Source organism: Saccopteryx leptura, chromosome 1, assembly GCF_036850995.1.
Source record: "Saccopteryx leptura isolate mSacLep1 chromosome 1, mSacLep1_pri_phased_curated, whole genome shotgun sequence".
Taxonomy (NCBI): Eukaryota; Metazoa; Chordata; class Mammalia; order Chiroptera; family Emballonuridae; genus Saccopteryx; species Saccopteryx leptura.
The window spans coordinates 150,257,447-150,544,607 of NC_089503.1; the positions used below are offsets into that span (position 1 = coordinate 150,257,447).

A 287,161-nucleotide genomic window follows, 5' to 3' on the forward strand; every position below is an offset into this window, starting at 1 on the left:
ATTTCTCTTTCTTATAAGCACACTGGTCCTACTGCATTAAGACCCTCCCCAGGGAGCTCTGTAAAGACCGTAGCTCCAGAGAAAGCTGTGTCCTGAGGTCCTAGGTTCCAGGGCTTCGATAAAGAGAATTTGGGGAGACACATAAAACTGGGCAATCTTTAGTTCCTCATCTTGAGAGAAGACTGTTGGCCCTAAGGGTTCTTTCAACCCAGCTTTCCAAGATTCGCTCAGACCTTTGGTGGCTGCCAAGCCTGTCCCCCTATTCACAGGACTATAAATATAAGAATTTTCCGGCCCCAGGCCTGCCAGCCATGGGGGGGGGCTGGGAGGGGCCATGAGGGGAGTGCCGCACAGTGGAGTTTTCCTTGAACCTTTGGTTGTTTGCATGAGTCCTGCAATCAGACAAACAGGCAGGGCGTGGGGAGCTGGGGGTCCCGGCGTCCGCAGGAAAATAAGCAAAGTCAGATGACTTTTGTTCTTTTTCCTAATCTGGGGTTTTGTGAGAAATGTCAGTGCAGTTCCAGGATAGCTGCAGTGTTTTGTTCTCCCTGCCAGTTCATTAGCAACAGAACTGGTCGCCGGGCTGCGGTCCAGCCGGCTGACATCAGTTCCCCGTAAAGAACAACCGGAGCCTCTGCAGCCAGCAGGCATCGGAAGGCTCAGCTGCGCTGACACGGGGAGAAGACAGAAGAGGAAAGGGGGGAGGAGGAGAGAGAGAGGGAGAGAGGAGAGAGAAAGAGAGGGAGAAAGAAAGGAGGAAGGAGGGGGGAGGGAGAGAGGGAGGAAGGAAGAAAGGGAAGAAAGAAGAAAGGAGGGAGGGAATTAGGAAAGAGGAAGGAAGAAAGGAGGGAGAAAGGAAGAAAGGAGGGAGAGAGGGAAAGAAAGAAAGAAAGAGAGAGAGAGAGAGAGAGAAAGAAAAAAGAAAGAGAAAGAAAGAGAGAGAAAAAGAAAAAAGAAAGAGAAAGAAAAGAAGGAAGGAGGGAGGGAGGAAGGAAGAAGAGAGAAAGAAAGAAAGAAAGAAAGAAAGAAAGAAAGAAAGAAAGAAAGAAAGAAAGAAAGAAAGAAAGAAAGAAAGAAAGAAAGAAAGAAAGAAAGAAAGAAAGAAAGAAAGAAATAGAAAAGAAGGAAGGAAGGTAGAGAGCTGGGGACATTTACAGAAGTGAAGTGGTCACCAGCTCCTTGTAAGGACTCAGGGAGGTAGGAAGGCAGGCACGAGGCATGGTTATAACACATACTAGAGTTTGACCAGCATTGTCTTCGGAGAGTCCTTAGATGAACTGGGGTTTGCGCAGCCTATAAATAAAGCCATTGGTTTTAGAAACCTAAGCAGGCAGCACGTGTGCAGAAAGAAACCTATGTAAGGAAGCAGGCCTCGCTGGATTAGAGTCACAGAGCAGCCCACTTCCTTGCTTTGTGCCTTTTTTTGTTCCACTCTAAATGTGGGAATGGTGATACAATTGCACACTTCTCAACTCAAAAATACTTCTCTTCCAAGTCACCTACCTGACCAACCTCCCTGCCGCTGCCCCTTCGCCGGCACAGTGCTTGTCTGGTCCAGCGGTTCTTGCTGGAAGCTTCCATGGGACACCGCTTTATGGCTTCTGAGAAGCCCGTCTATTGTAGTGTCCACGCCTTTCCTTCTGAGTTCGCCACACACTGCTGAGCAGGGGAGGGAGAGCAGCCCGCCGGCTCCTTCCCGGCGGCCTGGAGGCAGAGCCCAGGTCTGATGGGGCAGACATGGTCCCGCCACATGGCAGCTGAACAAAGGGTGTCTGCACGCAGAAACTGGGGACACCGAGGAGCTCATCACAAAAGAACAGTCTGGAGTTAGGAAATGTGAAGATGAATTCAAAACATTCAGTGACGTATAGTGGTCCAACCCCACTTCCCAGCTGGGTCATCCTTGACGGACGCATCTTGAGAGGCTGCGTTTTGCCCCTTTTCCCCATACTCTACCCTCAGACGCTGACTCTTAGACACTCCCAGTGAAAATGGACTCTGGGAGGCCCTGGCCGGTTGGCTCAGCGGTAGAGCGTCGGCCTAGTGTGCGGAGGACCCGGGTTCGATTCTCGGCCAGGGCACACAGGAGAAGCGCCCATTTGCTTCTCCACCCCTCCGCCGCGCTTTCCTCTCTGTCTCTCTCTTCCCCTCCTGCAGCCAAGGCTCCATTGGAGCAAAGATGGCCCGGGCGCTGGGGATGGCTCTGAGGCCTCTGCCTCAGGCGCTAGAGTGGCTCTGGTCGCAACATGGCGACGCCCCGGAGGGGCAGAGCATCGCCCCCTGGTGGGCAGAGTGTCGCCCCTGGTGGGCGTGCCGGGTGGATCCCGGTCGGGCGCATGCGGGAGTCTGTCTGACTGTCTCTCCCTGTTTCCAGCTTCAGAAAAATGAAAAAAAAATAAAATAAAATAAAAAAAATAAAAAAGAAAATGGACTCTGGGAGCTCTGGTCACACGGACTACCTTCAAGATGGCGCCAAAGCCGAGAAGCCGAAGAGGACAACCTGGAAGCTTGGGTTGGACCTTACTCGTGCAGGAGAAGATGGACGTTTTGATTCTGGAAATGTTGAACAGTTTCTCCAGGAGGTTGAAGTCCATGGAGAAACTGGAACTGTTGAGGATGTTGTTCAAAATTGAACACTTCAAGAATGAGTCACAGTTGTCTCTGAGACACCGTTTTCTAAAAGGCATTGGAAATATCTCACCAAGAAGTACCAGAAGAGCCTGACCAGGTGGTGGCGCAGTGGATAGAGCGTCAGACTGGGATGTGGAGGGCCCAGATTCAAAACCCCGAGGTTGCCAGCTTGAGCACGGGCTCATCTGTTTTGAGCAAGGCTCACCAGCTTGAGCTCAAGGTCTCTGGCTCTAGTAAGGGGTTATTCTTTTTTTGTTTGTTTTGTTGGATTTTTTTTGTATTTTTCCGAAGCCAGAAACAGGAAAGCAGTCAGACAGACTCCCGCATGCGCCCAACAGGGACCCACCCGGCATGCCCACCAGGGGGCGATGCTCCACCCATCTGGGACATTGCTCTGCCACAATCAGAGCCATTCTAGCGCCTGAGGCAGAGGCCACAGAGCCATCCTCAGCGCCTGGGCAAACTCTGCTCCAGTGGAGCCTTGGCTGCGGGAGGGGGAAGAGAGGAAGGAGAGGGGGAGGGGTAGAAAAGCAGATGGGCGCTTCTCCTGTGTGCCCTGGCAGGGAATCGAACCCTGGACTCCTGCACACCAGGCCGACACTCCACCACTGAGCCAACCGGCCAGGGCCACAAGGGGTTATTCAATCTGCCGTAGCCCCACGGTTAAAGCACATATGAGAAAGCAATCAATGTACAACTAAAAGTGCCACAACGAAGAATTGGTGCTTCTCATCTCTCTCCCTTCCTGTCTTTTTGTCCCTGTCTATCCCTCTGTCTGACTCTGTCTCTGTCAAAAAAAAAAAAAAATACCAGAAGAAAAACCGTCTCCCTGATTGGCTTTGTGTGGCTGCAGCTGACCAGGAGACATATGTAAGTACGCATGTCCACATCTGTCGAGCTGGATATGCGCTTGAGTCTGAGGACCCGGGAAGCCACCTCAACAGGCTTTGCTTACTAATAAAGCAAATGAAGCGTGCGAGAGAAAGTAAGACCTAGAAATGGACTTTTAGTTTATCAGTGAACGAAAAAATAACACAAAATAAATGAAAATAGATTGGACTCTCAGATACTAAACCTGACCCCTGCTTATTTGGAAACTGTGTCCATTTAGTTACTGATCCATTCATTCACTCAGCAGCAAGAATGGGGTGCAGGATGCCCAGAATAATAGGAAAGGCTTCCTGCCCCGGAGGAACTCCTAGTCCAAGGTTTCCTCTGACCCATGAGGGCTCTGGATTTGGGTTTTGACTTTGATTCTCTGAGCTTATGCTCCCCATGCTTCCTTGCCAAGAGGAACTTGGCTCCCTTGCTGATGCAGAGTGTGGGTACTGGCCAAATCTCTGTCCCCAGCCAGATGTCCAGTCCCAACTTTTCTGGTCCTTCCTGCCTCTATCTGAAACCCAGCATGGCGGCCGCCTTGCCTGGAGTTTCCACCTGAGTACAGAGGCTCCATCCGTTCGTTGGTAGACTGAGGTTCTACCCCAGATCCCGGGGGCCTGCGGGGCTTCTGAGAGGTTGCCTTCCGTGGAGGCTGTGCCCTGTTTGCTTCCCCTTGGGTCCACCCTCAGCCTGACCACCACTGGACTGTGACAGAACTGTAAGGCCCAGTACATCTGAGAGCTCATCCGGGACAAATGAAAGTGGGACTCACGGGGGAACAGTGGGCTGCTTCCTTTCAGAACCACCCCAGTCTGAGCTGTTGGGGGTGTGTGGGGGCCCCCGGACCCCAGCCTTGCCAGCACCAGCACCTCGGCCACACCTGTGGCTCCATCCCGCAGCAGGGGCCAGGTAGCGGGTCATCGCGCAGCCACAGGCATAGGAAGGCATGAACACATTGGGCACAGCACCCATACCTGGAGATTGCGGCAGCCAAACTGCTTAACCTGAACCTAACCGCCAGACGCCCATGCTGTAGACGTTCTGCAAACCGTTGTCTTAGACTTTGTCAAACATGGCGACATTTGGACCGCAAGGGAGCTTGTTCTAGATCAGGGGTTGGGAAAATTTTTGGCTGAGAGAGCCATGGACGCCACATATTTTAAAATGTAATTCCGTGAGAGCCATACAACGACCCGTGTATGTTACGCATTATCCAATAAAAATATGGTGTTGTCCTGGAGGACAGCTGTGATTGGCTCTAGCCACCCGCAACCATGAACATGAGCGGTAAGAAATGAAAGGATTGTAATACATGAGAATGTTTTACATATATATATATATATTTTTGTATTTTTCTGAAGTTGGAAATGGGGAGGCAGTCAGACAGACTCCCGCATGCACCCGACCGGGATCCACCTGGCACGCCCACCAGGGGGCGATGCTCTGCCCATCTGGGGTGTTGCTCTGTTGCAACCAGAGCCACCCTAGTACCTGAGACAGAGGCCACAGAGCCATCCTCAGCGCCCGGGCCAACTTTGCTCCAGTGGAGCCTTGGCTGCGGGAGGGGAAGAGAGAGACAGAGAGGAAGGAAGGGGGAGGGGTGGAGAAGCAGATGGGTGCCTCTCCTGTGTGCCCTGGCCGGGAATCGAACCCGGGACTCCTGCACGCCAGGCTGACGCTCTACCACTGAGCCAACCGGCCAGGGGAGAATGTTTTATATTTTTAACGTTATTTTTTTTATTAAAGATTTGTCTGCGAGCCAGATGCAGCCATCAAAAGAGCCACATCTGGCTCGCAAGCCATAGGTTCCCGACCTCTGATCTAGATGAAAGAAAACGAAAGAGACTTGCTCACTGAATGCGGTGTGTGATCCTGAATGGAGGAGGACGTAGCCATAAAAGATGTGAATGGGACAGTGTCTATGTGTGTGTGGGTGTGTGTGTGTGGGTGTGTGGAGGAAAACAAATGTGACAAAACACGAACCATTCACGATCTAAGTGACAGACGTCCGGCTTTGTGTTGTACTGTTCCCTCAACTTTGCCGTTGGGTTGGAATTTTCAGTGCATCACATGGAGAACTGGCTATTCCCATGAGCTAGTGGACAGTCGAGGGGAGATGGTGTAAACACCAGTGGGAGCCATGGGAGGATGGCAGCCCCAGGCAGCTCTGGCCCTGGTCCTTGTCCCTGCGGAAAAGCAGGAACCAGGTACAGGACGAGGCAAGAGAACTGGCCGCAAAGCCGGGGAACCTGCAGCTTCGTGCATACCTGGCCGCCTCAACTCAGCCCTGCCACCCGGAGACCAGCTGCGGGCACAGCAGGCCGGCTGCAGGTTCACCAACAAGCCAGAGCTCCCAGGATGCCATGTGAGCCCTGCGGGGCTCAGGACTGGGACATGTGGCATGCTCAAGGACGTGGCTGTAGTTTCTGAAGCCAGACCAGGACTGAGCCCACAGGGACAGATGCGACCTGATGCCCACCCAGATGGGGGTGGGGGCCCTCGGGAGACAGGGACCTCACTGCTTCTGTTTGCTCTTAACTGGGTATATTTTTGCCTTGCAGGTTCAGTCATTGATTAAGTCCACCCATGTCCCCTTAATTTCCCCGTTTCCTGTCTCTCCTGTTTCCTATTCCCTGCCTGTCACTCTTTCTTGGCTGTCCCTGACCTTCTCCGGGTTTTATGCCACGACAATGTGTGGAGAACATCAGAAGACCTGTCTCTCCAGTGTTCGAAAATGCCTGGATAGAAAGATGCAAAAACAAAACAGAACCCAGGAAACAACTGTCCAAGCTGGTTTGGGACTCAAGAGCATGACATGTCATTTCCGAAGGGCAAGGAGCTGAGTGATAATGTGACCAACCTCCCCACGCCCTGGGGCTTGGTCACCTTTTGTCATTTTCATAACTAACTTTCCTGGCCCTTGGAGGAGCTGCTGACTTCCCCCTTCCTGGTGTGTAATCGCAGCTGTCCTGAGCAGGCCCCACAGACTCTGCACAGGCCCACCCTCTCCTGCCTGGGGCAGGGAGTTCTCTCCCCTGTGCATGGAGGTGAGCACTGCGGGAGGTCAGCGAGGGGTGGGCCCAGCCGAGGGCCCACCATGAGCATTGCGCATTGCCGGGACCACATGTGGGGAACCAGGAGTAGATGAAGCCTCAAGCAGGGCAGGACAACAAGCAGCATCAACCAGGGAAAGGCTCCTCCCGCCTAAGAAACAATACCATCTGCAGACGTGGCTTCAAGCAAACTCGGTGGTTTCCACCTCGGCTTCTCTCTCTCTCTCTCTCTCTCTCTCTCTCTCTCTTTTGCCTTCCTTTCATCAGCAAATCCCTACATTCAGATGTAAATGTTAGACAAGAACCAGTCTACAAAACAGATTCAAATTCAGCCTGTCCAATGGCCTATGGGGCTGTGGACCTATGTGGGTCCTGTCCACACCCCACCAAAGCCGGGGTTCCAAATCGTTGCTTGGGTTTGCCCTCCCCCCCCCCCCACGCAGAGGGACCGTGAAATCTTGCCCGGTCATGCCCTCTCAGCGGCTCCTCAAACAGCACCTCCCCATGCTCCCCAAGCTGTTTATATGTTAACACACACCAAGAACCTGACCAGATAAGATCTGCTGTTTTCATTTCTTACAAGTCTGGAAAGTGTCTGTTGATGGGACATAATAAGTCTAATGATAACTCGTGATGTCTTCAAAAAAAAAAAAAAAAAAGCCCTGGACTGAAGTCTATGTGTTTCATCGTCCTAGAAATCTAGAGGGGGTCCTAGAGGGGGTCGCACGGTTTCCTCCCCATGAGGTTGAATAGGCGGTGTTCCCAATTCTCCTTCCCCCTCCCTCGTGAGAGTAGAGAATGCTGGGGCGTCCCCAGGCCCCCAGGTTCTATCGCGCTGGCTCTTTGTTAACTCAGCGCCTAGGGGGCAACTGAACTCTCTTCATTTTTATTTTTTGATTACTGCACACTGTTTTTTATTGCCGCTTATTTTTCCTGCCATTGACCGCTGGTGACATTGTCATCTACAACCCCAACTGTTGTCCGGGATAGAAAACTGTGGGAAAGTTCATCTCTGAAGTCATGGAAAGTTCCCAAGGGCAGCAACAACATGGCAACCTATGGTGAGAGAGGCCACGAAACAACAACGGCTCCATCAGCTCTCACAATGCCCAAGACTGGCGGGGTGGAAACTTCTATTTTATGGGACAGCCAGTCATCCTGAGAGAACAATGTGTTTTCAGTTATTCATTTCAAATGTGTTTGGCTCGTTCCTCAACTACCTTGCTGTTTTTCATTTGACTTCATTAGAGGTTAGACTGTATTTCCATAGCCCACACCAGCCGGAATGCTGTGCACTCATAAAAAAAAAAAAATGACAAATCATGACCATCCAGGTGTCCCTGTTCTTATCCTCACCTCTGGTCCCTATCAGCATTTCTTCTGGGAGTCCCCAGTGAGTGTCTCATATGATTCACCAAAAAGTTCATGACCGCCATGGGCTGCCACTGCTGTATTCTTCTGTCCTGTCCCTCTTCAGAGATGTCAGACTCAAGGCTGCTCCACTGTCCTCATCTGCCACCCCTTACAGGCCACTGCCCTGTCACCACCCCTGCCACCCGGGGGCCTTCAGTGGACCGTGTGGAGATGAACATTCTGGCGGTTGTGCAGTCGGGTGACAAAGTGGGAAGGGGTCTCTCTCCTGCTTGTGTGACACACCTACGTGAGACAGAACTGCCTGGTGTCCAGCAACTCAGAGGTTTTAACAAGACTAGTTGCTTTAGTCCATTTGGGCTGCTGTTAACAGAAATGTCACGTGCTGGGTGGCTCACAAACAAGAGGAACTGTGTGCCACCGTCCTGGGGGCTGACGTCCAAGATGAGGGAGCCCCCCATGGTGGGGTTCCTGGGAAGATCCCCTTCTGAAGGGCAGACCGCTGACTTCTCACGGTGTCCTCCTTGGGGGGCAGGAGGAAGGGGAGCAGGAACAGTCTAGGGGCTCTTTTGTGATCTCACTAATCCCATTCACGAGGACTCCACCTTCATGACCTAATCCCTTCCCAAAGGCATCACATCCGGACACCATGGCGCTAGGCGTGAGGACTTATTTAACACATGCATTGCAGCAGGACACAAATATTCCAAGCAGATTTTATTGCATAGGCCTTTCTCTTCTGGGACTCAGAACTGGGTCCACAGAAGCAAGACTAGGGTTCAGGGAGCCTTGAGTGTTCAGAATCACGCCTCCCACCAGAAGCCTCAGCAAGCTTTTCTGCTTCAGTCTCTCTTCCCTTGAGTGAACTCTCTCTCCTGAGTTCATGCTCCCTCTTAAAAATCTGTTTCCAGCAGCTGAGTCCACCAAGCAGGCCCAGACTCATCTGAGCTCCAGCAGAGGATGGCTTAGGCCTACACTTGGGCCGGCACTGCCTAACCTCCCAGTTTAGGTTTTGTGCAGGCTCTTTAGCTGATAGGCGTGCTTTTGCTTGAACAGGTAACTTCGGGTATATCAGTCACTCACTTCTAAGTTAGTCATTTTCTTTTCTTTTTGTTGTCCTCATGAGCTCTTCGATGTCACATGGCACGCTGACGAGGTTATTCCTGGGGATGAAGCATGCCATGCCTCTGACTCCGTGTCAGCATTCCGTCTGTCTGAAATAAACTCGCTCACATGGATCTTTGCTCGGAAGTGGAGATACGGGAGCCCTCACATGCTGCTGCTGGGCACGTCACATGGTGCCGCCCCTTTGGAAATCAGTTGGCTGGGCTGTTCCTCAGAAAAGTTCAACATAGAATTACAGTATGACTTGCAGCAGTCCCGCTCCTGGGTAGGTACCTGGGAGAAATGAAAAGGTGCGCTCACACCAAAGCTTGTACACTAACTAGCATTCACAGCAGCATTCTTCATCACAGCTCCAAAGTGGAAACGACCCAAAAGTCCATCGCCTGGCGAATGGATGAACAAGATGGGATTGATGCACGCGGTGGAATATCATCCAGTCATAGGCAGGCACGGAGCTCTGACACACGTGACATCAGAGACGAACCTTGAAAGTATTCTGCTCCGTGAAAGAAGCCGGACAAAGAAAGATCATGTATCGTATGATTTCATGGATGTGAAATGTTCATAAGGGCCAATCCACAGAGACGGAAACAGATTGGTGATTGCTCGGGGCTGGGAGAGGGGCTGGGGGAGAGACTGCTGATGAGTATGGGGCTGCTTTTCAGAGTGACAAAAATCTTCGGGAGTTCAATGATGGTGGTGTTTGCCCAGCCTTGTGACTATACTAAACACCACTGAATGCATAGACTTTAAAAGGATGAATGTGATGGTATGTGAATTGTATCTCAATATATATCTCAACTTTTTAAAAAGGATCTTTGCTAGATGTTAAGCATTCCGCACAAAAAAACCCTACTTTTTTGTTTTTAGTATAAACTGAAGTCCAATCTTGATTCAGATTTCCTTCATTTTTGTCTAACAGTCTTTTTCTGTCCCAAGAGCCAACCTTTTAAAGAAAAAAAAAATAAGTAAAGGGCTCTTCTGATCTATTAGTAACAAACCTCAGCTTCCCCATGAAAGGCAAAGTCCTCGCAAAGCCCAAATAGAACAACAAAAAAAAATGTGTCTTTATTTCATCCCTTCGGTCACTGTAGAGTACCTGGGGGTGGCAGTGGGCCAGGTGTCACAGGGATAAAGGTGACCAACAGGGCTTCCCGGGAAGATCCTTCCAGAGCCCCGGAAACAGATCCAGATCAGGGGCACAGGCGGCAGAGGGAGGAGTGTTCCAGAAAGAGGGAATGGCGTGGCAAGCACCCCGAGCTCGGAGAAGATGCTGCATATTCTGGGAACTGAGAACAGTCCAGAGTGGCTCTCGGAAAAAGAGGCCCAGTCTAAACATTTGGTCTGAGCTGACTCCAGACTATTATGTTTAGGAATTCGGTACCTTGGCCAGGGTTCCTGCTTGCTCAACCGTTCCTCTGTGCATCAGGACATTTTCAGCTGCAAGTAATGGCGGTTCTGATTGCCCGGGTTTAAAGATTAAGGGCATTTATCATTTCATGTACGAAGAAGACCAGAGGACGGGTGACCTCAGCAATGTCCTCCGGGACCCAGCTTCTCTCTGTCCCTCCCTCTGCTATCTTTCTAAGGCAAGTTCCTCTCGAAGCCACCTGGCCTGGGCCAGGCTCCCCTGTCCCCTTCAAAGGGGACACATTTCTCTTTCCTGAGAACTCCAACAAGCCTTTCCTGGCACCTCACAGTCACAGATTCCTGAACAGCCCCGAGATCGTTACCTTGAGTGGCTTGGGTTAAATTTTCTAGCAATGGCTCGTGTGTTGGGAAGTCGACCTCAATGTGACTGCTCCAGGGACCCTAAACACCGTCAGGTGCCTTTGGCCTCACCCCACTCATCAGCACCTGCCATGGGGCCCCTCTCCCACTTCTGTATCCAGAAGTACATCCACGTGCAACAACCCGTGACGAGTCATGTGGTTTTTATCGCTGCAGGTTCTCTGAGGACTGGCTTGTCGTCCTGACAAAACTTCCTAAATGTTATCTTGAAGCCTCAGTCTCTGTCCTCAGATTTCCACCCGTCACCGCAGCCACTGACCACATCTCCATCTGACTCCCCACCCCATCTTCCTGCCCAGACCTCTTACAGACGTTCTGGATGGGGCTGTGGCCTCTTTTTCCAAGCCCTTTCTTTAAATCAGCCACCCTCCCTGCCCCCCCACACCCCCAGGGCAGAGAATTTCTGGTCACCCAAGGGCCTCTGCTCACTCTGCCAGGAATGCCACAGGAGACCCGACACTGTAACTGTAACAGTGTGTCTACACACAACACCTGGATCTCCCCCACTGTTTCTCTTTTGTTTGATAGGCTTCTACATCAGTATGAGGCTCTTCTACGTGCAGAGCCTCACAGAAATTGTGCAGAATGAACTCAAAAGGAGTCAGATGCCTTTGGCTAGAAAATAAAATGACATGGGATTAGTCAAGGGTCTCGTAAGTCTTGCCAACCAGGGGCACGACTAGGGGCATTCCCCAGAGTGTGCCCACAGAGGAAGAGAAGTCTGGGAGTCTTATGGTAACAAGCACATTCTGGAGAAGAATCGGTTCTGTATTCATAGTTCCCAGAACGGTCTGGGGTGGAGGTGGTCAGGTGGCCGGTGGCCATCCAGAGGGTGGGCTGACAGTCAGCTGTGTGTCCAGGTGTCAATGCACAGCAAGCCCATGGATATGCGTGCGGCCGCTGACATAGCACCGAAAGTTCAGAAGTTTAAGTTCCTGGACAAGTTAAAACAAGAATAATCATTTCCTCACTCCTCGAACCACTTGAAGTCAATAATTTAGTAGCTTGACCATAGCGACACCATTTTATTCTTCATCTGCTCCTCAATGGAGGAAAAATAACTTTAAAATGGTTTAAAATGAACACAACCCATGTCTAAAGACAAACAAAAGATTGGGAAATACTTGTAAGATACAGGACACTTTCCTTCCTGTGCCCAATTACTTTTATAAATCACTAAGAGAAAGGTGAACATCCCACAGAAAAAGAGATAAGCTGTCAGTTCATGAGAGAGAGTTTTAGGGAGAACACGATTTATTTAAAATTTTGCCTATTAATGATTGGCAAAGATTTAGAAAATTACTAATCTCAGTGTTAGAAGAAGCTGAAGCAGTAAGTGCTATTGAGGGGAATGTCAATTGGCACAACTTTTTCTGAAAGTCAAACTACATTTCTATCAATATTTAAAATATATCTACTTTTTGCCCCGGCCAGATTTGCTCCGAAGCAAAAATGTTTGCCACTAGGAAAGCTAAAAAAAATTGTCACAATTTTTGCAAAGAGAATATAAAAAGAAAAGTCACAAGAATCCCTGGCTGAGTGGCTCAGTTGGTTAGAGCATCGTCACGAAGCACAGAGGTTGCTGCTTTAATCCCTGATCAGTATACAGACAGGAACAGATCGATGTTCCCGTCTCTCTCACTCTCTTGCTTCCTCTCTCTAAAATCAATAAAATAAACATTTGAAAAAGAAAAAGAAAAAAGAAAAGTCACAAGGAGTTCTCTAGCCTCACATGGTGTTAGTGGGCGAGGCCGACTGGAAGGCAGACAGCACAACCCTAAGCCTGTTTAGGGGAGTTCTTTCCTGGACCAGATACTATGAGGTCTTGCTGTGGTCCTTCTCTGGCCACAGCCTCCCCATAGGACACAGAGTCCAAGGAGCCACGCTCACCCACTTCAAGGTCAGGCTCCAAGGACCTGGGAGCTGGAACAGTCCCCTGAGACTGCAGAGACCTCTTCCCCAAGTGTGACCTCAAAAGGGTCAGCTGTGCTGGTAGCATGCCCTTTTCCAAGCCCAAGAGGTGGCCAAGGGGCACTTCTCTGTGTGGGCATGGGCGATGGAGCGTGCAAGAATCCCAGCAGTGGGACCTGGGTGGTCCAGGCTGGTTTGCTCATGTGCTGTCTGCCGAATGTGACCCCAACCTTTTGGGTCATTACGCAGCATATTTGTGAAGGCAGGCAGATACATTGTGCCACTTCCTCCATAATGGCTTGATTTATAAATTGGGATATTTAGGTGCATGATACGAGAACCTTCGTTTGCATTCTTGGCCTGGGTTACACAAACGTCGGGGATGAGCCAAGAGGCCGAGAACATCTGGGGCACCGCATGTCATCTGAAAGGGCTACAGAAGAGGGTGGCTGGTGCTCCCCAAATTCGTGGTCACCGTGGACCCAGGTCTACCTTGGATAGCACCCAGGGCTTCCCAGTGAGTCTGCTGTGCTGTCCGTGAATGTGGAAAGCAGCAGACCAGTGACAAAAGGCCGACAATTTACCTGGAAACGGTGCTTGTGGAAGCAGAGCTGGGGGCGAGTCCTTGCTGAGAAGGGACAATAGAATCCCCAGCACCGAGGGTCGAGGGCTCGGAATACCCCGGGACTTACTGGTCAAGAAACACCCGCTTCCATGCAGCTTTCTAGAAAGCACTGGCCCTGGGAGCCCCAGCTTGGGACTGGGCTTGTGTGGGAGGAACGGTCAAAACTCAAGACAGAGGACAGACACTTCATAGAAAAGGAAATGCAATTACATTTTAAACGTATGAAATATTTTCAACCTCACAATAAGAAAAATTATAAACTTAAAGTACACTTTTCACATGTTCATTATCTTTCTTCTCTCTATTTGGTGTTCTTTTTATTTTTATTATTTTTTTTTAAGTATCTTTTTTTTTAATTAAGTCATTTTTATTTATTTTTTATTTATTCATTTTAGAAAGGAGAGAGAGAGGGAGAGAGAAAGGAGAGAGAGAGAGAGAGAGAGAAGGGGGGGAGGAGCAGGAAGCATCAACTCCCATATGTGCCTTGACCAGGCAAGCCCAGGGCCTCGAACCGGCAACCTCAGCATTTCCAGGTCAACGCTCTATCCACTGCGCCACCACAGGTCAGGTGGTGTTCTTTTTAAAAAATTTTTTTACATCTGCCTATCAAAGAACAAATGATTTGACACCATGCAGCATCAGGTTCAATGTGAGACAACTGGCAACCCTGTGTCTTGTTGGTGTAAGTACAAAGTGGTACATCCTCCTTGAAGTTATGTTTTGGCAATATTCATCAAAAAGCAAAATGTACATAATCTTTGACAAAGATACCTCACTTCAAAAAACTGACAGAGGGATGCACTTCCTTTTCAATGTGCGCAAAGACATTTGCACATTGCATATTTTATGTATTGGCGGCAGACTGGCAACAATAGGATTACTGGTTAAATTATGCCTCCTCCTTCAGGGAACTGCCTTATTCCCATTAACAGAAAATGGGCTGCTTTGCAAAATGCTTAGACTAAGCTGACCGATGGGTAGCGCAGTGGATTGAGTGTCGACCTGGGATGCTAAAGTCCCAGGTTTGAAACTCCAAGGTCATCAGCTTGAGCACGGGCACATCAACATGATCCCAAGGTCTCTGACTTGAGCAAAGTGTCACTGGCTTAGCTGGAGCCCCAGTCAAGGCACACATGAGAAAGCAAATCAATGAACAACTAAGGTGCTGCAACCACAAATTGATGCTTTTCATCTCTCTCCCTTCCTGTCTCTCTCTCTGTCTCTCTGCCTCTATCTCTGTCTCTGTCTCTCTTGCTAAAAAAAAATTGCTTAAACTAGGCTTCAAGGCATGTAGAAGAAAAAAATTGATATGATGGACAGTATTGGTACAACTGGAAAATTTTGTATGTGGACTATGTATTAGATAGTAGAGGGAGGAGAAAAAGTTTATGGTCATTCATACAGAAAATAATACAATAATTAATAAATAATAAACCTTGTTTCAGGTACTCACAACTGTAAACCTACTTTTGCCCACCCTGTGTTGCACCAAGATTTCATTTCCTGAATTTAATTTGGTCATTGTGCCCTGGTGATGTAAGACAACGTGCTTGCACTTCGGAGAGACACAAACCAGGACTTAGGGATGAAGGAGCCTGCGACTCAGTCTGATACGGCTCGACAGTAATGAGGGGCACAGCACCACTAGTGAAATCACACACACACACAGAGGGAACGCAATGGAAGCAAAGTGCTAGCTGATGCATGTAGGTGAAATGCACACAAGTTCATTATACTATTCTTATCACATTCCTGAAGGCTTAAATTTAAAGGAAGGAAAGAAGGAAAGGAGGGAGGGAGGGAGGGAGAGAGGGAGGGAGGAAGGAAACATTTAAAATGGAAAGAACGGAGGTGCAGAGCTGCCTGCAGTATATGCCCTTTTGGAAGAAGGGCTGCTCACTGACTTCCGGAAGGAAACAAGGAACGGATAGCAGTGCCCGGGGTGGGGGCTGGGGGTGTGCTGTACTGTGGACCTAACGCTACTGTACTGTTGGGTGGAGGGAAGAGAGAGAACAAGACATTTCAAATGCAGCGATGGTTACAGAAACTACCCCTTTTCTTCATCCATTCAGGCATTCCAACATACACTGATCAGGGCCAGTGAGTCTCGTGAGAAAAATGAGGGCAGGACAAAAAAAATGCCGCTGCCCAGAGAATAATTCCCTCTTTCCTTGTAACCTTTTCCCCACATTTTGTAAGACATTCTTGAGATCACACTTGTGTAACTTTATGGCCTCCCTCTTATTTTCTTTCTTTCTTTCTTTTTTTTTTTGGCTTAATACTATGGCAAACGTCTCATATACTTAAAAACCTTTGTAGATAAAAATGTGAATAGCTGCATCATGTGATGCATTGCGATCTACTGAACCGATTTCTACGGTAGGGCATTTGGGGTGTTTGTGGTTTGTTAGTGATTATTATTATTGTTCTCAGTACATCTGCAGTGAACATAATTATTTAAATTTTTTCATCTGCTTGTCAGCATTTCCTGAAGCTCAATTCCTAGTAGAGGAATGACTGGGTCATGTGATAGTAACACACTTAAACAGTCTTGAGACACATTGTCCCATCCCTTTCTGCAAGGACAGTCCCAACTGCTGTTTGCAGTGCCCGGAGCCTTCTAGGACCTGTGGTGGCAGACCCTGACCCACTGTGGGTGGACAGGACTCGAGGTCAAGAGCGCTGGGCTGTGGTCCCTGCACGGCCACAAACCAGGTGTGTGATTCTGAGGCAACCTGGAAAAAAATATATTTAAAAAGATCCATAACACTTAACACAATCTTAAAACCACTTTCACATTTTTACCCCACCCCAAACCTCACAACCACTCCTAGAAACAAACGGGAGGCAGTCCCATTTGGAAGACGAGAGAGAGAAGCCCAGGTGCTTCTGGGATTGTCCAGGGTCTTGGCTGGTAAATGGTACAGAACAGCTTCTGGTCCCTATTCCAGAGTCACTAATCTACAGGCGTCCTTGAGTCTAAGGCAGGGGTGGTCCACATGCTCCTCGGACGTCACTGTGCACACAGAGCCCCTGCGGAAACATGTGAAGTACAGAGTCTAATCCAGGGGTCCCCAAACTATGGCTCGCGGGCCGCATGCGACCCCTGAGGCCGTTTATCTGGCCCCCACCACACTTCCGGAAGGGGCACCTCTTTCATTGGTGGTCAGTGATGCATCCTGTGCTTCTGGAGTATTTGTATGTGGTGGCGCCGCAAAGCGCAGTGGCGTCGCTCACGTACAGTACTACTTCCAGTGATGCGGGACGCATGCGTCATGGCTCCGGAAGCACGTCATATCACTTGTTAGGGCTAGCAGTGACAAATATGGAACTGGACATTGACCAGCTCATTAGCCAAAAGCAGGCCCACAGTTCCCATTGAAATACTGGTCAGTTTGTTGATTTAAATTTACTTGTTCTTTATTTTAAATATTGTATTTGTTCCCGTTTTGGTTTTTTACTTTAAAATAAGATATGCGTAGCGTGCATACGGATTTGTTCATAGTTTTTTTTATAGTCCGGCCCTCCAATGGTCTCCAGTGAACTGGCCCCCTGTGTAAAAAGTTTGGGGACCCCTGGTCTAATCAATAGGTCAGGGAAATGCCCAGGAGTCTCCCATCTAACAAGCTCCCCAGTGAAACCTTGCTGCTGGACCTGGCTTGGAACAGCAAAGTACTTGACAGCCTTTAAACTGCTCCCAGCAACAGTAACATTCCACACTGTCAGAACTTATCCACCTCAAATCACATTGTATCAGATAGGGACACTATGTATCACAGAGAACCCACCAGGTTCCAGAATGTATATAGGTCAGAGAATCAATAACTGACCACAGCCTGGATTCCAGGATTTCCTGCCACAGTGTCCAAAAATGAAACCTTGTAAAAAAAAAAGAACGTCATCCTACACAGAGGGTAGGACCAGCCCAGTTGCTGAGTAGGACATTTAGCCGGGGAAGCAAGAGTTCTGTGCAGGAGAGGTTGACAGACAGCTCCAGGGTGCATGACTCAGCACAAGCCCTGATCTGGCAGGGCATTCCAGATGGGGTCGCAGCCTGGGAAGTAGTGAATCCTAGGGACAGGGAGATAAGGTTGGAAATGCAAACCCAGGCCAGGTTTTTATAGCCTGAGGATGCTCATGCAAATGCAGGTTGTTGCTTGATGCACCAGGGGCATCTGCCTTTGAAGGCTTTGGCAGCGCAAAGGAGGGACGTGGTGACACAGTGTCAGGGAGATGAACATTCAGAGGGGAGACACTGGGCTGTGAAAGGCCCAGGCTGTTCTTAGGTGTGTGAGGATGGCTGTAGGAACGAAGGTGAAGAGCCATAGGGGTTGGTTTCTGACGCGTGGCAGCAATGGAAAAGTTCGAGGTGAGGTTTTGAGGTTCCCAGGCTAGACGATCAGTAAGTAACGGCCTCGGCAAGAGCAGAGACAGGAAGAAAATGTGCCGACCAGATGAACAACCACAGGTGTCCCCTCCGATGCCCTGGCGCGTGGCCCAGAATACTCTGATCACGCAGGCAGAAGAAAGATCAATGTGACATAAATTTGCCCTTATTTTTCAAAGATCAGTCAATGTTTTTTGTCTTTTGACTCGAAAGACTGCTGCTGGGCTTACGCCTCCTCTCCGCCCGTCCTCACGACTGTCACTAGTGACAAGTGATTAGGAGTAGAGGGGCATGTCTGTGCCTGAGTCAGGGGCCACGCTCTCTGGTCCCTGTAGGGTTCCAACTTGGAGTCAGTGGCATCATGAACTCCACTTCCTGCCCACTCTCACAGAGACAGCTTTATAAAATCATTCCTCTAACTTCTGGACTCATCCTGGTTTAGCGTGGCTCGCTAAAAACCTCCCCACTGGATTCTGACATTCTTTACAACTGAGTTCAGCTCACAAACACACTGGCTCCACTGCCTTCCAGGGCCCTGACGCTCTCAGAATAGCACAGTTATTTGCAGCAAAGGGTGAACCTTCGTACCCTGTTTGGCAACCTTTCTTCAGAGGAGCCAGTTGGAGCCCGAGAGGAAGAAGCCCAGACACACAGCAGTTTCCTCTCTGGTCATCAGTTCATGCCATTGTCTTTTTCTGGTGGGGGTGGGGTGGTGGTGGAGGTTGACATTTATGTTACAGTTGTAAGGTATCTGGGATGCAATTCCTAGCTCTGACTGTCCTGAAGGAAGATTTTTAAAAATGAGATTGAAAGCAATAATAGACACGAATTTTCAAAGAAGAGGGCTGGCTCTTGTTTAAACCACATGTCTTCACCAAATTCCAACCAGGGTAGTTTCACGTGTGAAAATTTTTCTACTTGCTTCTTATCACAGACAAACAAGTGTTTGTAGAAACACCCACTCCGTTCTGAGCACAATAGCATATGCCATTGTCTGGAGTTCAAAACAAGTTACTGATTCAATGCACCCAATAAAAGAGCTTGTTTCTTTTTCCCCCTTGGTTGCAGACACTTTTACCTGAGCGACTGACTATATTTCAATAGCAGAACTGTGTGGCATCCTACAGCACAATTGATCACAAGTTTGCAGCTGACTACAAAACGAGATGAAACTTGGTGTGAGGCCGCCAAGGACTGGGTTTGTCTGCGTGCCTTGCTCAGTTTTTCTGTGGTGGGAGAGGTGTTCCCAGCCTGCAGAAGAGATAGGTGCAGCCTTAGCATCTGGCAGCGGGATGAGTAATAAGTTCTCCGGGTGCTTCTGTTCTTGTTTGGCTGCGAAAGCCAGCCCCGTGTTTTTATAGCTTTCCGCCATCCCATCTTGAGCCAAGAAGCCAGACCAAGGCAAAGAGGTTAATTGAGGTGTGTTTCCAATCCCAGGGACACCTGAGGAATAGGAAACTGAGTCAGAACAACTGATTTAGTCAACCGCAGTAGGCCCTGGCCAATTGACTCAGTGGTAGAGCGTCAGCCCAGTGTGTAGATGTCCCAGATTCGATTCCCGGTCACGGCACACAGGAGAAGCGACTATCTGTTTCTCCATTCCTTCCTTCTCCCTTTTCTCTCTCTCTCTCTTCCCTTCCCACATCCATGGCTTGGTTGGAGCAAGTTGGCCCCGGGTGCTAAGGATGGCTTCATGGCCTCCGCTTCAGGTACTAAAATAGCTCAGTTGCAGAGCAACAGGGCAACAACACCAGATGGGCAGAGCATTACCCAGTATGAGGCTTGCTGGGTGGAATCCTGGTCGGTTGGGGTGCATCCAGGAGTCTGTCTCTCTGCCTCCCTACTTTTCACTTAAGAAAAGTAAAAAAAAAAAAAAAAGTCAACCGTAGTCCCTCGGTGGGAAGTTACCAAACACCAAATAAGTGTGCTACACCTTGCGTAAGAAGGAACCCACAGAATGAGGAGATACAGCTCCACAGAAAACCAGAAAGATTTCATCTGCTCCTTCAGCTGTTTGACAAGAACTTTCTGACATATGCTTTTTTAAAAAAAGTTTCTTATCTGTGGAACTAGCAGAGTCCCTTGAAATGTTGCTTCATCTTGACATTCAGAGCAATGATGGACAAAAGCCTAGTGTGTGGCTGTGTCCAGACAAGCCGAAGAGGAGAATTTAGGTAATATCTCTGGGTGATCCAGGCCAACGAGAACGCATTTGGTCACCTGGAGACGTACGTCTATGTGTCACTGTCAGTAACGAGATAACATGGACCCAGATGAAACAACGTGTGTTGCTTCAAGCTTTGCATTGGTGCTGTGGGTCTTGCCCAAATCTTCCAAATGCTCCAACTCATTAAGTTTTATAGCATCCACATAGTATTGGGAAAGTAAGATAACTCTGACCTATGCTTGTAAAGCTAACTTTGTTGCCGTCAAAACCTCAAACTATTCATTTCTGTGTCCCTAGAAACAAGGTGTAAAAATGTTCAGCAGGAGGTGAATCTACCTATCAGATATTGTTCCCACCTTGCAGGTAAGGTGAGGGCATTGCAGAAGGCTGTGTCAGTGTCAACAACAGACTGTGTTATTCCTCTACTTGAAATTTTAATGGAGATCATTGGATGTCCACGTGCCGCTGTAAGAAATAATGCAGCAAGGTCCCTCGTACACTTTGTCCCCCCGCCCCCGCAGGGATAACACATTCTAAAAGTATGGAACAGCGTCACAGCCAGGTTACGGCAGTGATGCAACCCAGTGATTTTACTCATATTATCCCCGTTTACTTAAACTTGCGGGCACACACAGGTTTATTTCTATATTATCATCTGTGTGGTTTGGTGTCTTCAGCTCACAGTTAAGGTACAGAAATTCCCATCACCACAGGGTTCCCTAGCCTGCCTCTTCATAACACATGTCCCTCCTAGCCCACAAACCATATTATTATTATTTTAATTTTTATTAAGTGAGGGGCAGGGAGGCAGGGAGGCAGAGACAGACTCCGCATGCGCCTCTACTGGGATCCATCTGGCAAACCCCCCACAGAGCGATGCTCTACCCATCTGGGGCTGCTGCCCCAATGCTCCAAACGCCCAGCACCAAATTGCTCAAACCATTCGAGCCATTGCTGTAGGAGGGGAAGAGAGAGAGAGCAAGAAAGGGGAGGGAGAGGGGTAGAGAAGCAGGTGGGGGCATCTCCTGTGTGCCCTGGCCGGGAATCGAACACAGGATACCCACATACTGGGCCAATGCTCTACCGCTGAGCCAACCGGTCAGGGCTCCCAAACCATGTTATTTTGACTTCTCAGTTAGCTCTCCATGAGGACTGGGAAGCCAGTCTATGTAGGGACAGAGAGTGGCTCTCAAGTCCTGCTTCCTGGGGAGGGAACCTGGCTCTGCCTCTATGCTGTAATTTACATCCATGATATTATTTAATGCTCACAAAGGCCCTGAAAGATGGGTATTCTTGTTCCTGTGTGCGCAGGAGGAAACTGGGCCTCCGAGTAATTAAATATAATGCAGTCTCCACCCAGAGTGACACCCTGGAGGATGCTTGAACCAAGGTTCAAAACCGGGCTTATCTGACCCCGGCACCCAGGCGTGGGTTTCCACAGAGCAAACACATGACTTGCAGGTGTTCCAGGTAGGGCGGCGCGTGGGTTGGCAGGCTATTTTCTCAGCCTTGGACCGCCTTCAAGCCACAGCTCTGCAGCACACAGACCTGGGCTCTCCTTTGGCACCTTGCTCCTCAGCAGGTTCTACCAAAAAGAGGCCTTGGGGGAGCAAGCTTCCTTCCCTGTTCCTGTCAGTTCGCTTGGGACAGCTCCACACTGTCCAAACGGCAGTCCCTTCCAGGAGCTGAGGCTGACTCCGGGTGACAGGTGGTCCACATCCCTGGACCAGCCTTGCTGCACCCTGCATGGGTACCATCCTTCCTCACAGAGCTGTCGCCCGGCCCTTGGGGTCCCTCCTCTCAGCCCTGGAACTCTCAGGGACACAGCACTGTAGGTCCAGGCTCTACCCAATAACCTGGCTTTGTTTCTGTGGGTCCTGAGGATGCTGGTCACTTTCCAAAGTTCCTCCTGCTGCTGTGACATCCCAGTGTTCCCCAGCACTTGGTAGACAATTCCTAATACTCAATTCTCTCTGGTTTCTGACTCCTGATTGGACCCGGACTGATACAAGGAGCTAGCTCATAATTTGGAAACTTCCTTGCAAGATTGACCAGAAATGTGGCAATATTGTTTACTCTAGCAAAGAGGCTGTGTTATAATGTTAAGAAAAACAACATGCAAAACAAAAATGAGGCGAAAAGACAATCGTCTGTGTTTACAGTGCCATCCTGGCGCTATCTAACAGGCCTACCCACGTATTACACCATTCTCCGGGGAAATGCCTCTTCAGCCCGGCTTTTCTCACTTTGTGATACGCACTCAAGTGTCTCTGTGTCTTTTTGTATCGTTTGTTTCTGTCGCAAAAATAAGTGTCCACTGAATGGGTGTGTCACAGTTTATCTATTTACCACTTGACAGTTGCTCACTTAAATAGTCCTCTTAAGGGCCATGTTGTCCACTTTCTTTTTTTTCTTTTTTTTTTTCCTGAAGCTGGAAACGGGGAGAGATAGTCAGACAGACACCCGCATGCGCCCGACCGGGATCCACCCGGCACACCTACCAGGGGGCGACGCTCTGCCCACCAGGGGGCTATGCTCTGCCCCTCCGGGGCGTCGCTTTGCTGCAACCAGAGCCACTCCAGCGCCTGGGGCAGAGGCCAAGGAGCCATCCCCAGCGCCCGGGCCATCTTTGCTCCAGTGGAGCCTCACTGCGGGAGGGGAAGAGAGAGACAGAGAGGAAGGAGAGGGGGAGGGGTGGAGAAGATGGGCGCTTCTCCTGTGTGCCCTGGCCGGGAATCGAACCCAGGACCTCTGCCCGCCAGGCCGACGCTCTACCACTGAGCCAACCAGCCAAGGCCTGTTGTCCACTTTCTATTACATTATACCTTGACAACAATAGCCAATGATATTTCCCACATGAGAGGTGATCCTGTTGACTTTACCAGAGGAAGCAAAATCCTTCTTCATTTGTCTAAGTCATGGTGGGGACCTTTGCAGTCCCACTTAGATTTCCCCAGGGTTAACTCCCATGTGAACGGGTCCAAACAACCCTACTGAAAGCGAATGTTTTACAAAAGGGAATCCAGTTAACATTCCAGTGAGCTGATCCATAGATCTGCTCAAAAAATACATATATTTTTGCCTGATCGGTGGTGGCGCAGTGGATAGAGTGTCAACCTGGGATGCTGAGGTATCAGGTTTGAAACCCCAAGGTCGCCGGCTTGAATGCAGGCTCATCCGGCTTGAGCATGGGCTCACCAGCTTGAGCGTGGGATCATTGACATGACCCCACTGGGGTAACTGGCATGAAGTCCAAGGTTGCTGGTTTGAGCCCAAGATTGCTGGCTTGAGCAGGGAGTCACTGGCTCAGCTGGGCCCCCTCCTCCCGCCCCTGTTCAAGGCACTTATGAGAAGCAAATCGATGCACAACTAAGGTGCAGCAACTACGAGTTGATGCTTCTCATCTCTCTCTCTCCCCCTCTCTCTCTGTTTCTCTGTCTGTCTCTCTCTCCCTATTGTTCAAAACAAAACAAAAAAAAAATCCCCAAACATATATTTTGACCTCAGAACCAATTACTAGATAAATGCTAAGTCACCCTGGGATAAATCTGATGAAAGCGAATTTTTCAAGCCACAGCGTCTCCCTTTTTCTATATATTTTTAACTTGGTTGCTGACGTTGAGGGACAGGATTGAAATCAACCCTCTGCAACTGGGTCTTAGGCTTATCTCCAAGAAATAGAATCCTCCCAAGGTTTGAGGCCTATGGACTGAATTCTGACCCTGCACAGAACTTCCTGGGCAGGTGGAGTAGAATTACAGGTCTGGTCGCCGAGGCGGCCAGGGCACCTGGTTTGAATGTCAGGGGAATTCTCATGTTTGCTGCAAACCCCATCCTGCTTCATTCATTTTCGGATGGTTGCACTGAAGTCCACTTCTCCTCAGTCCTTAGCTGTTCCAGGCCACAGGTAGGATGGCTCACCACCCCCCCTCCTCCTCAGACGGGGCATGCCGGGCAGCAGTAGCTGGCACACACACACACACACCCCGCCCCCCTCAACTAATGTAAAGGTCCCAACATAAACATTAGTTCTCACCAATGTTCCAAGGGTTTCAAAGGCTTCGGTGCCTTTAAAAAAATATTTAGTCAGCTTGTGACAGCTACAATCCTGCTTCTGTTTCAGCTTTTTAAAAAGAAAGGGGAAGAAAAAAAAAAAAGGAAACCATACTCATTTCTTCCTTCCATAGCTCAGTGAAGTTCCAAAAAGGAGAAAGAATCCCATAGTGTGGTGGAAATGCCTGGTTGGGACATTCCTTTGGCCATTTTAGCTGAAAAGTGCATACCTCTGGGGCTAACGCATCCTTGTTCCGTCCCCTGCTTCAGAACTGACAGGGGACTGTGGCAGGGACAGGCGAGGTCTGTACAAAGCCCCAGGGAAAACCACACCTGACCCCAGAGGGAGGCTGCACCTCCAGAGAGAAAACACAGCCTCTGAGATAACAGCATCCCTCAGGACAGGACTGCTTCTCAGGTTACTGCTGAGCAGGTGACCGCCTTCCTGGGAGCTCTTATCCCGGTTTCCATCGCATCCCCAGAAATGTAGGAAACTCTGGCCCGGGGAAATGAGACAGGAGTCGGTATGACACATTGCGGTCGCCTCCCGGGGCCATCCTCGCAAGGGAAGAAACCCTCCCTTGTAGGAAACGGAAAAGCTGACCAGACCTTCTCTATCTAGCAAGCTCATGCTCCTGGCTGTTTTCCTGCAGCGGCTTGTATTTAATTCCTTATTTTATTTGGCAAAGGGCAAGCGAGTTAAACAAGGGTATTAATAATGACAACTGACATTTGAACTTCCTGGGTACAACATGTGCTTGTACCCAAACGCTGAAAAGAATTTAAAAAAAAAAGATTATTTGTGTGTGTGCAAATGAGACTAAGATTTGCCACAAACGTAAATCATTCATTTTCCTTTGTTCTAGAAAAATACAGTTCTGTCTCTGTGGCATCCGAGTCAGCTCTTCTATCCATTCTGAATTCTGGCATCAAAAAGTTTTGATGTCTCGACATGACTTTGTTTGCGTGTTTCACAGCTGACGTCCCCAATGCCGTGGGGCATGCCCACCGACAACCCAACAGCAGAGGACTGAAGGAGGTTAAGGATTTTCTACCAATGAAATGCTTTCCATCAGCAAGCTCCTTGCAAATGATACTGCTATTTGGTGACTCAAATGCCAATGAATCTGGTTGTCTTTCTGGTTTTATGGTAAATCCCACCTGCTGTGGTCTTGGTGTGTGACTTTCAATTTTTGGTCTGGTTGCCATTCATTGCTCCCTCTTCCCCATTCCCTCCCTCCTTAGAAAGGTGGGGAGTCAACAGAGGCCATTGAGCTGGGAGAACAGGAGATGGGGGGTCCGGGAAGGGGTCTTACGTGGGTGGTACCATGTAGGGACTGTGATCTCTGGAATTCAAATCCTAGGACATCTGCCAGTCTGCGGCAGAAGTTTGCTTGGCATATTAAAGTCTGGGCACAAGAGAGTTTACTAGAAAAGGAACCCCTTGAGGTGAGGAGCTTGTGTCTGCCTCTTTGCCTCAAATGGTCAACATTTCTGAGAAAAAAATTCAGCTGGGAGCTCTTCTGAAAAACAAGCTGACATCATTGGGTTAAAGGATTTACTATTTCCAGCTGGAATGACCTAGAAACTTGCCAAAGGCACTATTTGTTTACGATGGACTAGCTCAGAGGCCCATGCATGGAGGCCTCCTTACGAGGGTAAGAACAGATCCTGTGGGAACCCCGGCAAAAGCAATACCTATCTCTGTCCCTGGTGCCTCCACCCCATGATCTCGCCTTCTTGAATAGCCTGATCCACCTAATTGCACTCCTGGCATTCTGAAAATGCAACGTGGTCAGTGACGCAAGAGTCCATTGAAGCCAGATGAGCAGGTGTTTTCAATGAGGAATCCAGTCCCTAGCCCCTCCTCCCCTCACGTCCTACCTTCCTCTTCTCCCTTTTGTTAAATTACAAGGTGCGGTGTAGAGAGGTGGAATAACGTGTATTAGAGCACAAATAATATTTTAAAATCTTTCATGCTTCCATCAGCTGGAAACCATTATTGTACTCAAGTTGGTGTGTTATCTTCCAGTCATTTTTTTATGCTGCAATGTTATTAATTTTGTGTTATAAAACATACGTATATAAATTGGCGTGCTTTCTATAAACAATTAATATACAGAAATAAAGGGTAAACTATTTCCTATAATCTCAACCCAGAATAGTTATAGGGACAACTATTGTGAAAAGTTTGATAATAATATCTATTATATGTATATTCCATTGATCATATATAATTATGTAATACTATATAATCTAGATATATGGTTTCTACTCGATACTATTACATATTATTTATTATATATACTGACTTGATATTTTTACCAAATGGCTTATACTATATATTGTTCTGTAATTTGCTTTTTTCACATAATAATAAATCTAGACATCTTTCTAAGTCCAAATATGTGTATCTACCCCATTTTAAAAAATGACTACCTAGTATTCCATTGCACAGATGTACCATTTTTATTTATCTAATTCCTACTGATGAAGATGTGTTGTTTGTAATTTTTTTCCATTATAGACAGTGCAGTGAGCATCCTTGTGTATTTACCTTTGCACAAACTTGTTTGGGAAGTAGAATTGGTGGATCAATTATTCTGCATGTATTTTAAAACAAGATCATAACAACATCATCTATTATTATGTCTTCCTCTTCCACTAAATATTATATCATTTCATGATCTCACATTAATTTTGTAAGCATCACTTTAACAGCTGCATAACATTTCCCCAAGTTAAACCATACTTCTAAGCCATATGAATATTGTATACATGAGACACTTACCCTCACTGGTCTTAACTACTAATGCTTGTGGCTGGTTTAACCACATCCTGAAGGAGACTCAATAGACTCTGAAATGTGTCTTGCTGGAGTCGAAAAAAAACAAAAAACAAAACATAAGCAATTCTTTACAATTGTGTCATGTCTGTAAAGGTAGAAAAAAGATACAATAGAAGTTACATTCCATAATTTTACTAAGGGAATAAACCAGTATTTTAAAGATGAAAATTATTTCTGGATAGCAAATCCAAGCCACCTAAGATTTCAGTGAAAAATCTCTTTTAAATATAGCCGTGTCAGAGCAAGAGGTTTCTAGCTAAACAGCGCATTAGCACTGAATCTAGGAAACCACAATGTTTCCTGGTCATGATGTTTGCTGGCCCAGTCTGTCTCTCCTGGTTTATGCATACATGCATTGGTTCCCAGCTGACACCCTGTCACATTGTTTCACACAATTGTCATCAATAAACCTTACAGTTAAAATGCAGACCAGTGAGCCTGTTTAAACTTATATATCTCCAAGCTGCATTAAACCACACCTCCATCACACCTTGCTTCTCAGGAACATCAGGCCTAGTGGACCCTGCAGTTCTGGAAAATTTTAAAAGTGCTCTTTATGGGAAGAAGCGTAGTCCAGAATCCAGGGTTTTCAAAAAGGAATAAATGTAACGCTTTTTTTTTCAAGTAAAAATTTATATCGAAACCTAACATATAGAACAGTAAAATACATACATAAATAAATAAATATAGAAATAGCTGCTCAGGTCCAAGCCAAATCCAAGCTCAGAGCCCCACCAACTTGCTCAGTCCCCTCCTTTCCCCTGTGCTGTGGTCCTTGAGGTGTCTCCTTCAGGCTGCAGTTGGGTCTGTAATAACTAAGTCGTGATACAAAATCGTACAGGAGACCAAATCTGCAGAAGATGAATTTTATCTTCTGTAGACACATGCTCCCGATGTTTAGTATATACATAATGATGGCTAAAATAAAAAATGGTCAATCTCAAAATTTACCAAAAGCACATCACAGGCCAATTTTTCTGTTTTAATGCTATGCTTAATTCAATAAAAAGTAAAAAATGGTATATTTACAAATAGTATCAAACATTATGCAGTTAATAAGAATGACCCTGAACGTAACCCATCACTTGGATTTTAGCAATAATGCAAATCTGATGTTTAGTCGGTTTCTCTGTATTATATGTGTTGTGTTTGTTTGGAGACTTGCCTCATTGTTCAGCTTAGCATGGCAGGTTTCATTCTCATAGGATAAAGGAAAACTTGGAGGGCCCAGAAATTTGAAACTAAGAATAGCCTCATCTTTAAACATCCAAAGATCACTTATATAATAGAATCATCTTGAGATGGTTAAAAAAACACGGGACACGGGGTATTTCTATTTCACCTCTGAAAATTATTTTCAGTGTCAGAGGAGCAGCCCAGGGACCTGTGCTGTTTCAAATGGTCTCCAGGTAATGCCCATACGCATCTGGGCAAAAAGCTGGCGCCTGGGAGTCTTACTCAGAGCCAGTAGGGAGGTCCGGTAGGCTGGCGTGCAAACTCAGCTGCGGGAAACTAGGAAATAGGGAAGGCACTGGCATTCAAGAAGTACTGTGTCAGTCCTATGCCTGTCTGTCCTGGGCTACTTGTGCTCAGGTCTAGCCTTGAAGTCTTCCTCTGCTCTGCTCAGGTAGTGGGGTGCCAGCCTCCTGCAGGCCATTCCCTGGGCTCCTATTGACTGGCTTCATCTGGGGCAAGTCCCTGAGAGGCACTGGCTGAGGTGTTGGGGAGGGGAACAGAAGTGAGAAGCCTTCTTCTCTGGCTGCAGTTCTGTCTTCTGTTTTGGCTTCTATCAGACAGGTCCGCCGTGGTTCTGGCTTCCATTAGCTGCGTCTGGCCCCAGCCCCCTCCCAGCCTAGATGCGCGAGTGCCTTCCTGCTGATGCCCATATCTGGCATGCGTTAAATCCCGTCAGCTACACAATCTCCTGATACCTGAGTCCCTTCGTTAAAGTCTCTTTATTTAAATACTCAGAACAGTTTCCGTTTTCCTTGTGGCATCCCAGTTGGTAATAGGGTCTCAGCACAGGGCCAGCTAGGGTTCAGAACCGGGCCTCCAGTTACTCTAGAGGTATGTGCAACTGAATAAGTCAGGGGGCAGGTGGGCAAGAAAAAGGCAGAAAGGGTCCCAGTCAGGGGGTGGGGCCCTGAAGTGTGCGTCTCAGTGGTGAATCTCGGTGCCTCCCAAGGGTACATCTCTGGAAGCCACACCATTGGTGCATCTAACACGGAGCAGCTGCTTAATGAATATTTATTGAGTGATTGTGCATAATTTTCAGGGGACACTGACCCTATTTAGGAGGAAGAATTGAAAAGAGATTCTTTTCACCTCGTCCCATGAATATTCCCGGCACGAAACATTATATTTCAAAAGCTATTTATTTTTATTTTTAAGTACCCAGAAAAATTTTTTTTAAACTGAATACCTGTACTATCTTCCAGGGGTTAAGCCAGGTTCTTTTCTTTTGTTTGCTTTCGAAAGTAGTAAACCAGGCCTTTGAACTAAGAGTTTATTTTTATCCACCTGGCAATAAACATTAGACAGTATCCTACTTTCACAAAAACATATGTTAATAAGATCAGCAATATCAGGTGCTGGTGACATTAAATTTCTACCCTGCCATTAGTTGTAAAGTGTTAACATTCCTAAGACAACGAAAGTCTAGTATTATTCAGAGAACAATGAAGACTCAGGTGAAAGCAGTATGTATTGAGATTAAGGGGTTCTTTTTTTTTCAATGTAGGTTGGTGCCTTTAACATTTATATTTATTAAAGTTTTATCTGTGAAGGAAAGGAATTCGCCCTGAGATTCTCCATGAAGGAGCACAGCTCTGCCAAGACCTTGGTATTAGCCCCATGAGACCCAGGGTGGACTCTGACCTAGACAACGCAACTGTAAGATGATAAGATTGGGTTGTTTTAAGCTACTTGGTTTATATCAATTTGTTACAGCAGCAATAAAAAGCTTAAAGACTCTGATTTTCCTGGCTGTTGGACATGGGAATCTTTTTTTTTTCTATAGAAAACTAATATACGTTTTTTCTCCTGATGGTTAGAAAAGCCAATCTTTTGTGATTGCATGCTTTTATCCCTTATGAGCTGCCACTCTTAGTGGTGCCAATGACCCTAGAATGCTGGAAGCTTGCTGAGACTTGGTGATGAACTGCACTGGACTGGACAGGCATGGAAGGAGTAAAGGGCACAGCGGGATGACCTGTGGTCCAACCTGTTCACTGACCTGGGAGGCTCTTTCATGGGGAGAGAGATGCTGTGTCGGCAGCGTGCAGAGACCACGCTCACCCACAAAGCTGCTCTTGGTATGACCACAAAATTGGTTTACAGACAGAGAAATCATTCAAGTCAACACACGGCACACCCATGATCCTAAAACCCCATTTCTGCAGCTGAGAACTGGTTCTACCTCCCTGACCTGGTGCCAACAAAGTGACCTCTCGAAGGTCCCCAGCAGCAAATGACTGATGTCACCAAGCAAAGAACTAGGTTGTCATGAACAAATCTGCAAAGTAATAAGTTGGGAGGGTGCTAGTCGATAGGGACCCATTCTCTCTGCCCACATTCTTCGAGGGTCTTTCCTTCCAGTTGGTTTTGAAGTGTTATGTAAATACAGCTTGGAGACTGGTTCCCTAAATCGTTTCTTCCAGGAATTCTGGAACCACTGTTAAAGCCGATATTTGATACATGACATTGACATGTCATTGTTTCTGGATACTTGTCAGTTGTGGTCGAAAATAGTTTGGCCTTGGCTTGTCAAGTTGCACATATACATACCTGTATTAGTGTCCTGTGGCTGTTAAAGGAAAACACCACATGTGTGATGGCTTGAAACAACGGAGACTTATTCTTTCATCAAAGTCTGACATCGGTTTCTCCAGACTGACAGGAAGGTGCTGGCAGGGTGCCTTGCCTTCTTTTCTGTCTGGAGTCAGATGTCCTCTGCCTCCTTCTTAGGACACTTAGGATTGCATTCAGAGCCCACCTCATCTCAAGATCCTTAATTTAATCACTCATGTGGCTGGGCCTCTTTTCCAAAATTAATTCATCACAAATGCAATGGAATTTCCTGGGCCTCGAAGCCACAAATCCCTGGATAAAACAGTGTGGTTGCCTCTCCTGTGTGCCCTGACCAGGAATCAAACCTTGAATGTCCACATGCCAGGCTGATGCTCTACCATTGAGCCAACTGGTCAAGGCCTCAAGCAATTGTTTTTTTTTAACTGCAGGTGAGGTCGTTGTCCCAAGTACAAGTCTAGGAGCTGGGAACAGAATGCTGAAGGAGGCTTACACCCTTCGCTCCAGGACAGCAATTGACCACCATCCGTGCAGGGCAGAGGTTCAGAAGACAGGCACACTGTGAGGAGGCCACACCCAGGGGGCTATGAACACAAAAGGAGCCAGAAAATGAAAGAAGGAAAAATGTTTATTGCTTTCTAGAGCAGGTAAAGACGCTGGGTGCCAATGAATATGTGTGACGTCTTTACGACTACAGATATGTTATATGGAATTAACTTCTGTATCTTTGGCGATATCTATTTTGAAGAGATGGCTAAAGAGGTCATTTGTGAGCATTCCTGGAACAGGAAGTGGTGGCCATCAGGGCCAGATGTGGATTTACTAAGAACACGTTGTCCCAGACCAGCCCCATTTCTTTGGCAGATTAGGGAAGCAGGGTGGATACTGGGTTGAGTGGGCGGCAGGGAAGCAGGTGTGGACTGGCAGAAATCTTTGAAAAAACAACCTGTTGTGTTAGATTGGACATTTGCTAGGCAACTGCACCCATACTTTGTATTTATTTACAGCAAGCCTGCTGGGAAAATACTGTCTCCCCCCTACCCCCCAAAGAACACAAAACCCAGGCCCTCCAAGTTTGACATTGAAGGACAGTCTTGGTGGTGAGCATCTTAGTGGAGCTGGGTGGCCCATCCATGCAGCCCCCCAACTCTGGTCACAGACATTCACTTTCTTTTTATGGGTTTTCACTAACTCTTGTAATGAAGTCACTTTGTAGAATGGGTCAAGTGTGACCAGAAGACTTTCACCGCCTCCCACCCCCCCATACCCTGCAGCAAAACTGAAAGGGGGCAGAAAGCCACAAACAAGAATTTAGGAAGGTAGAAGATGAGGAAACAGAAACACACATAGAAAAGGACCTGAAACTGAACGATCCAGTTTGCAAACTAGAGTTTCCTCATCTTGATATCAAACCCACTGCGGAGGTTGATGATGACTTCTTCTCCCTCCTGGGTCCCAGAACCTGTTTTGAAAGACTGTCTTCAGCAAGTCATTGTGTATGTTTTCAGCCATTTTTTTCTGTCTTACAGACACACTTTTTTAGCTACAAACCTACCTTCTAGAACCTTCCACGAACCCTCAAGGTGAGTTCCTTGTTTCACTTTTCCTCCTCACATGGCTTCAAAAGATGCCATTTGGTTTGCCTCTGTGCTCAAACCCATTGTTCAATCTTCCAAGTCTGTTCTACCTGAGCATTCCTTTTAATCTACCCAAACTGTTTTATCCAGGGCTTTGCGGCTTCAAGGTCCAGGAAATTCCATTGCATTTGTGATGAATAATTTCGAAAAAGAGGCCCAGCCACAGGAGTGATCAGGGAAATGCAAATGAAGACTACATTGAGATATATGTGTGGGATATATGAACACAATAAGAAATAAAACAGAAACAGAGGCAGGGTCACAGGGAACAAACAGATGGACAGCTGTCAGAGGGATGAGGAGATGGGATCAAAGAAGGTGAAGGGAATAGCCAAATTATATACACACAACACACAGGTACAGACAACAGCCTAACAATAGCCAGAGGGAAAGGGGGGGTGGAGGTTGGGGAGGGATCTAAGGAGGGGAAATGAGGGAGGAAAGAGACTTTGTGTGGGGCATAAGGGGCACGATGCAGTGGGTAGAGGGTGTTATATTGAGCGGGTCACTTAAAGCCATGTCAACACAATAAATTAAAAAAAAAAGACCACATTGAGGTATAGAGTATACCCACTAAATCATAAAAGTTGAGAAATCTCAAAAATAAGTGTTGATGAAAAGTGGAGTCTTGCCCACACAGGTGTGGGCAGGATAAAGTGCTATAACCCCTAAGAACATGGTTTGGAGTTATTTAGGAAGCTTGGATGAGAGCATCCCAACTACCAATTCTACAAGGGTGACAGGTACCCAATCGCACAGCAGCATTTTTTTTTGTAACAGTGAAAATGGAAATAACCCAGATGCCCACTGTCAGAAGAATGATTAGATACATGTTCATATGATAGACCTACAATTAATACTGCAGCAGCGTGAATATAAGAAATGTAATTTTGAGTGAAAAAAATCAAGGGCAGATGACTACATCTATGGTAATGTTTTTAAAAGCTAAAATACAATATATTTATTTTTAGAAACACATGCGCATGTAGGTGTGTGTTTTTCCCAAAATAAATAACAAAGCAAGGAAAAGACAAACACAAAATTCAGGATAGTGGTCACCTCTCCTGAAAGGGTCTAGAACACACAGATTCAATGATACTAAGATACTGTGTGTATTAAATTCAGTAGTAGATTCATAGTTGCTCATTTTGTTATTATCATTTATAACTTCCTTATATGATAACATTTATCTATATCAATATATCAAATAGTACATAAAACTTTAATAAGGTAAGAAACAAATAGCTTCAGTAATTAGTGTAAAAAAGATTATAATGCACCGTATTGTGAAATTTGGGGGGGAGGGGAGGCACATACACAAGGCAAGGAGACATTTACATTTTTTATTGTTTCAGTTTAACAATGCTCTCCAAGCATAAGAGAAACTATATTTGCTTCAGTACAGGTGGGAGAAAGGACATAAGCATGTACAAATACAAATACTCGAAGGGAACGTATCCTTATTGCTTTGCAGACACTTTATGAAATAAATAGAAGCACTGTTAGAACAAGAGGGCAATGTACCACTAATATGATGTTAACAGTGCAAGTAGAGGAGTGAGAACAGAAGTGAGAATGCGGAAGCATTTAAAGAGAAAGGGAAACAGAGTTGCAGATTCTCGTCCCCTTCACAATTGCTTAGTAACAAAATAAGAGAGAAAGCTAGTTTCAAGAAGAGAGAAAGTTGTCTCTTGTCTTCAGGACTATTCTTCCTGAGCCCACTATGCTTTTGTTTGATGCCTGTACGAGAGAGAAAAATGCAGGCCCATGGACCATCTCTGCTAAGCCCTTGAGAAAGCCTCTGACATTGCATGTCCAGTCTAGGGACACAATTGTACCTGCCCCACATGGGTGTTCTTGGTGTCATGATCCAATTGGTGCCTCCTTTTCATTATTTTCACCATCATTTTGAGGTTAACTCATTCGCAATGCCAATGATCACACCAGAGTCCAATCATGCTAATAATATACAAAAACAAGCAATGCTCCCTCCAAATATGAACACAAACTCCCACCCCGAAACAATGACATTTCTTAGTCTAGCTCTCTTCAACTGAGGACTTGACTTGCTTATAACTTACAAACATCACAGGCCTCATTTTAAATCACAGAATATGACAATATATTTTAATGGACTTTGTTTTGTTCACCTATTTTTAAAGCTCTTATCTGTAACTCTTCCAAAGGGCAAAAAAAAAAAAAAAAGTTAATATATCTACTATTTTTATTTAAAGGGAATGGGATAGAGATTGTTGGTTCTCACTCTCTTAGCCCTTGGAGTATTTTTAAAAATATTTATTGATTTAAGGGAGAGAGAGAGGAAAGATGAGGGGGGGGGGAGAGAGAGAGAGAGAGAACGAGCGATTTGTTGGTCTATTTATTTAGGCATCCATGGGTTGATTCTTGTATGTGCTCTGACCGAGGACAGACCAAACAAACTTGGTGTATTGGGATGACCTCTCTAACCAACTAAGCTACCCGGCCAGAATCAGTCATCTATTGTCTTTACTCCTTTCTCATGTAAGAAAATGTCTGTTGGCATGGGAGAGAGACAGGAAAGAACAAGACACGTGTCACCTCCCTAGAGAATGCTTCCTGAGCTCCCAGGTGAAATCTCCACTCCGCCTTTGTGTGTCTGCAGTACACCAACGCACTCTTATCACAGTATTCAGTATTCATGTAATTACAGGCCGGTCTTTCTGATTTGGCAGCAGACTCCCAGAGGGCAGAGATCTCTCGCTCTTCTTGGTGTCTCCACAGCGGTGGGAGGTGGAGGTGGGGTCAAGTATATACATTGGGGACTCAATAAATGTTGAATGAGTGAATGAGTAAACGATGAACATATGCATTAAACAATACGGTGTTTTGAATGCTTACTTTTGAAAGAGCATTTTAAAAGTAAACGTTTATTTCAAAAGCTGTTTAAATATTTCTAGACTATGCTTGGTCCACAGCCCCAATAAATGTTTTCTTTTTTAAATTAAGAGATCACAAGTAATTTCTCGTTCCCGTGAAATCTGGGGTCTTTTAATCTAGAAGTAAAAATAAATAAATAAATAAAATTTGAAAAAAATAAAAAATAAGTAAAATAATCTGGTAGAAAAGCCACAGAACTATGGCATATTTTTTTTCATGTATAATTTGCTTAAAGCTTTTAAAAGATAAAAAATAAAATGTGAAATTTAAAATTCACATTCCTTTTAAAGAAACACATGCTTCTTCAAACACTAACATTTTTGGTTGTGGAGAATCACTTGTTCCTCTTAGATGCCCTGAGAGTCATGTTATCCATCCATTGATCTTATTTTAGGGATATTTCACAAGAAACGTTTTATTGAATAGAAGCAGTAAGTACAGTGCTTGATTTGCAGTTTAGGAGTCAAGTTGGAAACATACTAACCGTTAACATCTAGAGAGGGTTTAAATCTTTGATAAAACACTCCCACATTTTTTTTACCTTTCTTTCTGGGCTTCACCAGTTCTTAACTGTAACGCAGAACAGAGATGATCAACATCCAACTTTCCAGATTAGGAAACTGAGATTTCTCAAGATCCTCTGGGGCCCTCCCCACGCCAGGAATCGAGGTGAGCGCATTGCTCTCCACTGTTAAAGCAAAATTAGCGCCCCTTGCTGAAGTGAGGACAGCTTTACCCCAGAATCGCAATGCGGGGCATTGCACTCAGCTGCGCACAGAGCGGGGCCAGCCAGCCGGTGGGGGGCCAGTGGACGGAAAGTTACTAACAGGCGCATTTGGGGCCGGCGCCGGGGACTTGGATTTCCAAACTGGAAACAGGACACTGGATCACAGAGCGCAGCCACTCGGGATGATGGGGTAGGTTTCAGGCCGGGCTTGCAGGCCCAGGTGGAGACCTCGGCCTCGGCCAGAAGAGGGATCTAAGGGCTCCAAGACAAGGAGAGGGTGTCTGTCACTGCCCACCGACGGGGACGCGAGCTGGACCTCGGGGTCCTAAGTGTCCTCGGGAGGCAGCAAGCACTGGCCCGGCCCCAGCGCGGGTCGCTCGCCACCGCCCGCCCCGCCTGGGAGACGCCCCCAAGCTCCGCCCGGTCGCCGCGAGTCCCGCTGCAGGGGCGGGCTCCGCAGCCGGTGGGCGGGGCCACGGGCACTGATTGGCCGGAGCGCGCGGAGTGGCGTCCCCCGCGGCCGCGCCCTCGCCCCGCCGCGCCCGCTCAGCCGGCGAGGCCGCGCGCGGACCTGGGTCCCGCGCCTCCCCCCCGGCGCTCCCCATCCTTAAAGCTCGCGCGCGGGCGCCCCGCCTGTTGGAGAGGGCGCCGCGATCCGGGAGGCGAGGAGCGGGCGGGCGGGCCGGCTAGCGGACGACGGCCTCGGGAGCGTCGGCTCGACCGTGCTGTGGGGGAGGGTCCGGCGCCATTGCTGCGGTCCGAGAGCCGCCCGCCCGGTTCGCCCTCGGCGGCCGCCCGGTCGGGACCCGTGCGTGATCGGCGCCGCCCGCCGCCCAGCCGCAACCATGTTCGACAAGACACGGCTGCCGTATGTGGGCCTGGATATGCTGTGCGTGCTGCTGGGTACGTGCGCCCCGCGGCCGGTCCCGGTTGCCTGACTCCCAGTCCCCGCCGCCCACCCCACTGCCCGATCTCCGCCTCCGGGACCCCGCTGCCCAGTCCCCGCTGTCCGGACCTCGCTGCCCGGTCCCCGCCGCCGGGACCCCGTTGCTCACCCCGCTGCCTTGGTCCCCGCCGCCGGGACCCCGCTGCCCACCTCGCTGCCTGACCCCTGCCGCCGCGACCCCGCTGCCCGGTCCCGGTTGCCCTGACTCCGCTGCCGGGACCCCACTGCCCGGTCCCCGCTCCGCTTGTCGCTCCGCCCGCTGCCCGCCGCCTGGCCAGGGCGCCCCTCGTGCCGCGGCTTCAGTAGCTACAGGAGCTGCAGGCGCAGCCCCAGGTGGGGGCGGGGGCCCGGGTCCCGCACACTGGCGCGCCGCCTGCTTCACGTCTGCTGGGAAGCAGTTTAATTTTCTGTCTGGGAGAGGCGGGGGCGCTCCTAATGAGAAGGTGTTAGCAGGTCGTAAATGGTCCGGCTGCGAGGGCCGGGTGTGTGGGAGCTCGCTGCTGCCCGCGGGGTGGATGCCGGGCCCGGGTCTCCGCGGCCCCCTTTTTAGAAGACAGAGAACGCAGTCCTCCGCACCAGGGCGGGACGTTGCAAGGAGGCGCTTTCGCGTATTTAAACATGCCTGGTGTGAGCTGTGTGTGCGCGCGCGCGCGCGCAACCGCGAGAGAGTGCCGGCGGGCGGGCAGCCCCACTCGTGTTCAGGTGTCGCAGGCGTCTCAGGTGGCGGGTCTGGGACTTGAGAGCATCCCGAGGCAGGTGAGCGGCAAGGCTCTGCAGGGACAGGAGGTTCCCGGGGTCGGCGTCCTCTCCCTCCTCCCTCCAACCTGTCCTACATCCCACCTGGCCGCTCAGGTGCTGGCATCTTGCTGAGCGCTTGCTCATTCTGTTCCCTGCTACCTGGACTCTTGTGTTGTCTCACAATGAATTTTAGGAATTCAGGTTAGGAAAAGGGAACGCAGTTTTGGGGGCAGCATTTTCACAGCAACGCATACAAGTAGTCGTTTCCGATGTCTGGACGTAGTAGTTACATTAAAACATATTCAGATTTACTTGCTTTTCAACCAAAAAGTTTACCCGTGGTAATGATGTTGAATTTTAGGATGTATGTTAGCTTACACTTCATTTATAGTTTCATGAAGGAAGTGGAAAATGTTGGGTCAGAAGTAATTTCAGTAATTCTAATATGTTGAGTATGACCCTGTCATTGCCATGTGTTGTATACTGTCAGAATTATATAGCGACTTCCCCTTTTCCTACCTTACGGGAGTTATTAACTTATAAAACAAACATCATGAGTTTTTCTTTCCTTTGAGCCAAGTACTGTACTGCTTAAGGGTTGAAACTTAATAACGCTCTGAGGTAGCGGGAGCTGATGTTGTGAAACACAGAGCCATATGGAAGACCTGCATTTTGTTTGCTGTAAATGTTTGTTTAATGAGGGGACCCTGGAACCAGTGCAGTTTTAGTGCTTATAGGTTCTTGTAATCTTATGTTTCCAACATGGTGCTAAAGCCAGGTAATTGTCCTATAGAGGTAAGAGTAATGTATTGCTCTGTTGACCTGAGAGTCACAGAATTTCTGATGGCTCTCTTGAAAAAAAAAGCTTGTTTCAGGGATTTATGTATTAAGTGTGGTTTAGGAAAAGATACCTGGCCTATTTGAAATACGTTTCACCAGTTTCTTTTGTATTACTAGAGTTTCTTTTAAAGTAATTCCGTGTGCTGTAATGATAAGACCCAGATTCCTTTTTTGTAAAGAGAAAATGAAGTACTAACCTATTTCACTTCAGTTATAAGATGACATTCAATTTAACAACATCACCTCTATTACAAATAGCCAGGAGGGGTGTGATGGTGTAAGAGATACAGAAGCTTTCATGTTGCATTTTGGAAGACAATATAAAGTTTGATAGCAAACTCACTTTTCTAGTGGAGTCCAAGAGTCATTTTATTTTTTCTCCTTTCTATTGAATTTATTGGGGTGACACTGGTTAACAAAATTATACAGATTTCAGGTGCACAATTCATAACACATCATCTGTATACTTTATTGTGTGTTCACCACCCCACATCACGTCCATCACCATTTATCCCCCTTACACCCTCCTGCCCCAGCCTACCTCCCTGCCCCTGCAGTCACCACACTGCTCTCTGTGTCTGGGAGCTTTTTCTCTTACGTTCTTTTTTGCTCAGTTTCCCCCAACACCCACCCTCACGCACGTGCACACACATGCACACACCCATACAGCTGTCAGCCCGCTCTCTCTGAATCTGTCTCTCTTTTGCTTGTTAGTTCATTTTGATCATTAGATTCCACACATAAGTGAAATCATATGGTGCTTGTTTTTCTCTGACTGGCTTATTGCACTTGGCATAATGTTCTCCAGGTCCATCCATGCAAAGGGTCATTTTAAATTTGTTTTTATTCCCCTTGTTGGCAGCAGGAGATTGGTAGCCTAAAGTCGTGGTAGCTGGAAGAGGGTTATAAAACTGGCATTAACTTTTTCTTTTTCTGTGGACAGTCTGCAGGTAAGAGTTGACTGTGCCAACAGAAAGATGATTAAGGACCTCATAAGTACAGGGTTATATACTTGTAATTATAATGTGAATATGTTCCAGGTTCTGATAATGACCACCCCAACATCATACAGTGTTTCCACTTTAATAGGACAATGCTGTGTGATTGTTACATGGCTACTGTGTAATTTACAGAGGCCGATGTCTGCGGAAGTGATCATTACACATGTCCAGTGCGTGTGTCTGTAGGTGTACGTGTGCACGCAACCAAGCATTTCTACCCCTGAGTCAGCATTAGCATCCCTGTGAAACATGAATTTCTCTGTGAGAGATACCCAAAATATTAGTTCATTCTGTTGATCTGGTACATTCTTTGGAAAAGAGTGAGAATTTGGAGAGATGATGTGCATTTGATTCCTTTCCAAAACGGAGCCCCGTCCCGCCATCTTTCTCTGGCTCTTTTGATGCTGAGTTCCGTGATTGTACAAAAGGCCGTAGACAGCATCTGAGCTCACAAGAAGGCCGCTCTACAGAGAATGGCAGTGGGCTGGTAGGAAAGGAGCTGGGTGTTGTGCCCAATGGGTGAAACCATGTTCGAAGTGAAACTTCCTGGTACTTAATTGCTGAGGATCATTCCAGATTGTATCCATGGCTTTAGGCTGCCAACAAATGGACACTGAGTCCACTAATTGATTCATGGTGCATTGATTGAAGGCTACCCCTGTGCTGGGTCCATGGTAGGTGCTGGGGATACAAAAATGAGGAAGACAGCTCCTGCCCTAAAGGAACTGAGGGTCTAATGAGGGAGAAACAAACATGAAGTTAAAGTACATCATGATAAGACTAATAATGGAGATTTGAAAATAGGTGCCCTTTGAGTATAGAGAAGGGAGTTGTCTTAGATATGCTTTATTATCGGTGAATGGGTTGTCTGTTTACTCTTAGAAATGCAGAAATGACTAAAATTACTTGGAATTACTTGTAGAATCTTTTTGTCCCTTTTCCAAATTGATGTGGGTAGTAGGAACTCAAGTCAGTACCTACCTACGTATAGGACTTTTCTGCGGGCAGCCCAGGATGTCTAGAAGGTGTAGGTGGAACTGGCAGACCTTTTCATGAGCCTATGTCTTGCTGGGTGGCAGTAACTAAGAGCACCTTCTTGTGTCTCCGGATCTTTTCTCTACCCTGGGAAGGGACTGGATCAACTTGAGTTCTTGCTTGTTGGTTTCTGGTTGGCTCTGGCCAATGAGACGTGAGCAGGTGGCCTGGAAAAGCCAGTTCCCTCCTGCTGGTGTGTGTTGCAGTGGCTGCTCTGTGTGCAGGTCACGGCTTCTAGTCAATGGCCTTCCCTGCCAGCCAGCCACAATACAGGTCCTTCCGGGTTCTGGTAACCACTTACTTGCCACTTTTGGCCTAGAGGTGATAATGGCTTCCTAATCTTGCCGGCCTGAGTGTGTTTCACTTCCCTCACTGCTCTCCTTAAATCCTGCCTATACCTTTGAAGATGGTTTCTTCACTAAATTTACTCTTGAATACCTTATTGGAATGCACTTTTTTTTTTTTTTTGGCCTAGACACTACTCATAATACTCATGTATGTCCACAAGAGATCTAAGGTAGCTTCTCTTTCTACACTTGATGCCAATTACAGCTGCCCCAACAGCAAGAGGCAAACAGGAGCTCATGGCCACAATGTGGGCCCTCTTGGAAGGGATGGTCGTGGTTTCCTCAGCATGCCCCAACTATATAGTGTCACTGTTAGGCCAAGTCAATGTCAATGGTTAGAGTAAAATCTGGCAGCAAGGGCCTGACCTGTGGTGGCGCAGTGGATAAAGCGTTGACCTGGAAATGCTGAGGTCGCCGGTTCGAAACCCTGGGCTTGCCTGGTCAAGGCACATATGGGAGTTGATGCTTCCTGCTCCTCCCCCCTTCTCTCTCTGTCTGTCTCTCTCTCCTTTCTAAAATGAATAAATAAAATAAAAAAAAAAGATAAAAAAAATCTGGCAGCAAGAAACTTTGGCAGCGAATACTAGGCGGTTGTAGATTTCTGTAATTTTTCCCCAGTGATGATCGCCATAATGCTGAGGTCATTCTGCCCTGTAGTATCATCCCTGAGGACGAGTCCCTTTCCTGATCCTCAGTCTGCCCCTTTCTCATGGGGGAAAAAAACCCCAAGTCTTCAGTGAAAGATTAAGTTGCAAAATGGCCTCTTGTATTTTGTGCCCTCCCTTTTCTCAACATTTATTGCTTCATTCACTCATGACCCAGTATATATTTGTTTAATGTGCCGTGTCAGGTGTGATGATAAATAAGTTAAATAAGTAAGCACAGACAGTCCCCTGTGGAGGATGGTTCGACTTACATTTTTTTTACTTTACTATGGCCTGAAAGTGATGCACATTCAGTAGAAGCCAAACTTTGAATTGTAAAGTTGGATCCTTTCCCAATCTAGTGACAGGCAGTGATGCCCCCTCATGACGCAGGGCAGCAGCCGCCTCGCGTCCACAGGTTCTCTACAGTGCAACGTGCTGCTGGTGGTTGCTGGATATTGTATTTGTGTTTCTGCATCTCATCCTGTATACAGATTGCCCATCTGTGTCTCCTGCTTTGGGTGAGGCAGAGAGGAAGGCAGTTACTCTTGAGATGAAGTGCAAGCTGATTGTCCAACTCCAGGCTAGTGTGGTATTCTGAGCATGTGTAAGGTGGGCGTGGCTAAGCTGCAATGTTCCTTAGGTGAATTAAATGCATTTTCAACATATGATATTTTCAATGTACAGTGGGTTTGTGGGGACTGAACCCCCCTCACTGTAAGGTGAGGAGCGTCCCTAAGTGGATAAGCAGTTAGGACATAGAGCTCATCCTGGTCACTTGCCATGTCAGCTTCTATTAGCCAGACTTCTTTTGCTTCTGATGAAACTTGACTGGATTGTTTCTCTTTCCCTCTAGTCACAGAGAAAGGGAAGGAATCTCAAAAACTGAAGAAAAATTTGTCAAACCTGGCATATTCTTGGTTCAGAGTGGAGTCCAGTTGCAAGGTTTTTTCTGTCTTTAGGTGGCCAGTTTGGAACGAAAGCAGAGATCTGAAGAAAATTTGTGACTCTTTGGCTATAATTGATTTCAGACAGTTGAGGGTTTTTTTTCTTTTTCTAATTCATTGAGAGGCAGGGAGGCAGAGAGACAAACTCCCGCATGTACCCCGATGGGGATCCTCCTGACAAGCCCACTAGGAAGCGATGTTCCGCCCATCTGGTGCCTTGTTCTGTTGCTCAGCAACCAAGCTCTCTTAGTACTTGAGGCAAGGCCATGGAGCCATCCTCAGCACCCAGGGCCAACTTGCTCCAATCAAGCCATGGCTACAGGAGGGTGGGGGGAGAGAGAGAGAGAGAGAAGTGAGAGGAGGAGGGGTGGGGAGGCAGATGGGCACTTCTCCTGTGTGTCCTGACTGGGAATCAAACTGGGGACATCCCCACACCAGGTCGACACTCTACCACTGAGCCAACCAGCCAGGGCCCATACAGTTGAGTTTTAACTTAAATTTACCTTGCTTGCACTAGAAATGGAAATGTTCAGAGAACGTGCCCCTCTATGGATTTCATGCTGTCTCAATTCTTCCTTTATATTGTTTGAATCAAATCCTTTGAAAACTCATGTACATGCTATGTGTCTTTATTACTTTCTTTCTTGTTTAGCCGTTTTGAGCTTTACCAAAGTTTCTTGTGTGTTACTCAGCTTGAGGAATTATCTTGATTCTTCAGGATAAGGAATTCAAGTTTAAATTGTTAACTGTGTCCCCCACTAAAAAAGACAGAAGTTAGCAGAAGAGTCAGTCAAGTTCAAGATTTTAAGTGAACCAGTTAACATGTAGTTTCAGTTTCACGGGAAGGAATTTGGAATGTTAATTGTCTGCTTCCTCCTAATTTAGGTGGCTTTAATGCAGCACTCCAGATAGAAACATCTAGTCCTGGTAATAAGCTAGTTGGGGGTGATGTAGGCATTGTCTCTCTCTTTTTTTTTTTTTTTCAGGAAAGCATTCCTTGTTTAGAGGTGACGAGCAGCGGTGACTTCTTCGTTCCTCTGTTCCTCTTCTTTCTCTCTCACCGTAGTGTTCACTTCCACCGCCCTCCCAGCCCTTCTCTTCCTCAGCCCTGCTCTCTTCCCTCCACCTTCTTGCTGTCCCGGTTTAAAGCCCGGAAAGACTCAGAGTTGTGTTTGGGTTTTTTTCTGTATTTTTCTGAAGTTGGAAACGGGGAGGCAGTCAGACAGACTCCCGCATGCGCCCGACCGGGATCCACCCGGCACGCCCACCGGGGAGCGATGCTCTGCCCACCGGGGAGCGATGCTCTGCCCACCAGGGGGCGATGCTCTGCCCATCTGGGGCATCGCTCTGTTGCAACCAGAGCCATTCTAGCGCCTGAGGCAGAGGCCATAGAGCCATCCTCAGCACCCGGGCCAACTTTGCTCCAATGGAGCCTCGGCTGCAGGAGGGGAAGAGAGAGACCGAGAGGAAGGGGGTGGTGGAGAAGCAGATGGGCGCCTCTCCTGTGTGCCCTGGCCAGGAATCAAACCCGGGACTCCTGCACGCCGGGCCGATGCTCTACCACTGAGCAAACCGGCCAGGGCCTCAGAGTTGTGTTTTACTTAACTGAAACTAGTCTAACAGTGGGGATGACTTGTTTTATAAACTATACATTTTTCTTTAAGACATGAGAGATCCTGCAGAGTCTAGCAATAGGCTCTGGGTCCCGTTCCCATGCCTCTGTTTACCTGCTCTGCGACCTCGGCCAGGTTGCCTCTTGGTGCTTCAGTTTCTGCAGTTGAGTAGTGATGTGAATACCTACCTCACCTGGTTGTTGTGGGTGTGAGCCCATTTGTAAATGGCTTAGACCCTTGCCTTGCACTTACACATGGTATATGTCTGTCAAATAGAATTACTCTCTGTAGTCCTACCAAACTGTAACACAATTATTTTAGTAGAAATCACATCAACTTGTTTCGTATTAGGGACAAAGACACTTGCAAACTAATACTTGTAGTGCACAGAGCATCTTGAAGGGGGAGTGTTATAGCAGTCGTCTGTAAAAACCACGCTTATGATTACTAAGGAGTGGAAATCCCGCTGTGGTGGAAACTGATCTGTACGGGCCCGTGCTAGAGTGGAATGAAATAAATGGAAAAACTCTTACTTTATGCCGGAGTAACTCTTGAGTTTCAGAGTAATCAAGAAAATGGAATGAACTGCGTTCTAATCACCTTCACATCTTTCTGCCCAGGCCTCGGAAGGGGCCACTCCCCTTGTAAACGAAGTTTAGCGCTCCGAACATTTTTGAGTGACCTTAATTGTACATCTTCATTTATGTAAATCCTGTTAATTTAATTTCTCTCTGCAATCAAGCAAGCAGGAAAATAAAAGGAAACTATGTCAACCCTCTCCGTACCCCTTCTCCCTCTTACCCTTGTGTTTCAAATCAGGTATTTATTGTGATATGTTGTTGTGTGGTGTGAGGACAGTGTTAAGTTTTTAAAATGTTGACTTTGCTTCATCTTTCCTTGAGGTGCTTACTGAAGACCCATTTTGTGCTTAATATACTGCTAGAAACTGTGCACGTCTCTGGGGAAGATGAGGCCTCTGTCCTCACGTCGAGGACAATGACAGATGCTCGTGATGCCCTGGAAGACCTAGGACAAGACTTGGAGAGGGGGACACGTGGGGTGTGGGGCCACCTTGAGGAAAAGTCCTCTGGGGAGGGGTGTTTGCAATGAGGATTAAGGACGGAAGTACATTGGCCGCGATGGGCCGGATAAGGGTGCGTGCCGGCATCGGAGGCGCAGGTTTGGGGGTGGCCTAAGGGCCAAGGGCGTGTCGTAACAGAAAAGAGACCAGCGTCCATGGTGTTAATGGTGAATTCTGTGACTCGTTTCTGAGTGTCAGCAGGGATAATAATAAGAACTGATGTGTATTTAGCGCTCACTAGGCCCTCTGTGGCCTGTGAGGTTGCTACTCCACCTGCTGGGGGCGTGGGTGGGTGGGTAGTTTGGTCGTGTCTGTTCTATAGATGGTGGACTCGTTGGGAAGCTCTCCCAGCGAACCCCAGGTATGAAGCGGTGTGGTCAGGAATCTGGAACTACATTTTGAGGAGTGTAACTTTTGACTGTGATTGGTCTGGATTTGGGAAAGGTCACAGTAGGTGCAGAGGTGAGGAAGGAGGAATTGGCTGTGAAAGGGATGCTTATTTTTGGTGACCTGAGTCCTTGATGACTGTCTTGAATTCTGTATGACGGGGCTTCAGTTTCTGCTCACTCTTCTTGAGCACGTGTCTGCCATCTAAAGGAGGCCCTAATTTTTGTACTTCACACTGCTAGTAACCACTACGAGTTTGCCAGGAGGGTCTATCATACTGGAAAATGTAATTTGTTTGCCTTGTTCAGTCATGTGCCTGCATTTTTCTTCAGACAGCATTGTTATATGCATTCCTACCCAGGAAAGGGGGACCTTTGTCCTCCACTTGGGTCACATGAGTCATGCATGCAGAGTTCAGCCACCTTTAGTGACTCCTTCCCGCAGATATAGTTATAGCCTTGTGGTTTAGGTCTCAGCTATCGCACACAGCCTGGAAATGTTTCCTGGTCTTGCTCAGGGTGGGGTGCTCAGGAAAATGACATATAGGAAGTGTGCAGCGGATGAGCTCTTGAGTTAATTGGCAGCTTGTGGGGCCAGGTTCTGCCTCGCCTTTTGGTTCATTTACATCAGCAGGAAGGGAGATGGGCCGGCCGCCTAGGTGCTTGGGAGGTGAATGAGAAGAATACCATTATTTATTGAATGCCTGAGCACCTTAGAGAAATACATGGACTGACGCGTTCATCACAAAGCTTTGGGAGGTGTCAGCGTCATTTGTGCCCTAGCACTAGGCATCCAACGATGGATGGAGAAATAAGACAAAACCTCTGGATCTCGTATGGCGTCCTGCTCACTGTGGAAGACAGACTCGTGGGAAACGATGGCAGTTCTGTAGGGCATGCTGGGTGCCTAAGACGTCATAGCACTGAGGTTGCTGAGGGTGAGACCCGGGGTCTCCGTCTGTTAGAGGTGCATGGAGCCTTATGATGGAGGTAGGCAGGCATTTTAATGAAGGCGGCCCATATTTCAGAGTGATTTCTCCTGGGAGCATTGCTTTTCCTTTCTAGCAGAAAGAACATAGACCTTCAGGAACGTTACTCCGGGCTGGTGCAAACTTCTGAAACTGATTCCGTGGGTAGTTCAGAATCCAGCTGCACTGCCAGATGTGAACACGAGTGAGCGTGCTCAGAGAGTGGGTGGCCACAGTCGGCATTCAGGTATTTGCTGCGTAAATGAGGAGACCAGGCACTGAGTCAGCCACTGTCCCAGGGCCGGGGCTCTGGCTCCATCTGGTACTGCGCCCTGTGAGACATCAGTGCCCTCACAGGTTCCTCACCAGTGAGGAAGAGGAGGAGTGAATAGCGCCTTCCTCCTCGCGTGGGGAAGTTAGATGAGGCATGTAGGTGCAGGGTCTAGCACTGTCCTTGTCTGTGCTGCTGTCAATCATGGTCATTCCTGAGCTAGTAGACCAATTTGGTACCACTGACCCAATCTGTTCATTAAATTTGAGAATGCATCTCGATCACTTTTCTTTTGGACCATTATTTAGGATAGTTCTAGCTTCAGTTTGAAACAGCATTGACATCGGAACCTGGCTTGTGTTTTAGTTTCTGGTGCCTAGATCACTAGAAGACATGTTTTGATTACTTCTAACCTATTTCTCTTGGGAAGCAGATAAAGCAGTCAGATCTTCAGGTTTGACGTGCAGATGAGCTGGCTTTCCACAGCTCCTCGGCCAGGCTCCCAGATGCGTGTCCAGAGTTGAAGAGGGAACAGCAGAGTAGACAGACGCAGGAATACACACAGGTGTGTGTCAGGATGGTCCTGACCCCTCTCAGCCCTCAGCTCCTGAAATGTGAGGATTTTACTTCTTGAATATAAACTAGTGAAGAGCTAACTTGTAGTGCAGGTTGAAGGGGCTAAGTAGAACCAGTTCTCATCATTACTTCCTTTTTTTTTTGGTGACACAGAGAGAGATAAAGAGAGAGGGACAGACAGACAGGAAGGAAGAAAGATGAGAAGTATCAGTTCTTTGTTGCGACACCTTAGTTGTTCATTGATTGATTCTTATATGTGCCTTGACCGGGGGGCTACAGCAGACTGAGTGACCCCTTGCTCAAGCCAGCGACCTTTGGGTTCAAGCCAGTGATAATGGGGTCATGTCTATGATCCCACGCTCAGGCCAGTGACCCCTCGCTCAAGCTGGATGAGCTCGTGCTCAAGCTGGCGACCTTGGGGTTTCAGACCTGGGTCCTTTTCGTCCCAGTCCAACGCTCTATATGTACCACCGCCTGGTCAGGCTCACTTCTTTTGACTAATAAAAATTTGTCTTTTCTTCCTTCTGTAGAGTTTAAGAAACACAGTATAGATGGACCAAACCTATCTGCAGGGTTCTAGGATAGTCCTAATTTTAGGTAATAGTCTTCTTCATGAATGCTGTTTGTTAACTATGTGACTAAGTGCAGTTAAAATATATACATACTTTATAATATTTTTTTTTAAAAAAATTTTTTTTAAAGCAGATTTTTTTTTTTCTAATGACACCCCTGTGTGAATAGGAAAATGTGCCTAGCATAGTTGGACAGTATGGTGGAAGCTGGTGACGTTTGTGTGTTTTACTTCTTTCTAGACAGTGGCATGGATGAGAGAAAGGGATTGTAAATGCACTTCTTACAGAATACTGTCTCTGACCCTATGGCCCCATTGAAGAAAAGGTTTCCTAAACTGTGATGTTATCAAAACTTGTTAGGCAGGTTACAGATAATCCTTAGCCCTATAGCTAGTGTTGGGTATCTACATTAATAGTAACTTCATGTCCCATAATCGAGTGAGACTCTCAGTGCCGTGTCTGAATGGGGGCTAATTGCTAACCAAATCTAATAACAAGTGAGTCAACTACCTTTTACAAAGATAATTTTTTTTGCGTCGACTTTCCCCTTTTGCTTAGAATTGAACACTGTGAATGATTTCTCAGTGAGTGGCCATTTGCTTATGTAACTTTTATTTAAAGGGCTCAGCCGTGGCTGGACAGCTCATTTGGTTAGAGCATCATCCCAAAGCACAGAGGTTGCCAGTTTGATCCCCAATCAGGGCACATACAGGGACAGATTGATGTTCCTGTCTCTCTCTTTTCCCCCCATCCTCTCTTGTTAAAATCAATAAGTAAAAAATTAAAAAAATAAAATAAAATAAAGGGCTCAAAGTGTGAGCTAGTTGGCTTGGAAGCCAGATTCTGGTCTTGGCTCCAGCACTGTTTGTGATCATGTAGGCACGATTTCATTGGGCGTTTGGTTCGGTCATATGTAAGTTACAGTTAGAGAGGTGCCTGCCGTGCCTGTCCCTTGGAATCACAGTGGTAAGCAGACCTCGCTCATTAAGGAGACTCTGTCACTACAGAATTGGTTGCAGCCATTGACACCGGCGGACCCCAGGGCAGGGAGACAAGGGGCACGTGGGACACAGATAGGAGGTCAGGGCTAAATCTAGCCTGGCCAAGAATGGGGTGAGCGTTGTCAGCAGAAAGGAGGAAAAAGCTGATGCCTGAGTGAAGTATTTAAGAGACAGTGATGAAGAAAAGTGGGCCCCGGTACGAAGTACATAGGGCCCTGCTTGAGTGTCTGTCTCATCAGTGCCAGTGGCTCAGGAGAAGTTGCAGTTTGTTATTCCACTGTGCTGTGAACTACGATATAGCTCTCCTGCCTTGAGAAGCCAAAGCTAAATGTCACGGTGTCAGACCATCAAGACTCCGGGGAAGGGAGATTTTTAGTTTTTAAAAAGATAAATGTTCATCTGTCATTTATTTAACTAAAGAATCGGGGCTGGGGTGGGGGAGAAACCACAATTCTTACCTAGTCTGCTGAGTGTCAGGAGATTGTCATCTGTATCAACAGCGGTTTGTCTTCAGCCGAGTCTGATGTGTTCTTTTGGCAGAGAGCTGACACACCAGGGGACTCGCCTCTTGGTATTGTCACCTGCTGGTGCTCGGTTTTAGCGACCCGTGGAATAAGACACAGGAGATGTTTGCAACGGCATGATCATGTCACCCAAAGTGGTGTCTGTTCTCTCCGGCACTGCGCTGTCTTGCAGTCCGGTGGCCAGTTAATGACTAGAAGGGTGAGACCTCCGTGTTCCTGTGGGGCTGTCGCTGGCAGAGTGATTTATTATTATGTAAGGCATTAGGATGCGGATATCATTGATCCTGAAGAAATCTCACCTGCCCTTTAGCCATGGAAACCCAACATCAATTAGAAATATGTGCACCAGCGTTAGAATACCATGGCTAGAGTTGTCAGAAAAATCTTGACAGAATTGAATCCTATTAAGGAGCCATATTTTTTGTTTGCTAATAATTTAAAACATACATTTAAATGCCCTGAGCTATTCAGTAGTCATGACTGAAATATTTAACTCAAGTGTGCCTTTTTCTCCAAAAGACTCTGATTAATTTCCTGTGATAAAAGGAAAGAGGAGAATGAGGAAGAGAAATAAAACATGGAAGAAGTAAATATTGCTGGGTGGCTTTGCCAGCCTTCTAAGAGGAGTCCGGGAGAGAAGGAGGCATCTCCGAAGGAGGAAGGATCAGGGATCACGAGGCTGTGCTTTGCGGGGCCCGGGACAGCTCCCTGCGAGGAAAAGAGACTCGGGGAAATGGATGCTTGTCGTCAGTCATCGGATGAATCTAGCATCACATTTACAGTGATGTAAATTTCTGAAGTTAAGGAATTAGGTTGGTCAATTAATGCAACCTATATTAAGGATTTACTAGGAAAGAAGGGACAGTTTGCTGGAAAAACTTTGTGGTAATTATCTTGATTTCATATCAGACTTTTTGTGATCAGGAATGAAATATTGAGGTTGGGGGACAGTGTAACTTAGTCGAATATTTTGTAAGTTAAAGTTGAAATTAAAGCAAAGGAGTTTGAAACTTTGAACTGTCAGGTACATGACATAGAAGGGTATTAGAAATGTTCTAGTTCACACATAAGGAGCCAGTCACAGACATGCTTTAGGGGATTATCTGAATATACTCAGGAGAAGGTGGTTATGTGCTAGGAGATAAAGACCATGCTTTCTGTGAAAAGGGTGTGAATGGGTACTTGTTGAGTGGGCTAGCATCATATCCATGTAAACCGTAATGACCCAAAAGAAGGGGGAAACAGAGTGGTGTACTATTTTAAAGAGGTTAGAATATAGAGTGAGTTTTACTTTACAGCATCCACAAAACTTTATTAAAATATTTTGTATTTTAGGAAGCTATGAAATAAATTTTTCTTTATTTTTACTAATGAGTCAGTTTTACAGACTTCTTTTACATTGATAAACGCATGAAAATTAAGTGTATGGACACTAAACACAGCAGTCTGACTTTGAACCCTGGCTCTTTCGTCTACCATGAGGACACATCACCCAAGCTCACAACTTCAGTTCCTTTATCTGAAAAGTACTGGGTCTTCATTAGTCTATTCTCCTTGGTGTATGACCCAGTGCCCACCCTCTAGTCCAGGGGTAGTCAACCTTTTTATACCTACTGCACACTTTTGTATCTCTGTTAGCAGTAAAATTTTCTAACCACCTACCGGTTCCACAGTACTGGTGATTTATAAAGTAGGGAAGTAACTTTACTTTATAAAATGTATAAAGCAGAGTTACAGCAAGTTAAAGCATACAATAATAATTATTCACCAAGTACTTCATGTTGGATTTTCGCTAAGTTTGGCAGAATAAATCTTTATAAAACAATTTACTATAGTTAAATCTATCTTTTTATTTATACTTTGGGTGCTCCACTACCGCCCACCATGAAAGCTGGAACGCCCACTAGTGGGCAGTAGGGACCAGGTTGACTACCACTGCTCTAGTCGGTGTTTATTCCACAAAGATTAGTTCCTCACATATCTTGTGTTGGGCTTTGTCGGAGCACTTGAGATGCAAACAAACAAAAATGAACCAGTAAGTGCTATGATAGAGACATACAGATAAGTGATGTTTTATAAAAAAGGGTTCTCAATAAGAAGAATAGGATAGCTTGTAAAAGTGATGACTGCCTTCAAGGTAGAGTCCTAGATCAGAGCTGGTAGAGAAGGGACTTCAGGGGATCAGTTAGGAGGCTGTTGAGACGGACCAGATGAGGTCATGGCAGCGAGACCACAGGTGGTGATGGAGATGGAGAAAGAGGAGGGATCTGAGAGTTGTCCTGGAGGTCAGGTGAGCAGGTTTCAGTGACATGTTGAGTGTAGGGAGTCCAAGAGAAACTTACTGAGCATAGTTCTCAAAGCTCTGGCTGTTTAATTGGATAGATGTTGGTCCCTGCCTTTTGCTTGAGCTGCTGAGCACTGGGGAGAACCCGGTTTGAGATAGGAAGGGGGGGGGTTGGGAGGAGACAGTGAGTCTGGTTTTGAGCATGCTCTGTCGAAGGTATATCAGTTCTCTCCTGGGTCCATGGGTCTAGAGGTCTAGGAGTGGTCTGAATTTTGGGAGTCATCGGCATAGTTGTGGTAATTGAAGTCATGAGAGTCGACGCAATCTCAAGAGAAGTTGTGCAATGAAAAGACAAAGTGTAGGACGTAGCTGTGAGAAGCCACGTCTCAGACTGGGTGGAGGAAATCGGGAGCACGGAGACTGAGCGGGGGCACCCCAAAATCAAGAGAGCGTTTCTGGAAAGCAAGTTGAAGAGAGTGACTCGAGGGACAGCAGTCACAGCGTCAGCGTTCTCCTGACAGGTCAACTAAGACAGTATCTGGAAAGTGCTCACTGGGTTTAGCGACACAGAGGTCACTGATAACCCATGGAAAGCCATTTCCAAATGGGCGTGGGCTGAGGCTAGGTACTCGGAGCAGAAATGGAAATTGTTGACATTGATAATTACTCTAAAAAATGGACTGAGAAGGGAGAGTGTGGTAGCTTTAGGGGTAGGACACCCAGGTACTGACGCACCTCTGGGCCTTCTTGGAAGATTCCAAGCACAGGTCCAGCAGGACCGTTTCCGAGAATGGGAGGAGATGGGTTAAGCCAAAGGTATCAGCTGAAACACTGAGAGTTTGGGATAATAGGTTGCCATGTTTTCCTAAGATGTACTGCATGGGGGAAGAATGATCATTTTAGAGAGAGGAATAATCAAGGGTATAGGGAGAGAGACAGACAGAAACATCAAAATTTTTAAAAATTAAAGCAACAGTATAGGAATAGTTGAACTGTTCTTACAGAACCCTCTTTTCTGAGAATGTGGATTACTTGAAGTGATTGTCGAGCCGTGTGCCCCAAGACTTTGTCAAACATGTAGTACCTAACTAACTGTTTAGTTGGGGACACTGACTTCTTTTCCCATAGATTGTCAAATAAAAAATGACAACTGCCAACACAATAGCCATCCGGTGTGAATAAATCAAAATTAGATCTATTTTTTTGTCAGATCGGCAAAAATATCTCTTTTGATGTGCTGCAGAATATCAGTAGCTAGTTTATGTGTACCATGCAATGAAAAAGGTTGGAAATCGTTGGATTACTAGATGTTGTTTTCCAAGTATCTGGTACCAGATATGATGGCGTCTAAGATTTGAAGCTGCAGAATTTGGTTTCAAAATTCTGCTTTGCTACAAGTTCTTACTTCAGATCACACGGACAGTTATCTAGTCTTGCTAAACTATTCAGTTTCTTCACTTGCATGATGGAGAAAAGACTGTCTGCTTCACAGACTTGGGAATAAATGAGCATCTATGGCATGTCCACCTGGCATTTCGTGGCACTCAGTGAACATAGCATCTGCCTGTCTTTTTATTTTTCTTATTTTTCATGGTGGCTGCTGTTTAGTATGTGGTTTCTGCAGTGTGTGTTTGCCATCTGCCTTAAAGGAAAAATTTGTGGGAGTCCTTCCTTCAGCTTATCTTCTGTATAAAATAACTTGAGTGATATGAACATACATTTTTTTGGAGAACACAGATATATGATTTGCTTCTGCAGTAGTCATAACCATTAAAAAAAGAAATTTACCTAACTTTTTGGCCTGTGTGCCTTTAAAAAATATGTGTATTTTAAACAAAGCTTACTAATTTAGATATGCCACTTTGGTGACTTCCTGCCAGAGTAAGAGCTTTTATATTTTTCTTCTGAGACACACCTTAGTATAACTTTATTTTCGTTTCTGGACCATTGCCTTCTGGCATAATTTCAGACTAGACACAATGGATCTCCATAAATAAAAGATTTAAAATACACAATATACTTTTTGGTAGGAGTGGAGGGGGCATGTAAACTTAAATGCAATTGAGGTCTGGATTTTAATTGGCTGTCTATTTTTAATTTTTCTATTTGTAGTTTTGATTCTTGAATTATTTCCTATGTATACTTTGAGAACTGAGATAACTAGTTTTGTACCAGAATGTGAAATCAAGTCCGTCTGATTCCCTTTTTGCAAGTTTAGTTGCAAAAGCAGTCTCCTTAAAGGTTTTTAAATCTGTCCGGACTGCCATTGCCAACCCCTGAGGAGGCATTTGTGTGTTTAATTTGCTAGAGGATGACCAGGGTTGGCAGCTTTACTCAAGAATCAGTGTCGCCTGACCAGGCAGTGGCGCAGTGGATAGAGCGTCGGACTGGGATGCAGAAGACCCAGGTTTGAGACCCCGAGGTCGCCAGGTTGAGCGCAGGCTCATCTGGTTTGAGCAAGAGCTCACCAGCTTGAACCCAAGATCTCTGGCTCCAGCAAGGGGTTGCTCGGTCTGCTGGAGGCCCACGGTCAAGGCACATATGAGAAAGCAATCAATGAACAACTAAGGTGTTGCAGTGCGCAATGAAAAACTAATAATTGAAGCTTCTCATCTCTCTCTGTTCCTGTTTGTCTGTCCCTGTCTATCCCTCTCTCTGACTCACTCTCTGTCTCTGTAAAAAATAAATAAATTAAAAAAAAAAGAATCAGTGTCATGGTCCACACACATTTGTTACTCTCCGGAACCCAGGCTTATGGCTGAGTGGGAGAAGCTATCTCTTGTGCAGCTACAAGCAAGGGAGACTTTGTTGGTAAGGAAACTCTGTGGATGGGGTTTCTGAGACTGGAAGTTTCACTGTTGGTTCAAAGAGAGAAGTAACTTCATCAGGTGACCTCACCTGAATATAGTGTGCTTTGTTTTACAAGCTGAAATAATACTTTGATGAAACCCTGCCAGTCATAATTTCTTTACACTAAAGAGTAAAATAAACTGTAGAAACTGTACTTCAAAGAGGAACCTTGCCCTTAATCCCACTCCTGCATTGTTTATGGAAGTTTGCTTAGTACTGACAGGCCTTTAAAGAAAGATAACCAAGATACATGTAGTTAATATTTGATGAGTTCCTGTGCATCTGTTTGAAGATTTTCCAAGTTAAAAATTACTTTTTTTCACTAGAGGAGATTCTTCTATCTTGTTTCATAATATACAGTGTGTCCATAAAGTCATGGTGCACTTTTGACCGGTCAAGGAAAGCAACAAAAGACGATAGAAATGTGAAATCTGCACCAAATAAAAGGAAAACCCTCCCAGTTTCTGTAGGATGATGTGGCAGCATGTGCACATGCGCAGATGATGACGTAACACCGTCTATACAGCGGAGCAGCCCACGGCCATGCCAGTCGAGATGTAGACGGTACAGAGGAAAGTTCAATGTGTTCTGTGGCTCGCTAAATTCGAATCCGTGACCAAAGTGCAACGTGAATATCGGCGCGTTTATAACAAAGCGCCACCACATAGGAATAACATTACTCGGTTGGAGAAGCAGTTGAATGAAACCAGCAGTTTGGTGGAGAAACCCCATTCTGGTAGGCCATCAGTCAGTGACGAGTCTGTAGAGGCTATACGGGATAGCTACCTAAGGAGCCCTAAAAAATCTGTGCATGAGCCCACATCGAACTGCACTGAATAGGTATGAAACTGGGAGAGTTTTCCTTTTATTTGGTGCAGATTTCACATTTCTATCATCTTTTGTTGCTTTCCTGTGACCAGTCAAAAGTGCACCATGACTTTACGGACACACTGTAGTTTGTAATACATTAACTGTTCTGACTTTGGAAATACATGGTATTTCATTGTATGAGTTTAGCCTCATACCTTAAGTATTGGATATGGGATACTATCATTGTTGGTAATATCTAAATTAACTTTTTTCTTTCAAAATAATTATTCATTGATTTTCAAATTTTCTAAAATTAACCTGTAATGAATTGGTAAACTCCAAAAAGCCTAGAAAATAAAATAAATGTCACTACCAATCTCACCATCACCCAGCAATGACCTCTCTTTAACATTTTGGTTATATATTAAGGAAGGAAGTCTCCCCCCCACCCCCCCTTGAGCCAAGAAGCTTCAAGGACATTTTATGTTTTAGGCCAAGCTTTCAGAGAGATTTTGTAAAGGACACCTTTGTAATTGTATGACTTGTACTGCTGTTGTTACTGTAATGTACTTCATTCCCTGCATTGGAATGCCTGTGGTGTAGATAGCAAAGCAAGCAAAAGGGATAAAATGTTGGCCAAATTATTTTGTAAATATGATTTTTATACTTGTGTGTGATTTATAATGAGGGCTAGGCAACACCAGCTAAAAATAGTCAATGAAGTTACAGATTGCCTTCCTGCTTGGGAAGGGCTATTATTTTGCTAATGGAGAGGTTTTTGTACTAGAAAGTTTGAAAGAAAGAAGGAAGGAAAAATCAGACCCCCCCCCTTTCTTCTATTCACTGAGGAGGAAGAGAAGCAATGAAGAATTCAGGGGAGAAGGGAGATCTAGCCTCTTCCTCTCCCCTTTTCTTAAGTTTTAAGACCTTAATGGGCGATTTCCAACCCTTATTCTCTGACATCTCTTAAGCCTCTTCCCATCCTGAAATCGTGTGATTGACGTGTGTACCTTAAGGGATCACAAGACCCTTGTATGTGTACTTGTGTTCTGTAAAGGGTATATAAAATGTAAGAAATCTAATTTCGGGGAGCACATGTTGTTGGAGCCATAAGCCCTGCGTGCTCCGCTGGCTTTTTAATAAATTCTCTTTTCCTCTTACAAAGTTATCTGAGTGTGTATCCTCCATTGCATCGCTTTCCTGCAACAATATCTTTCCAGTGCTTATTTTATATCTGTAAACTCACACTTTAAAAAAAGGCTTTAAAAACAAAAACAAATTGGGATGTTGCTGCATACAGTCTTTAATTTTTTCAGTCTTCTACAAAATTACTTTTAATGTTTACATGGTATTTAGTGTTTATATCTGGCATAATCCACTTTACCTTCATTGCTTAATATTTGGATTATTTGCAGTTTCCTGCTGTTATTCTGTGTGCACCATCCGTGTCATGGGCCGCCCATCCCAGACCCTCTCGTTGTGATTTGGTTTTTTCAGCCATTCCTATACTTCCTTCTTTGATGATGAGACCACCTCAGGTAGACAGATGATTCTCAGACAATTGGTGGACTGCCAGGCAATGAACTTGCTGGTCTCTCTTAAATTCAGGGATCAGATGATACATAGGCACATTTTATTTGCTGGAGATAAATAACTACAGTACATGAGTCGCTGTACATGTGTTGTGATAGGTTATGTGTGCCCCTGTCTGTGGGGACTCAGAGGACAGCAGTGGTTGTGAAGGCAGCAGGCAGAGAAGGAGCAGCAAATAAGCGGTTATTACATTCGCGGTGTGCTGTGATAGGCATGTTACTAGACTCTTAACCTGCAGCAGTCCTGAGAGGAACATAATGTGCATTTATTCCATTCACCATACGAGGACACAGCTCAGAGAGGTACATCGTTTGCCCATGTACAATCAGGTAGTAACTGGGAGAAGCCAGAGGTAAACCCAGCTAGGCGTTCCTGGTGATGAAGCCGGGTTCGTCCGGGACCCCGCCCTGCCACACCAAAGGGCGGTTTCCAGGAGAAGCTGAATGCAGCTGGCCGGGCAGGCGGAGGGTAGGTGGCATGGTGGGTGGCAGTGGTGGGGTCACTATGTAGCACCTGCACGAGGGGAGGAGAGCAGGGAGTTGATAGGAGACTGAAGCCAGCATTTAAGTTAAAAAAATTTTTTTTACACATAGTAAAATTCACTCACTGGGGGTACAGTGCTATGAATTTAGACAAATTTCGAGTCATGTAACCATCATGCAGTCAAGATGCAGAAAGAACCGGAAAGTTCTTTCGAGCTGCTCTTCTGTAGACGCCTGTGCCCTCCACCTCGAGTGGTGCCGCTCTGTCCCCTGTCCTCCAGGGTCACACACAGGGAATGACACAGGGTTGGCCTCCCGAGTCTGTGCTCCTCACTTGGCATAATTTATGGCTCAGCAGGAAGCCGCTGACATACTGAACTTGAGCCCCAGTACAATTTTGCTATCATTTCTGCCTCTTTCCATATGTGCCTGTATCATCCCTCGCACCAACTTCATGTACACAAAATGCGTGTTGGCTGGGAAATGATTTCAGTTACAGCTTCAAACCCCAAAGAAGCCCAGCTGTAGATTCCTGATTAGTGCCTGGGAGAAAGTGACATGGCAGACTGCATCAGCTGGGTCCCCACCCTGTTCCTCAGCCCTCTCCTGGCCTCTGGCACATAGAAGCCCGTTCCACACACGGCCTGCTGCGCTGGTGACCTTTCTCAGCTTGTAGAAGAAAGGGAACAGCTGTCCCCATGAGCGGGTGGGAGGAATTAATGTCCTGGTCAGTTGGCTCTGAGCCTGTCTAGGGAGCGAAACAACAGGTGACCAACTTCTTGCTTATTTTTGTTAGTGTATAAATAGGCTAACTTGTTTTTACCTGCCTTGTGGTCACTCTGTTTTTTTTTCTTTAAAAGCTAACCCTATATGATCCTATTAACCAGTGTCACCCCAACAAATTTAATTTTTAAAAAAAGCTCTTTCAGTATATACATATTTATTTTAAGTGTTGCAGTGAACTGAGAGGCTTCAAGGTTGAGGATATTGTAGGTAATTATTCACAGAAAACCACAAAAAGTAAAAACCGTCTTTGGTAAATGTCACTTATATTCATACTACCTTTTGTCCCAACTTAAACACAAAAAGCCAACAAGATGGCTTCATTTCTTTTTATAGTAAAACCGTGTCAGCCACAGAGGTGGTGACTACAAGCTTGGGACCAAAGTATAGGTGTCTCTAGAAGCTGAGGGTCCACTGTTCTTTGAACTCTTTCCCCTGGGTACTTGGTGTACCATCTCTGTGAATCTTATGCAAATACAGCAGCCCCCCCTCCCCAATTCACAGAGAATGTGCTCCAGGACCCCCAGTGGGTGCTTGAGACCTCGGGCAGTACTGAACCCTACATAAACTGTATTTTCCTGCACTCACATACTATTCACTTAATTTGTAAATTGGGCACACTAAGGGATTAACAGTAGCTTAATAATAAAATAGAGCCACTGTAACAATATACTGTAATAACAGTTATGTGAATGTGGTGTCTCTCTCTCTCTCTCTCTCTCTCTCTCACACACACACACACACACACACACACACACACACACACACACACACACACACAATATCTTACTGGGCTGGACTCGCCCATATTCTCTTTGAGATTATGTGAGATGACACAGTGCCTGTGTGATGAGATCAAGTGAGGTGGAGTTTTCCATTTGATGTTTTTTGGGCTGAGGTTTGACCGCTGAAAACTGACACCTCGATGGTGGGGAGGAGGAGCCACTGTCTGCTGGTCTCTCTCCCTCTCCACCACTGCCTGCTCCACCTGGCCCCAGGCTCTTCCCCTGCTCCTCGGGACCTTGCACAGGTTCATCCTCTGGAAGTGCAGCTCCCCTAGGTCCCTGCTCAGAGCCAGTGCTGACTTCATTTCCTGTGGAAGCGTGTTCAGATTACCTATCTGGAATCAAGGCCTTCATCCTGGAGTTTTTCTGTCTGTCCATACTTCTCTCCTTCCTCATTTCCCTCTACCCTACTTTTTGTTGGGTCATCCTGCCGTGTGTGTGTGTGTGTGTGTGTGTGTGTGTGTGTGTGTGTGTGTGTGTGTGTGTTTAAACTTAAATGGCAACAATAGATTGAGCTCAGTTATCAATCTTGAATTCATTTCCTGGTCCATGTCCCATTACAGATAACCTACCCTTGTCCTCCTCCCTTTTTAGGAAATGGTACCGTCTCTCACTTTGTGTAGAAGGATGCAGAGTCAGACAGGTACATGCTTGTGTCCCGAGTGCACCACTGACTCTCCAGGCTGGACGTCAGTGTGCATCTGGGTCTTCCCTTCCCTACCCACAGCTCCAGGGTTCTGGTCTCCCTCCTGGGACCTCTCCTGGACCCCACAACTGGAAGGCTGAGGCAGAACGCAGCTCCTTCCGGGCCAGCTGCCATCGCTTCAGGTGACCAGTGCTGGGGCAGTACTCGTTAAGTAGTCTTAATCTTACTCTTGTGTGAACATGGCTTTAATGGAGTTACCTGTCCTCTCTGAGTCACATTCTCATCTTTAAAGTGGGGATAAGAATACTTGTTTCACAAGGTGACTCTTTGTTTATTCATTAAATATTTGCTGAGGGCCTGCCTTATTTTAAGCGCTGACTTAGGTGCTTGGGATATCCCAATAAGCAAAACAGAAATATCTGTGCCTTCTTGGAGCTTGTGTTCCAGTATTGTGAGGATGAGATGACAATGTCGTGTTCAGCATGGTGCCAGACACATGGGTGCTCACAGTGTTTAGGCCTCTTTCTCCACCTTTGCTGTACTGTTTCCCTCAGGGCCAGAGGGCTAAGGGCAGTGTATGATGGGAGGTGGTGGTGGAGCCGTTACTAATAACTAGATGTGGCCTCACCAGAGGACCCAGGGCCTGACCATATGGCAAAGCAACACAAATGAAATCGCAACCTTTTTTTTTTTTTTAAGTGCTAGCTGACCCTTCTCTCTCTCTCTCTCTCTCTTTCTCTCTCTCTCTCTTTTTTTTTTTTGTATTTTTCTGAAGTTGGAAACAGGGAGGCAGTCAGACAGACTCTCGCATGCGCCCAACCAGGATCCACCCGGCATGCCCACCAGGGAGCGATGCTCTGCCCATCTGGGGTGTCTCTCTGTTGCAACCAGAGCCATTCTAGCGCCTGAGGCAGAGGCCACAGAGCCATCCTCAGCGCCCGGGCCAACTTTGCTCCAGTGGAGCCTTGGCTGCGGGAGGGGAAGAGAGAGACAGAGAGGAAGGAGAGGGGGAGGGGTGGAGAAGCAGATGGGCGCTTCTCCTGTGTGCCCTGGCCGGGAATTGAACCCGGGACTCCTGCACACCAGGTCAATGCTCTACCACTGAGCCAACCGGCCAGGGCCTGACCCTTCTCTTGATAGTCTTGGTGGTCCTGCTTTGGCTGTTTACCTGTGTTCACATTTCCTCCCATCTCCCTCGGATCTGGCTCCTCCGTTCATCTTCATTCTCAAGCCCCCCCCCCCCATCTCCTCCGCCCACTCTCAGATCTCAGCACTGCAGACAGAAACAAACAAGTTCTTCCCCTTCTCTGTCTGCCCTGTTTGACCTTCGGGTCCAGAGGACATTCTCCCCTTTCTCCCTTTTCTCCCCCTCCCTCAGTCACTCATTCTTCCCAGCACTCCCTTCTCACTCTGGGGGCTGTGGGCCTCTGTCCCTTTTCTCCTTGGCTTCTTTGTGAGTGGCATCTGGTGTTTGTCAGGACCATGTGAAATCAGTGGGCTCCTGGCCTCAGTGACCTGGGTTCGAATCCTAATTCTTGAGCCTAAATTTTTTGGGTAGGTTTCTTCCTCTTCAAAGAATGATCTTAATATAATCTCATGATTTCAGCCATCCCCTTTATGATGGATAATTTCAGATAGTTATCTTCAGTCTGCTTCTGTCCTGAGTGCCAGATATTGGTGTATTGCTGTGTGCTAGACGTGAAACATTTGTCAGATGGTCAGGAATGATCATGAGGTAGTGTCTGCATTTTGATCTGTGGAGGAAACCATCTCTCTTACCTGGCAAATCTATTAGTTTCACTTAAGTTGGGAAAAGTTTGAATGACCTTCTCTTCTTTACTTTTGGACATCTAATGATTCTTTCCTAAAGTGGGGAATAAAACCCTTTCGGTTCAGAACTAACACAGAGCTCCTGTCAATTAGGAGGATTTTTCATGTGGTTCTGGAAGGAATTTGCAACACTTGTTTCCAAAGAAAGCTAAAAAAAATATTGCATTTTTCCCCTCAAACTGTGTTTTGTTCAAACTGATTTAGACTCCAAATAAGGAACATTCCTTAAGTTTAGAATGAATAGAACTTTCTAAAAACTGCTCAGGTAACACCAAATAGTAAAGAGCCAAAAAGGAACATATTTACTTTTAACCTTGGACAGCTAAAGGGAGAAAATGAAAGGGTTTGTGGAAGCAAATTTCACAACAGTAACTATGGACTTACTTGGTAAACCCAAATATACATGTAGAAAAATGCACAAACTTGGTTAAATGTACTATGCTAGGTTTTGTTGTTGTTGTTTTTGGAAAGAATATTTCTTATGTAAGGGTTTTTACCATTACCTTTTTTTTAAAAAATCCATCAACTTTTTGGTAAAACGTGAGCTCCCAGAAGTCGTTTCCTAATGGTTTACTTTTCTCATGAGATTTGCTAAGTTTCACTTTTCTCTTCCCTGGTTTGCCGCACCGTGTAGTGACTCTAGGATGCCCAGTCAGCCCAGTGCAGCGGGTTCTGACGTGTCCTGGGACCACACAGAGCTGCTTCACCTTCATGCTTGTGTGACCAGCGGTGGGAACCTGTTATCTGTTTGCATACAGTTGGCGGGGGCGGGGTGGGCGGGGGCTCGTGGACTGCGAGGGACCTCATAGAGAATGCCTGCCATTCTCCTTTCTCATTTGTGGATGAGGAAATGGACCCTCCGTTATTGAATGTTTCATTCATTTCTGATGTATAAATGTAAGGCCCTGCATTTCTATGTGTAGTACTTTAGCTGTATAGTTAAGTTTTTATTTTAGGCTCTTTTGTGGTTTGCATTTTGGCTTGTCTAGACTTAGTGATTTTTCAGTTTTCAAACTTACAGCTATGGGAGTACCGTCTTCCCCTCCATGCAGTTGTTAGAATTAGAGATGATAGGTAGGCTGACACCTGGCCAATAGCAGGTGGTCAACAGTGCTTGCCCTTTTCTGTAAGGAAAAACTGCTTTTTGAAACTAGAACTTTTTGCATTTATAGCATAATTTCAGGAAACACAACAAAAAACTTTTTCATGGTGATAAAGCAGTTTTTAAAATTCAAAATCAATGATCTTGATCTTTTACTATAAAATACTCAAACATGAATAATTAATATAATCTCTGAGTTAACTATTTAAAAGTGAGTTATCTATTTTTCTGGTTTTCTAATGTATATTGAGACAAAAAACATATTTTGTTGTCTATAAATGAAATTATACCAAATACAACGTTCTTAAAGATTATCTTGCCTATTTAGCACTACGTTGAACATATTTCTGTGTATGTGTTGATTATTCTAGTCCTAATACTACCGATTAGATTTTTAAATTTCTTTTTTTCAGATTTTATGGTAGGAAATCTGAGGTATAAATACACGTTTTTATACAAAGATGACCCGTAGTTGCACTGCAGGTCGTGACCTCGGTGTGCGCGTGACCTGTGTTAGGTGCGTAGTGCCTATAGACTTCTGTTACTCTTGGACACGCAGGAGGAGGCAGGTGCGGAAGGTGATGAACTGCTTCCCGAGTGTGGAACTGAGGACTCACCTCACACACAACCATGGTATTCGTCTTTTCACTGTTAAGCAAACCTGTCTCTTAAGCATGTCCGTTTTGTGACTCAGAGTTATAAATTGCTGCATGTGGAGCAGGGTTGCTATTTAAGACTCTTGTAAGCTGGACTGCCCTGGCTATTTTAGGGGCTTCCAGGAAGGGCAGATATTTTCTGCTGGTAACAGAGTGCATTATGATTCCAAGAGCGCACAGGGTAGCATTACTATAACATGGTACAGCAGGTGGCAATGGTTTACGTCGGGGTCCTGGAACAGAGTCCTCTGCTCACTTGGAAGGCGTGTTGAACAGATGTTGTCCTAGACAGGGGAGGTGCCAGTGTGCTTTGTGAGGCAGTTTCAGATCTGATTGTTTCTAGTGGTTCTAGAGAAGAGGCTAGGGAAAGGTGGACTTGGAGCTGGTGATTGTTTTGAAATATTGCTGCTTTATACTCATCATCGTCTCATTTGGAACCCTGACCTTCTGCTTCCCTGCAGGGAAGCTGTTGGACCTCTGTTTGGGTGGGTCATTACGGAGGGTTGAACTGAGAAAAGAGGGAGAGACATGCTCCTGTCTGAGGTGATGCTGGACTGTATACACAAATGCCTCCAGGAGTCCGGGAGCTTGCAAACGATAATTTGTTTTAGTAGCTAACATATGTTAGCCCTCTGGGTTCTCAGTGGAAAACAGCAAAAAGTAATTGTTAGATAGGAAGTGCTTCCCTAGCATGTTCTTGGACTTGAGTGTTAGCCAGTTTTTTGTTTTGTTCTGTTTTTGTGTCTCTTCTTGGTTTGTCTTAACTTGAATCTTTTGGAGAGAAATCATGCAACGTTTCAGGACCTAAGCGTATGCTTACACAATTATTTGTGTGCCTCAGAGGCTTTGGCTTACTTGTGTGTTTGTTTGTGCACATGCTCATTCAGCGGGTAGGAGTGACCCCTCTCAGTTGGCACCTATCCAGTGCCCAGACGGGCTGGTCTGGCCGCAGCCTGTCTCCGGGCCTGGATGTCTTCTGTCTGCCACAGCAGACCTGCGCTGGTCCTTGTCCTTCGCCCATCTAGCGGTTTGCACAGTGGGAAGCCCTGACCACTGGCAGGAGAGGGGTGCTGGGCTGATTCTCGGCTCCCCCCTGCCTAGTCATGTCCTGTTGGCTCCTGTGCCTTTTAGGCCTGGGGGTGGCAGTTCCTGCTCTGCCCACACCTTTCATACGTCGGGGTCCTGGAACAGAGTCCTCTGCTCACTTGGAAGGACTCAACAGGAGTCCTTTAGTAGGCTCTTCTTGCCTCCCAGTGGAGGGCGCCGTGTTCCTGCTGGGCTCCTCACGGCACACTGTCTAGTCCTTTCGGCTCAGTCGTGCTTACAGCTGGGGCATGTACCGCTCGTTTCCATTAAAAAAAATTTTTTTAAACTACTTTCTATATACTTAATTTAAAGCATTTAATTTAGGACAAGTGGTTTTGAAAAATGTATAAAAATAATTTGTTTTAATTCAGCTTCAGTATTTACATGATCCCTTAAAGGATTTTCATCAAAAATGCATTTCAGCAACTTCTACAGTATTCTTAAATGTCAGGAATTTAAAGGTTTTTCTAGTAGAAAAATTGTAATATTTACCTACAGAAAAATAATGAAACTTGGAAATGATGTCACTGATGTTTAAAACTGTGATAGTGCCTCAGCTATGCTGAGTCATGTGTAGGAAAAATCTGCATCACTGCACTGTGATGACCCTATGTGGTCGCATTCATTTAAGAACAAAGCGCAAAACTATTTTATAAAAGAAAATGTCTCATTGTAAAAAAAAAACTTAAAAGCTCAGTGTTTTAAACAAAAATACTATATCTGAGGTTTGATTTCACAATATCAAGTTTTCTTATGCACTTTGTAAATGTACGCCCATTACAGACTACCAACTTACAGCCCGCTACCACTAAAAAAAGAGTCAAATGAAATTTCAGTGCAAAAATACGTTTCAACTCAAGTTATCAACTGACTTAGGACCATCTTAGTATAAAAGTCACAACTTAAACCCATAAAGTAAAGTCATCCTGTAAAAATTTGAAATCCTTTTACAATAAAGAGTGCAACAATAGTGACCAAGTTTTCCTCTGGTTTCTCTTCCCTAGTACAGCTAGTGCTTGACTTACAACCACTATTGGTTCCGACACACCGGTCATAACACGATTTGGTCATAAGTTGAGTAGGCTATATGTACAGTACTGTGAAATGATGTTATAAAAATCTTTGTCATATTTTATCATAATTTTCTTTCCTCCTTCATACTGCTTAATTACCTTCATTTTCGTGTCAAGATCGATGGCCTTTCTTTCCTTCTTGGCAGGCTGAGGCATAGACAAAGACAATTTCCTCTTGGTAGACATCTTGGGAGGGGTTTGATGAAAAATATCCAAGACACAAAACACAAATTGCTGTACCGAGTCTGGGATAACAGATGAAATGGTGCACGTGGAGATGGTAGTGCTGCCGGAGCTGGTCCGCACTGTCGTAAACCCAGCTGGGCAACAATTGCACTGCCAGATGCGGAGCAGTCATGGCTAGCGATTGTGGTCATAAAGTCGAATGGTCGTAAGTTGCATAGGTCGTAAGTCGATCAATACCTGTACGAACTTGCTTCTTATTAGCTTTTGGTTCGGGGATGCTGGTTTGAAGTCAGACAGTGTTCCTGCTTATTTCTTTGTCCTTGGTGTCTTGACCTTGTCTGCTAGAAAGAAAAGGCTTAGAGAGGTCAAGGGTGTGCAGCTTTTCTTGGTGGTCTTTTTCATTTCTTCCCTCTTTTAGTCTTTTTCCCCCTTATCTGCACTCTGGCTGCCATATCATAGGATTTGGGCTATCTGAATGAAGAAGGAGAGATTTTCCACTGTATAGATATTTGATTTTCTCTGTGGTAGCTGTTTATTTAGATGTCTGAAACAAGATCTTTTGAGAGATGAAGGAAGATAGTGGGTACTAAAGTCAGTGTACTCACTTTATTAATTTCTAGATGTTTGTTTCACTTGTTTCAATAGTAAGGTTAGCACTTGTTTTTCTTTACTTTTGCTTATATGTATCAGATGTTGACATTGGTTTACTTCCATCTTTCTTTAAAATGCATTTTAGATGTATTCCATTGGAATGTTTTGTAACAGTCTTTAAACAGTGTGTACTATGTATAAGATGGGAGAGGTTTCACTTGTCATGTAACTGGAGGAGAATATAGGAAACATGTATCCAGGTGTCCGTTTATCTCCCCCAGTGCGTCTTAGAGTTCACTAAGTACATACAGCTAACAGATGTGTTTAGCAAGTTGAAGTGTGGTTAGCAAGGTTGGACTTTTAAAAGATTTTATTTATTCATTTTACAGAGAGAGGAGAGAGGGGGTGGAGGGAGAAGTAACAACTCATAGTTGCTTTACTTCAGTTGTTCATTGCTTGTGTCTCGCATGTGCCTTGACCGGGCAAGCCCAGGGTTTTGAACCGGCGACCTCAGCATTCCAGGTTAACGCTTCGTCCACTGCGCCACCACAGGCCAGGCAAGATTGAACTTTTTAAAATAGACTTCTCTTAAGAAGGAATTTTAATTAAGAGAAAAAATATTCTGAAATTATTAGGGTCAAAAATAGTTTCTGTCTCCTGTATAAATTAGGGAAAGAAGATACCTGTCCTATGAAAGGGTTTATTTGGCAAAGAATCTTCCAATAACATTAACTTGGACTCAGCACTCTCTATTTCTACCTTAAAAATACCATTGAAAGTAATCGCTATAGCAGATAGAGTATTTCTTTACTTTTTAGAGTAGAGGTGTGTGTGTTTACTCTAGGGAGGTGGATATGCCTGTGTTTGGGGGGGGGGGGCTGCGTGGCTGCTGTAGACTGGGGGCTCAAACAGCACACTGGTTTCCTCACTGTTCCGAGGCTGGTGCTGGGGTCGGGGGCCAGCATGGTTGGATGGTTGGGTTCTGTTGAGGGCTCCCCCCCCCAATGCCAGAAGGCTGGCACATTGTGTGTCCTCACAAGGCCTTTCCTGGGTGTGTGCATTTGGAAAGAGATCTCTCTCTTCATCTTCCTAGGGGACTAACTATCCTGTTGGGTTGGGACCCTACCTTTATGACCTTGTTAAACCTTAATTACCTCCTCAAAGCCCTATCTCCAAATACAGTAAACTTGTATTTGGTTAGAACTTCAACATAAGAATGTTGGGGGAAACACTGATGTCTATAGGGGTGTGCGTGTGTAACATGAGCAGTAGAGGAGGCGGTGGCATATTTAACTTGAAGAAAGAGGTGCGTGCTTCGACTAGGATAACCTGACACTGCAGCTTGTTATTGAAGTGTCTTCACAAAGACAGCGTGAGCAGGGTAGTGTGATACACTCTCTCGCAGGTTACCAATTACACCTTTCCTCCTCAGACACCACCGTCTTGGCTCGCTTCTGATTCTCCCTGGCGTCTTAGCGTTGGATGTCTTGCATTTTACCTAGATACAGACCTGCCCTGCAGGAACGACCTGTGTGGTTCCTGTTCCCTCTTTGTTCGCACAGTGGGTACGGTCCCCTGCCCCTGGAGCATGCAGGCATGCATCCCTCTCTCCCCTGCAGGCTCCTGTCCTGGTCACTGTAGGTATCAGTTCTTTGCTGATTGTTTTATCTACTCTCCACTTCAGGCTCTACTTTCTCTGAGAACTGTTTCATTTCCTGGCTTCAGTTACCAATCTAAGGCTAACAAGTTCCATATCTCTCTCTACTTCTGACCTTTATCCTGAATTTTATTCATTTAGCCAATTCAGCACATGTTTATTCAGAGCCAACTGTGTGCCTGGTGCAAAGGATACAAGGAAATGGTCTTTGTCCTCAATTTTCTGACAGTGTGAAAGACGATTTAAAACACAGTGCTGTGGGCCCTGGCCGGTTGGCTCAGTGGTAGAGCGTCGGCCTGGCGTGCAGAAGTCCCGGGTTCGATTCCCGGCCAGGACACACAGGAGAAGCGCTCATCTGCTTCTCTACCCCGCCCCCTCTCCTTCCTCTCTGTCTCTCTCTTCCCCTCCTGCAGCGAGGCTCCATTGGAGCAAAGATGGCCCGGGCGCTGGGGATGGCTCCTTGGCCTCTGCCCCAGGCGCTAGAGTGGCCCGACAGAGCGACGCCCCAGAGGGGCAGAGCATCGCCCCCTGGTGGGCAGAGCTCGCTCCCTGGTGGGCGTGCTGGGTGGATCCCGGTCGGGCACATGCGGGAGTCTGTCTGACTGTCTATCCCCGTTTCCAGCTTCAGAAAAATACAAAAAAACAAAACACAGTGCTGTGATAGAGCTCCGCCCCAGCCCAATGAGTGGGTAAAGAATAAGAATAAAATAAGATAAAGTGTGACAGATGTGTGGACAAGGTAGCATGGGCAGATGAGTTGGGTTGTGGAGAAACGAGATATCAGTTGTATCTACTAGATGGCTGAGCATGCCAGATGAGCAGTATGGAAAGTAATACAATAATGGATACATAATAACACAAGAATAAAGTCTGTGTTTCACATACTCACAATGATAAACCTACTTTGCCCCCACCACTGAGGGTCTTAGAAACATGTTATGTTCATGCAGAGGCAGAGAGTTCAGTGTGATGGGTGCGTTCAGGGCTGGGTGGGGGGCTGACAGACCACGCCAGGCGGTGTGCTCAGTACCCTGCTCATTTTCTCCCACTAGAACCCACTCCCCTCCCAACCCCCCGCCCTTCTGTCGGTGGGACTGTTGTTGCCCGTCTCCAAATCTGAAGTGTCACGGTCACGTCTGCCTCAGTCATCAAGCTGAGTCACCTCTCCATTCAGAACACGTTGGTGCACCCTTTCTTTGTCTTCACCATCAAACACTGCTTACCACGTAATGACTGGAGCATTTCAGCGCCATATTCAATGTTCCCCTTTCTGCTGCTTTAAAAAAATCAGCTTCTAAAAGCCCGTATTTTACCCTGTTGCTGGCCCTACGCAACAGAGGGCAGTGGTGTTTTATATCCTATGGGATATTACTTTTAGGCCAGTGTCTTAAAACATTTTTTTCCATAAACACAAAATTCTCAAGCTAACTTCCTCCTGTTAAAACACAGAATGGTGGGATTAAGAGAAGTCCACAGCCAAGATTTTGTTCCATTAATGTTGAGATTTTATTATGAACATTACATGTAATTTATACTGAGCAAGCTCTTCAGAAGGACAGATCTCCATCCCCCGCAATCGTGTGTCCTCAGCACAGTTCCACCCTGTGCAGGCAGCCCTATCACTTGCCGGTTGGGGTGGGGGGTAAGGTGGGGTAGAGACCATCTAGTCACTGAATCCAGGAGAGCCATGCTGGAGTCCTGACTCTACTTCCCAGGCTCAGCAAGTCCCGCCGTCTCAAAGCATTAAGATAACTGTGTGAAGAACGGGGAGGGACGGACCTGCCTCATGGGGTTGCGGCAGGAATTGGTTAATTCCCAGAGCCATGCATGGCATGCTGTAAGCATGCAGTCCTGTGCTGTCTGTAAGAGGCTGTGCACCCCAAAGACTCCGGGCTCACTCCCTGTGTGCTCATCCCTGCACTCTGGCTGGTCTCACACCCCCTGACCACCGAAGGCTGTCCCTTGGCCCTCCCTGCTGCCCAGGGTTACCTGCTGATTCAAGTTCAACTCAGTTGCCTTTTCTTTTTTTCTCACTATGGTTCAGGTTGACCTCTGAATCCCTATAGGACCTTTGTTCTTGTTTTAGAAATTAGTCACCATTGTCTTTATGGTTTTTCTTTTAAATTTTACATACAACACAATTCACTTTTTTGTTGTGCAGTTCTTTGAGTTTTGACAGATGCTTAGAACTGTGGAATTACAATCCACATCCAGAACAATTTCATCATCTCCCCCAAATACACTTTGGTATTTTCTGAACAGTTTGCTGAGTATGCTTTCTGTTTCTACACGTATAGGCTCCTGAACCTAGTATTTGTCTTACACTAATGTGTCACACTAATGTGTCTGTTGTGAGTGCCCTGACCTAGGGTTGAGTATATATAGTGAGTAGATGCTTGAATGTTTAAATTGTTTAAAACAAAGCCTTAAAAGCATGATGAATTTGAATATGTTAAGAAGCCAGTAATTGAAGTTATTCAATTTTTCTTTGGTCTTTTATTTTATTTGGTTGAAAATTTTCAGATGAAAACTTTTCCCGTATAACTTGTGATTTTGGAGGCTTGCCATTTTTAGTTTGTCTTTGGAATGTAAAGGGCTTGTTTCTTTCTGCTTTTGTTAGCAAATATACTTAAGATTTCTTTTGTTTTCTAACCCTATTAATTTAAAATTTTAATGTGAAACAAAATTTTGTATCTTCTCCCCTCCTTAACTACATTTGGCTATTAAGATGCTATGATTATTCATTGTATTTACCAAGTTGTTGTTTTTCTTGAACATAAATTTAAGATACTAAGCATTCCATTAAAAAATGAATGTTACAAAATATAAAATGCAACATCTTGCCGTTTGCTCAACTTGACTTTTCCATGGGCCAGTGTTGCCCTCTTCCCGGGGTATTTTATCGATTGTCTCTGAAATCAGAGGCCAGTGCAAGTAAGCGGACTTGTCCTTGGTAGCCGTGGGCTGGCGTCGACAAGCCCCTGCCGCTGGCCGCCTCCATCTTCACACTGGGGGCCTGGGGAGAGGGATACTTTTTTCAGAAAGGGCAACTGTGTTTGAATTTGCAACCCCCCCCCCCCCCCAGACTTGACTTCCTGACGAGCAGATTGACTGTAACCATGTGTATCTTTTTTCTCCCTTCCCCAACAGCTTCCATGCCTATGGCTGTTCTAAATTTGGGCCAAATATATCCATTTCAGAGGGGCTTTTTCTGTAAAGACAACAGCATCCAGTATCCGTACCATGACAGTACCGTCACATCCATTATGCTCAGCGTGGTGGGGCTCGGTTTACCCCTTTTGTCTGTAAGTAAATGAACGAGTAGTAGGACGGGGGTGTTGTGCTGGCGGTTGGATGACGTGTGGAGTTGGGGTGGGGGGGAAACACAGCCCAGCCCGTGCGCAGCGGTGTCGGTGTGCTGAGTGGTTGAGGGATCTGACCGCTGCCTCAATCAGGGCGATTTCCCCAGGTCAAAGGGGATGCTCCCCGAAACAACTGCACGTCATCACGGAGAAGTACGGAATGGTTTTGAAGGGTTCAGCAAAGTTATTCAGACCAGCTCCTTTCTGTATCCAAGTGAAGATGCTTGCTCAGACCCAGCAGGCTGTTTTATGCTTGATAAGCAATATGATAAAGCTAAGCCTGTGCTTGTTTTATCATGTTGTTTAATGGACATTGAGGCAGTAATCAAGGAAGCAGATCTGTGTATCAAACTTGAGGAAACTACTCAGCAGAAAGGCGACCTATACCTATGCAAATATAACCCCAAGAGTGTGTCAGACCTGTGTCCCTGTCCTGCAGGTGTGTCCTCCGTGTGCAGGACACATGAGGGTTTATTGTTTTAGAGGACTGGGCAGTTTCCTTCCAGTTAGGTTCACCAGTAGGTTAAGATCTTGTGCCTTTGCCCTTGGCTCCGGGTCCTGAGCCCAGCCTGTATCTCTCTGACCTGGATGCCAAGGAGAAGCAGCCAGGGCAGGGCTTACCTCCTTGCGCCCTGGAGCGCAGCAGGTTTTGCTGTATCTCCTTGGACCTCCTGTCTCTTCTCAGTTGTCCCCCCCAGGCAGTTGACTTAAAATTTGTGTCTTTACACCCTCAGGAGCGTTTCCACAGGAGGGCAGGCAGCTTTTCTTTCCCTGTTTTGCCCCCAGATTGCCTAAGAATAATGACCTAGTTCTCTGGTTTTCTAGTTTATTGATTTTTTTTTGGATGGTCTTTAATTTAGCACAGTATATGCTGAAGGTAAAAAGGACTTGGATTTTGTTAGGTTCCAAGACATTTTAAATATTCCCATGTATAGCATGTACATTCTAATGTAATTATAACCACTTTCATGGCCTAAAAGGGGAGGAGAGTCTGGGAAAGGAGATACGTACTTTTCCCTACTCAGAGAGTCCACTGTGACTGGTAACGGGTATTTTAGCTGCCAGCTTACGAAGCTCTGCGGGAAAGTGGACAGCCCTGCCACTTAGACGTCCCAGGCAGCGTCACTGCACGTGTGTGAAGTATAGGCACTTGTTCTGGCCATTATTTTGACTAGCTATTGCCAGATGAAGTTTTTGTTGTTGTTTTATTCAGTGAGAGGTCTGGAGGCAGAGACAGACTCCCGCGTGTGCCCCAAACAGGATCTATCCGGCAAGCCCACTATGAGGCAATGCTTGGCCCATCTGAGGAGTAGCTCCTTTGCTCAGCAACCAAGCTCTTCTTAGTGTCTGAGGTGGAGGTCATGGACCAATCCTCAGCCCCTAGGGCCAACTCGCTCCAATTGAGCCATGGCTGTAGGAGAAAGAAAGAGAGAGAAGCGAGAGGGGGAGGGATGGAGAAGCAGATGGGCACTTCTCTTGTGTGTCCTGACTGGGAATGGAACCCAGGACATCCACACACTGGGCCAATGCTATAACACTGAGCCAACCGGCCAGGGCTGCCAGATAAAGTATTTTTTAAAACGACCCCTGTATTTAAGGAGATGATTGCTTGAGGATCACAAAGTGACTTTTAGTTATATGATTTGGTACATTTCATCTTTTTCTAAAAAATGCTAAATTATAAAAATAATAAACATTTATTAATGGATTTAAGAAAATATTTTATAAAGGAAAAAGGAAGGAGAAATCACCCTTAGTTCTTCTACCAGAAGACAACTATTGCTAACATTTTTTCCCCCAAAGATTTTATTGTTGATTTGAGAGATAGAAGAGAGAAAGATGTGTGTATGGGAGGGGGTGGTGAGTGGAAGAGCAGGGAACATCAACTTGTAGTAGTTGCTTCTGGTTTGTGCCTTGACCCGGCAAGCCCAGGGTTTCAAACTGGTTACTTCAGCATTCCAGGTCGACAGTTACCACTTCGCCACCACAGGTCAGGCTACTGTTAAAAGTTTGATACTATGATGACATCAGATCATCTACAACAAAAAGGTGGGATATTGATAACATTATACAGAGTGAAATAAGTAAATCAGAAAAAAACAAGAACTGCATGATTCCATACATTGGTGGGACATAAAAACGAGACTAAGAGACATGGACAAGAGTGTGGTGGTTATGGGGGGGGGGGAGGGAAGGAGGGAGAGGGGAAGGGGGAGAGGAGGGGCACAAAGAAAACTAGATAGAAGGTGACGGAGGACAATCTGACTTTGGGTGATGGGTATGCAACATAATTGAATGACAAGATAACCTGGACATGTTTTCTTTGAATATATGTCCCCTGATTTATTGATGTCACCCATTAAAATTAATAAAACTTTATGTTTTATTAATAAAAAAACATGTTTTTGTATAAAAAAAAGTTTGATACTATTCCTTTAGTGGGGAAGTTTCTTACATCATTATGAGGACACTGCAATTCAGTTTTGTGCCTTGTTTTTTGCTTATTATTATAACAGACATTTTTGAGTTATAAATATCAAACAGCTTAAAGCTTAAGTTAAGAAAAATTCAACTAAATTTTCAAAAAGTAGTAGAAAAAAAGATGATATGAATCTTTGAGTTTATACTTCCACGGGGTTGCTATTGGAAAGAGATGATATGGAAAGATTCTTTTTAATGAAAACGTATTTATATTAAAAGAAGTAGTATTATTTGGCCAGTTTCTAAGACTTAAGTGTGCTGATCATGTGGACTAATGTGAAGGGATTCTTGCCAATTCCTCGGGTAGATTTGTTTGTTTTAGTAGTTTATATGTAACGTCAGATGTAGAAGACAGTTTCTATAAAGTGATTTATGTTTGATGTAATGTTATACACAATACTTTGTAATTTGATGATGAGGATAAAGAATTTGTATGATACAACATTTTAAATCAGTGACTTTATTTTTACAATTTGAGGTCCATATTCCTTTTTTAAAAAAATACATTCTCTACTCTTTCTTCAGCTAATCAAAAAAGATGCATCATTGAGAAAACTAGATTTTTATGTTTTTGGTTAATTTGGGAGAGGGGTTAAGGATCCACTTTTTATTTCACACTGAATATTTTCCCTCCATTTTTGGCTTTATGTAGGTTTACCTTTTCCCTCTGCAGTTTCTTGTACATTCACTTTTATACATTTTACATTTCTAAGGAAGATGAAAGCTTAAATTTATATGCGACACTATCATAGTAACAAAAAAGCTAAATCCGTATATTGCAATGACTGAGTATACTTTTTCGAGAGTTTAAAATGTATATAGTTTGGGAATAGAAAACATTTCTGTGTTTAAGAGGTTATTTTACGTTGACTATGAGTAGTTGCTTTTCTTAGGTCTTTATTATTCTACAATACAGCCTTTTTGTAAAAATGTTTAGCCTTACATAATATATTGAATAGTATAGCTAATTTTAAATTTTATTTATTTATTTATTTATGACCAACTTACAAAACTCCTAAGGAGACACAGTGTTATTTACAGTGACCTAAACTGCACAGTGACAAGCTGGGAATGGATATATGTGAGAAAGGCTTATTAATCTCTTTGTATATAAATACTTTTATAAACTGTGAGAAACAGATCCCTCAAAGCAACGTGGGTGGAGGACGTGAACAGAAAGGGGTCAGTGAAAGAAAAAATTTGCCAAAAAATTGTAAAAAAACAAACAAAAAAAAAGATACAGCATTCTTAAGAAATGAAACAAGTTGGCCCTGGCCGGTTGGTTCAGCAGTAGAGCATTGGCCTGGCGTGCGGGGGACCCGGGTTCGATTCCCGGCCAGGGCACATAGGAGAAGCGCCCATTTGCTTCTCCACCCCCCACCCCCCCGCCCTCCTTCCTCTCTGTCTCTCTCTTCCTCTCCCGCAGCCAAGGCTCCATTGGAGCAAAGATGGCCCGGGCGCTGGGGATGGCTCCTTGGCCTCTGCCCCAGGCACTAGAGTGGCTCTGGTCATGGCAGAGCGACGCCCCGGAGGGGCAGAGCATCGCCCCCTGGTGGGCAGAGCATCGCCCCTGGTGGGCGTGCCGGGTGGATCCCGGTCGGGCGCATGTGGGAGTTTATCTGACTGTCTCTCCCCGTTTCCAGCTTCAGGAAAAAAAAAAAAAAAAAAAAAAAAAAAGAAATGAAACAAGTTCATTTTAGAACCACACTGAGGGCTGTTTAGCCTGGTGCCCTGGCGCGAGGTGAACTTCTCCAGCCCGTCCTGGTGGAGAATGAGAACTCGCACACGCTAAGTAGGCCGGGGGATGCATTCACATCAGGAGGAAGACATCGTTGGGTCTAGAAATCATACTGTAAGCAGTTTATCCCATGGAAATAATCATTTCATGCAGAGGTTAGTTATAAGGTTTTTCATTTCAGAATTATTTTTTCTAGCCTAAGATTGGAAGTAAATTCGTTCCGCTGTTGGGGACTGTTTAGGATTTACCCCAGTGATGAAATACTATGATACCTGTTTTATTATTTCTGCTGATATTTACTGACCTGGAAAGACTTCTGTAACATAGTAAGTGGGGGTGGGAAGGAGAAGAGTAATGAGGTGGTTCTGTCTAAATAGTGGGGTTTTTAGTAAAGGAGAGTGTTTTCACTTTGTTGCTTTACATTTTTCCTCCTCCCATGAATATGCACTGTTTTTCAAATAAGGAAGTCTTTAAAATTTTAAATGCCTAGTAGAAATTATCCCATTTTCATTCTGATAAATGTGAAGCATAACTAACTGTCTTAGCTACACTACCCACTTTCACGTCATTGTTCCAGAGCTAACTGTCCTAGGTGTGGGCTTAGTTTTGTCTGTCTCCAAGAATGTGCCAAGAGAAAAGATTTAGGTAGCGCTCTTTTTATTTATTTATTTATTTTAGGTAGCGCTCTTTTGAGAATGCACAATAAGTCAAAGTCAAGACTTGAGTGACCCCATGTGTCTGACTTGTCTTTAGGAGTGTGAGCAGTCTGTGGACACGAGGCCCTGTGGGTACTCATACTGCTTCCTGGCAGAAGATTTGTGTGCAGATGGCAATGTGCTATGATCCAGTTTTGTTGCTGACCACCTGAGTTAGTGTCAGAATCCACAGGTTCAAGGTCATGGTCTGCAACAAGACTGCCCTCACTTTGTCAGCTGCAAGTTTGAGGGTTCCTAGGCCATCCGCACTCTGACCAAATGGTTATAAACCAGGGGCTTCTCATGAGCCCTTCCCCACAAGACTGCCCTCACTTCATAGGCTCACCACAAGTTTGGGGGATTCTTGCTAAGACGGGGCTATGCAGGTCCAGCAAGGACAGGCCCAGCAAGGTCAAGGTTGGAGCCCACTTGAGGAGAGGACTCAAGAGGTTTAACTAAAGTTTGGTCACAGAGAGTCTGTGTCACTATTTCGTTAATGATGAATTTTATTGTAAGTATATATTGTATATTAAGCTGTTAGCTCATGATAGAGGAACTCTATGTAAACCTGTCTTAATGTGCAAAAAACCTTTACCCTAAGTTTATTCAAACATATGAGTTACTTGAAATCCTATTCTGTCTTGTTGTTGAAGTTCTTGTCTATTAAAGTCCCCCTCACACCTGACCAGGCGGTGGCGCAGTGGATAGAGCATCAGACTGGGATGCGGAAGACCCAGGTTTGAGACCCTGAGATCACCAGCTTAAGCACGGGTTCATCTGGTTTGAGCAAAGCTCATCAGCTTGGACCCAATGTTGCCGGCTCGAGCAAGGGGTTACTTGGTCTGCTGAAGGCCCATGGTCAAGGCACATATGAGAAAGCAATCAATGAACAACTAAGGTGTTGCAACAAGAAACTGATGATTGATGCTTCTCATCTCTCTCTGTTCCTGTCTGTCTGTCCCTATCTGACTCTTTCTCTCTGTCTCTGTTAAAAAAAAAAAGTCCCTCACTCTAGGATGTGCCTTGTTCCAGGTTTCGTTTCCATGTCAACATATATAGTTGCTATGCTGCCTTTTCCACATCTCACCCCAGCAGGCAAAAGGCAGTAAGCTCCGCTGGGGTGGGGACAGGACGTCCCGTCCGCTCCCCACTGTGTCCTTAATGCCTGCCACTGTGCTTTGTATGGAACAGGTGTTCAGTGAGCCTCGGAGAAAATTTAATGGGAAACTACTACATGTGAAGTGGAAATCATTATGGAACAGGTATCCAGCAAAGGATCTGTATCCAGAAAATACAGCGAACTCGTGAAATGTGACAGGAAGAAAAACAGACTACGCTTGCTTCGGCAGCACACGTACAAAAATTAGAACAATGAAGAGCAGATTAGCACGGCCCCTGAGTGAGGATGATGCACAAGTTCTTGAAGTGTTTCATATATGTATGTGTGTGTGTGTATAAGGTCTACTGGAAAGTTCTGTCCGTTTCTATCACAAGTTTAGACACGTAAGTACATGTTTATTTGGTGCGTGTGTGCCTCTCTATTTTTATCACTTAATGTATATATACTAACGTAGCAAATTAACTAAAACAAAGTTGATTCACATTAGTCTTATGTGTGAAGTGATAGTGTACCCATGGCTACTGATAAAGTTCATTTACGCCACTGTAATTTTTACGAATTTCAACAAGGAAGAAATGCTACAGAAGCATGTCTGTCGCATCCACCATATTCCCTGGACTTAGCACCCTCCGACTATCACTTGTTTTTGTCCTTATAAAATTTTTTGAAGGGCAAAAAATTCAAAAATAAAGAAGGTATCAAACAAGCACTGGTTCAATTTTTGCATCAAAAGATAAAACATTTTTAAAAATGGGATATACAAATTGCCCTCACGCTGGCAAGAAATCATTAATAATAATGACAATTATATTATTTAATAAAGTTTATTGACGGTAAGAAAAATTTGTATTTTGTTTTATTCCAAAAACGGACAGAACTTTTTGGTAGACCATATATATATACAGCTAGTGCTCGACTTACGGCCATGATTGGTTCTGACAGATCGGTCGTAACATGATTTGGTTGTAAGTTGAGTAGGCTATATGTACAGTACTGTGAACTGATGTTATAAAAATCTTTAAGTCATATTTTATCATAATTTTATTTCATTATTATATATCATAATTTTCTTTGTTCATTTTATGCCATTTGTATCATCTCTACACCATTTTGTTTCTTATTTTTACATTCGTCAGGTTTAAGTAAGACACTGCATTACCAGTACAACTGGTTTAATATTTGCAAAGACAATTTCCTCTTGGTAGACATCTTGGGAGGGATTTGATGAAAAATATCCAAGACACAAAACACAAATTTCTGTACCGAATCTGGGATAACAGTTGAAATGGTGCATGTGGAGATGGTAGTGCTGCCGGAGCTGGTCCGCACTGTCGTATACCCAGCTGGGCAACGCTTGCGCTGCCAGACGCAGAGCAGTCGTGGCTAGCGATTGTGGTCGTAAAGTTGAATGGTCGTAAGTTGCATAAGTCGTAAGTCGATCAGTATTTGTGTGTGTGTGTGTATGTATTTTTTTTAAGACAAAAGAAAGAAGGAAAACAACCCAGTCAAAAAGTGGGGGAAAGATCTGGACAGACACCTCACCAAAGAAGATATACAGATGGCAGATAAACATATGAAAAGATGTCTAATATCAGATTTTTTTAGGCAGCTGTAAATTAAAACAGTGATGAGTTATTACACACTTCTTTGGCTAAAATCCAGAACCCTGACAACAACAAGTGCTTACAAGGATGTGGAGCAACAGAGGCTCCCGCTCAGTGCTGTGGAAATGCAGGATGGTGCAGTCACTTTGGAAGACAGTTTGGCAGTTTATTTCAAAACAAAACATAGTCACACCATACGATCCAGCAGTCATGTTCCTAGGTATTTACCCAAATGAGTTGAAAACTGATTTACACACAAAAACCAGCACATGGATGTTTCTAACAACTTTCTTTATAACTGCCAAAACCTGGAAGCAACTGAGATGTCCTTCAGTAGCTGAGTGAATAAACGATGGTACATCCATCCATACAATGCAATATTATTTACCACTAAAAAGAAATGAGCCGTCCAGCTGTAAAAAGACATAGAAGACCCTTAAATGTAGCTTGCTGAGTGAAAGAAGCCAGTGTGAATGGCTTCATACTGTGTGGTTCCAACTCTGCAATGCTCTGGAGAAGGCTGCGCTGTGGAGGCCGTGGAAAGACTGGTGGTTATCACGGGTGAGAGGGAGGGTGGATGGGGAGTGAGTAGTTGGGTGACAGGATTTTCAGGGCATTGGAGCAAAGCTGTGTGATACTGTGATGGTGGATGCAGGGTATGACGTATCTGCCAGAACTCATAGAGCTATGGGATACAAAGAATGAGTTCTGATGTGAGCCATGGAGTTTAGTTAACAATGTGTGACTGTTGGTTCCTCAGTTATAACAAATACATCATACTGGTGAGAGATGTTTATAATAGGGATCATTCAGGGTTGAGGGTGTAGAGATGGATGGATAGGCAGATGGACAGAGTGTACATTTTACTTTCTGCTCAACATATATATATATATATACATACCTAAAACTGCTCTAAAAAATAAAATGTGTTCCTTTTTAAAAATTTTAAAAAAAATTTGCTCACAAAATCTGGTGAGATGTCAATGCTCTTTGGTTAAATAATGTTAGTGATGATTGCGACAAATGCTTATCCCTCACAGTTAGTGACCATTTATATATTCATTGCTAGGAATTGGATGACCTGATAGCATATAAAAAGTAAAGTTCCAGGGTTGTGATTCATATTATTTATTTACTCGTGAGCTCAATTTATAAGAGTATTTGTTTTGACTTGAGATCATTGGTTCCTACTGAAGGACAGAAGTGCAAAACTGGTTGACAGTTTAATACAAAGAATAAACTTCTAATTTGTAAGGCAACCTAGCAAAGACTTAAGTTCGGGAAACACAATGGTACTTCCAAATTCAGTCCCGGTTTTCAGTTTTTATAATGAGAAACAACAAACAAGGAACTAGAGTCTTGTGGCCCTTACTCATGGCCCTGTGTTAAGAAAATACACGTGGAGGACGTATTTAGCGCATCTTATGTAAGGGGCCATCACTGTTTAAGGTTTTACTGTGCACTAGGCTCCTGATACATTGAAAATTTTTTGGCTCTCTGAAAAACAACTGGTTGAACTTAGAAGCATCTTTTAATAGTGAAGGTTCATCTAAATACAGGTTCTTGGATCATTATCCAAAATTCTTGGAGCCAGAAGGCTTTGGAATTTTGAATGGTGATACCATTTATTTATATATCTTGTGTAATGCCCTCAGGAGAGTCTAGGACAGCCCCTCATAATGAAGGTATTAATGTCTACACAGTCAGGACAAGTGAAAGTAAGTGGGTGTGTAAGGCCTAGGGCTGCTCCTTTGTTCATGGTCACTTTTGCCATTTGATGGGTTCAGGTTGGATTTGACACCAAATGTTATGAAAGAACTATTAGGATTTTGAGAGCTTTGGGTCTTAGAATAAGAGATCACAGGCCTTGGAATGAAAGTTGATTGAAAATTCTTTAATTTTTTATCCATGGTATGTGGTTACTTTACACAAATACTTGAAAATCCCCAACTTAGTTTTTGTTGAGGAGCAAGCCCTGTGGGTCGAGGCATGAGCTGAGGTCTGCTTGTGTGAAGCTCATTTATGGTCGAGAGCCGTTAAAACCAGCATGTGCGGTGCCGTGCAGGGATATGAATGAACACTTCCTTGCTCAGGGTGACTGAGGTGGGGGCGAAACGAGTCCTGGAGAGCAGCCACAGAGGAGCTTTGCACTTCCCCACAGCTGTGTGTAGCTTGGGGCGCTCGTCTGGCTCCGGAAAATCACTTAAATCTTCTGAGGGAGCCAGGTTCCTTTGGGCTCCATCTTTAAATTAGAATGTTAAGTAGTTCGCCATTCTTCTCAGTTATCTCCTAGCTTTCATATGTAGAACGAGAATGAAGTAATCTTAAACCTGGCAGTTTCCTTACTGCCAGGTCATGAGCCAATGTTCCCAGCGTGATAGATGTGGGACGCAGTATGACCGCAGAAAGAAACAGTCTGTGTGTCTGCCTCTGTTCCCGGGCTGGGAGTGGGCAGCACTGGCTCAGAGCGCCAGGCTCAGAGCTCCGGGGTGGGGCCGCCTTGCTGCCTCTGTGGCTGGAGTGGGTCGCAGCAGATGACTTTTTAATCAGGTGACCTCCTGCCAGAAGTCTGGGCTGGGAGGGCTGGGTAGGGGTGGGGAGATCCAGTTTGGGATCCTGTTTTATCCGGGGGGCTTATAAGCAGAGGTCATGGGAAGGGCAGGAAGAGTCAGGGGAAGGATCTAGCGGTTCCCTAATTTTCTCAGTGGAAAACTTGGGAGTTTTGAAGCATTAGTGGCCCAATCATGTGTTCAGTTAAATATGCCCATGTGTTCAATCAGATATATATGTATATATGTTTAATTTTTCCATTGATTTGAGAGAGCGAGAAAGGAAGGAGGAAAGACAGAAGGGAAAAGAGGAAAGAGAGAGAAGCATCAACTCTCTGTTCTACTTAGTTCAATTTAGTTGTGCACTCATTGGTTGCTTCTCATATGTGCCCTGACCAGGGAATTGAACCGCGACCTCAGAGCACTGGGACAACACTCTTATTTGCTGAGCAACCCGGGCAGGGCCAGTCAGATACATTCTTAAACTTGGGTGTTTATCTGTTAGGTCAGTATACCTAAAAGTATCATTTTGGAGGATATCAGAACTTGAGAGGAGAAAGTAAGATTTCTGTGCAATTAGCTTATCTGTAGCTTGGGGGAACACATCCTTGTGTAATTTTACCGGCAGATTAGTTTCTGGAGTGGAGACTCGCTGTTTAGTGGGCCCTGTAAGGAAGTCGCTGGGCAGGGAGAGGGAAAGAGCCCCGAATTTTGTTTACCCTAGAATTCTGCTTATTCTCTTTGAAAGTATGATAACCTGGTTGGCCCTTGTTTGCTTTAGAATTTTTGTGTATGTGGTAGATGAAAGGCTACATTTCTCTGTGGTTTGTGGTCTATTGTGTAGGAAGCGTGACCATTACAGATTCCTTCTCTGGTCAGGACACCTCTCGGAGGTTGTAGATGTTTCTCTCTTCCCTACCAAGAGGCTGAGTGGGGGTTTAAGCCCACCACCGCGGCCTTGCTCTGTTGTTCCTGTTCCTTTGGACAGTCCCTCCTGTCTTCAGGGTGGAGTATTCCCTGGTGGAGGAGGGTACGTCCTGTTAGCTCTTTGGTTTTCTTCTGTCCGCTCTGAATGTGCGTCTGGGTGGTGGAGATTTACATCGGGGAGGGTGATCGGAGATCCAGTCACCAAAGCCTGCTGGGGCGCTTGCCTGTCTGGTTGACTTCATCTGCTGTGGAAGAATTTCTGAATTCTGATCTAGACTCCTTCAGATTGAAACTTTGAGAATCTGTTTCTTGGTTCCACTCCTGAAATTCAGTGTGACCTTGTATAACTCTCTTAGTCTGCCCTGGTGTGTTCTCTAGCAGTGAAAGGGTGTTTCTCGGTTCTCGGGAGGCTACGAGGGGAGGGCATGTTTCATTGGTGCCGCTGCACGCCTGTCCCTAAGTCTGTGCTTGTCCTTACGCAGAGCTGGCTGGTTGAACTCCACCTACAGCAAACCACGTTGGTGTCATGCTTTGAAGAAAGGCACGGCACTTATTCACCCAAGTGGGAGTGAAGTGCTTTGCTTGCATTTCTTTCCCTGATGGTCTCCTTGTCTGTCTTTGTTACTCAGCTAGGGCTTTCTATCTTCTCTGTGGATCTGAGGTCAACTCAAGAAGAATGCTTGGCGGCTTACAGTACTTGGTATAGTTTAGAAGTTGATCCTCCCCCTCTCCAAATATAATACGAAGTTCTCAGTTCCCTTTTCTACTTTAAAGTCCTGTTCTTTGTCTATCTCGGGCGTTGACCTCCCATGGCTGTGTCCTACTTGATGGGCTTTCTAATAACTTCCTAATGCACCACCATAGGCTGAGTGTTCAGTGTTCAGTTCTCTCTCTGCCCGCTTATTGGAAATGGCTCCTGGTAAGATCCAGCAGTCTCCCGGTTTTTAAACCCGATGGGTCTTCATTGTGTGTGGTCAGCAGCAGTTAAAAAACATTTAAACACTTTTGATTTTGAAATAATGGTAGACTCACACAAAAGTCACAGAAATAGTTCCAAGTTCCCAGGTGCCCTTAACCCAGCTTCCCCCAACAACAGCGTCTTATGTAACTGTGGTAAAAGTATCGGTACTATTAACTGAAATTTAGACCTTACTCAGATTTCACCAAATGTTTTGCATGCAGCCTTTTTGGTGTGTGCGTGTAAGTCTATGAAATCTGTTATGTGTTGATTTGTGTGACCATCACCACGATCAGGATTCAGAACTGTTCATCACCCTTGACAGACTGTCTCATTTTTCTTTATAGTCACACTGTCCCCAAACCCAGACCCTCAGCAACCACCAGTTACTCTCCATCACTGTAATTTTGTCACGTATATTATATGAATGGATTCACACGGTATATATCCTTTTGAAATTGGCCTTTTTCAAAAACTGATTTATGCCCTTGAGAGCTGTCCAGGTTGTTGCATATATCAGCAGTTGGTTAACTTTTTTATTGTTGAGTAGTAGTATTTCCCTACATGGATGTAACATAGTTTGTTCATTTGTCTGTTGAGGTGAATCTTGATTACTTGCAGTTTTTGACCGCTGCAAGTGAAGCTTATGAAAAGTGCCCACATGTTTTGGGGTGAATGTCAGTTCTCATGTTCCTAGGGCAGGTACTCAGTAGCGAGGTGCTGGGTCTGTTGTTAAGTGTGTATTGGGATTTGTGAGAAACTGGCAGATGGTCTTCCAGAGTGGCCGCGCCGTCCTGCTCTCAGCGGCTGAGTAGTGGGACCCGCTGTTCTGCGTCTTCCCAGCACAGGTGTTTCACTCCCGCCGTTCTGTTAGGTCCGTAGTGATGTCTCAGTAGGGCCTTCGCGTGCTTTTCTCTGGTGGCTGCTGATGGTCACTTGATGTTCTTCTGCTTGCTTTCTGATTTTTCTGTTTTACTGTGGAGTTTAGAAAGATCTTCATCTATTCTAGATATATACATACAATCTTTTGTTGAATATGTGATGTGCAAGTATATTTTTTCCAGTCTTTTCATTCTCTTAAAAGTATCTTTAGAGCATAGGTTTTTAATTTTGATGAATCAATTTTTTGTTTATTTGTTTGTTTTACTAGATGAGAAACTTTTTGCTCAAAGAGGTCACTTGCCCTGGGTTCCTACATCTAGTAAATAACGAGGTTGGGTTTGAAACAGGGATGAATTGAGTTCATTGATATATTTTAAAAAAATTTTTAAGCCTTATTTATTCATTTTAGAAGAGAGAGAGAGAGAGAGAAAGAGAGAAAGAGGAGAGGAGCAGGAAGCATCAACTCCCATATGTGCCTTGACCAGGCAAGTCCAGGGTTTCGAACCAGTGACCTCAGCATTCCAGGTCGACTCTTTATCCACTGTGCCACCACAGGTCGGGCTATTTTTCTCTTTTATAGATAGTACATTAGATATTATGCCTAACTCTGTTACAAAGACTCTATCTCTATGATCCATTTTGTGTTAAGTTTTGTATAAAGTCTGAGGTTCATGTTGAGGTTTATTTGAACGTGCATGTGTATGGATGACCCATTGTTACAACATCATGTGCTGAAAAGTTCTCCTTTCTCCATTGCATTGTTCGTACTACTCCATCGGTGACTGTGGCTTTTCTTCCTCATGTCGCACACTGTCCTGATGACTGTAGCATCTGTGGATGGCATGGTCAAGTCTAGCTAGAGAAGCTTAAAATTGAGTGGTGTAAAAATCAACTGTAGCGACATTTTCCCCAAAATTCAGGGAGTGGGACTCCTCCAACTTGATTTTTTTCCCCCAAAACTGTTTTAGCTGTCTAATTTCCTTGCTTTTTCCACATAAATTTTAGAAGGAATGTGTCCACAAACTGTCTGGCTGGCATTTCTATAAGAACTATATAAAGTTGTACATAGGTTTGGAGAGAATTGACTTTGTTCAGTCTTTCAGCCCATGTCTTTCTTTAGGTCTTTGGTTTTCAGCATACAGATCCTGTACGTATTTTGTGAGGTTTATACCTAAGGATTTCAAAGGTTTGAACTACTATAAATGGTATTGTGCTTTTAATGTAGGTTTCCAGGTGTTCATTGCTGCTATATAGAGCAGTGCCCAGAGTTTCATCCTCTTGTAAATATAAGCAGAAGGAACAGAAATAAGGCATTGGCATATTCTTTTTACTGTCTTTTTTTTTTTTTTTTTTTTTTTACAGAGACAATGCCAGAGAGAAGGATAGGGACAGACAGACAGGAACAGAGAGATGAGAAGCATCAATCATTAGTTTTTTGTTGTGCATTGCGACACCTTAGTTGTTCATTAATTGCTTTCTCATATGTGCCTTGACCGTGGGCCTTCAGCAGACCGAGGAATCCCTTGCTTGAGCCAGCGACCTTGGGCTCAAGCTGGTGAGCTTTTTGCTCAAACCAGATGAGCCCACGCTCAAGCTGGCGACTTCGGGGGTCTTGAACCTGGGTCCTCAGCATCCCAGTCCGATGCTCTATCCACTGCGCCACCTCCTGGTCAGGCTCTTTTTATTGTCTTATTAGTATGATTATATTTTAGGTATTCACTAGTATCTTTTGACAACATGTATTTTCAAAATTGACTCTTTCATACTTGGAATTTTCCCCGGTGGTAAATAAACAAAAGGAGATTTTCAAATGAAAATATATATATACCTAACAGATAATACACCTAACAGAAAAGGTAGATTAACTATACACACATCTCACATAGCTATTTAGCTGAGAGGTGTAGTCTTAGGTAGCAGAAATAATATGTGGACCCGTATTCTATAGGTGAGCCTGTACCTTTGGACTCCTTAGCTTTCTAGTCTCCATCTTCACCCCCGCCTTGTCCAGGCATCAGGAGAGGAATGTGATCTCTCGGGCATTTCACAGAGGACGGGGAGCTTTTGTCTTCCTTTGAGGTACGGTAAAGACCTCTGGACAATTCTTGAGGGTCCTGGCGTCCTGTGTCAGAGCTGCTCGGTTTCTTGCCTACGCTGTCAGCCCCGAGTCGGCGTGTTCCTAGTGGTTTGCTGCGGTGGGCTCTGGAGATGCATGCCTCCCTCTCCTGGCACCTGCTGTGTTGTAGAGCCACGTGATGAAATACTGTTGTGTAGTCAACAGGGACAGAATATCAATCTGTGCTCCACCATGGATATGCATCTTGTAACACTCTTGTGGAGGCATTTGTGTAGTTTCCACTATCAGAAGAGTCCCTTTCACATGTAAGAAAGTTTTTAGCCATGGTTTCTCGGGTTTGCTGGGCACCCCATCACCGGTCTGATTAAGAAGACACTTGTTAGCATTTATGTGACAGTATCAAGACGCTGAGCATTTGTGCAATAAGAAGTTAAGATGTTGTGTGACCGTGTTCTGACTTTGTGTTTTCTGACATGTGGTGAAGGATGAAGTGTTCTTGTGGAATTAGTCTGTGGAGGCGATGAGTTACCATATCACGTGCTCTCTCTTGATTTGTTATAAATGTTCACTGGTAGAAGGTAGAGGGCTGTAATTACTTGTGGGTAAGAGCTCACTATGCAGAGAATCTGGTTCTTAGTGGGCTAATGCAACTGGCCACGTGGGCACACTGAAAAGCAGGATGTGGGAACGTACAGTGGCGAAGCCACTTTGAACAACAGCTTGGCAGTTTCTCAAAAAGTTCAACATATGACTCAGTTACTCCACTCCTAGGTCTCTTTGCCTTAGAAATGAAAGGATGTATTCGCACAGACACTTGTATGTGAATGTCTGTAGTGTCCTTAGTCATAGACAAACATTGGGAACAGCCCTCCTGCCCATTAGTTGGTGAGTGGAGAGACTGAGTGTTGTACGCACACACACAGTAGGCGCTGTTCAGTGATGGACAGCAAAAATGCATGCTGCCGCAGGGGTGGGCCTCAGAAACATGCTAAGGGACAAAGCCATTTGCAAAACAGTGTGTGTAGTATGGTTCCATTTATGTGAAATCTTTTTCTTTCCATTGATCTGAGAGAGAGAGAAGCATCAGCTCACTGTTACACTTAGTTCCATTTAGTTGTGCGTTCATGGTTGCTTCTTATATGTGCCCTGACTGGGGATTGAACTCACAACCTTGGCGATCAGGGACAAAGCTCTGTCCACTGAACCACCCTGTCAGTGACTGAGAACTACTGGTTTTTTGAGTATCTCTGCTTAGAGCCTTAGCTCCCCCCTCTGTACCTCCAGTGCCCGACTCTGTGCCCCCCCACAGCTCCCCTCTGTGCCCCCCAGGTCCCTCCTCTGTGCCCCCCCAGGTTGCTCTTCTGTGCCCCCTCAGCTCCCCCTTCTGTGTCCCCAGGTCCCCCCTTTTTGGCCCCAACTCCCCCTCTGTGCCCCCGGCTCCCCCCCTGTGCCCCATTGTGCCCTCTAGCTCCCCCTCTGTGTCCCCACAACCCCCCTCTGTGCCTCCCCACTCCCCCCATGCCCCACCCCCGGCTCCCCCCTCTGTGTCCTCCCGGCTCCCCTTCTGTGTCCCCCCCCCCCCCCCCCCCCCCGCTCCCTGTACCCATTTGTCCTGCTGTACGTGTGTGCCGGGCATGACTCAACTTTGCATTCCTAGTCACGTCCAGCCAACTTCCTTGTGCAGTGGATTCACTCAGTATTTGCCCACTTGAATGTTTCTATTTTATAAAATGAACTAATTATGTGGTACTTGTGTGTGATTTTATTTCATTTTTCCCTTCTATCGTAAAAAACACCCACAAACATTTTTTCCTAAATCTAAGAATAATTTATAACATAGTTTCCGTGGTCAAAGGAGAAAAATCCCAACTTAATTGATGCCTGGTTAAAACATTTTTCAATGTATTTGGGCCTAGGAATATGAAATTTTTTTCTGAGAACAAGAACATAAACCTGTTGAGTTTTAGACATTAATAAAGTGGCTTTAACTTCTGTAATAAATATTCTTTGGAAAATGAAAACAGTTCAGAAATAGGCAGTGTGGACACTGAAAGTTCCCAGCGTTACGTGCAGAGTTCTTAAAGGTGAAGTGACTGTGTGTCGGGGTTCTCTGTGAATAGAGAACAGGTCTCAGGGGGGCTGCTGGGTGGGCTGAGCGTTGGGCACGACTGAGACTACCACTGAGGGTCCATGTCCTCGAGCGCTGTCAGCAGGAGGTCTGTGCTGCCCCAGCGTGCGGGCTGAGGGCCTGGGCACCTCGCTCATCTGAGCGCAGGCAGTGGGTGAGTCAGAGCACGGCCAGCATTCAGGGATGAGAAGTGGTGTAAAGTCAGTTAGCAGAGTCAGCTCAGGTTGGAGTTTTCTTTTTTTTTTAAGGGAAGTCTTTTTTTTTTAATTTTTTATTTATTCATTTTAGAGAGGAGAGAGAGAGAGAGAGAGAGAGAGAGAGAGAGAGAGAGAGAGAGAGGAGAGACAGAGAGAGAGAAGGGGGGAGGAGCTGGAAGCATCAACTCCCATATGTGCCTTGACCAGGCAAGCCCAGGGTTTCGAACCGGCGACCTCAGCATTTCCAGGTTGACGCTTTATCCACTGTGCCACCACAGGTCAGGCCCATGGAGTTTTCTTAACGAGGAGCATCTGGGAGACTTGTAATGAGCTCAGCCACTGTTGGCCATTGGCTGACACAGAGGAAGAAGCTGGCTCGGGCGTTCAGGGTCTTGGCGGAAACCAGCAGATAGTAAAGGCGATGATGGTGTGCATCTCTTTTTTGCTTGGCCCTTGCAGACTGGGCAGAGGGGACGTCTGTGGAGGGCGCACTTTGGCAGAGTGGCGGAGGCGTGGTCTCCAGGGCTGACTGAGTCAGCGAGACCGTCAGTGGTCATCGGGACCCAGCGCTGCACGGAAGGGATGCTTGTGAGCAGTGTGTCAGCCAAGTGGTTCTGTGTGTTGTGCTGGGGGATGGTTGCTGGAGAAAAGCCTTGGTGCTGGGGTGCATCTTGAGCCCGGCCTCGTGCGGAGGTTCTGCGGACCCTCTGTTGTGCAGAACGGCACTGCCCAGTGTGCTGCAGAGTTCGTGGGTGTGCCACGGTCAGTGAAGTAGAGAACTGATTCTTCAGGTTCATATTTAAACACAAGTGAGAGGTTGAGGAGCTAAGTGTGAGACATGAGCTTCAGGGAAGATTTGCTGATGGAAACAGCCATCGTGTAGGTGCTTCTGGGCCTCGACACCACTGTCCGTCTGTCGTGAGAAGCTTGGTTTGCACATAGGCGGTGGATGTGCTGCAGACAGCCCAGAAGACGGTGCAGAAGGCTTCGTGCAGGGCTTGGAGCGCTGGCCACAGACCACAACCCGTCTGAGTTCATAGGGACGTAGGGACCAGATGGGCAATCACAGTGCTGTTTTCCTTATGGGAACGATGTCTGGGACAAATGGGGTTGGAAAGAGTGCTGAAAACCCTGTGAGGACATTACAAGAGCGTGAGAAGGGTTTTTTTATTACTTTCTAAAATCTGCATAGTGGGCAGAAGCAAAGGGAAGAACTCAGTGTTGGTTCAGATGGTTAACAGAGGACTTGGAAGCATCATTTCCTGTAGAAGAGAGAGCTTCGCCCTGCTCTGCAGTCTAACTTCTGCTGCCTGCCTTGCTGCATTTTCTTTCCCTGTGTGCCTTTACATATTGTCACGGCAACTGCATTTGTAAACACAGCCTCTAAGGTGATGACTGCCATTGATTGGTTTTGACATGTCGTTTTTAATGACATTTTCATTTATTCCCTTTGCTAGCTGGATTGCCTTTTGCAATTCTTACTTCAAGGCATGCCCCCTTCCAGCGAGGATTGTTCTGTAATGATGAGTCCATCAAGTACCCTTACAAAGAAGACACCATCCCTTATGCGTTATTAGGTGGAATAATCATTCCATTCAGTATTATCGTTGTAAGTGAAACCCACTTTTTCCAAATTTATCAATTTTATTCCGTTGGCTTATTTTTTGTGTTAATCTGTTAATGATTGAATGCAATGTATGTTTTTTTAACCATTAATTGAAGGTGTTGTTTCATTAAGATAATTGCAGCTATTTTAGGTGGAGTCCAAAAGAATAACAATGTATAATTGAAGTACTAACTGAATGTGTATGTTTTATGTTACTGTTATTTTTAGACTCTAATTTGCTTTTGTTTCAGTAATCACGGCAATAGATGAATGTTAATATCAGTGTTTCTACTTTATACACAGGATATATATTAATTTATAATTTATTGAGTCTATGTGTGTGCCTACTTGCTAGTTACTAAGCTCTTGAAAAGAACAGTGCTGACTAATGTCAGGACTTCATTTAATCCATGTTAATTTCAAAGAATTTTTAAATAATACCAGAAACGGGAGAGAAAAACCAAAGTTCTGTATGTAATTAGCAGTGAATGTGAAAGAATTTTTACTGGTATGAAACACAATAGTAACTGTTCTTTTCTAGGATGTCAGGTGGCTGTGCTTAGAACATGTTCTAGGGAGAAGGCTTCAAGTGACTGTCTAGTGACTTTTATAATCTCTTGACCCAGAGATGCTATCTATGATTTAGACGAGTTTTATGCTTCATAACTTGTAACTCTAGAAACAAGGTTTATCTTAGTTAAAAGCAGAAAATTTGGTCCCATCCAGCAGATTAGGCAATAAGATCATAGCATTATGTTTCATAGTTTGAGAGTTCATTAAAAAAAAGAAGAAAAAAGACACTTCTTAATATAGAAATGTAATGTCTTGTTCAAGAATGATCATACCTCATTAGCACTGAAAGTTAGTCAACTCACAGTTTGTGGTACCTAATTCATAAAAGAGAACCTCTGCTCTGCAGATACTTGCTTACTGAGCCTGAGCTTCTTGGAGGCCGAGACAGCGCCTAGTTCACCTCGGAGCCCTCGCGGCCGGCCAGGGGCCTGCTGAGGCTGCTGGGGCCGGGGCCGGGGCGCTTGGGTGAAGCCCAGCAGTCCCGCAGCAATGCCGCTGACTCTCCTACAGGAAGGTGACGCTGTCAGAGCAGAGTGAGCCTCTTCATCTAGACACATCTTTACAGAGATTTTACCACGAAAGGGAAGAAAGCCAAGCCTGTGGTTCTTCCACTGAGGCTGAAGTAAGAGGAGGGTCCTCTCTTAAGTATGCCTGTTTCAGGGAGAGCACTATTTAAGTATAAGAACTTAGTAGGGCTCCAAACTGCAAATAGTAGCTGATTTCAGAGCCGTGCTGATTTTCTTGTGCTCAGGCAGTCCAGGGTGCTGTCCAGGCGCAGCACAGGAACCCGCTGCGGACCAGAGGCCAGGGCTGCAGCCTCCCGCCATGCTCAGCCCGCCGCCACCTGGTTTCTGGGTTGGTCACTTGCAGCTCTGACTACTTTTCAGCATCACCTGTGAGAAAGTTACCTTTCTGTTTAATACAACCGCAAGGACATTGAGTGTAGGTTTCTTTAAAAACAGACTGTTCAAAGGTGCTGCAAAGCACTGTTTTCATATCAACAGAGGCAAACTCTGCTCTAGGGCAGTGGTTTTATGTGCTCACTTAAAATAATTGCAGTTTATGCATTAAGTTAGCTTCTTTCAGGTGGCATGTGGTTGGACTTGAGTATGTTTAATTTTATTTACTAGTAGATAACATCATTTCTTTCTTTTTTTCAATTACTCATTTGAGAGAGAGAGAGAAAGGGGGCGAGGAGCAGGAAACATCAACTCATAGTTGCTTCTGTATGTGCCTTGACCTGGTAAGCCTGGGGTTTTGAACCGGCGACCTCGGCATTCCAGGCCTACACTCTATCCACTGCGCAACCACAGGGCAGGCTGTGTCATTTCTTTAAGCAGAATCTTTTAGGACTATGATCCAGACTTCACGCCAGGCCCCTGACCTGAGTTGCACATGACCCCCCACACACACTGGCAAGTGAGTGAGCCTGGTAGAGAGCCAGAAGTAAGGTAGTTTCTCAGCAGCCCCAGGGAGAATTCAGTAAGGAGGAGATGGTCAGCCTGTCACATGCTAGGGAAGCCAAGGCCCATGAGGGTTGATAAAAATCTCCTATCTGATGAAACTGTTTTGGCTTTTGAGAGAGATGCAGTAGAATGCAGGGAAGGGAGGTAGATGAGATACTTGGGAAGGAGTGGACATGTGCCGGTGACTTCAGGTGATTATTTCAGGAAGGTGGGCCCTGATGGGAGGACACGTCCCTGCAGAGACAGTACAGAGTCACCTCGAGGAGATGGTGAGAGAAAACAGCGCATCAGATCCTCAGAAGTGTTCTGTTTACTCCCCCCAAGCATCATCTTTAGTTCTTGAATAATGTACTCTAGCTTCAGAATCTGAGTAAATAATGCATGACAGTCACCCCAGGTCTAAGGTTCTGCTCCAGTGCAGACTTGACCAGAGGCTAAGAAGTGACATAGCGGCTCACAGGGCAGGATTAGATGTTAAAACAAAACAAAAACCTGGCTTTTACGGGCAGGTGAGACACAGACACAACCCTGCATTTAAATCAGGAGAATGACTTGAGACTCTCTCTTGTCTGTTTCTCAGTGAAGACGGAGCAGGTGATAGAAATGATGCAGCCCCACCTGCCCGAACCCTGCATTTAAATCAGGAGAATGACTTGAGACTCTCTCTTGTCTGTTTCTCAGTGAAGACGGGGCAGGTGATAGAAATAATGCAGCCCCACCTGCCCGCGCCCCATTCTCGCCCCTCCCTAGGTCAGCCCTCCTCTGTGCCCAGGGCTCCGCGCGCTCTGTCACTGGTGGCAGAACCGGGCACGTGGTAATCACCACACTGACTGGGAAGGCTCAGAAAGAGCAAGTCCTGTTTCTGGAAGATAGTTGATTGCTCATGCAGTGACAGCCCAGACAGAGACGTCTCAACTGTTCGCCCTGCGGTTGATTAAAATACTTGGGATATATTTTAAACTATCAAAGATCAAGTCCATAAGGAAACAGGAGAGGGATCCTCTCTTGCTGCTGAGCCAGCATGGCTGTCGCTGGACCCCCTGGGCAGCCCGGGGGCAGCGGGGACTCCCAGCAGGGTCAGTCAAGGAGAAGCCCAGGCCACGCTGTGGAGGCGTGTGGCTTTGCTGTCCTGTGAGACCTGTTCTCAGAAAAGGACTGGGTTAAATCATTTACAAGGACCCTGATGAGGACCCTATTACTCGGGGGTTAGCTTGTTTAACCTGAGGGCGTTTCCCTTTTACCAAGGGCAGCCTCTGCAGCTAAAGTTTATCGACCACCTGCTCTGCTGGAACACAGCGGTGGTGCTAGCTCTCGTCAGTAGCTACAAACTCCTGACTTTTGTAGACTGCAGTCTGGCTGTCAATGTTGTAACATCCCAACTAGGGAAGTTTAGGAGCCGTTGAGCCAGATGAGGGAAGAATTTTTGGTATCAGGTTCTTATAATCTTTTCCTGAGGCAGCCATTGATCTCATGCTGGTGAGGCTCCTCCTGAACACAGTAAACAGCCAAGTGGAAACGCCTGAGTACTTTGTAGCACTGTTTGTGTAAATAAAGCAGTGAAATCAGCATATATCTTAAGCAAAACTTTGTGACTTGTATCTCCCATCAGCATAGATTAGCGAGGAGACTGTTCTTGTTTAAGCCCTTATTTTGGTCTCAGGCAGCTAGAGAAAGTGGCTTATCAGCAAATGTAATTTTTATAATGTTGCCATTCAATGTCTTTTAAAAAAATTCTCAGTGCCTTAGTCTGTGAACTCATAAAGTAAACTCAGACACTGTTGCGAGCTCATGCCCAGCTGTCCTAGAATGTGGGCTCTCAGGCCAGGTCTGTATAGTCAGGGAAAGGTAAAGAGGACAGAGCCACTTGAAATGTTTTCTTGGAGAAGGTCAGCATCAAGTGTGTGTGTGACCTTTCAATAGGGGTTGTTACAGAAGGCTGGCGGTCAGGTCCCCAGAGAGGCGGGGCGGGGGGCCCTGTCTGCGAGGCTCTGCCCCTGCCCCGTACCCATTAGTCTCAGTGTTAGGTCCCTGTTTGTATATTAGATCTTTTACTCTGATACTATCTTACCCTTTTATATTTATATATGATGGACGTCTTTGACTCTAAGGAGTGTTTGCTAATGAAGAAGACTGTCAGAATACTTATGTAAGGGATAGTCTAATTGGGGAAGTTTGTGTTTTTTGACCAAACCATGTTTTTGTCTACTGTACATCGAGGTGTACTTATTAAAATTCAATTTATTTCAGTATGTATTGTTTTAGGTAGACTTTGAAATTATTTTGGCTTGCCCATTGCTTTGCGAACAGTATCCACAATTGATCTGACACCTTTTTTTTGTGGTTCATGTATCCAAAGTTAACTCTCCATTTGTAAAAGATAAAGGGGGGGGGGGAGTTGTTTTTAAAATATTTTATTGTGATTTACTATTTTCTATTTTTAATTTTGTTTCAAGTGCCCCATTGCTGCTTTAACGTCCTGTTTTTCTGTTTCTTTTTCAGATGATTCTAGGAGAGGCCCTGTCTGTGTACTTTAACCTCTTGCACTCGAATTCCTTTATCAGGAATAACTACGTAGCCACTATTTACAAAGCCATCGGAACTTTTCTGTTTGGGGCTGCGGCCAGTCAGTCCCTGACGGACATCGCCAAGTACTCGATAGGTAGGCTGCGGCCCCACTTCTTGGACGTGTGTGACCCGGACTGGTCCAAGATCAACTGCAGTGAGGGCTACATCGAGAACTACATCTGCCGGGGGAATGCGGTCAAAGTGAAGGAGGGCAGGTGTGTGTCGCGTCGCGCGTGTCCTGTCATTGTGATCACACACGTGCACTTGCCCACAGTTTTTGCACAAAGTGCTGAGTGCTCTTCTGCTTCATAGAAGGGCTGGAAACCCAGGCTTTTCCATCAACATTCCAGCCACACCCAACTGCCAGATAGATGCAGGACAGACACCTTGTTTACAGTCAATAGTGAGGGGAGGGAAAGGCACACATTTATTTTACACAACTGAATGAGAAATCAAGAAATAGTCAATAGAATTTAACATGGCCTCAAGCACTCCGAAGGATATGGTGCCGTCATAGGGATACCCGCATCACGTTGCTCTTAGTTGGGAGTAGTGAGGCTGGGATGTTTATAGATGGCAACACAGAGGTGACTCACCTGGTACAGTAATGTCAGTGCACAGTTTTACAATAAACCTCAAAAAAAGCACTTAGTCTGGGGGGTATCTAAGGGAAGACCTGTGCCCATTTCAGTGCTGAAATAATGCTGTCTTAATGTTTTAGAATTTACTTATGTTTTATAAAGGAGTTCACTTTGGAGTGTTTCAAAGGTATTGTTACTAAGGGAACAAGCCCTGCAAGCGGAAAATAATCCTGAAGTCATGGTCACATAAGTTCACATGCAATTGAGTCGGGCCATTTATGCAGATAAAAAGGCTCGCCAGGCACTCCTTTAGAAATGCCTGGCCAGTTTGTTCTCCGTGACTCGTCACCCATCCTGGACCCCTCCAGTGACACTGTGTGGAGATTGGCCCCAGCTGTGTAGTGCTCCTGTGCTCACTGCCCCCCGCCCACCCTCCTGATTCCCAGAGGGCAGGGGCAGCGCTGCGCCCTGTGCAGGGAGGGCTGTTCACGGAATCCACTGTTGTGGCCTAGAGGGGAGAAAATGACTGTCCCTCTTTCTCTTCCAGACTGTCCTTCTACTCGGGCCACTCCTCCTTCTCCATGTACTGCATGCTCTTCCTGGCGGTAAGTGTGCGGGGCGGTGGAGGGGGGTCCTGTGCTCCTGCAGCCCACGTGGGCTCACCGTGCTCACCGCAGGTCCTCCCTGTGCACCACCTCCCACATTCCCCGTCGCCTGGACCCCACTGCTGTGCTGTGAGGTTCAGGAGAGAGTGAATGCCTGTCTGCCACATACGACTGTTTTGCAGTTTTCTTGTCCTTTGCTAGAGGTTGTAGACAGGTCCGTGGTAGAGCAGGTGGCAGATGGGGGGCCTTTAGGCTCACAGGAGTCTCCCCTTGTGCAGGGGCTTGTTTCTGACAGTGGTAGGGACCCAGCAAGTCTGCACACCGGGGCTCATGGTTGATGTCCTCTTACTCTGTCTGGGACAGGTGTTCTGGACACGCTAGCAGCTTCTGACGGCCTGGCAATCATGGACCTGCCCTCGCAGTCAGCACTCAGGGCCTGGCCGCTGCTCTCCAGGGCTGTGGGCGGGGAGTCCTGGTGATGGATGTGTAGGCAGCTGCTGCTGCTTCTCTCTGAGCAGGTTGTTGTCTTTGTTGTCTTCCCGCTTTCTGAGACACTCCCCAGACTGCGCTTCCTGGGACTAGTAAGGTCTGAACTTGGGGGAGGCTAGTCTCCTGCCATTCCCGGGTGCAGGGGTCCGTGCTAAGAGCAGTAAGTCAGGGTCAGTGGCCAAGATGCCACAGAGAACTAGTGATGAATGTGGACGCAGTAACTAACAGGAGACCAGGCTTCAGGGCTGATGCAAGGGGGCATGAAAGATCAACTTAGCCCTGGCCAGGCAGCTCAGTTGATCAGAGTATTGTCCCTGTACACCAAGGTTGTGGGTTCAATCCCCAGTCAGGGCACACACAAGAATCAACCAATGAGTGTATAAATGGAACAAATCTCAATAATAATGAGAAAGTCTTATAAAAAAAGACCAATTTATTGACTTTAAATTTTTTTCACGTTTAGAGAGAAAGAAACAATGATCTGTTCCTCTATGTGCCGACCAGGGATCGAACCCGCAACCTCTGGTCAACACTCGAATCAACCAAGCTACTTGGCCAGGGCTTGGCTTTTATTATATTGTGTGTGTGTCCCTCTCTCTTTCTGTAGAAGTCAGAATTTGGTGGGGGGGAGATCTTTAGACAGGCCACCTATAATGTCTTAATTTTAAGTGGATTTTTATAGTTCTGCTTTGTGTAAGTTTGCTGTTTCCTGTTTTCCCTGTTTGACCACATTAAGTGCTATGTGCGTATTTAATGCTCAGATTAAAAACCCAGGTGTAATATTAAGTGTAGACTGCTGGGACTTAATTTGGTCTCCTTTAGAGAGAATTTAAAGTCCAGTTTTATCAGAATCTTGCTTTTATTTGCAAAACCAAATTCCAGAAGTTAAGAGCATACAGATTGCAGATGTGGTATAAAATTCAAGTCCACCACTTCAAAACCATTACAATAGAGCTAGTTTTGGGCTTCTTCCACATTTCTGGAAATTGCAAGGTTTTCATTTTACTTCAATTAAATTTCAAGAAGTAATTCTATGGAATTGAGAACTTCCTTTTTAAAACACACACCCAGATGTTTCTCCAGATGTTTCTGCAGATGTGTGGTAGGAACTGTGACTGACTGGAAAGTACTAATAGTAAATAGTGTTCTCACAGCCTGTGTTCTTTTATCTCACTGGGAAGAGTTAGCAGTCTTTTGTTATCATAGTTTTGTTATTAGAAGGCCCGGGGACTGGGAGGAAGGGGGAAGGCCTGGCAGTAACTGAGCCAATAATATCCTGAGAATTGTCCCCATAGCTGGAGTCTGGGACTGCCCTGAATGGCTCCTGGGCACTTGGACATGTTGTGTGTGAGCCAGAGCTCACCGGGCAGGTCCTGGGGGTTGTCCCCGCATGCCTGTGTGCATCTGTGAATCCTTCTTTATGAGGGACCGGTGAGTGTTGGAGTGGTGATTTCCATGGACAGCACTTGACGCTCAACTCTCTAATGACCCCATGAGGAGGGCGATGGCCACGCTGTCAATGGGGGGGGGGGTCTGCCATGGTCTGGAGGTGCTGGTGTCTGCAGACCTGAGCAGTGACAGTGAGCCAGGTCGGGGCGGCCATCTCTGTGCCTGAAAGGGTGGCTGGCTTGAGGGAGGGCAAAAATCGCTGCCCCATGTGTGATTACCTAACGATCCCTAGTATTTAGTGACTGCTCTGTTCCCAGCTCACAGCTCTTCTCTCCCCTCCCTCCCCGCCAGCTCTACCTGCAGGCCAGGATGAAGGCGGACTGGGCACGGCTCCTGCGCCCCACGCTGCAGTTTGGCTTGGTTGCCTTGTCCATCTATGTGGGCCTGTCCCGCGTCTCAGATTACAAGCACCACTGGAGCGACGTGCTCACGGGGCTCATTCAGGGAGCACTGGTCGCGGTACTGGTCGTAAGTACCCGGGGCAGCTGCCCCCACCTGGACGCTGGCAGACACTTGGGTGAATGAGTAGAAAACAGGGTCCCCGTGAGAAAAGTGCGGAGATAGAGAATGTGACCCCTTTGTTCTGGGTCAGAACCCCAGTACTGCTGAGAGCATGCCAGGACAGACAGCAGGCCAACACTGGGTCACTCTTTACAGAAGATGAAAGTGCATTCCATATTTTTATTGTAAAGAAGGCTCTATCACCAGTTTTCAGCAACGAATTGGGAAAATGATTTACCAGAATGAAGCTATTTGCTCAAGACATAACAAAGCAGCTCTCAATTTGGAAGAATCCCTTTTAACAAAAATTCCTGCCAGCCACTGATTTTTGTATCCTTAGTCTGCATCCCATAAATATAGCCTTTATTTTTGTAAACTGCTTATTGCAACTTTGTATACAGCTTCTAAACTTAAACCATCTTATTAAGGTGTGTTACCTGTTCCCTGTAGGTTGTGTATGTGTCGGATTTCTTCAAGGAGAGAAACTCCTTTAAAGAAAGGAAGGAGGAGGGCTCTCACACGACTCTGCATGAGACGCCCACCGCTGGGAACCACTACCAGAACAGCCACCAGCCCTGAGCGGCCCGGAGGAGCGCCTGCTCCTGCAGGGGGCACACCCGAAGGACAGGGTCCGTGTGCCGCCTGCCCACCTACAAGGACTGCTACTACGCCCACGCCACGCCATGCCCAGTTACTCCCCACCACGCCCATCTCAGCTCCGCGTTCAAGACAGTCTCAAGCCTTTCACTAAACAGTGCCCACCTGTACGTTTTTTATTAAAAATGTAATGCTTATGTACAAACACGTGTGTGCTGATGCCTGATTTAAATATACAATTGATGCGGGAGGACCCGTCGGTGTCGCAGGCACCGGCAGCCCACGGCCGTTATCCGACTACAAGTACAGGCTGGCGGCAAACACAATGTCTCTCTTGATCTTGGTGATTCCTAAGAGAAAAGAAAACACGGTTCAGTTTGAACTTTCAAGAATAATTCCCCTTTCCTGCGGCTTTGAAGACAAGCACCCTTCCTGACTGAACGGGGGAGACAGGAGCCGGTCAGAATAGCACCTGAGGAGCTCCCAGCCACCTAGAGGGGACACTCAGAAACCAGACCCTGGTCTTACGACGTGACTCTGAAGTGTGTGTGTGGGGGGAGGGGACCCGAACCTAAAGTGGTCAAAATGACTTATCTGGGAAGGACTAAGCTGTCAGAAGTCAGATGACCTGACCTGAAGAACACATTTTCAGTTAACATGTGAAATTTTTCCTAGACAAAATCAGGAAAATAAGTTTTCTTTAAAAAGTGTTCGTAACTAGACTCACACCTGGAGGGATGAACAGGTCAGCTGTCAGCATGGTGCAGCGTGAGCCGTGTCTGGGGCCCTGTGTGCAGGCTCAGCCCTGCGTGCAAATGGTCCCCGTGTACGCACCAGCCTGTTCTGCTGGTCCATGGGCCTGGTGGGGTCTGGGCTCCCGCAGCCTCCCACCTTCTCTACATACTGGCCCAACCAGTCAGCACAGCACCCTGCCACCAAAGCCTGTGCTCAGTCCTGGGGGAAAGCAGAGGTGGGCCACATGTTCATGCTCACCCTGCCCAGCCCACAGGCTCTGCCATGCTCTCATGTGCCAAGCAGGCTTGAAGGGCCTAACGGCCGCCTGAGCGGGCACCACCCTCGTTCACCCCCACCCACCCAGTCTCTTCCTCTGAGTTTCTCCTACACCTCTCAGCACCTGGCACATTTAAGGTGGCCTGACTGCTCTGTCTCCCCTCCACAAAGGGAGGGACTCGAGTCATGTTCATGGCTGTACCCCTAGTGCTTACTTCAGCGCCAGACTCACGGGATGTGCACAGCACATCCTTGTGAACAGAATACATGAAAGCTTTTCTGGACACTAACACAGGGTACATAAGGGCCCTGTGCGGCTGTCCAGTGAGCGGCGGCAGTGTTCCAGCTGAGCATGTACCACGCCTCGCCGCATTGGCCTGAGCCAGGCTGCGGGCAGACACTGACCTTCGGCAAACTTGTTCTCCAGCTCTGTATTCCCAATGGCCTTTGCCGCCTGACACATCTGTCGCAGCAGCTCCTCCAGGCGCCGCATGCAGCGGATAATGCTGCCTGCAGAGGAGAAGAGAGGAGACATCGCTCATAAAGGGAGAGCAGGTGGGCAGGGAAGGGGAGCGCAGGGGCAGCTGACCAGCAAGACTCACGGGCCCTTCCGAGCGGCATGGGAGCTGCCCACGTGCCGGGCTGCTATGCGGGATGAGGGGGTGCGGAGCTGGTTTTGTGTCCGCCCTTACTAGCGGCAGGGCCGTGGTCTGTCACGTGTCAGCACCTGCTCCTACAGAGGGAGGGAAGCACCAGGCCCTGGCGCAGCGGAGAGCCAAGGGCACGTAAGCGGGGCCTGTGAGAATGAGGAGGCTGTCGGCAGTGATGGACAAGGGGAAGTAGCAGTCAGGACCCGAGGAGAGGGGCCTACTGAGCATAGACACCATCCTGGCACATGGACGCAACAGACTTGTAAGCAGCCAGTGACAGTCCGAGCTGGAAGGTGCCATCGTTCACTGCTCTTGATGTCAAGTGGACTTGTCAGGGCTTGCTGCACACTGTGCGTCCTCACGGCCACAGAGAGAGCCTCATCCACTGGACTGCACCTGAGACAGGGCCGCATTGGAGCTGGGAACCATCTCTGTCCAACTTCCGCAAGGGCGGGCTGGGGCCGTTCTCGAAGAGCTGCTGCCCTAAATTTTAAACCCTCAGGACTTGAGTTTTAACGTCTAACATGTCTCAGGAGTATCGCTTCTCTCTGGAAAGGCCAGCTGTGAACTCACACTTGAAATGGAATAACTCACTAGCGCTTACCAAGTCTTGTAATGCCCACTGCCCAGGACCAACGGCATTTACATTAATGTCTTCCATGCTGTGTCCACTGTCTCTGGGAAGTCAGCAGAAAGAACTCAGCGCAGAGGGCCCCCTAGCTGAGACCAAGGCAAGCAGCCAGGGCAGTGGGCAGTGGGCAGTGGGCAGCGTCGCACGAGCAGAGTGCGCCCCTGCAGGGCACCCAGAGGCCAGGGCAGTGAGAACAGAGATGCCACTTCGGGATGAGACTGGTCAGATGACTCCGAGGAGCAGGTTGCCGTGGCACAGAAATGGAGACAACACCCCTCTGAGGAGACCACAGTCTGCTGTGAGCAGGGCGCTCACCTCCAGACCTGGCGCGGGGGAGGGAGTGGAGGCAGGAGGCACAGCGGCCACAGGGAGGCCTCAAGGGAGATGGGTCCTGGTCTGCACTCCAGCACTCTGCAGCAGCTCTGTGATAAAGGCCCACCCTCTGCACTCCCCAGCTCCCTTATCTGTAAGACGGCACGGTCATTAATCTAACAGAGTAGAGGGCGCGCTCTACGTAATTCGGCATCTGTGTCATCGGGGACCAGACAACATGCTCTTGGACAAGGCATAACTCTGAAGGAAAGTCACATCAACACTGGCCTTTAGCCAACACGTCCAAAGTCCAAATAGTTGTTTATGTCCGACTCTCCTTCCATTAAAAGGTCCACGGAGCTCGTGGACAGAACCGCCAGCCCTCAGACAGCCTATTCCCACCACAGTCCATCAGTGACTGGGCTCCCAGCAGAGTCGTTTCCTAGTGGAGGGTCAACAGCAGAAGTGGCAGCCAGGATACACACACGACAAAACCCAACCAGCCAAACAGGGTGGAGACACCTCACTCCCACATGTGTGGGCAGCTAGCGAGGGCCCTGAGGGTGTTGTGCCACAGGAGACCAAAGTGCCTGATGTCCACAGGCCTCAAGGACAGGTGGAAATAAAGAGTGATGTCCACCATTTGCTGGGCACTTATTTTTCAAGATGGTCGTTCTTAAATTAAGTTTTAATCCAATTTGGTCCTGGGAGGTGGCAGTTGGAATGCCTACTCTATCGTCATCTTTCCGCCCTACTGGGTGCTTATTTTGTGGCGGTGTGTACTCTATATTTATGAAAATCCTCTCATCTGACCTTTGCTAGTCCACAGGACAAGCACTGTTATTCTCCTTACTTTATAAAGAGGGAAAAGGAGAACAGGGAAGTTACACCTAACTTGGCCCAGGTCAGAGACAGTAAGGGGCAGAGTCAGGGTCCAAGCCCAGAATGCCACACACGTTCCCAGCCCAGGCATGTAAGTGCTGTCTAGTGCAGTGCCTCACAGGAGTGCTAGTTTCCACACTTCTTACAGCAGGTGTACTGTTCTATCGACTTCAATTTTAATTAAGTTACATTTATACATTTCAAGTTAAAAAGTCACGCCCAAGAAGTAGAAGGGTCAGAGGAGGGCGCCGTCCGCGAGGCCGTGTCCCCACTGTGGGCCTTGAGAGACTGAGCCAGGGGCCAGCAGAAGACTGGGAGAGTCTGTCGGCCCTGACTTGAGCTCTAGTGCCTGGAGGTCCACGAGTGGCCTTTCCTGTGAGAATGATCACTTGTGGAACCCCATTTTCTTTTTACAGCTTCAGTGGTACCTTGAGATACGAACAGACCAACATACGAAAAAAAATTTTTTTAAGATACGAGCTGCGACTCGGTCCGTATTTTTGTTCAAGATCCGATCGAAATTCCGAGATATGAGTTGTGATTTGGGAAGCTGCAGCTAGTTGGTGCGTAGGTCCAGTATAGGCAGTTTGATATACGAGTTGATTGACTTACGAGCTCGGTAACAGAACGAATTAAATTCATATCTCAAGGTACCACTGTATTAGTTTACAGCCTTCAATCACCATGACCATCAAGATTTTTTTTTTTACTGAAATAAAGAAAAGCTACTCTCAATTTGTATAAATAGGCCATGATTATAGAAATAAATTTTACAGCCCTGGCCAGACAGCTTGGTTGGTTAGAGAATCCTCAGAAAGTGCAGAGGTTGCTGGTTTGAGCCCCAAAGTGCACGCAGAAACAGATTGATGTTCCTGTCTCTCTCTCCCTCTAAAATCAATAAAATAAACATTTTAAAACAAATCTTAAAAAATAAATTTTACAGAAACAAAAGAATGCCATTAATTCTAGGTACATTCTATTGCCAACAAAATGTTGATTACCCAGACACATTACAGGCACCTCCAACTCAACATTTCCAAAATGGGAACTCATTACTTCCAATCCTTTCCACCAACCTATGAAAAGGCTCAGTTTGCTCCTTCAGGGTGGAGACTAATCCCACCCTTCACGGTGTCAGTGTAAGAGGCCAGAGAAACAGTGCACGTAGGTCAAGTGTTTAACAGCAGCCTGCAGAGTGCTGGTGAGGCCTGCAGTCCACTCTGGCTCTGTGCTGCAGGGAGGCCGGCCCAGGTCCACTGCCCCAGCACAGGGGCGGGGAGGGCGGGGGCAGGGCAGGAATGGAAAGGGCACCCCTCACGTGACCTCTCCACCAGTATAAACATGCTTCTTTTGCAAGGCTTCTATCCAAAGAAAATTAAATTCGGTGTGACTAACAGGAACAGACCGGATTCTCAGTCCTTCACAACTAAATGAAACCCTTCTCAGTGTCCTCGGCTGTGTGGGGCTCAGAGAGGAGGCTAGGCACCGTGGCTCACAAACACTGTTTCGATAGGCTTCACCTGGGTACCAAGAGACAGCACAGACAACCTGATACATTTTGGTAATTTTACAAGCTGGTTTACGTTCATAATCAGAATCTGCAATAGTTATCAGAGGCGGAACCACATGAAGTCACTGCTCAGACAAGTGTCACGCACCCCTGAGTGGACACACAACCATGTCACACTCTGTTAACATGATAATGTCTGCATATTTAGTTCTGAGGTGTCAGGTGACAGGACATGCTCAAGCAACGAGGCTAGGAGGCACAGGACTGCATCCACAATGGCATGGCTGCTGGCCAGTCACGTCAACAAGTCACATGAGCCACTCCAATGCTGCTCACAGCTGCCTGAAGGCCAAAGCCTTCCCCTGGGACTGAAGACCAGAGCTGTGACCTGTCTTATCCAGCACAGTGCCCACCCACCGCCCTTCCCCACTGGGAAGGGCTCTTCTCCCTCTGTGGAAATCATTCTGCCCCCTCAGCTATGACCAGCTACAGTAGGTGCCGCACCAACGCCACAAAGCCATGACCCCAGGCTCTCTTCTGAACCTGACAAGGAACCAAAACATACCAACCTAACGATTTGTCACAAAAACCCTTTTTTCTGGTCTTGCTTGAGTAGAAAGCATAAGTGAATTCTTACCAGACATTGCCTTTAACAAGCACTGTGAAAAATGCAGATGAAACAGAACATTTTCCAGCATACAAGTCAGTGTGCCGGCCCTGTTACGTGTGCTCAGGCTCACACTGTTCTGAAGAACTCTCATTGAGCCAGTTCACACGGCACACAGAACTGAACTGCACAACGCAGTGGTTGCTGGCAGACTCGGAGCTGTGTGACCGCGGTCACTGGACAACAGGTGTCCGCTTGAGTCCGGCTCCACTCAGAACCCTGACATGTTCCGAAGGCCATCCAAGCTTTAGCAGTATCAGCAGCTCATTCTTTTCTGGAGCTGAGCACCATTCCCCTGAATGGATGCACCACAGTCTCCTGTCCCCTCCAAAGGATGATTGGGCGCACAAACAAGCGTCAGGCTTTGGTGCTTTCAGAGGGGACAGAGCAACATGTCTCAGACAGCATTACCCTCTCCAGCTCCGGCGTCCCCCAGCGGCCCATAGTGCCTGGCTGATCCTGTCCCCATGCTAGCAACGTGACTGTACAGGGCCTGACTGGAGGGCAGCGTCACAAACCCTTTCCTGCGGGCGCTGACCAGGCACCAGCATAGGATGAACTCTCTCTGAGGGCAGAGACGGCTGCGCTCACTGCGCCAAGGTCTCAGCGATTATCAGGGACCTACTCCCAAGTCATCTAGTGATAACTGTGCCAAAACTTCAACACAGGAATGATATATATTAATGAAATACAACTCTGCAAGCCCACTGGAAAATCCCTAATGACACTGGTGCTCCCTGGCCAGGGGGAGGCATGAGGCCGACAGGTCTCTCCCCCAGTGTGGGGCCGTGCTCCACAGAAGCCCGGGGTGGGCAGGACACTAAACAGCTTCCAGTGACGACTTGTCACAGGAGCTTTCCTGATGCCACACGCTAATGCATAGCATCCTTTGTGCACAGTGCCGAGTGCAATACTGGTTTTCCATAGACAGAAACAAAGTTTCTTCTTTTACTAAAATAAATAAAAATTTAAAAACAACAAAAACTCCTCTCCCTTAAGAACCACTATCATTTTGTCATTGTGTTTATCTTATCAGTGAGGCAGACACTAAATAAACATGAGCTAGGATATTTATTAGCTGATTCTGGAACTCTGTGGGCATGAAGCCATTCATTTCCCTTTGTCTCAACATGAAGCATGAAGTGTCGTGTTGGCAAGTGAGCTTCACAGCTGAGACAGCTGTCACACCTGCTGGGGCCTGTGTGAAGCACTGTTCACCCGGGAGGGAGTGTGTCACTTCCCTTTCGTCACATTCCTCAGGCACTGCTACCACAATGAACATATTACAGACCTTCTCACCTACAGTGAATGTTCAATGGATGTAAATAGGTTTAGGACTTAAGAAGTCTCTTCATGATCCAAAATTCAAGAATAAGGTTATTATGGCACTAACATGAAGTTGTCAACTACTGTGTGACTTGTAGTAATAGAGGCCAGGGTTCTAGACTGCCACAACCTTAGTCTAATTATTCACTTTCTTATTATTTTATTTATTGATTTCAGCAAAGGAGGAAGGGGGAGTGAAAGAGAGAGATAGGAACACTGAGCTCTTCCTGTATGTGCCCTGACTAGGGATCGAACCAGCAATCTCTGTGCTTCGAGACGATGCTCTAACCAACTGAGCCATCTGGCCAGGGCGACAAACGACATTTCCAACTTGGCTGTTTTTCAATGGGAATATAGAGCAAGCCCTTCAGTTATTAACAAGAGGATAAAACCAAACAGTGAGCCACCCACACCCACGGGACCTACTGGGCTCGTATGCATCGCGATGGCAGAGACTCTGGCACAGGACGATAAACTATTAGGACAGTTTCCTAACAAATTCGTAACGAGCAGACTATGCTTATTAAACAACACAAAAAATCCACGGAGGATATTTTTGATCTACATAAGCAGAATATTCCATTTCACCAAAAATTAAAAAGAATCTATTATTTGTGTTTAGTTATAGTAATTTCACCCTCAGTACGTGTGTATCCTGTATCAGAAAGCAATGCATGCACACAAAACTCCACCTTACCTTCAAAGACATCTGTCATCTTGCAGATGTGGGCAAATGTTGCCCCGGTTGCCCAGGTGTGCACCACATCCATTAGGTGGGGCTTGAATGAGCCCAGGTATGTTTCCTCATCAATTTCCAACTTTGCTTCTGCTGAAACTTTTGCAATTCGTTTGGCACATTCCTTTGAAGAGAAAAGAAGACACACTTAACATTCTTACCCTCTCCCACATCCCTTTTCGTTATTTCCAGGGCCAGCACTCCAGGGGCCCCCTTTCTCCTGGGAGGGCGAGATTGCACTCGGGCCCCCTGCTCTGAGCAGCCCCAGGCCTCTTCCGTTGCTCAGTGAACAAACAGCCCAGTCTCCACTGCACTGCGGTAATTAAGGAAAATGTTTCAAGACCACAATTTTTACCTGGTTATACCTTTTCTACAAAACAGAAACTCTTCTCTGAACTTATTCAAGAGGAGCACTTGCCCAATCTCTAATAGTTTCATTAACAAAACAGTCATCAATCAGAGTTAGAGAATCACATACCTTATGGCAAATGATGCTTTTCCCCAACAATGCTTCAAAAAAATGTCAATATGAAGATTTTCTTTTCCCCTAATGAGAAATCTAATCCAATCCTTTTTCCTTGGTAATCTAAAAGATCAAAAACACCTACAACTAGAGAGATCTCCGTGGTCTGGAATTTAAGTCTCTCATTAACTTTAATGTTGGCTGACTGGCCCATTGCTAAGCCTTATTCTGTTGGTCACTCTTTGTTCCTCTCTCACAACGTCTTACAGTTCATCTTTCTGTATGTATAATACCGAAAAGACAAACAAATACCAGATCATCCTAAGAAAATAATAACAGACACAAACTTATTACTGTAAGCTATTGTGGCTTTGAGGACCCAGGGATAAATAATTTTTTTTTTTTTTGGTATTTCTCTGAAGCTGGAAATGGGGAGAGACAGTCAGACAGACTCCCACATGCGCCCGACCGGGATCCACCCGGCACGCCCACCAGGGGGCGACGCTCTGCCCACCAGGGGGCGATGCTCTGCCCCTCCGGGGCATCGCTCTGTTGCGACCAGAGCCACTCCAGCGCCTGGGGCAGAGGCCAAGGAGCCATCCCCAGCGCCAGGGCCATCTTTGCTCCAATGGAGCCTCGGCTGCGGGAGGGGAAGAGAGAGACAGAGAGGAAGGAGAGGGGGAGGGGTGGAGAAGCAGATGGGCGCTTCTCCTGTGTGCCCTGGCCAGGAATCGAACCTGGGACTTCCGCACGCCAGGCCGACGCTCTACCACTGAGCCAACCAGCCAGGGCCTAAATAATTTCTTAGGATAGAGATTTTAAAACTTTGTTGTGAATTAAAATGGAAAAATAAATAACAAAAAAACAAAGTTAATTAAATCCAAGTTCATGCAGATGCCATTTTTCAGCAGAGGAGATGATGAGGCAGGCGCTGCTGGTGCCCGGCTGCCCCCCCCGCGGTGCCCGGCTGTTAACTGTTAAGCATCACAGATGATGCTGGATGCTGAAACCAGCTTTAAATGACGTGGCTAACATCAAATGGCTTCTTTAATCACAACGGAAGCTGTTTCTGCGGAATTATAAATACTGTAGCTAGACCATCGAAAATGTTTATTGTACACTATTCATAAACTACGTGGTTTGAAAAACATCTTACCTGCATCTGACGAAGTGGTCCTGCTAATTGCTCTGTTAATTTGGGCATCTCACTAGACTGAAAGAAAGATCAGATGTGAGAACCCAAGTTTAAAGCACTGTATCCACAACCTGCTTTAACAAAGCAAAACAGAGCTTGTAGGATGTCCGTTAATAGTATAAGGCCTTAGACCAGCGGTTCTCAACCTGTGGGTCGTGAACGACCAAAACACAGGGGTCGCCTAAAGCCATCGGAAATACATATTTTATTTAAAAATGTATTGTATAATAAATATGTATTTTCCGATGACTTTAGGCAACCCCTGTGTTTTGGTCGTTCGACTCCCCGGGGTTGCGACCCACAGGTTGAAAACCGCTGCCTTAGGCATTAGCACATATTTATCATCAACTCTCAGTTCACAAAAGCAAAAATGCACTCCTCTCATCCTAAAGGAGAATACGCTATTTCAGTAGAAAATATCACACTGCATTCTCTGTGACCAAAGATGGAGCTGAGGAAGAGCAAACACTGTAAGCACGCACAGTGCCTGGCTACATCAAAATTACTGTGAGCTGCTGTAGCATAGTTCAATTTTGAAACAGTGTTGGCTTCTAGGCAACTCTGAATCTGTGGAATGTGACTATTTGGGATAAAGAACATTAAAACATGCCCTCAATTTTTACCTTACTAGATTATCTCTAGCTCTCTAACAAAGTATAAGATAGTTAAAACTCTAATCTGAGTTTGTGTTCTTTTTTTTTTTTTTTTTTACTTAAGTCTGTTGATTCTTTATTTATTTATTCATTTTTAGAGAGGAGAGAGAGAGGGTGAGAGAGAGAGAGAGGAGAGACAGAGAGAGAGAAGGGGGGAGAAGCTGGAAGCATCAACTCCCATATGTGCCTTGACCAGGCAAGCCCAGGGTTTCGAACCGGCGACCTCAGCATTTCCAGGTCTACGCTTTATCCACTGCGCCACCACAGGTCAGGCTGAGTTTGTGTTCTTAATATTGCCTTCCCACTAGCGACAAGTTTGTCAATTTCTCAATTAGAATAACAGGAGTTTCAGGTCTACTACTAACTCCCCAAGAAAACTTGGACAAACTGCTCAAATTCTGTGTTGGTTTTTTTTACCCTGTCAAAGAGAAAAGGTCAGACCCTGAAAACCTATAAACTTGTGATTAGAATAAAGACATTATTTGTGAACAAATTCTGACCAAGATAGTCTTGCTAAACAAAAACAAAATTATTACAAGAATGGTTTGTATGTGCATGACAAGACTTAAATTTTAAGTACGTAAATTTTTTAAAGAGCAATTTTTAGTTGCGATAGATGTGCCTTTCTTTTAAGCAGCAGTATTTGCACAGACTTGGTTTTGATTTGTATCATGTGTGGGTGTATGTGTGTGTGTGTGTGTGTGTGTGATAAATCATGAACCAGGTTCTATGTTATTCCTGTTAAAATAAAAAAGCCTGGCACAAGGACAAGAGTGCGGTTTCATGTGAAAAGAATGCAGGACTGCTACATGTGTCTGCCATTCTGTCTACTCAAGGTCAGCAGTCTAAAGGCCTCCTCCCTGCGAGTCACTGTAAGCAGAAGGCGCTGGTCCTCACATCAGAAACTAGATGTGGTTCCACCAACACGCTCTCCCAGGTGGTTTATTTATCTCCTCATCTTTCCTTTAAGCCTCAAATTTCCCTCTTATGGTGAGGCCTTTTCTGACCACCCTATTTAAAACAACACCCCACCCCCCAGAAGTCTCTATCTGCCTCCTGCCCCACTGCCTCCGAAGCCCTCACCACCCCTGACCCAGTCTGTGTGCTCTCTCTCCACTGACATCCTCAGCCACTGCCAGCTAGCTTCCAAGGAGGGAGACAATTCTGCTCTATCTCTGGACCTGGCACACAGTAGGGGCTTAATAAATATTTGTTGCAAAGATCATGTTATATTTAAATTTATTTTAATGATTAAAAATAATGGGGGAGCACAGTTTTAGAAAGAATGCATTTTAAAACAGAAGTTACTGTATCAAGCAGACCACACTGTGGGTCTTTACTATATTTATCTTTCTTTCTAGCTAGGAAACATTCTTTAAAAGTATCAACAAACTGCCACTTGGCTTTCAGTACAAGTTTCCATGCTGATGTTGAAAGGCACCACCATAGGAACTGATGAAACTGCACACACCAGTGTGATGTCACAGACAGATCCAAGCACACAGAGCGACACATGCCCCACATTTCAGAACTGGGGTCTGGCTGAGCCCAGTGCCTCTGAAGAGGGGACACACTTGGCCACATTAAAAAACAACAACAAAAAAACCCACACCCATTTCCGAACACTCTGTAAACCCAAGATCTATTAAATGAAATCCACTTCACTGTCCTTTCTGGTAACACACATTTAATGATCTAATTCTCTCACTGTACTTGTGTTCAAGTTGTAGTGGTTTCTAACTATATCCATAATGCACAGATATGAAATGATATTTTTATAACTGAAACTGTCCATACAGCATTAAAATAAATGACAGGACACGTGGATTAGGAAGCATGGCATGCTAAGCATGAACTCACGTTCTCCTGGAACACGAGGCAGCTGAGCAGCGCTGTAGCCTGCTCCGCGGACAGGTCGTTGAAGAGGCCGTTGAACATCATCTCGGTCAGGAGGAGCTCGTCTGCACTGCACCACCACAAGGAAAGAAAGTCCAGATGTCAGAACATAAAAGCACACGCACACACGCATCCTTACAATCCAGTTTGACCATAGGAGTCAACAATGAGGGACACCAAAGCTTTATTTAACTAAGGAAATGGCATGTCTTTATATCACCAATGTATAAATAATACGCTTAAAGTAGGCATGTCCTATGAAGATCCCATCCAAGCAAATACCCATCGGCATATATTGAATGAAATTACTTATTTATTCAATTATCAGACCAGGAAAAACAGTCAACACCATCCACTTATAACCTGGGTCCGAGGACCTTTTTCACTGTTTTTCATTCTGTAAGTTTACAAAGAATTGATAAAATGAAGGGACCATGAAAAGCACCATTGGCAATTCTAAGTGGGACATGCCTGTAGCAGCACGTGCTCAGTGAGTGAATGCACACAACGGGTGGTGACGGCCCCTGACCGCAGCAGTGTGCTCGCTGATGGTAACCGCGTCGGGAGGTGTCAGCGCGAGCCCGGAGCCAAAGTGCATGTCCAGCGGCAGCACAGACCAGCACTCCCGGCCCTTCATGCACCTGCACTGCCAAAACGAACAGACTCCAGATTTTACATTCCTTTCGGGTGCTCGCTTATCTTTATTTTTGGCTTCTTTTGTTTCATTAAAATATGGTATTTTAAAAAATTTTAACAAGTTATACTTTTGGCAAAGAGAGAATGGTCAGCTTCTTTGCTCCATAATTATATATTTTCACATTCTGACTCAAGAATTAGAATGATAAATACAACAATTTTTTTTCCATAACCTGTTTCTTATCAATTTCCTTATGTTTACAACTGTCTTCAGTAGCTGGCCACTTAAGAGCCGATTCAAGGAAAGCCGAGTGCACAAACCATAACTGATGAAAAGCAGGGGTGGTCCAGGTCCTGACTGCAGAAGGAGACATATAACTACATCCTCCCTGCTCAGAAGAACGTAGAATTAAACAAGAATCTTAGATTTTCCTCTGCCCTCAGCACTACGCTGTCACCTGCTGGCTCCCGAGTGGGAGATGCACGTGAGTCTGAGACTCGGTTCATGCGAGTGGTTTCTCCACCATCCCGCATCATCCCTTTGTCTAGTGTGCTGTCTCTGTGCTCCTTTTCTGATCTGCTAATAAAACCTTTCCTGCTTGGTTTTCTTTTTGTCATCATGAGAGGAGGAAAAAATATTCTGAATGCTCAAGTGCATCAACAGAAGCTAAAAAAGACTACTAAGACATGTCTCTAGGGCTCTATCGGCGCTCCACAGGGTATTATGTGTCGTATTGATCTCACATTATGTAGTTGCATGAAAGGTCCAATGACTCATCATTAATTATAATAATGCTACTCTATTTCTTAAAAAAGCAAACAGTTTTTTTGGAAACTTCTAAAAAAAAAATAAAGTCATGAACTAGCCACCTTTACAAACAGTTATAACAATTCAAAAACACAGCTAAAGAGCCCACGTGGATTCCCAATGGTAGATGGAGAGTTAAGCACCGCAAGGAAGACTGCACAGACAGAGCAGGGTCACTTCAAGGAACCGCGGGCTAACGCAGGGGGCAGAAGAGAAAGAATCGCAGGACAAGGATCTAACAGTTGATACAGGTGATTACATTAAGAATGTGGAGGGCCTACAATCAGATTAGAGACATCCAGAACAAGTCTCAGAAGATAGCGGGAGCATGAAGGACTGGCAGGATGGAAATGCGAGAGGGGTCACGCTGGCGACAGGAAGGTCCATGTGTGGGGCATGGTGGCAGGCAGGCAGGCTGCAGAGCGCCAGGACGAGAAGACATGGAATTAGGGAGCTCATCCTGCAGCAGAGAGGCAGACAGTTGCCAGCAGAGAGACGGAAGACTGGGCTTGTACACAGGCCCTGGGAGCTGTGGGGAGGGCGGGCTGCAGACTCAAGAAGGAGGCGTCTGGCAGCAGGGCTACTGCAGGGCCCCCCAGGGCAGGAAGGGAGTAGCAAGCACGCAGGTCAGTGCAGCAGTGACCAGGGCCAGAGGGAGGGACACCATCTGGGATGGTGAGGGGAGAGAAGGGAACAGGACTTGCGGATGACTCCCAAGTCTTTTCCTAGTGGTTGGGACTTACTCAGCAAAACAGAGACCAGAGAGAGAAGCAAACTTAGGGGGAAAGGAAATGTACTTGAAACATTCTATTTTACAATAAACTCAATACCATTCTTCCAAGACTAAATTTAGCTACAGGTACCTTACAGAAATTAATGCCTACACTAATTACTAACTACTGTACAACATCACAAAGAAACAACTCCAGTGACATTAATTTTGGCTGATGAATTAGTAGACCAGTGCTGTGGTCTGGGCTGACTCCTGGGGAAATTATCCACCTCAAGGTGCTCAGCTTTCTTTAGCTCCAGGGCAGGACAGGTGACCTTCCTCACAGGCTGAAGGAAAACCAGAAGCCCAGGGGAAACAATGTGAATAACTGTTGTATTTGGCTCATGAAGTGGCTAAAAAGTGACTCTGAATTAGTGCACGAGCACTTAAAAATCAAGAGATTTCACCTAAAATTCTGGGTTGCCGGCTTTTGTAAATTAAAAAATCTCATTATCACATTCTTCTCTAACAATAGCTAATTGGACCTGGGCGTTTGCTGTCCATTCTGGTGGCCCAGAGCTGTCCTGCTCAGCAGTCCCCACCCGGTTCCTGCAGACACTGGCGTTTTTTTTTTCTGAAGTTGAAAACGGGGAGGCAGTCAGACAGACTCCCGCATGTGCCCGACTGGGATCCACCTGGCATGCCCACCAGGGGGCGATGCTCTGCCCATCTGGGGCGTTGCTCTGTTGCGACCAGAGCCATTCTAACACCTGAGGCAGAGGCTATGGAGCCATCCCCAGTGCTCGGGCCAACTTTGCTCCAATGGAGCCTTGGCTGCAGGAAGGGAAGAGAGAGACAGAGAGGAAGGAGAGGGGGAGGGGTGGAGAAGCAGATGGGCACTTCTCCTGTGTGCCCTGGCCGGGAATCGTACCCGGGTCTCCTGCACGCCAGGCTGACGCTCTACCACTGAGCCAACTGGCCAGGGCCGACACTGGCGTTCTTAACATTCGACCCAAGGACCAACAAAAGCACCCATGGGAATCCTGCCTGCACCATCTGAAACCACATCCATGGCCTTCGTCCTCAGGCCTTGTCCTTCAGGCCATGAGGAGTCCCTGAAAAGGACATAGAAAGCTGTTGTAAAAATGTTTTTGAGCTCTCACTGAGATTAGTGGTCAGAACTATGGACAAAACAAAGTATATCTTCGGGTTGACAGCAATCTTGTGGGACCACAAAGCCAAAACCAGCCAATGAGCCCTCCTGACTTGCTAATCCATGAAACCACCACAGAATGACATGACTTGTTTCAATCCAATTGGTTTTAAGGTCATGTGTAATGTTCCAAAAGATTAACAAAACAGACAATGGCTATATCCCATTTTAAGCTGTGGCCTATGACAGGTTATGCTGGAATACTTTATTGTAGTATAAGACTTCAAAGCCTCCTGCACATACAGAATAATGGTTATTAGACTGAGCTTCAAGATGGAGAAATGTAATTTTAAAAAGAGAGAATACAAAATTGTGTATAAAATAAGATTACAGCCCTGGCTGGTGGCTCCATGGATAGAGCGTTGGCCTGGCATATGGATGCCCAGGGTTCGGTTCCTGGTCTGGGCACACAGGAGAAGTGACCATCTGCTTCTCCACCCCTCCCTCTACCCCTCCTGCAACCAGTGGCTCAATTGGTTCGAGTGTGGCCCTGGGCACTGAGAATGGCTCGGTTGGTCTGAGCATGTTAGCCTCAGGTGCTAAAAATGGCTCGGCTGATTCAAGCATCAGCCCGACAGGATTGCCCAGTGGATCTCGGTCGGGGAACATGCAGGAATCTGTCTCACTATCTCCTCTCCTCTCACTTGGAAAAAGGAAAATAAATAAATGCAGTACAATTATATAAAAATTCCACACAAATTAAAGAAAAGAGAAATAACATCAAAATGCCAATGGTACTTGTATCAACCAATGGGATCTAAGAGGTTTAAGAAAACTTCCCTTTTCTAAAATTTCTCAATTTCCTGGTCAAAACCTGCATTTAAGAGGAAAGGTGCTGTCCCAACTTCAGAACTGCGAGCCGCGCTCTTTCCGGAGACCCACCACCCATGGGCCCAGTATCACCTGCTTATCTCACAGGCCACGCGGCCCTTCATTTCGATGACGTCGGAGGAGGTGGCAAAGCCCAGGCGCCGGAGGACGCGCTTGCGGCACTTGAGCTCATCCATCTGCAGCACAGTCCTCGCCTTCTTCAGCTCTCGCTTTGCAGACTTGATGTCCATCGCAATCTGAGGCGATGAACGGGAAAGAATGATGGGGTATAAGAATGGTTCCTCTTGACTGCCTACACGTCCCCCATGATGCCCTGAAAAGGGTTCCTTCTCTCTGTCCTCAAATTACATCACCAGTCTGTCTAGCGCAAAGCTGGAAATGACTCTAGCAGTAGCAAGAGGACAGGTCTTTGTCCTACAGACAGAGATGAAAGCTTCCAAGTCTGATGCATTTCCAGGCTGTCCTTTAAAGCGGTGAGCCTTAGAATCCAGTGGTAAGTACTACACGCAGTTCACCTAAGACTAGAGGACAGCACACACTGGGCTCGATTGACACTCATCCACCATGCCACCACAGGTCAGGCCTGTCTAAATTCATGATTCGGAACAGCTACAGGAACGCCTTTTCTGCTTAGAGATTACAGCTAATTACCATAAAGAGCTGAGCGACCACAGCGTCTTACCATCAGGGTGGCCACAACAAAAAGCAGGCAATACCACATGTTGGTGAGGGCATGGAGAAAGTTGAGTTCTCGTCAACTGCTGGTGGGGAGGTAAAGTGGTACAGCCACTCTGGCAAAGTTTAACAGTTTTTCACAGTCAAACCTTGAGTTACTACTAATTTTACCCAAGAGAAAGGAAAACACTGTCCACAAAAAAACTTGGACATAACTGTTCCCAGCAGCATTATTCATAATAGCCGGGGTAGAAACCCCCAAGTGCCCATCACTGACAAATGGTGAAACAAAGCTCAGGACACCACCCAATGGAATCAAGTGCTGACTCCTGCAGCTACACGAGAGCACGAATGAGCCCTGAAGACACTGCGATAAGTGGAAGAGGGCCGACAGAAAAGGCCAAACCCCATATGTTTTACTGACACAAACTCTCCAGAACAGGGAATGCAGAGGCAGAAAGCAAACGTGTGGCCACCAGGGACTGGAGGGTGGGGAGACGGGAGTGACTGCTAATCAGTACTAGGATTCTTCCGGGGTGACGACAATGTTCTGAGATTGCACTGTGGTTACGGCTGCAGAGAGTTGTGAATATACTAAAAACCGCTGAACTGTGAGCTTTAAAAGGGTGAATATTATGCAATGTGGATTATATCTCATAAATAATATTAATAATAACAAACAAACTCCATCAAATGCCAAACCGCAGCAAAATGATCATCTTGACTTGTTAAAGGTCAATAGTAGACTTAAAAGATAGATCCCTGTTACAGCTGACAACCAACAGAAGAATATAAAAAGTGCCTATTATTTATGACCTACCTAGATTCCAGGATAAAAACAGGTTTCTGCCATACCTGGGCCTTTTTCTCGCAGAGCGTGTACACAGTTTCCAGGTTCGGGTCGTTGTGCAGGGGATGGGAATACATCCGGTGCTCGAAAGCCTCCACCTTCTGGATGACCTTCTTCAGCCCCTGGTCTTGAATGCCCATATCATCAATAGGGTCTAACAAAGGAACGCCGTCAGGAAAGCGTTTCTGAACTTCCTGAGACAAAGCATTTGTTTAATTAATTTTTCATTTATAGACAAAAGAGTGAAAACTAAACTAGATTAGCATTTTCTTTTGTTTTTCCTTTGCACAAACACAAAAATAAAAAGGCTGCTGATACTGTGCATAGTTTTGAATTTCCCACGCTAATCAGTGCACTTCCCACTGAGCTTGTTTCTGACTTCTGAATTGCTGTACTGTGGGTTTGCTGATACAGGACTGTGCTCTACCTTATTAATAATCCAGTACAGAGTTCAATAGTTTTGGATGTGGCACAACTTACTGATAACTCATTATTTCATATTTGGGTTAAAACTTCTTTTCATCATAAATAATCCTGCACTGAACCTCTCTTAAGGGTGTACTCTGTTTTCAATTTTCTGATTATTTCCTTGGGGCTGGATCCCAGGGAGGACAGGACTGAGTCAAAAGACGTAAACTGCCCTGGCCGGTTGGCTCAGTGGTGGAGCGTTGGCCTGGCGTGCAGGAATCCCGGGTTCGATTCCCGGCCAGGGTACATAGGAGAGGCGCCCATCTGCTTCTCCACCCCTCCTCCTCTCCTTCCTCTCTGTCTCTCTCTTCCCCTCCCGCAGCCAAGGCTCCATTGGAGCAAAAGATGGCCCGGGTGCTGGGGATGACAGAGCCCCAGGGGCCTCTGCCCCAGGCGCTAGAGTGGCTCTGGTCGCAACTGAGCGACGCCCCCTGGTGGGCGTGCCGGGTGGATCCCGGTCAAGCGCACGCGGGAGTCTGTCTGACTGCCTCCCCATTTCCAGCTTCAGAAAAATACAAAAAAAAAAAGATGTAAACTTGTTAAAGGGTCCAGGTCACTATTGTTAGCTTTTTTTTTTTTACACGATTTCACTGTAAATATAATAAGCACAGGAGTTCAGAGAAGGGACACTTCACAGATTGGCACTCCCTGGGAGGTTGCCAGAGTCGTGGATAGGTTTTAAAGGTAAGATAGGATTTGGCCAGTTTGAAATTAAATAGGTACATCCAGAAACAATTTGTAAAACTCTGAAGAGAATTATTCATGTTGAGGAAGCCCACCTGCAGACTGCAAGTTCCCCTGAAAGCTTCCTGTCCTTGGCTTTTGTTTCCTTAGACTCTAGAGTAGAGCCTGGGTACACAGGAAATGCTAACTGAAGTGTTTATTGACTAAATAACAAAGCTGCTTCTTCTTATATGGAAAGTAACATTTTCTAGAAAGTAAAATTTTTTTTGGTTGTTGGAAAAATAAAAACTATGTCATCCATTTACTAACAATACTAAAAGATGGCTCACAGCCCTGGCATGTGATTGGCCACGCCTGCAGTGGCTTTCCCTCCTAACCTGCTGGCGTGGAAGGTGTCTCTGTGCACCCATGAGGCTCCTTCAGTCACTCACTGTTGGCAGAGTCAAAGGGGGGATAGTAGACGGATGGGCAGTCCTGTTGCCACCACCTTTATTAAAAGAACTGCTCTGGGCCCTGGCCCGAGAGCTCAGGTGGTCAGAGCGCTGTCACAACAGGCAGAGGCTGTGGTCCTATCCCCGGTCAGGGCGCATACAGAACCAGACCCATGTTTCTGTCTCTCTCTATTCCTTCCTCTCTAAAATCAAACAATAAATTTTATACAAAATTTTAAAAGGAACTAACTCTACTGGTCATGTTTATAGTTTTCTAAAAGAAAGCAATATATTTAAAAGCATCTCAGTTGCCTCATAATAAACCCTACTTATGTGCACATAAGCCTTCTAGTTTATAAAATCAACACACATACCTGTATGGACTTGAGAACACTCTGCCTATTGTCCAGTGACCGCAGGTCCTTAGGGATATAGAGGCGGACACTGCTGATGGCAGACAGGAGATGCACCAGAACCGGAACCACCTGCCAACAGAGAGCCAGAGGGCTAGAGCTGCGTGCGGCCCAAGCTGACCGCTCTCTCAGTCAGTTTAAAGCCCTAAGAGGAAGCTGCGCTTATGTGTGACAGGTAGAGCAAATACAAAGTAAACACTGTGGAAGCTTTCATCTTAGTAGAGACTATATTTTAAAAGTAAAAGCTAATTCAAACTTCCAAATAACTGGCAAAGTATTCTCCTTCAGTTGGGAACAGTCCCCTAGTGTTCCCATGACTCGTTTCTGCATGTTCACATTATCCTGTAAAGAACCTGCAATTCGGGTTTGTCTAACCACGAGGACTCGTCAGTTCCAGTTAGTCACTTTTGGCAGAAGGGACTTTTTTTTTGGTCTTCTGTCTACTGGGCAGTATTACTGGTGAATCAACTTGGGATCACTGGATTGCAATGCTCACTGCTATATCCCCACTGTCAGGTTATCGCTGCCCTTTATAGTTACTAAGAGATGTATGGAAGTCACTGTGGAAAACAGACTGCAAGAAAGCTGACAGAAGCTGCACGGGGCACCTCATACCTCAAGTCAGAGAAGAGAAGCTGACTTCCCCTCTAGCTCATCAACCGCCCTCAGTGGTGCTGCAGTCATTGCAGCCAAGAGCTGAGCTCTTCCCTAAACTGCCCACGCAGCTCTTCTCCACGCCCAGGACTCCCACTCAGGACACTGACAAAAGCATGCAACATTAGACACATGTTCCTGAGCACAGGCCTCCTCGGTTCTACTCTCATGCCTGTCGCTCGTCCACACAGAACAGAACTTGGAGCTCTTCCTAAAGAGGGATGTTTCCTGTTCTGTACGTGCTGGGAATGCAATTGTCTGGAAAATAAAAAACCCTAATTCTCCTACAAGTCTGCTGGGTTTTTCAATAGTTCTTTTATAAAGTCTTCTTCACTAACCTGGCCCCACCCCTACTACCCCAGAGGATTCGTCTTTGATATTCACCTAGCCCCCCCCCCCACTGAGCACTTTGTGCTCCCCACCATTAAGCAGTAAGCCCCTCTGGAAGGTAGAGGCTACACAGCTAATTCATGCTGACCCCCCCTTTCCTTAGCAGTGTATGCTAAACCAAACTGATTCCAGTGCTCCCGCAGCTCGATGTTCCTGTCTCTGTCTCTCTCCCCACCGCTCTCTTAAAAACAGTGTTACAGGACCGCTACATGCCAGTTACACCTCAACTAAGAAACACTGTGACAGGAGTAGACAGACACTCAGTGTGCTCGGGTTCCAGTGCAGGGAACCCCACAAAAGCTGTCTGCCATGAAAGGGGAACGCTGGGACGTGCACCCCAGGTGCCTTTTCAAGTCGCATAACTTCAAAGGTCCCCTTGGGTACAGTAAATATACGTCAAAGTGCGAGTTTTAGCCTCATTTAAAGTTAAGCAGTCATACAGTCAAGTAAACATTAAAGGAAAAGAGTCATGCAATTTCACTGGTGGTCAAGTTCTGGAGAACTGATAGAAGACTGGGGAACAGAGACCAAAGGTTATCTGGTGTCCAGAATGATAATTATTCTTCAAAATCATTATATTAAAATGTCTAATAACGACCAGTCTTCTAAACTGCTGCCACTCCAAACTGCACATTTAACTGACCCAGGGGTGCAGCCTACGCCGCTGCCATGGCACACCTAACCTTCTACAACTGAAGCTCACTAGAATACACACCAGCAGCACGGCTCTTCCTACACAGCGGGCAGGCAGCACACTCCTAAAGCAATGTGTAAAAATAACACAACTGCAGTATGACATTTGCTTTCTAATACACAGTTGAAATTTCTACAATAAGGTATTACCTACAATTATTTAAAAATGAAATAGACATTCAAGAAATAGGGGGTCTCATGGCAAACTGAATTTTTATATTTCATTAAAAGTATATGTAAATTTGACCCTGGCCGGTTGGCTCAGTGGTAGAGCATCGGCCTGGCGTGCAGGGGTCCTGGGTTCGATTCCCGGCCAGAGCACACAGAAGCACCCATCTGCTTCTCCACCCCTCCCCCTCTCCTTCCTCTCTGTCTCTCTCTTCCCCTCCCGCAGCCGAGGCTCCATTGGAGCAAAGATGGCCCGGGCGCTGGGGATGGCTCCTTGGCCTCTGCCCCAGGCACTAGAGTGGCTCTGGTCGCGACAGAGCGATGCCCCGGAGGGGCAGAGCATCGCCCCCTGGTGGGCAGAGCGTCGCCCCCTGGTGGGCGTGCTGGGTGGATCCCAGTAGGGCACATGCGGGAGTCTGACTGGCTATCCCCGTTTCCAGCTTCAGAAAAATACACACACACACACAAAAAAAAAGTATATGTAAATTTAATGACTGTATGGAGTTCATTATCAAACCATTGCTTAAATAATTTTCACAGGAATGTAATAAGCGACATGGATGAAAATAACACTAAAATTATTGGATTATAAAAATAACAAAACATCTTTACAGCCCAGATAAAATTCAACTGCTTGTGAAAAGTTAGAACTACTTTTTCTCTTCCGTTTTGTCATTATCGACTGTGCCAAAGCTGAGAGAAAAGGAAGAGAGCCTACATCTCATTACCAGGTTCCTAATAGGTAGATGGCTCTAACACACCTCAAGATGCCTAGAACATACCCAGTCTAGACACCATGACGGCATGTCCGTTATACCGTGCGAAGGAACCGTAGTGACGACAGACGACGTAGACCCCCACACTGCGGGCAGCTCACCTGCATCTCACCCTTCTCGTCGGGCCGGGCGGGCTTGGCGGCCTCGGTGGCGGCATTCTTCAGGCTCTCGCGGCTGCAGCGCAGGAGCACCTCCACCACATACAAGGGGTCCAGTTCCCCAGAGCTGGGCTGGAAGACAGGGAGGGGAAGGTCTTTCGTTTGGATGCTGGACTGCACGCGGCCCGGCCTGGCTCACAGGAAGGAGGGCTCTCTCCACCTCCAACGTGCTCCCCGGGGAGAAGAGAGCATGCCCTCGGTACTTGGGAAGTTAAAAAGTGTGATCCCTGTTTCTGTCACGACTGCGACAAAAATGCCATTTTAAGTGTCTAATGATTAGTTTATAACCACTTTTAATATATCAGAATTAGAAAAAAAAACCCTGAAATCATCAGTATCAAATAATGAATCTGTATCTTCAAATAACCCTAAACAACAAAAAATATAATGAAAGTAGGTTATTTATTGCTTAATATACTGGTACCTCTGTAACATGGTTTCATATCATTTTATTAAATATTCCCTAATAAGACTTTATTCTCTAGTGAGATCTCGAGTCATATGGTCTAAAGACTAATCATGTTCTCTACACTATAATAATGTAGTTAAGAGCACTCTTTTCCACAGTAATAAAACCCTTTTTTTTCTTTGGTAAAGAATTCCTCTCTGCTTTTTCAATATTTGAATTAAAAATTTTCTTCTTCTCAGGCATTTCTTCCTCCCGGTACTCCAAATGCATCTTGTTTGTCTCTGCTGAAGCAGTTATCACGCTACCTAACACTTTCTTCATACTTGCCACCAACAGGCATTCTGTGTCTGTGGTCAATGAATGCTTATCAAACTGGGGTCAAATGAGGTAAGCTGTAAAAATCCTTCCAAAAATGTCCTGTAAATTAAAATTACTAGTCATGTTGATAAGTTATCAAAATGGTAATAAACTAAATATCCTTAGAAGCTCTTCAGTCGATTAGTGATTGATCATTAACCAAAATGACTATCACAGTCTGACCAGGCGGTGGCGCAGTGGATACAGCGTCGGACTGGGATGCGGAAGACCCCGAGGTTACCAGCTTGAGCGAGGGCTCATCTGGTTTGAGCAAAAGCTCACAGCCAGCCCAACATCGCTGGCTCAAGCAAGGGGTTACTTGGTCTTCTGAAGGCCCACGGTCAAGGCACATAAAAAAAAAATGACTATCACAAACCTATGAACATAATTGTTTCTCCACAACAAATGGCTTCAGGATCTCAGAGTTTATTTACATATTTCAGGACTAATTTTTAATCCCAAAGCTTGATTCCTCATTGCTTCTATATACAGGCAGGACAATGAAGTTAATGACAACATCATGACAATGTCAACCCTAAGAGAGCGCAGATATCTTGTGCAAATCCTTTAATTTAAAGACAAAGAAAGCTGTGCAGAGATACAAAGTATCTCACTTAGGGTCATATATTTGCAGATAACAGGCTCAGACCCACTGCAACTAAAGAGAATATAAAAGAAAGTATAGCTGATTTAACTTCACAACAGTCCCTCTCATAACAAATTAACAAAATCAACCTTCATTTCACATATAAGTAATTTTTTCAAAATCTTTATACAAATGATCAAAATCAACTTTACTAATGCCAGCATTTAGAGAACAAGTAAAACTGACCAGCTCGAGGAATATATAAAGGATTGATGAACTTAGAGAAAAAATATAAATGGTCATGAAATTAAAATTTATTGTTTAAGAAAAATAACCCATATCATTTTAAGCATAAATTTTAAGATTATTCAAAAAATTAATTCCTGATGGCAAAATTTATTACATCTTCTCTTAAGGTAACACTTTTTCCACTTTGATCAATTTCAGGAGGCTGAAGAAAACATTTCACTAACAGTTTACATAAAATCCCACTTTAAGAACAATGGTTTAGCCTGACTGGGCAGTGGCGCAGTGGATAGAGCGTCAGACCCAGGTGCAGACAGAGCGGAAGACCCAGGTTCGAGACTCCGAGGTTGCTAGCTTGAGCGTGGGCTCATATAGTTTGAGCAAAAAAAGCTTACCAGCTTGGACCCAAGGTAGCTGGCTTGAGCAAGGGGGTCACTCGGTCTGCTGAAGGCCCACGGTTGGGGCACATATGAGAAAGCAATCAATAAACAACTAAGGTGTCGCCACAAAAAAACTCATAATTGAAGCTTCTCATCTCTCTCTGTTCCTGTCTGTCCCTATCTATCCCTCTCTTTGACTCTCTCTCTCTGTCTCTATAAGAAAAACAAAAAACAATGGTTTACCTTAACATTTGACTTTTTTGAGAAATTCACCACTACTCCCCAGCCAAAATCATCTCCTTCATTCTTCACCTGGAGAGAAATAAGGCACAAGAACAAGAACATTTAAATTCAAAAGGCAACCTCGAACTCCCACACTCACATCACAGGCTAACAAAACTGAGTTTTCCCGGTAAAGTATATTTTGAAAGATCACTGTTAAACTTATGAAAAAAGACATTAATTCCACAGGAAAAAAAAACTGAACACCAAATTTCAGAGACCTCTGTATAGCAACAACAGGAATCTCTCTTCTGGGGATTTCTCTTGATTCATTTGTGTTGCATTTCTCTGCCTTCTCATTTTGCGTAAAAGAAGGTTTTGGCCACTGGGGTCCACTGGGTGTGGCTTTGGAATCTCTCAATTACCAAAGGAGTGTCAAGTTTATAGGTAATGAATTTCTCCTGGACTTAAAACTGCTTTTATTTTTAGATTTTGTAACTGGAAATATCTTATATGTTAATTCTAAAACTGTCTACTTCAATATATATTCTCCAAAATGAAAATCTGATTAATACTTCCGTTAACCAGAATCACATGAAACCAGTAAAACAACTATTATAGCAGGAAGCATTTTACCAGGATAAGAAAATAGAAGAGCTATTCAAAAAATATCAAATATTGAAATATCCAAATATTTAGTGAAAAAATCATACCTTCACTAAACGACCTGGTTGTAGAAATGGTAAGCAGTATTTCGGTTTGTGAATATATTCTTCAATTTCTTTCCCCAGTTTGACCAGCTGCTGTCTAATCTTATAATAGATGACCACGCTTTCTTCATTTGGTATTACTATTTTATTATACTGTTCTTCTGAGTTCTTTACCTCTGCAAATAAAACACATGCACAACATCAAAGAAATGACACAGCTCCTGTAGCTAACAGCAAAGATACATCCTTCCCCCGCTACCACAGCAGGGCAGCGGCAGTCAGCCTGAACAGACACCTGCATAGACCAGGAGTGAGCAGCAGCTGCAGAGACCACCTCCAGCAGGGCTCCCCGTTTTCCCACAGCTCCTCATCTCAGTAATTACAATCCGCATATGAGTCTAACAGGCAGCAGTTTACTTGGTGAGTTATTCTCTCCTGTGGTGGAGGAGGGTACATCTGGGAGTTCTACCCCATTCAACCCAGCCCTGGGATGGCAGAAGTGTCCCACTTCAGCTCTTTCTAGTTTAAGAGCCAGAAGACACTAGTCGTAAATTAAATTTAAATCAAATAAAACAAAGTATTTAGGTCCTCAATGGCACTAGCACCACTGCAAATGCTCCACGGCTGCAGGTACTACTGACTGCTGTGTGTGAGGGGCACAGACACAGACACTTTGGTTCTGATCTCAACTCTGCTGTCAATCAAGTGTGCAACCTTAGACATGGACTAAACTTCTCCAGGTCTTTAAAAAATAATCTATAAAATAATGGCAAAGTTCCTTCCAGCTCTACAGTCTGTAATGAAGAAGCCTCTCTTAATTAAGACATAAAAAATTAAGAAAAAAAAATACTTTAATTTACTCAGATCTCAGCCCTTTGATTTGGCTTCATAAAAATTGAGTAGAAGAGTCTTATCTATAAATGATAAAAAGATATCTCACATTTGCCTTTACTGTTAAATAAATCATAGTACAGTGGTACCTTGAGATACAAACAGACCAACATACAAAATTTTTTAAGATACGAGCTGCAACTCCGGTCCGTATTTTTCTTAAGAGATCCGAGCAAATTCCGAGATATGAGTCGGGAAGCTGCCGCTAGTTGGTGTGTTGGCGCAGGGGTCTAGTATCGGCAGTTTGATATATGAGCTGACTGACTTAAGAGCTCAGTTACAGAACGAATTAAATTTGTATCTCAAGGTACCACTATACCTTGAGTATAAAACAGAAGTAATGTGTAGTCATTAAAAGTTGTATTTTTAAAGGACATTTGAAATTACATTTTAAAAAGCCAGATAGTGAGCTAGGCATAGAGAAATATTTGACAAATGGTAACAGCATGGGTACCGTGTCACCACTCTTAAAGAAACTGCGTATCTGACCCTGCCTTTAAAAACCAGCAGCTGTCTGAGTACAACGGTGGGGAACCACGTTACCAGAGCCTGCATGGCTGTTTCTATGGGAAATTATAAAATTTTAAATTTTCCTCTCTATCTTTTGCTGAATTTTCTGGGTTTTTTTCCTTTGACAATGACTTTGCATTATTTTTTAACGACTAACCCAAACCAGTGTTTTCAATATTTACCTCTATTTTGGATTTTGGCCAGTTCTGCATGATGATCAGCCACACTATCTTCTAAGATAAGAATCAATGAACAATTCTACTTAAATGTAATTACCACCCAACAGTTACTGCCTGAACTCCAGAAAGCATTATCTTAACCCTTTGAGTAGTGAGATTTTTCATGCTCGCTGACCCCTGGGAGTTTTTTTTTCAAAAAATAAAATTAGTTTGTTTTATTAACTTAAAATCATGTTTGTTTGATAACCAATTTATGGAAACAAGAAGAACATACATGTTCCTTTTTTTAATGTTGCCTTACACATTTTTAAAATAAATCGAATGTACTCTGCATGGTCAGGAGGCACAAGGACGAACAAGAACGTTCGTAATATCAAAGGGTTAATATTAGCACTAGAAATTATGAAAAAGCTGAACTCGACTTAAAGTATCCTATTTCTTTAATCATTCATAAACTTGGGCTACAGCATTCTTTTATGAGAGTGAAAGAGTATAAGCCTACAGCACACGTGCTTCTTCCAGGTCAGATGTACACCAGGCTTTTTATTACATTGTTACTCAGAAACAGCATCATCCTGCTACACGTCTATAACAATAAATCTGAATCAACTACAGAGAGATATCCTGACAGGGTATTGGTACTTCCACTTTAAAATTTTGTGGTTGGTTACAATGACCAGGTTACAGCTCTGACTTTACATTATGTAAGGAGCAAGAGCTAGCTTACCAGGAAAAGAAAAAGAAAACAAAAGACCCCTCCCCCCCACAAACCCAGTGGCCAAAGCAGCAGCAAGGCACACCACAGCTCAATGAGGCTGTGCGGGGCACACTCACTCTCCACCACGCCTGGAATGGCCCTGTAATGCTGGAACTGGTAGAAGGACTTCTCCAGCATGTACTCAGGATTGATCTCTTCTACACGCAGCAAGTTCAAAACCATATTGTAGGTCAGATGGAAAGCACTATTCAGAGGGTCAGCTGAACCCTAAGAATGAAAAAACATCACTGCTTTAGGTTATTCAAATAAAGTCATACAAATTGTTTTACCTGTTAAATTGTTTAATAATTTAACTCTATGATAAGGAATACTAGAGAAATATTTTAGGTTCTTTCTTTAAAATGACCAATACAAAGTGATAAAATGGTTCATCTTTGAGAAGGTGAGGAAAACAAAACTAGAATCCCCAAATGGGACAGCAGCAGTTAAGATGCTGTTTGCCAGTGTGGCGCTCTATGCTGTCCATGCATTGGACAGCAGCAAATTTTGTGGCCCTGCCCCAGGGCATGGGGCAGCGGAGCGAGGTGAAGCTCATTTCCTCACCAAGCAGTTAACTGCTGGTGTAAAAAGCTACCTTTTCCCTTCCTGCACAGTGACTGATGATAGTCAAGATAGCGTTTCTCCATCAGCTAGCTCACACCCCTAACAACAAGGATGAGTATTCTGAGCAGGTGAGAGAAACACTGTAAGTCACTGAAATCTGGGTTTCTTACTGCAGCATTCCCTACCCTGTGCTGAAGAGTACACTACATTTATTCAGAGTGACAGTCAAATAAGTCAGTATCTTGAAACCCTCAGCTTCCTAGAGTGACATAAAACCATTCAGTAGCTCTAAACAGCATAGCAAAATACACACATACTCTCAGTATGGTCAGGGGCTCTTAAATGGAGGCTCATCCATGGGCCAACCTTGCTGCACTTGGAATTTTAAATGAATGCCCAGAGGATTTTAGGAGAAGGAGCACAGCTTTCACTAGAATCTCAAAGGATGGCTGGCTTTCATCAACTCCCCAAATAATCAAGAGCCACTCACCCTAAGTGGATAGTAAGTCCTTTAAACCTTAATCTTCATCCACTTTTTCTTGAAAACAGGGACAGGGCTTAGTTTACACCTGTGGTACTGTGACTGTTAAAGCATCCCCTTTCACCCTTAAACAGTTCCCCCAATGCGGGTGCTAAGTAATATCATCTAACACAAAATTCACCTCCTTCCTCTTTCCCATTCCTGACTTGAGTTTCCCTCTTGCACAGAATAATAGTGAGTGAGATTACTCATGTAAGGTCCAATTCAGTTTTGTTTCTTCTGCTTGATCCCTTTCTTTTATTTATTTTCTTATTTCTTTATTTAATTCTTCCATTGATGAGAGAGAGAGAGAGAGAGAGAAGCATCAATGAATTGTTCCACGTAGTCGTTCCATTCAGTGTGCACTCACTGACTTCCTCCTATGTGACCTGACCAGGGCTCAAACCTGAAATGTCAGTATGCTGGGACAACGTTTTATCCACTGAGCCACCGGCCAGGGCCTTCCTTTCTTTTATTTTAATCAAACACCTGCTGGAGATCAGTTCTTTGTTTCTTTATCACTGCCATCACTTCAAAGTTGCATCAAATCTTATCTAGGTTACTACTATCATCCTAACTATTCTAGTTCAATTTCCCTCCCGCTGCTGCAGGACTTGCCACACACACTTTCACTGTGACAGGAGGTCCTATCTAGCAATAACAAGTGACTGTTAGGAACTGAAATGTGGCAGGTCATACTAAATGTCATTTTCTCCCTATGAAACAGAATGGAGAACAGAGTGTGCATACCTGTGCACACATACACAGGTAAAGGTGTGAAGTGACGGCAGCAGTCAAGTGGAAACTGCACACTCACTGGACAGATCAAGTGTCGGCTTGAGTGCAGAGGACTGGAGCACTCACGTATGGTGGGCGTGTGTGTAAAATGTGCGGCTGCTGAGGACAACAGTCCGGCAGCCCGCAGAAGCTTACATATAGAACTGTGATGTAACCCGGAAATTTTACTCAGAGGTGTACACCAGAGAAATAAAAACATATACAAAAACTTGTAAGCAAACATCCACAGCAGTATTCACAGTAGCCACAGTGCAAAAACAACCCCAATGCCCGTCCACTTATGAATGGACAAGTAAAACATGGTATATCCATACAATGCGGTACCATCCACCAATGAAAAGGAATGAGGTGTGGATACAGGTCATAACATGGATGAGCCTTTAAAATATGATAAATGAAAGCCAGTCACAAAAGGTCACATATTACATGGTTCCATTTATGTAAAATGTCCACAGTGTGCAAATCTACAGAGACACAGGCAGACTTGTGTTCTGCCCCGGGCTTGGGGCAGTGGGGGAGAGCGTGGGAGGACATGGGGAGGAAATGTCAACAGAGACAAGGTTTCTTTCTGAGCTGATGCTGGCATACTGTAAATATATTAACCAGGAAAATGAATAACTGGCATGATGTGTCAATTCAATTTCAATAAAATTGTCTTAAAAAGTTAACTGAAAAAATGATGGCAAACCCTGGCTGGATATCTCGGTTGGTTAGAATGTTACCCCAATACACAAAGGTTGTGGATTTGATCCTCAGTCAGAGCACATGCTGAAACAGGCTCAGTGATGTTTCTGTCTGTCTGTCTCTCTCTCCTTTCCTCTTTCTAAAATTAGTAATTTTTATTTTATTTATTCATTTTTAGAGAGGAGAGAGGGAGAGAGACAGGAGAGAGAGACAGAGAGCGAGAAGGGGGGAGGAGCTGGAAGCATCAACTCCCATATGTGCCTTGACCAGGCAAGCCCAGGGTTTTGAACCAGTGACCTCAGCATTTCCAGTTCGACACTTTATCCACTGCGCCACCACAGGTCAGGCTAAAATTAATATTTTTTTAAAAAACTCTTTTAAAAAAAGTTGAATGCAAAATAGTACAGCAATTATGGAACACAATTTGGAGGCTCCTCAAAAAATTTAAAAAAGAACTACAATTTGATCTAGCAATTCAACTTATGGGTATTTACCCACAAGAATTAAGATCAAGATATTGAACAGATATATATTCAATGCAGCACTATTCACAACTGCTAAGTTCTGAAAACAGTTTACATGTCCACTGATAGATGAATAAAGATGTGGTAAATGCACACAATGGAATACTGCTCATCCTTAATAAAGAAGGAAATTCTGCAAGGTGCAAGAACATGGATGAATTTTGATGACATGATACAAAGTGTAATAAACCAGTCACAGGAAGATAAATACTACCAGATTCTACTTATGTGAGGATCTAAAGTAGTCAAAAATCACAGAAGAAAAGAGCAGAGTGGTGGTCAGCAGAGGCTGGGAGTCGGGGTAGGAAAGGGGAGGGACCAATCAACAGGTACAAGTTTCAGTCGGCAAGAGGAATAAGTTCTAGTGACCTGCTTGTACGTCACTGCTCTGTAGCCAACAAGACTGCCTGGCTCACTCCAACATGGGTGCAGAGGGTAAATCTCACGCTCAATATTCTTTCCAGAACAAATTTTAATAAAATGAAGAAAATGAAACTATATACTTCTAGGGTAATAAACCCAGAGAAGTCAGATAAATGGAATGAAAAGTCTAAATTACATAATAATTTAATGCTATCATTAAATTATTACCTCCTACAAATCAGTAACCTGGTTTAATTCTTTCCACATATAGAGTACAAGGAAAGAAAAGTGTTTAAAAATATAAACGTTCAGTTTTGTCAGTTTCCTTACGTGACGTATTGCAATTACATAGATGCTTAAAAATAAGTTTCAGAGTTAATCTTAAAACAAAACAAGACACGGTATGTTGTTTCCTATCTTATTAACAGTTTCTCTAGGGATTTTAAGAGCTAACATGGAACAGGACAAGGAGAGCAACCAGGCTGAACTTCCTTGAGAAGTTCTTCAAAACAAAGGAAAACCAAAAATCTTAGACAATCCAAAACACAAATACTGAGAAAGCAAAATGAACAGGCTAATTTGAAATAAAGCTTAAAAGTACAAAATTAGAGACAAGATGGCGCTGGAGTAGGCGGACGTACCAGCATCTACCTCCCAGAACCAAAGTGGATTACAAACTAATTTTATGAACTATCATCTGGAAAAACCAACTTTGGACTAAACTAAGAGGACTCTTCAACCAAGGAACACTGAAGAAGCCACACCGAGACTGGTAGGAAAAGTGGAAACGCAGAGAGGGCTGCCCAGCTCCCCGGAGCGAATGGCAGCAGGGAGAGACTCGCGTGGCGGGAAGTGAGTTTAAGAGATGGGAAAGGGTCCTGAGCCCCAGGAACAAAGCCCCAGCCTGCAGCCCCAGAGCCCAGAAGAGGCATAAGGACAGTATTTAGCTGGAAACAAGTCAGGATACTGTTTGTGAGAGAGTCTGATTTCTCAGACCCAGGATCCTTCTTAAAGGGACCGCGCAGAACATCTCTCTCAAAAACAATCACCTGGGGCTCCTGGGGACGGGGGGAGAGAGGAGAGGACCACAGTAACAGGAAGAGAGTGTAATCTAGGAGGCATAGGGAGAAACATTTTGGGAGATAGACATCCTAACCCCTGGGACGAGTCACTCCCCAAAGCTGAAGTGAATATTTCCCCCGGAAACAGCAATACCAGCAAAGGGAAGCAGGACAGCAGCCAAACAAGCTTCCCCGCGGCATTCAGAGCAGAGTCGCATAGAAGGAGGGAGCTTTTGGGTCCACAGTAGTGAGTCTTAGGGTCGGAGCTGCAATGCCCCCACCCATGCGGCTGAGGGCGCACCGGAGAGCGGGAGGCAGCGGGAAACAAAAGCGCGGTTCTGCTGGCAGGGGCGGAAGCCGGCTGGCCACCACTGGGCTCAGGTGTGAGCTCAATCTTGCCCAGCTAGGGAGAAGGGGGCGTGCAAAAGCAGTCAAGCTCAGCTGCCAGCAGCCTGTAATCCAGCCTCCAGGAGAAGGGCGGGAATCCCGGATAGGGTGCAGACCAGCCCTGGAGCAAGGGCAGAGGAGCACAGCCCTGCCCCGCCCGTGCAACCCAGGCTTGCAGTCTGACTTGGTAGCTGGCTCCTCCCGCGGGGGTGGAGCCAAAAGCCCAGAAAAGGCGGAGTTCCGCTACGGAGCTGAGCTTGGGCACGCAGCCTTGCCCGGCGGTAGAGCCAAGGTTAGCAGCTGTTCCTTGAGTGGGATCCTTATGCAAGGGCAGGGCAAAAGCTCAGAAACAGGCGGAGACCCGCAGCTGAGCAAAGGTGCTCGCCAGTGCCCTCAGGACCGAGCATAACGTCACACACGGAGGCAGGGCAAAGGCCAAGGCCACCAACGCTTGTGCACCCCAGCGCGTGATCACAGCCACTCCTGTGAAGAGAAAATGTGGAGGCAGAGAAATACAACACAAATAAACCAAGAGAAATCCCCAGAAAAGGACCTAAGTGAATCAGATATAACCAAACTACCAGATGCAGAGTTTAAAATAACGATTGTTAGGATGCTCAAAGATATTAGAACAACGATAGATGGCCATTACGAAAACCTAAATAAAGAGATAACAAATATAAAAAAGGACATTGAAATAATAAAAAAGAATCAGTCAGAAATGACAAATACAATATCTGAAATAAAGAATACAATGGAAGGAATTAAAAGCAGGATGGATGAAGCAGAGAATCGAATCAGCGAGTTAGAGGACACGATAAATAAAGGCACGGAAGCAGAGCAGAAAAAAGAAGAGACTCAAAAAGTCTGAGGAAACTCTAAGAGAGCTCTGTGACAACATGAAGAGAAATAACATCCGCATCATAGGGGTTCCTGAAGAAGAGAAAGAACAAGGGATAGAGACTTTGTTCAAAATAATATAGCGGAAAACTTCCCCCAATTAAGGCAGGAAAACATTTCACATGTTCAGGAAGCACAGAGAACTCCATTAAAGAGAAATCCAAAGAAACCAACACCAAGACATATCATAATTAAATTACCAAAGCTAAATGATAAAGAGAAAATATTAAAAGCTGCTAGAGAAAAAAAGACTATCACCTACAAAGGAGCCCCCATAAGGATGACTTCTGACTTCTCAACAGAAACACTTGAGGCCAGAAGGGAATGGCAAGAAATATTCAAACTAATGCAGAACAAGAACCTACAACCAAGACTACTTTATCCAGCAAGGCTATCATTTAAAATTGAAGGAGAAATAAAAATCTCTACAGACAAAAAAACCCTCAAGGATTTCACTGCAACCAAACCAAGGCTGCAAGAAATGCTAAGGGACCTGTTGTAAACAGATCAAAGGAAAAAAAGAATATAGCAAAAGAGAAAACCAGTATTAAAGAAAAAAAATGGCAATAAACAATTACATATCAGTAATAACCTTAAATGTTAATGGATTAAATGATCTGATCAAGAGACATAGGGTAGCTGCGTGGATAAGAAAACAGGACCCATACATATGCTGTCTACAAGAAACACACCTTAAATCAAAAGATGCACACAGACTGAAGATAAAAGGATGGAAAAAAATATTTCACGCAAATGGAAATGAAAAAAAAGCTGGGGTAGCAATACTTATATCAGACAAAATGGACTTTAAAACAAAGACCATAGTTAGAGATAAAGAAGGTCACTACATAATGATAAAGGGAGCAATCCAAAAGGAAGATATAACCATTATAAATATCTACGCACCTAATATAGGAGCACCTAAATATATAAAGCAGACTTTGATGGACTTAAAGGGTGAGATCAACAGCAATACTATAATAGTAGGGGATTTGAATACCCCACTAACATCATTAGATAGATCCTCAAGAAAGAAAATTAACAAAGAAACAGCAGACTTAAAGGACATATTAGATCAACTCGATTTAATAGATATCTTCAGAACCTTTCACCCTAAAACAGCAGAATATATATTCTTTCCAAGCGCTCATGGTACATTCTCTAGAATAGACCACATGTTAGGGCACAAAAGCAGTCTCAACAAATTTAAGAAGATTGAAATCATATCGAGCACTTTCTCTGATCACAACGGCATTAAACTAGAAATCAACCACAATAGAAAAATTGAAAAACAGTCAAACACTTGTAAACTAAATAGCACGTTATTAAACAATAAATGGGTTAACATTGAGATCAAAGAAGAAATTAAAAAATTCCTAGAAACAAACGATAATGAGCATACATCAACTCAAAATTTATGGGACACAGCAAAAGCAGTCCTGAGAGGGAAGTTTATAGCATTACAGGCATACCTCAAGAAGCTAGAAAAAGCTCAAATGAACAACTTAACCCTGTATTTAAAAGAACTAGAAAAAGAACAGCAAGTAAAGCCCAGAGCTAGTAGAAGGAAGGAAATAATAAAGATCAGAGCAAAAATAAATGACATAAAGGCTAAAGAAACAATACAGAGGATCAATGAAACCAGGAGCTGGTTCTTTGAAAAGGTAAACAAGATTGATGAACCTTTAACGAGACTCACCAAGAAAAAAAGAGAGAGGACTCAAATAAAATTAGAAACGAGAGTGGAGAAATAACAACTGACACAACAGAAATACAAAATATTTTTTTTTTAAATAAATTTTTATTAATGGTAATGGGATGACATTAATAAATCAGGGTACATATATTCAAAGAAAACATGTCTAGGTTATTTTGTCATTAAATTATGTTGCATACCCCTCGCCCAAAGTCAGATTGTCCTTCGCCACCCTCTATCTAGTTCTCTGTGCCCCTCCCCCTCCCCCTAACTCTCCCCCTGTCCTCCCTCCCCCTACCCCTGGTAACCACCACACTCTTGTCCATGTCTCTTAGTCTCATTTTTATGTTCCACCAATGTATGGAATCATGTAGTTCTTGTTTTTTTCTGATTTACTTATTTCACTCCTTATAATGTTATCAAGATCCCACCATTTTGCTGTAAATGATCTGATGTCATCATTTCTTATGGCTGAGTAGTATTCCATAGTGTATATGTGCCACATCTTCTTTATCCAGTCTTCTATTGAAGGGCTTTTTGGTTGTTTCCATGTCTTGGCCACTGTGAACAGTGCTGCAATGAACATGGGGCTACATGTGTCTTCCCGAGAAATACAAAATATTGTAAGAAAATACTATGAAGAGCTGTACACCAAAAAACTAGACAACCTAGATGAAATGGACAAATTCCTTGAATCATATAATCTTCCAAAAATCAATCTGGAAGAATCAGAAAACCTAAACAGACCAATTACAACAAATGAGATTGAAACAGCTATCAAAAACTCCCAAAAAAGAAAAGTCCTGGGCCTGATGGCTTCACAAGTGAATTCTACCAAATATTCAAAGAAGAACTAACTCCTATCCTTCTCAAGCTATTTCAAAAAATTCAAGAGGAAGCAAGACTTCCAAACTCCTTTTATGAGGCGAGCATAATTCTGATTCCAAAACCAGGCAAAGACAACACAAAAAAAGAAAATTATAGGCCAATATCCCTGATGAACTTAGATGCAAAAATCCTCAACAAAATATTAGCAAACCGGATCCAGCAATATATGGAAAAAATCATACACCATGATCAAGTGGGATTTATTCTTGGGAGGCAAGGCTGGTACAATATTCGCAAATCAATCAATGTGATTCATCACATAAACAAAAGAAAGGAGAAAAACCACATGATAATTTCAATAGATGCAGAAAAAGCATTTGATAAAGTCCAGCACACCCATTCATGATCAAAACTCTCAGCAAAGTAGGAATACAGGGAACATACCTCAAAATGATAAAGGCCATCTATAACAAACCCACAGCCAACATCATACTCAATGGGTAAAAATTAAAAGCAATACCCTTAAGATCAGGAATAAGGCAGGGGGGCCCCCTTTCACCACTCTTATTCAACATAGTTCTGGAAGTCCTAGCCACAGCAATCAGACAAGAAAAAGAAATAAAAGGCATCCAAATTGGAAAAGAAGAAGTAAAACTATCATTATTTGCAGATGACATGATATTGAATATAGAAAACCCTAAAGTCTCAGTCAAAAAACTACTAGACATGATAAATGAATTTAGCAAAGTGGCAGGATATAAAATCAATACTCAGAAATCAGAGGCATTTTTATACACTAATAATGAACTGTCAGAAAGAGAAATCAAGGAATCAATCCCCTTTACCATTGCAACCAAAAAAATAAAGTACCTAGGAATAAATCTAACCAAGGAGATTAAAGACTTGTACTCAGAAAATTATAAAACATTGATAAAAGAAATCAGGGAAGATACGAATAAGTGGAGGCATATACCATGCTCATGGTTAGGAAGAATAAACATCATTAAAATGTCTATATTACCCAAAGCAATTTATAAATTCAATGCAATACCGATTAAAATACCAATGACTTACTTCAAAGATATAGAACACATCTTCCAAAAATTTATATGGAACCAAAAAAGAACACGAATAGCCTCAGCAATCTTGAAAAGGAAGAAAAAAGCGGGAGGTATCACACTTCCAGATATCAAGTTATATTATAAGGCCATTGTACTCAAAACAGCATGGTACTGGCATAAGAACAGGCACATAGATCAATGGAACAGAACAGAGAACTCAGAAATAAACCCACAGCTCTATGGACAACTGATATTTGACAAAGGAGGTAAGACAATACAATGGAGTAAAGACAGCCTCTTCAACAAATGTTGTTGGGAAAATTGGACAGCTACCTGCAAAAAAATGAAACTAGACCACCAACTTATACCACTCACAAAAATAAACTCAAAATGGATAAAAGACTTCAATGTAAGCCGTGAAACCATAAGTATCTTAGAAGAAAACATAGGCAGTAAGCTCTCTGACATCTCTCGCAGCAATATATTTGCTGATTTGTCTCCACAGGCAAGTGAAATAAAAGACAGGATAAACAAATGGGACTTTATCAAACTAAAAAGCTTCTGCACAGCTAAAGACAATAAGAACAGAATAAAAAGACAAACTACACAATGAGAGAATATATTTGACATAGCGTCTGATAAGGGGTTAATAACCAAAATTTATAAAGAACTTGTAAAACTTAATACCAGAAAGACAAACAATCCAATCCAAAAATGGGCAAAAGAAATGAATAGACACTTCTCCAAAGAGGACACACAGATGGCCAACAGACATATGAAAAAATGTTCAACATCACTAATGATTAGAGAAATGCAAATTAAAACCACAATGAGATAGCACCTCACACCAGTCAGAATGGCGCTCATCAACAAAACAACACAGAATAAGTGCTGGCGAGGATAAGGAGAAAAGGGAAACCTCCTGCACTGCTGGTGAGAATGCAGACTGGTGCAGCCACTGTGGAAAACAGTATGGAGATTCCTCAAGAAATTAAAAATCGAACTGCCTTTTGATCCAGCTATACCACTGTTAGGAATATACCCCAAGAACACCATAGCACTGTTTGAAAAGAAGAAATGCACCCTCATGTTTATGGCAGCATTGTTCACAATAGCAAAGATTTGGAAACAGCCCAAGTGTCCATCAGAGGACGAGTGGATTAAAAAGCTTTGGTATATATATACTATGGAATACTACTCAGCCATAAGAAATGATGACATAGGATCTTTTTCAATAACATGGATGAGCCTTGATAACATTATACTGAGTGAAAGAAGTAAATCAGAAAAAACTAAGAACTAGATGATTCCATACATAGGTGGGACATAAAGATGAGACTCAGAGACATGGACAACAGTGTTGGGGTTACAAGGTGGGGGGAGGAGAGGGAGGGGGTTGGGGGAGGGGAGGGGCACAAAGATCATGGCTTTTCAGCATTTGCCATATTCCCCCCTTAATCTATAGACAGACAGCAAATATTTACGTATGGTGTTCCCACTATAAAGACTGCTGTCTTAGGGACAAATGCTGATAAACTATTTCACCAGTTCCTCCTTCTTCAAAGACTTATATGTCAACATAGAGCTCCATGTTTCATAGGACATACTCAAGCTCACTCCATGCTCCCTGGAGCTTTAGTACAAGGGAATGCCCCCCCCTTTTTTTGTAGTTTTTTTTCTTTTATTTATTTTTTTCTATTTTTCTGAGGATGGAGAGGGGGAGGCAGTCAGACAGACTCCTGCATGCGCCTGACTGGGATCCACCTGGCATGCCTACCAGGGGGGAATGCTCTGCTCATCTGGGGTGTTGCTCTGTTACAACCGGAGCCATTCTAGCATCTGGGGCGGAAGCCATGGGGCCATCCTTAGTGCCCGGGGTGGCTTTGCTCAGGTGGAGCCTTGGCTGCAGGCGGGAGGAGAGAGACGAAGAGGAAGGAGAGGGGGAGGGGTGGAGAGGTAGATGGGCGCTTCTCCTGTATGCTCTGGCCAGGAATCGAACCCGGGAATCCTGCACACCAGGCCAATGACTGCGACGGGTCTACCATATCATGCTTTTTACTTAAAAAAAAAAAAAAAATTACATTTCTTTTGAATGTTGATGAACAGGAGACACCAAATCTTTTTCGCCTGCAAACTACTACCTTCTTTATTAGATCTAGCTAATAACACTGTTTTGTCTTTTTCCAAATAGCTCCAGATATATGGAAAAGATTTATATAGGTGGATGGGGATCCTCAAGCCCCTCAGTGAGATCTTCTGAGAATGGCTTTTAAGATACCTAGAGGCAGAAAAAGCCCAATAGAGATCAGGGGAACTACCAGCTTTTAGGATACACGCTTAAAGGCTCCAACGCCCCAAAGGGGTCTCATAGGATGCCATCTGGGTCCTGCTTCAATAGTGGAAAGGAAGGTCATTGAGCTAAAGCCTGCCAGGCTTACATGCCTCTGCTGTGAGGAAATAGGGACCCTGGAAGGTGGGCTTCCCCCTCGCTCCTTATGGGAGGGTTCAGTCTCTTCCAGCCCTGCTCCAGCCACCTATGACCTAACCTTGCCCAGAAAGCTGGGGTTTGCCACTGAAGGCTGAAGGTGCCCAGGGCCGTTGGCCCCATCTACAACACTGTGGACGAGCCTAGGGTATTTCTTCCAAGAAGCAGGTAAACTGATCTCATTGGCACAAGGGCCACTTAACTATGTTTTGCCTGAATAGTCAGGTTTTTTATTCTTCCCTCAAAAATCTCTGTTGTGGGTGTTGATAGTCCTATTTTCTGCTGCTTTGCTTAATATATAGTGTTTCCTTTATCCCTCCTACCTCAATGCCCCACTCATATTTCAGGCTGGGACCTACTCCTAATTTAGAGCTCTCTTTCCTCCTTTTGCCAGCTTGTATTATCAATTTACCTTTGCCACCCAGCTTAGTGTATCCCAAGGTTCTCTTTACCAGGCCACAGTCACAGAGCTCCAGGGAAAAGCAACCTGGTCTCAACTCTCCAGGCAGAGGAGAACAGAAGCTCCATATCCACGCATGCTGCAAATGGCTTTTCCAGTCTACCTGAATCATTACCAGCTAGAAGCAGCGGTCATTGGGACTTGGACATGAGCTGCAAAGTATAGAATGGTGACAACAATTCTAGTGCCATGCGGACTTTTCCTGGACTCCTGCTCCCTGTGACAGCTCCTAACAGACTGAACTGTGGTTGGGTTGCATTTTTCAGGGATTTGGCATGGTGTTGGGGCCAACTTGGACTTGGTGAACATGTTAAGGACACTACTCTTTTATGGTTTCTTGCTGTATTGGCCAAGAGTTTGCTTAAAGGCTTTTAATCACTGTAAAAAAAAATAGAGGACTGGATGAAGAAGATGGGGCACATATACACCATGGTATACTATTCAGCTAGGAGAAATGATGGCATCAGATCACTTACAGCGGAATGGTGGAGTCTTGGTAGCATTGTGCGTGGTGAAATAAGCGAATCAGAAAAAAACAGGAACTGCAGGATTCCATACATTGGTGGGACATAAAAGCGAGACTAAGAGGCATGGACAGGATTGTGGTGGTTACGGGGGGTGGGGAGAGGGAAGGAGGGAGAGGGGGAGGGGGAGGGGTACAGAGAAAACTGGATGGAGGGTGGCGGAAGACGATCTCTCTTCGGGTGATGGGTATGCAACAGAACTAAATGACAAGATAACCTGGAAATGTTTTCTTTGAATGTATGTACCCTGATTTATTGATGTCACCCCATTAAAATAAAAATTTATTTATATTAAAAAAAAATGACAAAAAAAAAAAGTACAAAGTTAGCAGAGGGAAATTTATAATCCATCAATTGGCTGGAACAGAATGGCAGAATGCAGAATTAATTTGCTAAGCTCCCCGGACTTGCTAAGGTGGAGGCAGGTAACTGCCCACACGCTGGTATCATGGGCCTTACTTCCTGTGCTGGCAGAGGAGAGCACCCCTGCAGTGGAGGGAGCAGACATAAGGGTCACCTTGAATCTGCAGGGTGAAGTGAGAGTTTCTGCCCATTCTGGGGATCTTCACACCCCCTCCATGACATGGGCTGCTCTTTACCAGCTGGAACAGAGAGTAGGACCCAAAATACCAGCACTCTGAGCAGTCCCCTCTTCAACCTCCCCAAGCCAGACAGTTTAGTAAACAAACTCATCTCCTTAGAAAGGTCTCTGAACCAGCAAAACCAATCTTAAACTCCTGGGGAAGGCGCAGGTTACCTTAAGCAGTTGCTTTCCAATGGTCGGGCTCATCTTTTCATCTACCATAAGAATCACAATTCCTCTGTCATCCATTCCCCTCCTGCCAGCACGACCAGACATCTGAATGTATTCGCCAGAGGAAATCTGAATGGACATAATAAAAAATCCCAAGTTTAGGGAAAATACTGGTAAAAAACATACTCATATTTAAAAAATATAACCCATAATTGAAAACATGAACTTTTATGAGTTAAGTGAAAACACAAAAATGCAAAACACTTAAGAATGTTCCAATTTTAGCTCCAGAATGATGAAATATATAGCACCTACCAAGAAATACTAGCTAATTTACTGACACAAATATCTTTACGTTAGATATTGAGAAACAGCAAGCAAAGTCTAAAAAACCAATGACCAAACTCGACTAAATACTCATCCTAGTTTGATCATAAATTTAATTTACAAAATGAGAGTAATATAAAGAAGCACAAGTCACTCCTATTTTTACAGTACATGTCCTTGGAGTTTGGGAGGGTCCATTCATCACTAGGAATCCCCTATGGAGGAAGGTAAGCCCTCAGAGGTTTAGGTGAAAATAAACCATCTGAACACTGGGCAAAGTTTTATCAGTAACTGCTTATAAACTATTCTCCTGTGAAAAGGATCCAGTTTCCAGATTCTCAAAAAATATTTGACTCAAGAAGCATACAGAACCACTATGTACATTGCTGATAGCATTAAAACAGACCTAACATCCTAGGAAAAAGAAAGGCATATACACATAAAATAGTCAGGAAAGTACATTTCAAAAAGGCAGTCCAGTAAACCCTCTACAGCAGGGGTCCCCAAGCTTTTTACACAGGGGGCCAGTTCACTGTCCCTCAGACCGTTAGAAGGCCAAACTATAAAAAAAACTATGAACAAATCCCTATGCTCACTGCACATATCTTATTTTAAAGTAAAAAAACAAAACGGGAACAAATACAATATTTAAAATAAAGAATAATTTTTTTTTTTTTTAATTTTTCCAAAGCTGGAAACGGGGATAGACAGTCAGACAAGACTCCCGCATGCGCCCGACTGGGATCCACCCGGCACGCCCACCAGGGGGCGATGCTATGCCCCTCTGGGGCGTCGCTCTGTCGCGACCAGAGCCACTCTAGTGCCTGGGGCAGAGGCCATAGAGCCATCCTCAGTGCCCGGGCCATCTTTGCTCCAATGGAGCCCAGCTGCGGGAGGGGAAAAGAGAGACAGAGAGGAAGGAGAGGGGGAGGGGTGGAGAAGCAGATGGGCGCTTCTCCTGTGTGCCCTGGCCGGGAGTCGAACCTGGGACTTCTGCACGCCAGGCTGACACTCTACCACTGAGCCAACCGGCCAGGGCTAGAATAAGTAAATTTAAATCAACAAACTGACCAGTATTTCAATGGGAACTATGGGCCTGCTTTTGGCTAATGAGATGGTCAATGTCCGGTTCCATATTTGTCACTGCTAGCCCTAACAAGTTATATGACATGCTTCCGGAGCCCTGACACGTCCGACCCGCATCACCGGAAGTAGTACTGTACATGAGTGACTCCGCACTTTGCAACGCCACCACACACGGTACTCACTGACCACCAATGAAAGAGATGCCCCTTCTGGAAGTGCTGCGGGGGCCGGATAAATGGCCTCAGGGGGCCGCATGCGGCTCCGGCCGTAGTTTGGGGACCCCTGGTCTACAGCATCCAGGGGCATCGTTACATTCAGACACCTCGTGCATGACCTTTAGAGTCTATAACTAGGGAACTGATTCATCAAGGAAAGGTTTCTCTCTGGTGACAGGCAGAAAATTGACTTGAGGGGTGAACACACAATACAGTGTACAGAGATGTGGTGTAGAACAGGGCTCCTGAAACCTGCAATGATGAGGTTAACCAGTGTCAGCCTAATACTTAATTTAAAAAGAAAAAGTTCCTTCCTTAAATGCAATCACCCACTGAGCTCTATACTCTGCATCCTCACCCTGAGTCCATGGGATGGACCCCAGGAGCATGTAAAATCACCATGGACTTACCTATTTTCTTCTGGCAGCCATGTTATTTGGAGAGTTAAGTAATTTTAAGCTGATAGATTCTGACCAATTTTAAAATTTACATTAATTTAAAATATAAAAAAATATAAAATATACGAAGACTTTTAGCTGCTTCAGAATAAAAAATCATATTCTACCTGAATTTTTAAAAGTTCAATTCTAAAAAGCAACAAGTTACAGAAAACTTCTGAAGGCTATGGGAAAGTCTCTAAAGAGAAACGGCACTCACATACTTTCTCTTCTGTATCACATCCCAAACACTTGCAAGAAAAGAAATATTTTCTTTGCCTTTACAATTCTACCATGGGTACTTTCTAGTGCTTTGCTGATTAGAAACCACTGCTAGAAACTTCTTTAAGTGAAAGAGAATCACCATTTTCAAGGACACAAAATTAAGTAAAGGAATAGCTGCTACTTTAAATTTTCTCCAAACACCCAACAATGTGAGTGCTGGGCTCATATCCAACCCCACACTGAAGTCCCCTCCTCCCTGGTCCCAGCCCAGACCCCACACTGGAGGTCCCCTCCCCCTGGTCCCAGCCCAGACCTCACACTGAAGTCTTCTCCTCCCTGGCTCCAGCCTGGATCCCACACTGGAAGTCCCCTCCTCCCCGGTCCCAGCCCAGACCCCACACTGGAAGTCCCCTCCTACCTGGTCCCAGCCCGGACCCCACACTGAAGTCCCCTCCTCCTGGTCCCAGCCTGGACCCCACGCTGGAAGTCCCCTTCTCCCTGGTCCCAGGCCAAACCCCACACTGAAGTCCCCTCCTCCCTGGTCCCAGCCCAGACCCCACACTGGAAGACCCCTCCTTCCTGGTCCCAGCCCAGAGATGCTCTGCTGCCTCCCAGCACCTGCCCAGCCACTGCTGCAGCTTGGGGTAAGGACCACCTCCTCTGGGAAGCCTTCCCTGACCCCTCACAATCCGTGACTTCTCCTGTTCTTTCTCCTGTCTATGCACGCCTCTGTGTCAACAATACAATACTTTATTGCAGTCCGTCGGCTTTCACCTACTAAGTTTCATTAGAGATTAGTTCTGTTTTATCTTCAGCATCACCCAGACCTATAATGTTTCTATGCCCATAGTTGCCGAATGGGTTACCTGTCTCTGAAGTTAAAATTTTACTTTTTACCCCAATTCAGTTTTACCCATGATTCCAACTTTCTAGTCCCTCTGCCTTAGAATAGACTGTGCAAACCTGTTAAACCCTGTTTTAGAGAGGAAGGGTCAAATAGTAAGCCAGCCACTGTACTGGAGGTATTTTAATATCTTAAACTGAAGAAACAAAAGTTTTGTGCATTTAAAACAGGTTAAAAATTTTCCAAATCATTTATTCAGAAAAGTTATTTCTCCTTTATCATCAAACTTGTTCATGGAAAGGTTTTTTTGTTTTTTGTTTTGGATAAAGGATAGAAATGCAAAGAACTTAAAGTTCAACTTTTTCTTTCTTTTTCTTTTTTTTTGTAGCAGAGCCAGAGAAAGCCAGAGCAGAGAGAAAGAAACGGAGACAGATGAGAAACACCAATTCTTCATTGTGGTTCCTTAGTTGTTCATTGACTGATTTCTCATATGTGCCTTGACCAAGGGGCTACAGCAGACCAAGTGACCCTTTGCTTGAGCCAGCGACCTTGAGCTCAAGCTGGTGAGCCTTGCTCAAACCCGATGAGGCCAAGCTCAAGCTGGTGACCTCGGGGTCTCGAACCTGGGTCCTCCACGTCCCTGTCTGACGCTCTATCCACTGAGCAACTACCTGGTCAGGCTAAAGTTTAACTTTGATAAACCTGTTGTATTAGGTCAGGTACAGGATCATGAGTACTTAAACAGAAAATCTCAAAGACTGTGTGATCCAAAATCACCTCAGGTAAAACAACAAAAGATACAAGTTACTTCAATATCTGAATTATTCCACTTACCCATCGAAAATCTTTCCCATCAAACTTCCGGGCATTTGTGAATAAAACTGTTCTAGCTGGCATGTTAATTCCCATAGCAAAAGTCTCTGTTGCAAATAAGGCCTAAATAAACGAGAAGTTGTACAATTAAATATGCATTTTACACTGGTAAACTAATTTTATAATAAGCAAATCATTAATTTTCAAAATTAGTTGTTAATGAGGCCACAAAAATAAGACAACATATCATTCCCAGATATTTCAGTATTTTATACATAAAATTATTAAGCAATATTTAATGTCCTTAGCACCCCCCAGAATTTTTAATTCAGGGCAATGGTCCTTTAATTCCAGCGGAGCTAGCTTGGAGAGAAGGGCCTGATGAATGGGAAGGTGTGGCGCTCTAGAAGGCTTCCTGACAGTCCACTTCCTGCGTCATCACTGACCAGGTCACAGGGGAAGACACCAGTAGGATCTCTGAGGGGAGATCAGACTTCATGGCCCTTTACATTACCTCTGAGACTTCACCACACAAAAGAATTACGCATGCTTTAAGCACACAGAGAAACATGTACAGATAAAGTCACAAAGTTCTATTAAATAACCCAAACTTTCTTCAGGAGAGAAAAAGATAAAAATAGTTTTGTTTCATCCACTCAACAGAATGCTATTCATCTGCTAAAAAGAAGGAAGAGCTACACATGTGAAAACTGAGTAACATGGGCATTATCACTTTTTGTTTAAAAAATAAGCCATGTATAATTGTAAATTCATTGAAATTTCAAGGATATCAGGGGAATGATGGTCTTTCATTTACTTTATGTACAATTGTTTTATTTGAATTTTACAACCAACAAGTATCACTTATACTTTTAAGGAAAGGTTCTTTAAACAGGGCCCTACTAAAATATACAATTTCAAAGGGAACATCAACAAGACCCAGGTATAAATACTGACCAATTCTTCATCTAAAATGTTCTTTAGGATGAATATATTCCTTTTAAATAGTCTACTTAGTATTGAAACTCTCATGATACATTTCTAATCTGATTTTTAAACAAAATAGTCATACATATAGGTTTATGATATTTTGAAGTTGTATCCCATTTTAAATATCCCATTTCTGGGTATATCCATAATTTTAAACATTAAACTAGACAGACTTGTTTAAATCAGAACATATGTAAGTCTACCTCCAGTTCTCCAGTCTCCTCTAATATTTTTAAAAAATTTTTCTAAAAAATTTTGTTATTCATTTTTTTAGTGTGGGAGAAGAGAAAGAAAAGAAGAGAAGGAGAGGGAGAGAGAGGAGAAGAGGGAGAGGAGGGAGGAAGAGGAAAGGGGGGAGGGAGAAAGAGACATTGATTTGTTATCCCACTTATTTACACATTCATTGGTTGATTCTTTATGTGCCCCAACTAGGGATCAAACCCAAAACCTTGGCATGTTGGAAAGATGTTCTAAGCAACTGAGCTACCTGCCCAGGGCTCTAATAATCTTTTTAGCCTGACTTGTGGTGGCGCAGTGGATAAAGCGTCAACCTGGAAACGCTGAGGTTGCCAGTTCAAAACCCTGGGCTTGCCTGGTCAAGGCACATATGGGAGTTGATGCTTCCTGCTCCTCCCCCCTTCTCTCTCTCTCTCTCCCCTCTCTATAATGAATTAAAAAATAAAATAAAATAATAATAATCTTTTTAATCTGTAACAATAAGAAGTCCACCTAAAGAATCAACTCCAGGTCTGATAATAGCACCTTTTACAAAATGTTATACTGTATCCAATTGTGTTACCATTTCTTACTTTAAGAAAGGAAACAAATGACTTATTTTACCAACAGCCCCTCCTCCCTGTTGAAAGTTCATTATGCACTTCACTCTTACCTACACTAGTAGCTGTTTTCGCTGACAGAAATCTGGAGGACTTTCACTTTTACCAAAAAAAGGCAAAAAGCAAAAACAGCCTTCATCATCTGGTCCGCAGCAGCCATCAGAGGCTCCGAGCACCCCAAGCAGTGAGAGTGGCCCTAGAAAGCCCCAACCCCGGGACCACACTCAGCATCTTGGTATCAAGCACTGGTGCTGAGCTGCATCTGGGAGTCCCGTGCTTTATCTGCATTGTCTGTGCATCCGTTAGCAAGATGTGCCCTAAGTCATCAATGAAATAGACATTGTGTGTATGTTGCATTTTGGGTTTGGGAACATGCAAAATTTTCCTGTATGAATTAATGTAGATGCTTCTTTGATTTATGCTGTTTTAACTTATGGACAGCTCCACAGGTGCACTCTACTTCTGGGCAGCGGGGGACCTGTAGAACACTGTACAAAATCAAGTGCACTGCCTCAGTCATGCTGTGTTACTGAGTTAAAACAACAACGAAACAATGTAAAGCTGTCTATGAACAGTGTTCTTGGTAATATTTACACTGTTCACACAATGCAATTTTAGGGCATAATAAAAATAAATACATACCTTTATCAATCCTTCAGAAAAGAGAATTTCTATAGTTTCTTTCAAAATAGGAAGTAAACCCCCATGATGAATACCGATCCCTCGCTTCAAAAGAGGAAGTACATGTTCGACCTGCAATTTGAATGATGTTTATTTTATAAAGATAGGAAAGAGAAATTAAAAATGTTAAACTAACCAAAATAAGAAAAATGGGTTATCGTAAAAGAATGCTATATAAAAAAATATTACATAACCCTTTCAGAAAAAAAGCAAAAACCAAACCCATATTCCCACAGATTAAACTCAAAACACAACAGAATTCTCTCCTAGCTTCCTTTATGAAAGAGTCTGAAAAGTATGCTTTAAATAAACTTGGTAAATGCTTTGCTGTGTCATTCACATGTTCCATTATCACAATATCTTCTCCAGAAATATTAAAAGTTATGAGGGCAAAGTTTGTATTTGCACCAACTAAACTTAAAAACTAGCCAAGTCACACCAAAATGAAATGTGACTCTAAAACATATTTAACATACAATGTACTTCATCTAAGAATGAATTACTGAAGAGTTCATTATAACTAACACTACATCATATGCCATTAAATGTCTCCTATTAAAAGTGTGCCAGGAAAACAAAATATATAGACAGGGATCAGCCCTCAGATTCTACTAGTTCAGTTGGAAAGAAAAATCACAAAAAAATTTTATAAGTTAAATACTATTCTAAACATCAACATGCTATCACAGCCTTATCACAAATCCCTTATACACCAAAGCGATCCTTTGTAGCAGGCGACGAGCTCCCCACTTTTCACAAACAGCCCTTTCCCAGGGCAGGGGGACTAATGCAGGTCTCAGGAGTGGGTGCACAGTAGGCTCTCGTGAAGTGCTTCTGAAACATTCTAGTGACCGTAAAAGCAGTTAGTCAGAACCTGTGGGCATGACAGCCAGACACCTGTGTATTTCATAACTCCTCAGGCAATTCTAACAAAGAAAAAGCCCACTAGATTAAAGCAAAGATGTTCAATTCCTGACTGAACACATGATTTTCATTAGGTGTGTGCTACTATTTTGTTACGAATTTTTTTCTTTTAAGATAAGAAGAGGGGAGATAATGAGGCAGACTCACATGAGCCTGACCAGGATTCACTCAGCAACACCATCTAGGGCCGATGCTCGAGTACTGAGCTATTTTTAGTGCCTGTCCTCCATGCAAGCAGCCACATTTCAACTAATCGAGCCAGTGGCTGCAGGAGGGGGAGGAGAGCAAAGGGGGAAGGGAAAGAAGCAGATGGTCGCTTCTTCCTGTGTGCCCTGACTGGGAATCAAATCTGGGACGTCCATACACTCACTGGGCTGAGGCTCTATCCATTGAACCACCGGCCAGGGCCAAGAAATTGAATGACTTATAACTAGCATTATTAGACACAGAAGCAGTAAAATCCAGACATGACCGCTTTAGAGAAGAGTTCCTTCAGGCAGCCAATCTTTCCTCTTGTGGCCTTTTCAGAAGTTTAAAATATAAGTCACGATACCACTTCAGTGCATGACACCACATACTGACTTCAGTGGGCAGATGGTGCAGTACAGTAACAAACCAAGAAATGCAGAGTGCCTACACGCTCCCTACTCGTAGCCATACCGTACTACTGACACAAAGCACAGACCTGAGGGAGCTTTTTATCCTCATCCGACAAGCAGTCGATTGCATTACTGAATACTTCTTCAACCATCTTCTTTTCTTCATCTGAGAGAAAACCCAAAGGTACATAAATATCTAAATGAGTAGTGACATCGCACTTCAAACATTCAGAGAATAAGAGTCTATAAAGAGTAGAGTCAGTATTTAAGAGTCAGAAGGGAAAGTAGATTAAAATGACTGATTATTTAATAAAATGCACTACCTTTCAAAATTATCTAGCAGACTTAATTCAGGATTAACAATACTACCTTATAAAACAGTCACTGATTATACTAAGTGCTCTATTCAGTGGTTATCAACCTTTTTACACCTGGGGACCAGTGAAAATAGGAGGATTATCTCAGGGACAGCTAAGGCAGAGATCACCTTGAACATAAGCGAATTAAGCTAAGGTCATTTGATCTACTCTTCATACAACAAACATTACGGTGGTTTAACTCTTGTGCGAACCAATACAAATTTTCTGGCGGACTGGTCTATGGACAGGTGGTTGAAAACTATTGCATGCAATACTAAATCTACCAATTACAGGTCTCTGGGATGATTACTACCAACTGTTGAGGGAAGTGAGGCTTACAGCAAATAATGGCACTGCTACTAACTGTTAGTACAATTCAAAGCCTGTGCTCTTATCCGTTCTACTGCCTTCTTATATGGTGTCTCTCAAATAATAGGTAGCCAATAAATATTTGTTGAACTAATCAATATATAACTCTGCAACATTAAGTAAATTCAGCACTATCAGTTATAAGAAAACGTTTCTAAGCCCAGCCAATTCACTTAATCAAAAACAATATAGTAAGTTCTCACTTAACAGAGTTGCTAGGTTCTGTTGTATGACTTTAAGTGAAATGATATATACTGAGACCAATTTTACCATTGGCTAATTGATAAAAACAAGTTTTAAGTTCCTACAGCATATCATCAATGATGTAAAAAGATGATGCTGAAGAAAATTTATTTTTGCATAATATTAAAACCATACTGAAATTATCTTGTACCTGTGTTGAAATCTAATTTGGTCATCTGAAGTGCATAGGCTTCACAATCTTTCTTACTAAAACTGAAAATAATTACAGGTTGAAAATTTCTTTCCATAATCATCTTCACAATCTTGAATACATTTGATGGTCCTGCAAAAAGAATATATAAAATGAGGGCATGATGCAGTGTGTAGATGGCATTATACTGAGTTGTTCACTTAAACCTGTATAGTTTGGTAAACCATGTCAACCCAATACATTAAAAAATAAACTGCCTGACCAGGCGGTGGCGCAGTGGATAGAGCGTTGGACTGGGATGCAGAGGACCCAGGTTCGAGACCCGAGGTCGCCAGCTTGTGTGCGGGCTCATCTGGGTTGAGCAAAAGCCCACCAGCTTGAACCCAAGGTTGCTGGCTGCAGCAAGGGGTTACTCAGTCTGCTGAAGGCCCATGATCAAGGAACATATGAGAAAGCAATCAATGAACAACTAAGGTGTTGCAACACACAATGAAAAACTAATGATTGATGCTTCTCATCTCTCTCTGTTCCTGTCTGTCCCTGTCTATCCCTCTCTCTGACTATGTAAAAAAAAAAAAATAAAAAAAAAAACAAAACTAAAAAAAATAGAAAACACACTAAGTGAAAGAAGCCAACTGCAAAAGACCACATGCACAGTGATTCAGTTTACATGAACTGCCCAGAGAAAGCCATTACCAAAGGGTGAGGCGGCGACAGAGGCTGGGAGACAATGAAAAATGACTACTGATTGATGTGGGGTTTCTTTGTGAGCTGATGAAGATGTTCTGAAACATTTTAGTTGTACAACTGAGTATACTGAAACCCAGTGAAATGTACACTTAACCATGGTGACAATTATGGTGTATGAATTATATCAATAAAAAAAAATGACAGTGTCAATGGTTGCATATATACTAATAACCACTGAATTGTACAGTATGTGAATTATCTTGCAATAAATGTCATGTATAAAAAGGAATCAACCTTTATAAAACCTTATCATATATTGTCTAGATCAGTGGTAGTCAACCTGGTCCCTACCTCCCACTAGTGGGCGTTCCAACTTTCATGGTGGGTGGTAGTAGAGTAACCAAAGTATAAATAAATAGATTTAACTATAAGTTGTTTTATAAAGATTTATTTTGCCAAATTTAGCAAAAATCCGACATAAAGTACTTGGTAAGTAATTATTATTATATGCTTTAACTTGCTGTAACTCTGCTTTATACATTTTATAAAGTAAAGTTACTTCCCTACTTTATAAGTCACCATTACTGTGGAACTGGTGGGCGGCTAGAAAATTTTACTACTAACAGATACAAAAGTGGGCGGTAGGTATAAAAAGGTTGACTGCCCCTGGTCTAGATCTTTATACAGTTTCCTAAGGGAAAACATTAAGTTTAAAAAAATGTAATTTGAAACTACAATTTAATGCAAAATTCTCTCAAAACAAAGCTCCAAATTACCTTTTGTTCCTCCCTTCCGACCCTTCTGGTCACCTTTGGCCAAGTCACCCGCATCCCGAAGAACTTGCATTGCAGTGTTAAAGTTATCTTCTCGGAAGTCACCCTGGAATTAGACATTTTCCTATGTGCTTTCATTCATATTTAATCATAACTCAAACATTTTCATGCCTCAAAACAAAGCTTCCTCAAATAAAATAACATGGAAATTAATCATTACGACAAAGATCACAAAAATAGGCAAAAATGATGTGTGTTAAGAGGTAGTAATAGGTGATAAAGGGGTATCAAAACTGGGCAAAGCAAAACATCAGATACTGAAGCCCGCCCAGAGTGCCTGCTGCCCCAGCATTTAAACCCCGGGAGAGGAGGGCATCTGCGTCACGCACAGGAGAAGCACATAGTGCACAAGACCAGCCACAGCCCAATAAAACTAAGAAAATGGAAAGGGTCTGCACAACTCTCCGCCAGGAGAGGCTCCGGCACAGAGTCAACTACTGCCTTACGTTTTCATCAACCACCAGGTGCAGGCCGTCCCCCCCGGCAGGGAAGATGTAGTGCTGCAGTGGCGTTGGCCGGTAGTCTGTGTAGATCACGTGACAGGGCTGCAAAGAGGAGGGGAAACAATTCAACATGCAATAAACTATTTCTTCAGTGATAAATCCGACCTACCTAAAAGACCCTAAGGAAATAAAATGTCTGAATTCAGTATTTCAAAAAGACAAAGCTTTATAAAAATCACTTTAAAACTAGACAAGAAAATGTGGAAAATTTTGGTCTATCAAATTATACTACCATCTGTTCTAATTTACCAATTTCCTAATCAGAGCCAATGACATGATTTCAGCTTCCATGACCTTTGATCCCTACCCTAGCCCCATGATTGAAAACGCCTGTTTCTACAGAGCAGGACTATGGTGACACGGAATGCTCCCTGAAGTGACATGGGACTCTGTGCCCCACAGAAGTTCTCAAAGCCTCAGCAGAGCAGCATTGGTCACACTTCCCCAAAACACCTCCTGGGTATCTATCCTACAGGAGCAACATGACTGTGACAGACAACATTAGAGCGCTCAAAAACAAAAATATATGTGAGGAGACTGCTGTAAAGGAAAAATGAGGGTAGAAAGATGAAGCCAAGAATAAGTTTATTACACAGAACAAGTGCTGTTACAAGGTTCTATGCCGCTGCTCAAGTTGGAAAAGCAAAGGGAAAGAGTAAAAGTGTGACTGTGCACATGGGAAACCACGTGCTCGGGACACGCTCAGTTCTCTCCAGCACGAGGCCTCAGGACGTTCTGTGTTCTCGTGGCTCACTGTGCCACAAAATGCAGAGCTTTCCAAACCTGCAGATCGTCAGGATCAACTTGGGAGCTTTCAAAGTGGGAGATCCCAAGACTCTACTCCCAGAGATTCTGATGCATTGGGTCTGAGGTGGGGCTCAGAACACACGCTTGTGAAAAGCTAGGTCGTTCACTCCGATAAGCTTGCTCATCTGAGAAGCAGTTTCTTCCTTCAGGTAGCACAGGAACAAAGTATGGGAGGTAGTGAAGCCAGCTCATAACATCTTAAATATTGAAGACATCAAAAAGAGAAAGCAAGCACCTGTTTATGTAAATGGCAGATCCACTCAGCAAACTGTCGGGCATTTGGAATAGTGGCCGAAAGAAAGACATAATGGACGTTATCAGGAAGCAGAATAATGGTTTCTTCCCACACCACACCACGCTCTGAAAAAAGAAAACACACCTTGGAATTCAGGGTCACCTTACTGACAAGTGACTTACATTATCTTCCCTCAAACTCAAAAATAAGAAATATACACCACCTTACCTAGACCCTTAGTGAAAACTGCTTTAGTTTGACCCAGCAGAAAGCTAAAGGAAACCACTACAAACACAATGACCTGTGAAACAAAGCCTGCAAAGAGCAGCTTTGGACTGGCTCGTTTTCCAATAGCCCGAATACAGCCCCACGGCAGAGGAAAGAACATCCCTATCTCACTGGGAGAAGCAAAGGTCAATGGCTTGTGGGAAGCTAAGCAACAAATTTCAAAGAAACACCATTATAATACCACAAGGCATCTTTCAGCCAAATTACCCTCATAATTTCTAGAGATAAAAGAATGATAAGATGGAGAGCAAACCTCTAAGTCAGTATTTATTAAAATGGAAAAAGCCAAATAATAGAATATCACCCTAAAATAAATGAACACAATTCACGATTTTAAAATCAAAACAACTTTGTTCAGAACTAAATTTTATAAATTTTGAAAGGGTGAAATGTTCAAAGTATTCATGACTTCCTAAATTTTATATCATTTTCAATATAAGTATAGGTTAACTCAGTGCTGTAATTTAAATAACTAGGTTTCAGGTGTGTACATATTAAACATTTAACTTTTAAATGTGTTTAACATTAGCCTTCCCAGTTCCATCCAAAATTCCAAATAAACCTACATTTCCAATATAATAGTATAAAACATAGTTCAAGTAAAGAGACATTTACAGTATTCTGTTTTTGATCATTTTTATTTCAAAATCCCCATTTTTACCATAAACATGTTTTTCTTAGTTTTTTTTTAAAGAGTAATAAAAGTCAAGAAACTTATTTTTCGCCTGACCTATGGTGGCACAGTAGATGAAGCGTCCATCTAGGATGCTGAGGATGTGAGTTCAAAACCTGGGCTTGCCCAGTCAAGGCACATACAAGAAGCAACTACTATGAGTTGATGCTTCCTGCTCCTCCCTCCTTTCCCACTCTTATTCCTCTCTCTAAAATCAATAAATAACATCTTAAAAAAGAAAGTATTAGCTAAATAAGATCCTACTGGAAATACTACATTATGCTGTCCAAGATTTAGTTTACTACAACTCTAGGTACATAAAATATCAAAGCAAACATTTTTTCAGGTTTATCAGTTTATAGCAGGGGTCTCAAACTCGCGGCCCGCCGAACAATTTTGTACTGATTTTTTTTTGTTTTCAACTGCAGTGAGAAAAGTGTTGCATAACAGTTGCCTTTTGTAGACCTAGTGCGGCCCGAACGGCTGTGATCTTGCTCTGCGGCCCACATGCTGAGTTGAGTTTGAGACCCCTGGTTTATAGTAACAGATACAGATGAACAGCCAGAGGATGTGGAGTTGTCACACCCTCTCCCCTGGGAGCTTTTCTGAAGCACCATCCCTTCTGCCTTTCTTACAGGGAAATACAACATCTGCACAGCTCAGCAGAACATACCTGAGTCTCTCATGTAATGAATTTCATCAAATATGACCCAAGCTACTTCTCGCATAACTTCAGAACCTCTATACAGCATACTTCTTAAAATCTAAAGAAAAAAATAAAAGATTCAGCAGAATTTTGACATAACAAAAGCTGTTCATTCTAAAAAGAAATTTTAGAAATTTTTTAATGGAAACAAAATAATTTTAGGGAGGTACACACATTTTAAATATATTACATAAAATGGCCCTGGCCAGTTGACTCAACAGTAGAGTGACGGCCTGATGAGGAAGTCCCAGGTTCGATTCCCAGTCAGGGCATACAGACAAAGCAACAATCTGCTTCTCCACCTCTCCCCTCTTCCTTCTCCCCCCCCCTCTCCTACAGCCATGGCTCAAATGGTTTGAGCAAGTCGACCCCAAGCACTGAGGATGACTCCATGGCCTTGCCTCAGGCGCTGAAATAGCTGGGTTGCTGAGTAATGGAGCAGTGCCCCAGATGGGCAGAGCATTGCTCCTTAGTGGGCTTGTCGGGTGGATCCTGGTCGGGACGCATGTGGGAGCCTGTCTCTGCCTCCCTGCCTCTCAATTAAAAAAAAAAATTACATAAATTCCTTCTCTTATACACCAAAATAAATTTTCAACATTTAGTACTCAGATATAATCCATGAAGAGAATTATCATCACCTTTATCTCCACGTCTCAAATATGAAGTCACTTCCTTATATGTATATACTTTATCTTAAGATCTAGACTTTCTGGGATATGAAAGTAACAGAATTATCTCCTCTCCAACACACTACATCTCATTCTGTTTACCCATTTTCTTTTGCCTCATCTCACAATACGGATACTTCCTGCTAACTATTATCCTGATTTCTGAGTTTAAAATTTCCCCCCAAGGCCCTGGACAGTTGGCTCAGTGGTAGAGCGTCGGCCTGGCGTGCGGGGGACCCGGGTTTGATTCTCGGCCAGGGCACATAGGAGAAGCGCCCATTTGTTTCTCCACCCACCCCTCCTTCCTCTCTGTCTCTCTCTTCCCCTCCCGCAGCCAAGGCTCCATTGGAGCAAAGATGGCCCGGGCGCTGGGGATGGCCCCTTGGCCTCTGCCCCAGGCGCTGGAGTGGCTCTGGTCATGGCCGAGCGACGCCCCGGAGGGGCAGAGCATCGCCCCCTTGCGGGCAGAGCTTCGCCTCTTGTGGGCGTGCCGGGTGGATCCCGGTCGGGCGCATGCGGGAGTCTGTCTGACTGTCTCTCCCTGTTTCCAGCTTCAGAAAAATACAAAAAAAAAAAAAAATTTCCCCCCAAAATGGCAGAAAGTTGAGAGAGTGGAAAATGAGACTCACTTGGGCACCAAAATGAAAAGTGAGCGATGCTCTGGCTGACCTTCAGACCAGAAGCTGATGTCTGCTCTCCTGTGTTGTGTGCGTGCAGGAAGCAAGGGTGTAATTAGGGTGTAATTTAAGTACATACAGAAGTACCTACAGAGCTAACTGTGTCCAAAGCCTAGAAGCTGCATACACCTGTAAAACTTAACTGTGATTGTGGGAGAAGCTCAGCATATGGCATCATCTTAAAAGTCAGTTACTGATCTCTCTGTGCCATCACTCTGATGCAGAATAAAAATCATATGGAGGGAAGAGCTACTAATGTTAAAGAAGCTATGTATTCAAATCCTTGAAACTATGTATACAAAAAATCAAAGTATTTTTATGTCACTGACAATTAAAAACACTTGACCAAGAAAAAAACTATAGCTATATTATAGGACAAATAACAAATGTTGATATTTACAGCTCAAGTGAATACAATTATTAGAACATTTTTAGGCGAAATTTATCCCTTTCAAGTAAACCTACTGACAGTATTATATTTTATCCATACAGAAGGAAAAAGTGATGGGGCACCACATAAGTTACCTCTGTGGTCATAACAAGACAAGATGCTGTAGGATTAATAGTAACATCTCCCGTCATCAGACCAACATCTTGAAATTCTTCATACATTTCACGGTATTTCTGGTTACTCAGGGCCTTAATTGGGCTGGTAAATATCACACGCTGTTTTTCCCTTAAGGCCAATGCAATAGCATACCTAAAAATGTGGAAGCAAACAATAATCAAGTATTTACTAAACCTTTTCTTTAAAATATGATTAAAATAATTTTGTTAATATATAAATTATGTCTAAATTTTCCCTAATTACTTATCTTAAATGGACTTTGCAGAACATTAATATCTTACTCTATTTGCTATCAACAAAATGTTATGATAAATCTGAAGTTTAGTAGTCTAAATAAACAAGAAAACCTTGATTTTAACTCTGATGCTGGAGTTAATGTAACGTAATTACTAACACCAATGGATTACAAATGGTTACCCTACTTCTTGTAAGCAAAACATCTTTGGTCCTGTAATGTAAAGGAGCCTCCAGAAGTTTAGAGCTTCTGCCTGTCAGTTGATACACATACAGAATATGAACAATTAGAAAACACTGGAAAATGCTTGACCAGGTGGTGGTGCAGTGGATAGAGCATCGACCTGGGACGCTGAGGACCCAAGGTTGAAAACGTCAGGTTGCTGGCTTGAGCACGGCTGACCAGCTTGAGCATCAGATCACAGACATGATCTCATGGTCTCTGGCTTGAGCAAGGGGTCACTGACTCAGCTGGGGCAAGGCACATATGAGAAAGCAGTCAATGAATGACTAAGTTGCTACAACAAAGAATTGATGCTTCTCATCTCTCTTCCTTCCTGTCTGTCCCTGTCTGTCCCTATGTCCCTCAGTCTCTCGCTAAACAACAAAATAAAAAAAGATGCCTTGGCTCTTGGTTAGAGCATCATCCTGATAGACAAGGGTTGCAAGTTCTATCCCCGGTCAAGGCACACATGAGAATCCACCAACAAATGCATAAATAACTGAACAATCAATGTCTATCAATCAATCAATAATATTTTAATAATTAAAGTTTTAATAAAAAGAAAAAAGTGATCCACATTTGGGAAAAAAGCAGTCATGAGGAACTGATTATGAGAGGGCCAGATGTTGGACTCAGCAGACAAAGGCCTTTGAGCACCTTTGAGAAACATGCCTCCAAATATAAGAAAACTATAGTCTAAGAATGAAAGAAACAGGACAATGATCTAACAAACAGGAAATACTGAACAGAAAAATCAAAGAATAACATGATCAAATTAAAATTCTACAGGAAAAGTACAATAATTGGATATCTACCTAAGAGAATACAAACATGTCCACATAAAGACCTGTACATGAATGAACCTCAAAAACATTATGCTAATTGGGGGGGAAACACCAACACAGAAGACTCGAGTATATGAACCCATTTACATAAAATTTCCAGAAAAGGCCAAAGTATCCAGACAGAGCTGCTTAGCGGATGCTAAGGGCTGGGGGGAGGAAAGGAGCAGGTCTGAATGCACACACAGAACTGTGTGGCTGGGCGTCTGAGCCGCTGAGGGCTGCACAGTTGTGCAAGCTTAAAACTCACTGAGCTACATATGCACAATGCGCAGATTAATGATAAAGCGTACAACAATAAAGCTCTTCAAAAAAGCTTTACATAGACTAAAACAACAGCAGTGTCAGGAAAACTACAGAATTACACAGACAGACAATCTGGCACCACATGCAATTTCAGTACGAGATTTATAAATAAAATGTTATACTTGCTACAGGCATCAGTTAGACTTGTAGTTTACCTGAGATCCTTCAATTCCTAGGGAAAACCTTTATCTGAGATTGTTGATCTATTCCCTAACATTATAAAATGTGGTTCTATATATAAAAATATGCACCTCATCAGACTTGTCTTTGATGAGGTAAAATTGGCATAACCCTAACCATCTTAAAGTGTACAACTCAGTGGCACTTAGTATTAATACATTCAATCACTGCATTGTGCGGCCCCCTCTACCTGATGCTAAGCCATAAAGCCCCTATGTCCATTAAAGCAGTTCCTCCTCGTTCCCCTCCTCTCAGCATCCACTGGAATCCAGCAACCTTGTCTCTATGGATTGACGTGTTCAGGATGCCTCATGCAGTATGTGACCTATGAGGTCTGGTCCTTCACAATGTAACACGTATCAGTACCGCACTGCTTTTCATGGCTGAGTTTTCACTGCAGAGATATGCCACATTTTATTATCCGTTCACTGACTGGCAGGCTTCAGGGTTGTTTGCACCTTTTCAGTCTTACGAACAGTTGCTATGAATATCCACGTACAGCATTCATTTGAGCACCTCTCAGTTTTTCGGGGCATGTTACCTAGGAGTACAACTGCTCAGTTCTCCAGTAACTCTGCCTTAACTTTTTGAATAACTACAAGATTGTTTTCTTTTTTTTTTTTTTTTTTTTTAAATAAGTAATTAGGAAATAGCTTTATTCAAAGACAAATCACTTAACATAGTATAACCTACCACATTAATTTAATCAGAACTTATTAGATTTGATCTCTTGACTATTTCTTTTCTTTTCTTTTCTTTGCTTCTCCCCCCCCCCCCCCCTCCTTTTCTTTTCTCTTCAATGCCATTGGCCTGGCATTTTATGAGTCTTCCAACTTTTTCCTCTGGAAGCCAGCTTCCTACCCTAGTGAGCCCAATTCCACACTTGCAACCGAGTTGGAGGTTTAAAACAAACTTGATCCCATCTTATCTATCTCTCTGAACTCTTCCACGGCTCTGTGGGCCCTGTAACAGAGACTGAGCAAGATTGTTTTCTACAGCAGCCCTCACCAGTCTGTAACTCTGGTGAATTTCCTGTATTTCTCTTTGTGGTTTCCTATCTGAGTTTGACAGCAGCATTCAGCATAAATGAGACAATCTCCTCCAATGAAGTTTGCTCTTCTCGTAGGAAAAACGAAAGCAAGGTTCCACAACTGCCCAGAATTCTAACCACCATACACACTGGTTGTAAATGGATAATACACCACACATACCAGATGCTTCTCTGAGACAAAATACGTGAATCTCAAGCAGTCAAACCCCTTCTTCTACACTTGGCCCTTAGGAGGAAACTAGCTTGACTCTAGCACCTTCTGAAGAAGGGTGGACCAGTAAGAAGCTAGTCCTGCTCCACAGGACAGAGCTGGGTAGCAGAGACCACGTGTTTGAGGCCGGGAAACAGACCATGACTACTCTGCCAAGGGCTGAAACCACAGCATGACACTCTAACTCCAAGCTTTGCTCCTCTACCTCTCCCTGAAGAGAAAAATTGTGACTTATACTTAAGCTGTGGTCTGGAAGGAACTACAGGGACCATATAAGCCTTTTGCAAAGGAGAAAATATTCCAGAGTTCATGAACCACTTCCACCATTGTGCCAGGGTAAAAGAAGTGATGGACAGAGTGATTGGTGTCATTTTTATCTGTTTCCTTATCTACGGTCTTCTTTATCCTGTAGGTCAGGCGTCCCGCAATGCGGCCCCCTGAGGCCATTTATCCAGCCTCCACTGCACTTCTGAAAGGGGCACCTCTTTCATTGGTGGTGAGAGGACCACTGTATTTGGCAGCCCTCCAATGGTCTGAGGGACAGTGAACTGGCCCCCTATGTAAAAAGTTTGGAGACCCCTGTGGTGATCCCTGTTCAAGTGCACTTAATTCAGCTGCCCAAGACAAAAGCTGCATTTTCTTTCACAATGGAGAAATAAAGTATGTTATAAATTATTAAAAGTTAACTAACATACCCAAATTGATTTTCAAAAAGCGTGCCAAGATTGAGGGGTAAAAACTGTCTTTCCACAAATGGTGCTGAGACATCTAAATATCCATATGCAAAAGAATGAATTGTTAAACCTTTACCTGACAAATTATAGAAAAATGAACTCACAGTGGATCAAAGACCCAAAGCAAAAGCTAAACCCACAAATGGAGGTCAAAGAGAATAAATAACATGGAGTAGCAACATTTAAATCAGATGAAACAGACTTTCAACAAAGACTGTAATAAGAGACTTAGAAGAGCGTTACATAATGATAAAAAGGTCAATCCAACAAGAATCTAACACTACAATTGTAAAATGTTTGTGGAACCAACACAGGAGCACCTAATCATATAAATCAAAGATTACCAAGCCTAAGATTGCACTTAGAAAGAAAGCTACTCACTCAGCACACACAGTCTTTCCCGCCGACGTATGTGCAGACACCAACACAGACTGGTTATTATCAACACATTGAATGGCTTCTCTTTGAAAAGCATCAAGAATGAATGGGTATTCCTATAAAAATATACACATATTAATATCCATGTGAAAATGCTAGCCACATTACAACACGCTTAAAATCAAGAGACGTACCCCACAGAAGCATTCTGGGAGATTTCTTTATGATTCGATTTAGAGAATACATCACCCACTAAAGAAAATTAGGAAGAGTAAAAAAAATCTTAACTAGGCAGCACAGAAGTTAATTCTGCTGTGTAACCTTTCAGTTATTATGCTTATATGTTATGCTCATTAGAATTCAATAATTATTACTAATCAAAAACATGCTTTGCGGTAGGCGCTTTGCCACGTATTTTCTATATGTTATTATTAATCTTCACAACAACCCCTAAAAGAGGTATTATTTTCTTTCCCAGATGGAAATAAAATAATAGCCTTCTGAGGCTCTCAAAAGTCCTGAAGTTCATTCAGCAGAAGTAGAGTTAACACACCATCAGACTTCAGGAGCCCACGCTTACTGCACCACACTGCCTTAGAGAAAATGGCACAGAACCGTGCATCAGTCCCAACAGGACTTCACAATCCTCCCTCAGGCAAGCATTAGAGTTTAGGCTTCATTAGCAGTTCATTAAACTTCTAAAACTGTATGTAAAACTTATTGTACATGTGCATTTTTTTCTAGAGAAAGGCTGAGAACCATTCGATTTTATTAGATCTCTTCACACGATGCTTGGTTTTCAGCATGTTTGTTTACTGATTCAGTTCTCACTATATTTCATTTCAGGTTGCTTCTTCTTGGTATATATACACTGGGAAGTATAAAAGTCTCACCTGGAAGACTTTACCTTTAAGGCTTTCTAGGAAAAAAGATGCACAAAACTAAAAACTGTATTGCCCAAAGTACAGACCTTTGCAGCTTTTCCAACTCGGGGTTTAAGTGGTAAATACTCTTCATCTGCAGGAAGTGCGACCTGATGTAAACAGAAAAACAAATCACCACGTGCTAAGAATCGATGCACTAACCACTCCAGTCAATGGTGGTTTGAAAAATAAGAGATAAACCAGTGTTTGATAATCCTAGTCCCTGTAAAACTAAGTTAACTGCCTTTAAGAATAAATCAAAATGCTAAAGCTACAACACTCAAAACACCTCTGCTCATGTTTAATCTAATGATAATGTAATTAGAAGCTTCTAAGTCAGGGGTAGGGAACCTTTTTGGCTGAGAGAGCCATGAATGCCACATATTTTAAAATGTAATTCCGTGAGAGCCATACAACGACCCATGTACGTTAGGCATTATCCAATAAAAATTTGGTGTTGTCCCGGAGGACAGCTGTGACTGGCTCCAGCCACCTCTAAACATGAACATGAGCGGTAGGAAATGAATGGATTGTAATACATGAGAATGTTTTATATTTTTAACATTTTTTTTTTATTAAAGATTGTCTGCGAGCCAGATGCAGTCATCAAAAGAGCCACATTTGGATCGCCAGTCATAGGTTCCCAACCCCTGTTCTAAGTCTATCTTCCTGAAGACACTGTTTCTTCAGGTCTAGAACCTTTCTTAGGCACCTTTGTATTTCCCACATCTAATAAAATTAATAAATGTTCAAAAACACTGAATGGGTGGCCCTGGCCGGTGGCTCAGTGGCTGGAGTGTCGGCCTGGCATGTGGATGTCTGGGTTCAGTTTCCAGTCAGGGCACATAGGAGAAGCGCCCATCTGCTCTCCCTGCTCCCTCACCCCCTTTTCTCCCTCTTCTCCTCCTGCAGCCAGTGGGTCAGTTGGTTTGAGCGTTGGCCCCCAGAGCTGAGGATAGCTCAGTTGATTAGAGCATCGACCCCAGACAGGGGTGCCAGGTGGATTCCGGTCAGGCGCATGGGGGAGTCTATTTCCCCTCCTCAAAAAGAAAAAAAGCTGTACTGTAAAGATAGAAGGCTTAACAGAAGGAAATAGTGTTACAGTTCCCAGTTCCCTTGTATTTCTTCTACCTTTCTGAACTCCCACTTCTACAGGGTTACTATGAGCTATCAGTGACCACCACCTTGTGGCAGAACAATTAAATTGCGCCACATGTCACCTGCCGGGTGGCTCTGGTGCCCGCCATTAGGATGAGATGAGCGTGTCCTGGACACCTACTCTATGCTGGGAGCCCTCCCTAAACTTCCTTTATAACCTTCACGACCACTCCATGAGATAAATTCCATTACTCCAAATTTACAAACCATGAAACCAATGATAGAGCTGTTAGGAAATGCATCTAGGAGTGCAATCAGAAAAAGTACCGTAGCAGGACCTGAGCTCAGGTTTGGATACAAAGCATCGGCTCCTTCCACTAGACTATGTACACTGCACAGAAACTCCTCACTGTTCCCAAAGCCCTGAGCCAAACTGCTTGCTGATCTTCACACAGAACAGCCCAAGGCAAAAATCCCATTTCTAAAACCAACCTACTTGACACTGTTTGCACTTACCTCGTGTGTGCACCCTTCAACAGTTTCCACTGACTGGACCTTGACTCTGGGCATCAAGTCTGCCAAACTTAAAAAGAGAAATGTTAATGTTACATTAGAATCAATTCTTTTTCTATAGTTAGATAGTAAGCCTCACATCTGTACACTTAAGGAAAATAACACTGCCTAATACCAGTATTCCAAACAGGAAAAAGTTTGGCTATTCAGCATTTTCAAAAATTCTGACATTATTCTAGTATCTGCTGAGCATTCAAAATAATCAGTTACTATCTGTTACTATAAATACAGAATGGTCTCCATTATTTTAAGAATTGAGTCTTAGTTCCAGTAACTATTTAGAATACTCTCCAAAGCACTGTCACTGCTTCAAACATGAAGCTGGTTATAAAAACCACTACACGATAGAAAAGTACAAAATATTTTAACACAGATGTTGCTATGCTTTATACAAGTGGTCCCTATGTTCATCAAAATCCTAAATTATAAAAAGATAAGATTATAGATAAACTGAAGAAAAATAGATGCATTTCTGTGCTAGGTTCATTATTCTCTTATTGACTGTACTTTGGATTTTGACTTCAAATTAATAGTTATGCTTTGGATACAAACTCAAAGGTTACCACAATAAGCAATAATAACTTTATTCCATTGGCTTCAGCAAACAGTATATCTTAAGCGTTTCAGCGATACATCTACCACCATATAAGTAGCTACTTTTGCTAACCACATTGACAGCCAACTAGTTAAAAACAAAAAACCATAAAGAGAAGATTCCTCACAGTCGTGCCAAGCTAGAACATGGCATACAAGGGAGAAGCAAAGCTATGAAGATTATCACAAGGAAATGTGTGAATTACTTAAGAAACTGGCATCAACTTCTAGAAAGTTCCAGCTTTTAAAATCAGAGAAACACCAGGCACTGCAGCCTCAGATACCCATGGGTCTCCCTCACTGAGAGCAGTCTTGATTCATAGCCACTCTCCTGTGACAGTGGAAACCCAATTCCTCCTAATGTCCCCCAACTCATTCCTTCCCTTAGCTCAGTTTTATTCTTCCTTTTAATTTCACTCTTCTTGGGATATTAATGAATAAAGGAAATATGTCATTTCTTTTTTTTTAAAAAAACAGATTTCTTGGGGGATGGGGGTGAACACACAATATGGTGTACAGAGATGTGTCACAGAGTTGGGCACCTGACACTTGTATAATTATGTTAACTTGTGTCACTCAATAAAAAAATTTCTTTTAAAGGCCAGGCTTCAAGACTATTTTTCAAAATTGGATTCTAAAGTATTAAAACATCTTTTCTATATTATCTTCCATTTCCCCAAACTTAGATAAATGTTTTCTATTTATTTGCTCGTATAACTAGAGTATCTTCATTTTCTCTAACTCAGCACTTCCACAAAGTAACAGAGAAGCAATTTTCACAACTTCACCCAGCTACCCAATTTACAAGTTACTAACAATGAAAATGAAAATACTACCTTAAGTCTTCAGTTATGGACTCTTCTACCCTGGGCTTCTTCCCAAAAATGAGCTCATCTGTGCCCTCAAAGTCCATATCTCTCTTGTTCTTCCCAACATTAGTGCACTCAGACTGTAAGTCACCATCAGAACACTTCCTGAGAAAAAAACGGCTTATAATGAACTCTGTAGTATTAGTTCTTCCACCAAGAGTTATCATGTAAAATATTATTCCACATATCATATACACCATTAACAGAAAAACTTATGTATACAGATGTTACAAATCAGAACTGGCCAAAGTTCAGAACACCCTAACTTTAATGAAACTGAACATCACTTATGCATTTTGTATTTGTTTGGAAGTTCTGTATTTAAAGTATTTTACAACACATTAATATAACTATTAATATAATGCTTTTAAACTGAAAAAACTTCGTCAGATATTTACATGAGCATCTTCAATAAACACTTCTTTCTCTAACAGTATAACATTTCTATTTGGGAGAATTTGTGTATGTGTGTATGTGGTTAGATTCACTGATTAAGAGTAGTGACAATAAATAGTGCTTGGTGGACAGACGACATAGGGAAATTCAATCTGATGCCTACCCTCATTATACACAAAAATCAATTCCATGTTAGACCTAATTGTGAAAGGCAAAAACAAAGCCTCTAGAAGATAAAATAAAAAAATTATCTTCATGTTTTATTAAGTGGGACTTGAAATTACTAACCAAAACGTTTAGTAAATTGAACTGTATTAAAACTAAGAATTTGTTAATCCAAGGGTACCATTGAGACTAAAAGGGTAAGACACAGATTGGGAGAAGAGGCCTGGCCACTGGTGGCGCAGTAGATAGAAGGTCCACCTGAACCGCCGAGGACAACAGTTTAAAACCCCAAGTTCACGTGCACACACACACATCTGTATCTACCTTCTCCACTCCTTACTTTTTGATTATTATAAATGATGCAGCAGTGAACAGCCTTGTATGTCTGTCTGTTTTTTTAAGTTGAATTTTTTTTTGGCCATTTTATATTTGGAGTAGATTCCTAAAAGTTGAATTCCTAGGTCAAAGGGTATGTAAATTTGCTAAATCCTGCAAAGTTGCTCTCCAGAGGAGCTCTGTACCATTTTGTGTTTTCAACAGTGTGGTAGGCAGAATGATGTGTCCCAGCCCCATGATGTCCATGTCCCAATCCCAGTACGTTTATCAGAATTAGGAAATTAACACTGATACAGCACTATTAGCTAACCTACATACATATTCAGATATTGCCAATTGCTTTAATGCCCTTCATGAGAAAAGGATTCTGTATAGGATCTCACAATTTGGGTGTCACATCTAGAAATCACATTTACAGAGGGTCTCAATAAATCAAAATCTTATTCTTCAAGAGTAAGTTTGTTACTTATGACACTTTACTTCCAGCTTTTCTGAATAGCTCAGATGTTTCAAGTATGCAAGTTGCACACATGACATTATACCAACCTATAACAGAAATAGTTAAGAGTCTCAAAAGTCTAACATGCAGTGTTAAAGAATATTTTCCTTCTGAAGGAAAATGTTCTATGTACGTAGGTTTTAAGTTTCTCAAAGGTATAAAAACTCTTTTACAGCCATCACCAGGTCCTAGATTTTAATTACAATAGTTTTTACGCCAACTTGAAGAGTTCTTATTGGTAAGAGTATCAAAAATAATTATAGAAACAATCCAAGTGTCCATGAAAAAAGGAAAGCATAAACAAATATATTACCCATAAAAGATGCTACTCAGTAATAAAAACAAATTGTTGATACATGCCACAACATGACTAAATCTCAAAAGCATTATGTTGAGCAAAAGAAGCCAGGCAAAACAAATAGTAGTTGATGTGCTTTGCTCCTTTGCACTTGTTTTAAAAAATTTTTAAACCTTTATGAGGTTTAAGGAAGTACACTAAGTCATCACAACAATCAAGGTAACAAACTTCCACCACCACACCAAAAGTTCTGCAGGTCAGCATTGTAATGCTTCCCTCTCTCTAACCTTGTCCCTAGGCAATCCCCATCTTTATGGCACCACAGAAAGCTTGCATTTCCTAGAATGTGATTTAACTGCAATACTAAAGGATATATATATATTTTTTTCCTACACAGTTCCCTTCTCTGATGTTCAACGTTTTTTAATAAGGCTAAAAGGTAAATTAGGCTCTTTTTGTACCGGCAAGTTTTCACTTGGAAGGTAGTGAAAACAGCTGCGAACTGAATGAGTATTACCCTAGTAATTTTAAAAAGAAGTACCTATAGGCCCTGGCCGGTTGGCTCAGTGGTAGAGCGTCGGCCTGGCGTACACAAGTCCCGGGTTCGATTCCCGGCCAGGGCACACAGGAGAAGCGCCCATTTGCTTCTCCACCCCTCCCCCTCTCCTGCCTCTCTGTCTCTCTCTTCTCCTCCCGCAGCCAAGGCTCCATTGGAGCAAAGATGGCCCGGGCGCTGGGGATGGCTCCTTGGCCTCTGCCCCAGGCGCTACACTGGCTCTGGTTGCAACAGAGCGTCGCCCCCTGATGGGCGTGCCAGGTGGATCCCGGTCGGGCGCATGCGGGAGTCTGTCTGACTATCTCTCCCCGTTTCCAGCTTCGGAAAAATACAAAAAAAAAAAAAAAAGAAAAAGAAAAAAAAGAAGTACCTATATCTACCACAGTGGGCAATTATGCATGCATTGTGTTCATCACTGCTGCCCATTCAAACTACAGCAACTACTGATTATTATCATTTCCAGGGGTGGTGGTAGCGGGAAGAGCAAACCTGTCCTCCTTTTTCATGTTCCCGGAAAGTGCCCCCAAACTCACCCACTCCCTCCACCTCAATGACAGAGGGAAAACTCTTGCCCTGCCTTCCCTCGTTCCTCCGTATGCGACTCCTGCCACTGCCGCTGTCCCGCCAGCTCTCTACGCCGCTCGGAGATGAGTGTCACGTGCCTTCCCACCTCCAACGGCACCGATTCCAATAACCTCCGAACGCCAATGGAAACAACCCCAATGAGCCCTCCTCTCCCGCCGTCTAACTCACCTATCGCTTCTCCCTCACTCCACTATAGACCTGCACATCTTCCTTCGCTTACCTGCATCGGTCTAATATATACGTATGTTCGGGACCAGTGGATTATTTTAAGTTTGTTTTTTTTTAACTAACTCAACTACAGCCAACTTTGGAAAACCGACACTGCGAGGCGCTTCACGCATCTTCTGTCCCGCGCCCGTCGCGACAACCCTGGTGGTAGAGGGTACTCCTCTATCTCTCTCCCTCTTCCCGCTTTCCCGAGCTTGTTAACCCTTCGGTCCCTGGTCGCCGGCTTCCAAAACTGAAGACCCCGAGCCAGGCGATGTCCTGGTGAGCCTCCACACCTGAGCCCCGGCCGCCCCTGCCCGACACCCGCCCGGTGCTGCCGCCGGGGCGACAGAGGTGAAGCGGCCCGCGGGCCCCGCTCCCTAACCCTCCTGCTCCTCCCCCTTCAACACAGCCGCCCCCCCAAAAAAAACTTCCCCGGGGCCGCTCTTCCCTCACCCGGCCTTTTCTGCTGACCCTGGAGGCCCCTTCCATTTCCCCTTCTCCTTTTCTTTCTTGGCTCCGGGCGCGGCGGCCGAGTCGTCCTCGAACACGCTAAACAGCTCATCGCCGAAGGCGTCCGCCATGTTCCGGCGCGGCGAGCACTGTCTCCCTCCTACCCGCGATGCTCCGCGCCCGCACCGAAAGTGACGGTAGAAGTCTCTCCACGGTGGCCCGTGGGAGACAAAAGTAGTCGACTCGCACAGCCTCCGAGAATCCACCCCGACGACTTTATTTTTATTTCTTTTCCGATCTTTCCTTCTTTTGTGATCTTTGCGACCATGTCTTCCTTTGCGACCACTAGTTGGGTGGGCCGCTCGGGTGGCTGCAGCGAGAGCGCGGTGAACCCCGCACAGCGCCGCCACTGGGGGCGGGGCGGGGCGTGGGGGAGGCGGGGTCTTCGTGCGTCAGGCCAATCGCGAGGCGGCGATCGCCCAGGCCTGGTACCCCGGATGGAGGACGCAGGCGTACAGCGCGGGGCCCGGGGAATGTGAAGAGTGCTTGGGGGCTGTACCGCGGGTGCCGGGACGGAACTCGCTGTCCTCTCCCATCGCGGCTGTGACATGGGCGGCAGGAACAAGAAGCACAAGGCGCCGGGCGCCGCGGCGGTGCGGGCCGCCGTGTCTGCCTCCAGGGCCAAGGCCGCCGAGGCCGGAGCCGCCCCCGAGGCCCAGACCAAGAAGCCCGTGGCCAGGCCGCCCGCCGCCGCGGCCGCCGGCGCACGGGAGTCCCGCGCCAGACCAGGTACGACGTCGGCGGCGGGCGGCCCAGGATTCCGCTCCAGGGGAGTGAGCCGGGGCCCAGCCTCCCGAGCCCGCTGCTCCCGGCCGGTTCTCTCACTCCTCCCGTCCGCAGAGCACAGGTTGCATCAGCCCCGTGTTCACACCGGTTGCCGGCGCCGGACGCTGCCCTCCGCCAGCCGCTCCCGGGGCCCAAAAGGCGGTGCGCACGCCGCAAGCTGGCCGGACCTTCTGTGCAATCGTCCTTGTCTGTCCTGCAGCTCCGCGCCCTGCTTTCCGCGCGGTCCGGGGGGGGGGATAACAGGTGGACGGTCCCTTGCCGAGATCAGCAGGCCGTGGGAGAGCTAGCTGGCCGGTCACGCGCTGTTGTGTCCTGCCCTCTTGTTTGCTCGTAGTTCTCACCGCAGTGGTCCTGTCACACTTGCTTAGGGGACACCTACTACGTGCGTGTTCTGCCTGATGTCAGGTGTGGGCCGGGCAGGGCGGCTGCACGCGTGCAGAGACCTTGAACCATCAACCAGGAGAGCGCTTGGGCTTCAGGGGTGCTCATAGTGTGTGAGCATCCAGGAAGGGGAGGTTGAATGAGGCAGGTGCCAACCTTCGCCTGCCAGGTGGATGGATAATTATTCTTGGTCCTGCAAAGCTACTGTGCCTGTCATGACAAACACATAGGATTTCTTTCTCCTTGACGATCTTGTGGCGCTCTTATTTCCTGAGTTGAGTTCTTCTTTTTTACGTTGTGTTTTACCAGTATTCCTCCTGAGTTCCTTTGAACTCTCGTCGTATTTGTTGTATACTGCTCACAAAAATTAGGAGATTTTTCTAAATGAATATAAAGCGATAAAATATCCCCTAATTTTTGTGAGCAGTATATTTTGGCTCCCAGCCCCCAACATGGGACCCTTCCTGAAGGTGTCAATCTGGGGCAGGATAGCTCCCTGTGGACATCCCTTCTGTCCACAGAAGGGGTCTGTTTGTCTTTTCCTTTGTAGATAGATGACTCCTCGGGGAACATGCCAATCAATCCTGGTTCCTACTCCAAGCAAGCGCATGTCGGCCTTTCCTACATTTACTTGGACCTTTGGGCCCTGTTTTGTAGGCATCTCAGATTTATTTAACAAAGCGGCTTCTCTTCTGACTTCCGTGTGTCTCATCTTCCATATTCCTCCTTATCTGATGTCAATAGTCATTTGTGATGCCTCCTTTCTTCCTTAAGTCCACTATGCTGCCACGCTCTGGGCAGTCTTCACCGGTTTACCTTCCATGTGCTCCTTTCACTTTTCCTTTGTAGTCTCCACACTCCTGTCTGGGCACTGGTGCCTTCCTGGAGTGCCTGTAGTCCTTCTCCTGGGTCCTTCCAGCTCTGTTCTCTTCTCCTCCGGGTTGTCCTGCATACAAGTGACAGACTGATCTTTGCAAAACTCAGCTTTGACCACAGCACCGCCCACTTTCTTACACAGTGTCCTCACTGATTTTGTGGTAGAGTCCAAACCATTCAGCCAGCATCCAGGACCCCCTTTCCAGCGTTATTCCCAAATCCTGAATCTTAACTTTAAAAATAAAAAGATAAAGTCATTTAATCTAAAAGACATACAGGCGCCTGACTGGGTGGTGGCGCAGTGGATAGAGCATCAGACTGGGATGTGGAGGATCCAGGTCCGAGACTCCGAGGTTGCCAGCTTGAGCGCGGGCTCATCTGGTATGAGCAAAGCTCACCAGCTTGGACCCAAGGTCCCTGGCTCAAGCAAAGGGTTACTGGGTCTGCTGCAGCCCCACGGTCAAGGCACATATGTGAAAACAATCAATGAACAACTAAGGTGTCTCAACGAAAGACTAATGATTGATGCTTCTCATCTCTCTTCATTCCTGTCTGTCTGTTCCTATCTGTCCCTCTCTCTGACTCTGTCACTGTAAAAAAAAAGAAAGAAAGAAAAATTAAAAGACATACAGGCATTCTCACTTTATGAGAAAGTGTTTAACCTGGAGAATGCTAATTGATAAAATATTTTTGAAAATTCAGAGCATTGTTGACTTCTAAATTAAGTTATTTGGTGAAGGGGATGGGAAAGAACTGAAATCAAATAATATTTAGCAACCTTTAGAGGAAAATCAAAATAGTATAATGGATAGTAATCATTAAATTGGCTTGACTATTTATTCTCTGTTATATACAGGCCCCAAAATTTATAGTTTTAATTCTGCAAATGATTCTGGTGGTCCTGCAAATCTGGATAAATCTATTTTAAAAGTAAGTACCAAAGTTTTGAATCATTTCAAGAAATATTCCCTTTAAAAAATATATATATATATATTCTTAAATATAAGGAAAGGTAGAGTACTTAAAATTTTTGTAAATAGTATACAAATGACCTATCTACTAAATAAAGTAAATCATCCACGTGTGTTGAGAGCCAGTGAGAAATTAAATGAGGTTTGATGAGTCCAGATTTCTGAGTACAGCCTAACCTCTCAGATCTGACTCAGTGTACCTTTTCAGCCTCCTTTCCACTTAAAATGTTAGTTCACCTTACATTGCTCCCCCAAAGCCATGATTTTATGCCTGCAGACTTTTGCCTGTGGGCTCTCTGTCTAGAATGTTCTACTTCCCTGTCGCCATTTGTCATAGCTCTGACCTTACTGAAGTCTTTTATAAGTCACCAGGTTGATTTTCTTGGTAGTTTCATCAGCACTTCATATATCCTTTTTAATAGTGGCTGTGCTGGGTTACAGTTTATCTTCTTGGGTATGTTTCCAATGCTGTGCTGAATTCCCAAAGTACAGTTTTGTGCTTAACGCATATAAGCATTCAGTAAAGTTGTAATAAAGGAAAGGTATTTTTGTAGGTAGAAATAGGCACTCATAGGTTAACAGTATTGAAGCAACAAATGATTAAATGGCTAATAAGAAAAATAGGAATCAAACTCCAGAAGCGAAAGACTTTGTAACCTAATAACCATTTATGCAGATTTGACTTTTGCTGGACATGCCCCTTGTTAGTGTAGCCTTCAGAGTTTCAGGGTGCGAGTGGGCTGGTTTACATCACGGGGGCATACTGGACTCCACCCCAAGGATTCCGATTCAGTGTGTTTAAGATAGGGCAGGGCTTAGGAATCTGTCTTAGAAATAGAATCCAAGGGAGGTCCACGGACAGTGTCTTGAAAAACATGGCTCATAGAGGCTTTAGAACAGAATTTTTTTCTTGCCATATGTTGTTGCTTTTTCCATATTTCACTTCTTTTTTGTATTCTACTTTTTTTTCTTAAATTTATGATAGGACTCATCTAATAAATGGTAGTCCAAAATATGATAACTACATCTTATTTTTAGCTGAAAGTCTAGCGTTTGTTGGCAGAAATGTAGAAAACTGTGATTTGCTTTAAATTATTTAATTACTAAATGTGATTTCATAATTTAGCTCTAATTGATATGACCGGTTTTGGCTTCAACAGGTGGTAATTAATAACACACTAGAGCAAAGAATTATTGGAGTGATCAATGAGCATAAGAAGCAAAGTAATGACAAGGGAATGATTTCTGGAAGACTTACTGCCAAAAAATTACAGGTATTGGGCACACTTTTTTAAGTTCCTTATTTTTAGTGGAGCATTTTTAAGACAGCATCACACGTGAGATAAAATCACTTTTTCAGGCCTGGCGTGCAGGAGTCCCAGGTTCGATTCCCGGCCAGGGCACACAGGAGAAGCGCCCATCTGCTTCTCCACCCCTCCCCCTCTCCTTCCTCTCTGTCTCTCTCTTCCCCTCCCACAGCCAAGGCTCCATTGGAGCAAAGTTGGCCCCAGGCGCTGAGGATGGCTCTGTGGCCTCTGCCTCAGGCGCTAGAATGGCTCTGGTTGCAACAGAGTGATGCCCCAGATGGGCAGAGCATCGCCCCATGGTGGGTGTGCTGGGTGGATCCCAGTCAGGTGCATATGGGAGTCTGACTGCCTCCCTGTTTCCAGCTTCATAAAAATACAAAAAAAAAATGACTTTTTCAGTTTCCACTGCGATTGCATATAGATCATTTCCACCTGCAAGACTAGGGAGAGAACTGTGTGCGATACTGATGCACACATTAAAATGGTGATATGACAACTAAATCACACTCCCAAATATAGGTTATTGTACTCTGTGGGCACTTGATGTTTTCTGTGATGCAGCAATCCCAGAAAGATATGTTGCCCCATTTTTCCAGTGAAGGAATTGAGGCTTGGACAGATTACAGAAGTCACAGCCTGAGGTTATTATTAGTAAGTGGCAGGGTATACAGTCTGGATTTGAATCCAGTTCTGTCCAACTCTAAAGATTAGGCCTCAACAGTCCATTAAAATGCTTTCCTTTAGATACGAACATGTTCACTGAAGCACTGCTTAAGGAAAAATAAAAACATCCTGAGTGGTGGCCCCACCAGTAGGAAAGTGTATAATTAGATTACAATAGATCTTCCCAGTGGAATGTTCTGTTACTATTAAAGGTGGTGAAGTGTTTCTAATAACTTGGGAAGATGCTTGAGTTATAATGTTAAGTGGAATTTGGTTTTACAAAATCATAGAATCATGACTGAAAGGAGACATTATAAGAAGTATTTTTGTATACTGAGAATGTGAACAGTTTCTCCTGCTCCTTTCCAAATTTATCTGCAGTTTTCAAATTCTCCATACAAATGAGCACATTTAATTCTTATAATTGGGAAAAAAAGAAAAATACTTTTGAAATTATAGTTTGTGTCAAAGATTTTGGTTTAAAATGGATGAGAATAAAATTAGTCATGAAAGGAGAGAAAAACTGACAAAATGACTGTTTTCCATTTCCCTTTCATAGGATTTATACATGGCTTTACAAGCTTTTTCCTTTAAGACTAAGGACATTGAAGATGCCATGACTCACACTCTCTTGCATGGAGGTGATCTGCATTCCGCCCTGGACTGGCTTTGCTTAAACCTTTCAGATGGTACGCAGGTTGTCATAAAGCTGTTGAAATAATTTTAGTATATGTGATGTTTGCATCAAGCTTTTGACTTGTATTTATATTTTTTTCACTGTGTTACAATTACTTGTGGTTAAATGTTCTTATTCTTTTTGATATATTCTCCTTAGAGGTATAGTCTGGGCAGGCAGAAATGATTTGGTGTGTGTGTTGCTTTCAGTTGTTAACAGTTATCTTACAATGCACTTAATACAACAAATTCTTGAAGCTTGCTTGCCTATCTGTAACCTACCAGGCTGTATCTCCTGGTTTTGAATTAGAAATTAGGGCCATCTGGCCTTGGATAAATAATACTTGAATAAGCAGAGGGTCAAGGTTGTAGTCTTTGGAGTATACGTTGCTTATATGGCTCATAACAATACTCCCATATGCTATAACATGCAACCAAAGAGTGGAGATGGTTCAGTGAAAATTTCGGCATTTGCCACATCAAAGCTGAAAAGAATGGCCAGGTGTAGGGGCTAGCCATCATCTGATGAGTGCTCCTACTTCTGGTCCAGCGCAAACCAGGTTCATCTAGGACATCTGTCCTTAGAGGTATGGTGCAAGGAAACCAGATGCTCTTTGTCTCGGCAGAGTTTATGGGGGTGTGTACTAAATATTTGTGTGCTTTATTGTCATATGCATGTTTATTTTTCTCTCAATTTCTCTTAAGATGCACTTCCTGAGGGATTCAGTCAGGAATTTGAAGAGCAGCAACCTAAAAGTAGGCCAAAGTTCCAGCCTGCTCCAGTTCCAGCTGCTGTTTCACCCCCGTTACACCCTAAAACCTTAAGACAGGAAGAGGACCCTAAGGTTAAGGTAATCTCAGAGCTAAACATTGGAAGTTGAATAGAATCAGAAAGCATATATGGTCATACAGAAGAGGATAAATGTTGGGTTGCTCTTTTCCATTATCGTCTATTTCAGTTGTCTATCACTGCCTGACAAAGTACTGCACAGTGTGCTGGCTGAGACCAGCAGAGGTTCCTTCTAACTCTGCAGCCTGGCTGGGCTCCGCAGGGCGTGCTTCTGTCCCATGAGGTATCTGCTGGGGCCAAAATGACCTAAATGGTTTCTCACCCCCACCACTAGTGTCGCAGCAAGAGCATTGCCAGGACTAGCCCGGGTTTCCTCACAAATGGTGGTCCTTACATGGCCTTTGGCTTCTAAGAGCAAGTAGTTCAAGATGAGAAGCCTTAAAGTACAAGTCTCATCAAGCGCCTGCTTGGATCAGTCTTTCTGACGTCCATTCATTGAAGCAACTCACATGGCTAATTTCCAAAATCCGTGTGAGGGGGAGTCTAGGAAGGAAGTGTGGCTGCCAGAAGGTGTTCACTGGGCGAACACCTGAAGACGCTTCACGTTGTACCCATCTGGGAGCCTGGATGCACTAGGGAACATGCTGAGCGAATCAGCTGGTCATAGACGGGCAGGTGCCACGTGACCTCACGTGCGTGGGGCCTCAAGAATGGTCAGACTCGTGGAAGCAGAGACTGGAGTGGTGGTTCTAAGGGCCGTGCGGAGTGGATGGGCAGTTGTTGCTCGATGGACACTCAGTCTCAGCTATGAGACACGAGGACATTCTAGAGACGTGCTGCACAGCACTGTGCCTGCAGCAGCGTGCAGTGTCAGGCCCTTTTCGTGTGCTCCCAGGTGGCTCTCACGCTGAGTGTCCCTACACCACCCCACCGCCCCTATTCCCAGCCCCCAGCCCAAACACACACACAAGGACAGGTGGAAATCTTGGGGGGTGATGGGTGTGGTTAGTACCTTGACAATAATGACAATATCATGGCTGAATGATGTCCAAATCCATTGAAATGATGAGTTTAAATACACATTATTGGCATAGTATAATATGTTTGTTATATAATGTATCTATTATATGTATATATATTAAAAATGTACAATTTTACATGGCAGTAATACCTCAGTAAAGCTTAAAAACAAAAAAAAAAATCTGTGGAAGCATCATTCTCATAAAATCACTGTTTTTAAGAAATAACACTTGTTTTTTAGTTTTTAACAGTTCTTTCGCCTTTTTTGGCCCCTTATGTAAACACATTCTTTGGATGGTATAAGTTTAGACTTTTTTAAGGTAATGTTGAGTTCTGTTTATTTGTCATTGAGAGGTGATTTTTGAGGTGCTATGTTGACTGTTTTTGAGTGTAAAGGAATTGTAAACACACTTGATGACAGAGTTGACATCTTTTTTAACTTTGGTTTTTCAGATGTTTGTTTTTTATTTCTAGCCAAAAAAGGAAGAAAAAAATACAGACGTGAATATGAAAGAATGGATTTTGCGGTATGCTGAACAAGAAAATGAAGAAGAAAAGAGTGAAAATTCTAAAAGTTTAGAGGAGGAGGAAAAGTTTGACCCCGTAAGTAGAAACTTATATTAGACTAATAGCTGGGAAGACCCCTAGGCTTTCTTGTGAAGTTAAGTATGTACTTAGCATATGGCTCAACAATTTCATTCCTAGGTGTTTGTTTATTCAAGAAAAGTAAAAATACCTGTTCAACAAAAAAAGACATACACAAATAAGTGTTCATAGAGACTTTATTCATAATAGCCTTATACTGCAAGCAACTTCCAAAAATATGTAAGAGTGAGAGAAGCCAAACAGGAATTAGTACTTATTAATAAATTCATTATGTTAAATTGCAGAAAAGTCATGTCTGCAAACTCTGTATTGACAGAACGCAGACCTATGGTCGCCTGCTTCTGGGGGTGGGCTCAGCAGGTTGACTGGAAGGCTTCATGAGGAGACTTGGGGATAATGGAAATGTATCTTGATTGTGGCAGTAGTTGCATGGAGGCACACATTGTCAACTTCATTCACCTGGACACTTTAAAATGGGTACCCTTTATTGTAAGTAAGTCATATCTTAATAAAGTTGGTTTATGATGAACCCACTTGTGTAACACAAAAATACATACATTTGCATTCCTACGTACGCAGAGAAAACATCTGGAAGGATCCACGAGAGCCATTATTGGTGGTTAGGTATGCAGTAGTAGTGACATGGAGACTTCTTGTTTATACTCTGCTGTCCCTGTAAGTTTTTGAGCCATATACCTGTGTTAAACTGAACAAAAGGAATTCCTAACAGTACAAGTCTGCTTTGAGGTTCAGAGAACGGCCTCTTGTGACTGGAGCATTAGGTCGACTTCCAGGAAGAGACTGAGACTTGATGGGCGCGTAGGGTGCATAGGCAATAAAGGATGAGAAGGAGGTCTAGGCAGGCGAAGCAGTGTGGGCAGGGGACAGGAATGGAGTCGTGCAAGGGGCCTTTGGGTGTTAAGGAGCAGATCAGTGTCCATAGAGTATAAAATGTGCAGTTGTGTACTGGCAGACAGTAAACAGAGTTCAGCTGAGACGAGGAGGTTTTGATGCCCAGAAAATGAGTGTGGCAACTTTTCCTGCTAATTGTGAAGAATTACTAGAGGTTTAGGGGTAGTGACAAGAAGATTTTGACATTTTAGGTCAAATTTAGTAGTTTCAGGTGGTTTGGAAGGTGTAGGGAGGCCATTTCAAAACTTTTGTTTGCTTAGGTATGAAAAAGTAAGGTCCCAGAATGGAAATTGGAAAGGAAGAGAAACATCTAAAGCAGAGGTCTCAAACTCGCGGCCCGCCCACCAATTTTGTGCGGCCCACAGACTAATCAAACTTCGTGGATTAGTCTGCGGGCCGCACAAAATTGGTGGGCGGGCCGCATGCGGCCCGCGGGCCCAAGTTTGAGACCCCTGATCTAAAGCATGAATCAATAGAGATTGGTGATTGACTGAATGTAAAGGTCAAGATCCGTAGGTGGGGGATGCAGTCAGTACCGCAGGTGAGAGACTGGGAGCCGAGTGCTCTGGGTGAGCTGAGCTTGCGGACCCTCCTGCCTCTCACACTGCATTGCTGTTGCATCCTCATGAACGGTCCAGCGGGTGTGCGTGCTTCCCTCGCGGTCTATCTCCGTTGGTCTTAGCCCTGGGTTCCACGGCCACACAGCAGATGCCCTCACCTTGCCCACCCCGGGCTTGCCTGCTTCTCAGCTGCTGTCCCTCATTCCCCTCATCTAGGAAGCAGCAGGAATGGGAGTCTGAGTGTAAACTCTGGTTAATTTGTGCTCAGCTGAGTTGGGTCCTTAAGTTTCATAACATCCATTTCCCTGGGGGCCATTTTTTAGTGTCCCTGTCTTCTGCAAGGTCGAGGTTATAGGAATGCAGCTTTCAGATGAGTATTATTATATTATGCACGTACATCCTTTAAATAGGTACATTTATAAAATGTACAGAATAAAAACTCGATAAAGAAGAGAGCTCACCTCTTCTTGTTCTGTGGCTTGCTTTCCTGTCCTTAAGATGTCAAGGATGGCCTGACCAGGTGGTAGCGCAGTGGATAGAGCGTCGGGCTGGGATGTGGAAGGACCCAGGTTCAAGACGCTGAGGTCACCAGCTTGAGGGCAGGCTCATCTGGCTTGAGCAAAAAGCTTACCAGCTTAAACCCAAGGTCGCTGGCTCCAGCAAGGGGTTACTTGGTCTGCTGAAGGCCCGTGGTCAAGGCACATATGAGAAAGCAATCAATGAACAACTAAGAAGTCGCAATGCGCAACGAAAAACTAATGATTGATGCTTCTCATCTCTCTCCATTCCTGTCTGCCTGTCCCTGTCTATCTCTGCCTCTGTAAAAAAAAAAAAAAAAAAAAAAAAGTCAAGGATGTGTCCACGTGGGGCTCCCCCATCCTGTAGCCATCTCACTTCTTTCCTGGAGACTGGCTGGCTTCTCTAGATGGACTGCACTCGGTTTCTCGTTTTCCTCTCCAGGGAGGACTATCTGTGCACCTGCACATCTGCATTACTTCTCTCTGAAATATTCCTGCAAGGAGTGTAAGAATGAGACAGCACTCAAACACCAGGTGTGCAGGCTTTATTAGAGGAGAAAGACCTGCTGGGCACTCCTCCGGGAGAAGGGCACTGAAACAGACTCTGAGGCAAAATTTGTAGGGTAGGGGAGAGCCTTGAGCAAGTGTGCATTGAGTCAGCAGTTCTGGTATGCTCCCTTCTGCAGTTTTACGATTTCGGCTTCCTGGAACGCTTCTCCTTGGGGCGGTTGACCAGCTTCCTAGAACTTTTCTGCTTCAAGGGCAGTAAGTAAGGGAGTCCAGTAAGTAAGGGTGGGGTCAGGCAGACAAGCGGAATAGCAAAAGGGCAGTTGGAAGTTCTGGTAAATTCATGAATCTATCAAGGAGATGTGCTGGGTGGAAGAGTAGGGTTCAGGGTTGCAGGCTGTGCTGTTACACACTGATGGGGTCAAAGTGACCTTGCTCTCCTCTCTGTTTTCTTGTCGCCCTCTGATGGGAACAGAATGAAAGATACCTGCACCTTGCAGCGAAACTGCTGGATGCAAAGGAGCAGGCAGCCACCTGTAAACTGGAGAAGAACAAGCCGGGACAGAAGGAGGCTCAGGAGAAAATAAGGAGATTTCAGAGAGGTAAGCACGCTCACAGCCTTCGATGTGTGACTGTGTGTTCTTTATTGGCCTTCCTAGGATGCAGGTCACCTCCTTTGAACATGTCTGCTCTTTCCAAACAGTGTGTGCCTGGGATCCTCCAGCGTTTTCTATAACCAGACAAGCAGTAAATGTTTTCAGTTTCCAGGCCACACAGACTCTGTTGTAACTACTCGACTCAGTTGTCCTAGGATAAAAACAGACAGAGCCAGTACCTTGGCAAATAGCTACATTCTCCTAAAACTTCACCTGTGGACACCGAAACATGAACTTCATATAATTTTCATATCACCATATATTTCTTCTGTTTATCTATTATTAGGTTAAAAATGTAAAAATTCTTCTTAGCTCAGGCAGTGCGGAAGTAGGCGGCAGGCTGGATTTAGCCTGTAGCCATAGGTTGTGAATGTCTGATGTTATTCTGTAAGATAGCACCTCCCCTCGGAGAGGTGGATAAATCCCCAGAGGGCTATTTCTAATGAAATATTTTCCCAAGCCTTCTGCATGTCTTAAACAGTTTATTTTACAAATTTAATGTGCAGTGTGAAAATTATCTCTTGGCTTCGCACACAAATTCCTAATGGTAGGTGTTGAACAATTGGCTACAAGAAAAAAGATGTTTTTTAAAAACATCTTTGCAAACTAAAAAGCTATAAAACTCAAATACATAAAACTAAGCATCATATTTATTCTTGCCAGAAATGGAAACTTTAGAAGATCATCCAGTATTCAACTCAGCCATAAAAATTCCACATCAACAAAATGAAAGAAAAAAGCCTTCTGTAGCCACAGAAGGGGAAGGTGCTTTGAACTTCAATTTATTTGAAAAATCAGCTGCTACTGAGGAAGAAAAAGGTAAAATGAAGGAGAGTATTCCAGGGTGTTATTGTATCCAGTAAATGTTATAATTAGGAAATTTTTACTTTGCATTCTAGCCAACTATATAAGAGGACAGAAAAGTTTGCTCCACAGTTGTGTTGGGAAAGTAATGATAAGATAATGTAATTGTTTGTGGCCTGACCTGTGGTGGCACAGTGGATAAAGCTTCGACCTGCAACTCTGCGGTCACTAGTTCAAAACCCTGGGCTTGCCCGGTCAAAGCACATATGGGAATGGATGCTTCCTGCTCCTCCTGCCCTTCTCTCTCTCCTTCTCTCTTTCTCCCTCCCCTCTCTAAAATGAATTTTAAAAAGTCTTAAATCCATGGCCTCACCTCAGGCACTAAGAAGAACTCGGTTGCTGAGCAACAAGAGCAGCAGCCCCATATGGGCAGAGCATCGCCCCTTTGTGGGCTTGCTGGGTAGATCCCAATCCGGGTCGGGGTATGTACAGGAGTCTGTCTCTCTGCTTTCCCTCCTCTCACTGAATTAAAAAAAACCACTTAAACCTGACCTGTGGTGGCGCAGTGGATAAAGCGTCGACCTGGAAATGCTGAGGTCGCCGGTTCGAAACCCTGGGCTTGCCTGGTCAAGGCACATATGGGAGTTGATGCTTCCAGCTCCTTCCCCCCTTCTCTCTCTCTCTCTGTCTCTCCTCTCTCTCTCTCTCTCTCTCTCTGTCTCTCCCTCTCCTCTCTAAAATGAATAAATAAATAAAAATTTTAAAAAAACACTTAAAAAACAAAACATAACATAACTGTCTAGCAATCATGTGATGCCTGGCTTCAGCCTCATCCCTCTTCAGTCCCCCTTCCAGGCTCCTGCCAGTTCCCTTCCCGTGACACAGACCTTTATCATGGACATGTGCAGTCCCCTTACCACGCTTGCGTCGTGCTCCAGCTGCGTCCTGCAGCCACGTCCTTCTCCAGAACTCACCGGTTGACCTGGCGCATGTCGTTGTCCAGCCAGGCAGCTCCCAGGTGGCCAGCCTGTCCCTCACGTCATAACTCAGTTCAAATGGCCCCTCTTCTCTCCACTTCTGAGTCCTGCCACGCCATCAGACGCAGCGGTGCTGAGTAAATGACTGATGTAGCTGGTATGACCTTGTTAGTCTATAACAGTCAGGCAAGTCCCACCAAATCCTGTCTTTTCAGTACACGTTCTTTCCACAAATGCCTACTTGTCCTTACTGCTGACATTGTCAGGCTAGCTGGACAGTTATTAACAAAATAATCTAGTCTCTGCCCTCCTCAGAGTCACAGGCTACAAGGGAAGGTAGGCTTTAAATATATGCAGATAGATAACTACAAATTGTGATGTTGCTATCAAAGAGAGAAAGCTGGCTTCTGCCCTGGCTGGATAGCTCAGTTGCTTAGAGCATCATCCAGATATACGAAGGTTGTGGGTTCAGTCCCCAGTCAGGGCACATGCAGGAACAGATGAGTATTTCTGTCTCCCCCTTCTTCTCTCTAAAATCAATCAATAAAAAATTTTTAATTAAAACAAGAAAAAGAAAGCAGCCTCTAATAAGAGAGCTCACAAAGGGACCCAGTTCAGATGGAGGAGCCCCTGCTGTAGACTGGCCTTGCGCTCTGGCAGATGCTGGTGTTGCCTGGTGATGGGCTGGGAGACCGTGTGCGGGAGGCTCAGGTGGGAGAGAGTGTGAGCAGCTCTGTGCAGCAGACCCTGTGATGGGAATGTTGCGTCCCCCTGTCCAGTGCGGGCGCTGCTAGCCAAATGTGAGGACGGAGCCTTGGAAATGTGACTGGCACAACCGAGAAACAGAACTTGTCATTTTAATTGATTTAAACTGAGCCACGTGTAGCTAGTGGCTACTGTCTTGGGTAAGGTGGGCTTAGAGCACTTGATGAGTCAATGGACCATGGAGGGCTGGAGGCAGTAGTGACAGTTCATTCTGTACTTTACATGCAACATTGAGGTGGTGATGGCAGCTGTTAGAGCAGAGAAATGGCATCTTTCAGCTTTTCAAAAGCTTTCCTGTTCTCTGGTCACGTGCCGAACGTTGGAATTCAGAGTATCCTAGATAATCTATTGCACAGAGAGTATGAGATGTTTTACAGAGAAGCACATTTTAAAAATTCAGATTTTCATTGATTTTCTATTAAGAAGGTTTCTGTCAATCTTTCTGTCCTGTCTTTACCTAATTCTAAAAGTCTGTTCCCAAAAGTGAGAGGGCTTAGATCACTCAAAAGATTGTATATAGGCCCTGGCCGGTTGGCTTAGCAGTAGAGCGTTGGCCTGGCATGTGGAAGTCCTGGGTTCGATTCCCGGCCAAGGCACACAGGATAAGCATCCATCTGCTCTCTACCCTTCTCCCTCTCCTCCTTTCCTTTTTCTCTCTCTCTCTCTTTCTCTCTCTCCCCCCTCTCTTCCGCAGCCAAGGCTCCATGGGAGCAAAGCTGGCCCAGGTCCTGAGGATGGCTCCATGGTTTCCCCCTCAGGCGCTAGAATGGCTCCGGCTGCAACAGAGCAATGGCCCAGATGGGCATAGCATCGTCCCCTGGTGGGCATGCTGGGTGGATCCGGGTCAGGCACATGCAGGAGTCTGTCTCTGTCTCCCCATTTTTCACTTCAGGAAAAAAAAAAAAAAATTGTATACAGGTTGGGGCAAAAGTAGGTTTACAGTGGTGAGTATGCAGAACCCTGAGTTTTAAAAGCTGCTGTGAGAATCATAACCTGTGTGTCTTCCTCCACAGGAGCCCCTATAAACCTGCCCCTGTCTCCCCCTTATTACTGCATGACTATTTTAGAAAGCCAATCTTTGTCTCTCGTTTTAGAGAAAAAGAAAGACTCTCAGGATGTAAGAAATTTTGACTATACTGCTCGAAGCTGGACTGGAAAATCTCCCAAACAATTTCTGATCGATTGGGTCAGGAAGAACCTTCCTAAGAGTCCCAATCCTTCCTTTGAAAAAGTTCCAGTAGGTAGATACTGGAAATGTAGGTATGTTTTTTTGGTTAACTGAATGAACTTTTAGAAAAGTTGAAGATGAAAATATTTTTGTTTCTCAGGAGTTTGGTCAACATTTAGGAAGCTCTCTAATTCCACATCCCAGGTTGACGGTGCTTCTGAGTCATCATGCCCATGTCTCCCATGGAGATGCCTCGTTTAAATAATTAATGTGAACTGAGGTTCAGTGTTGATGGGATTCTGACTTTTTACTTCATCGGTTTGATTTGGACTTTCTCTTGGCTTCCGCAGGGTCCGGGTGGTCAGGTCCGAGAGCGATGTGCTGGTGGCGTGCCCTACGATCCTGACGGAGGACGGCATGCAGGCGCAGCACCTGGGGGCCACACTGGCACTCTACCGGCTGGTGAAGGGGCAGGTGAGACTCAGGCCGGGCGTCTCCAACACGGTTTGTGGAGGAGAAGCTCTGCGTATCAGTCTACGTGAACCGTGTCTGCGTGTGGCGGTGCGGGCTGAACCGTAGCCCTCTGCACCTGCTTTCTTCACGGACAACTGCTGCTGAGTGATCCTCACCTCCTGCTTCCTGAGAGCTCTGACTCCCTCTTCTAGACACAGCGTGGTCTTTCTCTTCTCAGACCAGAGACCCTGAGACACTTGATTGGTCCAGACATTCAGGCCATACTAATTTACAGATTAAAAATCGTGGTGCTGGGGGGAGTGAATTAAGGAGAATTTTTAAATCATTTTTCCTTTAATATTATATTGTCTTTTCAACTTTAAAACATTATAGACATTGGTTCCAGTTTCAGTGTCATCTTACGTTAAGTGTGAGCTCCCAGCTTAAGGGAAGATTACCATAAAGCACTACTGAGGGAAGCACTTCAAGGAAAGCTGGTGCTCTGGGGGCGTCCATATTTCCTGTTCACAGCACGTGTATGTGTCTTTCCTCATCTCACAGAGAGCCATGGCCATTCAGACACCAAATAAGTGGAACTCCAAACAATGGTTCTTTTCAGTTCCTGTCAGTAAAAGTTCTTAATGTCTTTATTTCCCTTCTTTAGCCAAATAAGGAATCACAAGCTAAGCTTGCTTGCTGGAAATAAGCATCGGTGTTGTAGAGAGGGCTGTGGGTTCTTGTGTGGCACAGAGTTAGAGGACGTGGACTCCCCCCAGCATGGCTCCCGTGCAGCTCTGGAACCTGTGTGTAGCTCTGGGACCTGTGTGTTACACAGCTGCGGGGTGTCGGGCCCTGTCGAGGGATGGGGCATCCCCCGCATGTTTGTGTGGCTGTGCTGGGGGGAGATGGGGGAGTCAGGACCTCCGCTCAGGATGTTCTCTGCCTCAGGAGGAAGCACGTGGCATGTGGTGACTTAACGCTCACCTCACTTGTGCCAAAGGGCAGATCAGTATCAGCCCATTTTACAGATGGAGAACCCCCCCTCCCCCCGTCGTTTGCACAGGGTCACAGTGCAGTAAGTTTAGTAGCTTCAATGTGACCAGCTGTTCAGCAAATATATGCATGCACATCTTCCATGGAAGTAGTAACTGGCTAGCTGAAGGGGAAGATTGCTGTCCTTCTGAGCTCTAACCTATTTATTGAATGTTGGTATCCATAGCAGTGAAAATAACACATTGCTGTCTTTTCCGGTGCAGTCAGTCCATCAGTTACTTCCTCCCACGTACCGGGATGTCTGGCTGGAGTGGAGTGACGCAGAAAAGAAAAAGGAGGAATTGAATAAGATGGAGACCAATAAACCACGCGACCTCTTTATCGCCAGACTTCTGAACAAAGTGAAGCAGCAGCTGCAGCAGCAGCAGCAGCAGTATGCTGAGAGCAGGAGGGAGGACGCTGAGGACCCTGCGGAGTCCTGGGAGAACTTAGTCTCTGATGAGGACTTTTCTGCTCTGTCCTTGGAGTCGGAGAAGGCAGAAGACCTGGAACCTGTTAGAAATCTCTTCAGAAAGCTGCAGGGCACACCGAAGTACCAGCGACTCCTGAAGGAAAGGCAGCAGCTGCCTGTGTTCAAGCACAGGAATTCGATCGTGGACACTCTGAAGAGGCACCGGGTGGTGGTTGTGGCGGGTGAGACGGGCAGTGGGAAGAGCACCCAGGTGCCGCATTTTCTCTTGGAGGATTTGCTTCTGAATGAGTCGGGGTCGAGCAAATGTAACATTGTCTGCACCCAGCCCCGCAGGATCTCAGCCGTGAGTCTGGCCACCAGAGTGTGTGATGAATTGGGCTGTGAAAGTGGACCCGGAGGAAGGGTAAGATGTTCACCACCCCTACAGTGAGCGTGTGGCGTTACTCCCTTTGCTCTTGGGACCCGAGTGGAACCTGCACGGATAGGGGTCGGCCGTTACAGTGACTCTAGCACACCTCAGACATGCGTCCTCTTCTATTGGGTGGGTGTGATGTCCGCCCCCCTCCTCCAAAGCTAAGGGTCGTTAGTCATCCTGTTGTTAAAGTGCTCACGTAAAAGAAACTTCGTTCAGTTTAATAACTGAATGTTCAAATATGTAACATACTAAATCGAACATTCAAAGATTATAGACATATAAATTTGACTTCAATCTCATATATCTCAAGTTTTTGCAATTCATTTCTGTGGAGTGTATTTTTGATTGGCTTTTATTCTTTTCAGTGAGCAGAAGGGGAAGACAATGTAGAAGAAAATTCTGGACTCTGTTCAAACCCTGTATTTAAAACAAAATAGGAAAAGTCTTTCTTGTCCCTTTTGCCATGCTGATGTACACAGAACTAGCTAAACCTTAACCAGAATGCCTACTAAACACGGGAGTTAACCAAATTGGAATTCCAAGGTCCTGTGACTCAGCTTGATTATACTTTGTTGTTTCTAAAGATGGGACTTAACATTTTTGTCTCTATCTTTAAGATAGGTACCCTTCCTTAAAAAGAAATTATTTAGCAAATTGTTTGGGTTTCTTTCATGGACTATAAGAAAAAAAGACAGTTTGCCTTAAAAATAAGTTACATGAACGGACTACGGACATGTACTGAAAACGGGGCTGTCTGAGGCGTGAAACAATGTGATGGGACTAGAAGTGACTCCAAGAGCCCTATCTAACCATGTCCCCCTGGGAAGTCCAATAAAAAGGAAAGAAAGGAGTCCTGTCAGTCACCCCTGGTGTGGCGGCAGCTGCTCTTCATGGGGATCTTGATGGGATCGGGATGGAATAGCAGACCGAAATGTAGGGGTCGCCCCAACTTCTGTCCCTCAGTGCCGCAGCATTAAACATCTGTAGCGTTTCTGTATCCTACTGTGGGGCTCCATACAAGACAGCTTTTTGTCTTAACCCAAACAACAAAGGTTTCTCTTGTTTAAAATTAACAAAGCAGATGTTACGGTTTTCTATGCCTGAAGACCATGGGAAGATAATTTGGAGGATCAGTTGCACTAAGTCTGTAGTGGGGTCAGCCTCTGTGCCTTACTCTTGAACACCTGTCTCCCGGGTCACGTGTGAGACTCTAACCTCGCCTTGTGTGCTCCCTTCAGAATTCTTTGTGTGGATATCAGATCCGGATGGAATCGCGGGCTAGCGAAGCTACCAGGTTACTCTATTGTACAACAGGAGTTTTGCTGAGGAAACTCCAAGAAGATGGTCTCCTAACCAGCGTGTCTCATGTTATTGTCGATGAGGTGAGTAGCTCCTGTGGTCATGTTCACATAAATTTTAAACGCTGCTGTACTGAGAAGACACTACTTGTAGTGCTGCTCGCCAGTCTTTTCTTTGTGCTCATACGTGTGAGATGCTTTACGTATAATGATTTAATCTTCTCTGACAGCTGTCTCTGTTGATCAGTTTAGCAAATCCTGTATAATATTTGCTATGTGCCAGATGCTATTCACATGACTTTATATAAGATTATTTAGCCCTCCCACAATCCAGTGTAGAGATTACTCTATCTTGCCATTCAGGAATTGAGGCAGAGAGGTTCAGTAGCTATACAAGTTCACTCAGCCAGTAAGTTCCATAGCTGGGGTTCAAGTCCAGGCGCCCTGGCTGGGTCTGCTCTCGCTGATACGCTGTTTCTCTGCCACCTTCAGCTGTGAAAGGCTTGTCTCTGATTCTTACAGAGAATGAGGAATCCTCATCAATATGTCATTTTCTCTATAGATACACCTCTATTTGAATCATCTTTGAATGTACTTAAATTGAATCATCGCTAAAAGTTTCACATTAGAATTATTTTAAATGGCATACCAGCCTAGCATATGTAAACTGATTTGCTCTATACATATTTTTTTCCAAGGCTAAATAAGATGTATAACATTTCTATTATTCAAAAATATTTTTAAAAGTTTCCCTGATGTGAAGTTTTTGTGAATGTATGTTAATTTACATAAATTCAGAGGTAGTAGTGAAAATTCAGTCATTGATTTTTAATTAGTAGACTACATCTAGATTATTGGGTTATTTTTCCTCCTTTGGGTTAAAAATAGAAGTTTATGAAATTCAAAAATGAAAATAAAAATTATAATCTTATAACCCAGAAGAAAAGCAATGTTGATATTTCATTTGTATATTTATATCTGTGTACACTTACAATTCTTTCATGTCATTAGTCTACAAGAGCATAGTTTTATGGTATATAATTTGGATGTCCCATATTTGTTTAACCATTTTCCTATTGGACAAGTTTAGGTTAAGATGTTTTTTAATAATGTAATATTTTGGTAGTAGAAAAGTAATAGGAATTCATTTTGGGGGGGTCTTTTATTTTTTTTAATTAATTAATTTATTTGAGAGAGAGTGGAAGAGACAGAGACAGACAGACAGAAACATCAGTCTGTTCCTGGGTGTGCCCTGACTGGGGATTAAAACCCTCAATCTCTGTATTGGGATGATGCTTTAACCAACTGAGCTATCTGGCCAGGCAGGAGTCTTTCTTTAGTGGGGGAAGAGATTGTACTGTCATCACTAAGATATCAGAAAGGATGCGGCTGTTGAAGCAGGCCCGTGGGTGACTGCTGTGGGGTGGGTCACACCTGTAGCTTTGCATGGCCAAGACCTGGCTGCTGTCAGGCTCCTCGAGGACCAGCACACGCCACAGTGCTGATTTATTTACGATGGGGAGCTTTTGCTGCTGGGAACGTTGGGACACTTGTATTAGCTGGTCAGTCAGTCCTTGAAGCCCAGTTTATCAGCACATCATGTGTGTCAGAGTGAACCATGGCTGACAAGCCAGCCAAGCTCAGGGAGCGGTTTCCAGTGGTGTAGTATTAGCAATCTGTAGATGGGACTTATTGAACGGTGGCACTGCCAGTGTCATGAACAGGGCAGTCAGAGTCAGAGAAGACCCTGAAGTCACTGTGTTAGCGAGGATGGTGCAAGTGATGACGTTGCCACAGAGCTCATAGCATGTGGAGCCTTCGTTATGCAGATGCTCAGGATTCTTCTGGCCTTCAGTGGCAGCTTGCTTCTTGTGTGGCCTTCCTCAGCCCTGACGCAGGTCACTTCCTCTGTAACTGCACATCATACTCTGCTAAATTGGGAACTCTGCCCTGGAGAGCGCTGTCCGGGTCACTGCTAATCCCCAGTGTCTGACACAGTGCTGGGCACTCGCCCTCGGCTGCACTCTGTCTTAAAGCTTTGCCTGAGCTCACATGTCACCACCGTTCTGTAAGGTCTGCATTATTTGTGTTCTCATTTAGGAGCAGAGACAGACCCAGAGATAGTTAAGTAAGTTTGCTAAAGTCAACTGCAAGTGGCTAGACCAAGATCTGAACCCAGGCAACTGATTCCAGAGCCTGAACTCGTAACCAGTCTTGCCTTCCTTCTGGACAGACACATGGTCAGACCCGTTTTCATGTGGGCTTTCTCGACGTGCCTCAGCTCTGTGTACTGCCTTACTGCTCACACAGTGGGGCAGGAGGAAGGCCGTCTGGGGAGCCAAACGGCACACAGTGGGGCAGGAAGAAGGCCCTTTGGGGAGCTGGTTGGCACACAGTGGGGCAGGAGGAAGGCCTTGCAGGGAAGTGGTTGGCAGGGGGTCCCACCAGCATTTCACACAGTGGGGCAGGAGGAAGGCCGTGCTGGGAGCTGGATGGCACACAGTGGGGCTGGAGGAAGGCCGTGCAGGGAGCTAGATGGTACACAGTGGGGCAGGAGGAAGGCTGTGCAGGGAGCTGGTCAGCAGAGCGTCCCACCAGCATCTCACACAGTGGGGCAGGAGGAAGGCCATTCAGGGAGCTGTATGGCAGGGAGTCCCACCAGGTGCCCGGCTCTGACCATGTGCGTGGTTATCACACTGGTGGTGCGTTCACATTGCCCATCACCGAATGCGGCCATTGCTCAGGCAGGTGATAGAGAACCTGTCAGATCCCTACACACCCAACCCCCTTTTCCTCGGGAGTGAGTAAGCCATGTGCTCTGTGATGGCAACAGCACAGTTTTCTATTAGTGGCAGAACATCAGGAGCCACCCTGGCCTTTCAGGGAAACTTGGGAGACACTCTAACCTTACTGCTCAAACTCATGCAAGTCCTGCTATCGTAGGTAACTTTGTTCATTAAATCTGATTTTCCTGGCTACAGTTTTACAGGGCAACTTCATTTCCAGTCTGAAGATCTTCCCGACTTGAAACATATAGCTTCTCTCTCCTCCACATGTACCCACTGTTTAAATATTGATTAACTTTTCTATTTGAGTGTCTGGTTATTTTAGCCTCTTACTAGGCCTCATAGATGGTTAATTTTTTTATTCCTTTTTTACTAGGTTCATGAAAGGAGTGTCCAGTCAGATTTCTTACTAGTCATCCTGAAGGAGATTTTGCAGAAGCGCTCTGACCTCCACTTGATTCTAATGAGTGCCACTGTGGACAGTGAGAAGTTCTCCACGTACTTCACGCACTGCCCTATTCTCAGGATTTCAGGGAGAAGCTATCCTGTTGAGGTACATTTTCCTTATAATCCGTCTGTGAACAGGAACCACATTCCCTCTAAGAGGTGTTTCTCCACCAGGGCGGCCAAGCGCGCAGGCTGAAAGAGGCGTGCCCAGGGCTGTGCAGGTTGGGAGGGGACCGCCGATGACCTGGGGCAGAAGGTGGCCAGTGCTGCCCTGACTTGGGGGAGTCCCCTGGCTGGCACACCCGGGAAGTGTGTGCCCAGACCTCTCTGTGCAGGTCGAGGGCTGCTGCTGGGTGGCCAGGAACCCCCGCTTCTCCACCCCGCACTTTGAGGCTCGGCCTGGAAGCCTCCTTGCTGCCTGCTCCAGCTTTCACCGTGTTCGTGTGGAACAGACAAACAGCACACTGTGACTTGTCCTGAGACATCCGGGACAGACTCCTGCCCAGACAGGGCAGCACAGAGCTTTTTCCCTAATATTCTAAATTAGCATTGGGTGGCAGTCCCCTGTTCCCTTTTCAGTGCTGTTTACTGCAATGAGCTTGAGTTCACTGTTTACATGTCTTAATCCACGTAGGTTTTCCATCTGGAAGATGTAATAGAACAAACAGGCTTTGTGCTGGAGAGAGACTCAGAATATTGCCAGAAATTTCTGGAGGAGGAAGAGGAAATAACCATCAATGTTACGAGCAAAGCAGGGGGAATAAGAAAGTATCAGGTAAAAAGAAAACGGTTTGGAACACGTGGTCATGCTGTCCGGAACGCCACCTGCCACAAGGGTTTGAAATCATCTGCCGGCATGAATTCTGGTGTAATTGCTAGAAAAGGAACAGATACAATTACAAGCAAATTCTAAAGGTCGTTTAATCGTTGTTTCCTAGAGTTTAGTCTTTGGCTCATGATTGATTGTCTTCCTATACTATTCTGGGCCGTACAAGCACACGTAAACAGCCGAGGGCCATACGTAAAAGGTCACGTCTGTTGTTTCACAGCAGTGGTCAGTTATGGAGGGTAACAGTAAGGAGATCATCTGTAGTGATTTTCTCTGCTTCTGACCACCACAGGTGGTCAGGGGTAGGCAGACACGGGTTCTTGCCAGCGGTTTCCTGAGCAGTCCATGTCTGGCATGAGCCAGCTGTTGCTCCATGGTGAAGCTGTCCCATGCAAGCACAGTTCCCACAGGAGAGTGACATGCACACGTGTCATTCTGGGGTTAGCTAGTGCTACTGTTGCTGGGTTTTCATTGTATCCATGATACTTCATGCGTATATCCAAGTCTGTGGGAAGCACAAAGTTACTTTATTAAGTAAATAGATAGACCAAGAAAGCAGAAAACTACAATCTTTCCCTAAAACGTCAGAGATAGAAATTAGAAACTAAAGAAATATTTCCGAAAATGAAAGGTTATTTCACAGAGCTGACTGGAACTCAGCAACCAAAATAAGATCTAGAAAGAATGAGTCAACATGACCAGGTGGTGGCGCAGCGGGTAGAGCATCGATCTGGGATGCTTAGGACCCAGGTTCAAAACCCTCAGATCGCTGGCTTAAGCGTGGGCTCTTCTGGCTTGAGTGCAGGCTCACCAGCTTGAGCACAGCATCGCTGGCTTAAGCATGGGATTATTGACACTATCCCATGGTTGCTGGCTTGAACCTAAAGTTGCTGGCTTGAGCAAGGGGTCACTGGTTCAACTGGAGCCCCTAGTCAAGGCACGGATGAGAAGCAATCAATGAACAACTAAGGTGATGCAACTATTGATACCTCTCATATCTCTCTCTTCCTGTCTCACTTTTAAAAAAAAATGAGGCAGGTATAAACTACTTATTAAAGTTACTATGGCCTCTTGACCTGGTGCTTCTCAGTTGCCACAGAACAGTGGGTGCTGTGTTCTGTTTTCTCCAGTTCTTTAGTATATCTGTGCCAAGATGAAAAGCTTTGTTATAGCTAAATGGGCTGGATGAAATTAAATTATAGCAGAGATGGAATATTATTCTTTTTCCACTGTTAAAAATTGTACTCTTGCTATATTTTAACAAAGTAATCATGGTGACCATGAGAAAAATACAGATCTTTTTTCTTCTTTGTCTTACAAATATACTTAATGCATTGATTCATCTTTTTCTGGTTGTGTTTCTTTTAGGAATCCATCCCAGTTCAGACTGGGGGTGGTGCTGACCCAAATCCCCTGTACGAGAAGTTCAGCAGCCGCACGCAGCATGCCCTTTTCTGCATGAATCCATACAAGGTCAACCTGGACCTCATTGTGGAGCTTCTTACGTTTCTAGGTATAGACACATTTCTAGTACGTCTCCGTGTGTGTTGATAAGACTCTTCTGTTAACTAGAGGGGTTTTATTAATACCTTATGTGCTATTCCTTCTCTTTCTTATTTTGAATATTGTATCTTTAAAACTGCAGATAGGAGTCCCCAGTTCAGAAATATTGAAGGAGCAGTGTTGATCTTTTTACCTGGCCTTGCTCATATTCAGCAGCTGTATGATCTCCTATCAGCTGACAGAAGGTTTTCTTCTGAACGGTAAGTACAAGTCTTTTTTTTTTTTTTTTAATTGATTTTAGAGAGACAGAAACATATATCTGTTTTTTTATGTGCCCTTACCAGGGATCAAACCCGCAACCTTTACATATCAGGATGGCCCTCTAACCAACCAAGTTATCTGGCCAGGGTATTACAGATCTGTCTTTTTTTTTTTTTTTTTTTTGTATTTTTATGAAGCTGGAAACAGGGAGAGACAGTCAGACAGACTCCCACATGCGCCCGACTGGGATCCACCCGGCACGCCCACCAGGGGGCGACGCTCTGCCCACCAGGGGGCGATGCTCTGCCCCTCCGGGGCGTCGCTCTGTTGCAACCAGAGCCACTCTAGCGCCTGGGGCAGAGGCCAAGGAGCCATCCCCAGCGCCCGGGCCATCTTTGCTCCAATGGAGCCTTGGCTGCGGGAGGGGAAGAGAGAGACAGAGAGGAAGGAGAGGGGGAGGAGTGGAGAAGCAGATGGGCGCTTCTCCTGTGTGCCCTGGCTGGGAATCGAACCCGGACTTCTGCATGCCAGGCCAACGCTCTACCGCTGAGCCAACCGGCCAGGGCCACAGATCTTTCTTATAGAGTGTTAAAATAAAAAACTGTTTCAGCCTGACCTGTGGTGGTGCAGTGGATAGAACAATGACCTGGAACACTGAGGTCACTGGTTTGAAACCCTGGGCTTGCCCGGTCAAGGCACATATGACAAGCAAGCAATGAACAATTAAAGTGAAGCAACTATAAGTTGACACTTCTCGCTCCCTCCCCTTCCCGTAAAAATCAATAAAAATAAAATCTAAAAAAAAGAGAAAGAAAAAAATGTTTCATACATTAAAATTTTTTATTAGAGCATTAAGTGTTTTTACCTTCAGTTAAAATTGGCCATGGGGAAGGAAGCAAGGTTTTTATTTTTGTTGTGTTTTTTTTTTTTTTAAGTGAGAGGAGGGCAGATAATGAGACAGACTTCTGCATGTGGCTTGACCAGGATCAACCCCACAACCCCCATCTGGGGCTGATGCTTGAATCAACTGAGCTATCCTCAGTGCTTCAGGCTGACAGACCAACCAAGCCACTGGCTGTGAGAAGGGAAGAGAAATAAGGAGGAGAGAGAGGAGGAGAGAAGCAGATGGTTCTGCTGTGATGAGTATATGGGGTTTCATTGTGTGCTCTGACCAGGAGTTGAACCCGGGATGTCCCTATGGTGGGCCAACGCTCTATCCACTGAGCCAGCTGGCTAGGGCCACAACTTTGTATTTGTTTTAACATTTCTATTAGAGCATTTCATCTACTAAAAATTTTAGGTATGATTTCTGCGTTTGTTTTATTTTAATATATTAAGCAGAGTCCCAGCCAGGTAGCTCTTGTTGGTTAGAGCGTCATCCTGATAGACCAGGGTTGCAGGCTCCACCCCAGGTCAGGGCACATACAAGAATCCACCAAGGAATGCATAAGTAGAATACATTGATGTTTTTCTCTTTCTCTCCTTTTCTCTGTCTTATCTAAAATCAATAAAAAAATTTTAAAAATATATAATTAAGCAGAGGGAGTCCTGTGGTTAAGAATAAGATGGCGAGTCCCCTCCCAAAACCCCTCGATGGGTCAGAACCCCAACAGGCTGTAGCTTGTCACCTACTTATACTGCATTTGCAGCCTGTCCGCCTGGTTGGAGCTTATTATTGCTTTCATGGTTGGCACGTCAATATCAGAAAATTTAAAAAATTCTTTTAAACCCTAGAGTCCATTTAATTCATTCATATGAAATTTTTTCTCTTTAATGAGTATATGGGGTTACATTGTACCATTATCAGGACTTTTGTGTGTTTAAAATTTTTCATAATAAAATATATTAAAGTTGCTTCCTATTTGCAAATAAATTTTGTTATTCTTTGCAGTGTCTTCTAAAGAGAAAGTCTTGCTAAGAACTATGATTTTAACTTTCAGATATAAAGTGATAGCTCTGCATTCTATTCTTTCAACCCAAGATCAGGCTGCAGCGTTCACGCTCCCTCCTGCAGGAGTCAGGAAGGTAAAGTTCAGGCCCGCAGATGTATGTGTGATCTGTCTGAGTGTCCATGAGAGTGCGATGGCTTTATACGTCCGAGACAGTTGTTAACATGCAGTCCCTTACCGCAGTGGTTTTCAGCCGCCAGTCTGCGGACCAGTACCGGTCCGCCAGAAATTTCATTCCAGTCCACACGTCAGGGTGGTTAACTCTTTTGCGGACTAGCAGTTGAAAACCACTGGTTTAGGCCCTGGCCGGTTAGCTCAGTGGATAGAGCGTTGGCCTGGCATGCGGATGTCCCAGGTTCAATCCCCATCAGGGCACACAGGAGAAGCAACCATCTGCTTCCTTTCCCCACGTCCTTCTCCCCTTTTCCTCTCTCTTCTCTTGCAGCCAGTGGTTTAATTGGTTCGAGCATCGGCCCTGGGTGCTGAGGATAGCTCAGTTGATTTGAGCATCAGCCCCAGACGGGGATTTGTGGGTGGATCCCAGTCGGGGCGCATGGGGAAGTCTGTCTATCTCCCCTTCTCTTACTTGGAAGGAAGGGGGGAAATGAAGGAGTGGGGGAGGAGGGAGGAAGGAAGGAGGGAGGGAAAAGAATAGGAAGGAAGGAAAGAGAGAGGGAGGGAGGGAGGGAGGGAGGGAGGGAGGGAGGGAGGGAGGGAGGGAGGGAGGGAAAGGAAGGAAGGAAGGAAGACCATTGGTTTACATGATAGCACATTGCTGAAAGTTGTTCCCTAAATGTTTTGGTATTTTGTTTATTTTCAGGTTGTTTTAGCAACAAATATTGCTGAGACGGGTATTACAATTCCAGATGTTGTATTTGTAATTGATACTGGGAGGACAAAAGAAAATAAGTAAGTTTGACTTTCTCAAATCAAAACATTTTAAACATGAAGAGAGATTAGGGCCTGACTGGTGGTGGCTCAGTGGATAGAGCGTCAACTTGGGATGCTGAGGACCCAGGTTAGAAACCCTGAGGTCGCTGGCTTCAGCACAGACTCACCAGTTTGAGTGCAGGGTTGCCAGCTTGAGCACTGGCTTGAAACCCAAGGTCACTCACTGGCTAGGCTTAAGGCCCCAGTCAAGGCACATATGAGAAGCAATCAATGAACAACTAAAGTGATGCAACTATGAATTGATGCTTCTCATCTCTCTCCCTTCCTGTCTCTCTCTTTCTCTCTCTCAGACAAAAATTAAAAAAAAAAATGTTTAGGGCTCTTGAAATTTCAGAAGTTACAGTATTATAGAGGGGAAATTTCAAATATCCTGATTCTGCCCAAAGCAAAACTGTAGGAAACTTGAAAATGCCTGAATCGATGTTCAATTTCACGTCACAGGTTTCCCCTTAGTAGCCAGTGTGCTGCTATTTTAGTAAAGCACTCTCAGAAAATGTTCAGGACATATGTGTTTGTGAAATAAATTATTTTATGAAAGCATTATTTATGGGATTATAAGAAAGAACATGGATTTTGAAATTAAATATAATTAGGTTTAAATCTTTTATCTATAATATTGAGCAAATAACATAACCATCAATCATCCATTTTTTTGTATATAAATGGGAAAATGAAAATTTCATGCTTCAGTGTATCTAGTACAGTAATTGGCACAATGTAACAATCTTCATCAAGATGATTATTTTGTTAATATTTTAATGTTTGCATTACATAAATAGTTGTTAGCACCTTAGCAATCTCTTACCATCTGCAAACACTGTCCCCGGTATTAGGCAGTACTTGGAAATGAGTCCATTATCCAGCATAGAGCAAACCCTTGATTTTTAACATTGTACCTTCAGAGAAGTGTGCTCAGGGTTTAACTGTATCCTGTGAAATGGTAAATGATGATGTTCACAGTGGCCTATCTCAGATATTTCAAACAGTTCTTGTTACATAGTTAATAGACATTGCACTAAAAAAACTTCCCATGGTCAGATTGGGGAAAGGTAAATTATACAGGGTTTTCTCTTGTGCCAGAGATTTAGTTTGGTAGCATGAGATTTGGTGTGCAATGCTTACTAAATTATATAAATATGAAACATTATTTGGAAAATATTGATTCACAATGATGATGGACTTTCTTTAGCCAACTTTCACCTTAGTTTTAAGAGTCATATTTCGGTTTTCTCAGCTCTTAAGTCAGTTATGCATGTAATGTTCCCCACCGCTCCCTCAGGTACCACGAGAGCAGCCAGATGAGCTCTTTGGTCGAGACATTCGTCAGCAAGGCGAGCGCTCTGCAGCGCCAGGGCCGAGCCGGGCGGGTCCGTGCGGGGGTCTGCTTCCGCCTGTACACGCGAGAGAGGTAAGCCTGGCTGGACATGGCAAGACAGCGCGCCGGGAGCGCAGCGTGGTGTGCCCGCTGACCAGGGGAGTGTGCACTGTTTTGTTTTTCAGATTTGAAGGCTTTATGGACTACTCCGTGCCTGAAATCTTACGTGTACCTTTGGAGGAGTTATGTCTTCATGTCATGGTAATCCCTCAGGAACTCAGATTGAGTTTATTTCTCACCCCTTCCTAGGAAAAGAAAAAAAATGAAGACCTAAATTTATCTTCCCTTGTGTGAATCCAGATGTTCTTCTTAAATACCTGGCCCCTGCCTCACCATTTTATAAGTAAAACCACTGTGCATTACTTCTGCCACAGATGCTCTTGCTTCACAGATTAAAATACAGTCTCATCCACCCTGGCTGGGGAGCTCAGTTAGTTAGAGCATTGCCCTAACATGCCAAGGTTGTGGGTTCGGTCAGGTCAGGGCACATACAGGAATCAACCAGTGAATGAATAGATAAGTGGAACAACAGATCAACATTTCTCTTTCTCCCTTCCTCTCTCTCTCAAGTCAATTAAAAAAAATTTTTTTTTTAAAGTACACAGGACAGCATAAGCAGGTGGTGGTGCAGTGAATAGAGCATCTGGCTGGCACACTGAGGACCCAGGTTTGAAACCCTGAGATGCTGGCTTGAAGCCCAAGGTCACTGGCTTGAACAAGGGGTCACTGGCTCAGCTGGAGCACCCCATACTTCCTGCCAATCAAGACACATAGGAGAAATAATCAATGAACTAAAATGATAAAGTCACACAACTATGAGTTGATGCTTCTAATCTCTCTCCCTATCGCTCCCTCTGAAAATAAAACAACCCACTGTGCACGGCACAGTCCCCTAGAACAAAGTTACATGGCCAAAATGACAGCAGTGTCGACACTAAGAAACCATGACCTAACCCAAGGGCTTCCTAGTCGGACAGATCTATGATGTCATTCAGTTTTCAGATTTTTGACTATAAAAATCAGGAATGAAGAAACTAAAAATATGGACTGGAAGGTCTCACTCACTGCCCACCCCGCTTCACACACACGCACGCGCACACACACAAGCGCACACACACACACACACGCGCACACACTGCCAATCACAGACACAAGGAGCGGCAGTCCTTACTCAGACGCCCGTCCTCTTGCTCTAAGTGGTGCTGACTTAGCCCGTGTCCGGCACCTCCTCTTCCAGCTGTGCTGACCCGTCACTCTCTCCGCTCCACAGAAGTGCAGTCTTGGTTCCCCTGAAGACTTCCTCTCCAAAGCCTTAGACCCTCCTCAGCCACAGGTGATCAGCAACGCGATGCACCTGCTCCGGAAGATCGGAGCCTGTGAGCCGAGTGAGCCCAAGCTGACCCCCTTGGGCCAGCACCTTGCGGCACTGCCTGTGAACGTCAAGATAGGCAAGATGCTCATTTTTGGGGCCATATTCAGTTGCCTGGACCCAGTGGTAAGATGGTCTCGCTGCTGCTGCTTCTCTCCAAGTAGCATTTTGGCCAGGAAATTATTAAGGATGAAAATAATTTTTAACTTGTAATTTAACTTTTTTTTTTAACTAAATAGAATGTCTGTACTAACATTAAAATGCAGGAAGTCTGGGCCCTGGCTGGTTGGCTCAGTGGTAGAGCGTCAGCCTGGCGTGCAGAAGTCCCGGGTTCAATTCCCGGCCAGGGCACACAGGAGAAGCGCCCATCTGCTTCTCCACCCCTCCCCCTCTCCTTCCTCTCTCTCTCTCTCTCTTCCCCTCCCACAGCCGAGGCTCCATTGGGGCAGAGATGGCCCGGGCGCTGGGGATGGCTCCTTGGCCTCTGCCCCAGGCGCTAGAGTGGCTCTGGTCACGACAGAGCGACGCCCGGGAGGGACAGAGCATTGCCCCCTGGTGGGCAGAGCGTCGCCCCCTGGTAGGCGTGCCGGGTGGATCCCGGTCAGGCGCACGTGGGAGTCTATGTCTGACTGTCTCTCCCTGTTTCCAGCTTCAGAGAAATACAAAAAAAAAAAAAAAATGCAGGAGGTCTGAAAGCTTAATGAGAGCTTTAACTTTGTATACAAGAAACATATTCATCCACTTCCTTACATATGCTGTAGCTACTGCTTTATACATGGGTTTGGTCATCTAGACATTTGCTATGAAGCATCCCCCTTGAGGTATTTATTTAGTTTGTGTGGGCACACAGTCAGTTCTCAGGCAGCTCTGAACCCCACGGACTTCCATAAACAGAATCAGAATCCTTCTTCCCTGTTTCTCTCTGCACTTTAATTCTGCCACAGGTGCTCATACTGTAGATTAAAAGACAGTCTCAAAGCCTAAATGCCAGCCATTGCCAGTAGCTCAGTTTTCTCAAACCATCTCAGAATTAACAGGTTTTGTGCCTCTGGTGGGGTCTCTGGACTCCTACGTCTGTGAGGCCATTTCATCTTTCCAGCTTTATTGAGCTGTGGCCTTCCCTGGGACTGCAGATCAAGCCCGTTAGAAAAACAGGACAGAGGGGCCGTGACGTTCTCTAGATACCAGAATCATGTTCAGTGCAGAGGGTCACCTGGGCCACAACGGTTGATCTGAAAAGCATCAATAAGTGGGTCGTTATGCGGTCCAAACTGTTTTAAAAGTACGGAGTGGGGCAAACATAGGCTTACAGTGTGAGTATGTGAAACACAGTTTATTCTATCATTATTATTTCATTATTTTCCATACAACCAGTTGTAAACCTACCTTTGCCCGTCCTGGACTTTGCAGGCAGTGGAAATTCCGCAGGCCAGGGGTCGAGCTGTGATTCTAGGGTTGGTTCTGACTGACAGACAACAAATCTCTCAGACACTCAGCTCCTCTGATCTCTGAACCTAGTGGTAGGACCTCCTCTCTCACCAGGATGGTATAAAAGTAGAGTGATACAATGGAGACTTGTTAGCTGTTGTAGAGCCTGAGAACGTACTGAGAAGCAGCAGCGTGCACCTTAAAGTGCAGCTGTTCTGTGACTGGTGCTATTGCTGTGGTGGCCATCGGTGCGTCCTCCTTAAAGGCACATGGCTTTTCTGGGCAGGCCACGCTGGCTGCGGTCATGACAGAGAAGTCGCCGTTCACCACCCCGATTGGCCGGAAAGACGAAGCGGACCTGGCGAAGTCAGCCCTGGCCCTGGCGGACTCCGACCACCTGACCATCTACAATGCGTATTTGGGGTGAGGGGGTCAGCTGCAGGTGGTCGGGCCTGGGCTGACCTGCTTTTTAAATATCTACCTTGACTTCCCTTAAAAAGATTTAAATTCATATCTCATTTAAATTATTTTTAGTTATGTCATCTATCTAGGCATAATTATTTATTTTACAGATTCATGGTTTTATAATCTCTTCTAAAATTTAAGAACAATGTACGTTGTATAATTATACGTGTATGATTATAGCTGGTTAATTTACTGTTACACATAAACAGGAAAAATGTGTATTGTGGTTGAAATTCTTAACTACAACCAGTTGCTCCTCTAAATAAGACCCCCGTGTTTTTAAACAGCTGTAAGTTAAAGCACACTGTGGTTAGTGCCCCTGAAGAAGGACTTTGTGAGGCAAGCGCCAGTACCTGGTTGTTTCGCTTCTGTAGGTGGAGGAAGGTGCGGCAGGAGGGGAGCCACCGCTCGGAAGTAGCGTACTGCCGGAGACACTTCCTCAGCCGGACGGCGCTGCTCACCCTGGAGGTCAGTCTCACCTGGCGCCTGGCTCAGGCCCTGGGAGCAAGGACGAGGTCTGTTCTGGTAAAAGACATGCCTAGGGTAGTGCTCATCACTTCCCTTATCCACATTTGGACATTCTGAGGTCCAGTGTGTACAAGGAATTAGGTTTAAATGCTTGATTGCTTTTTCCTAGCTGTTTTTGTAATGAGTTCATTCCCAAGCATTTGCACAGGTAATCAGTGAATGTCGTCTTTAATACAAATCATTATGAACCTGGTGCTTAAATGTATCTGATGTATTCCAGTCCTCTGTGGATATCTTTGACATTCAGATTGTCCCCTTTTTGGACAGGGAGAGCCCCTTCAGGTTTCCCGGAGTCCTTGTCACACAACCTCAGCAGTCTTTGGTGGCGTCCTTGTTTGGGGGATGACAGTGTGTTCAGGCTTGGCTTGTGCATTGTATGCTCCAAGCTTGGAGTCAGTCATTTTTTCCTAAGAGCTCAGATTCCTTTCAGTCAAATTATTTTATATTTTCCTGTCAGCCAGCTGCTTGGTGGCAGTGGTGGATGAATTTATGGAAAGGCTCTGGGGGCATCCGTGCCCTGTGGCTAGTGGTGACCAGCCTGAGGCTGCTCTTAGGGAAGCTGGTGCCTCTGTTCGTCTCTCAGGCTCTGACTGCTGCTCAGGACCAGGATCATCTGTGGGAGGACAGAGCGGACCAGTGACTGACAAGCAGGGCTGCTCCGCACGCTCGTCTGCTGCCGGTGCTCAGGAGTGGCGTTCATTCAGTGCAGTGCGCTGTGAGAGTAATGACAGGGACTGTGCACATCTCACCTGGCTCCCCTTCTGGGCTCATAGAGGGTTCAGCACATCTCTTTCCCATAGACTTGGACTCATCACTCTTTGTAACATGACACAACTGCTGGGTGACAGCAGGAACTTCTCTAAGGGGAATAGCCTTGTCCTTCTCGAAGCACAGAAAGGGGTAGAGTGAAGAGGTAGCCCGCTCTGGGCCACTGACAGGACTTGGGGCTGGGAGCTAGTCTGCGCTCCCATCTGCACCCCCAGCCAAGGGCCACGCACCCTTCCTTCTGAGAGCCATTTCTCACCTCCTGGGGCTGCATGTTTTCTGTCTCTACACCAGCCCTGGGCTGCTGCAGCAGCGTCTGCTGGGCTTTCTTTCCCTGGAATCAAAATCCCTTCCTCCCCAAACCAGAAACCAAAAGGAAATCCTAAAGGTAAACATCACCTTTTAATCACTTGTATCCCATTTGCTTTGCAAAATGCTTGTCCTTCTAATAGAATGTTAGCTGCAGCACTACTAAACATAGAAAAAGATTTTAGGTAACTATTTTAGCTTAAATGAAGTTTCATCAATAAACTTTGTCAGAGTTCTTTAGGAAATTAAGGTGAGATTCCCAGAGACAAAAAGAAGGTACTTGCAGTCTAAGGTCAAAGTTCCTGTTGTTCTTCCTCAATATTGTTCTCTAAACATCAAAAGGAAACTACTATTGAAGGAAATAGGCACATTTTTATATATTTGTACATTTTATGACATCTGAAGTCTTGGGGTGGTCGAAAAACAGATGACTCATTAACCCATGACTCTCCAGTATCTTTTTTTCTCTTTTATTTAGTTTGGGCTTTAGTAAACTAAATAAGCATTTGGCATCTTCCCAGTTTTGATGGAAAACAGTGATATAAATTACAAGGATAGCCTGACCAGGTGGTGGCGCAGTGGATAGAGCATCGGACTGGGATGTGGAAGGACCCATGTTCGAGACCCCGAGGTCACCAGCTTGAGCGCGGGCTCATCTGGCTAGAGCAAAGAGCTCACCAGCTTGGACCCAAGGTTGCTGGCTCCAGCAGGGGGTTACTTGGTCTGCTGAAGTCCCGCGGTCAAGGCACATGTGAGAAAGCAATCAATGAACAACTAAGGAGTCGCAACGCGCAACGAGAAACTGATGATTGATGCTTCTCATCTCTCTCCGTTCCTGTCTGTCTGTCCCTGTCTATCTCTGCCTCTGAAAAAAAAAAAAATTACAAGGATATTTGGCAGTTGCTTTATTTTAGTCAATTGTGATCTTGTCTCTTTTTAACACACACCAATCTAGGATGTAAAGCAGGAGTTAATCAAACTGGTGAGGGCAGCAGGATTTTCATCATCCGCAGCTTCTAACAGCTGGGAAGGAAACAAGGCCTCACAGACCATCTCCTTCCAAGAAATTGCCCTTCTTAAAGCTGTGCTGGCCGCTGGGCTCTATGACAACGTGGGGAAGATCATGTGTACGAAATCAGTGGATGTTACGGAAAAACTGGCATGCGTTGTGGAGACAGCTCAAGGCAAAGCACAGGTGCACCCGTCCTCAGTGAACCGGGACCTGCAGACCTATGGGTGGCTCTTATACCAGGAGAAGGTAAAGCACTCGTTCTTTCTGTGTTTTGATGATTTTAGAGAGAGAAACATCTATTTGCTGTTCCACTCATTCATGCCCTCATTGTTTGCTGTTTGTGTGTACCCTGAGCACGGGTCAAACCCCCAACCTTGGCATAACAGGACGATGCTCTAACCGGCTGAGCTACTGGCCAGGGTTAAAGTGCTTGTTCTTAAATTCCATTATTCAGGGCATTGTTCTAGAGGTCAGTCGTAGCAAGTTAGGGTGCCCCAACAGCTGTGACATTTGGTTCTCAAATTGAGCTGTTCATTTTCATATTTGAAATCAAGATGTATGTAGTCTCTCAATGGGAAAAAGTCCTTACTCATTAATGAAAGAAAAATATTAAGAGTTCTACAATGACCATCATCTTTTCTACGTGAAATGAAGTACATGTATAGCCATGATTTCACTAGAAGGTACTGTGTCAAAAGGAAAAAGATATCTTATATCTGCATTTCCAAAGAGGGGGGACAGAGGATGTGGGAGGATGAGACATGACATGGCAACAGTCACAGTCACAGTGTGACCCGGGATAATTTAACACCAGATATGTATAGACTGCCACTACAACAGTCACAGTCACGGTGTAACCCGAGATAATTTAATACCAACTATTTATAGACTACCACTACACAATAGTCGACCAAATCAGAGCTTGTTAAAGTAACAATGATCCATTTAAATAACTCCCAATACATTCTCATACTGAAATGTAAAACATGAGAAACTACTAATTACCAAGCTGAACAATGGTCTAGAAACCAGAAACTTTGAAACTCAATCATAACTTTATCTTTGCGTTAATTATACATCAGCGTTAGCATTATAAAATTGCTTGTTGATAGTTCCACTCATGTTGAAGCTACACCGTAACAGCCTTAAGTGAATATGTGACAGGCAGTGGTCGCAATCACTGTACAGTTGTGCGCATAAAATACTGCAGACGTGGCTTCACAGAACCCACCCCTTACAGTACGTGCACCAGACCCTGGAGGAGCGCGTGAAACAGGGCGGGGAGCTTCCTGCCTGTTCAGGCTGTGCAGTATCTCCTCTCTGTTCCTGTGCAGATAAGGTATGCCCGAGTCTACCTGCGGGAGACCACCCTCGTCACCCCTTTCCCGGTGCTGCTCTTCGGGGGCGACATCGAGGTTCAGCACCGGGAGCGCCTGCTCTCTGTGGACGGCTGGATCCACTTCCAGGTACACTGCGTCTCACTGAGCACGGAGATATGTCACTTCCTGTGCCACGGAGCTAGATTTTTAAACACGTTTTGGCGTTAGCATAATTTTTTCCTATAGTTTGACCTAGAATAGATTATTTTATCTTACCTATATGGTTTCAAATCTGTTAAATTTGAAAATCAAATTATATTGCTCTAAGCCGTGGCCAGTTGGCTCAGTGGTAGAGCAACAGCCCGGCATGTGGAAGTTCAGGGTTCAGTTCTTGGTCAGGGCACAAAGGAGAGGCGCCCATTTGCTTCTCCACCCCTCCCCCATCTCTCTCTTTCTATTCTCCTCCTGTAGCCATGGCTCGATTGGCTTGAGCGATTTGGCCCTGGGCACTGAGGATGGCACAATGGCCTCCACCTCAGCTAAAAATTGACTCCAGTTACAATGGAGCAAGGGCCCTTAGTGGGCTTGCTGGGTGGATCCCAGTCTACCCCTTGTGGGAATCTGTCTGCCTCCCCTCCTCTCACTAAAAAAAAAATTTGCTGTAACAAGCTGTGTTTATCCTAACAGTTACAGCATGCCCTGTGTTGTGCACTGTACACGGAGGAGCCTGGATATAGCACTTTTGATCAAGTCCTTTCTAGATGAGGCACTCAGCTCATTGAGAAGTGGCTTGTGGCTTCCCCGGGTGGCACGCATTGTGACGGGTGGGGCAGGGCTGAACCTAGTGCTCTCTAACCCTCTCAGCTCACACTCCTTCCACGAGGGTGTGCTACTTTCTAGCTGATTCTTCACGTTGTTGTGTTCTCTGGAAAACTAGGCCAACCAGTGCTCCCAGCAATAAGATGAGTTCTCTGTGACCCCATCACCATCGACCAGTTTTAACTAAGCAAATGAAACACATTCTTCCATGGTATACCATGATAGCCGTTTGTCTAAGACTGAAGAGGTAAATACCTGTTAAATGCAACTTAAAAAATAGATACAGTTTTTTGCAAAGGGGCTGAGGTGTTAGAAATCTTTTATCACTGGATTGTGGTGATGGCTGCACAACTGTCAATTTACTAAAAATACTCAATTGTACACTTAAATTGTACACAGTAAATTTTTATTATTTGTACATTATACCTCAATAAAGCTGTATTTTTTTTATTAGATGTATTAGGCTGACACTGGTTAACATCATTATACAGGTTTCAGGAGCCCAGCTCTACACCACATCTCTGTACACTGTATTGTGTGTTCACCCCCCACCCCAAGTCAAGTCTTCATCCATTACCATTTATGCCCCCATCTCCTCCACTCCCCCCACCCATTGAAGCTGGTTTAAAATTTTTTTTTAAGTGATAGGAGGGGAGATTGATAGACTCCCACTTGTGCCCCGACCGGATCTACTAGGCAACTCTGGTCTGGGCTGTTGCTTGAATCAGCTGAGCCATCCTCAGTGCCTAAGGCCAACACTCGGACCAGTTGAGCCACTGGCTAGCTGCAACAGGGAAAGAGAAAGAGAAGGGGGAGGGGGGGAAGAAGCAGGTGGTCACATCTCCTCTGTGCCCTGGCCAGGGATCGAACCCAGGACTTCCATACACCAAGCTGATGCTCTACCACTGAGCCAACTGGCCAGGGCCAGTGTTCTGTATTCGAGTCGAGATGTGCTAAGGCAGACTGTGAGGTACATGTGCTCACCTTGATTTATGTTAAGACACTCGGACTCCTGGGATTAATTGTCCAATGGGTTGTCTCTCCACAGGCCCCCGTCAAAATAGCCGTCATTTTTAAGCAGCTAAGAGTTCTCATTGACTCTGTTCTAAGAAAGAAGCTTGAAAATCCGAAGATGTCCCTTGAGAGTAAGTGTTGGGTTGTAAAGTGGGGAGAGGACAGTATACTTTTAAACACTGGAGTACACTGTCTCGCACACTGAAGCCTTGTGTTCCAGTGATCAAAAATTGTTTTAATAATGTTTAGTTAATGCTGCATTCCATCAGACTCACAAAAAGTCATGATAGGAAATGAGAGCGTGGGACCCCGTGTGGGGCACCGCACGCGCGTCTTCCCGGCACCGCTGCCGAGCTCTCATCGTGTGAAATGGGTGCACTGTCCTGCAGTGCCGTCTGCAATCCCCACACTGGCCAGGCCAGGAGGTACTCAGCCGTCAGCTGATCCTGGCCACTGCTGAGTGTCCCGAGCCCATGGAGCCCCCCAGACAGAGTCTCCTCCGTGGGGGAAGCCTGTGGCTGTGTGACTATTCTCTACCTCTTCTCATCTTCAGTACTTCCCTTCTGCCACCTCCCTTCTTTTTAAACGCAACTTGTGCTTGTGCGTTATTTTTTGGTAGACTTTTCCACCCTCAGGATATGGTTGGTTGTGTCTGCGTGCTTCGATTTCACGGGTTTCTCTACTTCCTGTATTTCTTGCATGCTGGTGATTCTGTCTAAAGGCTTGATTAGAATCGGGTTTTCAGGAAAAGAATAGTTTTAGTTGGTGCTAGTCTTCTTTTTGCTTCACATTAAACTCGGCTTTTCTACTAATAATGATTTTTAGAGTTGATCAGTGGGTTTGATGTGATTGTATCTGATAAAAGTCCCAGTGAATTCTCATTGTCGGCAGGTGGGGGTGTCACTGATGGTGGATGCGTAAGCATTAAGTGGTATGAATTTTCCCGTATTGTTGGAAACTAGATCAGGTCTAGACATAATACGAGATGTGGGCTCTTTCCTTAGGGAGCTTTGGGCATTACAGCTCAGCCTTAGAATGAATTACACTGTAGATAGGGCAGGTGGAACCTCAACTTGAAGAAAAGTGAACTGTAAGATAATTCCAGGGTGTCCCTTTGCTGCAAAATAGAAAGCTGCACTGACTAGGGGTGTAGCGCAGATCTCCGACCTGGGAGGGGGGGTGCAAAGTGCCTCATGCCCTGTCTGTGAACTTCCCCGTGAGGAACGCTGGGATGTAATGCCAGGCTTCTGGACAAGGACTGAAGCTGCTCTGTGCTGCTGCCTTCCCCCCGACAGAAAGCATCCCCCAGACAGAAAGCAGGTTCTCTGCACACCCACAGTCACTCCCCTTGTGTCAGTGAGGTGGTTTATTGCCACGTAGCTCCAGGAGCCTGGCCGGCATGGGCCCCTTTGTCAGAGAATTCTCCCTGCAGTCTGTAGCCCCAGGAGCCTGGCCGGCATGGGCCCCTTTGTCAGAGAGTTCTCCCTGCAGTCTGTAGCTCCAAGAGCCTGGCCGGCATGGGCCCCTTTGTCAGAGAATTCCCCCTGCAGTCTGTAGCCCCAGGAGCCTGGCCGGCATGGGCCCCTTTGTCAAATTCCCCCTGCAGCCTTTGAGACCCAACGCTCTGACCCCAGTGTCTGCTATACACAGAATTTCAGTCTTGCAGCCCTGATCTTTATAGCTCTCTAGAGTGGTTAGGTAGGGAGGGAGTCCTTAGGAAGTCTCAGTATCAGAGCAAGTGTCAGAAGGAGAAGGTGCTGTTAACAAACTTCCTTAGTAAATACTGTGGCCCCTGGTTTCTGTGTATGTCTGGGTGTGTGAGAGAGAGAGAATGTGTGTGTGTGAGTGACAGGACCGTGGACCCTTTGTTGTGCAGAGAGGTCTGTCACTCCCATTGACGCCTCCGCCTCCTCCTTGTGAGAGCACTTCCCTCTCACAGTGTTCCATTTCCTTTGGACTCAGCCTGGAGGAACTGAGGGGCAGTTCCTCTGACCAGTCCCTACTGTGGGTCCCCACACCCAGGGGTCCCTGGAGCCTCCAGCATCTCTGAGCCAGGCGAAAGTTAGCACACTTCTTGTCTAAAGAAATTTTAAAATAATTCCTCATAGAGGACCATCACATCTCTCCAAGCCTTAGCCAACTTTTTGTCAAAGTAGGTGTATAAGTATAGTAATAATTAAAATAACATTTGTAAGGCGACAAATTATATAGGCCTCTCTAGTTTTATAGTGAATATTACTGCTGTTAGTTTTATATTTTAATGTTTTAAGAGAATGTTTTAATGATGTGTACCTGCTGTTTACATGTGTATACAGTAGAGAATTAGCCAGTAATGCATTCGTTCATGGCTTTTTTCTTCTCCCACTCAGATGACAAGATTCTACAGATCATTACGGAATTGATCAAAACAGAGAATAATAATTGAATCTGAAATCCATGGTCAACTGCTTTAAAAATTAAGATGAAGACACATGATGGAGTAATGTGAAAGTGGACCATCCCCTCGGCTTCAGGACCAGCCGTAACGGGGCGGGGAGAGCATGTGGTTTTCTAGTCCTTTTTCATGATGATGCTCAGTGTCCCTGCCTCTGTGTTTACAATAAATCCTTTGGTACCATCCCTGTTTCATTCATCCTTTTGTGCCTCGTCTCTGGCACCTGTGGCTCTGTGCTGGGCTGAGTGCCCACCTCTCCACAGTCACTGATGCCGGGGAGGTCAGACCTTGACCCAGAAGAGAAAACAAGCTCCAAACCAGCTGTCAGTAAGCCTCCATGACAGCACAGCTTTACACGTCAGTCATGTAATGTCTGATACTCAAAATCCAGGCCTCAGTAAGTGCACACTGCTCACGGGCGCCCCCGGCACTGAGGGTGCGGCATGCGGCATGCGGGAGGGCAGGCCTGAGCGGCCATGCTGCTGTCGGCTCCTTCCTAGGCTGACAGCACTGCCCTCGGCCTGTCTGCACCCAGGCTGATAGTTTTGAGTGGTTTCTTCTGTTTCACCTATGGAAGATCTTTTAAAACTCCATTGATATTACATGGAGGAATCTCCCCTTTGTGTCCTGTTGAGACTGTTGATGGACTTCACATATACTTTTGTGTAAGCCAAGCTGGAGGAATTGTGGCTGAAGAGCAAAAAGGACAGTGCAATGACATCCTAGTTCATCTGCTTCCCTCTCAGTACACATCCTCAGTACTGTGGATGAATAAATAAAAGAAGCTATAACTTTTCCTGCAGATATAAGTAAAAATAATACTTAGTAGCAATCTGATTTGCTGGGGTTATTTTACCATGGTCTGAAGACACTAATTGCTGCCCTCTTTGTTTCCTGTGTGCAGAGAAAGAGAAGACAGAGAGGTCTGCCCTAACAGAGAGGCATGGGTGATGTGGACAAGGGATGCCCGGCGGGGTGTAAACAGACCTTTCTGCAAGCTGGACCTTCAGCATTTCAACAGCCAGAAACACAGAGATACTCGCTTTACCCTGCATGTGGTTGGGGGAAATCCACTGTCTGTGTGTGAGCCTACTTCACATTGGCCCTCCTTTGCACATCACCTGCACATAGCGACTTTAGGAGAACCTAACTAAGCACCTGGAGCACCCCTTCTCACCAGAAAACACTGCTCCCCAAACAACGGCATATGGATTTAAGCAGCCTCGCAAGAACTCTCACTTAGGGAATGGATTTGTCCAACGTTGAAAGAAAAAGGCTGATATTTGGACTTGTGAACAGTATAACACATGCGAATTCTCTTCAAAGAGGCATTCCTGACCAACCACTTCAAACTAGCTAGGCATCGCCCTGGCTGGGTAGTTCCGTTGCTTAGTGTCATCTTGATATACCAAGGTTGTGGGTTCGATCCTCAATCAGGGCACATACAAGAATCAACTGATGAGTGCGCAAATAAATGAAACCCATGGTCTCTCTCTCTCTCCTTCCTCTCTGAAATCAATCAATTAAAAAAATTGGCCCTGGCCGGTTGGCTCAGCGGTAGAGCGTCGGCCTGGCGTGCGGGGGACCCGGGTTCGATTCCCAGCCAGGGCACATAGGAGAGGCACCCATTTGCTTCTCCACCCCCCCTTCCTCTCTGTCTCTCTCTTCCCCTCCCGCAGCCGGGGCTCCATTGGAGCAGGGATGGCCCGGGCGCTGGGGATGGCTCCTTGGCCTCTGCCCCAGGCGCTAGAGTGGCTCTGGTCGTGGCAGAGCATCGCCCCCTGGTGGGCAGAGCATTGCCCCTGGTGGGCGTGCCGGGTGGATCCCGGTCGGGCACATGCGGGAGTCTGTCTGACTGTCTCTCCCCGTTTCCAGCTTCAGAAAAATACAAAAAGGAAAAAAAAATCGTCTGATGTTCACGTGTGATGACTGTGACCACTTTCCAGGCCTCCGCTGGGTTCCTTGCTTTCTGCATTACACAGCATACGCCAAACACGTCCAACAGGATAAGAGCATCCTGACTGCATCGTAAGTGAAAGTCAACACTAAATGCTGCAGAGGTACCCTTCAGAGACCTGTCCCCCCCTGACCCCTCTGAGTCTAGGAAGGCAGCCCCACCATCTACAGGGAGGCAGCAGAGTGAGCCTCTGCCTACACCTGTATTCTAGGGGCTATTTTCCAGGCCCACTGAAACAACTCACCATGTCTTCCGTATCTTGAGAGATTGGGGCCTGGGTGGCCCCAAGTATAACTAGGTGATCCTGCCTACTGTTTGGTGCAGCCCTTCTCAACACCCACGTCTGACCCAGGCCCTGTGAGGGTGGGCGGCGCTGGCCCCAGGACTGCGTGTTCCTTCCAGTAGCAGGAATGTGCCAAAGAGACACACACTTCACAGAGGTAAAACCTCTTCAGCGTCACCCCAGGTAGTGCTTATCTGGAGGGCCACGTCTCTAGTTTGACAGCTTAAAGATGTGCCTCAGATCTCAAATGAAGTCCGGGGGAACTGTAATATGAATAGCAGCCTTCTTGTGCCTCCCAACTATAAACATGTATTGACCTCTAAGACAGATATACATGATGTATGATAGACACATTTTATACGTCTATAGCAACAAACTAAATGACACATTTCCCCAGCCACAGAACCACCTCAGCTTGAACAAAACAGCACCAGCTAACTCAGACTGAGCACACTGCATGCCTTCTCTTACCCTCAGAACAATTTTATAGGGTACCTACTACTCCATTTTTTTTTAACAGCTAGGAAAACTGAGGAATAAAGAGTTTGTGTAACCTGCTCAAGTTTATGGAGTGTGGGTGCTCCGTAGCTGGGGTTTGAACCCAAGGCATTTGATTCCAGAGCTGAGCATATTAACTACTATTACATGGTACCATCTGTGCTGGGCAGATTGCCACAGGTGGGTGTGAGACGGGGGTGGGGGGAGCACATGTACATGTGAGTGAAGAAGCAATGTGATTGAGCATGTCTACTGAACCCTTGATGAACTGGTAATTGGCAAAGCAACAGGTAACAGAATGGCCTTTTTCCCAGGTGTGGGTACTGGTGGACATTAAAACAGCTCAGTCAAAGGTCTGGCTGGCTTTAAATATGCTGAGGCCTTGGCCGGTTAGCTTGGCAGTAGAGTGTCGAACTAGCATGTGGAAGTCCCAGGTTCGATTCCTGGCCAGGGCACACAGGAGAAGCGCCCATCTGCTTCTCCACCCCTCCCCCTCTCCTTCCTCTCTGTCTCTCTCTTCTCCTCCCACAGCCAAGGCTCCATTGGAGCAAAGATGGCCCAGGCACTGAGGATGGCTCTGTGGCCTCTGCCTCAGGCGCTAGAATGGCTCTGGTTGCAACAGAGCAACACCCCAGATGGGCAGAGCATCGCCCCTTGGTGGGCATGCCAGGTGGATCCCGGTCGGGCGCATGCGGGAATCTGTCTGACTGCTTCCCTGCTTCTAACTTTGGAAAAATACAAAATAAGAAAAAAAAAGAAATGTGGTGAGGCACTTTTCCTTTCTCTCCCAGGAGCATGTCACACTTTTCCCTTCCACCATCCCTCTCTTTCCTCCACAAGAGTGCATCTCCTGCCTGACCTGTGGTGGTGCAGTGGATAAAGCATCGACCTGGAAATGCTAAGGTTGCCGGTTCGAAACCCTGGACTTGCCTGGTCAAGGCACATATGGGAGTTGATGCTTCCAGCTCCTCCCCCCTTCTCTCTCTCTGTCTCTCCTCTCTCTCTCTCTCTCTCTGTCTCTCCCTCTCTAATAAAATGAATAAATAAATTAAAAGAAAAAAAGAGTGTATCTCCTAAACTCTAAGGGTCCCACAACCAGAGGAGCAGGGGGCAGTGGTAGCTCCTCCCGAGCTCACCCCCTGAACCTGTCTCCAACTTTCCTCTGACTTCCCAGTGAGCCAGAGCAGCCCCACCTCGGCTCACTCCTTCCCATTGCTTCTTCTATCCTACTCCCCTCCTTTTTTCCACTATCCCCAGCTTTAATAAATGTACTCTCAAAATAGAAAAAATTTTAAAAACTGCTGAAAATTCTTGTCCTTTGTTGACTAAATACCAGCAAAACTTGTCTGACTTCAAGTACCTTCAATAGTTCTCAATTGGGGCACTTGAACACATTCATAGAAAATAGAGTCTTAAGTAAATATATCCTTTTAGTGACAATCCAACCTGAGCTTAAGGATCATTTGAGGTGCTCACCAAGTTGTCACTTCTAGGCAGCAGCTCACTTGTTTTGTTTACTGAACAAAGGTGCTGTCCGAGAGAGCGTTCTTCCTCCTTCGGCTCTCAGAGCTGGGGCAGAGTGCGGGTGGGCATTTTGGATGGTTTGGATGGAAGCTGAAATGGCAAACTGGGAAAAAGCAAAACAAAACAAAACAAAAAAACCAACTCTTGTTCCATTACGTTAATTCCCTTGCAGATTTCATAACCATAAACAGCACCTGAAAATAAGCCGGGCTGAGAGGGCTAAGCAGCTTTCATCACAGAAGCCTGGGTTTAATTAGGTTTGACATTTTTCAAGTATTTTAGGTTTACCTCCTGCTTTAAGGTGCATTGGGCCCAGGGCCCAGCGAGATTTAGAGAACAGAAGTTAATTTTAAAGATCCTTCCCAGGGAAAATAAAATAAAAGGCCTATATAACTTGGGCCCTATTGTTCATACCACAAACATGGCACCGAGGTGGCCTCCAGTTCTGCCCCTCCGGTCCTTTTTCCACTGATCAGTGACAGTAATCTTTCAAACAAAGGACAGATCCAGCCCTGTCCCTTGGTCAGGCCTCTACAATGGCTCCAGGTAAAGTCCAGACACTTACAGAGGCAAACAAGGCTCCTCTTCAAGGCCTTGTTGTCGGTCCCAGGAGTGTGGTGTGGAGATTAGGGAGCAGGGAGGTAGGCTGCCTAAGTTGGAATCTTGGTTCAGCCTTTACTCTCTGCGTGACCTTGGGCAAATGATTCGTCGTCCTCTCTCCGACTCAGTGGGTTTTTTTCTGTAAAATGGGGACAGTAGGGACTCCATCTCATAGTGCAGTTTGCAGATCCAGTGAGTATAAAACACAGAGTGAGCATAACATAGTACCGGGCGCACAATCTGTTTTATATGGGTATCAGCGACTATCTCCCCACATCCTCCCTCCCTGTGCCCTCAGTTCTGCATTCCCACCCTTCTGTATCAGGCTGGCCCCTGAATGTCCCAGGCCTCATGCTTCCAGACCCTCTCTCATGCTGTTCCTCTGCTGGGAATGCTCTCACCCACATCCTCCACTCACCTTCTTTCTGTGCTCACCCTTCTATGTCAGCTTCTCCCCCACTGAGGAGGGAAGCCTGTCAAGCTGGGGTCTGGTTGCTCTTACCATGGGCTCCTGCGGCGTAGGAGCAGGGCTGTTCCATATTAGGAGGCCCGGTTAAATTTGAAATGTCAGGTCAACAACAAAGAAGCTGTTGGTGTGTGTGCCCTAAGCAATATTTGGGTTTCAGATAAGCAACAAAGAATTTTAGTATCAATGTGTCCGGTACACTATTGGTGACATACTAACAATTTACTTGTTCTTGGTCTGACCCTTGGATTTAAATGGCACTTGTTATTTTATCCGTCAACTCTATGCCCAGGAGATCCTCTGTCACAGTCTTGAAAAGGTGTGACTTAGTGGTTCTGTTTCCCCGCTAGAATGTCTGGTGCTGTGAGGGCAGGGCCAGGCAGCCTGGCTGGCAGTTTCAGACCTGGTCTTCCACAAAAGAGGCAAACCCCGACAGGTATTGCGGGCAGGTCCAGACCACTACAATAAAGCGATCTGTCATCTTTTCTGCTGGCGGAAGGTCTTGCCTTCCATTTGTGAAAAAGATATATCTGTGAAGCACAAATAACGCAATGAGCAATAAAAGGAGGTGTGCCCGAACTTAAGAACAGCTCCAGGAGGCCAGAGCTCGGGCGCCCCCTGTTGGGGGTTCACGCTAACTACAGGCACACTTTGGGAGAGCAAGGTCTAAATTTTAGCCTCAAGGGCATAGGTGGATAAAATGATGCTACTGCTTTGTGGGCTGTCTCCAGTATGGTGATACTGTTGTCCCAAGGGTAGCTTTAAAGTAACCCCGCTACTATTTTATATTCAAAAAAGGACCGAGTTTTACACCTATATCACTTGGTTCTCAAGGTTAAGTGTCAATAGCTACACTGAACAGATGAGGAAAGAAGGCCCAGAGCAGGTTAGCAGCTTGCCCAACATGATCCACAGGCGAGAGGGACAGTTCTGACCCTAGGAGCTGAGTCTGTGTTCTTTCCAGTTGTACCGCTGGGCCGACTGGAAAATCAGATTTCCTGGGTTCTCCCTCCTCACCAAGACTGCTTCTCAGAGGAGGGGTCTGACGGCTGACCCCTCTGCACAGATTTAAGGCTCCTCCCACCGTGGTCTCTCAAGAGAGGGGACAGGTGGCCTGGTATCTGTATTTTGAAACGCAGGTGATTCTTAGTTCATCTCTCGTGTTACAATCACACTTTCTAGGTCTGGAGACTAAAGACCTTGGTCAGATTTACAAGGAAATAGGAGTGACACTGACCAGAACTCAAAGGAGGTCCTTTGTCTTCTACCTGCACCTCTAGAAGACACCACCCAAACCCATTAAGGGACAAAGATTTACACTTTGATTATACCCATTTGGCAGTGTTTTGTTTGTTTGTTTGTTTGTTTTTGGTTTTTCTGGAAGAGGGTGAGAAAGGCCGACCCGTTTTCCGGGTACACCTAGTGATTTCCCCTCTAGGAGGCCTTGGGCATGTGGGTTTTCTGCCCCTGGGACAGGCCTGTAAAGCTCCCAGATGCCACCTGTGCTACCAGCGCCCCTCTCCTTACGGGTCCCCCTGCCTGGACGTCCCCCACCCCCACCTTCCCCTCGCAGGTCTGTTTCCTGGAGCGTCTGCAGGAAGGAACACTTCCTCTGAGGAAAAGTCCTCTCTGAGGCTCAGAGGCGGGAAGCAGGGAGCAGCCTGGAAAGGCCGGGCCGCCAGGGCCGAGGGGCAGGAGATGATGACCATTCGGTAAAGCGGGAAGGGCAATCCCCAGACACCGCTCCGTTTCTGAACCTCTCCAGCCTACTCGGTGCGGGGTGAAAAGGGCGCAGACCCGCTGTCCGAGGCCCCTCGGGCTGGACTGGCCTCGAGATGACAGGCGCGCAGAGCCCGGCGGCCGGAGGGACCCTGGCCACTCGCGTCCTGCCTAAAACACAACCACACGCAGCTGAATTGGGGTTAATGCTTGTGTGGGTCAATGCACAAAACTCTCATGCTGACAAAACCGTCGCTGCGGTCTTCGTGTGGGGCCCAGTACCGACCTGGATCAGAGCCGACAGGGAAGGTTCAGACCACCTGGCCCAGGAGCGGGAGGTGCCCCCTGGACAGTCTTCTCCCTCCAACCTCGGAGCCGAAGGGCGGCTCAGCGGGATCCTGCGCTCACCTGGCTGCGCCGCCGCCCCGCCTCCACCGCCGCGGCGCTTTGAGCGCGCGCCTGCTGCGGCGACCCCGCTGGGTTGCCCGGGTAACGGGGGACGCACGCGGAGCAGGCAGCGCGGGGCGGGCGCGCTGCCGCTGTGGCCCCTCCTCCCCGGGCTCGCGGACTGCGCACACAGCCGCGGTAGTTTAGCCGGGAAAGCGTGGCTCGCGGGCGCTGGGCCCCAGCCAGTGAGAGGCCGGGGCGTGGTGGAGGCAGGCGCGGGCCAGTACTTAGGCCCACGCCGCGGAGCGGGCCCGGCTCCTTCGCCCCCTCGCACACGCGTCCAGTCCGCCGCTGCCCGGGAGCAGCGGGGCGGCCCCCGGGCTGCAGCATGGTGACCCCGTGCCCCGTCAGCCCCGGCAGCCCCGCCGCCCCAGCTGGGAGAGGGGACAACGACACGAACCTGCGTGCCCCGGTAAAGAAGAGCAGGCGCCCACGCCTCCGGAGGAAGCAGCCGCTGCAGCCGCTGAGCCCGTGCCCCCTCCCGGGGTACTCTGGCGTTTGCGACCTGTTCGAGTCCCCCAGCTCCGGCTCCGATGGCGCAGACAGCCCCGCGGCGGCCAGGGCGGTCCAGCAGTCGGTGCAGCTGGATCTGCGGACCTTCCGCGATTACGGTCAGAGCTGCTACGCCTTCCGCAAGGCGCGGGAAAGCCACTTCCACGCGCGGGAGGCTCTGGCGCGGCAGCCACAGGTGAGCGCTGGTAAAGCCCCTCCCGCCGCGCCCCCCCCCCCCACCGGGGCGCCCGGACCGCGCCAGCCCGCGTCCAGTGTCCGTCTCCGTCCCAGCGGGAAGGGCAGCATTTTACGGGTGGTGCGATGTGAAGCCTAGATGGCTTAAGAGACGTACTCAGAGTCTCCAAACTGGTTAGTGGGGACGCAGAAGCATGCAGAGGAATTGAGATGGTTTCTAGGTTGAGACTGGACTGCTACCGACACCAGGCAAGCTATTAACAACCCTGAGCTTGTTTCTTCATCTGCGAGGTGCGGACTCGCGAACCCCCCTGAATGGATAGACGACTACGCAAGGTGCCGTGTGACTCGCTCGGCGCAGCGCCAGGCGCGGATCCGGGTGTCCCCGTGCCCAGCCTGGCTCTTTTCGTACACGCATTTAGCCTTTTACTCTAACTCCTGCCCCGCTCCGAGGACGCTCCCTGGGTCTCCTTGGCCCGTCCCTGCCGCAGCCCCTCTCTGCCTTGGGCTCAGCCGCCCCCACCCCTCCGACAGGTCACCGCGGAATCCCGCTGCAGGCTGCTCAGCTGGCTGATCCCGGTGCACCGCCAGTTCGGCCTGTCCTTCGAGTCTCTGTGCCTGACAGTGAACACTATGGACCGTTTTCTCGCCACCACGCCCGTGGCTGCGGACTGCTTCCAGCTGCTCGGGGTCACGTCCCTGCTCATCGCTTGCAAACAGGTACCTGCACGCAGGGTCTGGGGGCAGCCACCTTCCCCACCTCACCTCCCCGGCTATCCTGGCCGTCCGTTTCTCAGCGCACAAGATTTAGTACTGGGCTCCCTGAACTCGTTCTGGCAGACGTCTGCAAACTTATACATGCCACAGCCTTGACTTCATAACCCGCCCCCCAGCGCCCTAAGAAATAAGCCGCATTCAGTCCCAAAGGTCACTCCCCACAGCTCTTTGTAGCGCCGCTCTTCTAGTTCCTTGAAATTTTCTCAGACCTTTTTTTCCGCTGGGCAGTAGTTAGAGAAGATGCTCCGAAAGCTCAGCCCAGGTGACTTCAGTGGAAGTAATGGCGTGGCGAAGCCCCAGCTATCTCGCTGGAAGGGGTTGGGGGAGCCCCGGTTTCTCCGGGGTTGGAGGCTGGGGTGCACCTTGGGTCGTGGAGGGCGCGCGGCGGGGGCTGAGCGCCCCTATGCTTCAGGTGGAGGTGCACCCGCCGCGCGTGGAGCAGCTCCTGGCCCTGTGCTGCGGCGCCTTCTCCCGGCAGCAGCTCTGCAACCTCGAGCGCATCGTGCTGCACAAGCTGCGCTTCAGCCTGGGCGCGCCCACCATCAGCTTCTTCCTCGAGCACTTCACGCATGCGCGCGTCGACGCCGGGCAGGCCCCGGCCGCCCAAGCCCTGGAGGCGCAGGCGCTGGCGCGAACGGTGGCGGAGCTGAGCCTGGCTGACTACGCTTTCCGCAGCTACGCGCCTTCCCTGCTGGCCGTCTGCTGCCTGGCGCTGGCCGACCGTATGCTCCAGCTCCCGCGCCCCGTGGACGTGCGCCTGGGCGGGCACCCGGAGCCGGAGCTGCAGGACTGCCTGGGCAAGCTTCGGCTACTGGTGGCCATCAACGGAACCTCCCTGGCTCACATGCTGCCCCTCCAGATCTTCGAGAAGTGCAGCCTGTCCCCGAGCTTGAAATAAAGCCGACCCTTGGCCCCCAGGCCGGACTCCTCCCCCTGCTTTGAGAGAATGCAGTATTGGCCCAGAGAGAGGGGTTCCGGGCTTCTGCTTGGTCGCCAGCTCATCCTGGAGGTTGTAAATAGTGTATGATAATGGTGTCTAGTCGCTTATTTATTTTGCTGAGATCACAGGCTTTTTTCCCCAATAAACAGGCTGTCTGTCTGTCTGTCTGTCTGTCCTGGTTTGTCTGAATGCTCCTCTTGTACTTGTTTGTCACCAGGGTGGGAGGAGGGGATGCTGAAGGCCACTGGGGAATAAAGGCAGGGGTAGTGATCAGGGGTCCTCCCTGCTTCAGTTCCACTCTGTAGTTGGGATCTCTGTAGAAGAACACTAGGTCAGGCGAGGTCCAGGTGGCTGTGGTTCAAGTCACAAGGCAACGCATGGTCACTTGTAGGTCTCTATCTTGTGATCCCCTCTTCTCAGGAGGATGAGGATGGCTCACCCCAGAGGTCCAAAGGGTGTGGGGAGGCGTGAGGCTGAATAGAACCCACAGCAGTCCAAGCGGTCTAGAGGGGCCCGGGTGTGTATACTCATGCCAATGATGCCTGTCTGGGAAGCTTTGGGGACTGGGCAGGCCCCCAGCGTGTAGTGAAGGAGGAGCTCCGGCCAGCGCACAGATGCTGAAAATCATGACTTCGCAGGGCGGTAATGGCGACTGCATGGAGCCCTTTTATCCTAGTCACATGGTTCATCTGTTCAGCCTCTCTTACACCTGCTGCATGTGAACCCAGGGTAACAATGGCGTGATAGTAGTCATCATGGCTGTCTTTGTGTGTTCGTGTACTAGGCATGTGCTCAGCATTCCTTCTTTCAGTCCAGCAATTTATGAGGGAGTCTCTACTATCTCATTTTTCAGAGGAGGACACTGGGGCTGCAGAGAAGTTAACAGGGGGACGGCCAGGCGTAGGAGGCAGGTGGTCTGTGTCCGGTCCCACCGTTAGCCACACTGCTCAACTTCCCCCACTTACAGGTTTCTGCAAGTGCTTAAGAAAACCCCCTTTCTGAAATGTGTGGCTGCCCTGATCCCAAACATGGGGCTGTTGTGAAGCCTAAATGAGAGTGTTGTGAGGTTAGTATACTATAAAGTACTCATTAAACATGTGGACTCTGGAGTGACCTGAAGCAAGTCTCATCACTATGTCCAAAGTCTCTTTTGTATAAACGGGACTAACAGTAGCACTTACCTGGTAGGGTTGAGGCCCTTTATACAGGCGAACCTTCAAAAACTTCAAGGAAGCCAGGGGTGGGGGGTGAGGGGGGTTGCACAGAGGAAAACTTGGAAGACAGAAACAGACAAAACAAATACAGGACAGTGCTACCAATTGGAGGTAGACATAATATTGTTTTTCATGGTACTGCTGATTCAAATTTTCTGCATGGTTGAAAACAGTTTTTTGGGGAAAAGTCACGTTCTATTGCATTTAGAATGAATCAAGGCCCTGGCCAAGTCACTCAGTTTGTTAGAGTGCCATCTCTATACACCAAGGTTCGGGTTCGATCCAGGGCACATACAGGAATCAGCCAGTGAATGCATAAATAAGTGAAACAACAGATCAATTCTGTCTCTTCCTCTCTCTCTCTCTCTCTCTCTCTCTCTAGAATCAATAAATAAAAAAACTAAAGGTATGACAAATATGCATAAATAAAAAATCAAACAGCAAGTTTAGAGAATCTGCCTTGCACCTCTCTTCATGTGCACCCTCCAGGTGCTCTCCGGAACCAGACACCCCTCACTCTGAGCCCCTTGGAGGACCTATTCTCTCCTGATACATGGGTCAGCCCAGCTCCCCAGTAACCTGCTCCTCCTAGGCAGGGAGAGGGAAGTGGAGATCCCCAGGTTGCTTGAGAAAAAGCTGGTCTGCATTAGAGAAAAGGAGGAGAAAACTCGTTATCTGTCTCAAATTCCAAAGTACCTGGAGCCCTCTGCTCAGCGTGTGGTGGGGGTGGGGGTGGGGCAGTGGACTGGCTCTTCTGCACAAGTGTCAATCTGGGAGGAGTTGTCACCAGCACTGCTCCATCACTCAGCCAAGATTGCCGTGGGTGATTTGGTCCCAGAATCATCCAGAACAGGAGCCACATAACCCTGCTGTTCTAGCTCCTGTCGACACAGACAATCTAGTATACATCTTTATGCACAATGCCTGTATTTTTCTACCCCAGTGTGGAACTCATTGATGGAAAATGAGCCTGTTCTGGACAATTGGTGATGGTCTCCATATGTAGACATCTCCCTAAAACAACTAAGAACGCCCCTACTCCTTTTACAGACTTGGACATCAGTGAGGACAGGGTCGGAGGATGGGCTGGCCAGTGGCTCGGCTACTCAGGAACAAGAGGAAGCAGGAGGCAGAGCCAGGAACAGGCCGTGAAAGGCTGGAGGTGCAGCTGGAAGGGCTCTTTAAGACAACATTATAAGTGGATAAAAAAGCTGTGGTGTAATTTACACAATGAAATATGACCCAGCTGTAAAAAAGAAGGAAAACCTTACCTTTTGCAATAGCATGACTAGACCTGGAGAGTAGTATGCTAAGTGAAATAAACCAGTCAGAGAAAGACAAGTACATATGATTTTACTTCTTTGTGGAATCTAATTAACAAAATAACAGACAAAATAGAAACAGACTCATAGAGACAGAGAACAGACTGACAGCTGTCAGAGGGGGTGGGGGCCGTGGGGAGCTGGGTGAAAAAGATACAGGGATTAAGCAAAGAAAAAGTACTTATAGATATAACTGTGGGGATTGCAGAAGGGAAAGGAAGAAGGGGAGAGAGTAGAGGGGGGATAAATGGGGACGGAAGGAAACTTGACTTGGGGTGGTGAACACACAATACAATGCACAGAGGATGTATGATAGATCTGTACAGTTGAAACCTGTATAATTTTATTAATGTCACCCCAATAAAGTCAATAAAAATTTAAATATACCAACCAAGGCATTAAAAAAAAGGACAACATTAATTTATCCATGCCAAGCACCAGCCATGTGATAGAAATGATCTCATCTTCAGAGCAAACACTATTAAAGTCGGTGTTACATTTTCCTGAATAACTGGGGTTCGTGAATGTGGTGGAGCCTGGTCCTGATCTTCAGGCACTCGGACCTAAAGCGGGGACACATGGGCTGTAGTGGATTGACCTCGCCCAGCTGGATTCCCGCAGACCAGTCTCTAAGTCTGTCCAGCTCTGCCGCTGGGTTACTCTCCATCACTCTAAGAGGGATCTTGTGCATCAATCCAGGTAACAAGTGCAAATAAAGAGGATCTTTCACGACTACTGCTAGGTGTAAGACACAATCAAGGTGCCCAACAGGAGGTCAAAGGTCCCAAGGTCAGACAGTTGTTCACACTGGATGGATATGAGTGGTCCTGAGAGAGGTCCGCTGACCCGCGGACCTGGAGATGCCCTTTTCTGGGACAGGTTTGTTGGGCAGGGCAGCCGCGACGGCAACGGCGGAAGAGCGAGCGAGCCCCCCTATACCGAGAGCTGCTGAGGCCTCTGGGGAGGGGTCAGAGACCGGGGTGTAGAGCATTTGGGGCTGTCCTCTGTGCCGTTTTCAGAAACTGGAGGGGAGTTTGTAGGTGTCACTTTTTCTTAATTGACACCCCCTCCTTTAAAGGCTCTTTTCGGGCGCTGCGGCCGGGAAAGGCGTATCTCGGGGTGCGAGGCGAGCCCTTGGCCTCGGAGCCAGGGAGACCACGTGTAAGTCGGTGAGTCAAAGCCGGCCGAGCTGCCCTGGGAGTCTCGGGGGAAGGGGCTTCTGTGCTGGGGTGGGGGCTGCTCTGGCGAGACCCTGCTGGGCTCCTCCACCCCACCAGCCCCTGCCGGTCTGCCGTTGGAGTCGGCACGTTCATTTCCTGCTCTGAGGCTGGGGCGGGAAGAAGAGGGAATAAGAAACCCTAGCGTTTCGTCCCCGCTCGCCCAGGGCGGGAAGGCAGCGCCCAGTGTCAGCGGCCGGTGGAGGGTCCGTCCGCCTCTGCCCGCCCTCCCTCCCTTTGGCGCGGCCTGGAGGCGGCGGCGCCAACGCTCGCCAAAAGGGCGCTGGCGGGCCCGGGCCCCGCGCTCGCGGCTCCCGGGGGAAGCCGTTGCCGGGTTGGGTTTAACGCCTCCGCCCGCGCGCAGATTGTCCGGGGCTGAAGGCGCCACCGCTGGCGCTCCGGCGCGAGCCGCCCCTCCCGCGCGGCGGGCCTCCCCTCCCGGCTCGCCCTCCGCACCTTCGCAGTCCCCCCTCGGCTCCGCCCGGCCACGCGCCTCCCGGGACCTCCGGACGGCCTCTGAGCCCGCAGGCGCCCGGCGGAGCGCGAGGAGCGCGTCGGCCTCGCAGCCCGGCCGCCGCCTCCGAGCAGTCGGCGGGGGCTCCCGGGACGAAGCCGGCGAGGAGCCAGGATGCAGGCGTGCGAGGGCGCCGCGGCCGGACGCCGGGCCTTCGACAGCATCTGCCCCAACAGGATGTTGGAGCCGCGCGGCCGGCCCTTCGGCAAGCCCGGGAGGCTGGAGCGGAAGGTGGGGCCGGGCCGGCCGCGCGGGGTCCGCACTCCCTGGGCCCCCGGGGGCTGGCTGGCCCGCACTCACCGTTTCTGTGCCCGCCCAGTTCGTCCCTCCGCGGAAGTCCTTCCCCAGTTGTGGCGGCGGCAGTCAAGTGTCGGTGTACGAGGACCCCCCGGGCGCCGAGCCCGCTGCGCTGCCTGGTGAGCGCGGTGACCCCGCGCGCCCCCTGGGGCTCCTGGTGCTGGGCGGGTGGGCGCAAGCAGTCGGGCAGAGCCGCTTCCCCGGGTTCCTGCGTCCTGGCGGCGGCGCCAGCGGCCAGCCCTTGCGGGGCGGCTCACGGCCCGCCGTGTCTCCCGTCCTCCCCGCACAGCCCTCACTACCATAGACCTGCAGGACCTCGCCGACTGCTCGTTCCTCGGGCCCGACGCGCCGCCTGCCGGTGACTCAGCCGCCTCGCAGGTACCTCCCCGTTCCTGTGGCGCCTCTCGGTCTCTGGCGCCCAAATTCGGATTTCGGGGGCACGGGTTAGTTTCTGCCAAGGCTCGTCGCGCGTGCGGAGAGCAGGCACGCTTGGCTAGTGGGTGGGATGTCGGGCTGGAACCAGCGCCTCCAGGATCAGAACTCCCCCTTCCTCCCAGTCTGGTCCCGACCGCTGCACTCTGACCGACTCGGGTAGGGGGCCCACCAGTAGGGCTCTTCTGCCAGACGGGTCTCCGTTCAACCTTCCACCCATTCCCTGGAGCTTCGACCCGGCCAAGCGGTGATTGCTCACCCAGGGACCAGGCGGATGGGGGGGGGGGCACAGCTGCTAACTGGGCATCTGACACCGTCTTGTCTGTTCCCCTTAATGTGGCCCCCTTCCCAGCCTCTCATTAACCGTTCTTATTCCCTGGGTATCTAAGGGGTGCGGAGATCGGAGGATAACTTCTGGATCAAGACTGGAAAAGACGAAAAGTTTGTATTTGGAGGAAGCAGGAAGAAAAACAAAGGATTCTGGAAGAAATCTGATGGAAAAGGTTGCTCTCTGCAGAAGTGGCCCTTCAGCAGTTGAACACTTCCAAAAAGATTTTTTTCTCTCCCACCCAAAGGCTCAGGTGACTTACCCTTATGGGACAAAGAGGCATTTGACCTTTTTCTTTCCCCCAAAATCCCATCTTCTTACTTCCATCCCACTTTCCTGCTAGCCAGGGTGGACACCCACCAGGCAGCTGGTGGAGCTCCCGGCACTGGTCTCTGGGAGGCCAAAAGCCTGGCTCATCATGGGATATGAAGTGCCCAGAAGGTCGGGAGGTCTTGGCTACATGGAACCAACCTGGAAGAGTGCCAGTCCCAGCTTCCTGGCAGCAGGTGCTGGGGACAAGAGGTCCATGGGGACAGGCCCAGAAGAATATATGACCACCTCCCACAGCTGACAGTGGAGCAAAGCTTCCCTGGCCCTCTGAGTGCCTCTTAGAACTGAGATAGATAGAGCCCATGGGTCTCAGGGTAGGTGGCCAATGAGAGCAGAGATGGTCGGGACACATGGTGCGGGTGGGCATTGCTCTGCGGAGTCTGTTCTGTTGTTGTTATCAGATCTGGATGGTCAGATAAGGAAAGATAATGTATGAGCAGCTTTCAGGGGACCCAGAACCCACCTAGTGTCCTCACTCCTACACATTTATTTTGCACGCAACAAAAACCAGGCGGGCTCTTGCTGACTTTTTGCTTAAGTATACAGAACTTAAATTTGACACCATGTTCTGTGTTAGTCTTTTTTTGGCTGCTGTTGTAGTTGAAGAAATGCCAGGTTTTTATCTACTTGGGAAAGTAGGATTCAAAGTTTTGAGGACAGAGCTCACACAAGAAGGTTCAGGACTTTTCCTGGGGAAATCAGGGCAGATGCAGAGGGTGAGAGACCTCAGAGGATGGTCCCTAGGGAGATCCCTGGCCAGTCCACACTCCTGTCACATTGCCCAGCCTCCCTCCTGCTGGGGAAGGCGGAAAGAGAGAGGTGTGCTCCAGAAGTGTTTGTTGTCCAGAATGGGTCAAGCCTGGACAGCAGAGAGAAAGCACTTCCTGGGCCCCCAGTTCCTGAGTTAGCCTCCAGGCTCCTCATCGTCCAGCCTTATTACTGGGGAGGAGGCCTTATTTATTACTGGGGAGGAGGCCTTTCTGCCTTCTTCAACCAGGGCAGCACTTGTGCTTTGGAGTTTCTGGGGCCCCTAGTCCCTCATTTCTCAGCTCCTTTCCCCTGTAGCCTCAGTTCCCAGCTGGTGCCAGAGGCTCCCCGATCAGGGCCCTCTTCCCTTTGGAAAACTGACTCTTGTGCAATTTTGAGGTTAGGGTCAGAATAAGTTCTTCTTCTCAGAAATAGCTGAATAGTACAAGGAAGGGCTTTAGGGAGAAGACCATGACTGATACAAAGGAATCTACCAATCAGTAACAGTGCAACCAGTAGGATAGATAGTTTTGAGGAGCATACTGGAGGCACCCACCACCAAGTCTGTCTGTGTGCACTGGGGTTCAGTCTTTCTTAGAAGACAGATGGAGCAGAGGCACTGAGGGGCAGAAGGAGGACCGAAATAGGCACCAGCATTCTGGAACACAAGCCCCAATTCCACGTTTCCAGAGCTAGGTGACTTTGGGCAATTCAATTTTTCTGAGTATCAGATTCTGCATCAGAAGAATCGTTCCCACTTCCCGGGCCCTAGCCTGCTCCCCACATTGGTGTGAATGAACAGAGAGACTCTATGTGAAGAGTTTTTTCAACTCTAAGTGTTCAGGAATTAGGGGATAGGAAGGTTCCTGGCGCCCCCCCCCCCCCACTCCTTCCGGCCCACGCCTTCAGGCACATGGAAGAAACCAGGCGAGCTCCTGACGTTGGAGGTACACCGTAAGGGGAAAAGCCGACTCCAGTTTTTTAAGAAACAAACAACAGGGGCCACGGCTGCAGCGTGCTGGACCGAAGCACTTTCCATAGCACCTCCGGCTCCCACGTCTTTCCTTTCCTTTATGGGGAGAGGGGTGGTCTAACTGTGCCGGGGCCTTGGCGGGAAATATGGCCTAAAGTCACTGCGGGTCCTAGGAGGAAAGGGAGTGTGCGCACCACAGCGCGCTCCCAGATCTGGAGCTCCGGTCCTAGGCGGGCCGGAGGTAAGTCAGAGCTGAGGCTGGGCGAGCGCACCAGGAGCGCGCCGCAGGCAACTGGTTGGCTCGTGGAGGGCTAGTGAAGCGGCGCGGGGGCAGCGACAGTGCGGGCTGCCGAAAGCGGGGAGTCAGGCTGCTGCGCTGAGCGCCGAGAGACCAAGCCTGGAGCCGCGCACGGTTACTGTGCCCTGCAGGACCCTCGCGGACCCGGTCCCCACGGGCTCCCCGCCATGGCCGTGCAAGGCTCTGGGTTCCGCGTCTCGCATGGGGCTCTGATTTTCAGGTAGGAAGCCAGCTGTCGGTGTAGGAAGTGTTCCAGGACTGCCAGACTGGACTCTAACTCGCACACACCTCTGGTTTATTTCAGAACTATGCCCTGCAAACGGTAGCAGACTTGGAACTGCAGAATTTCAGAGACACGGTGGAGGACCTCATTGCAGGTAAGTGAAGTCTCTCTGCAATTAAACAACGGCGGAGGCGTCCCCACCCCAGTCATTCTAGTTCCGATCTCGTGGTCGTGAAGGTGGTAAGCCCACCACCCGTTGAGGCTCGCCCGCAACTCATCAAGGGGTCGGGCTCTTCGCTATTTAGGGGATGTGATAGAGAAGACGAATTGCAAGGTCCATAGCGCTCTCTCCGTTTGCGTCTGTGAGGTCTGGGAGCGGGGAAGGAACAGGTGTCAGGAAGGGCCTGGGAGTCGCAGGGATTGCGGGGCGAGGGCTGCTTTACTTACTGAAGCCAAGTCTCCATGTAACCCTGCATCCAGCGTGGCATCTTGTCCCTGTACGAGAGGGCGCAAGTCTGAGGCTGCAGACCTAGCTCCCACTCTCCCTCAGACTCGTCCTCCTTGATGTCGCCTACCCTGGCCGTTGGAGACTTCCCCTTCTCTCCTTGCGACACACTGCCGTTCGGGCCCAGCCTCTCCCCTCCGCGGGACGCACCAGCCCTGCAGTCGCCGCAGCCGCCGCCGCGCTCAGCAGACGTACCCCCGTCGGAGCGGTACTGGAAGGAGGTGGCGGACCAGAACCAGAGGGCGCTTGGGGACGCGCTGGTTGAGAACAACCAAGTAGGGATGCGGGGCTGGCGGCCAGCCCTCCTGGGGCGGAACAGGGCGTGGAACTGCGGGAGTGGGGACGTGCCGAAGGGGGGTTGGAAGCAGTGGGTCCGCGGTGGCTCACGCAGCTGCTCTTGCTCTGGGGGCTCCACTTCACTTGACAGTTTCACCAGATGTTTAATAGGGCCACCAGCATGTACTCAGGGCTTTTCCACATGTCTGGTATTGAGCTTCCCAATTTATCATCTCCCTGCGTTTAACATTCATATCCTTTGCACTAGACACTTACAAGCCCCATTTTACAGGTAGGGAGACTGAGGTAGAGAATGGTTGAGCTTCAGAGGCAGAACCTAGACCTCCTCTTGCTCATGTCAGTACTTTTCGCCGCCGCTCCACCCCGAGGGCGCATGAAGATGCATTTTGTCTACGTGCTTTGTTTAAAAAAGTCACGCACGCACACAAATTCTGATTCTCACCCGTGTAAAAGCCCGAGGATCCCCATTCCTGATTGGACGTTAGGATCTGGACTTAATACACTGACTGACCGAGCACAGTGGCCTGCCTCTCAAAGTTCGGATCACCCCCTGCAGCTGCACGCGACGCTGACCCAGAAGCAAGAGGAGATCGCGTCGCTCAAGGAGCGCAACGTGCGGCTGAAGGAACTGGCCAGTCGGACCCGGCACCTGGCCTCGGTGCTGGACGTAAGTGGGCGCGTGCGCGCTCGTGGGGTGCTGCGGGCAGTCGGACATGTCCTGTACACCCAGACCCGCTCCCCCTGTTGGGCCCCTGTGGGCTGGAGAACAGAGAGGCTCTCGAGGAGCCTGCTCAGTCCCTTGCCCCTGGGTACTCTCTGCGCGCCCCCGCACACACGAGTGCAGCTGGCCCAGGAAGCGCCTTCCCGGTCTTTTGTAGAAGCTGATGATCACTCAGGCCCGGGATGGCGGGGCGGCCGCCGAGCCCTGCCTGCTCAAGGCCACTGCCAAGAGGAGCCTGGAGGAGTTGCTAGGCGCTGCGGGGCAAGACTGCGCGCAAGCGGACGCCATGCTGAGGGACATTTCCGAGCGCTGCGACAAAGCGCTGCAGAGCCGCAACCCGAAGCGGCTCCGCCTGCAGCCGGAGCCGGCGAGCCCGGCCCGCGGGCCTGGGCACCTGCACGGGGCCTTCCGGGGGCTGCGCACGCACTGCGGCGGGAGCTCGCTGGACCTGAGCTGCGGGCAGCTGGAGGAGAGCGGCTCCTTCTGCACCCCCATCCGCAGTCACGGCACCATCCGCACCCTCGCCTTCCCCCAGGGCAACGCCTTCACCATTCGGACGGCCAACGGGGGTTACAAATTCCGCTGGGTCCCCAGCTGAGCGGGCACGTGTCCCCCCCCCCCCCCCAAGAAAAAACAACCACGTTGCCTCAGGATCCTGATTGCAGCCCCTGGGGCTAAGCGGCAGTAGTTGGTGCTGTTTCTTGCACTCGACTTCTCAGACTGCCCCTTCAGGGCCAATGCCACCCCTAAACTGACTCTCTCCCAGGAGGAGATCTCAATAGTGGTGCCCTGCAAAGTTCTGGTACAAATACTGCGTATAGTCCCTCCCCCTTACACAGTGAAACAGCTCGTATGTATATATGCGTATAAACACACATATGTACCACAGTCGATTTGAGGAGTTGTTTTAGCAGCTTTAAATTATGTACTTTTAGAGCTGGAAGGGACTTAGAAACCACTTAGCTATTTTTTTTTTTTAAGCAAGAGAAAATAACCAAATATAATACGCGCAAGCGTATGGGAATCCTGCATACATACACGAGAGTCAGAGACCCCAGTGCAGGAGAGGTTCAGAGACCCAAGGGAGGACTGAAGTATAGAAGACATCCTGAGCTGAAGATGAGATGGTGAATGTGCCTTGTGGGATTCAAAGGGTCCTTGCAAGCTGATAAGAGCAGCACTTAGCTATTTTATCACTATACAATGCCCTGGCTTTATAAGAGGGGAAGAGGAGGCTTTAAGAGACTAGGCCATTTCTACAACAAGAAGCACTCTTGGGAACTTCCAGTCCCCCTCACTAGTCCGGGATGGGGTGTAAGCTCAAGGTAGGGTCCCTGGCTGAACATGTCCTCAACTTACCCTGGTCTTGCAGGGACATGTAATACTGTGACTATTGAAAACTTTTATTCTAGCTACCAGAATAAAAAGGTAGGAGAGGTAGCCTAAACAATTGAGTAGGGCAATGAAGGAGAGGAACACATAGATCCTCAGAGGCAGTGAGCTGCCAACAAAGGTGCTAAACATGTTTGTTTGTAATGATCATTCATATAATTTTGTGAGATTTACAATGTTTATATTGATTCCATATACAATTTTGTCTAAACAGAATAACCACATGAAAAGTGGTTAACAAACTTTGTTAACAAGAACCATAAGTTGTTTTAAGGAAATGGCATATCCCACATAAAATAATGTTCATATTTTTTGACCAGAAACCAAGTGTGGAAATCTTGGCGGAAGTAAAACTATCTGCTATATGAATTCCATGGAGACACCTGGGGTGCACCTTCATCTTATAGGTTTTTTGGCTTGCTCTAAGAAGAACTCATATGTTATATAGAGACTTCCCTTTGACTTTCTTGTTTCCTTTTGTGTGGGGTTCCTTTCTCTTCCTTGTTGTGAAATTATGTGAGTTGTGTTTAACAAACAGTCATTTATCCCAGTTCTTTAAAAAAAAATTTTTTATTGATTGATTTTACAAAGAAAGAGGGGAGAAACAGATAGAGGAAAGTAAGAAGTATCAACTCATAGTTGCTTCACTTTAGTTGTTCATTGATTGCTTGTTGTATGTGCCTTGACCAGACAAATGCAAGGTCTTGAACTGGCGACCTCAGCGTTCCAGATCCATGCTCTATCCACTGTGCCACCACAGGTCAGGCCTATCCCAGTTCTTAAACTTGAGGGCTACTTACTGCATTTGAGGCTCGGCTTGGGCAAGTGTCCAGCCCTCTTACACTGCACTGCTGGGTCTGCCATCTGAGTGCAAGTATCAGGTAACAGGTGAGCTGGCCCGGGGACAGAACCTGCTCCTCCAGTTTGTCCTGTGTGCTGTTATCTATATTTAAATAGCCATTCAGAAAGAAAAAAAGTGATAAAATAGGCCACATTTCCGCATATTTTGTCTAGCAAATGAACTTAAAATATATACTGACCTCTTAGAATTCTTATCAGCTTAAATATAAAGTTAACACATTCAGAACAAGAAAAAAACAAAACAAAACAAAATGGAAATACTTAAATTGTCCCAAGAAACAAGAAACAATCAGCTTGTCAAAAGTTCTTTTCCTCTCCACTTCCCAATTAGTATTTTCCTAATGCATTAATTTCAATGATTGAAAAGGTTTAAAATTTTATATGTATTTTTTTCCTGTTTATCTTATGGCTGGATTAAAAAAAATTACAGTTCTTACTGCCATTCAGATTACAGACCTATAATTTTTATGTCAGTCATTGGCAACTCTACTATTTAAGCATCTTCAATTTCTGGGGGGCAGGGGACCTTGGGGAGCAGCTCTGCTGTGAACTAATGGTATAAATGACCAAGTTTGCAGTATTTAACAGTAGTGGAGTTAAAAAATTAGATTAATCCCTTCAACAGATGTGTATCGAATGTTACTGAGAATCTCGGTGAGACAGATACTGAGAAGCCAGTAGAAGAACACAACACAAAATCCTCACCCTCGTGGGTCTTTGGCCTGGGAAGAGATAAGTATCGACCAAATATATAAGAGTAAGGATAGGTCTTAGCAGGGGCTACCACAGCAAAATACCAAAGACATTTATTACATGAACAAAAACTTATTTCTTTCAGTTCTAAATGCTGGGGAGTCCACATTTAGGAGACCAGCTTGGTGGGGTTGTGATGAGGATTCCTCTTCTTGTAAGGGCACCAATCCCATCATGGGGCTCTACTCATAGGAAATTGTCTAAACCTAATTACCTCCCAAAGACCCATCACAATGGGGGCTAGGGTTTCAACCTGTGATTTTTTTGGGGGGGGCACAAGCATGAGGTCTTTAGCAGATAGAGAACATCAGTAACAGGCAATGTGCTTACGTATGGTGGCCTATCAGGGGAGCTCCCTCGATCAAGTGACACTTGAGAAGTGACCTGAAGAAACGAGGGAACCAGTCTTCTGGATGTCTGAGGGACTGAACATTCAGGTGTGTGTGTGTGTGTGTGTGTGTGTGTGTGTGTGTGTGTGTGTAAGGTGGAGGCTAGTGTGGTTAGAACTGAATGAAGGAAATGAGGCCACTGGGTAGAAGAGACAGCCCCTCTAGGCCTTGGTGAGGACTTTGTTCTGGGGAAGATGAGAAGTCATTCTTTAAGGTTTTCGGCCCAAAGTTCACATGATCACACCTCAATTTTAAACAAAGTATTCTGATGTCTCGAGGAGAATTGTAGTGGCATGGGCATGGAGAGCAAGGTGGACCCATTTGAAGACTATCAGAATGAACTAAGGGAGGGAAGTTAATTGTATTTCCTCCAAGGTGGCTGTGGCAGGCAGAATGACAGCCTCCCAGGGATGTCCATACCCTGATTCCTCGATATTTGAGTCTGGAATTCCGGGAGGAGGTTGGAGTTGGGAGACATCAGTCATGAGTTACAGTCTGTGTATGGGATGCGAGGCCACACAGGAGGATTAGCTCACCTGGGAAGCACTTGCCAATGGAGATGTCTGAGGATGAGCCCTGGGCAATCAAGTGGTGATGAGGAAGAGCTTTCTGTTGAAAACATCGCTGGCTGTTGTGAAACGCTTCTCCACAAGGACTATCTTCATGCAGAGCAGCTGCAGGATGCAGAGACGGCCCTTCAAGTCAAATGAAACATCTAGAATCACCAACGTTAAACACACAGGGCCGGGCAAAGGTAGGGTTCCAGTTGTTCATGTGGAAAACAACACACAGTGCAACACTGCAACTCCAACAACAAATAAAGAGCTGACAGGTGTTGCTCCTTAGAAAAACTTTAATTTCTTTTGTTTTTGGACATGTTTGCATCTAAGTTTGGAAAGTTTGCTGATAACCTTTTCATAAGGTAAACACTCCAGAGTAAGTGGCTTCACCATGAGCGTGTGCAAGCTGTGGACAGCCCTGCTCTGTGGAGGGAATGAGGACAAGAATGGGAACACCTGAGGGCCGAGAGAAAGGACAGCTGGGGTCGAGAGTGAGATGGAGGAAATGGAGCCATGTGATAAACATAGTTTTATGGGAACTTTGAAGTGAATTCAAGGTTATTGAATGAATAATGAAACAGCTATATTATAGAAAAATCTTTATGTAGTTGTGGCATAAAGAAATGTGAACATCTAAAGCAGCGGTTCTCAACCTGTGGGTCACGACCCAGGGTCGCAATCCACAGGTTGAGAACTGCTGATCTAAAGGCTTTATTTGCCTGACCTATGGTGGTGCAGTGGATAAAGCATCGACCTGGCATGCTGAGTTCACTGGTTCAAAACTCCCCAGGCTTGCTCAGTCAAGGCACATAGAAAAAGAAACTATGAGTTGATGCTTTCTGCTCCTCCATTCCCCTGCCTTTCTTTCTCTCTGTCTCCTCTCTCTAAAATTAATTTAAAAAATAAAATTTTTATTTATAAATAAAGGAGAATGATGTTTGTATCATATCTGAGTTTAGCGTAGAAAATTATTTACTCAAGAAGTGTTTTATATTCTGAACGATGTACTTAAAGTATCCTAACATAATGCTACAAAAATATTTAATAGATTTACACTGTAGAGAAAAATCTTAAAACTAGATTGAAAAAACTATCAACTGAATGTAACTACCAGATCAAACCAGAATGACAAATTAATTAAGAGTGTCAGATATAAATATTAACCTAGTTCTTGTTATATAGCAGTCATGTCCTTAGTCTGTTACATGTATTCTATTTATTGGTCACACATTTTCATCACACTCGCTTGTGGAATCTATGGTATATAATATTGACAGGTGATTTTTGGCTAATCAGGTAAATAGTGGTTTATTAAGAGGTCTTACAACCTTTCAACCCTCTCAGGTTTGTTCTTACTTAATTTTTGGAGACTCAGTTACAGTGAAAAGATCTTGACTGAACATAATCTTCCCAGGATGCTGCGGCCATTTAGAGAACTTTTCCTTAAATTCTCTGAAGAGATTCTTTTACCTTGCCTTGAGAAATTAGAAGACTGACAGAAAAGAGAATCCACAGCCTACAAAGTAGATCATACATAATTTACCAACAAGTGCATGCACATCTACAGCAGATGACAAAGGGCCTGTGGCCTCCGTGTGTTTGCAGTTAACAACCTGTCACTTACCAGCTCATTAGAATAAACTCTGGGCCAGATTGCTTCACATCATCTGTCCTTGATCCATTCTCTTCTTTCTAAAATCTCCCTCTTTCATGTCATTCCTCGAACTGTTTCTATGTTCTATGTTGTCGACACTGGTTCATAAGAAACAGATGAGTTCTTTGTATCTGAACAGGTGTGCTAACTGCAGAATCAGTGGTCTATTCACAGCTGCTCTAAAGTTCAGCTCTTTCTGATACAGACTTCCTGCATCTACCAGGAGACTCCACTAGTTACATACTCAGTGGTATGTGCCCCATTGTTTCTGGCCTCATTTCTTTTTATGCAAATTGAGGTGGTGCAGAAAATATAGGCCATGTGATGTTCCTTCTAGTTTAAATATGTTCTATCTGGAAAATCTTATTAATAGTTGTGCATGCCGCCTGACCTCTGGTGGCTCAGTGGATCAAGCGTCTACCTGGAATGCTGAGGTCGCCGGTTCAAAACCTCAAAACCCTGGGCTTGCCTGGTCAAGGCACATATGGGAGTTGATGCTTCCTGCTCCTCCCCCCTTCTCTCTCTCTCTCTGTCTCTCTTCTCTAAAATGAATAAATAAATAAATAATAATTTAAAAAATAGTTGTGCATGCCTTTTATGAAATGTCTGGTGCATTATCATGTGTTGCAGGTGAAGAGGTTTTATAAATTAATTGCCTTGACTTTGGCAGAGAAAGGAAAAATCTTCTATGCTCAAATGTTATCTGAAATGTTCTCTTATTATTATTAGATTTTATTTATTCATTTTTTAGAGAGAGGAGACAGAGAGAGAGAGAGAGAGAGAGAGAGAGAAGGGGGGAAGAGCAGAAAGCATCAACTCCCATATGTGCCCGGGCAAGCCCAGGGTTTCGAACTGGCGACATCAGCGTTGCAGGTTGACACTTGACCCACTGAGCCACCACAGGTCAGGCCCTCTTTTAATATTTAGGAGATTGTGTTCTTGGGTCATCTTCTTCTTTGAGTTTGTGTCCTTAACAGAAAAGATAAAAACAGGCTGGCTCTTCGAGGCTTAATTATACATAAATTCACAGAAAATATTTAAGAATTTAAAACAGGAGAGGGTTACTGGGAAGCTAGAAACATTTTCTTTTTCCTTTAAATCAAACTAATAGTTATTGTGAGTGAGTTGCATCCTTTAAGAAAATTTGGTTATCTTCATTTTGTCTTTAGACTGTTTGCTATTACCGATGCCAATCTCGAGAGCATTTTACTTTTGTGTGCTAGATTGAGCAACCAATAGACACAAATGAAGATCTAAGTCAGAGAAAAACTGAGCAGTCATTCTATTTTGGAGTCAAGGCTACTTTTATATCAAGACACATGCATGGTGTGGGATGAAGCTTAGATGGTCAACAAGTCAAGGAGCTGTGGTTGCCTATATTGTGGGAAGGTTCACTTGGACATCAACACAGGAGGATCTGAACGTATAGTTGGACATATACATGAAAAGTGAGGACATATGGAATGAAAACCCATATACATGTAATGGGTTTTCATTCATTTATTCTAATTTTAGCATTTAAATAAAAATACAGGAAAATCTCTATATTATTACTATAGTGCAGGGAATCTTCTCCTAGTGAACTGCTTTTGTGAGTGGAAATAGGTGGGCATCTTAGGGAATGTTTTCAGAGTCAGCAAGGGAGTCATGAAAAGAACTTCACAAAGCGGGGTTCGTGTAGGAGAGCTGACGTCAAGTTAGGGACGACCCCTGCTCTGCCCAGGTCTATCTCCCCCAAGTCTGTTCATTTCACTGACACACATGGTCTGACTCTCCTCTGATCAAGGATAATTTGGGTTAATAACTAGTCTCAATTAAAAGTGTGATTTCCCTCCATTGCAACAGTTGTGAGTGCTCACTAATGCAGTTTTAGAAAATAAAGTATGAGAAATCACCTCTAGTTTCACCTTCCAAATAGAATCATTGTTCATGTTTTGGTGAATTTCATTCTAGTTATTTTAAAAACAATTATTGGCAGCCTGACCTGTGGTGACGCAGGGGATAACGTGTTGACCTGGAACGCTAAGATTGCCGGTTCGAAACCCAGGGCTTACTTGGTCAACACACATATGGGAGTTGATGCTTCCTGCTCCTCCCTCTTTCTCTCTCTGTCTCTGTCTCTCTCTCCTCTCTCTAAAATGAATAAATAAAATCTAAAAAATGTTAAAAAAATAAAATAAATGAGCTCAAGCATCCTAAAACTGTAAAAATCCCTCATATATACAAATGTTTACTTCTTGTTAGGTGTATGAGGCCTCTTAGGCTGATAAACCAAGATTCTAAAATTTGCACTGTGAGAATTTTATAACAAAATGAGGCATTATTTTTCTCTTGTGGCAAAACCAATGGGTGTAAGCAAAAAGAGCAACATAAGATACCCATGTTCCTCACAGTGTGATGGAAACTTCTAGACGTTTTGTGTGTAGACACATGCAAATACACACTCAGAGAACAGGAACCATACCTCATCGGGCATGCATTTATTTCTCTCTTATCTGACAGTACTTATGGTTCTTTTACGATTTTTATTTCTTAAATATTTTATTGACTTTAACTTTATATTATCATACAGATGTGGAATAATTTAGTTAACCAACACTCTGTGGCTGGATATTTAACAAATCTTCGAAGATCATGAACATTTCCGCAATTATTTCAAAACTGAACAAAATGCTAGGAAGTAAGGAAAGTAAGCTGGTTATTTCAAAATTCAGCCTTTTGGGACTTAAAATGGTGGCACATTTTTTTCTTTTTAAATTTTTTTATTAATTTTAATTTATTGTGCTTACATAGATTCAAGTGTCCCACCCAATATATTTCCCTCTCCCTCACCCCCATGTTCCCTTTCATACCCCCTTTGACCCCTCCCCCAATGCCCTCCCCACTTCCCCTCAGGATTTGCTGTCCTGCTCTCTATAATGCTGTGTTATGTATATATAATTTCACTAATCTCTTTCCCTTCTCTGATCCCATCCTCTCCTCCCCTTTCCCTCTGACCGTTTTCCTTCTGATCCCTTTGATCCTGCCTCTGCCTCTATTCCATTCCTCAGTTCACATTGTTCATTAAATTTCTCATATGAGTGAGGTCATATGATATTTTTATTTCTCTGCCTGGCTTATTTCACTTAGCACAGTCTCCACGTCCATCCATGTTGTCGCAAAAGGTAAGATTTCCTTCTTTTTCACGGCCACGTAGTATTCCATTGTGTATATGCATTATGGTGGCACTTTTTAATTTTAATTACAGTGCAGTTTTGAGTTCTGTAATCTAAGATATTGCTTCTCAGCCTTTTGGCTAAGATCAAGTGTAGTTCTGTAATCTAAGATAAATATTGAAACCTGAGGATTCAGAGGAGGGCAGTAAACAAAGGATTGAGAAACAAGAATTGAAATTATTTGACCTTAAGAAGGGAGAGCTTACAGATGACTCTATTTATATTTAATTGTAGAGGAAGAATGTCCCATAACATCTTGCATTTTCATTATGTCTCTCTCACGCCGGCAATGTTAGATTATTATTGTGGATGTCACCTCTTCACCTCTAGTCTAGAGTCCCCAGAGGGTAGTGATGACCTCATTTCCTCCTTTTCCCCAAGTAAATGCAGCTTGAAGAGAAATGTCCCTGAACAGAAGTTGAATGTACTCATGACACCTCAGAGGACGGTAGACAGACTAGTGAGAACTTAGTCCTACCCTCAGTCACTATGCTAATCTTCATAAACTTCTAAAGGAACTGCCCGCCGTGTGACTGAGCATTATGTGACTCCTGAGCATTATGTGACTGAGCATTGTGGTGCGCTATGTTTCCTGTCCCCTGAAGGAGAATTGAAGAGCTTTTCCTCGCTGCTTTACACCTAGGAAATCAGGTCCCAGTGTGTAATACTACTGAAATATAAACACAGTGATTGTGCGAAAACTGTGACCCACTTGCTCATTTGAACTGTACGAATTGTTAACCAAAACTCCTGTATTTGCACAGCTATGTTTGCTCACTGGGTAAGCACAGTGGGAAGTGTTTCATTTAGGCATGATGAGCTGGCTGTCCTGTGGCCAGCCAAGGGGAAATTTTTCCATCATAGTGACTCAGTGCAAGTTTTCTGGGCAGTTTTTGAATGAAATATCTAGGAGGTAGAGATGTAAAGTCTCTAAAGAAAAATCAAGAACTTGGGGCACAGCAAAACCATGTACACAAATTATGCTGTCTCAAACATGAGGGGTGATAAAACATTTTTTGAGGTAACCAGACCTTTCAGGTTGTTTGAATCGTGACTTCCCACAGCTGATGACAAAATAATTCACGTGGCCTGTGTCTTGTTAAACCAGGTCTGATTCCAATGATGGTTGTTCAGTGGTTGTTAACAGGAAACAGAAAATGTCCTTGATGTAAAATCTTCATTTATATTTGGTAACAGTAACAAAATAAAGGCTATTTGGTCAAGGCTTCAGTTAATAAAGGCAAACATCATATCTTGTCTCCTTACATGTTATTTCTGCAAAAATCAAAAACAAAACAAAAATAGCAGAGAAACAAGTTTATGAATGCTTAACTTCCCTAGCAAAATCAAGTAAGTTGCAGTTGTGGAATCTAAATATTCTTTTAAAATAGCTTCTTTCTTTATTCCACTGCTGAAGTTTATTGTATAAAGTGCTATAGTGTATTTAAAGTGCTTAGGGCAGTGGTTGAACATGGTTAGCATTCAGTCGATTTTAGCTATTAGTTTTTTAAAAAAATGAAAACATTGTCAATATAAAAATTCACTCAGAAAGTTGACGGGTGCAGTTACATTAGGCAATAAATTTGACCTCAAAAGAGGAGAAGTTTCTAAATGAATTCAGATGATCAAAAGCAATTCAGATGATCAAAGGCCTCAGGGTAACTGAGATATTTAATGTATTTTCACACATAATAAGGTGAATAAGAGAACAGACCTAATTGCTTTTGCTGGTCCACAGTGCCACCTTCAGGAAAGAGAAATTTTGTTTTCATTGAGAGCAAACACACCCTTACTGGACACAGTTAGGTCGGGTCGCTAAAGGTCAGGCACAATAAAGGCAATGTTTGTTGTAGTCTGACCGAGTATCACGAGGTGGTCTGCTCTGGCCCTTTCTGCCTGGCTATGGTCCAGGTCGAAGACAAATATGTGAGCTTCTACATTTGGATGTGAGGCATCAAAAAAAGTGATTAGAAATTGATGTATATGGTTCCTGATTGAGTTTCTATTGGAACACCGTATCAGGTCATAATAGATGTTACCATTTTTTGTTGTTGTTATCTCCAAGAGATTCAACATTCCCCCCTTGATAATTTCTTTCTTTAATCAGTCTTCTATGGAAAATTTTCATTCTTTCAAATAAAAAGTAGAACTAAGGAATTACTTCTAGTATTTAAAATAGTACCCAATGGATGAATAGTTGGTCAAGGCGGCCGAGGATGTCAGACTAACCAACCCGAGGGAGGAGAAGGGGACGAGCTATGAGGTCTCCTGGGACCCAGGGCCACATTGTGCAGTGTTGTGAGCAGCACATGCCGGTAGCCTGAATTGAGCTGTGCTAGAACCGTAGGCTGTGCACAGTACTTCAAAAAACAATGCAGAATATTGTAAACTATCTCAGTGATATTTTTATATGGATTACCCATGAAAATAATGTTTTGTATATATTTCCAAAACACATTTAAATTAATATCACCTATTTAATTTTACTTTTCCTTTTTAAAAAGACTTTTTTCATTTTAGAGGTGAGAGAGAGTGAGAGAGAGAGGGGGTTGAGGGAGAGAGAGAGAGAGAAGGAGGAGGAGCAGGAAGCATCAACTCACATATGTGCCTTGACTAGGCAAGCCCAGGGTTTCAAACCAGCAACCTCAGCGGTCCAGGTCGATGCTTTATCCACCTCACTACCACAGGTCAGGCATAATGTTACTTTTCTTTATGTGGCTACTAGAAAGTTAAAAATGACATATGTGGCTTGCATTATATTTCTTTTTTTTTTTTTTTTAATTTTATTTTATTTATTCATTTTTTTTAGCGAGGAGAGAGACAGAGAGGGAGAGAGAGGAGAGAGAGACAGAGAGAGAGAAGGGGGGAGGAGCTGGAAGCATCAACTCCCATATGTGCCTTGACCAGGCAAGCCCAGGGTTTCGAACCGGCGACCTCAGCATTTCCAGGTCGACGCTTTATCCACTGCGCCACCACAGGTCAGTATATTTCTATCAGATGGTCCTGCCCCAGGGCATGCAAATTCATGACAGCATTACCCGTGATAATGATACATTTACTGAGCACATACCATGTGCCTGGCTTTGTGCTAGGTGCTGATAACGAACCTGTGAGGTCCAGTTCCATAATCCCTCATGTTTTTACCCAGAAATTACAGCTGAGAGATTACATACTCTCCCGAGATATCACAGCTAGTAAGTAAATAGAGAGGGGTTATTCGAACCAGATACCCCCCGGAGCCTACTTTCTCAATGTCTGTCTCTTCCACTTTATCAATAACTCCTCCCATCACCTTGACTTGGAATTACAGAAGTCAGAGCGATGCACAGAAAGCAGAGACTTCAATTCAATTCACACTCTCAGTTCTATTATATAGTCGGGAACAATGAGGCCCAGGGAAGCTCAGTGACCCTAAGACCTCTTGTTGTGGAGTCATGGGTAGTTTACCGCCTCATTTGGGGTGGGGTAGGTTATGATAAATGATAGCTCCTAAGAAGGAAAAGAGGGTTTCTATGACAGCAAATAATTGGGGGGTGGGAGATGGCCTGAAAAGTCAAAAAAGGAAGTCGTGTTTGAATAGGGTAGACATCAACAGAGTCAAAGAGGAGGGAGGGGGTGCGAAGAGGAAGCAGACATGGGCAGATCCCAACCAGAGAGAGGAGTGTGGCTTCTTCAGGGAAAGGGAAGGACCCTGGGAGGGGGCCTGGGGTCCAGGTAAGGCTGGAGGGAACGGCATGGGCCAATCAGGCAGGGAGTTTTAGGCCCTATGAAGATCTGGCCGATGGCTTGGCCAAGTTCACACTGTAAGTAAGTGGAAACACTGATGCCCAACCCAGATCTACTTCCAAAGCCAGTGGTGTTTTCACAACTCCATGTTATAGAGGAACAAGAGGGCCAGAAGGCACATACTGTGTGTCACTATGAGTTTAAGGGAGATAATAAAATGCATTAAGAATAATATTAATTAGAAGGAGAAGCCCTAATATTTGTTGTGGAAGATCCTCTGCCCAGGCCACTCCAGTCTCTCCACGTCCTGCTGCATGCACCGAGTATGTGAGGTCCGGGCTGCTGTCCACCCAGGCTGTTTCTCGGAGCTGACTGTAGTAAGCAGTACTGACAGATGAGGTAACTTCTCCTCCTGGGACAAAGGGCTGGCTTGCTTCTGCTTACTGTAGAAGCAGCAGGTTTCCTAAACTAAGGGGCCCTTTCCTCCAATGCACCCACTGTGGTGGCAGGTGTCTACCTGGGCCTCCCACACTGCCCTGTGGGATATGTGAACAAGGTGAGTTGACCTAAACCGGGTGCTCGATCTGCTTGCTGTGTTTTGAGTAATCAAGTCCCTTGTTTCTGACCCAGGAGTCTCATCTAGTGTCCGTGGAACTGCAATAGGCTATCTTATTAGATTGTAAATAGGATAAAATCAAGTCTCAGACCCAAAAGTTTGTATCTAAATTATCAGTGGACCCTGCAAAACTTGGGGAAGAAAAGACAAGGTATTAGAGCAAGCAATCATAAAGAAGATAATAAGGGACAAATGTAGATTTTTTTTATAGTGAGAGAGACAGAGAGAGAGACAAAGAGAGCAAGAGAGACAGACAGGGACAGACAGATGAGAAGCATCAACTTGTAGTTGCAGCACCTTAGTTGTTCATTGATTGCTTTCTCATATGTGCCTTGACTGAAGGTCTCCAGCTGAGCCAGTGACCCCTTGCTCAAGCCAGCAACCTTGGGCTCAAGCCAGTGACCTTGGGCTTCCTAGTGAACATAGTGTCATGTCTGTGATCCCACGCTCAAGTCAGTGAACTCAGGGTTTTGAACTTGGGTCCTCAGTGTCCTCGGCCGACACTCTATCCTCTGCGCCACCACCTGGTCAGGCCCAAATATAGATTTTTTAAAATTAGTCAACTTTTTTTAAACTGCCTCTCCAACTCTTTACCCTCTGGCTTTATAAAAAGCAGCCCTGGTTTTAGGGCTGAACGCTCCAAATTGCCCGTTGGTGGTACTCCGCTTCTTTGCATGTTCAGCTCTAGAAAACTACCTTCCCACATGTTGGCGGGAACCACTCTAGTGGGCATGGTGTTTCCATGGTCAGGCACAGTAGAAGGACCACTGGCTATGAAATCAGGCTGTTTCCCAGTCCCTTGGGTCACTCTGGTTGGTCACTTGTGACCTGTATGATCCGGGGGTGGACAGAATGTCAGAGCCCCCTCGATCTACTCTCATCATTTGGCACTTAATCAGACTTTGGGGAGAAGGGCACCTTGGCCAAAGTCACTCTTGAAGTTAATCGCACGTCAGGAGCAGGAGCTTCTAGGCTGGAGTAGAACCCCACTGTTCTTTCTACCGCTCCGGTCCCCTTCTGCTTCTCGGGCTGTTCTCAAGGCGTGGGGGTTTGGGGGCACCGACTTACCAAGCTCAGCTCTGGTGGATAAACTCGAATCCAATGCATTTACTCCCCGGACTTACCCTGAAGTCGTAAATCAGAGGGTTGCCAATTGTGCCTTCTCCATCATAGCCATTAGCTAGAGCTATAGGGACCTCTGCTGATTTAGAGCATTTCTATTTTAAAAACTGGGTTGGAAGGTATAATTTATTCACACATATAATATTTATTGACCACTTGTTACACTCAGAGGCAGATTAAGATCGGTTGAGGCCCTGGGAGCAGAAGAAAATATTGGGCCCCTTAAAAAAAAGAGAGAGAGAGACAGGGAAAATAAAAATACATATTAACCATATTTTAAATAAATAAAAAATATTATGTACTATTAATGCTAAAATTGCACATATGAAACCAAACTTGGTGTCATTAGAAAAAAGTGTTAAGTTAGGGTTTTGTGGGGTGCTTCAGAAGTCAGGGCCCAGGGCGCACGCCTGGTGCTTCCACTGTTAAATCTGTTTCTGATTATATTGTATTTGATACCTACTGTGTGCGGGCTTTGGATTTGAGGATACTTGTCTTGTCCTCTAGACAAGTGCTTTCTACAGACCTATTTAGTATCCAAATACTTTTTAAAATTAGCCATGTAGGTACCAGTACATTATTCCAAACAAAAGAAAGGATTTGTACTTTCAGGGGTTTTCAGGGGTTTTAAATCTCTCTTGATCCTCACCTTGAATCTGCACAGTAGACACTAACTATCACATTTTACAGATGAGGAACCTGAGTTTGAAGGGATGACATGTTTCAAGTCACACAAGTAACAAGCGGCCAGCCTAGGAAGGCCCAGAGCAACTTTACTTTAAGCACCTTTTCTTTCCATGACTCCTGTTAATCCACTGTTTTCTTAAAATGGAGTTTATTATATTCTAAGCACAGTCCAAGTAAGGGTTTTCCTTTTGGGACTCAATAGTTCCAGATCCATGATTTGTGAAAGGTCTTACCCTCATCTCCAGATCAACCCAGCAGATGTATGCTGAATACCAGCTAGGTAGAAAACCTACTGTGCGCAAAGCATGGAGCCATTCTTTGGAGAGGGCACAAAGATAAGACAAAACCCTTGTGTTCTCGGCCTCTGATATACTTAGACATATATAAAATCTAGAATGAAGTGGACTGAAGGTGCATGCCAAATGCTGTGGGCACATAGAGGAGAGCAAAAACAATGCCAGCTAAGGAGGTTGGGAAGGCTTTTTGGAGAAGGGAACAGAAAATTTCAGGGTAAGAATGGCAGGAGAAGGCGGGGAAACAAGAACCCAGAAGCGAGGTCACCTCAGCAGAGGCCTGTTTGCAAGCAAGGGCTGGGCATCCCCTATGTCAAGAGATATCGGTGCTATTGTGGGACATGATGCAAGACAGGCAGATGTTGATTGTGCAGGGTTTGTGTGTGAGCTAGAGGAATTTGGAAGTTGATTCTATGTGTGAGGAAGGACCTTCCAGAGATTCTGGGCAGGGGAGACATATGACCAACTCATGATACTGTGGATGGCTTGTTACAGCCTTATCCCTGGGTCTCCACGGTTTCACACAGGGCAGGGCACTTGCTGTGTGCAAACAGATGTGTGAACGGAACTGAGGTCTAATGAATCAGCACTGTGATATATCCGGAAGAGCACAAATGTCGTCAACACTTCAGAGGTGAAGGTGACTGCCACTGATAGCTGGATTTGCACGGTCAGGGCAGGGAGAGAGGAAAGAAGGCCACTTTGACTTTGCTCCAGGGGAAGGTGGCCTAGTAGGAACCTCGCAGACAGTAGAAACAATAGCTGTTCGGGAAGAATAGGTTCTCTATTCTGTTTTGCACTAGATTGTGTTTAAGTGCCTGAAGGAGAGCTAGTCCATGATTTTCTACTCTAGGGCTTGCACGAGCTCTCCTTTGAGAGGGCACTACGTTCATATACTTGGCTTTATCCACTGTTTTATACAGATCTGTACTCATTTCCGTTGATGGTTTCCTTGCATTCCCTAACATGATGGGGAAGTACCTGTTAGTAGCCTGTACAAGAGCTACCCTAAGGAGAAAGGGAAGGCGAAAACGCATCAAAGATGAGTACCGGGAGGTGAGGGGACCTGGTGTCTGTGCTTCAGGCTGGGCAAGCTGGACCTACCGTCTGCACTAACTGGGGCGTGGGTGGGAAGTACAGTTAAAGCACCGACCCTCCACTGAGCAGTCAGGCAGTCACGACAAAATGTGGCTATCGGGGAGCTGCTGATAAAGGAATAGACAGCCGTGCAATCAGAGGTGACACCCTGCTTTATTCACTACGGTTCTGACGGAAGCTCTCCCACTGCTAGAACCTTTACAAGGTGAGTCTGGGGAGTCCCAGGACGGTCTGAAGGTTGAAGGACTCGTTCATTCCTTCCGGGCTCCATGCTGAGCTTGGGATTCTAGGGAGCAGAGCGCTCATGGAGTTTCTCAGTCCAGGACACCGTGGTGCCTTCTCTTCCTCGTCCCTGCTCAGCGTGGCTGTCCTGAACTCTCCATCCTGTCTTCCCCCGTCCCACCCGGGCCGGAGCCGCGTGGATCCCGGGGACGGTTGAAAGGCCAACGGTCCCCTGTGTCCGGTAGGCGCGCGCAGGGGCGGGCAGGCGCGGGGCGAGGCGCGGTCCCGGGACAGGCGCGCCAACGACCGTTGCCCTGGGGGTGGTGGTGGGGGGACGCTCCTCTTCGCATCTCTGGAAATGCAACTGAATACAATGCAGTGGAAAGAGCAAGCTGCTGCAAAACGACAAGCGCTGTAAGATCCTGGGGTGGTTCGCCGGCCAAACTCGCCGTGGGTACTCAGTTTGTGTGGACGCGCCCCGAACAGGGCGGGCGCCGCGCCAGGGAAGCCGTGGGCTGGGAAGCGAGGCAGGGAGCTGACCTGGCACACTGTGTATCGCTGAGATATTTAACATTTTATTATTTAGGCCGTAGTCCTGTAATTGAAAAAAAAAAACACGAAAAAACAACAACCCACAAAACCTGTATGGGGGAAGCCTGGATATCCAGTGCTATCCATTAGTAACCGGGACCTGCTCAGACTCAGAGCACCCACCGCCAGAGGAGTCAAGTAAAACGTTTCCACCTCCGCCCGCTCCCTCCCTCCCCACTGTGGGATTTCCTCTCCCCTCAGCTTTTCTCAAAACCCCTGATGGCTTCGCGGAGGAGCCTTCTTCACACCTTTCTCTTTATTACAAATCCACTCTTCAAAGGATAGTGGGTTACAGGCACTTGGCCATTTAAATTTGACATGACTGGATAAAAATTAAGGTATAATTACTGTATGTTCCTTTTTTCTCCCTAACAGTTGTGTAGTGTTTCTTTTATATGACCACATGATGTTAACTATTTTTTTGTTTCCATTTTGAAACAATTTGACTTAGAAAAAAGTTACAAAATCATGACAAAGAATTCCATTATATATCCAGCTTCTGTAAATGGGAACATTTAACATAATCATAGTGCAATGATCATAACTAGGAAATTAGCTTTACTACTCTACTAATTGACAGATATTATTCAAAGTTCTACAATTATCCAACAAATGTCTGGTTTTTTTTTATAGTTCAGGATTCAATCCAGGATCCGGCAATACATCTGTTAGTTTCTCCTGGTCTGTGACCTATGACAGTTTTCTCCGTCTTTTTTCATGACTGACACTTTTAAAAATTTTTATTTATTTATTTATTTTTTACAGAGAGAGAAAGAGTCAGAGAGAGGGATAGACAGGGACAGACAGGAATGGAGAGATGAGAAGCATCAATCATTAGTTTTTCATTGTGCATTGCGACACCTTAGTTGTTCATTGGTTTGCTTTCTCATATGTGCCTTGACCGCGGGCCTTCAGCAGACCGAGTAACCCCTTGCTCGAGCCAGCGACCTTGGGTTCAAGCTGGTGGGCTTTTGCTCAAACCAGATGAGCCCGCGCTCAAGCTGGCGACCTCGGGGTCTTGAACCTGGGTCTTTCCGCATCCCAGTCCGACGCTCTATCCACTGCGCCACTGCCTGGTCAGGCGTGACTGACACTTTTGAAGAGTACTGTTGGCCCAATTATTTTTTGACTGCCCTCCCATTTAGGGTTGTTTTTTATTTTCTCATTATTAAATTCAGGTTTTGTATTTTTTGGCAAAAATACCACAAAAAAAGACGTATGCTGTTCCCAATGAGTCATATCCAGGAGCTCACGGTGTCACTGTGTCATTTATGGTGACATTATTTGATTACTTGGTTAACGTGGTGTGTGCTGGGTTTGTCCAATGAAAAGCTGTGATTTTTCTTTTTGTATTTAAGCAGAAGAAGCAAGTATCCTCAGAAGTACGCTAATTTTAGCATTCACGATTCCTGACTCTGACAGTACTGTGGTGTTTGCCCGACGATTTTCCTGATCTCATTCTAATGTTAAATTTCAATTTGAAGATTTAAACTCACAATGACATTTTAAATGAAGATATTTGAATTTTTTCTGTTTTACTTAGGGGAAAGAGACAATTTGGAAGTTGTGTGATGTGCTGTGGAATTAGTAGCTAACATGGAATTTATAAAAGTAAATTCATAAGTTGGAATGACAGATAATTGAATTCTAAATGAAGAAGTCACTATTCTTAGTACTTATAAAAATTTAGACTCTAAAATTCCAATTTGCATGGATATGAGCTCATTAATTGAATTGGATTTTATTACTCCCTTATTGGTACCCGATCTTATAAATGGGTAAATGTAAAATAGTATGTAAAAATAGAACAAAGAAAAGAGTCTTTACTATTATTCCCAAGTAAATATTGCTATTTGTAATTGGCATTCGCAAAACTGAATTTAACAATACACCCGACTCTCCTCCAACGATCTCTTCCTTTATTTAGTCCGAATGTTTGCTTTACCAGAAGCTGGAATGAGTGCTCCTTTGAATGCGCTGCAAGGAGGGTCGAATTCTTGTGGGGGTAACTGTGAGATCTTTTAATCAACGTGCTCTTTGACTGTCAAGCAGTTCGATAAATCTCAGTTGAGGATGAAGTCACCCTAAGCAGCATTTCCCCTAACTTGTGTCCCTGTAGACGGAAAACCGGCCTAAGACTGGGTCTTCGCCTTGGTGCCAGTTTTCCTTTCAGTGTGAAAGGTTGCAGAGTGTGTGTGTGTGTGTGTGTGTGTGTATATATGGCATATATAATATATATTTTAAAGTCACTGATTCATATGAGTATCTGATGAACACTTTCTCCCCAAAATGCACAAACCTACAAGTTGCACCAGAGCAAAAGCAACCCAAAGTAACGTGGGGGTGGGTGGGTGGAGGAAGGAGAGGTGATGCAGAGGGAGAAGCGGGCAGTCAGACGGTCAGCGGCCTCCCCGGTTTCCGTCTTGCCGCACGCAGCTCAGGTGGGGCGGCCGCGGCCCCGTCCTCGGTCTCCGGGTGGGCTCGTCCCCCTCGGCGGGTGCGCGCGCGCTTGGGGACCGGGCGCAGGAGCCTGCGGAGGGCTAGAGCACAGACAGGGGTAAGACCCCCGCCCCCCCGCCCCGCTGCAGGACGCGGTCTGGGACAAGGTCTCAGCCCCCTCTGCAACGACGACTTTCAGTCTCGGGACGTGAACAGCGCGCGCCGTCCGCCCCGCTCGCGGCAAAGCTTGGCGCCCCCGCGCGCGCCGTCGGCCCTGCAGCCGCGGGCCGGGGAAGCCCTCCCGCTTTGGCGTCACCGCGGCGCGGGCCAATGGGAAGCCGGAGCCGGAATTCCCGCTCCGCCAGCCGCCCCGCCGGCTTCTTAAAGGGCGCGCTGGCCGGTGCCCTGGGAGCAGTGACCGGAGCGCTGGCCGAAGCGGGGTACCGTTGCGAGGCCCGAGTCGGGCTGCTGTGGACCCGTGGCCCAAGGCGGCCGGAAAGCCCGAGCCCCGCCGCGGCCTCGACCCGGGACGGCGAGGGAGCTGCAGCGCCGCGCGGGGTCCCCGTTGAGGAGGGCTGCTGCGGGTGAGTGGCCGGCTCCCCGCGGGGCTGCGGGTGGGGCGCCCTCCCCGTGCTGGTGCGGGACCCCGACCTGGACTCTGAGAAGCGCGACCTAGCTCTATTCTGGAGGTCGCTTCAAAGACGTGGAACGGGGCAGCTGGAGACACCCCGCCCCCAGTGTCGCGATTTTCCTAAAGAGTGACTGACCCTCCCCTCTCCACCTGTTGCCTCTGTTTCCTTAGGACGTCGCCAGGCGGGTGCCCAAGGCCCGGATCGGCGGAGGTGCCAGTGTGTCCCCGGGGGCATGTTCCGAATGCGCTCTCGGTCTCGGTCTCGAATTTGACCTTGAACGAACGCGTTCTTGCTGAAGAAGGTATTTGCTGGACGTACGTACGGGCTGATCTGAAAATACGGAGAATTAAAACTCAGCCTCTTCAATTAGCTACAGCGCCTAGTCACAGACTAAAAATAGTTGCGTAAGAAGCACGATCCGTGACAGGTAACGGTGTTGGTTCGTGTCTAGGCGGCACCGTCCAGTTCCTGCCCAGACCTCGCGGACGCGGCATGGGTGCGCGGGGCCCGCAGTGCGGCGCGAGAGGGCTGCGGTCGGTCCATCGCCAACGGCTGCGGGCTGCGCCCCCTCCGTCGTGGGTCAAACTCGCCCCAAAGATAAGGAAATGGTGCCATCTTGTGGACGAGAGGCGGCATAGCCCATGGCCCTTGGGTTAGTCCAGTCTTAACGTAAAAGTGGATCCGAGGTAGTCCTTTTTCTCCTTGAAATTCTGAACCCAAAGGCCTGCAGCTTCTCTTGTAGCCGGTACAATAGTAAACAGACCCAAGTAACTTTTTTTTCTTATTTTCCCCATAAACAGTCCTCATATGCTTTAAATCTCTCATTATCACTTCACGTTGCTTTTCTCTAGGCTGGTGTTTCATGTTCCTTTACTGAGTCTAGTTTCAAACACATCATCTCTATAGATTTTTTCCTGTTCTTTATTTTTCTACATTTAAGTGGTGACACAATAAGTTGAATACACAACTGTGTCTGCAGAATGCAATGGGAGTCGACAAATGACATTTCAGCTTTTAAATTTCCCAAATACTTTAATATTGAAATTTAAACATAGCTGAAGATTTGTCTTACACCCAGTTTGCGTAGGGAGTGCCATGACTCCCAGGTATTTTACTGCTTCATACAGACAGCTGGTCTTTCCATTAGTAAATGGGAGTGATTGGGAAAGGTAGAGTTAAGTATAACTTTTAAAATTTACTTGTACTGCAATAACCTATTTTCATATCCAGTCTTTTAACTTGGAAAACCTAAGGTATAAGCATTTTGGAAATTTTTCTTTTGAAGGTTTTGCAAGATGAAATAAAACATAAGTTTTATTTCTTACAACAGTCTTGGAGGAATACGTTTTGTCTTGTTTTCTTCAGTGTGACTCCTGAGATTCAAGTTCTGCCTCTATGTTCACTGTTACCAATGAAACCTCAGTGACCTGAGTCAGGTAGGCAGTGTATTGTCAGCTGACTGCTTTGGGCCAATCAGCAGCCACCACTACCCTGCCACTTGCTTCTGGATAAACTCTTCTTGTTAAGGAATCTCCCTTGCTACCTTTGTGTGATGAGCTGGCAGTGTATTGTTAGCTGGTTGGTATGTGCATGACATCAGCTAACATGCAGCTGCCATCTTATTGCATATACAGTGCACCGAGGGTAAACCCTAAGTACTGTGTGTGTGCTTTTGGCTATGAGCCAGAGAGTAAGTATTGTAATATTATTACTGCCACTCAGTTACTCAGTTATAACACAATTGACAGCTTCATAATGGCAGAGAAGCTATTCCCTGATTATTAAAAAAAAATTCCAGGTAATATTTTGGTGTATCTAATACTTATAGGCAGTATGGAAGCATTTGTGAAATATTTGTTTTAAATGTAAAATTTAGAATATAATGGCAATTTGGAATACAAGCCTAAGATGTCTTTTCAAATTTCCAGCTGTCTTTACTATTCTTTCTGCATGATCAGTTCTTAATTCCCGTTAGAGTTGGTCTCTGACATGATGTGGGCCAGACGGAGGGAGAAGGGAAGTGCCTCTCCAGGTGAGTCACTCACCCAAAATGTTTTCATTTGAAATTGCAAGAACATTGGGATTTTGGGGTGTGGTGGGGGATGGAGTTGAATTATTTGGAAAATTTGCCTCGTTTCATTTTCTATGAAATCACAGGCTCATATTTGGAAGTGAGAGTGAGATTTAGATTGTGGTGGAGGAAGGATTGACCACACAGTACGATTTTAAGTCTTTTCTCATTCCTTCGGAGGCCATTTTGGCCCACGGAGCAGGGTCAGGCTGTCCTGGGGCCCGGACAAACAGCGTGCTCACATGGACATTTGCAACAAGGTCATGGAACCAACATTGGTGGCTTGGGCAATTATTGTAGTACACCCTAAATGAGGTGTGAGAAATATATCGGTCTTTAATTGTATTGGATGATGAGTTATTGGTAATACAGTTTTTATTCTTACCTTACTTAAATTTAAATGATTCTAAAACCATGGGTTAAGTAGATACCTATTTCATTCTTATGAATTTTGCTATTCTAAAATTTCACTCTTTTTGTTGTTGCCCAATATCATTCCATTTGCAGGATCTTTGTGTTTAAATATCCCTTCCATGTGAATATTGTTTTTTAAAGTTCTTTTTAAAATTTTTTATCTTGTTTATTTAAAGGTTGAATTTCATATTTTTCATAAATATTTGTAACCTGTTGGTAAAAATAAAACCTACTACACTTAAAGGTTTGTCCTTAGCGTTTTAACTTTTGGAAACTGAAGAGCAAGACTTAAGATGCCAACATGTATGCTCAATAAACAGAAGACGCATGAGAGCTGTCCTTCAGTTCCATGTTATCGGGATGATGAGAGAGCAGGGAAGAGTGGAATCGAATGGGGGACACCGAGGACATCGGGGATCAGGAGGAAGATGGGTACATAAGGTTCAGGAGATGTTGCCAAGAAGTGAGGGAAAGAGGGGGGAGACATCCTTGGAGCCTGGAAGGAGGAGAGGTGGGGTTGATGAGAGAGGAGGTGGCTGGCTAGTTGGGGGTTTCTCCAGGGCAGCCCTGTGCTTCCCTCACCACCTCCAGAGGCTCCTAACCCCTTCTGCTCTTTATTCTCCCCCAAAGGAACCTTCCCTTGGCAAGAGGGCAAGAGGGCAAGGGATGGCCATAGTGGGTCAGCCTCGCGTAAGAAGGGAGTGGAGGGTGGGGCCATGTGCTGTCATTGTTTGTAGGCGGAACAGTTACTGGAATTTTATTACTATTCCGTGGCATAGGTGAACTCAGGCTGAAGTTTTATTTATTTAGTTATTTATTTTTACAGAGACAGAGAGTCAAAGAGAGGGATAGACAAGGACAAACAGACAGGAACGGAGAGATGAGAAGCATCAATCATAGTTTTTTGTTGCGCATTGCAACACTTTAATTGTTCATTGATTGCTTTCTCATATATGCCTTGACCATGGGCCTTCAGCAGATCGAGTAACCCAGGGGTCCCCAAACTTTTTACACAGGGGGCCAGTTCACTGTCCCTCAGACTGTTGGAGGGCCGGACTATAAAAAAAACTATGAACAAATCCCTATGCACACTGCACATATCTTATTTTAAAGTAAAAAAACAAAACGAGAACAAATACAATATTTAAAATAAAGAACAAGTAAATTTAAACCAACAAACTGACCAGTATTTCATTGGGAACTATGCTCCTCTCACTGACCACCAATGAAAGAAGTGCTCCTTCTGGAAGTGCGGTGGGGGCCGGATAAATGGCCTCAGGGGGCCGCATGCGGCCCACAGGCCGTAGTTTGGGGACCCCTGGAGTAACCCCTTGCTTGAGCCAGTGACCTTGGGCTCAAGCTGGTGAGCTTTGCTCAAACCAGTTGAGTCTGCGCTCAAAGTGGCAACCTCAGGGTCTTGAACCTGGGTCTTCTGCATCCTAGTCCAACGCTCTATCCACTGTGCCTCCGCCCGGTCAGGCAGGCTGAGATTTTAAATATGGTCAGAGCATCCCTGTACTGGCTCCACCCAAACGTGACAGTTTTCTTTCAGGGAAACATGAGTGAGTGTGACATTTTGCACATGTTGTAGCTTGTGTGAAGCCATCTTTCCAAGCATGGTTAGTATGCTTAAAGGAAACACCTATAGGAAAACACAGCTTTTGTTTTTTTCTTAGGCTTGGTCTCCATTTCTTTTTTTTTTTTCTTTGTATTTTTCTGAAGCTGGAAATGGGGAGAGACAGTCAGACAGACTCCCGCATGCACCCAACCAGGATCCACCCGGCACGCCCACCAGGGGCGATGCTCTGCCCATCAGGGGGCGATGCTCTGCCCCTCCGGGGCTTCGCTCTGCCACGACCAGAGCCACTCTAGCGCCTGGGGCAGAGGCCAAGGAGCCATCCCCAGCGCCCGGGCCATTTTTGCTCCAATGGAGCCTTGGCTGCGGGAGGGGAAGAGACAGAGAGGAAGGAGGGGGAGGGGGTGGAGAAGCAAATGGGCGCTTCTCCTATGTGCCCTGGCCGGGAATTGAACCCGGGTCCCCCGCACGCCAGGCCGATGCTCTACCGCTGAGCCAACTGGCCAGGGCCTTGGTCTCCATTTCTTTTCCTTTTGTTGCAGGGTTTTCTTAGTTGAGATTACCTGCAGACAGTCCAGTCAGGTCATTTGATGTTAGTTTAGTGTGATCACACAGTCTGTTGTTAGCAGCTTTTTATAACTTAGTACCTGCATGTATTTCCACATTTTGGTTCAGCCTGTCAAAATAGCACATAATAAAAATGAAGCATGCACATGATACTTTTTTTGCTCTAGATTGATCTCTTTGGAGAGCCTTATGAAACCCTGGCCGAGTCTGATTTTTAAGGATTTTGGTGTGCTAGAGCCTGCTTGAACTGGCTTGTGAGAACTGATTATTAGACTTTCAGGAATTTTGCAGCTAGTTATTAAACCCTGGGTAGATTGACATTGGCCATGTGGGAGCATTGCACCATGGGAACTGACAAAGGCTACAGATTGGGACTCCTTCTACAGAAGGTTGGTGAAACATTTACCAGCCCCACTGTCTGTGTGCTGCAGTTGCTAGGAAATGTATATACGTACGGACACATACTACAGATACACACAGTTACTAAGCATCGTCAAAGATGAAGTATGACTTTCAGGGCACATTTCGGGAAAATTCATGTTTATTCCAACCTCCAACCCTAATGTTACATTTGCATGAGATGGTGATCAGGAGTTAGTGTGAAGTGCCCCTTTGCTTCCCTAACAAACCCAAACAAACTTCAAGTCAATGAATTACCACAATTAAATGCCTCCCAGTCTGTCCCTTTGTTGTGAGGACAACGGAGGAATGAACACTACCTGTCATGCAATTCCTGAGTCTTCTATTATGCCCCTCAGTTCAGGCAACTGACAATAGTCTACGTCCCAGGCCTTTTTGATCCTGAGATAGGGAAGATACATACAATGCTCAATTCAAGAAGATGCAGTCTTTTCTGTTCGCCCAGAGGTATTCACCTGAGACGTCAGAGTTATGGGGAGCAGCACAGCAGCAAACGGCTCCACCCGTCTTTTCTTTCTCTCTTTTTTTAAGATTTTTTATTCATTTTCAGAGAGAGAAGAGAGAAAGAAAAGAGAACAGGGGAGGAGCAGGAAGCATCAACTCCCATATGTGCCTTGACCAAGCAAGCCCAGGGTTTCGAACTGGTGACCTCAGCATTCCAGGTCGAAGGTTTATCCACTGCGCCATCACAGGTCAGGCCCACCCGTCTTTTCTTGCTGCACACAGAGCGTTAGAGCACACCAAAACTGACAGGCAGCCACGTGGCACACTGCTCCAGCCCCACCTGCCTCTCTCCTCCACACCCCAGGGCAAGGGTGTCTCTACCACACTGTGACTGTCCTAGAGATTGCAGGTTGAAGATACATAAGCGAAAAACCCACTTTATATGGCTTTGGAGATAACGAGTGACTCTGGGGAAGATGGACATCTGAATTGTGTTCACGGGGCCAGTCCTGGTTGCCCCCAGTGCAGCCCAACGCCGTGGGTGCGGTGCTGGCGTAGACACTTCTGCTCACCTCTAACATGAGCACATAGCTCTCCACCCAGCTGTCCTGTAGCACTGTTAGGACCCCGTGGAAATCGTAGGGCGGGTGCCTGGCAGGAACACTCTGGAAGCAACACTGAGAAAAATAAAGAAATACTGAAAACGGTGAAGGCTTTTTCAAATGTTATGATAATGTCATTTGTAAACGACTATCTGGCCAGACGTAGTAAAACATATTAGGAATCTGTCCTTTAAAAATCAACAAACAAAATCCTGTACATGAAAAAAGTAAAGATTTGAATCTACATGCATATACATTTTACAATGTTTATTTTGCTTTATTACATAAAAATAGTCATTTACCATTAGTTACTGCAGAAATCTCAGCCACACGTGCTGTCAGGGACTCCCTGGTCTAGCTAGTGTGTCAGCATTTCCCTCAAGTATGAGCCCAGAAGTGTCCAGCTGGACGGTAGAGTGTGGAAGCACAGTGGTGCCTGTATTCTGAATTCTTTAGTGTGGTCAAACGAAGTCTTAAGTCAATTTCATGTCGCTTCTTTGGGTACTCTTTATTTTTGCTTTGGATAATCTCTGCTGTGGGGACATTCATGACCACTCGCCAGCAAGATAACATTAAAATAAATCACCCTTCCATGCCCTGGCCTATCTGATTATCAGAGAGCTTAATGCGAGACCAAACCCTCAGGGAGACATTTCTGCATTTTGACGATTGCATTAGAAGGACTCAATGGCATTTTCATAGATCTTCATAGGTCCTCCCTCTTTTTAATGATCATTTGTCTAATCAGATCTGCTATCTCAGGCCTGATGACTTCGATGGGCTCCTCGGGCCTCCAGGACTTCACAACGTGACCCTCCGGGTTGACCAGATATTTCCAAAAATTCCATCTTGGTTCCTTTTTTGAAGAATCTAAAATATCAGAATAGATTTTCATGAGCATGATTTTATTTTTGTAGAGATTTTCAATTTTATTACAATCTGAGTGAAAACTTAAGAATCAAGTTCTAGGATTGTCATAATGTCAAAAACAAAACAAATAAAAGGAAAACACCCAAACAAAGCAAGACTCAAGACTGGGGTAACCTGGTCTCTATAATACTCGGTGACCCCACTCATGATTCTACTGATCTAGACTCATGAAATAAGGTGGTTTATTTCAGATTTGTTGATCTAAACTAAAAATTTACCTTGCCACTAGCTCAAAACTTTTAGTATGTTAACATTTTAAAAGATAAAAATGATATTTTAAATGTCCTTTGTAAAGGGGATGTGTGGATTACTTTTTGTAATAAAGACATTGATGTTTTTAGCTGAAAATGGTAAGAAATTCTAAATATATTGAGAAATTATGACATCCTTTTGATGCTTCTTAATTTACATAAGAAATGTAGATTTCCCCCCATTTATATATTCTGCATTTATGTGCATTATTATTGACTAACATGAATAAAATATGACTAAAAATTTATCAAGTGTAGAGATCCTTGCATTACGACAGTCTTGACATATGACGTTCACTCCCATAAAACCTTAAAAAAATTAAGACATGAGTGTTTCGGCTTATGCCATTAGCATAAGAAAAATTTTTTTACACTCATTTTTTGTCATTTTTTTCTGTTACTATAGTACAGTGTACAGTACAGTATATTTATGTCCTTTTCTTTTTTCTGTAGCTTAGTTGTGTTTTTATGTTCTAGATCAGGGGTAGTCAACCATTTTATACCTACCACCCACTTTTGTATCTCTGTTAGTAGTAAAATTTTCTAACTGCTCACCGGTTCCACAGTAATGGTGATTTATAAAGCAGGGAAGTAACTTTACTTTATAAAATTTATAAAGCAGAGTTACAGCAAGTTAAAGCATATAATAATAATTACTTACCAAGTACTTTATGTTGGATTTTTCGCTAAGTTTGGCAGAATAAATCTTTATAAAACAACTTACTATAGTTAAATCTATCTTTTTATTTATACTTTGGTTGCTCTGCTACCGCCCACCATGAAAGCTGGAACGCCCACTAGTGGGTGGTAGGGACCAGGTTGACTACCACTGTTCTAGATTATGTGTTAAGATAGGTAAGTGACTTAGGCTATGGTGTGTTTCGACTGACACCAAAATTTGTGTTACACCACTGTTGTAGGAATGGAACTGTGTCGTAACCCGAGGATCTCCTGTATCTACTATGTACCTAGTAATGTGTGCTCAGTGTGAGGTGGGTGTTCGTATTATCCCCATTTTGCCGATGAGAAAAGTGGAGGCCTGGAGTGAGCTGGTAGAACCCAGTGACAGCTGGACTTCCCTCCCCAGAGCTCACACTCTATTACCTCCCAGGGGACATGGCGAAGCCGGCAGGTGTTAGGAGGAAAATGACAAGTTCTTTCTGTACACATAGGACTCAGGCACATGTGGGACACACAGTTGGTAGAGGAAGGTGGACATGTGGCTTCGGGGTTTAGAGACAGAGCCCACTCAAGGATAGGGGATAGAGTAAGACGAGCCCAGGTGGATTTGAGGGAGATCAGTAGAGTTAAGGGCGGATGGAAAATAGGAACCGGAAAGGAGAAGGGGCCAGAGTGGAAGTCACGGCACCATGACCACCAGGTTCAGGGGCATGGATCCAGAAGCCAGACACAGTGATCTGAGAAGGAAGTGGAGAGAGGGAAGCGGGGAAAAAGGTGTGAATATCCCGTCAAAAACAGGGGGAAGGAAGTAGAAGGAACACACCAGAGTTGTTAAATGTGGGGAATACTTTGGTTTATGCTTGAAAAAGAACCAATGAGGGATCAGAGGTTAAAAATAATAAAATTTAGCTTGACTGGTGGTGGCACAGTGGCTAGAGCATTGACCTGGGACACTGAGGTCTCATGTTCGAAACCCCAAGGTCGCTGGCTTGAGCATGGGCTTGCCAGCTTGAGTGTGGGGTCGCCAGCTTCACATGAGATCACTGATATGATCCCATGGTTGCTGGCTTGAACCCAAAGGTCACTGGCTTGAGCCCAAGGTCGCTGGCTTGAGCAAGGGGTCACTGGCTCAACTGGAGCCCTCCTGTCAAGGCACATATGAGAAGCGATCAGTGAACAACTACAGTGCCTCAACAATGAGTTGATGCCTCTCATCTCTCTCCCTTCCTGTCTATCTCTCTCACTTGCTCACTAAAAATAAAAAAAAAATTGTAGCCCAATATTTACTTCTATGTGCTTGACTGTGCAGTGCACACTGTGGCAAGCATTTAAATTGGTTATTTCATTATTAGAAGCATTACCGATTAAATCAAACATCAATGACTCAGTGTGAGCATATTGTTACATCAAACCCTTCTTCAAATCATTTTGAAAAATAGCCATTTTCTATAACGGAAAATGTGTTTCTAAAGACAATACCCGTCAGTCAGAGAGTGGCTCTCTCTAGCTGACGTAACATCTTTGTGTGAAAGAGACAAAGAAGCTCTCCCAGGTGGGTGCAGTCCCTCAGCACACGTCTTGGTACCTGGCTGGGCTTCAGTCCCCTTTGCCTGCTCACCCAGATGCCCTGCACACCTCGCATGCTTTGCCCACCTTGCATACCACGCACGCCTGCACACCCTGTACGCTTTGCACACCCCGCACACCCACATGACCTGCACACCCTGCACACCCTGCGTGCCTTCTACACCTTGCGTGCCTGTATACCTTGCACACCCTGCATGCCAGCACCAGGGTCATCAGTTACTGCCCAGTTTGGCCACCACATGTCAAGTAACTTTTTCAGTAAAACAATCATAGGAATAAAATACAGTGGAAAAGATGCATTTTGTCTTCCAAGAAGTTAAAATGTCAATTTCAGGAAAGCATCACTTCTAGGACAGTGGTCCCCAACCTTTTTTGGGCCATGGACCGGTTTAATGTCAGAAAATATTTTCACGGACCGGCCTTTAGGGTGGGACGGATAAATGTATCACGTGACCGAGACAAGCGTCAAGAATGAGTCTTAGACGAATGTAACAGAGAGAATCTGGTCATTAAAAAAAAATAAAACATCGTTCAGACTTAAATATAAATAAAACGGAAATAATGTAAGTTATTTATTCTTTCTCTGCGGCCTGGTACCAAATGGCCCACAGACTGGTACTGGTCCGCGGCCTGGGTGTTGGGGACCACTGTTCTAGGAAGTTCAAAAGGATGGAATTTTGGCTCTCACAAAACTTTCCCACTAAAACATTTTTGACTAAGCGGAAAGGATGGCCCCGAGAGATACTTTGTGTTTAAAAACCAGCAGCAGCGAACAACACTGAGCTGGCCAGGCGAGACAGATCCTTACCAACGAGAAATCTGAACGCGGGCTCTGCTTCAGGTCCTAGAATCTTGATCTTGTGGAAGATGGGGAAGGTGACCCCGTAGGTGCTCCTGGCGAACGCCGCCACCTCCCTGCTGGGCCGGGGCTCGGCCTCCCCGAACTGGTTGCAGGGAAAGGCCAGCACGCTGAAGTGGAAGGGCCCGAACTCGCGGTGCAGCGCCTGCAGCGCCAGGTAGTTTCTGTCTGTGAGCTGGCAGTCGCTAGCCACGTTGGCAACTAGCGTAACCTCCCGGAAAGAGAGAGAGAGAGAAAAAAATCCAACCGGAAAGTGAAGCAAAGAAAAGATAAAAAAAATTCTGCAACTAATTAAAATCCTAAACCCAGTGGAGGGGGGAATACAACCCCAGCCACAATGGTTAGTTCGCAGTTGCAGCTTACCCATACCCAGCCTCCCAGAAAAGCGTAACTTGGCTGCCCGGGCTCAGGCTCTGAAAGATCGCCACTATTAGAAAGTATCCGTACACAGACAGCTTACTTCTTAAAAAAGATTGTCTATAATCATCGATAGAGTGCTCTTTAATGCTGCTCGTGTCTCCATAGTCCCAGGACTAACCAGAAGGAGTTCCTAAACAACTTTATGTATTCAGCACATAAAACATTTTTAAACAGTTAAAGAGAATCAGAGTTCATCCATTAGAAGCGTATAAAGTATAAACTATGAGAACTCTGATGGCTAACGGGGGCAGGGCGGGTATTACTAATGACATCACTGTGGATGACGAGTTTTGGCCAGTTAACAGCGGAAACTGAGTCCCTTAAGAGAGCACACGGAAAACGTGACCGAACAAAGCCATACGAATGAGGAAGAGGCCACTTACTTTGCCTTTAAACTTGTCCAGCGACACGGGTCTTCCTTTTGCATCTTTCACTTGGAAGGTGTAAAAGCTGCTGGTTTTAGGCTTCAGGAATTTCAGTTGCAGGAGGAACAGCATGACCGTGCACAGCACCATCGACAGCAAAACGGCGAACACCTTGGCCTTGGGCCCTGAGCATCTCAGAGGCTGGGCGCCCAGCGGCTCCATCTTGGGTGATTCCGGAGGGAGCTTTGCTCGCTCGGCGCTGGAATTCAAGGAGGGGCTGAAACTTGAAACCGGCCGCAGTTTAACTGGAAAACCAGGAAGGACAGACGAGCTCCCCCCCACCCCCACCCCAGTGTGGCGGAGCAGAAAGACCCTCTTCGGACAGACAGGGAAGGGAGGGGGACCCCTGGAGGATGTAGAGAGAGAGCATGCGAAAGAATTTGAAGGCGGTTTATGATGTCCCTTGCAATTCTTGCGAGAGAAATCAGGACATTCCTGGTAGCTCTCTTAACACCCTTCCAACAAAGAAACGATCTCACCAGAAGATGGTGCCCTTGTAACTTGAAAGCTGTGAGGTGCTCCCAGCAACTGGTTAGGTGCAGAGGGCTGGGTACCAGGCACCCAGAGCCCAACAATTAAGCGTGCAGATCTATCAACATGATGTGAGACCTGAAGGTCGGGAATATTGTAGGTATGGATTTTAAACCTGCTCTAGGAGCTCAAGGAGTTTATAGTGGAAATGGCAGTAAATCACCTGGAAAGGCTACTTACTCTGACCTTATCTGGCTAAGGCAATGGCAGGTGAATTTAGTCAAAATACATAGATAATAAACCGAGATGGCTTTACAAAACCTTCCTCTAACATAGAGGAAACTATAGTTCAGTGTTTTTCAAAATCTTGATAATGACCCACAATAAGAAATGAACTTTACAGTCTAACTCACAGACACACGTACCCCAGAAGTTTCATTAAGCAACCGTCCCCACCAGAACATCAGTGCACCTTGCTCAGTCAATTGCGTGTTTAAAACACCTAGTTCTGACCCAGGAAAATAATTTCATGTTTCACTAATGGGATGCAACCTCTCGATGAAAAATACCTATAATAAATGAAGGAATTTAACATGATAATTCACCAAAAAGGCAACCCCCTCCTCCCAAACACCTCATCTAGCTGCTCTATTTTTATCTTTATTTTCCTTCTGGCTGCCTCCTGCAGGAGGTCTAACTTTACTGTGGGGAAAGCTAGGGGTAGCTACAGAGAGGGAGCAGCATTTCCTGAGACCCATGGTTCCTTCCACCACCTTGGAATCGGCACCACGGAAGCCTCACTAGTGGTTTTGAATTAAGGTGCTTTGCCCCACCTGGGCCTGACTCTCTTGTTTCCAGAAAGGTGGGGGACATGCAGGGGACAACGTGAGAAGTCTGTGGGAAGCCCCCCCAACACTACAGAGCTCTGGCGTGGCTCTGCTTCTTGTCCCTGCTTCTGTGGGGTGCGTGTCCGGGTGCTTGGGCGAAGCCCACTGCTTAGCCCCGTAACACCCGTCAGAGACCAATAAACCACTTTACTTTCTGGCCTGATGAGAACAGAGATGTATTCTCCTGTGAACATAATTTCTCGGGAAGCACCAGAAGGTACACAGCATGCACTGCGTCACTGAACGGTGACAATTCTACGTTGGTGGCCTCTGGCTGAATTATTGAGCAAGTCAGAGTTCCTGTGTTTGTAATCCCCGAACGCTGCGGTGCAGCTTACATTCCCGGCCTTGCAACTGCAGGTGGGGCCCTTAGGTTTGGGGTGCTGTTCTCACCTGAGTGCTTGTGGGAAGTACAGCATCTCAGGCCCCTCCCCAGAATTATCCTAAGATCCCCTAGTGACAAGCACACATGGGAGTCTGAGAAACTTGAGACTGCAGTCTTATTTCGGTTTTCAGAGCAACAGGCCTCTCTGGAGTCCCTCTGCCTCTCACAGTGGAAGTGTTTCGTGTCTCTCTGTCTGCACTAGATAATCCGACTGTTCGAACACTTGCGTCACAGGCACTTGAGGCTTAAAGTTCATTCATAGGATGCCTGCTGGTAAACAGAACCAGGTAGAGGAACCCCATTGTGACCGTGCTTTGAGGGAAGGAACAGAGGGCTTTCCTCTAGGAGAGAGCTGACTGATCACACCCTAGAGGGTGGTATCATTTGGATAAAATCATTACGACAGGTTCTAGTTCATTGTTTTGTAAGTGCAAAGATTCCCACCGAGTGACCCAGAGCTTGGCCTTGGAGAAGCCCAGGGTCATGTTATATACACTTGCAGGATGTGGCAGCCAACATGCCAGGTCTACAACCAGAAACAGAACAGTTGTGCAGGCCCGGAATTCACAGCAGTTTGACCAGAAAATTCACTCTATATGAAAACTACTTTGAAAGCCTAAGTGAATCCCTTGTCAAGGGTAAAATCAGAGCCATTTTGTTAATTTTATGATTCTTAAGACTTAAAAACATGATCTATAAATATCCATATAGGCCATTTAACCAAACATTCGGGATCTCAGTGAACACAAATAGATTTTGTTCCTTAGACATTCCTTCTTTCTTCATTGGACAGAATCTTTCTCTGTCTATTTTGTAATATCTTTCTGGAGGACCTGACATCATGGCGTCCATGTTCTGTCTATATTAAAACGTTCTCAGACTATAAGTCTATCAACATTGCAAATTTGTCTGCATAAGGGACACTATGCTTAAAAAACCACCAGAACTCTTTCAGAAAGTCAAGTAAGTGCCTTTGAGAGATGACGTCAGAGTAATGGCGGGGTAGGAAGCGATACCAATAAATCTCCCCCAAACCTCAACAAGATCTTCAACCAGAAACAGAAAAACCTATCCTTGGAGCCTCCAGATGTTTCGCAATACACCCAAAGGTATGATCGAGTGAAAAATTGGCTAAATATATAACCAAACCCTGAAGGAAATAGGGAGTAAGAAATGCTCCGCCTTCCTCACTAACCTAAACAGGGCGATTTTCACTGGAAACTGAGAATATAGAAACTAAGGCGGGCAAAGGGGGTGAATAGATCCAGGCCGTGGCACAAACGGCCGAACCAGGCTGTGGCACGGAGATCCAAGCCAAGGAAAAACTGTTCCTGTGACAACCCGGGCAATACAGCTAACACTCGCGCCAAACCCAGACAAAGAAAGACAAGCGGGGCAACCATTTTACCTGATCCCCTGGTCGGTGCATAGTGGGCGAGAGATTCCTTCCAAAGCCCCCGGAGGGTGCGCCCGTGTTACTCCACAGAGAGGCAGAGTCAGAGGCCTTTGTGTGGGCCGAAAGCCTCCGGGTTGCCCCAGCACCCGGGGAGAGCCGCACACGGGGAGGGAGCGAGAGCTAATTCCAACACTGGAACTTTTCAGTGTGGGCGGGAGGTTTCACTCAGAGGGCGAGACTCCGGCCTCACATCCTGGTCTGCGCGCACGGAGAGTGGGCAGGAGACTCCTCCCAGCACCTCCGGAGTGGGAGCCCGTGTTGTCCCACGGAGGGGCAGAGTCGGGGGCCTTTGTGTGGGCCGAGGGCGGAGTCACGGGCTGCCCCAGCGCCTTGAAAAAGCTGCACACGGGGACAGAGCGAGAGCCAATTCCAACACTGGAACTTTTCAGTGCGGGCGGGGGGTTTCACTCAGAGGGCGAGACTTCCGGTTTAACATCCTGGTCTGCACGCGCAGACCCGCCCGTGTTACCAGACAGAGTGGCAGAGCCAGAGGTCTTTGAGTGGGCGGAAGCCCCTGCTGATTATGCTAGCTGCTCTGACTGACTGAGCCTTACCCAGAGCCCTGTGCTGAGTGGGAATAGAGTGGGGAGTGGCCAGCTCTTTGAGCCTCTTACTATCCAGGCAGAGGCAGCAGCAACCCCATAGCTGGATTTTCAGGCTACTAATTGAGGAAGGAAAGACTAGGAGAGAGGCTCCAGGAACACGGACTCTCTCACTGTCGGAGCCTATAAATGCTAATGAGCCTTGACTGCCAACGAGACTGAAGCACAATACATGACATCGCCATAGAGACTTATCAACTGCAAACCTCTACCTGAGCGTGCCAAAGGGGCAGAACCCGGGGTACAGAGTCACCAACCAGGAAGAGGGAGAGAAAAGAAAAAGCAAGAAGATAACCTCTCAAAATCAGAATAATCCGCAGACTTTATAACCTATCCCATTTTATTATATTTGTTCGTTTGTTTCTCTTACCTTCATCCTTGATTTTTTTTTTCTTTTTTTTTCCTCCTCCAATTTGGTCATTTAACTCACTACTGGTCTTACTCTCTCCTCTCCTTGAACTACACTACCCATAAGTGTTACATCTCCCATTATCTTTTCTTTCCTCTTCCTTTCTCTCTATGAGGGTTGCACTCCAAAACCCTTAACTCTCTCTCTCTCTCTCTCTTCTCTTTTTTCTTTTTTCTTCTTTTAGTGGTTCCCTCTTTTTTTTCTCTCTCTCTCTTTCTTTTCTCCCTCTATATTAGTTTCTTCCTTTCTCCTTTACGTCTCCTCTCATTCAAACCTCAATAACAAACAAATTATTTTATCGGGGACTCAAACTTATGTTTGTGGCATTTTGGGGGGTTTTTACTTCACCTTTTTAACTCACTAACAGTGCTCCCATCCCTGGCTCTCCATTTTATCAAGCTCTTGTTCCACTAAATACAATAGTAATTTTTTAATTTGTCCCTCCATTTTCCTGTTTCCCTCTTACTCATCATAATTCTTAGTCAACCAACACCTAAACGCAAATCATTTTATTCTTGATCCAAATTTTTTCATTATTTGCTTTTTGTGGGTCCATACCCCCCTTTTTTTTAATTTATTTTTTATTTATTTATTTATTTTTTCTTGCCCCTTTATTACTTTTCCCCAATTCTGGCCCTCCATTACAGGCATTGTTTGTTCTATTAAATACAATATAATTCACAGTTCACCACAAGATTTTCTCAAGAAAGAGGGGAGAGGAGAGGAGAGAAAAAAAAAGGAGGGGGGGGAATAATTTCCTTTTTTTAAATTTTTATTTTATTTTATTTTTCTTTATTTCATTATTAATTTTTTAAAAAAAAACTTTTTTCAATTTTTTATTTTTTTACCTTTTTATTTTTTATTAAATCTCATTAATACTATCAACAAAACCACCCTCAGATGCCATTAAGGAAGAGAAAATCGAATATCATGGATACAAAAGAAAGAGAAGTAACACAGATAGATGAGGAAAAATCTATGGAGAAAAAATTTAATATATTGGAAACCTTGGAGTTAAATGACAGAGAATTCAAGATAGAAATCCTAAAAATACTCAGAGATATACAAGAAAACACAGAAAGGCAATTTAGGGAGCTCAGAAAACAACTCAATGAACACAAAGAATATATGTCCAAGGAAATTGAAACTATAAAAACAAATCAAACAGAGATGAAAAACTCAATTCACGAGCTGAAAAATGAGGTAACAAGCTTGGCTAATAGAACAGGCCAGATAGAAGAGAGGATTAGTGAAATAGAAGACAAGCAACTTGAGGCACAACAGAGAGAGGAAGAAAGAGACTCAAAAATTAAAAAAAATGAGATAGCCCTACAAGAATTATCTGACTCCATCAGAAAGAATAACATAAGAATAATAGGTATATCAGAGGGAGAAGAGAGAGAAAATGGAATGGAGAACATACTCAAACAAATAATAGATGAGAACTTCCCAAGCCTGTGGAAAGAACTAAAGCCTCAAATTCATGAAGCAAACAGAACTCCGAGTTTTCTTAACCCCAACAAACCTACTCCAAGGCATATCATAATGAAATTGGCACAAACCAATGGCAAAGAAAAAATTCTCAAGGCAGCCAGGGAAAAGAAGAATACAATATATAAAGGAAGGCCCATTAGATTATCATCAGATTTTTCAGCAGAAACTCTACAAGCTAGAAGAGAGTGGACCCCAATATTTAAAGTCCTGAAAGAGAGGAACTTTCAGCCACGAATACTATACCCATCAAAGCTATCCTTCAAATATGAAGGAGAAATAAAAACATTCACAGATACAGAAAAGATGAGGGAATTTATCATCAGAAAACCCCCACTCCAGGAATTACTAAAGGCGGTTCTCCAATCAGATACAAAGAACAACAAAAAAATAAAGCCACAAGTAAAAGCTCCAAGAAGAACACAATAAAACCAAATTTAAACTGTGACAACAACAAAAAAAAAGGGGGGAGAGGATGGAGATTAACAGTAGCAAAGGACAATGCAGTGCAAAAGTACTCACAAAATAGTGCGCTACAATGAACAGGGTAGGAACCCTTTTCATTACCTAAAGGTAACCACCATTGAAAAAACCACCACAGAAGCACATGTGATAAAAAAGATAGCAACAGTGGAAAGATGTATAGAATACAACCAAATAAAAACAAAAGATAAAAAAACGAAAGAGAAGCATCAAACAAGACACAAAACTAACAGAAAGCAATCTATAAAATGGCAATAGGGAACTCACAAGTATCAATAATTACACTAAATGTAAACGGATTAAACTCACCAATAAAAAGACACAGAGTAGCAGAATGGATTAAAAAAGAAAATCCAACTGTATGCTGCCTACAGGAAACTCATCTAAGTAACAAGGATAAAAACAAATTCAAAGTGAAAGGCTGGAAAACAATACTCCAAGCAAATAACATCCAAAAAAAAGCAGGCGTAGCAATACTCATATCTGATAATGCTGACTACAAGACAACAAAAGTACTCAGAGACAAAAATGGCCATTTCATAATGGCTAAGGGGACACTAAATCAAGAAGACATAACAATTCTTAATATATATGCACCAAACCAAGGAGCACTAAAATATATAAGACAGCTACTTATTGACCTTAAAACAAAAACTGACAAAAATACAATCATACTTGGAGACCTCAATACACCGCTGACAGCTCTAGATCGGTCATCCAAACAGAGAATCAACAAAGATATAGTGGCCTTAAACAAAACACTAGAGCACCTGGATATGATAGACATCTACAGGACATTTCATCCCAAAGTGACTGAGTATACATTTTTCTCCAGTGTACATGGATCATTCTCAAGAATTGACCATATGTTGGGCCACAAAAACAACATCAGCAAATTCAGAAAAATAGAAGTTGTACCAAGCATATTTTCTGATCATAAAGCCTTGAAACTAGAATTCAACTGCAAAAAGGAGGAAAAAAATCCCACAAAAATGTGGAAACTAAACAACATACTTTTAAAAAATGAATGGGTCAAAGAAGAAATAAGTGCAGAGATCAAAAGATATATACAGACTAATGAAAATGACAATACAACATATCAGAATCTATGGGATGCAGCAAAAGCAGTGATAAGAGGGAAGTTCATATCACTTCAGGCATATATGAACAAACAAGAGAGAGCCCAAGTGAACCACTTAACTTCACACCTTAAGGAACTAGAAAAAGAAGAACAAAGACAACCCAAAACCAGCCGAAGAAAGGAGATAATAAAAATCAGAGCAGAAATAAATGAAATAGAGAACAGTAAAACTATAGAAAAAATTAATAGAACAAAGAGCTGGTTCTTTGAAAAGATCAATAAAATTGACAAACCCTTGGCAAGACTTACCAAGGAAAAAAGAGAAAGAACTCATATAAACAAAATTCAAAATGAAAGAGGAGAAATCACCACGGACACCGTAGATATACAAAGAATTATTGTAGAATACTATGAAAAACTTTATGCCACTAAATTCAACAACCTAGAAGAAATGGATAAATTCCTAGAACAATACAACCTTCCTAGACTGAGTCAAGAAGAAGCAGAAAGCCTAAACAGACCTATTAGTAGAGAAGAACTAGAAAAAAACATTAAAAACCTCCCCAAAAATAAAAGTTCAGGCCCTGACGGATATACCAGCAAATTTTATCAAACATTCAAAGAAGATTTGGTTCCTATTCTCCTCAAAGTCTTCCAAAAAATTGAAGAGGAAGCAATACTTCCAAACACATTTTATGAGGCCAACATAACCCTCATACCAAAACCAGGCAAGGATGGCACAAAAAAAGAAAACTACAGACCAATATCTCTAATGAATACAGATGCTAAAATACTAAACAAAATACTAGCAAATCGAATACAACAACATATTAAAAAAATAATACATCATGATCAAGTGGGATTCATCCCAGAATCTCAAGGATGGTTCAACATATGTAAAACGGTTAACGTAATACACCATATCAACAAAACAAAGAACAAAAACCACATGATCTTATCAATAGACGCAGAAAAGGCTTTCGATAAAATACAACACAATTTTATGTTTAAGACTCTCAACAAAATGGGTATAGAAGGAAAATATCTCAACATGATAAAGGCCATATATGATAAACCATCAGCTAACATCATATTAAATGACACAAAACTGAAGGCTTTCCCCCTTAAATCAGGAACAAGACAGGGTTGTCCACTCTCTCCACTTTTATTTAATGTGGTACTAGAGGTTCTAGCCAGAGCAATCAGACAAGACAAAGAAATAAAAGGCATCCATATCAGAAAAGAAGAAGTAAAGGTATCACTTTTTGCAGATGATATGATCCTATACATCGAAAACCCCAAAGAATCCACAAAAAGACTACTAGAAACAATAAGCCAATACAGTAAGGTCGCAGAATACAAAATTAACATACAGAAGTCAATAGCCTTTCTATATGCCAACAATGAAACAATTGAGAATGAACTCAAAAGAATAATCCCCTTCACAATTGCAACAAAAAAAATAAAATACTTAGGAATAAACATAACAAAGAATGTAAAGGACTTATATAATGAAAACTATAAACCATTGTTAAGAGAAATTGAGAAAGATATAATGAGATGGAAGAATATTCCTTGTTCTTGGTTAGGAAGAATAAATATAATCAAGATGGCTATATTACCCAAAGCAATATACAAATTTAATGCAATTCCCATCAAAATTCTAATGACATTTTTTAAAGAAATAGAGCAAAAAATCATCAGATTTATATGGAACTATAAAAAACCCCGAATAGCCAAAGCAATCCTAAAGAAAAAGAATGAAGCTGGGGGCATTACAATACCTGACTTCAAACTCTATTATAGGGCCACGACAATCAAAACAGCATGGTATTGGCAGAAAAATAGACACTCAGACCAATGGAACAGAATAGAAAGTCCAGAAATAAAACCACATATATATAGTCAAATAATTTTTGATAAAGGGGCCAAGAACATACAATGGAGAAAAGAAAGCCTCTTCAATAAATGGTGCTGGGAAAACTGGAAAGCCACATGCAAAAGAATGAAACTGGACTACAGTTTGTCCCCCTGTACAAAAATTAACTCAAAATGGATCAAAGATCTAAACATAAGACCTGAAACAATAAAGTACATAGAAGAAGACATAGGTACTAAACTCATGGACCTGGGTTTTAAAGAGCATTTTATGAATTTAACTCCAATGGCAAGAGAAGTGAAGGCAAAAATTAATGAATGGGACTACATCAGACTAAGAAGTTTTTGCTCAGCAAGAGAAACTGATAACAAAATAAACAGAAAGCCAACTAAATGGGAAATGATATTTTCAAACAACAGCTCAGATAAGGGCCTAATATCCAAAATATACAAAGAACTCATAAAACTCAACAACAAACAAACAAACAATCCAATAAAAAAATGGGAAGAGGACATGAACAGACACTTCTCCCAGGAGGAAGTACAAATGGCCAACAGATATATGAAAAGATGCTCATCTTCTTTAGTTATTAGAGAAGTGCAAATCAAAACTGCAATGAGATACCACCTCACACCTGTTAGATTAGCTATTATTAACAAGACAGGTAATAGCAAATGTTGGAGAGGCTGTGGAGAAAAAGGAACCCTCATCCACTGTTGGTGGGAATGTAAAGTAGTACAACCATTATGGAAGAAAGTATGGTGGTTCCTCAAAAAACTGAAAATAGAACTACCTTATGACCCAGCAATCCCTCTACTGGGTATATACCCCAAAAACTCAGAAACATTGATACGTAAAGACACATGCATCCCCATGGTCATTTCAGCATTGTTCACAGTGGCCAGGACATGGAAACAACCAAAAAGCCCATCAATAGACGACTGGATAAAGAAGATGTGGCACATATACACTATGGAATACTACTCAGCCATAAGAAATGATGACATCGGATCATTTACAGCAAAATGGTGGGATCTTGATAACATTATACGAAGTGAAATAAGTAAATCAGAAAAAACCAGGAACTGCATTATTTCATACGTAGGTGGGACATAAAAGTGAAACTAAGAGACATTGATAAGAGTGTGGTGGTTACGGGGGGAGGGGGGAATGGGAGAGGGAAAGGGGGAGGGGGAGGGGCACAAAGAAAACTAGATAGAAGGTGACAGAGGACAATCTGACTTTGGGTGATGGGTATGCAACATAATTGAAAGACAAGATAACCTGGACTTGTTGATCTTTGAATATATGTAACCTGATTTATTGATGTCACCCCATTAAAAAAATAAAATTATAATTAAAAAAAAAAAAAAGGAAGTCAAGTAAGGTTTCCCAAAGGAAGGGGAAGAGATTGATGAGGACAAGGTTAAGGTTAAGGAAAGCTACCAGGTCAAGAATGGAATAAAGGAGTTGACTCAGTTAATCAACCCACTCAAGGAACTGTAAGTAAGACAAATAAAATTTAAGTAAGCAAACCAGCCTCACACTAATTTGAAGTCAATTTTCAAGAAAGACAAGAAAATGCATGAAATAATTAAGGAACAATGATAAGGCAGCAAATTACTGAGTGCTAAAATAAATGACATGTTTGTAGACAGCTTTATACTACACACGTGTTGCTTATAGAATGAATAAATACATATTAAAGGACGTCATGTGTAGTATAAAGCTCTCAACAGTCATAATTGTTTGAAATAGAAGTGAATAACCCACCTAAGATTATGGAACTAGGAAGCAGAACAACCAAAGTTAGAGTTTAGGAGTTTCAACCTCATAACCAAAATTAGTTCAGCTACATTAAGCCAACTCAGTAATAGATAAAATATGTTGACTTAAAAGAAAACATGCAGGCAAGATTGCCATGGTGTCTAGTGAAGGAATTTTATTTTATTTTATTTTAATAAGAAATCACCAGAAAGGTCTGAGAGTTATCTGGAAGGGGTCACAGGACGGCTGCTGGCAAGTCGAGTTGAGAGGTGCCGTGTCTTCCTGCAGGCAGCCTTGGTCCAGGCCCTGCAAGGGAAGGGACAGATGCTGAAGACGCCCTGGGGGTGCCCCCAGTGGAGGTGTCAGCAACGTGGAACAAAACCTCCTGAAATGTCCTCCTGAACTGTCCTGACAGTGTTTGCTCGGGCTATGCTGCCCAGCAGGATGAGAAGGCACTGAGGTTGAAAAACGAGAAGATGAACATTTTGGTCTTTGTGACCAAATTTCAAATAGCACTGAGTCCTTAAATTCGAAACGTCTTGTGGACAGGACACTGCTCTGTTGTGCTGGGGGTCGTGGGGCAAGTGGTGTTGGTGCCGGGGACAGAGGTCCAGAAGCTAGGGAAGGGGTCTTGGGAAGATATGCCTGAGAGCTAATGGGCCCCCTTTGTTACGTTTGTCTCTGCCACGGGGTTCTGGGAAGAATGGGGCATCACCAGCCCGCCTCTCCTGGAATGTGCTAGTCCCACCCTCTGCCCCCCCCCCCCCGCCCCGAGTATTTGTGTGAGATGATTTATCATCAGATAGGTATGTGCCTCTATTTCATTCTGTCACTTCCTGACCTTATTTTTAACTTCCCTGGGTTCCTATTTACTTCTTTGGCCCTGGGACTCTGAATTCCTCCCGATTTAGTGTCCATACCATGTGAACTCTCGAGGTAAACAAGGTGGACTGAGGTACTTGGAGCATCGAGTCATTCATCCTTTTTCCCTCCTTTGTCTTATGTTTGTTACCTTCCTCTTCCTCTCTATTAATAAGCACTTGAGTCATTTAAAACTATGTGGCAGGCATTTCCTCGGCAGGGGGTAGACCCCGGGACAGAAGTTGGAAAACACTGGAGATGAACCAGCACAACCTGCAGGGTGTTTCCTATGCGGCACCGTGGGCGCACGGCCTCGCTGACCAGAGCCACGTCTGCATGCCGCTTATTATTTACTTCACAGTCTCTGTCCCCATCGACTCATTTATTTTATTTCATTTTTATATTTAAGTCAACATTGAAAATTTCAAATGCACAATAAAATACAACATTTTAAGAAAGATTTGTTTGTGCCACAGGACTGACCGAGAACTGTCCTTTATAGTAAAAAATGTCATGGAAAATGGCGTCCAGAGTCTTTGAGAGTTCCTTGTGTGGAATAAAACTTTGCCTCCTCTTGTCCATTGGTCATGGTCTTGTCATAGGAGCAATACACAGTAAGTTTTTTTCCGTAAATTTGCCTTCCTTTAAATATTTGAAGACAGTCCCTTTTGGGTCTCTTTCCTCTCAACTAAGCTCCCCCCCTCACTCCCCACCTGGGTGCCCACACTCCACTCGCGTGTTGCTCCGTTACTGTGTTCCAACCATCTCTCATCACAGTTCTTGTCCTCAAAATAAACTCAAGATTTGCACCCTGGCCTGTCCATCTCCCCCATAAGGAATGGTTCTGGGGCTGGACTCGGTTCTCAGGTGGGTTTTGACCAGTCCAGAGAAAACTGGGTTTGTTGTTCTTGTTCTAGATGCTGATTTCCCCTTCGTGATGCCTAAAATCATACTGCTTAAAAAACGAAATTGTGTTCCACTGTTGATTCGCCCTGGTGGTTGTCTGGCACTGACGGTGACGTTCACCACGTGTCTGTTCTCGCCCGTGTCAGGCCCGTGCCGTGCAAACTCCCACCTCTCAGTGGGAGGATGTCTCATGGATCCACATTGAAATTAATTTTGCTGATTTTGGTCCTTGCCCCAGACTTTATTCTGAATTCCATTTCTCTCCTTGCATATTTTAACTATTTTTTGAAATTAGGATAAGCAATTTTGATAAATAAACCTCTGTTCCAGGCGCTGATAACCAGGGAGTGAGCCTAAGGGCGGGGACGACCACCCTGCAGTCCACCTCGGCTGACCTGGGTCCAGTGACCCTGGGGACATTGGGCCCTAGCAGCGACTGCTTACCTCCAGACACTTGTTCTTTCTGCTGTGAAACCGTGACAGTATCTGCCTGTTTAATTCGGGGAGCATTTTTCTTGTTTTTTATGATTTTCATAGATAAGTAACAGGTATCGGTTTGGGGGATGTCACTATTCTAAAGTTTTATTTCTCTGGCCCTGGAGACTTGAACTTTATTTAAAACCCCCAGATGAAGATGTATTGCTTAACTTACCTCACTCTCCTGTTTCTGCAGAAATGTTGATTACACTCAGTCCAGTTTGAAAACCATTCCTTTCAATGGAGAAGAAGGAAAGGAAATAGCTTCCTTCCTTCCTCTGGATTCTTTCTGAAATCTCTTGTGACTTTGTAGCACTAAAGCCTCTAAGGGAAGAGGTTTGTTTATTTATTTGTTTATTTATTTATTTATTATAGAGAATTTAGATGCCAGTTGATGTCCTATCCTCTGAAAATTGTAAGATAAAAAGGCAAAGTTTAGGGTTTTCAGGAGTTTGTAATGTCGTAGAGGAAATAATCAGAAAAATAATCAGAAAATAATCAGAAAGTAGAAGATGAGCTGTCTGTCTTAGTCTGTTTGTGCCGCTATAACAAAATACCACAAACTGGGGCTCTTGTAAGCAGATCTTCCTGTCTCATAGTTCCAGAAGTCAGGGACCAGGGTGTCAGTTGAGGGCTGTATTCCAGGTGGCAGACTTCTTGTGTCCTCACATGTTCGAAGGAGCGAGGGAGCTCTGTGGGGTCACTTTTAATAAGGGCACTGATCTCATTCACGGGGACGTCCCCCTCATGACCTAATCACCTCCCAAAGGCCGCACCTGCTAAAACCATCACTGGTGGGGTTTAGGATTTCAATGTGAATTTTTGTTGGGGGTGGAGACACAGGCATTCAGACATAGCACGAGCAGAGGAGCTGTAGGCACAGGCGCTGGGTAGACGTGTGAGTTCACACCCATTCGGGTTCCTTTGGCTGGTTGTGTTTGTGCATAGCCTGCTCCCCGGGAAAGGGAGGAGGGAGAATGGCTTTGATAAAAGCCATCCAAGTGGATGTGACCTGGTTCTTCACTGTGGTTTTGATTTGCAAATGCTGTCATTTCCAATGGTTGCGGAGTATTCCTTTTATGGAAATCACATAACTGACCTGACCAGTGCTCCATTGGTAAACTTTGAGTCCCCCTCACATCCATCATTCCCCCCCCCCCAACCCACATCCATCATTTTGCCCCCATGGACACATTTACTGCAGCAACATCCTGATATTCTTAGCTGAGAGCATGGACTGTGGTCCCAGGCAGACGAGGTTAGGGTATGGCATCCCCTTCCTGCCCCCTGGGCAGTCTTAGGCAATCCCTTTAACCTCGGAATCTCAGTCTCTCCATTGGTAAAATGGAAATAAATAGCAGACCAGCTTTACTAGATTTCACCAAGGATTACACAGGAAATGTAGCAACTCCTTGACGGGTGGGCTTGGATGTGAGAAGCCTCACAGGTGCTGGGTGGTTTTGCTAGTCTTCCCTCACATCTCTGATTTCCTCCTTAAGTTCTTAGAGATGACACTTTTGAGTCACGCACATGAAGGCTTTTGGCCCTTTCCAGATGCTGACTCAGTGCATCAGCAGAGCGTGCCAACGGCTGCGATGACGACCCCCAACACTGGGAACTGTCATTTAAAAAATCACTGCTTACGTCTCATCATTGTTTTAAATTTGCATTTACTTGATTACTAGGGTAGCTGATTATTTTTGGAATCTATACATACTTTTTTTTGTTAATTGCCTTCTTACGTCTTAGACCCATTTTTCTTTTATTGGGTTGGTACACTTGTCTAGATTTCTCCAAGAGCTCTTTATGTTAACCAACACACTTGCCATTTCATTAAAAAGAAGAAGAAGTAACTTATTTCCAGTTTGTCACTTGCATTTTAACTTCACATCACTACAGGCATGGCTCACATACAAGATGTATAAGTGTCAAATGCCTGGTGTTTCTCAGAGGGACTGATGGACGTCAGACGAGGTAGGGCTCAGTCTCACCCAACTGTGAAATGAGGTGGTTTTGGATTAGGATATTGCTTTTTATTTCCAGATTTGAAATTTTACGATTTTTCTATAAACATCTTGAGTGTTCAGGGTAGATTGTTACTTCAACTTCATATTTTATATTGATATGTAATAGTAATAATTGTAAACATAATTTCTCCCTATGCTTTAAGTGTTTGTGTGTGTGTATACATACATACATACATACATAGTATAATATATAGTATATGTTTAAAATATATGCAATAACATTCTCCCAGGTCACAGAAATGACAGGAGGAGTCGTTTATAGTTCTCTTAAAAACTTTTACCTTCTGCATCTCTGAGGTCACCATAGATGACAGCTAGTTGTCGACTAGGCCTTTGATGCTGTTATTACCCCTTACTCTGACTTAAGAGCAGCTTGGTGAAGAGGCTGTCCGCCGGGGTTCCTGCAGCCAGTAGCCCCTTTACCACAGGGGGGCGGCAAAGCCCAACCAGGGAGTTGGCAGCCTTCTCCCTTAGGGAAGAACATCCAACCACTGACCTCCTGGAAGCTTCTGGGTCCCTGCTGAGGACAGTGCCTGAGGAAAAGAGTGCAATTGCAGGTGAGGTCATCAATGCCACAGGCCTGTTGTGAAATGTTAAAAAGGACACATTCCTGAGTGAAGCTTTGTCTTACAGCAGTGTCCAGTGTCACCCTTAATCACAAACTACCCTTGCACCTTCCTGCACTAGGAGGAGGGATGGGCAGAGGGATTTGCTCGTGGTCATGTAGCGCGTGTCCATGATGGATGAGGCAAGGTCCCATAGGGATTTCCTCCAGGCAGCGTGACCCTAGCCCAGGCCAACCAGATATGCTTTGCCGCATCATTTTACACTATTGAGCTGCTGTATTCGCACACTCGTCAAGTGTGCGAATATGTCTTCTCATGCAGAGACAAGTGTTTCAGAGGCTGCTGCAGTCGGCATCAGGCCTCTCATCTTGGCATGTCCCCCCCCCTCCGCGCCCCGGCACTAGAGGCCACCGAGGCAGAGTTCACCTCTGAACCCAGGACTCTGGATGCGGCTCTGTGCTGGCTCCCACCCTTCCCCTGCAGGATTTTGGAGGGTTGAGAGCCTGTGTCTTCACATTCTGTTCTACTCTGAAAGGCACCAGAGGCTGACCTCCAATCAAAGGGATTATTTTGTTTTAAAAACCAAATTCAAAGCTAAACGTTTTTCTTGCAGTGTCCTATAAAGAATCACTGAAGACTCCTATCAAAGGAAGTTTTATTTAAAAAAATTTTTTTTTGTATTTTTCTGAAGTGAGACGTAGGGAAGCAGAGAGACAGACTCCCACATGCGCCCAACCGGGACCCCACCTGGCATGCCCACTAGGGGGTGATGCTCTGTCCAGCTGGGGTGTTGCTCTGTTGCAACTGGAGCCATTCCAGTGCCTGAGGCAGAGGCCATGGAGCTGTCCTCAGTGCCCGGGCCAACTTTGCTCCAATGGAGCCTTGGCTGCTGGCAGAGAAGAGAGAGACAAAGAGAAAGGAGAAGGGGAGGGTGGAGAAGCAGACGGGTGCTCTCCTGTGTGCTCTAGCCAGGAATCAAACCTGGGACTTCCACATGCCGGGCTGACACTCTACCACTGAGCCAACTGGCTAAGGCCTCAAAGAAAGTTTTGCAACAAATAACTCCTCTCCATTTCTGCAAGATGCCTCAGGCCCTGCATGGAGGCTGGAAGCAAGCTGTCACCTCAGAGGGCCAGGCAGGTGAGGAGAGGAAACTGAAGATCTCACATCTGGATGAGATCAGACAGCTGAGTCCTGAGTAGAGGGAAGAGCTGGCTTAGCTGCTCTGTCCAATCACTAAGAAAGTGATCGGTTCCCATAGAATGAGTGCATGAGTGAAGGGCAGGATAGAGGCACTTCATAAATAAAAAAAGTATTCCACAGTCAGAACAGTGAAAATGAGAATAACCATTAAAAAAAAGTACAGTCTAACCTGACCTGTGGTGGTGCAGTGGATAGAGGGTTGACCTGGAACTCTGAGGTTGCCAGTTCAAAACCCTGGGCTTGCCTGGTCAAGGCACATATGAGAAGCAAGCAATGAACAACTAAAGGGAAGCAACTATGAGTTGATGCTTCTTGTTCTCTCCCCACTGTGAAATCAATAAATAAAATTAAAAAAAAAAAAGAAAGGTTAAAAATATAGTAAAATCATACACATTACAGTGTGCTTTCTCTCAGCCAAAAGGTCTCTTGTGCAGTCATTTCTAACCCTTTGTTGACTTGATCTGCCCTTTGGGGTCTCTTGGGATAAGTTCAATTCTTCCTCTATAAATGATCTTTTAAAAATTTAAATATTTAGTCTGTGTTGGTGTTTTCTGTGTCTTAACTAAGCTAATTTAATTCTTTTAAGTATCTTATTTTTTATAGTTTTAAAATCTTAGGAGTCTGCCTTAAATCTTTGGGGCACACTAAGTGTAAGTAGCAGAAGGGGGCCAAATAAGACGATTGACTTTGGATGGTGGGCAAACAATGTAATAAATAGTTCACATGCTATGGAGACGTATACTTGAAACCTATGTGTTCCTATGGACTGATGTCACTCCATGAAATTTAGTTTCTAACAAAAAAAAGGAAAAAAAATAAGTAGCATGTTTTTAAGTTTATCAAATCCACCGAAGAGCCTCTGAAGGAACCAACGTTTCATTTAGAAAGCTCTGTACTAGAAAACTCATAAATTATCAGTTTGGCAAAATGACTCAGTGTGTGCTTACTGTGCTTGGCAGATGTAGCTCACTAGAAGCGCAATACAATATTGTGACTGTAAAATGTAATTATTTGGACTCACATGCAATTGGAAATAAATGCACTAGAGCAGGCCTTCTGCGGGGAGCTTTCTTGTTGGGTAAGGACGTGGGGGTGGATAGCCCGGGAGTTCCTCTGCGGCCGCAGGGATGCTGCTGGCCCCAGCCCAGGTCATGTTACCAGTACCATGGTCCTCTCTACCCTCTCCTGCTGAGTGGAGTTTTCACGGCCCCGACCTTCTGGGGACTTCCACTTTCCTTGGCCTTATGCTGTCTGGTCACTGGTGGAAGCGGAGTTCGTGGCTCTGTCTGTGGGGGTCACAATGGAATCAGCAAGTGACCATCATTCCAGCGATTGTTGCCCAGCTGCAGCATCATCCCGGCCTCACTGAGGGACCTGGGTGGGGATGATGGCTGTTGCTTTACTCTTTTTTTTTTTTTATAAATAAATTTTTATTTTAATGGGGTGACATCAATAAATCAGGGTACATATATTCAAAGAAAACATTTCCAGGTTATCTTGTCATTTAGTTCTGTTGCATACCCATCACCCAAAGAGAGATCATCCTCTGTCACCCTCTATCCAGTTTTCTTTGTACCCCTCCCCCTCCCCCTCTCCCTCCTTCCCTCCCCCCACCCCCCGTAACCACCACACTCCTGTCCATGTCTCTTAGTCTCATTTTTTAAAAATTTTTATTTATTCATTTTAGAAAGGAGAGAGAGGGGAAGAGAGAGAGAGAAGAGAGAGAAAGGGGGAGGAGCAGGAAGCATCAACTCCCATATGTGCCTTGACCAGGCAAGCCCAGGGTTTCGAACCGGTGACCTCAGCATTTCCAGGTCAACGCTTTATCCACTGCGCCACCACAGGTCAGGTTAGTCTCGTTTTTATGTCCCACCAATGTATGGAATCCTGCAGTTCTTGTTTTTTTCTGATTCACTTATTTCACTCTGCATAATGTTATCAAGATTCCACCCTTCTGCTGTAAGTGATCCAATGTCATCATTTCTTCTAGCTGAATAGTATACCATGGTGTATATGTGTCCTATCTTCTTTATCCAGTCTTCTATTTTTTTTACAGTGATTAAAAGCCTTTAAGCAAACTCTTGGCCAATACAGCAAGAATCCATAAAAGAGTAGTGTCCTTAACATGTTCACCAAGTCCAAGTTGACCCCATCACCATGCCAAATCCCTGAAAAATGCAACCCAACCACAGTTCAGTCTGTTAGGAGCTGTCACAGGGAGCAGGAGTCCAGGTAAAGTTCACATCCAGGAAAAGTCCACATGGCACTGCAGTTGTCACCATTCTATACTTTGCAGCTCATGTCCAAGTCCCAATGACCGCTGCTTCTAGCTGGTAATGATTCAGGTAGACTGGAAAAGCCATTTGCAGCATGCGTGGATATGGAGCTTCTGTTCTCCTCTGCCTAGAGAGATGAGACCAGGTTGCTTTTCCCTGGAGCTCTGCGACTGTGGCATGGTAAAGAGAACCTTGGGATACACTAAGCTGGGTGGCAAAGGTAGATTCATAATAGAAGTTGGCAAAAGGGGGAAAGAGCTCTAAATTAGGAGTAGGTCCCAGCCTGAAATATGAGTGGAGCATTGAGGTAGGAGGGATAAAGGAAACACTATATATTAAGCAAAGCAGCAGAAAATAGGACTATCAACACCCACAACAGAGATCTTTGAGGGAAGAGTAAAAAACCTGACTATTCAGGCAAACCATAGTTAAGTGGCCCTTGTGCAAATGAGATCAGTTTACCTGCTTCTTGGAAGAAATACCCTAGGCTCATCCACAGTGTTGTAGATGGGGCCAATGGCCCTGGGCACCTTCAGCCTTCAGTGGCAATCCCCAGCTTTCTGGGCAAGGTTAGGTCATAGGTAGCTGGAGCAGGGCTGGAAGAGACTGAACCCTCCCTTAGAGGAGCGAGGGGGAAGCCTACCTTCCAGTGTCCCTGTTTCCTCACAGCAGAGGCATGTAAGCCTGGCAGGCTTTAGCTCAATGACCTTCCTTTTCACTATTGAAGCAGGATCCAGTTGGCATCCTATGAGACCTCTTTGGGGCGTTGGAGCCTTTAAGGGTGTATCCTAAAAGCTGGTAGTTCCCCTGATCTCTATTGAGCTTTTTCTGCCTCTAGGTATCTTAAAAGCCATGCTCAGTAGATCTTGCTGAGGGGTTTGAGGATCCCCATCCGCCTATATAAATCTTTTCCATATATCTGGAGCTATTTGGAAAAAGACAAAACAGTGTTATTAGCTGGATCTAATAAAGAAGGTAGTAGTTTGCAGGAGAAAAAGATTTGGTGTCTCCTGTTCATCAGCATTCAAAAGAAATGTAATTTTTTTTTTAAGAAAAAAGCATGATATGGTAGACCCGTAGGAGTTCCAGGATATGACTACCCCCTTAAAAAAAAATTTTTTTTTTAAATTGACCTTAAAATGTTTGCTGAGTATGCTTTAATAATACCTTCACTTTAAAGATTGTAAGCATGACAAAATACAGTGAATGCTTTTGCTCCATATGCAGGAGCATTTTCAGTTTAGCCAGTTTAGGAAATCCAATAATAGAACAATGCATACAGACAATGAGCTATAACATGCTTAGCAGCCTCTCCTGTTCTGACAGAGGTTACTATAGATCCGGAATATGTATCCACTGTAATGTGGACATACGACTGTTTGCCAAATGAAGGTATATGAGTAACATCCATCTGCCAAAGTTGTCCTGGTAGGGGTCATTGAGGGTTAACTCCAAATGAAGGGGCAGTATAGGACCCCTTGGACAGGATTTCCCAATCTGCCGTGCTGCTTCCAGAGAAAGTTGAAACTGTTTACACCGGGCTGCAGCGTTCTGGTGATGAATAGTATGAGACTGACTTGCTCGGTCTGTCATTGTTGCTCTATATAATTTTCTTTTCGGTAGCTTGATCAACAAGGGCATTCCTAGGTCCTGGTTGGTTGGCTCAGTGGTAGAGCCTTGGCCTGGTGTGCAGGATTCCCAGTTTCGATTCCCAGTCTGAGCACACAGAAGAAGCGCCCATCTATTTCTCCACCCCACCCCCTCTCCTTCCTCTCTCTCTCTTCCCCTCCCGCAGCCAAGGCTCCACCGGAGCAAAGCCACCCCGGGCACTAAGGATGGCCCCATGGTCTCTGCCTCAGTCGCTAGAATGGCTCTGGTTGCAACAGAGCAACACCCCAGATGGGCAGAGCATTTCCCCCTGGTAGGCATGCCAGGTGGATCCCGGTCAGGCGCATGCGGGAGTCTGTCTGACTGCCTCCCCATTTCCATCTTCAGAAAAATACAAAAAATAAATAAATACAAAAAGAAAAAATACAACAATGAAAAAAAAAATAAAAGAAAAAAGAAAAAAAAAAGAAAAGAAAAGAAAAAAAGGGCATTCCCTTGTGCTAGAGCTCCAGGGAGCATGAAGTGAGCTTCAGTATGTCCTATGAAACATGGAGCTCTATGTTGACATACAAGTCTTTGAAGAAGGAGGAACTGCTGAAATAGTTCATCAGCATTTGTCCCTAAGACAGCAGTCTCTATAGTGGAAACACCATAAGTAAATATTTGCTGTCTGTCTGTCTATACATTAAAGGGGGAATATGGCAAATGCTGAAAAGCCATGATCTTTGTGCCCCTCCCTTCCCCCAAACCCCTCCCTCTCCTCCCCCCACCCTGTAACCCCAACACTGTTGTCCATGTCTCTGAGTCTCATCTTTATGTACCACCTATGTATGGAATCCTTAGTTCTTAGTTTTTTCTGATTTACTTCTTTCACTCAGTATAATGTTATCAAGGCCCATCCATGTTGTTGTAAAAGATCCTATGTCATCATTTCTTATGGCTGAGTAGTATTCCATAGTATATATATACCAAAGCTTTTTAATCCACTCGTCCTCTGATGGACACTTGGGCTGTTTCCAAAACTTGGCTATTGTGAACAATGCTGCCATAAACATGGGGGTGCATTTCTTCTTTTCAAACAGTGCTATGGTGTTCTTGGGGTATATTCCTAACAGTGGTATAGCTGGGTCAAAAGGCATTTCGATTTTTAATTTCTTGAGGAATCTCCATACTGTTTTCTACAGTGGCTGCACCAGTCTGCATTCCCACCAGCAGTGCAGGAGGATTCCCTTTTCTCCACATCCTCGCCAGCACTTATTCTGTGTTGTTTTGTTGATGAGCGCCATTCTGACTGGTGTGAGGTGATATCTCATTGTGGTTTTAATTTGCATTTCTCTAATCATTAGTGATGTTGAACATTTTTTCAAATGCCTGTTGGCCATCAGTGTGTCCTCTTTGGAGAAGTGTCTATTCATTTCTTTTGCCCATTTTTGGATTGGATTGTTTGTCTTCCTGGTATTAAGTTTTACAAGTTCTTTATAAATTTTGGTTATTAACCCCTTATCAGACGCAATGTCAAATATATTCTCCCATTGTGTAGTTTGTCTTTTTATTCTGATCTTATTGTCTTTAGCTGGACAAAAGCTTTTTAGTTTGATAAAGTCCCATTTGTTTAACCTGTCTTTTATTTCACTTGCCTGTGGAGACAAATCAGCAAATATATTGCTGCGAGATATGTCAGAGAGCTTACTGCCTATGTTTTCTTCTAAGATGCTTATGGTTTCATGGCTTACATTTAAGTCTTTTATCCATTTTGAGTTTATTTTTGTGAGTGGTGTAAGTTGGTGGTCTAGTTTCATATTTTTGCAGGTAGCTGTCCAATTTTCCCAAAACCATTTGTTGAAGAGGCTGTCTTTACTCCATTGTATTTCCTTACCTCCTTTGTCAAATATCAGTTGTCCATAGAGCTGTGGGTTTATTTCTGGGTTCTCTGTTCTGTTCCATTGATCTATGTGCCTGTTCTTATGCCAGTACCATGATGTTTTGAGTACAATGGCCTTATAATATAACTTGATATCCGGAAGTGTGATACCTCCCACTTTATTCTTCCTTTTCAAGATTGCTGAGGCTATTCGTGTTCTCTTTTGGTTTCATATAAATTTTTGGAATATGTGTTCTATATCTTTGAAGTAAGTCATTGGTATTTTAATCGGTATTGAATTGAATTTATAAATTGCTTTGGGTAATATAGACATTTTAATGATGTTTATTCTTCCTAACCATGAGCACGGTATATGCCTCCACTTATTCGTATCTTCCCTGATTTCTTTTATCAATGTTTTATAATTTTCCGAGTACAAGTCTTTAATCTCCTTGGTTAGATTTATTTCTAGGTACTTTATTTTTTTGGTTGCAATGGTAAAGGGGATTGATTCCTTGATTTCTCTTTCTGACAGTTCATTATTAGTGTATAAAAATGCCTCTGATTTCTGACTACTGATTTTATATCCTGCCACCTTGCCGAATTCATTTATCAGGTCTAGTAGTTTTTTGACTGAGATTTTAGGGTTTTCTATATACAATATCATGTCATCTGCAAATAATGATAGTTTTACTTCTTCTTTTCCAATTTGGATGCCTTTTATTTCTTTTTCTTGTCTGATTGCTGTGGCTAGGACTTCCAGAACTAAGTTTAATAAGAGTGGTGAAAGGGGGCACCCCTGCCTTGTTCCTGATCTTAAGGGTATTGCTTTTAATTTTTGCCCATTGAGTATGATGTTGGCTGTGGGTTTGTCATAGATGGCCTTTATCATGTTGAGGTATGTTCCCTGTATTCCCACTTTGCTGAGAGTTTTGATCATAAATGGGTGCTGGATTTTATCAAATGCTTTTTCTGCATCTATTGAAATTATCATGTGGTTTTTCTCCTTTCTTTTGTTTATGTGATGAATCACTTTGATTGATTTGCGAATATTGTACCAGCCTTGCCTCCCCAGAATAAATCCCACTTGATCATGGTGTATGATTTTTTTCATATATTGCTGGATCCGGTTTGCTAATATTTTGTTGAGGATTTTTGCATCTAAGTTCATCAGGGATATTGGACTATAATTTTCTTTTTTTGTGTTGTCTTTGCCTGGTTTTGGAATCAGAATTATGCTCACCTCATAAAAGGAGTTTGGAAGTCTTCCTTTCTCTTGAATTTTTTGAAATAGCTTGAGAAGGATAGGAGTTAGTTCTTCTTTGAATATTTGGTAGAATTCATTTGTGAAGCCATCAGGCCCAGGACTTTTCTTTTTTGGGAGTTTTTTGATTGCTGTTTCAATCTCATTTGTTGTAATTGGTCTGTTTAGGTTTTCTGATTCTTCCAGATTGATTTTTGGAAGATTATATGATTCAAGGAATTTGTCCATTTCATCTAGGTTGTCTAGTTTTTTGGTGTACAGTTCTTCATAGTATTTTCTTACAATATTTTGTATTTCTGTTGTGTCAGTTGTTATTTCTCCACTCTTGTTTCTAATTTTATTTATTTGAGTCCTCTCTCTTTTTTTCTTGGTGAGTCTTGTTAAAGGTTCATCGATCTTGTTTACCTTTTCAAAGAGCCAGCTCCTGGTTTCATTGATCCTCTGTATTGTTTCTTTAGCCTCTATGTCATTTATTTCTGCTCTGATATTTATTATTTCCTTCCTTCTACTAGCTCTGGGCTTTACTTGCTGTTCTTTTTCTAGTTCTTTTAGATGCAGGGTCAAGTTGTTTATTTGAGCTTTTTCTAGCTTCTTGAGGTATGCCTGTAATGCTATAAACTTCCCTCTCAGGACTGCTTTTGCTGTGTCCCATAAATTTTGAGTTGATGTATGCCGATTATCGTTTGTTTCTAGGAATTTTTTAATTTCTTCTTTGATCTCACTGTTAACCCACTCATCATTTAATAACATGCTATTTAGTTTCCAAGTGTTTGAATGTTTTTCAATTTTTCTATTGTGGTTGATTTCTAGTTTCATGCCATTGTGACCAGAGAAAGTGCTTGATATGATTTCAATCTTCTTAAATTTGTTGAGACTGCTTTTGTGTCCTAACATGTGGTCTATTCTAGAGAATGTACCATGAGCGCTTGAAAAGAATGTATATTCTGCTGTTTTAGGTTGAAAGGTTCTGAAGATATCTATTAAATCGAGTTGATCTAATATGTCCTTTAAGTCTGCTGTTTCTTTGTTAATTTTCTTTCTTGAGGATCTATCTAATGATGTTAATGGGGTATTGAAATCCCCTACTATTATAGTATTTCTGTTGATCTCGCCCTTTAAGTCCATCAAAGTCTGCTTTATATATTTAGGTGCTCCTATATTAGGTGCGTAGATATTTATAATGGTTATATCTTCCTTTTGGATTGCTCCCTTTATCATTATGTAGTGACCTTCTTTATCTCTAACTATGGTCTTTGTTTTAAAGTCCATTTTGTCTGATATAAGTATTGCTACCCCAGCTTTTTTTTCATTTCCATTTGCGTGAAATATTTTTTTCCATCCTTTTATCTTCAGTCTGTGTGCATCTTTTGATTTAAGGTGTGTCTCCTGTAGACAGCATATGTATGAGTCCTGTTTTCTTATCCACGCAGCTACCCTATGTCTCTTGATCGGATCATTTAATCCATTAACATTTAAGGTTATTACTGATATGTAATTGTTTATTGCCATTTTATTCTTTAAAACTATTCCTCTTTTGCTATATTCTTTTTTTCCTTTGATCTGTTTACAACAGGTCCCTTAGCATTTCTTGCAGCCTTGGTTTGGTTGCAGTGAATTCCTTGAGGGTTTTTTTTTTTGTCTGTAAAGCTTTTTATTTCTCCTTCAATTTTAAATGATAGCCTTGCTGGATAAAGTAGTCTTGGTTGTAGGTTCTTGTTCTGCATTACTTTGAATATTTCTTGCCATTCCCTTCTGGCCTCAAGTGTTTCTGTTGAGAAGTCAGAAGTCATCCTTATGGGGGCTCCTTTGTAGGTGATAGTCTTTTTTTCTCTAGCAGCTTTTAATATGTTCTCTTTATCATTTAGCTTTGGTATTTTAATTATGATGTGTCTTGGTGTTGGTTTCTTTGGGTTTCTCCTTAATGGAGTTCTCTGTGCTTCCTGAACATGTGAAATGTTTTCCGCTATGATATGTTTGAACAAAGTCTCTATCCCTTGTTCTTTCTCTTCTTCTTCAGGAACCCCTATGATGCGGATGTTATTTCTCTTCATGTTGTCACAGAGCTCTCTTAGAGTTTCCTCAGACTTTTTGAGTCTCTTTTCTTTTTTCTGCTCTGCTTCCGTGCCTTTATTTATCGTGTCCTCTAACTCGCTGATTCGATTCTCTGCTTCATCCATCCTGCTTTTAATTCCTTCCATTGTATTCTTTTTTTTTTTCTTGTATCTTTCTGAAGCTGGAAACGGGGAGAGACAGCCAGACAGACTCCCGCATGCGCCCGACCGGGATCCACCCAGCACGCCCACCAGGGGCGACGATCTGCCCACCAGGGGGCGATGCTCTGCCCCTCTGGGGCGTCGCTCTGCCGTGACCAGAGCCACTCTAGCGACTGGGGCAGAGGCCTAGGAGCCATCCCCAGTGCCTGGGCCATCTTTGCTCCAATGGAGCCTTGCTGCGGGAGGGGAAGAGAGAGACAGAGAGGAAGGAGGGGGGGGGATGGAGAAGCAAATGGGCACTTCTCCTGTGTGGCCTGGCCGGGAATCAAACCCACGTCCCCCACACGCCAGGCCGACGCTCTACCACTGAGCCAACCGGCCAGGGCCCCATTGTATTCTTTATTTCAGATATTGTATTTGTCATTTCTGATTCTTTTTTATTATTTCAATGTCGTTTTTTATATTTGTTATCTCTTTATTTAGGTTTTCGTAATGGCCATCTATGGTTGTTTTAATATCTTTGAGCATCCTAACAATCGTTATTTTAAACTCTGCATCTGGTAATTTGGTTATATCTGATTCACTTAGGTCCTTTTCTGGGGATTTCTCTTGGTTTATTTGTGTTGTATTTCTCTGCCTCCGCATTTTCTCTTCGGGAGAGTGGCTGTGATCACGCACTTGGGTGTACAAGTGTTGGTGGCCTTGGCCTTTGCTCCGCCCCCATGTGTGACATTATGCTCAGTCCTGAGGGCACTGGCGAGCACCTTTGCTCAGCTGTGGGTCTCTGCCTGTTTCTGGGCTGTCGCCCTGCCCTTGTAGGAGGAGCCCGCTTGAGGAACGGCTGCTAGCCTTGGCTCTACCGCCGGGCAGGATTGCGTGCCCAAGCTCAGCTCAGTAGCTGAACTACGCCTCTTCTGGGTTTTTGGCTCCACCCCCATGGGAGGAGCCGGCTACCAAGTCAGACCGCAAGCCTGGGTTGTACAGGCGGGGCAAGGCTGTGCTCCTTCGCCCTTGCTCAGGGGCTGGTCTCCACCCTTTCCGGGGTTCCCGCCCTTCTCCTGCAGGCTGGATTACAGGCTGCCGGCAGCTGAGCTTGATTGCTTTTGCACGCCCCCTTCTCCCCAGCCAGGCAAGATTGAGCTCACACCTGAGCCCAGTGGTGGCCAGCTGGCTTCCGCCCCTGCCAGCAGAACCACGCTTTTGTCTCCCGCTGCCGCCCGCCCTCTGGCGAGCCCTCAGCCGAGTGGGTGGGGGCGTTGCAGCTTGGACCCTAAGACTCACTACTGTAGACCCAAAAGCTCCCTCCTTCTATGTGACTCTGCTCTGAGTGCCGCGGGGGAGCTTGTTTGGCTGCTCTCCTGCTTCCCTTTGCTGGTATTGCTGTTTCTGGGGGAAATATTCACTTCAGCTTTGGGGAGTGACTCGTCCCAGGGGTTAGGGTGACTATCTCCCAAAATGTTTCTCCCTGTGCCTCCTAGATTACACTCTCTTCCTGTTACTGTGTTCCTCTCCTCTCTCCCTGTCCCCAGGAGCCCCGGGTGAGTGGTTGTGAGAGAGTTCTGTGCGGTCCCTTTAAGAAGGATCCTGGGTCTGAGAAATCAGACTCTTTCTCACAAACAGTATCCTGACTTGTTTCCAGCTAAATACTGTGCTTACACCTCTTCTGAGCTCTGGGGCTGCAGGCTGGGGCTTTGTTCCTGGGGCTCAGGACCCTTCCCCCTCTGCTAAACTCACTTCCTGCCACGCGAGTCTCTCACTGCTGCTGTTCGCTCCAGGGAGCTGGGCAGCCCTCTCCGCATTTCCACTTTTTCTACCAGTCTCGGTGTGGCTTCTTCAGTGTTCCTTGGTTGAAGAGTCCTCTTAGTTTATTGCTGCTTTACTCTTTATGAGGGCATCTGTGGTTGTGATCAGTTAGGGGTCAAAGAGCATCATGAGAGCAGAATTTGAGTGGGGCTTTTCACTGTGCCAGTGACCATGTACCTTCGTGGGGTCCCAGGGGTCCCCTGGAGGATGTTTTCCTGGGGAGGACCCCAGAGCCATGGAGACAGATGGTCAGGACTCTAATGTCCAGCCTGAACATGGACACTGCAAAAGGAGAAGCCAATATATTAACCATATGTATTTGGGTAAGACCCATTTGGACGTGAGGCAAAGGCCCATCTGGTTCTTCCAAAATCAGACTTCATATTTA

At 45.3% G+C, this 287,161-nt stretch overlaps 6 protein-coding genes, 1 long non-coding RNA gene and 1 other non-coding gene across 10 annotated transcripts; 5 read left to right on the forward strand and 3 right to left on the reverse strand.

Moving 5' to 3' along the window:
- Positions 1-36,462: 36,462 nt before the first annotated feature.
- Positions 36,463-99,187, forward strand: PLPP1 (phospholipid phosphatase 1). Of its 3 annotated transcripts, none has more exons than XM_066377686.1 (6): positions 36,463-36,831; positions 70,983-71,137; positions 94,695-94,975; positions 95,889-95,946; positions 98,176-98,352; positions 98,836-99,187. In XM_066377686.1, the coding sequence occupies exons 1-6, from the start codon at positions 36,774-36,776 to the stop codon at positions 98,962-98,964; spliced, it is 858 nt and encodes a 285-aa protein (XP_066233783.1). In that variant the 5' UTR covers positions 36,463-36,773; the 3' UTR covers positions 98,965-99,187. The 3 variants fall into 3 exon arrangements, with proteins under 3 accessions (XP_066233783.1, XP_066233799.1, XP_066233789.1); XM_066377692.1 differs by lacking the exon at positions 70,983-71,137 and adding an exon at positions 90,008-90,159 and having other exon boundaries at positions 36,468-36,831; XM_066377702.1 differs by lacking the exon at positions 70,983-71,137 and having other exon boundaries at positions 36,466-36,831.
- On the forward strand, positions 77,446-77,548 carry LOC136390313 (U6 spliceosomal RNA). Its single transcript, XR_010748725.1, has one exon. It is a non-coding gene; the product is annotated as a U6 spliceosomal RNA (small nuclear RNA).
- On the reverse strand, positions 99,134-168,202 carry MTREX (Mtr4 exosome RNA helicase). The gene is made up of 27 exons (XM_066377674.1): positions 167,792-168,202; positions 164,261-164,398; positions 162,774-162,840; positions 161,207-161,269; positions 160,240-160,352; positions 156,035-156,209; positions 154,132-154,222; positions 152,498-152,622; positions 151,399-151,497; positions 150,896-150,998; positions 149,430-149,561; positions 148,394-148,473; positions 146,746-146,856; positions 144,299-144,400; positions 140,334-140,459; positions 126,799-126,949; positions 124,388-124,560; positions 123,696-123,764; positions 121,418-121,546; positions 118,597-118,707; positions 116,645-116,833; positions 115,187-115,350; positions 110,879-110,984; positions 108,327-108,383; positions 106,669-106,831; positions 100,399-100,503; positions 99,134-99,332 (listed from the first exon to the last, which is right to left on the reverse strand). The coding sequence occupies exons 1-27, from the start codon at positions 167,917-167,919 to the stop codon at positions 99,280-99,282; spliced, it is 3,123 nt and encodes a 1,040-aa protein (XP_066233771.1). The 5' UTR covers positions 167,920-168,202; the 3' UTR covers positions 99,134-99,279.
- A 79-nt stretch (positions 168,203-168,281) lies between these two features.
- DHX29 (DExH-box helicase 29) lies at positions 168,282-208,167 on the forward strand. Its single transcript, XM_066377718.1, has 27 exons — positions 168,282-168,577; positions 170,748-170,821; positions 172,023-172,136; positions 173,392-173,521; positions 174,213-174,358; positions 175,792-175,920; positions 178,896-179,022; positions 179,740-179,895; positions 182,717-182,882; positions 183,141-183,264; positions 184,500-185,111; positions 186,362-186,505; positions 189,584-189,760; positions 190,289-190,429; positions 191,852-191,996; positions 192,129-192,246; positions 194,188-194,272; positions 195,017-195,105; positions 196,427-196,555; positions 196,648-196,723; positions 197,793-198,017; positions 199,606-199,742; positions 200,159-200,252; positions 202,342-202,644; positions 203,733-203,864; positions 205,585-205,681; positions 207,920-208,167. The coding sequence occupies exons 1-27, from the start codon at positions 168,397-168,399 to the stop codon at positions 207,973-207,975; spliced, it is 4,107 nt and encodes a 1,368-aa protein (XP_066233815.1). The 5' UTR covers positions 168,282-168,396; the 3' UTR covers positions 207,976-208,167.
- Positions 208,168-208,698: 531 nt separating this feature from the next.
- LOC136400656 (uncharacterized) lies at positions 208,699-215,428 on the reverse strand. The gene is made up of 4 exons (XR_010750347.1): positions 215,318-215,428; positions 212,812-212,985; positions 212,199-212,349; positions 208,699-208,745 (listed from the first exon to the last, which is right to left on the reverse strand). It is a non-coding gene; the product is annotated as an uncharacterized lncRNA (long non-coding RNA).
- A 230-nt stretch (positions 215,429-215,658) lies between these two features.
- CCNO (cyclin O) lies at positions 215,659-217,927 on the forward strand. The gene is made up of 3 exons (XM_066360837.1): positions 215,659-216,166; positions 216,700-216,885; positions 217,355-217,927. The coding sequence occupies exons 1-3, from the start codon at positions 215,807-215,809 to the stop codon at positions 217,838-217,840; spliced, it is 1,032 nt and encodes a 343-aa protein (XP_066216934.1). The 5' UTR covers positions 215,659-215,806; the 3' UTR covers positions 217,841-217,927.
- Positions 217,928-222,263: 4,336 nt separating this feature from the next.
- MCIDAS (multiciliate differentiation and DNA synthesis associated cell cycle protein) lies at positions 222,264-227,903 on the forward strand. Its single transcript, XM_066360839.1, has 7 exons — positions 222,264-222,380; positions 222,469-222,565; positions 222,736-222,824; positions 225,859-225,931; positions 226,328-226,557; positions 227,136-227,246; positions 227,458-227,903. Exons 1-7 carry the CDS (start codon positions 222,264-222,266, stop codon positions 227,896-227,898), a joined length of 1,158 nt encoding a protein of 385 aa, XP_066216936.1. The 3' UTR covers positions 227,899-227,903.
- A 26,219-nt stretch (positions 227,904-254,122) lies between these two features.
- On the reverse strand, positions 254,123-259,136 carry GPX8 (glutathione peroxidase 8 (putative)). The gene is made up of 3 exons (XM_066360840.1): positions 258,756-259,136; positions 257,902-258,163; positions 254,123-254,514 (listed from the first exon to the last, which is right to left on the reverse strand). Exons 1-3 carry the CDS (start codon positions 258,957-258,959, stop codon positions 254,351-254,353), a joined length of 630 nt encoding a protein of 209 aa, XP_066216937.1. The 5' UTR covers positions 258,960-259,136; the 3' UTR covers positions 254,123-254,350.
- Between the last annotated feature and the right edge of the window lie 28,025 nt (positions 259,137-287,161).

Excerpts from the sequence above, each read along its gene's own strand:
- MCIDAS (XM_066360839.1), top strand. The coding sequence starts at position 222,264 with ATGCAGGCGTGCGAGGGCGCCGCGGCCGGACGCCGGGCCTTCGACAGC. Across the intron at positions 222,381-222,468 it reads CCGGGAGGCTGGAGCGGAAG|TTCGTCCCTCCGCGGAAGTC; the intron begins GTGGGGCCGGGC and ends GTGCCCGCCCAG. Across the intron at positions 226,558-227,135 it reads CGCTGGTTGAGAACAACCAA|CTGCACGCGACGCTGACCCA; the intron begins GTAGGGATGCGG and ends CACCCCCTGCAG.
- MTREX (XM_066377674.1), bottom strand. The coding sequence starts at position 167,919 with ATGGCGGACGCCTTCGGCGATGAGCTGTTTAGCGTGTTCGAGGACGAC. Across the intron at positions 116,834-118,596 it reads GTGTTCTCAAGTCCATACAG|GAAGTTCAGAAACGCTTTCC; the intron begins GTATGTGTGTTG and ends GCTTTGTCTCAG. Across the intron at positions 115,351-116,644 it reads TCTGCGAGAAAAAGGCCCAG|ATTGCGATGGACATCAAGTC; the intron begins GTATGGCAGAAA and ends TCATCGCCTCAG.
- DHX29 (XM_066377718.1), top strand. The coding sequence starts at position 168,397 with ATGGGCGGCAGGAACAAGAAGCACAAGGCGCCGGGCGCCGCGGCGGTG. Across the intron at positions 179,023-179,739 it reads AATAAGGAGATTTCAGAGAG|AAATGGAAACTTTAGAAGAT; the intron begins GTAAGCACGCTC and ends TATTCTTGCCAG. Across the intron at positions 199,743-200,158 it reads ATCTACAATGCGTATTTGGG|GTGGAGGAAGGTGCGGCAGG; the intron begins GTGAGGGGGTCA and ends TCGCTTCTGTAG.
- GPX8 (XM_066360840.1), bottom strand. The coding sequence starts at position 258,959 with ATGGAGCCGCTGGGCGCCCAGCCTCTGAGATGCTCAGGGCCCAAGGCC. Across the intron at positions 258,164-258,755 it reads TGGACAAGTTTAAAGGCAAA|GTTACGCTAGTTGCCAACGT; the intron begins GTAAGTGGCCTC and ends TCTTTCCGGGAG. Across the intron at positions 254,515-257,901 it reads CGCGTTCAGATTTCTCGTTG|ATTCTTCAAAAAAGGAACCA; the intron begins GTAAGGATCTGT and ends CTGATATTTTAG.
- PLPP1 (XM_066377686.1), top strand. The coding sequence starts at position 36,774 with ATGTTCGACAAGACACGGCTGCCGTATGTGGGCCTGGATATGCTGTGC. Across the intron at positions 36,832-70,982 it reads TATGCTGTGCGTGCTGCTGG|CTTCCATGCCTATGGCTGTT; the intron begins GTACGTGCGCCC and ends CTTCCCCAACAG. Across the intron at positions 94,976-95,888 it reads GTCAAAGTGAAGGAGGGCAG|ACTGTCCTTCTACTCGGGCC; the intron begins GTGTGTGTCGCG and ends TTTCTCTTCCAG.
- CCNO (XM_066360837.1), top strand. The coding sequence starts at position 215,807 with ATGGTGACCCCGTGCCCCGTCAGCCCCGGCAGCCCCGCCGCCCCAGCT. Across the intron at positions 216,167-216,699 it reads CTCTGGCGCGGCAGCCACAG|GTCACCGCGGAATCCCGCTG; the intron begins GTGAGCGCTGGT and ends CCCCTCCGACAG. Across the intron at positions 216,886-217,354 it reads TGCTCATCGCTTGCAAACAG|GTGGAGGTGCACCCGCCGCG; the intron begins GTACCTGCACGC and ends CCTATGCTTCAG.